At 41.8% G+C, this 288,358-nt stretch overlaps 5 protein-coding genes across 7 annotated transcripts in view; 3 read left to right on the top strand and 2 right to left on the bottom strand.

Annotated features, from left to right (window-relative positions):
* The window catches only part of LMO2 (LIM domain only 2), a 7,318-nt gene extending 6,847 nt beyond the window's left edge, over window positions 1–471 (bottom strand). The window contains exons 1-2 of the mRNA XM_068399631.1: window positions 292–471; window positions 3–180 (exon numbers count right to left, since the gene is read on the bottom strand). Coding sequence (XP_068255732.1) covers window positions 3–180; window positions 292–298 — 185 coding nt within the window. The 5' untranslated portion in view covers window positions 299–471. The remainder of the gene's footprint in view (window positions 1–2; window positions 181–291) is intronic.
* Window positions 472–42,600: 42,129 nt separating this feature from the next.
* On the top strand, window positions 42,601–75,599 carry CAPRIN1 (cell cycle associated protein 1). 3 transcript variants are annotated; one of them, XM_068398090.1, is made up of 19 exons: window positions 42,602–42,744; window positions 43,058–43,248; window positions 52,332–52,394; window positions 54,238–54,324; window positions 56,726–56,964; window positions 57,081–57,163; window positions 59,127–59,264; window positions 60,492–60,544; window positions 60,631–60,717; window positions 65,599–65,754; window positions 66,615–66,723; window positions 67,182–67,243; window positions 68,417–68,527; window positions 69,075–69,224; window positions 69,384–69,534; window positions 70,332–70,526; window positions 71,734–71,834; window positions 72,743–72,806; window positions 74,343–75,599. In XM_068398090.1, exons 2-19 carry the CDS (start codon window positions 43,060–43,062, stop codon window positions 74,405–74,407), a joined length of 2,103 nt encoding a protein of 700 aa, XP_068254191.1. In that variant the 5' UTR covers window positions 42,602–42,744; window positions 43,058–43,059; the 3' UTR covers window positions 74,408–75,599. The 3 variants fall into 3 exon arrangements, with proteins under 3 accessions (XP_068254192.1, XP_068254191.1, XP_068254193.1); XM_068398091.1 differs by lacking the exon at window positions 60,631–60,717 and having other exon boundaries at window positions 42,601–42,744; XM_068398092.1 differs by lacking the exon at window positions 68,417–68,527.
* A 6,167-nt stretch (window positions 75,600–81,766) lies between these two features.
* Window positions 81,767–105,337, top strand: NAT10 (N-acetyltransferase 10). Its single transcript, XM_068398415.1, has 28 exons — window positions 81,767–81,964; window positions 83,202–83,293; window positions 83,954–84,125; window positions 84,433–84,555; window positions 85,026–85,087; window positions 85,938–86,052; window positions 87,410–87,517; window positions 88,398–88,531; window positions 88,912–89,005; window positions 89,381–89,479; window positions 90,040–90,176; window positions 90,694–90,818; window positions 91,121–91,271; window positions 91,744–91,840; window positions 92,454–92,570; window positions 93,526–93,627; window positions 93,735–93,809; window positions 94,423–94,539; window positions 94,720–94,853; window positions 96,858–96,906; window positions 97,543–97,636; window positions 97,730–97,840; window positions 98,907–99,079; window positions 99,606–99,725; window positions 100,735–100,833; window positions 101,242–101,315; window positions 103,851–103,934; window positions 104,880–105,337. Exons 1-28 carry the CDS (start codon window positions 81,857–81,859, stop codon window positions 104,971–104,973), a joined length of 3,060 nt encoding a protein of 1,019 aa, XP_068254516.1. The 5' UTR covers window positions 81,767–81,856; the 3' UTR covers window positions 104,974–105,337.
* An 8,332-nt stretch (window positions 105,338–113,669) lies between these two features.
* Window positions 113,670–246,073, bottom strand: ABTB2 (ankyrin repeat and BTB domain containing 2). The gene is made up of 17 exons (XM_068398242.1): window positions 245,209–246,073; window positions 162,971–163,117; window positions 159,833–160,043; window positions 137,630–137,782; window positions 130,854–131,019; window positions 127,918–128,007; window positions 127,349–127,450; window positions 124,981–125,077; window positions 123,289–123,424; window positions 121,499–121,725; window positions 120,513–120,691; window positions 119,588–119,693; window positions 119,378–119,480; window positions 118,626–118,716; window positions 116,312–116,380; window positions 115,356–115,469; window positions 113,670–113,962 (listed from the first exon to the last, which is right to left on the bottom strand). Exons 1-17 carry the CDS (start codon window positions 246,071–246,073, stop codon window positions 113,765–113,767), a joined length of 3,054 nt encoding a protein of 1,017 aa, XP_068254343.1. The 3' UTR covers window positions 113,670–113,764.
* Window positions 246,074–265,925: 19,852 nt separating this feature from the next.
* CAT (catalase) lies at window positions 265,926–287,920 on the top strand. Its single transcript, XM_068398909.1, has 13 exons — window positions 265,926–266,184; window positions 271,271–271,442; window positions 272,363–272,473; window positions 273,915–274,045; window positions 274,969–275,073; window positions 276,106–276,231; window positions 277,592–277,783; window positions 278,720–278,872; window positions 280,040–280,178; window positions 282,660–282,790; window positions 283,422–283,529; window positions 285,248–285,334; window positions 285,785–287,920. Exons 1-13 carry the CDS (start codon window positions 266,119–266,121, stop codon window positions 285,848–285,850), a joined length of 1,587 nt encoding a protein of 528 aa, XP_068255010.1. The 5' UTR covers window positions 265,926–266,118; the 3' UTR covers window positions 285,851–287,920.
* Window positions 287,921–288,358: the final 438 nt, after the last annotated feature.

Genomic DNA, 288,358 nt, shown 5'->3' with positions numbered 1-288,358 from the left:
ACTCGGAAGGATCGAGGCTTTTCCTCTCGATGGCCGATGACATTGGCAGGGCTTGCTCCTTTGTAGCGTGCCTGTGGTGGGATCTGCCCCCGCTGCCCCCGCAGAGGCTGTCTGCTCTCGAAGCCTTCTCACCAGCTGAGTTCCCCCTCCGCCCCCCAATGACATTCACAGGATTTCCTCCTGCAACACCAAAGAGAGAGAGAGAGAGAAAGAAATATGGGCTGGGGCTGCCGCTGCCGCCGCCGCCGCTCCGCCGGGCCCCGGCCGCGCACGCAGCCCCGCGGCTCTGACCTCCCATCCCCGCCGCGCTCCTCCCGCGGGGCAGCGCCCGCGGCGGCGGCGCCTCGGCTGCCACCGCTGCCTCAACCCGGAGCTCCCGGGGCTCCGCTCACGCTGGGTGCCCGGGCAGCTCCGAACATGCTCCGGAGCCGGGTGGATGTGCTGCGAAAGGGGAGAGCAGCAGCGTTATTATTACGATTCCTCCGTGGCTCAGCCCCGGGTCTCTGGTTTCATTTCCTTTTTCCTGATCACGATTCAAATACAATAGAAGGAAATCACACTTAAAGAGACAGCTGCCCATTTCTTAACTGGACTCCTGGGGATTTAGCAATACAAACAGCAGCATCACGACTCGGTGGGTTTCTTAAAGAGGCAGAGCTGGGGCTCCCCAGAGCCAGGGCTGGGAGCTGACGTTGCATTTTCACATTACAAGGGCGTTTAATAACACTTTCCGGGTGGACACGGGGTGCTCAGGTAGGTAGGCAACCTGAAAATGATCCCAAGGGCTGGAAAAAAATAAGTGCCTGGTTCCGTATTACTGGCTGCTTCTCAGCTCCGCACAGGACCAAAGCGACAGTCGCCGTCTCTCTTGTCTCCCTCTCCTTCTCTCACATATATACACACACACCCACACGCACACATATTTTTGTACGGTACTTTGAGATCCACAGGTAAAGGACCTAAGTATTATTTTTCTACCTAGGATTCAAATCGGTCAACTAAATTGTGTCTCACATAGATCCCCTAGTGAACATTTACCGGTGTCGGCTTCTAGACATCCCCTAGTCCTTGGCAAGCGATATAACAAATTTATATCTTGACACCGTTTGATGTTAATGAGCTATAAAAGCTCGAGAGTACGAAGTATCGATCTGTAATTAATCACAGAGAAGCCAAAGATGGGAAAGTCTTGCCTGAAGATCTCTATTTCCCCTCCCACCCTTCCTCCTCTCCAGCAGCGCAGCACATCCCGGAAAGGACTGATTTACAGTGCCAGAGCGAAAACTATTACAGCAATTCGAGCATTTCCCAGTCTCTGTGGCATTACATACTGGCTGTTGCTGGAGGCAGAGTCCTGAATGAGATGAACTGCTTGCTCTGTTAATTCCTTTAAAAACAGTGAGAAAATGCCTATAATAAAGCCCTAGTGAATAGGAGCAGAAATACTTCACTTCTATATTAATTCCCAGAAATGTATTTGATGTCTATTTTTATGACCACAGTCTAATTTTTTGCAGCTTTTTGGCAGCTAGGGATATAATATCTGCAATACATTAATGAGCCTGATTCAAAGATTAGTAATGTCAGCAGAAGGACTGTTATTCATTTCAAGGGGCTTTGAACCAAGCTCTTGCAATACTTTAGAGCCATCACTGGTCATTAGAACACATCTTATTCTTTAAAATCATTATCTCCGATGTATTTTAAGCTATTACAGCATGACAGTCACTGCTGTTAAAGGAAAAGGCTCTTTTGTTAAGTTTTGCAGACAGGGCTGAATTATATGATGACTATTTCATTTGTTATTTATTTACACTGTGATCAGAAAAGCAAAATGTAAATCTTTCTGGAAGACTGAATAATTAAATAATTAGATAATATTGTAAGAACCACCCACCCACCCCACAAAAAAATCTGCTAGGAACTTCATTATGTTGGCTTAAAAAATCAAAAATTAAATTTAAAAGGTGGATCAAAAACATGCATAAGGACTTCCAACATGTTAAAAGACATTTCTATGAGCTTGGTTTCTCCTGGCTCTGTGTCTCAAGGTTTAATAAACTCTGAGTCAAAATTGCCCTGATGATTGGGGTATTCGTATTCTGAATAGCTCCTGATGGCATAATGTGAACACTTCCATAATGCCAGGTAAATTTTCTGGTTTCAGATGACACAGTTGTGCACACACTACAGACATACTGGCATGCTGCCTCCCTTCTATTTAATTTTCCAAAATTCACAGGAAATTAATATCTTCAAGACCTCTGTCCCTTTGTCTATCTAAAAGACATCAGCTGGTTCAAAAGTTTTGTTGAGGGACAAAAACGTCTCCATTGGCACATAAGGAATTACGTAATTCCTTTAAAAAACAATGTAAAAATGAGGATTTACAATACACAGTGTCCAGGGATTATTGGAAAACAGAGTTTTTAAGCTTTTGCAACCCCTATATTCCCTGCTTTGGTCGGGCTACCTCAGGTCTAGTAGATAACCTCCCTGAAGCCAATGAGATATTTCTCATATTCATAGTTGAACACATGCATTGCTGGACAGACCAAGAACACTCTCTGCTTTGCAAGATCAATCCCTTAACCTGCAGAAAGCTTTTCTGCATAGTAACAGTGAAACAGAGTGCAGTAAAGAAGCTGAAGAGGACAATTTGTTTGTGTTTTATTGTCATCCTTTTCAGTCAGATCCAGAATGAACTTTCCTAGAAAAAGGCAGAAGTTTAAGCACAGCACTTGTGATAGCGCTGGGATCGCTCCATGGTCCTGCAGACACCATCTGCCTCCTCGTCTAAAAACAATTGTAATCAAAACTACAAGGTTATTTCTTGTTTAATGGGACAGTGCTCGAACTCGATCTGCCTAGACAAAGAATAATCAGAAAATGCGGCGTGAGGATTAAAGCTGTCAGGGTACCTTGAACAAACCACACAGCAAAGGCACAAGGCAACACCATGCACCAGGCTGGGTTTCAAACTAAATCAAAACACGGCTTTGCAGGCGCTAGCGTGGCAGAAGACGAACAGAAGCTGCCAAGAAGCAGTGTCCTGGCCTGAGGGGTGTCTGCCAGACTGCTGGGGGGTGTTTTGCCCCAGTGGCATTTCTGGAAGCACCTTTTCTTCACATTTCTGTGCTGGCATTTAGTGGCAGTTCCCACTGGATTCACAGCGAAAAGCCCAGCAAGAAGGTCCTCAGCAAGCTAACCAAGAGCTGCATCTTCTAATACCTTTGAGGATCAAAGACATAAACTCTTTTGGAACAATTCAATTTTCATTTATTGGGTTTACATATAATAAACTCTTGCTCTGAACAGTGAAATTTGACATTTCCAGCTGAGGACTCTTGTGTCCCACCAGAAGAGATGACCAGTAATCAAGAGCGATTTCTTTTTTTCACCTTGACCGAGTCCCTTAATACCTTTTTGCCTCAATTTTCCCATCTGCAAATGTTTACTTCCCTCAGCAGAATTGGCTGTTGATTTACTTTTGCCTCCCACTGAATAACGTTCCCAGAGACAAAGCGTTATTCAGCGCTAGAATTGGTGGTGCCGACATTTCCTGCGCGGGGACAAAAAGACTAGCACTATTTTTAGCGAGAGCTTTTCTTTCCATTGTCCCTTTCTCTGTGAAGCTGTATTTTCCAGTGCTTTTCAGTGCAGCTTTTTTTTTGTGTGTTCATTGATTGAAAATCCGGAGGGACGAGTTTTGGTTTCAATTAACTTTTATTAATATAGATCACGCTATAGACTATTTCTTGGAGCATGGCTGAGATCAAACCCGCTGTTAGTAACTGCATTTAACAGTCAGTGCTTGGAATAACGGGCCAGGAATAAGTTGGCTGGACTTTTCTATATATTCCTCAATGAGAACATTTGATGTAAAACTGCATCATTTCTATGAGTGGTGTCATGTAAAGAAATAGCTCAATGTGCCTGTTTCCAAAGAAACAACCTCTCTTGCACTCAGTATTTTCAGCTCCTTCAAGGCCACAGGACCATCATCATCACCACTCAGTCTCAGGTTGCTCCTACCTTTATTTCTTTAGTATATCCTCGCTGTATTCCCCCTAGAGCTTATGGATACTATTGAACAATTTCAGGTCACCCTTATTTAGAGAAATCTGTGTTCAGTAAGATTAACTTTGCTGCCCTTAATAGCCAGTAATGCTGGTTGCCTAAAATGCAGTTTGTGAAGATTGAACTCTCTGCATAGATACAAGAATTAAATCTCAGTGACAGTGGCCTAGATTTTCTGTTAACACTTTCTGTGGGATAGAAAAGTCAAGACTGTGACTAAAGGTGAATGATTATCATGAAAAGTGGCAAAGAGGAATAAGGATTTCTCTAATTTGGGCTATGTTCTGCCACTGACCCATCATTTGGTGTTAGAATAATCACTGCTCCACTCCATTCCTCAGTTCACCTGTTTGCAAAATGGAAGAATCCTCCTCCTTCCCACTGTGCTTTGACATGCCAGACCTTCTGATGATGCTCTGAAGAAGTGGAAAGTTTGGGTCAGTTTGGGTTTTTTGAACAGAGCTTTGACACTGCAGAATGAGTTGGGACCTTGGTCTGTGTTAAAGAACACAAAATACTTGAGGAGGACTATAAATCACCATGGAAATTTCCTTTTTAGCCAGTAATTTCTGTTCTGGTCTGTGTGGTCTCCACAAATGCTGTTTTGGTTTTGTTTTTTTTCATATCGAAGCCTCTGCATCATTCTCCTAGCTAGCATATATTCTAACCTCCCTGAGGCCAGAAGTGGTGATAGCAAGGACAAGGAGTTTTCCTTGAGTGATGACCACATGCACTAACTTTTATGTACTTTGGAGGCTTTTGGTAAAGTGCGATTCAGAGGACTTAAAGACTCCTGACCAAGGAGGCACTTCTCTTTTTGGGGGTTAACCTTTCCTTTGAACTGGAAGAAAACAAACCAGAACAATAAAAACCACACTGAGGGTGAGGTTTGCCCTGGGACTGTGAGGTCCAGACAGGAGATAAGAAGCCTGGTGTATAAAGAAGTTTGAGCAGTTACAAAGTTTTGGGTTGGTTTGCCTTATTTTCTTCAACAAGCAACAAAGATGAAAAAAAAACCCAACCCAACTCTATGCTTATAGCTGAGAGAAACCTTCGCCTGCAGGTCACACCACAGACGATAAGTAAGTTACAGGCAGTCAGATGAAGGGCTGTTTCTCTGCAAACATGTGAAAGGTTCCCCCTCCCCATTTCCTCTCTCTTCTTTTATTGATTTCTCTTGCTCCCACCAAGCCCTTGCTCCCTTGCACACAAGCCAGCTCCGATTACCCTGTCGTGGTTTTCATAAGGCTACTGCTCTACAGCACAGTCCTTCCCAGTTGTTTCCCCTTGTTCCTCGGTAAATACTCTCTGCTGTGCTCAGGCATGGGAATCACCCCAGTGAGGCACTGCGGATAGTTTTTAGTTTGGTATTAAATATCTCACCCCAACCCAGACGCGTCAGAGGAGAGACACATAGGAACCTAAATGGGCTTTGAGTCGGACCCGCAAATACTTTTAGTTTAGAAAATAACCAACGACTGGGAAAGCAATTCCCTCAGGGGAGATTTCAGAGGGAGGCACAGACCAACCAGAAACCGTAGCTCAGGCTCCCCTGTTTATACACACACACACATAAGTGTAGATATATATTTATATGTTTATGTATTTATATATAATACACATTTGTATGTGTATGTCTGTGTAATGTGTATATAATTATACATTTGTGTATGTGTGCATGTATCTGTAAACACACAGAGACACACACAGACTTGGTAAGTCATGGAGTTTCGTGTTTTGCTGCTCTCCAAGCTGTTTCCCAAACAAAAGTAGCTTTTCAAGATCACCACCAGCTCTAGCCAACACACAGTTTCATGTTATCCTCTCAGAGAGTCACCAGGTGGATGGAGTAACCTTGGCACCCGCTGGCAATACACCAGAAAGCCTATCATCATCATTCCAGGAATACATCACTCCTCTTATTCCCCTGCGTAATGTTATTTCTGCTTTTAATTCCTTCTGGGGCTTTAGCATGCGATAAAGCAATCTTCTCGAATTAAATGTAACAGGAGGTAGTTCTAATAACGAGGAAGTCTGGCGTCACCTAGTTCACATTGACCGTCCTGGTGCCACCAAGGAGGCAAAGTGGTCTAACAGGCAGCAGACAGAAGAGAGGGGAGATGATTTTTGCTTCCTGCTCTGCCACCGCATAGAGAACACACTTGGGCAAGACTTTGTGCCTCAGTTTCTCTTTTCCTGGCCACGTCCTCCTTTTCCAGCTTCTGAACTTCAGCCAGGCACATTGCCACCTTTGTCTGGCATTGCTAGATGTACCGTTGACTGACCATGGAAACAGTGAGACCTCCCGCTGTCCCATCCCAGTGCACAGGCACACTCCCAAAAATACACAGCCTGGGGACTTCATGGGCAAGTACCATGGACCTTTGGAAAAAAACAGCCAGAAGAAAAACAAACAGCTCAATTCAGTGTTGTTGCACCAGCTCAAATAAAAACTGCAGCATAGAGGAGACACGTTCACCACTTCATTTCAGAAGCTGGAGCTCAGCTTCAAACCTCATCACTCACCTTCCCATGTTCCCTATAGAAATTCATCTAACGTGCTTCATACTGCGAGTCTGTCCAAGCTTCAGCCACAGACCGGCGTGCTGGACCACTTCGTATTCACTCAATCCCCTACTTCACTGGCCCACCTTCAGCAGATCTTCTAATGCTCCACAGAAACTTCCTCACTGGGGAATGTCTGATGCATCCTTTGAATTGTTGGTTTTTTTCTACATAACAAGGCTCTGTTGCAGGCACACCAGCCACCCAATTATTAACCTTGACCTTGGGAAAAAAAAAGAAGCAGAGTGCATTTAATAACAACCCCAGTGAGCTGAGGTGGCTTTACAATTACGTTGCATAATGTAGTCATGAGAAGAGAGTTACCAGGGAGATAACTGTAGACATCAGCCTTAATTCTGTCTGGAAAATAATTGGAGCGATCTCCCTTTGCGGCTGGGGCAGAGGAGAAAATGGGATGGGTAAATTTCCAGTTGCCACAGATGTTAGTGAAACATGCTGCACTCCACCACTGACCACATTATCATCTGCCTCTAAATGCCATGGGTATGAGTTGTCTGGCTTCCTCTCCACGCACACAAGTCTGCGGGTAAGCACCATTTACATGAGAAAACAGCGCTGGTTGCACCACAACTGGTGTCTTTCCACGCTGTTACTACATCTCCTCTTCACAGTGGCCCTATCAAACTCTTGTATTTGTTGGAGTATTCGTCAACCCTGACACATTTTTTACATATTTAGCCTTTACAGCCCTTTCTGACCTTGTCCACGAGGGTTGAAATTATTCTGGTGCAATCCTTCTGCCTTCCCTGGGTTGCAGGGTGTGACCCATGGGGGGAATCTGCTGCTGGCAGCTGCCCGTTGTCCTGCCTCCTTGCTCTCTGCACCGGCGACGGCTCTGAAGCCCCTGGCTCATCTCCAGAGCCCCTCTGCAGCTATTAGCAGAGCCACCTCCTTGCTCTGGCAGGACGTGGAGAACTCGTGTGCATGGCAGAGGAGGAGAGCTGGGATGCCAAGAGGCTTGCTGGCAGAGTGGTCCATCCTTTCCCACCCCATCTGCTCACCACCATCCGTTGCTGATTTTTGCTTCTCTGCTGTTACCGACGGAAGCTCTGTGTGGACCTGGTGCCACTGGATGCACGGACAGGGCTGCTCTCAGTTTGGGAAGATGCCCAGAAGAAAAACAGACATTTTGCTCTGGAGTGCACCCTTCCCTGGCGCTCTCCTTTCTAGTTTCTTAGCCCCTTTTGGGATCTTTAGATGCTGATGTCACCTACTCAAATTATCACCACGAAGCTGTGGCTTCTCTTCCTGGTCAGCAGGAACAACAGCAAAGCCTGACAAAGGCCTGGTGTGCTCGCCTGCACTGTCTGCTCCAGCCAGAGACTCCACCTGAGGCCAGGTGCCTCTCTCACCCTGTCTGCGCTACAGTTGTCTCTCCAGATATTTTAGGCAGACAGTTCTTCAGCCTTTATTTATATCTAGAGCAGGCATTTAATTCCACAACCACAAGGGCTGAGCATTTCCAGATTAAACTGTGGTTTCAGTTCCTCATTGACTCAGTTCCAGAGTTAACTAAGCATAGTGACACGCAGGTGCAGCAACTAAGTGCACATCACATACATATCATCTGGCCTTGACCGACTCGGTCACTCCGATGACTTCCATCAAGGTATCAAGGTGGAATTATTCAGCATCTCCTGTTAATATTTAAGTGAAAGCAGTGTTAGAAAGTTGTCTGTTTTCTGGTGTGAAGTTTCTGGCAGCTCTGCTGCTGCTTCCTAGTGTCTTTGGAGAAGTAGGGGCTGACACAGGAGGTCCTGGTGGATCTAGGTAGCTGGATCCCAGCAGTGCAGCAGGTAGCACTGGGAGTGCTGGTGGTTGTGTGGCACGGAGCGAGGGAACTGGAGGGCCATTGGACAAACCCGTGGTGGGCATACACTTTCCAATACTTGCAGCTCTTGCGTCTCCCATCTGCTAGGCAATTTGTGAGCTCGAGTCCCACTGCCAGGACACAGAGACCTCTCTTTGGCAGAGCAGCCAGGCCACCCGCTTCTGATTTTTTCTGGTTCCAGTCAAACCAAATCTTCTCTGCCGTAGCTTTCCACCAGCTACGGGTAACCTCAGCATCATCGACCTCTACTGGCTGTGAAAGCCAAGCCCTGCTAGGCTCGGACAGCGTCCAGCACTGCAGTACCACTCTCCTCTCCCTCTCTGTTCCTCAGCAGAGCTCTCTTGGTGTCGAGCCACACTTGTTGGCACAGACACCTCCTTTAGAGCTGCTTTCTACTCCCCAATTAGAGGCTGTCAGCGACAAGGCCGTCACTCCTCCTGCAGCTTCTGACAAGCCTGGACACCGCTGGACTGCTGCAGAAGATGAAAGGAGCCCTGTCTTTGCATCGCCCAGCGGCTGTGTGCTAGCCAGAAACTCATTCCCCTTCCCAAAGAATGTGGATGTGGAACAACTAATAGGCTCTGTAAGCCTCTCTTCATTCCTTATTAAAAGGAGCACACTCATTAAAGAACAGAGCTAACACACATTTCTCCCTCGTTTCCCCTTTCACCAAGCCTCAACAGAGTTGCAGTTCCTGAGAATTAGAGACTTCAGGGGGTGGAGGTGCTTTCTAGTAGTTAGGACAGGGCTGAGCATCAGGAATCCTAGATGCTTGTTAAGGATTCATTTAGAAGCGATGGTGGTTGTGTTTGTTCTCCAGAGATTGCTTTTCGCACCGCACATCCTCTGAAGCTGAGGAAAGGATGGGTGTGCGATGTTTTACCTCTAGAGCACTGGCTCGGATCTGCTCTAGGCTGGTAGCAACAGGACCTCATTGTGCTCTGAAGGCTCTTTGGCAGCCGGTGTGAAATGAGTTGAATGACAATCCCATACATTAACTTTACCACCAAGCATAAAGATTACTGGGTAGTACAAAAGAAATGTTGCTTTAATCTCCTGCAGCAGTACAGAGGTGCTGGGATTTGTCGGGTGCTGGCAGAAGGAGTGATGGTCTGGGGGTTGGGACAAGATCTCAACAGCATCCCAGGGTGCATCTGAGACTGCACTTGGCCCGTTATCTTCCAAATCCTGTCTGCATTGCATGGTAAACCTGGCTGATGGAATAGGTAGAGCTGAAACCCAACTAAAATAATTGATTGCCTATAAATTCCATCTAACTCCCCAAGAAGTGGAGCAAGCATCTACGGACTTCTTAAAGCTTGTAAATTCACTTAGCATCAGACAAAGTGTACCTGCTTCCACTGGTGTAAATCTGGAGTAATGCCACTGAAGTACAGGAAATGTAAGGTCAGTGGAGTTGACTGCCATTAAACTAGAATCATTGAGAATAATTTTTTAGCTATAAAGAATGACAGATAAATGTCCTTTGAATTCCTGACCCCACTATGAAAATGAAATACAAGATGTGGAAACTCTTTGAAACTGATAGAAATGTCTCCAGCTTAGATCTCTCTCCGTTAATCAAAACAAGGCACTGTAATCAGCTCCGATTCTAGGTCTATCTGTAAGGAACAACGTGAGCTTAGAAAATTAAATCATTTAACACATTATTTCCTTCCTCATTTCGGCGCCGATTGAGCTTATTGCACAATTTCTCCCCCCAACACCCCGCAGCTGGGTTATTCCGCAGCCTGTGAGGGCCGCGGGGGCTGTTGCAGGGCAGGAAGGTCCCCAGCGTTCCTGTTTCTTGGAGGCTTTGGGATATTCCCCTTTAGAATCAGAGATTCCTTCCCTGCCTTCCCAATGTCTGATGTCTGATTTCCTCTTTCCTTTACTACCTGCTGAGGAGGAAACTTGGGACGGACTTAAATGGGGAATATTCGCCTGCACTATTATACCACACCAGCAAAAATACAGATTTTGTAGCCATGGCTTAATCCTTAAGCATCTTCTGGAGGAGTTTCTTCCAGCCTTACTCGGGTGAAACACGCTCTGTTGGCAGAAATGCAATTTTGCTAGGGTGGATTATTCTGAGCTAGGAGCTTTTGCCAACGCTCCTGTGGTGATCAGGCATCATTTCTCCCTCCACCCCTGCCTGAGCCAGCCAAGGTTTGTAATGTAGGCTGTAATTGATAAACCTTATTTTATAGATTTAGTGTTTTTTTAGATTTTAGATTTATTTTATAGATTTACAGTTTCAATCGAGGAAGATTTTTATGAATAGCAATTGCTCGGGGAATATTCTAAAATATTTTGGTTCTTTTACGCAACAGGAAATATAATAATTACACAGCAGTGGCCTGGGCAGAGGAAAAATATCTCCAAGGTGGGATAACTCCCATAATAGTTCAATGACAGCTATGAACAATATGTTAGTTTGCAGGATCAGCATAATTTTCTGTATTTTCCTCCCACCACCCTGTGGGTGTTGTAGAATTAACGGCCACTTCAGTCATTATTTAGCCATGGCAAAGACGTTATTTTAATTTGGAAGGTGGGATTGGCTTTGCTTTCTTAGGAGAGTGTCCACCCAGATCCCACAGGTACATTCTGCACTGTGGCTTTTCTGTGACTTGTTTGAAGGTTTTATCAGACTTTGCCCACTAATTGATTTTTTTTCCTATTCCCTTCAGCCCTCTTTCTAACTCTTGTGTTTTTGAGAATTCACTGAAACACTGAGCATGAATTTGGCCAGACAAAAATTGCTCTTCTCAGGAAAAGCTGGGCGGTTGGACTTGATGATCTTAAAGATCTTTTCCAACCTCAATGATTCTATGATTCTAAAAGAACCCACTGTAGTTTTCTAATTATTTCTATTATTTCAAAGAGGTTTCCTGTTAACTACGCCCACAGGAAATAAATGCAAATCTGTTACGCATCGGTTTCTTAACTAAAGTACTTTGCATTCCACGGCTAATAATAAGTGATGATTTTTAATTGACAACTGACTTCCTCCCCGGTGTCGTTTAGGGAAAGTGTCAAGGAGAAAACTGTCAGGGAGAGAAATAAGAATAAAAAATGGCAGCTGGCCTGGCTGGGCTTCCTGCGAAGGCTGCCGCCGCACAGATGGCTTCCTGCGATAGCCCTGCCCGGGCACCACAGCGCGCTGGGGACCGGCTCATATATATCAGCAGTGAAGGTTTGATGGCTGTAAAACATCTGTGGGCTTCGGCTGCGGTTGGGTCATTCAGGCTTCTTGGACCTGTATCAGAGAATGGATGGAATATTTGCCCGCGTGTTTCTCTGATTTCTCGCGGCAAAGAAGGGTTGATGGTTTAAACCTCGCAGTTTTCTGTATTTATACAGAATCACAGAATCAACCAGGTTGGAAGAGACCTCAGGGATCATCGAGTCCAACCATTGCCCTGACACCACCCTGTCAACTAGATCATGGCACTAAGTGCCACGTACAGGACGGATACAAAGCAGTAAACTGAGGTGGGGAGCAACTGAGTACTTTGTTCCAGGGACCATATGAGCAGAGGTGGGCAATGAACTATGCGACTTAGTATGATGTGGTAGCCAATAGCTTACATCTCTTAGTAGTGTCCTCCTGCCTCTGAGGTAAGTAATAAATCCTCTTCATCCACATTGTACAACCCCAGCCCTACTGCAACGCTTCTGCTACGGCTTAGAGAGAAATCCTGGTTTAGAAAGACTTCCCAAACTATCCTGCCAGTGGTCCACTGCTGAACAGCTCTGCACGATTCAGTTCTTCTATGTGAAGACTGATCTCACCGTTTCTGAGTCTAAAGTGAGTTTAATTGTGCTCTCAGTTACACCTTTGGTAACTCATACATAGAATTTATCCTGATATTCCTTCTGCAAGTGAGTATGTTTCATTAATGTTAGGACAAGTGTGGTCTTGTGCAATGAAAATATTTGAAAGTTTGAAAATTAGTCTTAAGATCATGAAATCAAGTTAGATTTTCATGGGGGAAAAAAGCTCCAGTCCCGTTGGGTACAGCTCCAGCGAGGTACATCTCGTTCTTCATGAAAGCCTGGGTTTTCTTCCTTCCAAAGCTTTTATTTTGCTTTGAGTTTGAATGATTGCATGATTGATTGACAGACAGATAGACAGACACGCAGCCAGAGGGATGCTATTAGGGACAACCTCTTCCGAGTCGCCTTGACCGACATTTGCCTGCCTTAGAGATGAGATGGGTCACATCTAACCCAAATTACCAAAAACTTGGGGGAGCACGAATTTCTGGCAGAAATCACTCAGCTTGTATGCACACATTTATAATAAATCTTAACACTCTCTTTTTCACCTCCTTTCTCTGAAATTTTCGTTTTTTACCAAGCTGTCCATTTTCCTTTAATTACACACCAAAACCCACTGCCTTCAATATCCACGCTGGACTCTTTTATCACCATTATATTTATTGCTAACTCACCCATGGAACCTATTCAGCATATAACCCTCTTTTTTTTTTTTCCTTTTTGACCACAATCCATTTCCCCTGTGTGCCTGTGTTTCTCTCGCTCCCTGTGTCTCACCCCATCCCATTAGCTCTCTGTGCTGAATAGCCTGTTCCAGGACATCAAACTTTAATTTAAACAGAAGATGATCAATAAGCTTAGCAAATTGCCTATGGCAACATCAGCAGTTTGAATCAAAGGGTTTTATAGGTAATTTAAAGGGCATCCTCATTCACCCCCTCAATGTGGTATATACCTATTGCTTGCTTTGCCAATTACAGCTTAGTTGGCTGAACAAGAGGAATAAGAGCTTTTTCTCCACACACGAGCTGGGAAATGGTACACAGCATCTCTTCCAGGTGGTTTTGAGAGCGTGTTTTGAAACCACAAAAGGCAGGGCATCTCAGGGGGCAAAAAAAATCTGACTCACAAGACTTGTTAAAAAAAACCCACGTCAGAGCTTAGAATCAATAGCAGCACTAAAGAAAGAGAGATGTAAAGGGAAAATACATGCACTCCTCAGTCCAACCCTGGTCTGCTGGTGCTGCGGCTTGGGACCACCATATTTTCATGTTAGGGAGGAGAGACTATTTTAATCTGTTTCTAGAATCTCACCAGTTTGATTTGCAGACATCCTAGGCACATCCACAGTGTGTACGTCAGAGAGTTTACATAAGAAAAAACCTACACCTGTAACCACAGTTTTGAAGAGGCTTTGTTTTACCAAGTTCCATGTCCACTGACCTGGATGATGATAATTGAAAGCTGCAAATACATTTATATTGAACTTTTCTGGAGGACACAAAGAGCTGGTCTGAATACACTTGTGAGGAAAATGAACCAGGGATTTGGACTGATGGCTCAATAAAGCCAACGGCTGCCCAACACATGGGTGATGGTTCCCACCTCCCCTCCATCTTTTATCTTCTGTACCAGCAGCAGGTGAATATTGAACACCGACCGTGTTGACTTGAGCTACCAACTACCTTTGCTGGAAGAAGAAACCTGTTACTGCGTATGGGAGAGAGGAAAAGAAATGCCATGAAAATGGGCGTCAGGGAGTGATGCTGGAGGTGGCTGCCAGCCAGCCCGTAGGAGAAAGCCAAAACCTCTTGAGAAAGTCTTTTTCAGGATTCATGAAATCTTGTGTTACATCGGGGGGGTTCTTGGGGCAGGGGGTAGCAGCGGCAAACGTCTCTGGCCCGTGTTTCAGACTCAAACATTGTGCCCTGTTATTTAGGAGCACAGGGGGGCTGATAAGACCCTTGTGAAAGGAGATGTATGGTTCTAAAGGCATTTAGCTCCTAGCTGGCTCTAGGTCGGAAATTACACAATGGATGTTGAAATGTTGGCTTGTTGAAAAGTTGTCATTCGAGTAATGGATGCTTTATTTCCTGTTTTTGCTGAAAGCTAAAGCGAAACATAACTAGCAAGCGAGAAAGCAACCTTGGCAGCCAAACAAAGAAAGCACATTTTGGGTGCCTGGGCCAATTAAAATTGTTTATGTAGCCCACGAACAATATTTTTCTCCAAACCATTATAAGTGAGAGAATTCATCATAACACAGCCAGGCTTGCTGCTCGCAGACCTGATCCTGTGCTGTGCTCTGTGCCCTCAGCTCCCAGGGATGAACTGAGGGCACGCTGCAACCTCCAAGATGCTTGTAGGGACAAAAGAGAAAAGGCTTGTGACTGGAAGGGGGAGGCTCAACTCCCATTTCTTTTGGTTCTGAGTTCACAGAATCACAGAATGTTAGGGATTGGAAGGGACCTCGAAAGATCATCTAGTCCAATCCCCCGATTGGATCCCATCTAGATCCTGAGCATATGAGAACTTTAATTTGCCTTCACGATTGAAATGTATATTCATTTTAGATTACAAATCTCTCTTTTTTCAGCCTGTCTTACATTGCAGAAGCTGAGATCCTCTCCTTTCTATGCTGTAAACTCACAGGTTAAGAAACCCGTGCTGCCTTCCTTGCAATACTTGAATCCATGCCCTGTTTGATTCTCACATGGATGCTCAGAGATTGAATTTCTGATGACGTAAGGTCTGGCTTTTTTTCTTGCTATATGAGAAAATAATCCTTTCAGAGAAATCTATAGGTGGACAAGTATTACTGCTATTTAGGATGATACCCATCTTCTCCTCTCATAACAAATTGTGCTTTCCATTTGTCTCTGAATTCTCAGCTTTTATTCCTGGATGTGTAGCCATTCAATGTGCAATATTTTAATGTATTTTTATGAATTGGCCTGTTTTAATGTTTTGCTTGTTTCTGAAGTAACGTTAAACCTGGTTGTGGAAATGATCACCACCCTTTGGTAAAAGTTACACATGTCCTGAGATAAACAAAAATGAATGAATCGATACAGAGGAGAAAGACTTTTTCTACCACGTAGCCCATCGCCAAGCAATAAACATTAAGTGCATACACACGCAAAATGAACCCTGTCTGTGTCTAGACTTGCCCAAAGTTGTATTTTTCTGTCAATGTGTTTTGCTCGCTGCCTATTTCTGGCCGTGCTCACTGTGTGCGTGTGTTTATGTTATCGAGCACAGCTTGTTTTGTTTCGAGACTTTCAGAAAGAAAAATGAATTGGGTGTGACTTGTCCTGGGAATGTTCTCAAAACAAAGCGTTGGGTGGGTGTTCAGTCTGTTTTGACTTGCCCTTGGTACAGAGTCTAGAGCACAACCGGGGCGAGTGGACTCAGGGATCGTAGCTGCTGGAAGCAGAAATCCTGGCCTCAGGCTCCAATCTCCACTGAACTGAAGTGCTAAAAAGGCACATTTTTACTTACAGTGCTAGCGAAATACTGGAAGAAGCTTGTGCAGGAGAAGTTCTTGCACTTAAATACAGGTCTTGACATTTATTTAGCACTAGCAGCTTACGTATTAGTACTCATAGATGAGTGATCATACACTGGTTTGAGTTGGAAGGGACCTTTAGAGGTCATCTAGTCCAACCCCCCTGCAATGAGCAGGGACAACTTCAACTGGATCAGGTTGCTCAGAGCCCCGTCCAACCTGACCTTGAATGTTTCCAGGGATGGGACATCTACCACCTCTCTGGGCAACTTGTGCCAGTGTTTCACCACCCTCACCATAAAAAATATATAAATACACAAACCTGGGTGAGGGGAGGAATTAACCACAGTCTTCCAGGATGGGCCAGTGTGAGGACTGAATGGCCAGAAAGAATAAAGGAAAGGTCATCATGGTGGAGGTAACTGTAGAGGACAACAGGCACAAATGGAGCTGTGGTGATACTTTTGTAGATACACCAGTACAGGACGATGAGGGTGAAATAGGCATTGCTGGCAGTCATATGGTGACAGAAATACTTGCCAAAGTGTGTGATGTGTTGGGACAATCACCAAGATGCCCTAGGAGAATGTGGAGCTTAATGTCATTGCCATAACTCGCCTGTGGCTCATATGGTTGTTACGATCTCTGCTGCCGGGTGAGGGTCTCAGCTCAGCCTGTGCTGAGAACTCCTCTTCACACTTCAGTCATCTGAGGGGACCAGGCATCTCCTGGAATAACCAGACCTGAAGTGCTGGCTGGCAGAAGCAGTGTCATGGCCTACGCTTAACCTGGTGTGAATCTGCTTCCCAAAGAAGGCTCCTTGGCGTGGTCCTCCAGTTCTCTTACTTCACCCAGAAACCTGTTCCTAGATCCTGAAAATAATATGTTTTTACTTTGTTGCTGCTCTGCATAGGAAAAAAAAGCAACATAAAGTATTAACACTTCTATTAGCCACAGCCTTACATACCAAGAAAGGTTTTGATCTGGACAATAAGCAGTATTATTTAGTAACCAGAGTGATGAGTATAAAATCAGTAATGAAACATGATGTGCATGTTCTTACCTGATCAAACAAGATATTTTTTCTATGAAATATATTAGCCCTGAGTGCCTCTAGCAGTTTTCTTGGATAAATGTATCTCACTGAAATAGTCTCTGATGGGGTAGAGAAAGGAGCAGCCTGGTAAGACCATGACAGCCTACAAACCACTTTGAATGGAACAATTGCTTGTCTAAAAGCTAACGATTTGGTCAAATCATTGCTATTGTGAGGTTGTGGGGTTTGTATTGCTGTCATTGTGGCATTTATACACTGAGAAATTCAGATAGTTTATCAGCATCCATTAAGGAATGGAAGGAAATTAGGACAAAAGCCTGTTGTTTATTCAAGGTTGTGTTTTATTTATCCCCTGGCTTTTAAAAGCCTCTTGTTTTATGTGCCTTCTGGGCACACAGGTTTCAATTTAAAAACATTACCACTAAAACAAACAACCAAACTGATGAAAGTCATCTCAGGGAGAGCAACTGAGATGTAAAAGCAACTCGGTACTCGTGATACCCCTTGATGTAAGAGCCTTCCGCTGAGGTTTGAAGGACAATGACCCCTAGATCAGACCAAATGGGGAAATCGTGACTCCCTGGCAAAGAGGATGTTCTTCCTTTGGCTCTTCAGACTTTATATCGGTGAACTCTTCGCAGTCTAGGCTCCTGGGATGGAGGTTAAGAGGCTGTGTGGGGGATGCAGGACTGGGGGATGCGATCACATCCCTTTTCATACCGCCACCATGCCAGTATGGGGCTTAATTAAGCCATGAGCTCTTCCATGTATAATAGGTGGAAAAAAACAGACAGGAAAAGTAGAGATAGAAGGGCAAATATTTCTATTTCTGTGGACAGATGATAAGCATAAAACGTTGCGAGCTTTCTCCCTGACGCTATCTGATTTTCCAGCCTCTTCTCTGACAGCTCAAGGTTCACATATTTTCCTTTTTGTTACCCATAGTTAAACTCACTGAACAGCAAAATATTGGAACATTCCAGAATGGTCCCTTGACCGAATTTTTTGTTTTCTGTTTTATTACTTCCGTTTCTGATCCATCAGGGATTGTCAGAAGGTCTATGCTGAGGATAGACTCGGTTGAGTAGAAATAGCTGTTACAATTCTCCTCTAGGAGACTCTCCTGCATTTGTTTTCACAAATTTCACAAATTTCACAGCTTCTCCTTCACCACCACCCCATGTCCCCAGACCCACCTGACCAGGGGGGAACCTAGAAGTCCTCACCTGTGTTCCAGCAAGATGGGAAACCCTCTCTGACCTGCCTTCCCTTGACCCCATCCTATGCTCCCTCGCCATCTCTCCAGAACCAACTGGTGTCTGGGGACCAGCTGACCTGTGAAGGACAGCAGCAGAGTCCTGCATGCAGTGCTCAGAATTTGGGGACTCCTGTGAGCAGCATTTTGCAGGTCCAAGAGGCTCAAGCAGTATTCCAGTCCTGGGAACCTACCCTAGCAGGACAACAAACAATTTGAAGCTTGTGAATCACTCACTGATGCTAATCATGGTAGAGAAAAGTTGTAAAAGCATCTAAGAATCTCTTCTTTGGAACTCTTGAATGTCACTTTCAGCAGATGTTGACATCCTTGGTGAGTTTGAAGTTGTTACCTGCTGTCTGTTTTCAGACATTGCATTTGCGTTGCATTTTGTTGCGGTGGGTTCTCTTCATTGCTTTGTCTACTTCAACTAAAATCCTGACTTTTTCTCACACAACTGGCCCTGAGGATTGACTTTCTTTTATCCTTCTGTAAAAATCTATCTTTTCCACACTGTTGTGAGGTTGAGGCTTTGGCGTGGTGTTTGGATGGATGGATGCGTAGGTCCTGGTCAATCTAACAGTCAAATGATATTGATGTACCTCAGGATGGAGAGTAGACGAAATTAAGCTATCTCACCGCTTGGACAGTGTTAAGAGGCCATTATGTCAACTAGTTTTATGAGAGAAGCAACTTTCCACCCACCACTGCTCCTGTGCTGCACTCACACACGTTGCGGCATACCCATCTCTTACAAAGAGCTTCCAAGGGAGGTAACCTGAAAGGCAATAAAGCGTAGGAGCTGTGTCACCCAAGGATCTTCATCATCTTGCTATGCTAGGGCAGTTCTTCCCCTTGACTAACGTTGCCTGATGAGGGTGGCTTTCCCAGTGCAAACTGGTGGAGCATTCCAGGAAGAGGTGGCACCGGTTTGCAAAATAACCCTTTGGGTGAAGGACCTTGCTCTGTGTTTTTGCACATGCCAAGGTTTTTTATGTTCTGTTGAGGAAATACAGCAATGTTTGGAGAAGCCAAGCTGGGAGGTAAAGAGGAACCAGGGCTCTTTTAAAATACTTTGGCCACAAACAAAAGTCCTAAAATGCTTTTTTTCTGCTCTCTGTCCCCTTGGCACGGAGGGACCAGCAGCCAATTGCATTATAGCGCTGCTGATTACTTATGATTCCCTTCCTGTGAGGACAGGCCCTGATGTGTTGTTTTTTGATAACGCTGGCTCCTTTAGAGCAATAATGCTGGTACAGTTTCCTGCCTAATCGGAGAGCAATTACTGTACCTCAAAAGGGAAAACATTGAGAAGAACCCAGTTTTAGCTCAGAAGTGATAACAGGAACATTTTCTTGCTAAGCCATGGTTAGACTTGAGCTCATTCAAGCATCTCCCATGGCAACACGTGACAAAAATCAAAGAGAGAGGAGAGGCTGAGGGTTGTTCTTATCTACCATGTTCCTATATGATCAGGATCCTCTGCTGCTTGCATGGTTTGGGAGCTGGGATTTCGGTGGTGCCCATCAGTTGTAAGGGAACATGGAATCTTTTCCCTCTCGGTCCCTAATCTGAATTTGCTGTAGTTTAGGAGTGAACAGCATTTGCTATTACTGATTTCTGATCTGTGTTAACTGAGCTAGTGGCCTTGGCCAGCTCTTCACTGCTGGCAGGTGACCACGTCCAGAAGCAGACGGCTGTACTTCAGTGGTTTGCAGAGGTGTTGATAACTTTGCTTAGCTGGTAAACCCATCGCTATTTCCAAATGATTTTGCTAAACCTGTATGGGAATAAAAATCAAAGCTTCAAGGGTTGAAAGGTTATTCCAGCAGAGTGGTGCACCCAAAGACAGTATTAACCTGTACTTTTGGAAGGGGACTGGCAAACAGAATATCTGGGGAAAAAAATAGTCTCTGCTTGGACTTCGGGCACATTTCTGGTGATTCAGTGCTTTCTTCAGAACTCAGGCACTCAGGCATTTCCACCTAAGCCTGAGGCGTGTGCTTTTGACCTCCTCGCTGGAGAAACTCTCTGGCTACAAAGGGTGCGTGTCTGTGGTGAGAGAAGCAGTATCTCACTGAAGTCGAGCAGGGAAAGGAAATGAGTCAGTCATCAAAAGGCCCTCCTTCCTCAGGGAACTGTCCTTAATCAGTATTATCCCGTTACAATAATACTATTTCAGAAGGACTGCGGAGCAGAGCACGGCGTAGCCATGTAAACTGCTTCCTGTATTTGCCAAACAAAACAGCATTCAGCAATTAATAGAATTCAGCTATTAGCCCCGCTATGATAAAACAACAAACGTGGCTGTTCATCCTGCAGCCCGTCTTGGTGCAATCCTTCTCCCAGGAAGGATCCTTTTCTTTTGGATCTGTGTTACCTGCTGCTCCAGGAGAGAACAAACAAGAATAAACAGGATTGCTTGCATTTTGCTTGGCTTCAAGTGTCATAGCTATGAAAATTGTCCTCATTACCCTTGCAAGAGCTATTGCAAAGCTTCCTCCTGGGATACTCTGATTAGTCACTGCTTTAGTATTAAGCTGGGACACTTTGTGTTGCTTGCCAGGGATCCTGTACAGTCTCTACCTTTTGGTGCTCGATAATAAGCAGCTCCAGAAGTTGGCAGTGGAAGCTACGGAATAAAGCGGTGGGTCCTTCAGAGCTCGGGGACCAGGAGTATTGCAGAGACTCAGCTCGCCGTAATTAACTCTGATTAGACACAGCCACAGATGGGCAGCACCTCAGCAACAAATGGACCATTTGTTTTCCTTTGAGTTGATAGGAGAGAAGCTCGTAACGTGACAAGAAAATACCACTCGGAACTTCTCCTCTCACTATTTCCCTTTCAGCGCTGTCCATCACTCGTCTCTATGGCTGAGCACGGAGGGGCTGCAGGTTGACTTTCCTGTGTGTCGGGCAGTAAAATCCTACCAGGAATGAAAAGGAAATATCTGTCGCTGCGATCAAGACTCTTCTGCTGCATTTGTAACTGTAGCAGCATCTCAGGTCTGATGTAGGAACCAAGGCTCCACGGCAGCGCTATGGCTTAACCATACAGTGAGCAGATGGACTCTGATTTGGAAAGCTTTTCTAACAGCATCAGAAAGGATTCAACAGGTGAATACAGAAAACAAGGCTGGGTAAATGCTAAATAATAATAGTGGAGACGTAGAGCAGAGTAACAAGTGTATGAAACACATACTGGACAAAAAGCATTCTTGCATAAGTTAATTTTGATTTGGAAATTTTCAAATATGCAAAGGAATCTCAAATGACATGAACAACCTACCTAGTGAAACTTGAAAGCTGCTTTTTTTCTTTGCAGATGACAAAAAAAAAAATTGAATATTTGTAAAAAAAAAAAATCATTCAGGATGCCCAGTTACCCAGGATGACTTCACCAGTGTGGGTTTTACTCCTGAGAATAAATGAGCTGATAACCAGACTTAGGATGGGCATTTCAATGCGCTTGGTAAACATTTGCTTTGAAGCCTTTCTGTGCAGGCTGCGTAGGCTTACAGAAGACTGACTGCCAGGACAGAGCTTTGACTGGAGGGTTTCAGAACAAAAACACAGAGCCAGCCTTTGGGTTTGGGTTTGGTTCTAGTGTTTTTTTTTGCCAAACATAGGAATTAGATGTTGCAAATGCACGAGGATTAGAATAGGAATAGAACAGAGGAAGAGAACACGGGTCTTTCCTTTTCTGGGAAATACGGGCTACAGAGTTTAGCTTCTGCCTCAGCTGGTTCTGGTTACTGCCTCGATGGGAATGATAAAAATGCAAAATCAGTGCAGTGGATCATCTCATCGCAAGAGATGAAACTAATGGCCTAAATTTACGGCTGGTGTAATTTCACTGAAGTCAGTAGATTTACACTGCAGAGTCTAACCATATGTTTGGGCTTTTTTATACACAATAAAGTTGAAGGATGTTGATGATACTGTGACAGCTGTGATGTCTTGTTTCAACTCCAAAATGCCTCCAAACTTTCCACTGTATAATAATCCAGAGGGGATAAATGTGGTAATAGTGAAGTTGCATATTTGATGCTCAAGTCTGTATATTGGATTTGCAAGAATAGCATCACGGAATTTGTCAAAAAATACTTTCCTTTAAGTACTCTGTATACAAGTACAACGTGAGCTGAGCAAAAAAAAACCCCATGTCTGAATTCAAACTGCAAAGTTGAAAAAGAGAGAATGGTGGTACCAATGTAACCTGTGTGAGACACGGCTAATAACAAGAAGCAACAAAAATACATCATTTTCTTAGTACACTGACTGCCAGCAAGGGTACAGAGCTCCTGCTGACCTACCATGCTTTAACTGAACTTCTAGGCATAACTTGACAAAAGTAGAGGTTAAAATTCTTTTCTGCCTCGGATAAGGTCTTATCTTTACATGCTTGGGAAAACAACAATGGATTTTTTGGGGGCATTTGGGACTCTGTTCAAACACCACTGAAATCAAAGGGTTCTTTCCACTGGCTTTGGATTAGAAAATAAACTGATGGAGTGAGGAAGGATCGACTTTGAAGGACTCAGGAGATGTTAATTCAGCTCTTGGCTGTGCCAGAGGTTCCCAGGGTGATGTTGGGAACCTCATCTGCCTCTGGAAGTTTTCCATTTGCGTAGTCAAATGACACTGCTTCCTTTCCACCACCTTTTGCCTGGCTTGTCCTTGGAAACTATTTGTGTAGGATCCATCTCAGACTCGTGATTGTACAGCATCTGTCACACTGGGATCCCAGCTGAGGTAAAATCATAAAGAAGGACACTGGAGTGAATGGAATCAGTGATTTGGTGGGAAGAATGTTAATTAGGAAATATTATTTTAAAAATGAGCAGTTCAACTAGCAAAACATTAGAATATTTTGTACTGCACTAGCACTCTTCATTTTAAATCCTCGAGTCAGACTGGTCTCACTTTCTATGCTGGAGTTAAAAAACAAGAGACATATCGACAAGAAAATATCTTCAATGACTTCTTAACATTTCACCAAGTTAGAAATGCCCACTAGAGGGTTAGCAACTGTGAACTTTTGGCTTAGTTCTTCTCACACAAATACTTTTTAATAATTCTTTATAAACAATTATCCATGTCTTATGTTACAGTCTTGGAGGTGAAGAAGGCAGTTGAGATTTCATATTTTGGTGTGAACCTGAAATATGCAGTGCATCTTTCAGTTTCTGAAGATGCAAGACTAGATTCTTCTCCTGAATCCACTGCTATAAATATGAATGGCACTTCTAAAACTAAAAAAGGTTATGGCTGCAACCCAAAGGAAAAACAGGGTCAAGGTTTAGTCAGAGAGAAAATTCCTTATATACTCAATGAAACAACAAAAAACCAAGAGCATCAAGAACAACAGCAGAGCTTTCCAGAATTTATTTTGGTATTTATGCAAAATTGTGTAACCAAACACCACAGAAAATCCTAGATATGTTGCATTCTTTGACCACACTCCAATCATGTAGCTGAAAGCCATTCCAAAAAGTAGGTACACCTGCAATCATAAATCCATGTCAGCTCTCCCTGGCCTGGATTGTAGCCAGCATCTCTTGGAACTAGCTCAGGCTTTTGGGAAGGTGAAAGGGGGGCTGATTTGCAGCCTAACTAGACTCAGATACCCCACATACTGTCCCTGTCTCAAAGGTAAAGCTCCACTGAGCTACTTCATACCAGCACTGGAGTGGTGGTAACCAGCACAAGACCACGCCACACAACAACCCCTCCAGGTTTAGAATAAGAAGGCAGCAGGTTGTGAATTCTCCTTTCCACTGAGGTATCCCAAGGATGACTGTTGGTCACCCCCCTCCATTCTCTACATTTGATAGGAACAAGCTCACTCTCCATCTTGTCGGTAGCATTATATTTGGCACCTCCAGGGCTTGGTTCAATAGCAGGATCCAGAAAGGCTTCCCATTTGCTACTGCCACCACATATTATCCAAAGAATCAAACCCCTTAACCTCCTTCAAACAGCTTTCTGTGAGATTAGTCACTAATTAACAACAGCAGTACCAGCAAGCCTGGGAGCTTCTTTCTAACAAGGAGGCACATTTTAAATGAACAGTGACATTTTTGGGGAGCTCTTTGAAGAGATTCTCCTTCTTCATTAGAATATCAGAAATAACATTTTTATTCCTGTGTGTCTCACCATTCCCCTCTAGTTTCACCAGCCTAATTGGGATAGGAGCTCTTTTTCCCTTCTAAATTTGCTAGCTATGCATCCCGTAGATACATTGTCACTCATAATAAATCAGGAGCAATAAGAATCCAAATGTGCTTAAGGCCTATAATCACCCAAGGCAGATTTGCAAATGAAATCTTTGTTTATTATGGCAACTGATCAGGAAAATCTTTTTTCAATATAATAACGTTAACTCAGACAGAGTAGAGGCACAAGAAATCAAAATCTTTGGCAATATAAAGGGGAAAAAAAAAAAGTTGGCATGCTTGGATAAAAGGTACAAGCCCAGGTGGGTAACTATTGCACCTAACATGATACAAAGCCCATCTTTCCTGGGATTAAAATGATGTTTGGCAAGATAGCAAGAGAGTAAAAAGCTAACATTCTTCTAGCTTTAATGGCAAAGAATACAAAAGGGTCAGATCCATCATGCCTTTGATAAACCAAGTCCATAGAGACTTCTCTGGACACAACCAGATCTATCAAAAGAGGAGGAAAACACAGTTAGCAGCCAGTAGTAACAGATTGTTGTCAGGTTCCCCAAAATTGCTTTGAAAATATATTTTCTTCAATGCTAGACTTGTCCCTGGCTATTAAACATCTGCTCAATTGTAGAAATAGTTGAAAGATTACTCAGTGGTAAAACTCAAAATAAAATAAAAAGTTTTCTAGTGCAGGCAAATGTGTATACACATGTAGAAAAATAGATCCCCTTCTGATGGTCGTATAAGACAGCAGCAAAGACACTCAGGTGAAATTTGTCTACGCTTAAGTTACGCAGCCAATGTTAATTTAGGAAAGCTCCCTTTGAGACTATGATAATGTCTGTTCTAAGAAAAAGGGGTAGATTTCTCTACCTGAGGAAACATTCATGTCAGCTGGACCACGTTTCAACTCCTCCCTTGTTCCCTGAGTTTCTTGATGTATCATCACAGCAGTCTGTAGAGGCTTCAGCTCTCAGGTGTACGCTATAAAAAAAGGTCGCTGGCCTAAAACATCTGCAGGTGAGAGCCCAGTCCTACAAAGATTCTCATAATGTGCAAATATTCTGGCAGAACTCAACAGGGCTGCTCAAAATCTCTTGGTTAATTATGTGCCTAAGAAAAAAAAATGCTGTGGGAAGAGAAGTGGCTTATAATGATGTTCTGGATTAGAACAGAGGAACCAAGAGCCACGTCGCTGGGAATATGGGATGTACCTGCCTGCCCATATACCATCCAAAGTGGCTCCTCTCAAAGGCTGGGGGTACCTGTGAGGGTGAGCTCCCAGAAGACAGTTGGTTGTTGTTCACACCAGATCCTAGCTGTGGGGAGCTGAGAAGAAATCAGCCCTTAGTACGGTATTCCCCTGAGGTCCTTCCTTAGAGCGTATAAGCTTTTGAAGAGGGATGGTGGGAGGATTAAAAGATATTTCTGGCACATCCCTGCCTGATGAAGGAAACTGCTAGAAGGCAACCTGGTCTCCTGAAAACATAGTGACAGCAATCACTAGAAATACACAATACTTCTGGCCCAAACCTACCATCCTTTCCCGAAATTCTACACACATAGGGCTGTAGGTCTGAGCTTCCCAAATACGCTGCAAAATTGTCCCCTGAGTGGACACCCCGTGCGTTGCTGAAGAGCAGCTGAAGGAGCTGATTAAGTTGCTTAACAACAGAGCTGGAAACACAAGGTATAAACCCAGCCAGTGAAGCTCAGGCAGATGTTGCCGAGCGCTTTCTCTGCAGCGTAATGATAATGAGGAGACAGCTATCCCTCCTCCCATATGTCCTGGCATCTCAAAAAGAGCCAGCGAAGACGGAGGAAAGGGAAAGGCTGTGTGGTCAGCGGGCGGGGTGAGACCACCACCTCTCACGCATCCTTATCAGCCTCCACAGAGATGCAAACACTCCTTTCACAAGGGTGTGTAAAGTAGTCTTCAGAGCGATAGCAACGGAACCAACTGAGAAATGGCCTGTAAAAAGAATTAAAAACAAAAACGTAGAGTTTTTTTTTTCTTCTGTTTTTACTCTTCTCTTTTTACTCTAAACCCATCCTGAACGCAGCCCATGGCCCTGCATAATGAAACATCCACATTAAGCAAGTCACCTCTGAGGGTCCCTTTCTCATCTTTTTGGGACAGGACGCCCCTGTACACCCTTCCGTCAAATGTCACAGTATGTGTCACATATGTATTTCACATTGACAGCAAAAAAGGGAAGTGTACAAAAGGTACTAAGCTCTGAGAAGCCCAAATACTTGCTCTGCAAGTTGCTGACTGTCTTCACCTCTGCTGCAGCAGGAGCTGCATCACTGAAGGCACACATGGATATAATAAATTTGGGGTTCACAGAAGGGAAAGGGTTCTTGGAGCTCTGAAAGTGAAAATATTATGTGCAGGGGAAGAGAAGGAAAGAGAGGAGGGGAAAATAAAAATGAAAGGAGGTGAAGGGAGCTAGTAGGGAATAGAGAGGAAAGTTAAGGAATGAGATGCTATATATATGATTAAGGTCAAAAATGTAGCTGGAGCACAATGAAAAGAAACCACGTGGTTTGCTGTCACAGGAGCAATTGAGTGCATCTGTTTTTATAATCAACCATGTTTATAGGAACACTATACAGAAGGACTTTAAAACTCAAATCATAAATAGTTAGTGCCAATTTTTTTTTTGCCCATAACAGAGATATGAATAATAATGAACAATAGGAGAAGTCACAGTAAAGTCAAAGTCACGGTCCAGTCAGCCCTCTCCGTAGTACAAAAGTAAGGAGACATTTCATGACAATGAAAGAAAATACATTTTTTTAATGGCCAAAGATTTTATTTTTTACCCAAGGAACAGTTAATCTATGTAACGTGTTGTCATGATGTTTAAAACCTGGTATATACAAAGATTTCAGGCTGGAACTGACAATACTTGTACAAATAATGAATGTATTCCCATATACACCAGGAAAAAAAAAAATCCGATTTTTTTTAACTGTTTGACTACTAACAGACCCTGAAGGGAAAGTGTCTTGGTGGTGGGATTTTTCATTCCATTGTTGCCCCCTAAATGGTTGTTGCCCCTAAATGGTTAGGTACTCTTTCCACCCACTGTCATTATTGATGGATTTCAGGGAATGGGGCCATGGGGATGAAATCACAGAATCACAGAATCAGTCAGGTTGGAAGAGACCTCTGGGATCATCGAGTCCAACCATTGCCCTGACACCACCATGTCAACTAGACCACGTCACTAAGTGCCATGTCCAGGCTTTTCTTAAACACCTCCAGAGATGGTGACTCCACCACCTCCCTGGGCAGCCCCTTCCAATGGCTAATGACCCTTGCTGAGAAGAAATGCTTCCTAATGTCCAACCTGACCCTCCCCTGGCCAAGCTTGAGGCTGTGTCCTCTTGTCCTATCGCTGGTTGCCTGGAAGAAGAGGCCAACTCCCACTCCGCTACAACCTCCTTTCAGGTAGTTGTAGACTGAGATAAGGTCACCTCTGAGCCTCCTCTTCTCCAGGCTAAACAACCCCAGCTCCCTCAGCCATTCCTCGTAGGTCTGAAAGGCTGGCATGGTATGATCCTTCCATTTAAAAAAGAAGTGACTGTAATAGACATCACTTCAAGAACGGAGCCATACTTTCTTGTACAGTGGTCTCATTGTACCTCATGCGTTAATGGCAATGTCTTTGTTACGGTGAGTTGGTAGAAATCAGTTGTAAAGCATGAAGGATCAAACACAGCATTGGCATGGTGGACGTCTTCCTATATATGAATGATTTAATGACACATTGCAAGAACAGACTTGTTAACTTCTAAGGCAGTGCTGAATCAGTATTTAGCCAGGATCATAAGAACAACCAGAGCAGTGAACCAGTTAAAAACGAGAAAGGTTGCGGAGCACGTACAAAAATACAGTTGTGGGAGTGAGGGAGACTACCAGGTGACTAGCTGAAGGCAATAGTGGTCCCAATCCTGGCAAAAGGAGATCCTGCTGATCAAAATAATTATGGAGGTGGAAGCTTATTGTCAGTATGGAGAAAACTTCTGATGAAAGTAACAGTCAACAGATCAAAGCTGGTTTTAGAGGGAGTAGTGAGAGCAAAACAGTGTGGATTCAGATCAGGATGAAGTTGCATTAATCAGATATGCAGATTTTTACAGTTGATGGGAAAAAAAAGGAAGAATGGGGTTTAAAAGTGCTTGTTATTTTCCTTGATGTTATGAAGGCATTTTATTTGGAAGGAGCCATTACAGAACGCAGCAAAAACGATACAACATTCAGATAAGCGCATGGGTAGTATCAACGCTGGGAACTCCAGCAGTGCTATAGGAATTGGCAGAAAATTAAGCAACTGGTTCAAACCAAGTCTGGTATGAAACAAAGGGCTATGAATTCACCAGCGCTTTCATCATGTACTTCAAATGGACATTAGGATGGTAAATGGGTTGAAGCATGTGACAGCGGAAGATCTAAATTTCACATTATGCAAATGACATTGCATAATTGTCAGATAAATGAGGTAAAGTTGATTCTCTTTGCTAGTTGATGAAATTGCTGCAGTCTTCTTGGGTTTTCAAATCTATCGATAAGAGAAAGTGTTTCTGTCTTAGAAAGAATAGGAATTTTTAATATATGCTGGGGAGTTTAATTGGTGCTAAGGAAAAGGAGGAAAAAGTAAAAAGATGTGCTTAGGCAAAAGCTGAAAACATGGAAGTATGTAAGTACTGGAAGGGAGCATGAACAGTCTATGGGCCACCAGTGGCTGCATTAAATAAGAGAGATCTGACCACTGCTGATGTAGGAGTTTCTCCAAAGGCAACGGGCATTACACAACGGAAGAATGACAGAGAAATTAGGAGCAGGCAAGGATGCCAAGTCAAGGTTTGGGACTGGCTACAGTGCAAAAACATGACGATGAGGAGGCATCCTGGAGAAAGGACTCGGATGAGAGAACACCAAAGACATTCACACACGCACACAGCTAAGGGCTAAACTGATCCTCAGCCCCATGGCCAGACCTTTCTGATGGGAATGGGACTGAAACGGCTTTGACAAAGGCATAAGCTCTAGACAAGGGTGTTATATGACTCCTGAGTCTGCAAAAAAAATGAGCCAGGAAAGAAGACATATTAAAGTCTCTGCCTTGGCCAAATTCCAACTCAATTAATTACAATCTGCCTTTTAAAATTCCCCCTGAAGTTTCAGCTAGATAATATATTCTTCCGTGTGCGTCCTGTGAGGCTGAGAAGTGTCGCAGCCCACTGCTGAGCTACCGTTTGCAGATAGCATGGTTGCTGTGTGCAATACTTATGTTAGGTCAAGTTTGGGAAGGCCTTGGGACCCTTGAAAATGAGAAGTGCTTGGTAGAACGAAGATGATGAAACCATAGAAAAACAGCGGCAGTCACTTTGCTATAAATCTTCCTGAGGTGCAATTTTTCAGCAAATGTGCTCATAAAACCTCACTTCTGCCTTCTAGTGGATACAAGATAGGAGAGCATTGCAGCAGAAAAAGAAGAGAGAACTACTGAAAGGAAAATTAGCTTTGGATTCCTCAATGTCATTATTAACAAGCCTTGAAGATCAGACGCAAGCGAAAATCTTGTCATTTTCACTCGTAACAATGACTGTTGCATTCACTTCTCACCCTGACTTCCATTGATTGTAATGGTACAAAGCCCAACTCCGCTGTTTTAGTATGAACCCAACCCTACATAGAAGGCCAAGGATACAAAAATGTTCAATCCTGGGCTGATTTTGATTGTAACAGGTCCTGCTGCATCCACTTCTGTTTATACTGCAAATAACTCTGCCACTAATATGGAGGACAGAAAAAAACCCCTTTTCCTGCCAGAAGACCTTGTAAGAAGGTGGTTTTCAAACTAGCAGAGGCAGCAGTGCATAAGGAAATGCAGATTGCCACACAATTTTTCTTTATATAAGTAATCGTTGCTCAGTTTGGTTTCCAAATGAGCTCAGTATCTCCAACTAACACTGATGTTTTAGAAATCTGAAAATTAGGCTAATGATATATTAGCCTCAAAATCAATGAGTGCAAATGTAAAGACTTGATGTAAGCTTAAGGAACGGATCCTCAAATCTATACATTTCTGTACACTAGAAAATAAAAATTAACCCATTGGTTCCTGGAGGAGCGACGCAAGGGGAAAGCTAGCTAAGACTTGCTGGAATTACTTTCAAACAGAAGGCTTTTGTTATTTTTTTCTGATACACATATATATTTTTTCATGTAGGAGAATAAAAAACTCAATGGAACCACTTGTCCAATTAGATCTTTCTTCTGTTTCTGGGAAGGAAGAACCCCTGGCAACCATACAGGCTAGGACCAACTGGCTGGGGAGCAGCTCTGCTGAAAAGGACCTGAGTCACTTGGTGAACAACAAGCTGGACATGGGTTTACAGTGTTCCTGGCAGCAAAGAAGACCAACAACATCCTGAGGTCTATGAATAGGAACACAGGCTGGCCAAGAGGTTGTGCAGTGTCCAACCTTGGAGGTTTGGGAGACAGGACTAGAGACCTCCTGAGGTCCCTTCCAACCTGAACTATTCTGTCATTCTCTGATTTCAGATTTCCCTGAGCATAAAAACTATCCATAGTCACAGGGGTTTGAGACGTCCTGTTAGAACAAAGACATTTCTGATCCTTACTTATCAACTCCAAAGGCCTCATGAGGAAAACCATCTTTTTTGCAGTTAATGAAAGTTTTGACATTACTTCAAACAGTGCCAAAGTTTTGCCTTTAGGCTCAAATCTTTGCTCTGCCACTTCGGCTTGTCTTTCAGGGGCTGTGGTGGAACCCAGCCTTGGCTTGGGGTCAGGCATTGCAGGTCTGTGTCCAAGCCTCACCTCTTATCACATCTTAAGTCCATAAAACCTGCAGCACCAGGTGAAGGTTAACAATCTCCTGCCTTCTTCCTTTCTGCGATAAATCACTTACAAATCTTTCTAGCGGACTGTAAAAACTGAAAGAGGTCAAGTACATAACAAGTATTTGAAAAGGGCAGGACCTTAGAAAGAGAGTCTGCAGCAATGGTTATGGAGCACAGATTTGGTGTGAAATTGTGAAATACCTGGGTGCAGTAAGAAATGGGGCAGCAGAGCTGTTTTCCAAGACATCCCCTTCCCTCTCTCCTCTCATAGCTTTCCCTTTTTCCACAAGGAAACCACTTGCTCCAGAATTGGCTTCCCCCCACACACAAAGACAAAGGGCAGGCTGAAAACTTCTGCTGAACTCCGGTAATTATCTAGAAGTGAAGTGAGGAACGTGGATCATTTCAAAGATGAGGTAGGTGGAGTTTCATGGAGTTTGTTTATAGAAATTTGGCTTCTGACTCTGACTTTCACATGAAGAAAGCACGTTTGGGAGATCCCTAAGGCTTCCCATGAGACTTACATCCAGCCAGCATGATGAGGAATGCCAGGATGCTGGTCTTTAGCCCTGGTGCGCCATTGCTGCAGAGCAAGGCGTCAAGTGCTTGAGTCAAATTTCAAGTGAGAATCACCGAGGCCTCCTCCACCCACTCCCACTTGCAAAGAAGAAAAAATAAGACCAGTCCCTCTGGCCACCTCCACTCTTACCATCTGAAACTCATTATTAAAGCTGAGTTTATTGTTTGTACGGCTTCCCATTACATCAGGTAAGGCGGTGCCCTCACCTCTGTCCTGACTTGGAAACTCTCCCTTCTCCAGTTAAAGCTGGGGGTTCAGGTGTAATGAGTACCGTTGTGAACCTAACAGAAATTTGTTTTCATCTAATGCTTACGCTACCATTTCAGATTATTTGTCATTGCTTAGGATTAAATATTGGCATGCAATGCCAAATGCTAACACATATTTGTGTTCCCATATATTTGCTGGTCTGAGTGGGCAGTGAGGACCGGAGAAATTTGGAAACTGATGTTTGGTGTCATGAAAGGTGAGGGGAAGAAGAGTGTTTTTCTAACAGACAGCTTAAACCACCTGGAGACTGCTCAGTACGTTCATACAGGGAGGAAGAGACTGCACTTTAAGGAGGAAGGACAATGTGCCGCACCTGGCAGCAGTCAGGCCACTGAAGGGCTTCATTGGGTTTTTATTTTTTATTTTTTTTATTTTAATCTTCAGTCACTTCCAGCCAAAACTCTAATATGATGACAAATTTTTACACACGATGAAAAAGTTTTAAGTTGTCAGGACTGCATTAATAAAACGGCATTGCTCACTCATCCTCAGAATATGCAATCCCTATCATTCCTTAATAAAACTAAAACAAAAAATACACCTTTCAGGACAAACTATTCCAAGATTATTTTTCCCTAACGATCGCCTCCGATGTGCTGTTTGCCAGTAGGGATGTGTACGCTCGATGGTATGTCACCTGCTGATGAGAATGGTGACAGAACGTCAAAAAGTCAAGGACCACCTCCATTCCTTCATCATCCTCTTCTTCACTGGCGTGTGTAGGCCAGCAGAATTCATAACTGAGCCCCTTTCTGAAATGTCTCCCTATTCCTCCTTCAAACTGCACTGACCATCCCACGCATCTCAGAGCAACCCTGCTTTGGAGTTCAAGGGATGAATTAAAAATGGATTTTTAATGCAGCTCTTGAACGCTCTCTAGTGGTTAAAATACCAAATACTTGTCACCTATCACCTTTTCAACCCAATTTTAATTATTAAATCACTCACAATGACTCATGTATCTCCAAGTTAAGAAGATTTTTTTAAATTATAGTTATAATTATTGTTATAATTATTATAATACTTTATTATAATTTATCGTTGGACACTAGAGTAGCAGGAGGGGGTGTTGCGCTCTATGTCAATGATCAGTTTGAGTGCATCGAGCTCTGTCTGGGGATGGAGGAGGAGCTGATGGAAAGCTTATGGATCAGGATTAAAGGGCGGGCAGGGACAGGAGACATTATAGTGGGCATCTGCTACAGGCCACCTGACCAGGATGGCCAAGCGGATGAGGCCCTCCACAGACAGATAGATGTAGCCTCACATTGGGGCTCTTCAGCCTGGAGAAGAGGCGGCTCCGGGGAGACCTCATAGCAGCCTTCCAGTACCTGAAGGGGGCCTACAGGAAAGCAGAAGAGGGGCTTTTTACAAGGACAAGTAGTGACAGGACAAGGGGGAATGGTTTTAAACTAAAAGAGAGGAGATTTAGATGAGATATTAGGAAGAAATTCTTTCCTGTGAGGGTGGTGAGACCCTGGCCCAGGTTGCCCAGAGAAGCTGTGGCTGCCCCCTCCCTGACAGTGTTCAAGGCCAGGCTGGATGGGGCTTGGAGCAACCTGGTCTAGAGGAAAGGTGTCCCTGCCTGTGGCAGGGGGGTTGGAACTAGATGATCTTTAAGGTCCCTTCCAACCCAAACCATTCTATGATTTCTATGATTTTTCACTACACGAAGTACAAAGAGTGAATCTAATAATATCATTCCTGTGCATCAAGTCACATTTGTCTTTTTCTTTGGCCAACTAACAATTTTCATCCTAGACTGTGCTTGCAAAGATCAGTGGTCACTGAAAATTCATGTTCTCCCCAAATATGAATTCATTCCTTCCTGCATATTTTCCCACATATTTCAGGATTCCTTACTTTTTAGAGCAGCCATTCAAGCTCTTCATAGAAGCCCTGAATGTATGTCACAGAAAATGCTAATTTTTTATTTCACAGCAGAAAGCAAAGTTGAGAAAGAACTGGGTGACCCAGTTATGGAAATCTGGCAGCTCTAAGACCAAAGGACAGATTAAAGCAAAGAACATGCCACAGACAGTAATGACAAAATGCTTGCATTGGTTTTGAATAATTAATAGATTGCAAGCCTGTGTCCAAGGGAATAGTTGCATGAAACATTATTTACATACTTTTTCAAATGTTAATTGCAACCTGTCTTGCAAAAACAAACACACTGGTTCAGACACACGTTATTTGAATGTTCTATCTTTTTTTTGTCTACTCTCTGTTTATTTAAAGACTGTATCTTCTTGTTTGTCTGCCTTTGTCATCACAGTTACTACCTTCATCATCATCATCAATGTAAACATCAGACTGCTTTCCAAGCAGGCTGAAGCAACTTGGAAAGTTGCTCCAGTAACAGCCCTACACAAAAATCCTGGGTCATATAAGGTCCTTTGGAAGTATTGGATCCCCAATACTTATTCCAAACCACACATTTGGCAGATTTAGATTTTGATGCAGTATTCCTTCGTTGCAACCAATGCTACACATCTCTTACAGCATGAGCCATAATCTGCCAAATAATGGCACTTCTGCAGGCTCTTGAGTTCTGGACCAAACTGACTCCTGCCACAGCACCAAGCACGCCCGGAATTGCTCTAAATTACATCATCAGCCTTTGCTGACTTTCTGGAAGCAATTCGAAGACCCAAAATAGCTGGAATTCGGTGCTCCTCTTTCTCCAATCTCATCTTCCACTTCCAGCTTCCTCCAGCTCGCTGTTGGACCAGGGCTTTCTCCCTCTCTAGCACCCGTCCTACTTACTGCTGCCAACCGCAGGTCTCGGCTCTTGCCTTCAGCTCTTCAGCTGAAGCCTTCAGCTCTTCAGGTCCACCAAGGCCTCCCCAAGTGGAGTCTGTTACAGATGTGGTGACGCAAAATGAAACTCAGTGGTGGGCCTGTGAGGAGCTGATCTAAGCCTGCTTCCAAACTTCATATTTGCAAGGAAAACTTTCTGTTAACCAGCAAATTGCACTCCCTGATTATTTTTCATGACATTTCCCAGCCTTCATCCTGATGACAATTTCTCGGTTATTAAGTAATTAAAACATGATGTAATTAATTTTACTTTCTAATTAGATAATTGTTCTGTCATTGCAATTCTCAGAGTGTAATGTTATTATTGCAATATGTTAGTTACTAATGTCAGTGAATCAAAAATATTTTTTTCAAAACCTTAAATCTTGTGTTGCTCCTCAGATAAACTAGGCGTGCTACGGCCTCCTTAGGGAAAGCTGTTCCCAAATTTATTATTTCCTCAGCTGCAGTAGGGTTTTACCCTGTGTGCCTTGCCCAGCATAGCTGCCTGATGAATAGCTCTATTGCTCTTCAAAGACATTTATAACCCATTCGTCGCTCAGTTGCTGGGGAATAGAATTGCCCAGTGAACTTGAAGAGTTTGGACTTGACGAGTCCTTGAACTTGATTTCATGACTGCAAAAGACATCATGCCAAAAGTGACTGGCTATAGTCATGTAAAGGCCATCAGGGACTGCTCCACAAAGGAAGGAGAGCCAGGAGCCAAGTGCAAGGACAGCAATAGGAGCAGTGACCCCACTGACCAGAGCGCAATCCCAAAGTACTCCTGTGGGGCCGGGTTGGTGACAGTGACGGCTTCCATTGAGAGGCCATCAGACAAGGTGAGGGGACAAGTCAGGGTCTGGCCAGGAGGTTCAGCCATGATCAGCCAGGGACAGGGCTGAGCAAGGGCCTTCTGCAACATAGGTGGGGCGCAGTGGCTTGGAAAAAACCCTACTGAAGCACAGGCAAAAATTAGGAATAAATCTGAATTTATGTAGGTGATCTCTTTACCTGTTTTTAGACAATTTTTAAGGCTTGGGGTTTTTTTGTTATGTTTGGGGTTTTTTTTGTTTGTTTTGGGCTTTTTTGAGCAGAAGCATTTGCAACTCTTTAGTGGAGGAATTGTTCAGCTTCCCTGGGATGTATACGGCTCTGAGGAACATGAACATATTCATACATGCCTCCTAGAGTGTTGAGCAGTCAGGAAGAAAAGGGGCTGCAGTGCCAGTGGGCACTCCTAAAGACAGCATGCCTTTGAATGGTAGGTGTAACAGGATGAGAAGTAGCAGCATCAACACCGGAGTAACAGAGATTCAGATTACATCCAAAGACAATATTCTATCAGTAAGAATCACAAAGCATTAAAATAACCTGCCTGGGCGGCTGACGTTAGCAATCCATGCTGGGACTAAACTGCGTCCTGAGTCCAGCCTGTCCTGTATCAGCATTATGGATTCCTTAAAATAACCAGTCATCCTTCACCTTCAAGTTACTTTCAGATTTACTTCTCCTTTACCTTTCTGAGTATGTGATATGCAGGAAGATCCTGATATGCCAGTTGGAATGCATGAGGCTTGATCAGCAATCTTCAGGTTCACTGGGAAACTGTGTGTCGTGACCATGAATAAATTATGAATATCATTAGAAAAGAACATTGTTTTTCTAATGACTATGCATGACGAAATCAGCTGAAGAGATGAAGAGCTTAGGCACAAATTTACTGGTGGCTAAGTGGGCAGGCAGTAACTGGACTGTATTGAGTATCCTTTCAGTAAGTGCCATTTTATCTCCACAGCTATACAGAATAGCTTTTTGAAACAAAAAGGAATTTTTTTTTGAGGTGATTACAAGTTTTGGATGACAACCACTCTAGATCTTCTCCAGAAGTAGAGGTCTGAGATACTGAGACTGCCTAAGTTTGACTTACAGCCTTGTGACACTCTCATTTAAACTGGTGTGATACAGTAAAGTGGCTGACAGTGTAAAAAAAAAAAAAACAAACAAAAAATGAATAGAAGATTGCTGTTCAGGAAGATAGTTTGGTTGGAGCTGCAGCATTTGTCATACACTACCCAGTATTTTCCTTAACAGTAAGGAAATAAATGCATAATTACTTGATATAATTTACAAATACAAAAAGATGACTGAAAAAGTAAATTAGAGGGAGGACAGATGTAGAACAGTCTGGACAGTGTGGTAAGCTGGGCCCATTCAAATTAGCTAATTCAGGCAAATACAAAGCCTAAGCGGTTTTGAGCTGCTGTTTCAGTGTTGAGACTTCTTCTTTGGTGTGTCCCTATGCCAGGACCTTGTACATTAAAATGAACACTTGATCTACTTTGCATATAGTTTATGTAGCAAAGTAGTGTCCCAGCCTGGTTATTTAATTCTGCAAGCTGAAGACTTTTGTAAACAATTGCTTCATGCAAGGGCCACTGTGTGACATCAGTAGAAACAGAATCACATTTTATAATGATTTCCCATCAATTGCTATATAGGGAAATCTGACTTCCAGTGGCATTTAATCAATTTTTGCTGTATTGGATTGGAATTATGCTAGTTTTGACTAAACATGCCATTAGACATCATTTAATCTCCTCTGAACACAAATATCTTTTGAATTTTTTATTGATCTTGCTGCTAACACATCAATATTTAACATTTGTGATAAAAAACTTGTAATTTAATTTTGTTCAGACAAAAACATATACCGAGCTTTCTACCCATATTCAAAGGGAGGTTTATGTTGTCTGGGTTTTATTTTATTATGAAAGTCAGCCAGCCTGTGGGTTTAGATAGAATGGGAATATCTCTCCTCTGAGCTAAATTCCTTTGGGAAAAGGAAACTTACAGAAAAACAAAGCGATAACTTTCTGAAGTTGCCTGATAAGCAGGAGGAACCCCAGCTTTTGAAATGTGCAGAGTGGGCCCCTCTTAAGACAGTAAAACCGAGTAAAGGTTCAGATTCTCCCAGGCTCCCATACGCAAACAGGACTCCTGCTCTGGGTTGGTATTGCTGTAGATACAGTTCTCTCCAAAGCAAGTTTGTAACTTCAAAGGCAAATGAAGATATTGTTGACTTCTGTTCATTACTCTAGTCTAAATGTTGCTATTTTATAAGCTAAAGTATTTTGGTTTGTTTCTTTTTCTAACCGTAATCCCTGTGTAGTAAATCTGGGAACTGGAAATAGAGGTTGGTACTTCTTATCTTCTGTGCACCACCAGCAGAAAAAGGATTTGCTGTTCAAATTAAGCTGTGGTTACCTCCATCCCTGTTCTTACTGTCATGTTCTCAGTGGCATTTGAAGTCTCATAACATTCAATGAGATCAGTCAGGGACCTGATTGATTGATGAATAGATCTGTGATAATGTGCAAGAAGGGAAATTTCATTATACCCTTATGGATCCTACTGAAAAAAAACCACCAACCAACCAATACACAATAAATAGAAGTTATTCATTATATTATTTCATTACATTACTCAGAATAATTCTGAGTATGAACAGGGAGCAGATGTGGCAATTAAGGAGAGAACACTACGCACTGTGGGTCAGAGATCCTGGTTTGGGGAAGCAGAGAACGTATCAACAGGGTGGGAAAGCTGGTGAGATGTAGGACTGGTGGCTGTTTTGGAGAAGTGGGTAACAAGAAGATGGAAGGACACAGGGCCGGGGTACCAGGTTTGGGGAGACAGGAGCACGTCTCCATTTGTCTGCTTTGATTGCCTGTATAGGAATGGTCTGAACAAGGGAGAGTTGCAGGGAGACACAGCTCATCCTTGGAGCTCACAAGGAACTAATGTGAGACCTCACTCTTGTCTGGAAGTAGCTCTTGGGACACTGGGAAAAAGCAATCTTTTTTCTTTCTTTCCTTTTTACCTGGAGAAAGAACAACAGGGCAGGGGACTGGTAGTACTTCCCTGTAGGATTCTCCCCAGAGCGAGCTGCAAGGCTTATCTTGGTCAAAAGTCCCTGAGTAAATGGGCAAAGGGAGGAAATCTGAAACGGGAAGGGCTGGGAAGGTGTGTCAGGGGTAACAAAAGTGATATAAAGGAGGATCAGAAAAACCCTGTCTGAGACAGTACTTCAGGGAGGAGGCTCTATGTCCCCACAGAATATTAATACAACAGTTGAGCCCTGATTACACCAATAAGCTTAAGACTTTCTTCCCCTCCATCTTCTTTTTCATGTAATTGGCAAGTTATGTGTTTCAAATACATATATCTCTGGGTTTGCCCCTCGGAGGGCTGAAACTGAGAAACAAACAGAAAAGGTGTATTCAGACATTCCAATTACAGCTGATGTAAAATAATGTTGAATGAAAACCCAGAGAGATCTAGCACGGGAGATGTTTCCCCAGAACACGAACAGCAAAGCTAAGTGTCTCCTAAATCTGGATCCCCACGCTGCCTGCAGGGAGGTGGAGGCCTCCCTCATCTTGAGCAATTTTGTGGTCTACAGGTTCATGTTTGTGGAAGTGCTACGTAAGCTTTTGCTGGGGGGACTTTCTCTCCTCTCTTGCTTTTCTATAGTGACTAAACAAATATGACTCCATAATCAGCAACTCCAGAGCCGACCTTCATTTACACAGCTCATAAGCATGAAATACAAAGCCAGCTCCCTACAAGTAAAAAGATTTGATCTGCACCATAATTATGCAGAAGTGATTTCAATCAGCTAGCTAACATCAAAGAAGTCAGAGGCCAGGAGACTTGAATCCAGATTTACAGGGAGATCATACCACACGTAGTAAGTAAGGGGGTACTTATCTCTAACAAATGTAAAGGTTGAGACCCACATGCTAATTACAAGTTTGTCATGCTAGAATTTGCCAGAATAAAGCTTACTCACATATCAGAAGCAGTTCAACACTTCCTTGAAGAGGATGAGGTCTCAACTCTTCTTTGACCGTGGGGAATTCGTACGTAGGGTTTTCTCTGTCAGGCGCTGATGATCAATATTGTTGGCACAGATACGACGAATTTGTGGCCACTGTTTTTTGAGGAATGGTATGAAAGATGATGACTATGCAGTACAGTTTGTGTGAAAGTTATTTTCAAGTGAATTTTGGAAGGATGGAAGCTTTACTTCTAAAGTTGACACGGACTAGGGAACCACGTGTACTTCATCTGTTCCCAGGCTGCTCCCAGAGACCGCTGAAGGGTCTGGAGATCCGGTATGGAGCTCATGCAGAGCGGCTGCCGCGTGGTACTGACAGTGAACTATGCTGTAACACAACAGTGACAGCTATTGTTGGTACAAAGTTGCCGTGTTGTAGGAAGAATCTGCTAAATGGATTTACTAAGGCTTACGCCATGCTACATTAACAAGTCTATTTTTTTAAGTATAATATGAAAGTTCTCCTTTTGCAGTCCATGTGTGAGATAAGAAGTTAATGCTTTGCTTATAGTTACTTATGCTTTAGCATGTAAACTTAGCAGTAGTCTCAACTGCATCTTTGGCTAACCAAAAAGGCACCCAGTGTAATTATGAAGAGCTTTGATGCAGTAATTCCCATGTAATTGTTGCTCATGCAATCTCATGTAATAACTGCTCTCAGGAACAGTATTTTTAACTTTTTTTTTTTGAGACCATGAACATTTGCTATTTTGCATTATGCTTTCCCATGAAGAATAACAATCTTATGTTGGTAGACAAGATCCAGGCTTTATTCTGGTCCAACATGGATTCTTAATTTATTGTCACCAATTCTCCCATCAGCTCTGATTTTTCTTTTATTGCAGATTTTTTTTAGCTGTTCCACAATACATGATTTGAGTACGAGCTACATTAGGATCCTATAACTTCACTGAAAAACTTGCCTAAGCTGTTGAGTGACCAGAGCTTATGCAGAATTGCAATGGCAACATAAGAAAAAGGAGAAATTAATTGGAATGGATGAAACAATTTCATATTATTTTAAAGCATTCTATTTTGTGGTCAAAAAGCCTCAGTGTGCGTCACACATTCATGAAGAAACTGCATTTGACTTGGGAAAAAGGTGACTTCAAAGGTGACTGTGTAAGGGGCTTGGAGAAGTAACTGCATAAAAATTATATACTGTAAACATAACTTTAAAATATTTCCTGGTGAATAGTGAAAAGAAACAGACTTTCAATATTTGAAGAGATTTCTTTTCTGCTTCATCTATTCAACTGAAATAATTGGGTTGGGTGATTTATTACACTTGTCGTGTAACTTGTTATGCAAAAAGAGGTGATTTGGAAAGCAAATAATCTAATATAAGATGACAATGCATTGAGCTGCCATGAAAAATGCAGGCATACATGAAAAGTAGAAGCATAAGAAGCAATATTTACTGATAGAATGAAGAAAAACATCTGACCATTCAAAATTAACTACTACAGCATGAGGACAAAGCAAGCAGTTTCTTGCTGGATTATCAACTTGAATTAATTTTTGGGAAGCAAGAATCAGAATGGAAACAAGGGCGAGGGCTGCACGATTGTGTGCAGGGATTTGGCAAGGAAGGGTAACGAGACATCTCTCTCTTGGTGCTGGAGAACCATTACGTTGGCCCAGTTGTTCAAGAAACAGTGCTTTTTCTTGTGTCAGTGTAATGGATTGTGTGGATCCGCGATTAAACAGATCAAAGGACAATTCAGCTTTAAAAAACAATGGTAAAAATATAATCTTAAACTGGTATTACAACTAGAAATTCCATGTCAAATTGGCAGTTACTGGGAATTACATTTTCACAGCCTTAAATCGCCGAAGTCTTCCATCCATTAATTCCAGAAAGATACATGAATAAATACTAAAACCTTTCCAATGTTATTTAGCTCCCCAGCCCGCTGAAGGGCAGGGGCATTTCATTTTCAAGCTGTACCTCTCTAAGAAAGCATAGTATTCATTTAGAAATTCCCTTTACTTCACAGAAAACCTGATGCTATGCCAGTACGATGTCTTTAAATTAATATTGAAGTACTTTTTTGTTGTCAGGATAGAAGCGAAGGTTCAGCAAGTGTGAGCTAGACATGTTGCAGCTTTGGGTCACAGAAATGTGTGAAACTAAAACCAAATATGTGGTATTCAGGGATTGTACTTGGAGAGATGCAGGTACCTCGAACACAAACCCCAATATGAAAGACAAACGAGGCAACTGCTTCCAGTGACTGAAACACAGTTATTAAGGCCCAATTACACTTGTGGCATGCCACTCTCGGGAACCCTCCCAGAGTTTCAGGGACGTGCCTCAAAGGCACGAATAGGCAAAAAACATGTTTTGGAGTCATGCTTATGCGGGGAACGGCCTCGCTGCCGGGAAGGCGGGAGCGGTGCGACGGGCTCCCCTCAGGGGAGATCCCCCCGCCGCCACCTCAGACCCATCCCCTCAGCGAGGCAGGCCCCGGCAGCGCCACGTTCCTCAAGGGCGGCCACAACCAGCCCAAGGCCGCCGGTTGTTTCACGGGCGGCACAGCCCAGTGCCGCCCGGGGGGGGGGGGTGGGGAGGGCCGGCCCCACACTCCCCACGGTGGGTCCCGGCTCGGTGCGGAGTTGCGGGCCCGGGGGAACGCGTCGCCGGCGGCAGGCGGGGACCTGGGGCGGGCTGCCCCGCCTGGCTATTGTGTCTGCCGCTTAGCCGCCCGCCGCGCGCCTGAAAGACCCGCCGGAGCCGAGCCGAAAGACGGCGCCGCTGCTGGGAAGCGCCTCCTCCGCCTGAGCGGGTGGAGTCAGGCGTTCTCCGCGGGCACTCGCAAGCGGCGAGGACCCCGCGCCGCTCGCTCCCGGGCAGCCTCGCCTTACGCGCTGGCGTGCGCGCCCCCGCTCTCTCCCCTAGTCGCGCGGTGCGGAGGTAGCAGGAGCAGCGCGGGCGGCGGGGCCGGAGTCGGCTGAGGCGGCCATTCCTTGAGCGAGAGCGTAGCGCACTGAGTCCCCCCCCTCCCGCGGGCCACTCACGCAGACGGTGAGGAGGGTGCCGAGGCCCTCCGGACACCGGCGGGGCGGGGAAAGGGTCGCGCTCGGGGAATGACCGTTGGCTGGGCGAGCGCCGCTGGCGGCGCGAGGCTGCCGGGTCACGTGAGCGCCCCGCGCGCGCCCGAGGGAGGCGGGAGGGAGGGTGTGAGCGCGCGCCGGCAGGTGCGGGGGGCGCGCGCGCTCCCTGGGCGTGGGGGAGCGGCCGTGTGCGCGCGCGCCCGCCCTCCCGCGTGTCCCCTCCGGCGGCCCGTTTCCCCGTAACGCGCCCTCGCGCTCTCCCTCTCTCTCTCTCTCTCCCCCAGAGATGCCCTCGGCTACCAACAGCACTATGGCGAGCAGCAGCGGGAAGGCGGGCCCGGGCGGTGAGGCTGCCCCGGCAGCGGCGGCCGCCCCGCAGGCATCGGGCGGCAGCATCACCTCGGTGCAAACCGAGGCCATGAAGCAGATCCTGGGAGTGATCGACAAAAAACTGCGCAACCTGGAGAAGAAAAAGGTGCTCTCCTGTCCCCCTCGGATGGCGGCCGCGGGGTGACTGCCCCCCCCCTCCTCTGCCCCGAGGGTGGGCCCCGGGCCCCTCGGTCGCCCACCCTCCTCACCCCCTACCCTCACCCCAGGGGACCCCCGCGTTCTGGCGAGCCTTGCCCCTGGCGTCGGGCCGTCTGCAGGGACTGCAACTGTCCCATCCTGTTTCCCTTCCTCTTGTGCCGGCGACCGGTCCCCTCGGCCGTGTCCTCCTGCTCCCGGGGCGAGGGAGCCTGCGGCCTGCGCGGGTTGTTCCCGGTGTCGCCCCCAGGGGCCGCCCGCTGGAAGGTTCCAGAAGGGCGAGCGCCTCTCTGCCGGCCTTTCCCCTTCCCCTTTTGGGGGTCCCCGGCCCATCCGCTCGGCCGCCCTCTCTCGCGGCCCTAGGAGCCAGCCGGGCGCGGCCCCCCCCCCATGCGGCAGCGGCGGGGGCAGAGGCCGGAGGGGTCGTGGCTGCTGCCCCCCTTCCAGCCCCGCGGGCCGCGGCCCCGTCCTCGCTCCCGGCGAGACCCCCTCGGCGGCGCGGCTCTCCTCCCCCTCCCTTCCGCCTTTTGTTTCCCTCGGCGGGGCCTTGCCCAGCCCCGCTCTCGGCTGCCCGCAGGGAACGGTCCCCGATTTCCCTGCTTGCCCCCTTCACCCCATCGCGGGAGCTCTCCCCCGCCCCGGAGAGGCGAGCTTAGGGGAGAGGCTGCGGCGGGCCGGGCTCCCCTCCGAGCCGTGCACATGGAAGCAGGAGCTAACATGGCGGCGGCAGCCGCTGCCTCCCCGACGGAACTGCATTGTGCGAGCAGCCTGCACAAAGCCGGGGGCCGCGGCCACCCCACCCAGGGATCTTCATCTCTCGTTTTTCATCGCCTTAAGCTCACCCCTTTGGGAGTCTTAGGTCAGCTGGAAGCGGCCTTTAAAGAACTATTTTTAGAAGTAGCAGCTACTAAATCCGTGGTCCTTGGACGGCTCGAGTTGTGACAGAAGAGAAAAAAGGGTGTCGTGGTTACTCTACCGTTTATGTGGCACCCACTCAGTGCCCGGTGTTGCTAGATTAAATGAGCCTCGGAGGGCTTTCCAACCGACAGAGCATGAGGTGTCCGTCAGAAAAACACTAACACACATGTAGCCTAAAGATGTGCTTCAAAACACTGTTACTTAGCTAAAATTAGAGAATACTAAAAAATAATCTGTGTTGAAGCCCTAAATCTGTTTTTGCTCTTAGAAGTAAATAGGCACAATTACTCTTACATTTTTTTTAATCAGCACTTTAGATCATAGTAGTCTAGACTAGTATTCTGTATTTGTAGAAGGTGGAAATATTAGCAGTAAATTAGTCTGTACAGATGAGCTGCAAATGAAACAAGCCGTGCTTTACCTGTAAATATGCGCGCAGTGTAGTTTCACACTGAAAAAACGGGGGGTTGGATTTTCGTGGTTTTTAAAAACAAAACAAAAACGAGCAAGACAGGAGCTTTTAGATAAGTTTTAGAGTCAGAGGATCTTTTCTTGATCCTTGTCTGAATACTGTTGTGTATAGATAGGACAAGATGTCTGTCTTAAACTTGTCATTAATACATATGAATGTGCACACACACAAGAGCACTGGTCCTCAAATTGAGAAAGAATGCGGATCTTTGTCTCTAGTTGTTTCAATAAAATGGCTTGAAATGATTGTTGTATCTAACATATCAAAAAATATTTTAAAAATATTTTTCTATGATCAAAATGTATATTTTGAAAGCTAAAATTAGCAGGTGAACATTCTTCTGATCTATTCTGTACTTTGAAGTAATAAAGAGGGGAAGCATACTCTTACCGGTGTGCAGGTTAGCTTTCCTTTCTAGGAGCGTTTTTATTTATTTTTTTTAAGTAAATAATTTACACCTAATTTACCCTTGGCTTAGCAATTCCATTCTATTCGAGTGGACTTTGTCGGCTTTCATAGTATCTTAAGTTAGAAGGATGTGTGGGAGGCTATTATTTTGTCAGAAGAGAGTGAAAATTGGTGATGCTGATCTCATGAAGGCCCTAGTTTGGGGATTTTTTTGTGTATCTGCTCTCACAGCTTTTTATAACTATGGTGTCATAACAAGTGAATACAGGGGATGAAGAGCCTTTTGTCTGGAAATGACTTACGTTGAAAAATCTTCCATTAAAATTGCTCAGAGTGTCTCTTTTTGGGGTAGTTCGTGCTAGGCAGTGTGGCCTTAAAGAAGAGGCAAAGGCTAGGTCTTGAAAAAGAAAAGTTCGATGTGCTCTCACACCAATGAATTAAAATTCAATGATTTATGGAAGTCTTAATGGGCTGAACAAGTTCTGAATCTTACTGAAGTATTACAGAATTAGTAATTTGTGGGCTTGAGCCTCTCCCTTGGTGGGGGAATCAACCATTCTTTAGTTAATCAACATTCTTTAATAAAGAGAACATTGTGTGCTTAGGGTCCTGAAAACAAAGCCTATTGTACACATGGGCATCAGTATTTCTATTACTTGATAAATTTGCTTAAGTACACAAATTCATTTATTTTCCTTTATTTTTAATCTTTTGATGAGAAAATATATATATATTTTTTAACCATCCAGAAATTAAAATCGTACCAGATACTGCACAGACAGGAGTGGGTGAAAAGTCCAGTAAATCTCACTGAAAACTTATGCGTAGTTGAGCATTTAATCCTTTCTTTGTCAGCAGCTGATAAGGAAGGCCAGTAGAGATGATTTTGAGCGCTTTGTATTTGAGAACAAATACAAAAATATTCTTGACTTAGACACATACTTTTGAAGGATGAAAAATAATTGCTCTCCAAGACGTACCATCTTAGGTTCTAAATGGTATGTGCAGCTATTTGTTGAGAAGTCACTCTTGATGAAGAAATCAGGAATTTTAAAGTAAATGATTTAGAGTCATGTTTCCTTCTAGACTCTGAGGATAAAATGATGTGACCATCAAAATACAGTAGACAACTTCAAATCATAATATTTATGACTTAGCTCTATACTATTTTGAGTGTTTCTGTATCAACTAGAAATACTAGCTTATTGGTTATGCTTTCATTTTCTCTTCCTAAAAGTGACCTCATTATTTGAAAGAACTAGCATTGCTTGTGTTAAAAGGGACTAGGATAAATTAAACTGCTGTTCATAAATGGATGTGAAAACATGACTTGAAAATGTTTGTGTTCTCTTCACCTCTTCATATCTGGAAATGATAGGAATGCTATCCTGTTTTCTTCCTCTGTTCTTAGATGACTAGATATTTGTGTGTGCATGGGAGGGCGTAATTGGAGGGGAGTTTTCTCTGCAAGACCTTCAGACACGCAACTTGAGTATATGTTGACAAGCTTAGTTAATTTAAAGGTTGCATGAACTGCTCAAGGTTTTCTTTAAGGTGTCTGAGGTTAGAATCCTACTAGCAATCTGGGTTCCCTGGGAGAAAATACTACAGTAAAACCTGTATTTTCTTCTCCCTGCCCCTTCTGCTTTTTGTTTTGGAAAGGAAAACCTTTCCAAGTTAAGCCGATTGAATGTAGATCAAACTCGTGTCTTGATACAATGATGAGTGAAAAAAACAGTTATTTTTGGTTTAAACTTGTGTTATATAGCCTGGGCTATGTAAAAACAGTTTTTAAAACCACATGTTCTGTCAGAGGGACAAAATCTCTCAGTTGCAAACACATGGTTTAAGGTATGGGTGGGTGATCACAAAGATTATTCTTGGGCAGCTGTAAATATGAAGTAAGCATGTTAGCTTGAACTATTTGGCATGACTTGAGCTTGTTGTATACAGTTAAAAAGATGGCACATTTTAGCTGTAGCTGGTAACTTAAGATGCTGTTGCTTTATCAGCCTGTCTCTGAGTTTCTGAACAAGTGTAATCCTGACTGGGCTGAAAAATTAATACTTAAAAATGCTTCTGTCATTATTACACAAGAATTTTCACTGGAACAGTAGATGGATATTTCAAGTGAATCTGACTTGGTTGAATAAAATGTTGGATTTCTCGTAGGAAACAGTTACGAACCTATAGTAAAAGCTGAGATCAGTTTTCTATTCTTGTAGGTGCAGCTAGTGATAGCAGGGAAGCGCCACGCTTCAAGTTGCCTGTCAGCAGCAGCACTCTCAAGTGCTTTTGCACCATTATTCGGGCCTCTTGGATGTTCCAAGGCTTGTGAGCGTATCTCCAGAAGCTCTCCTTGTGAAGCTTGGTTTCAGATTTATCTGTGGAGATTGAAAGTGATTTTGAAACCAAGAAATTGTAAAATTGGTTTGAAACTGTGTATGAAAGCCCAAATCTTTTTTTTGAAACCTCTTGATAGCAGTTTTGGATAACCAAGCTTTGTCTCTTAAAAAACAAGCAGGTTTGTCTGTGAAATTGTGTGGTGTTCGGTACTTTCTGGTTTCTGCTTGCTCTGTTTTGTTTTTAACTGTTTTATGTAGCATAGGGATTATTTCTCATAGCAAGTTCTGTTAACTAGATACATGATGACTCCTACAAGCTGCGAAAGATCTAGTTATTTAAGTTATTCAGATGCTGCTTTGATGTTTTGTTGATGCTTTTCCTTTTCTTTCAGAAGAAAACCATACACAGAATGTGTTGGGAGAACCCAGTTTGTTCTAGAATTTACTTGCTGGTGTAAAAGTAACTCATTTTGAACGTAAATGATGTGTAGAACAACAATCTAGGTCTCTTTCAGTCTAGTCAGCTTGCCTGTAGATTCATAGTGGTTCTATAGGAAATACTATATGGTGATTTGGAAAGAGGACATATATATGCAGCCACCAAAACCTTTAGGGAGTTTCACTCATCTGTGGCTTAAATTAGTTCAGGTTACTGAAGAAGCAATTTTTTTCTCTGTAGTCAACTTCCTTGAGTTTAAAAGGTTTGCGTTTCGAAGATTGCCCATACCCAATCAGTTCTGTGTTCCTTTGGGAAGGAGTGGGCCCTGCTCCCAGCCATTCTTGTACCTCTATATGTGTTTGGTTGGATCAGGCTCCTGACCCAGCTGTCAGTCTGGCCATCATATGTCTGCCCTCGTTGGTGTGTGGGAAGGGTCAAGAATGTGTGGTGAGCAGGAGAATACTCCTTTTGCAGGTGATGAGACTGCAGTCTTAGAATTGGTATGTCTTTGTCACTCACTTAAAAGCTAATACAGCGTGGAGATATTTTTTTCTAAACTGTCAAACTTACCAGACTTTTTGTGGAAAAAACCCCACAATATTTAGAACTGCTATTTCAAAAATAAATTTGGTTTAAACAGAAGACCTCTAAGTTTTGTGTTCTGGAGTATTGATGTTAATGCTTCATTACATCTTGGTTGTAACTCAGGACTGAAACAGCTTCTTGGGACTTCATTAGGTGTGTCTATATGATAGGAATTGCACCCAGACTGTGAGTGTGAGAACTGTGGCGTTTTTTGAGAGGTTTTGAACTTCCATGTTTTGTTAAACTGATACAGTTAAAGTGTTTTACCTTTTTTGTTTTTTTTTTTTTTTTCTGCCTATTCTGATTTCTTTTAGTCATTTCTGGTCAGTCTTTGCTGAGAAGTTAAACTGATGAAAGGGTGTGGAGATGATGGTGGAGGGCAAATAAATTACAATGCACAAATGTAAAACAGGTTAATAAACTTCTGTTGCATAGCTTGACTTTTCTTTTGCTTCAGTGGGAAATGTATAAGGCAGCTATTTTAAATTTTAGATTGTCTTAATTGCTTAATGCTGTTAAAAATACATGCAGTTTTTGAGGTATCTCGGAAAACAAACTTGTAATAGTCCCCTCCATCTTTTCTTTGCTTGTAGTGGAGCGTGCATTACAAAATGTTTATGTCAGCTGGCTGAGGAGGTTACCTTCTCCTCTTCCACCTTGCAGCTTGTCATATACATTTGTGCAGCTGTAATTGGTATAAACCATACCATGAAATTATTTGGTTAAATATAGTGCCTCCCTTCTGCTCCTGGCCCCCTTTTTTAAGGGTTATTTTTAATCAGATCATTCCAGTGATCCAGTTTATAGCATAGCACTGTAAATGACTGTAACAGCACAGCTGAGTGGTCAGGCGTTTTTAAAACCACTATTGTTTTTGAAGCTAATGTCGTGTAACTGCATTTTTTTTCACTTTGGGATGACATTTTTGAGGCAATTCAGAGAAGGTAATGAGAATTTGTGTGTGAGAGGTACGTATCTGTTACCATAATAAACTACTCAATTTTGGATTCCTATTAAAATAAAGTCTAGGGCATACTTAAGCAATGAACACCACCACCTACTCCCTGTGCCCCCCTGGTAGCCTATATGTAGTGCTTTTCTCCTAGGGAACTCCAAAATACTTCAGGTATCTCCGTGGAAAAAGGGCTGGAGCTCAGTGGTTTGCTGTCTGCAGGACTGGGGGCTGCTGACTCATGAGCTGTTTTACAGACAATTTGTGTGCTCACTTTGCCACTTGAATTTTTTTTTTTTTCTGCTGGTTTAGCTTTTATGCTCCAAGATGTATATCCATGGTGAGGGAAGATGGAGTTGTCTAAGGGGAGGTAAAATTAAGAAAATCTTTACTTCTTGCGGACACTGCAGTAGGTTGCTAAGCAGGAATTTTACTGCAGTTATTTTACAGCCCTAATGCTGCTCTTAGATTGCTGTTAGTTGACAGTACAGATAAAAAAGAAAGCATTTTGCTTCCTTAATACTTTTGTGTAATGCATTTGGTTCTTCAGTGTCTTTGGGATGATAGAAAAATGCTTACTTGGCATTTGAAATCTTTGTGATAACATGTAACTAAATACACATTTGCTTGTCCTCTGCATTGCAGCTGAAAGGGCTTTCCTTCTTTTGCTCTTACCTTTCTGATACAGATGTTTTTAAAGAAGAAAAAATAACAAGAAGTAACTTTTCTTCTATTCCTAACAGTTAGAAATAGACTTTGGTTTTTAGTTGATAAATTGCTGAATAAAAATGAACAAAGTATTTGCATTAGACCTAGGAATATTTGACCATTTAAGAAAAAATTATGCACTGTTTGAATATGTTATTGCAATATGCTTAATCTGAAGATACCAACCATGCTGAAGTAAGGCTGCATACAGAAACAATTCTAGTTTTTTAGGGTATTTTTGTCTCTTCCCTCCCTTATGCCCCTAGCCACCAAAATGGATTCTGTGAGTGTTTTGCAGCATAATTTTGCAATATATGTTTTCTTAAACAAAGTTGATCTAAGTAGTCTTCTCCTAGAATTTGATGTTCTGTCCTGTTTGTTTTACTGTTGTTATTTTATGGGTTTGTGTTGGAAACTGCATCACAGAAATTATTGGGGGTTTTTAATGCATTTTTGTAGGCACTGTTTAAACTGGCTCATATTAGCAGCCTATTTACTGTGCAGCCTCACAAACAATTGCATCAGTGTGACCAAGGGAATTGTGATGTGCAGCATGGGAGTAAGTGGCTTGAGCAAGCAGGAACTTTTTAAAATTTCTTTGCAAAGCCAGTTCGTTGTAGGATTTAAGCTACCTTCGGCAGCAGAAGTGTCTGTTAACCTGGCCAGCTTTGCACTGGGGCATTGCGATGTTTGAGCTCTGTACCCTCCCTTCTTGACTTCACAGCTCAGTTACCGTCTCTTAAATCATGAAAACTACTTTTGTGATTATCCAACCACGTCATCATCTATTGTAAAATTAGTATGTAGAAGAGTAAAATGAGCTTATATCCTGTTGTGGTACATTTCCAATATGCCAGATGCTCTTTAGTGGTATTTTTTGATACGTCACCAACAGTGGCTGCTGCATTTGACAACTATTACTCTGCTAGTATCTGTCCCCAGCATGAAATTCCCAGTAATATATTTTTGGAGCTGAGGAGGTTCTCCTTTGACTTTGCCTAGGCCGTTACTGTCTCTGATATACTGAAAGATGAAGTAGGTAAGGGTTAAATGTAACCTTAGGATTTCCAAAGAAATAAACTGTTGGTGCTAGGTGACATCAAAAGGACCAAGTGGTTATGTGTTTCAGTAAGTGATGTTGGGCATCAAATACTTTGTGAGAGGAGCTTTCTTGTTAAACTGTTTCACAGACTTTCCAAAAAGTCTGAGATTGAGCATAGAAGTTGAATTAGCTAGAAAAATAACAGTAAAATAGTTAAACTGAAATGTCCTGAAACAAAAATGGTAAAAAAACAGACCAACAACAACAAAAAACCTGTCACTCTGTGGCATGTATAAACTCTGAAACAGTGGTTGCATCAGGGTTTTAATTGTTAAGACCAAGGCAAATTCATAAAAAAAAAAATACAAGCATATGTGATAATACAGAAATGGTGAAAACTTAGAGCTTAATAGTTGTTATTCTTCCAGACTTTGTTTCCTTTCTAAGAACCTTTCTACTTAACCTGTAGGTTCTTTGTCACTTTGGGCATGCTAAGTTTTACCTGCTTTTGGCTAATGGCAGTGTTTTGCATGGTTTTGTTTGAGCAGATTAGAGAACTGATCCTGCTGATAATTAACCTAGTGATTCCTTTTTCAGTTTCTCCCCATGAAAAAGAAATCTTAATACTCTTGAACAAAAATATTTCAGAGCTATTAATATGAATTGTGTTGGTGGGCATTCTTGCACAAAGGATTAGAAACTGTTTTAAATTCTTTAAAACTATCTTAACTGATGCAAGTACAAAGAATTACAGTTTTGAATCTTATTAGCGTTGACAGTGGTTTTTTGCAGTCATGTTTTTGGTATTGTAGTGATACAGTGGTAATAAGCTCTGACTCAACTGTGTTGAGCTCTGTTGTTTGGACTGAAGGAAAAGTGCATTGAGAGTGCTCTCCCCATTAGCAGCAATGTGTATTTCCTCAGGAATTAAGATCAATCATGAAGATGTATGGTGCTAGCCAAACAGCATTAAAATGTTTCTTCTTTTTAACCCAGAAGACAATTTTTCTCGGCTACTATTTCTACATAACAGTGTATGCTTGTGTAATGTGTTATACACTAGGTTTACTGTAATATTACACTGTATAATTTTGTTAGCACGAGTATAAAAAAAGCAGTAACCTGATTTTGGCTCCTCATAATAGCATTTTTCTTTCTTTTCAGAGCAAACTTGATGATTACCAGGAACGAATGAACAAGGGAGAACGTCTGAATCAAGATCAACTGGTAAAAAGAAAAAAAAAATACTAACCAGATCTCTGTTAAATTGTTTAATGATGCTGGGGAAGGAAGGGGTGAACCTTCCCTTTCCCCTTGTTAAAAGCTAGATTTTTCTGAGCTCTGACTTGGCCTCAGTTTTTTATTGCCTAGAACACCTCAATTTTTCTGTTAATCAGAAACGGAAAGAATAGGTAGAGGAATGGGTTTTAATGCTTTATGATTGTTGAGGTTAGGTTGTAAATAAGCTGTGGTGAAAATTGGCATATATTATAAGCTGGACTGTTGAAAGAGCTAAATGATACCTTTGAGGTTCTCTGGACATCGTCCTTTTCTTTGCAGAAAATGTGTCCAGGGAGAACTTCAGGAGCTTAGTCACTTGGTGGTGGCTTGTAAATATTGTGCAGTCTAGTTAGAGACCAGTGCAGCAGATGTGACGCTTTAGATAAGCTGGACTTACTGAATGTGTGCTGCTTCTCCCCTTGTTGAGGCTGTTTCTTAAAGTAGGTTATTGTAGAGCTTCACTCAACAGCAGTTTTCAAGTTGTAATAAATATAAAGCAAGTATCAAATTAAATTCAGTTGTATGATGCAAACATCCATATTGATACTTAAAGAGATTACCAGATGCTCAGTAATCAACAATATTTTGTTGGTGACATTTAACGTTGAAAAAGGAAAAAAATGTACCCTGCAACTATTGCAGCTGTTCACAATTAAAAGAATTAGCTGCTTCCCTTGGTGCATGGGATCTTTTCATCTGTCTAGGCTTTGCTTTGATTATTCTGTTCCAACTGAAAACTGAAATATCACTCATCTGTATATTTTTATTTTTTAATGACATATTGTGAAAATAAACCATGAGAAGTTTTCTGCTTGATGAGCAGGGAAGGTAACTGAAATTTCATATTGAAGAAGGGAGCTCATGAATTTAAGTTTTATGAAGACCACAGCCTGACTACCACACTTCATAAAGATAAAATCTTTTTTGGTTTGAGAAATACTGAAAGTATTTGTTATTTTCACTTATGTATTCTGCTTCTACAAATCAGCTAAGAATGATGGATTTTGTAAATCACCTAAAGTATATGTGAAATATGCGTAAGTTTCTTAGTTAGCTGTATTACAAATGGAAATCCTTAAGAAAAAAAAAGTAAATACAGTTCATGTTCCTTGCTTTTCAAAGAAAGTAGGACCTTACCTTTGCTTTGGCTCACTTGTTCTTACCAAGAACATACATAGCCATTATTGGCTTTGTCACAGCAGGAGTGTAAATGTCTCAGCTGGTTTTTTTTTTCCCTGAGTTGACTCTCTAATTTCTCAGTACTGCAAAGTGGGTAAGAGTTTGGATTGCTTTGGTGCAAATCAGAATATTAGATTTAGGAAAATAGCAACTAATACAGATTTCTGCAAGAGGGAGCATTATGCTGTGTATAGTGTTTTGATTTTGGCTCTGACTCGAGATGACAGTGCATTAATCTCAAACCTTTATCTCTTGAGCAGTTTTCAGTTGCTACATTACTCATCTCCCCCATTCCCCCAGCCTGCCAGTTTGTTTTTGTCAGAAACTGGCTAAAGCCAATCATTAACTAGTATGTCATGCGTGTGAGCGTTATAGGTGCATATGCTTTAGCATATTTATCTAAGAAACTAGAGGCCCTAAAGACATACACAAGTCTCTTCAATATTTTGGCCAGTGAAAATCAAAATTTGACTTAACATTGTTGCAGGCAGTCCCATTCAGGGATGTTGTGTCTCACTTAGGAACTAAAAATGTGCAATTTTTTTTTGTTAGAACTATGTATTTTGTTCTATTTGTGATGGTTTACTTGTGTTTTCTTTTTTTTTTTTAGGATGCGGTGTCAAAATACCAGGAAGTGACAAATAATCTGGAATTTGCTAAAGAACTGCAGAGGAGTTTTATGGCTCTGAGCCAAGACGTAAGTAAAGAGCAAGCAGTGCAGTGTGGGCTATCAGCTACAAAACCAGTTAGGCCTTAAACTCGATCTTTTACTAGTAGTCGCCTCTATTTACGGAGGTGAAATGCACATGATTTCTTGTATGGTTGCCTGTTTTCTTTTGCTCCGTGTGCTAGTTTGTGTCAGGTTTTCTGAAGACGATTCCTAAAAGATTTTTCTGATGGACTACATAAATGTATGGGAACAAAAATAATGTAATTTGCTGACAAAATATAACTGTTGAAAACAGTATGATTGCAAAAGAGGCCTGTCCTGCAACATTATAGGCAGCTGCTTACTGCCAATAATAACTGTTTCTTGAAAATAAAACAGATTTCACAGGCCTGCTTCTCTCTTTGGCAAGTGGCTGAGGGTTTTAATTTCTTTATATTACCATAGTATATGAAGGCTCAGCAACTGAAAGCATTGCAGTTCCTTTTTCAAGATTCTTGCTGTCTTGTTAATTGCAAATACAGTCTGAAACTACAGTATGGGACAAAATTAATATTATTTTCATAAAGGATAAGTTAACTGAATACTAGTAAAACAGGTAATCTTTTGGGTTGGTGTTTTATCAAGGTTGTAAAATAAGTGTAATGAGGAATAAGTTCTGAAACTGTAATAGACAATTCCAGTTATGTGAACAGCTTTACTTCATTTCTTGTGCCAAGAGCTGCAAACAAGAAGATGCACTTTAGACCTCTGCAGTATCATTGCAAGGAAGAATTAATTCTGGGGCAAGCTGAAAGCATAACCCATTCTGCAGGACTGGAAGATTCTAAATGCAGTAACAGAGTTAATGAGTTACAGAAAGAGCAGCAACAATGGTAGAATTCATTGTGTAGTCGATGTTAGTGCAGCAGACTGGTCTAACAAGTGTATTTAGTTTGTGAACAGACTATGTGATAATTTGGAGGGCATCAGCATCCTCACATTATAAGCTGCGTTCTACATTTGATGTGGTTGTAAATTTATAGGCCTCTAAGCCAAGCCGTTTCTTTGCTTTTCTTGCATCAGAGTTCCATGTATGTTTATGGAGTGTTAGTAATGAAGAACTTTCTTCTTCTGACAAGTTTGTCCTGAAATACTTTCCTGGTCAATTGACTGCTAAAAGAAGCGAGTGAATCCAGGAGAAATAAATTGGTGCTCTGCTTTCAAACTTGGCTGCATTGTTTCCTGATGGGAGTTAGTTCTCATACAGTTAATCGTAAGAAAAGTGTTTGATGCTTCAGAGGGAGAAAGTTACGGTCAGGGGTTACGTTTTTTTGTAAAAGAAGGTTAAGGCTTTGTATAGTTACAAAGTGAGCAAGCTGAAATTTGGATGCTAGGTGGTTGGATTAGGAACAAGAATGAAAGAAATGTCCTGTAGGTTCAGACTAGTGATGCATTTAGACCACTATTATGACAGCAGTTGTAGAAGGTACTGTGTAGAGTACAAGGCTGACGATGATCCGTCATCCATTCCCTTCCAGCATCTGTGATCCTCAAACTGAGAATGTTAGTTCCCTTTAGTGTCTGTGGGCCTCATGTCCAAGAATTTGTTTGAATCCTTTTTGAACTTGCAAATACTGTCTGTCTCCCCAGCCTTTCATGGCTAAACATTCCATGAGTTCCCTCCCATGGTGTGTAAGAAACGAGTACTTCTGTTTATCTGTTTTAAGCTAATCTCCTAGTAGTTTCAATGAATGCCTCCTACCATCATGGGATGTGGTGAATAACTATCTTTTCATGTTATCTGCTGGCCTTCGTGGCCTTTATGAAAAATCTGGATCACCCTTACTCCTCCAAATTGAAGAACCCAAGACTTAGGCTCTGCTCATAAATTGCTCTGTCTCCTTAATCAGTTGAGTTACCCTTCTCTGTACCTGTTATAATTACTGTAAGTCCTTCTTGAGTTACAGAAGCCAGAAATTCTAAATAGCCACTTAATTTTGTACATTGTTGCCACCTTCATCTAGATCAAAATCGCTTTATGTTTACAGAAGAATTCATAAAGGAAGCAGATAATAGCAAGCTTGGGCTTATTTGAAATGAACACATTTGTGTCTGAAGCTTTGGACGTGGTAACTGCAGTTACTTGATAGAACTACTTGTAAGTCATGCAGAGAAATACAGACTTCAGTTAAAACTGTTATCAAGATCCAATATGATCCAAAGTTTGTGGCATTGATTTTAAAGTTTGTCTTAATTTGTCTTTTGACTGCTTGAAAGATATTCTTCATGTTTCATGGGTTATTCTGCTGTAATATTAGATTAATAAGTGGCAGTTCAACACCAACATCCATCTCCACTTATCAGTAAGACATTTCAAATTATTTTTTCCCCCGAGTTCATTACAGAATCCAAGTTTAAGCAATTTAATATTTCTTTTCATTTTAAACAGATCCAGAAAACAATAAAAAAGACAGCTCGCAGAGAGCAACTGATGCGAGAAGAAGCTGAGCAGAAGCGTTTAAAGACTGTACTAGAGCTACAGTTTATTTTGGACAAGTTGGATGATGATGAAGTGCGCAATGACTTGAAACAGGGATCAAATGGAGTGCCAGTACTGACAGAGGAGGAACTGACAATGCTGGATGAGTTTTACAAGCTAGTTTACCCTGAACGAGACATGAACTTGAGGTAGGCTTACAGTAAAGTACTTTTATTTATAATTGTCAGTCAGTTAACGATGTGTTTGTACTGTGGTGATTTAAAGACTTGGTAAGAAGTGAACTCTTCTTAATTATTTTTTTAAGATTGAATGAGCAGTATGAGCAAGCATCTGTTCACCTGTGGGACTTACTGGAAGGGAAAGAAAAACCAGTTTGTGGAACAACCTGTAAGTATAGTTTCTGTATTAAGAGATAGTGCACTGAATTTATGCTTGAACTAAAATACAGTGTCTGATATAAGAGAATTTTGGCAGTTAATTACCTTTCCGAGTTTATTTAGAGTAGGTACTTTTTTTTCAGACCTTAGCTGGACTGTAACAGAATAACTTACTGTGTGGTGTATTTTTTTTTTAACTGATGCAGCATTACTCGGTATTTAAGCTTAGTCCCTTCCTGCTATTTCAGCAGTATTCTGCTGCTGGTAGTGCTTAGTAGCAGTTCTTTGTTTTCTGGAAACGTGTGTGTGAACAAGGAGCTTTGTCAATAATACAACCTAACAGATAAAGTGGTGTGGCCTTATTTAGTGTAATGTTCCGCTCCCCCTTGTTTCCTGCAAAAAGCATTCTGGTTTTGCCCTGTTCTGATTGATGAACTCTGCAAATCAGGGTGTGATCCTTAGGACGGACTGCTTTCTTGCAGAAATGTAAATTTTCACAAATACGTAGCTTCTAACATTAGACCTTAAGAAAATCGCTCTGTTAGGCAGTTGTCTGTTTCTTGTGTCATGGGGTATTTTTGAAGTCTCTTAATTGGAAATTAATAGGAAAGTTTTAGGGAAGAGTATCCTTTTTTGTGGGTAAAATGGCTAACAGCTTTCCCACTTTTTAAAAAAATTTCAATTATCCTTATTATATTAGAGTAATATTGAGCTATGGAAAGAGTTTTTTGTGTTCTATTCATAGAAGGTGGAATGATAGTATTGCAATTGTTATCTAGGCTGCTTTATTGAGGAATGATACACAGGAAATTGTAAGATATTGTGACCTTAATGGGAAAAAGATTTTCCTTGTTTGTGGCAGAATAGGAAACTTCACGTTGTTTCTATTGTTGAAATGGAATTTTGTGAGGAGGTACCCAGTTAGTATTTTTTTAATTAATATTTGTTCTGCAAGAACTCAAGTCTGAAATTGTTGTGAAGTTAGATCCTTGTGAGAGTCCAAAGATATGTACCACATATTTTTTTTGAAGAGGTGGAGGAAGGAGAAGGTATGGGGGTAGTTTTCAGGAGAGAGCTGATGTACACTCAGCTAAGTAGTCATTCTCTTACCGGATGAAGTCAGGCTGGATATTGCATCTGGATCTCAGGATGAGCTTTTAGTGATGTCATTGGCAGCCATTGCTGCTTTGCTTTGTCTTATAATAGGGATGAATGCTAATGTATTTCTGGGCTCTTCTCTGTGTATGTATTGATTCATACAGTGATCATCACTTGCCAGACGTGCACTGCAAATCTTCCATTTTGAGTTTGTTTTGTTTTTTGTTGGCCCAGACAGTCAGTAATGCTGCCTTGCCAGTGTGGCTGATTTGTTTTGCATTGAGATGCCACAGCATTCATCTGAGACACTTGAGTGCAAGCCGGTGCTTGTTTCGCTTACAAAGGCTGTTCTGAGCCACTTCACCTCAGGGGAAGAACCTTCATGAAGGTGGTACCTGTGGAAATTTGTACTGACAGTTGTTTTGTAAGAAATTGACTTACAGTAAGGTTTTTTAATTAGGAAATTACAAATAAAATCAGTGACAGTTGAAACTTCAGTGAGTTCCTGAAGCCTTCCAGATGGAAAACTAAGCAACCAGAGATTTTTGAAATAGCAGGAATAAAAGTATGGTAATGAAATTCATAAGCTTTACCTCACTTTTGAAATGTTTCACAAATCTTCTGAAGAGTATTATATACTTTTAGGATTCTCCTTGCTCCTCACATTTTTCTGAGCAGATGTTGATTTTTTATTGATTTATTTAATATGACCTAGTAAGACAGAAGTAATTCTGTAACAGTAGTGTCTGTGGACTAGCTTGGGGCAGCAACATCTTCCCAACAAAAGGGTAATAAAATTTATGTGGGGTCTTTGAGAAGGAAGATATTATTAGGATTGAGTTACTGTTAACCTTTAACTTCTTCCATTTTCCCAGATAAAGCACTAAAGGAGATTGTTGAACGTATTCTTCAGACTAGTTACTTCGATAGCACCCATAACCATCAGAACGGATTATGTGAGGAAGAAGAGGCAGCACCCGCTCCTGCAGTAGAAGACACTGCAGCAGAAGCTGGTAAGAATATGAAGATCCCTTGTGACTAGCATATTTCTGTTGTACTGTCTCATCTCTTCGGATTCATCAGAATTACTAAATTGCAAATGCAATTTCAAGTGCAATAAGCACCTGTTTCTGAAGTCTTCAGGTGTACTAGTGTTTTGAATAGAAATGCCATTTCTTGATAATCAGGTATATATCTAGCCAGGCAACGTATATAGGTGCAGTCAACTATTCATTCAGCCCTGCTCTGACCCATGGGGAAAGAAAAGCAGAGCTGTGTTCCACAAGAGTTCTGTAAGGCTGACTCTTGCCAGCTACTTCTTTGGAGGGACCGTAATCCTTTGTAACCACATTGTAAATGTCTTGTGTCATGTGCAAGGAAAGGCTTACTTTTCTAACTGTGGAGTGTCAGCTGAACGAAGGAACAAAGTCACTTAGTAGTGCTTGGTTTTGAACACATCTTTCAGCATTTGTCCAATATGTCACTTGCTGAAATAAGAACCCAAGCTAACAAAGAAATTACTTGCAGGTTTATGCAAATGAAAATTATTGCCAAACATCTCTTTACTTTTTTGTTTTCCTGTAGAACTTCTCATTATGATTTATAAACAAAATTTTGTTTGTAGTATTAAAATGATAAAATATTAAAGTTCTGGTTGCCTGAGGCTTTTCCATTTTTCAGTGGTTCCACCAGTTTAGTCCTTTGTTATAAGGGAAGAGTTTTTGAAGCAAAGATTATGCTTACATACTTAAGAAACTTGAGAACATGGTACCAAACTTGAACAAAAGATTCATGACCATTTTTCCCTTTTGAATACGTTGTGGAGAAAATTGAAATTTGGGGTAACTAAACATAACCCTTCATAGCAAGAATTTAATGTGATTTATTAAAATTATATTTCAAAACACTGAAAATCCTTATTGCTTAATTCTCTGTTGTTTTTATTGTCTTCATTCTGAGGCACAAGCTGCTTCTTTATCTACCTTGTAATATTAGGTTTGTTTCTGAACCCAGCAAAAACTGTACAAGTCAGAAATATTGAGGCTCTAATTTCTGATCTAATCAAAATACCACCCCCTTGATGCCTGAGAAGGCAACTCCTTCCTTAATGTATAGCAAGCTTCTAAGATTTTATTGCGGGAGATTTTTTCATCTAACTTTGTATCTTCTAGGTCTGTAACATGGTTTTTGGTTTGTTTGTTTGTTTGTTTTTTCACATAAATGGTTGATTTTTCTTACAGAACCTGATCCAGCGGAAGAATTTACTGAACCAACTGAAGTTGAATCAACTGAGGTATTATTCACTGGAAAGATTGTCATTTTGTATAGCTTTAATGCCACTTACTTTTACTTTCATACCCTTTCTTATTTTTATTTTAGTATGTAAACAGACAATTCATGGCAGAGACTCAGTTCAGCAGTAGTGAGAAGGAACAGGTAGATGAGTGGACAGTTGAAACGGTTGAGGTAAGATCTTGTGTACTGCAGGTAAAATTGCAATCCCTGTTTCTGCTGACTCAGAATTCATGATAGGTTTTAGTATTGCACCCCTTCTCCCCCAATATATGTAAAAATACATATATTTAAGTAGGTTTGGACTTACTGCTCATTCTTCAATTACGTATTTAGCTCAGAAGTATCTAAAATAAAAACTACGCAGTCTGGCTAAGTTTGCAGAGGAGTTGCTTTTGCTCAATAGTGGCTTGCTTGGGAAAACAGTACTTAAAAAGTATTAGACTTAAAAAGACTTCAAAGATTGTTGAAGATTTTTTTTTTTTTTTGTTAGGAGTACTTTGCTGCAAATGTAGAACTTAAGTTTATCTACACAGCTGCTGACAGCATGGCTTAGTTGTGTGTTTCATTGAGCAGTTCCATGGAGAGGGAACGGAAAATTAGTGTCTCGGCTAATATCTACTGCAGATTGCATAAGCACATAATTTGATGTTAAAATATGCCTGCCTGTACGTCTCTGCTTTCGGGAGCTGTAGTTCTCCAAGTGTGTAACTTGTTACTGCTTTGCAGATGAGTGATTGTTCACTTGTGATGTTTGTGGTACGTTGCTGTTGGGATCTATTCCCACTTTAGTAATTTAGACTCCAGACTTAAACTACATGTACAAATCCGTCATTTTATTATGGTCAGTTTTTTAGATTCTCTTCCTTGGTGTCTTCAGGCTCTTTAAAGTGTAGGAATGGAGTAAGTGTTCATTGTTCAGGTGGTGAAAAAGAGAGGAGCCATTTTGGTCTGATTATCTAATCTGCCCAATTTTACATTCAGTCTGGCTGAAATTCATATGTTATGCTGCAGAAGGCCACAAAGAGATTTAATAATACTTAGGATGGGTGTGAGGCACCTATAACTAACTAGGCAACTTTGCCATGTGTCCGAATGCTTAAATCACATTTAATAGCAATGATATTTTAGGGTTAAGTAAGGGAATGGAATACTATGACAAGATACTACCAAAATCAGTCTCTTAAAAAAACAAAGCCCTCCAAAACCACACATTAAAGTCATGCTTGATGGGATATTCTTACAAGACACAGTATTTTAAAGTTAATGCTCGATTGTCTTCAGTGTGCCTTGAAATATACCTGAATTACATCTGTGTTCATAGCAAGTGTCCAGAGTAGCTTAGAAGTTCAATTCTCTGTAGTTCTTAATATAAGCAGTATGGATGAAGACATGAGAGTATAGGAAATGTCCTTATGATTGCAGCCTGTTGTGCTTCCCTCTGCTCTAAACTGTAAGGCTGTGTGTTGCACAGTTGAAAACTCAGATGCTTCCTCATGGGAATAATAATAATACGCAGTAATTGTACTAGTGTGGTAAAATAATTCAGGTTGTAATTTTGTATCAGAATGATTTCAGAAACTCCTAATTTTCCACGTCTTTACAAGTCAGCTAAATCTGGATTGTATCAGCTTGGTTTTCGTAGAACAATACAAAGAATATATACTTCAGTTCTCCTTTCTGTCCCAGTTTCTTGGACTACGTACATATGAGCAATTTAGAAAAAAATTTAGAGTTGAAGACGGCTTCTTCATAATTAAGAACCTTCTTTTCTCAGATTTAACACGAAAAGGGGAAATTGAGAGTATCTGTCTTTGAAATGGCTCTTGCTGGCACCAGAATCCCATTCCTTACGGGAACGCAACTGAATTGTTCTTAGGGAAGATGATGATACACGTTGTATAGAGCCTTTGTGCTCTTCAGCTCAAGGCAGCTGTGGCGTTAGTATAGTAGAGCTATAGTGAATAATAGCTGCTAATTTTGGAAGCTGATAGTATTCTGAAAGAGAACATATGTGCAGAAGATTTCTGTTATTGTTTATGAAGAGGAAGGCTGTCACAAACTCAGCTCTTTTTCAGTAACCCTCAAGTAGGTGTGATACACTGAAGATTTCTGTGCTATGGTATCTTTATAGTTTGAGAAGTGACAGTGTCTCACAGTGACATTTCTGTATGGGCCTTCCCTAAGTCTTAAACTAAAGAATTTGGTTGTGAATTCTCCAAGTGTGTTTGCATTTGGATTATATGATGTTTTAATTTTGGTGAAGATGTCCTTTGCTGGTAATAGTGGGGGATTTGTTTGGGGTTTTTTTTTTTGTTGTTGTTTTGGGGGGTTGTTGTAGTTCTTGTGCGTTTTTTGTTTTGTTAGTTTGATTTTATTTTTTTAACTGCTTCCTTTGTAATAAGTACCTGAATCTGAATCTGCTTGTATACAGAGTTCTCTGTGTGTTAGATTATGGAACTTTGGTTAGATTATGGAACTTTGGTTGGATGGGTATGTGCGTATTTTTTGTAGAACTGGAAACTGTTCTGTGACTGCCAGAATACAAGTTCATTCTCATTGGTTTGTGGCCTCATTAAACATCTGTTCTTACCTCTCCTCCTTTCCTCCTCCTTTGCCCCCTCACCTTCTATACCACCCTGTCATTCTCCTCTGATTGTGTCTGGGCAGCAGCTCTGCCTACTGAGAAGGTCAAGGGGCAGGGTGTCAGAAGGTGAGTGTGCAATTTGATGAGTCAAATATTCTGCAGAGAGGTTCAGCTATCCTAAAAGAAAAGTTTCACCATGCTGCTGTGCCCTCAAGATGAGTGGAGGTGTATGGTGGGGTAATAATTTGCTTCTTGAATAATTATCCTTGTATTTGAGTAGTCTCTGTACCATTTTCATGCAGCAGACTGTTAGCTGTTAACTTTAAAACTACAGCCTGTCCACTGGCAACTTAATATGCAAAACTTGAATTTTTTTTTTTTTTTTTAGTAGTTTTCATCCTACTATATTTATAATAGGTCAAAGTACCTGGTAGTGATAATAAGGCTAAAGGAATAGGCCATAAACAGTTCCTTTTGACATTAAAAAAAGAGGTTCGAAAAAGACAACGTAAAATACTAAGCACCATCTGAAGCTAGTACTGTATTATTTGTGAAAAAGGAAAACATTTATTAAAACTTTGTCCCTGTTCTGTGTTCTTGATTATTCCACCAGCTTGGTTTTTTTCTTGAAGATACTGAATTGTTATGAATGACTTGGACTTCATAAGTTGAGCGACAGTACTCAAATAATTGAGAGCATTTTTGATAATAATTATGGAGATGAGTAGCTGCTGGTTTTACCTCTCAAGTTTCACCTAGTCATCTGTCTTGCTTTTTTTCTTTTCTTTCATTTTAAAACTGTAATGTGCAAGAAGTCTATATATAACATTTTCAAAAAAATTTTTTTCCACTCACAGGGCTTAATTCTTAATCTGGAAACAGTCCATAATTTGGAGTTTGGGGACTGTGTAATAGAGCAGAGCAGTTGTGCTTGTTTTCTGGTGTGGACAGCCTTAGGGTATACTTCCATGGGAATTGTCAAATTGCTTCTCTTTGGATGGCTAATAGTGGCAGTTTGGATCTGAAGGGAATCTTGAAGAGGAATTTAGGTTGTGGTGGTTGTTTTGTTTAGAGATTTTTGTCTATTTTCTGTTACAGATGGCTAGGGATTTGGTCAAGGAAAGAGTCATTGGAGTTTGTAAGGCAATTGCGTGTGCAGAATGTCACGTACAAACAATATTTGTGTGTCTGAGCCAAGGAGCAGGCATACTGGAAGACGCTGTAGGTTTATTTGAGAAGTTTAAAAAAAATTTACAGGCTTTGAGGGTAGATAGAGAGAGTCAAGTTTAAAGTTCAGACCTGTGGTTATAGAATTTGTCTAAAATAGGGCTATTTTTGTCACTTGTGATGACTGCTGTACAAAAATCTGTCTTCCACAGTTCTAATAAGAAACCAGATATTTTACATTAATATTTTGAACTTTCAGGTGCATGTTGCTAATTTATATCCAACCATAAGTTTGTTCACCTGGAAGATTATTAATAATTAAAAGCTCATGGGAATAGAGAAGCGATAGAAAAGTTATTGACAATGATCTCTTTTTAAAGGACAGTTGTTGACATAAATGCAAATTGAAAATGACACTTCTGTATTATGGGAGTTGCCTAAAGAGCAAAACTGGTTGGGAATGTGAAAGTGCTGCTTTGTGCAGCTCAACTGTCCTTGTAACTATCTTTTTTCAAGCTGTTTGATGATGAAAGCTCTTGGATGCTCATGTTCAGCCTTCCTGGTTGCTCTGCTGTCTTTGATAAGGTGGTATTTGAAAGCATGTTGCTCTTAGCTGTACCTTTGTTTACTTGCACCATATAGGAATATGTCTAGTAAATCTGAGCTTCCGTGCCCACTCTTGAGTTGTGCTTCTGCTTCTGGGCTTCTGGTGTACCCCCATGGTGCTGTCTTGCAATCTTTCTGTCACGCAGTGCTGCCTGCTGTTCTCAGAGACCATAAATCAGCTAGCTAGGATAACACTTGAGAACTTGGGTCTAGACGTGCCTATGAAAGTTTAAAATTTTGAAGTCTTAAGAAAGACCAAAAAATTCTGACTCCATTTACATCTATCAAAAAACCAGGAGAATTGTTCTCCATGTGTGCATATTTCTGAAACTTACTCTTCCCTGACTTCCTTTAAATTTCCAAACATTGGTAAATTGCTGTCTCAAATCCTGCTCTAAGAAAATCCCCATAACATTGAACAAATTTTTTGTTAGCGCTGTTCTTAATGAGGAATAGAGCAGATGGAAAGCAAATAGAGCTCAGTCTCTTGCTTATCCTGTGAAATGCTCAGATCAGTAGCTGGCCACCAGTATTGGCATGACTGTAGGAGGATGTAGTATTTTTCTTCAAGAACACTATAGTAATTATGTCCATAATGAATTAGGCAATAGCCATAAATTTCAAGAACTACTGAATCACTTCTGTGCAGTGCTGTCTTAAGCTGAAATTTCAGTCAGTTGCTTGTTTCTTGTTAGGTTGTAAATTCACTGCAGCAACAGACACAAGCTACATCTCCTCCAGTTCCTGAACCTCACACGCTCACTACCGTGGCCCAAGCAGATCCTCTTGTTAGAAGACAGCGAGTACAGGACCTTATGGCGCAGATGCAGGGCCCATATAACTTCATGCAGGTATGATGAACCCACTGTGGTACTGTGAAGCTAGAACCAAAGAAATAAAACAGCACTTTTTGGCTGCTAGTCATGATTTAAAGAGTCTGCTGTAGTTTATTTGAAATATACAATGGTCTTGCAAACTGTATAGTGCTGTATGGCAGAATCTCATCCAAAGCCCACAAACCCATATTGCTGTCAAAGTACAATTAGAATGTTGTTTAGCTTTTCAGTCCTTGTTTGTATTAAATCTACAGAGAAGGCAGAACATTGTGCATTACTGGGTGCCATAGTGTATTCTGCCTGAGACCAGCTGTAAAATATCCCTTCTATAAGCTAGTTCTAAATTTTGTGTTATGAAAAACCTCTACAACACATGAAGAGAATACTTCTTGGGTTGCTTCGTGAAGGTTGTCTTTTAACCTCTAGAGTTATAACAACTAGAAATGTGTTGGGAGATAACAGAATACACCAGAAAAAGCCTCTGCTTGCCCTCCACAAAGAAAAAGTAGACAGTAACAAATGAAGCATGCACTTCATATGTTCATTTTTTTTTGTTTCTTCCTACAAAGTGCTTATTTAGGATAAATAATAAAGAAGAGTTTGCTGCCTATTCTGTCTGGCTATTAAAATCTCCCTCCAGTTATCTTTTTGTCAGATAAGCTGTAATATGTATACATGGACTAAATTTTTATTGTGATAAATACATTTTAGAATTTTTATGTCTTAATTGATGTAAAATGTGTGGTAAAACCAGCAATTGTGTAACTGTGGACTAAGCTTCCTTTATTGTAACATGGTCACTTCTGAACGTTAATATTTTTAAAATACAGTAAATTTGATTTTATTTTACTATTATTATTTTTATTTTTTTCCAGGACTCTATGCTGGAGTTTGAGAACCAAACACTTGATCCTGCCATTGTATCTGCACAGCCCATGAATCCAGCACAGAATTTGGACATGCCACAAATGGTTTGCCCTCCAGGTTTGTAATGGTAAATCCTAAACGTAAATATCGGGGAAGTCTGCAATTTGTCTACTTTGAAATGCTTCAGTTACTGCTACGTAGGAAAGGGGTCACTACATCACTGTTAAAGTGTGTTTTCCTCAGAAGTGATTGTGCTTTTGAAGCATACTATTTGTAGACTTCCGATCCTCACTTGATTCTAGGTTTTCCCTTGGAAGTGTGGAACATTTTAAACTTTGTTAAATGGGCAAAAGATAGTTTTGCTTAGCCTGTTGGAAATTGCTGGATTATTTTGGACAACTGGAAAAAATGTACTTTGCATGGAAATGGTAATTGGTATTTTGAGTGTAGCTTTGCCATGCTAAAGGCATAATCATGTTTTAATGATGAACTCTCAAATAACTTAATTAGATGGTAGTGCTATTCTGTGAAAGGTTTGATTGGACTATGTAATAAGTGAAATTATTTTACTTCAGTTCATGCTGAGTCAAGACTTGCCCAGCCTAATCAAGTTCCTGTGCAACCAGAAGCTACGCAGGTAAAATGTTTAGTAAACTGTATTTTGGATTTTAAATTGATTTTAGTCTTGATTTATGTTATAATAGGATTTAATTCCTAACTATATGAGAAACTCAAAGAAAAAAGCTGAAGTTCTGATTTTGGGAAATTAGCTACCTCCTTTATCTCTTCAGCATTGTTGCTTATGAGCATTACGATACACAGTTTTTATGCTGTGAACACATTGCCTATTTTCTGTGATGGAGCCTTATCAGGCATTATCCTGTTCAGAAAACTATCAGGTTCAAGGTTGAAGTACGCGTTTATTGAGGAAACTGCATTTAGAATTAGAGGTGTCTTAGACTGAAGGGCACAAGCACAGAAGCAGTTGCAGTTTGCAGTGCTCGTTCTAATGGTCCAGTGCAGACTTCTCAGCAGTTACCCGTTCTTTCAATCTGTGGAGATCACCTCAGTCTTCAAATTCCATGTGTGGATGTGATTTTCATTTCACAAATTGAGTTCTATGTGCCTATGTGTTAGGTTGCCATCACTTAAAATCTGTATCCCATGTGACAGTGGTGAATTTTAAGTCTTCCAAGCAGTAGCTAAACTTGCTTCTTTCCTTTTGGATGTTCAACAAGGTGATGTGAACACACCCATCAGTCATTCTCAGTTGCCTCTTAAAGTCCCAAATAGCCTTTAAATGCAAAGTCCTCTGCTTTGTTGACTAGAGTTTTCACTGGACTCTGTGTAGGGAGGGGAGCAGAGGCTGTAAAACGAGCAAATGCAGTCCATTGGAAATCAGCACTTCCCTATTTCTGTATGAGCTTGGATTTCTCTCATTTAAACTGCTGTATATTTCTATCTCTCTCTCTTTTCCCCCAGCTTTATTGTAATAGTAGTTGGGGTTGCATAAGGAAATGAGAGGAATGTTCTTCAGTAAAAGCAAATACATATCCAGCTGATTCAGAAATACCCACAGAATAAAATCTGTCAGGGGGTGGGTGATGTGGCATCTTAGAAAATATATCAAGATGAGGTGGTTAAACCTCTACTTGTTAAAAAGTACTTAATTTGTAATGGTTGTAAAGATTTGCTGGCATACATACTTCTGCTGGAGGGTACTACTCATTCCAGAGATCTCTGATACATTTTATAAAACTGTGTGTGAGCATCAGCTGACTTTTGGGGGCTTCGGGGTTTATTTTGTCAGGTTCCTTTGGTTTCTTCTACAAGTGAGGGTTATACAGCCTCCCAACCCATGTATCAGCCTTCTCACACAACAGAGCAACGGCCACAGAAAGAATCAATTGACCAGATTCAGGCAAGTCAGATTTCACAGGGGTGGGAAGAACTATGCTTGCAGGTGCGATCAAATGTTGGTCTATGTTTCTTTGTAAGTGAAGTTTTCTAATTTTTAGTTACCTATAGATATGGCCGCTTCAGTTGTGTTTAATTTCAAAATTTTGAGCCTGTCTGTGACCAGTAAGTCCTTCATAGTAAGACTTTTAATTTATTAGATTGTCTGTTCAGTTATTAGTAACATGCCAACATCAGCATATGAGCATCAGTGTTGTTGGCTTAGGAGATGTGATTTATTTTTTTACATTGGCTAGAAGGTAGCCCAGAAACTTGTTCATTTCCCCTTGTAGTTTTTTCTAGTTGTATTTCAAGTTAATGAGGGAGAAGACTGGTAGGTTTTTCCTCTCCCATTAGCTGTCGTGAATGAGGCTGTTGAGCTGAAGTAGAAAATACTCATTTGTTAAGGTGAACCTGAGGCATTGTCACTTTTTTTTTTTAAGTGAAGTTTTCAAGTTAGATTTTTTGTATTATTCAAAAGCTGCTAAAATGTTACTTGTTTTAATTATTAGGCTTCAATGTCACTGAATGCAGACCAGACCCCGTCATCATCATCACTTCCCACTGCATCCCAGCCGCAAGTGTTCCAGGCTGGATCTAGCAAACCTTTGCATAGCAGCGGAATCAACGTTAATGCAGCTCCATTCCAATCCATGCAAACAGTAAGTAGGAAATTAATATTGAATCCCTTTATTTTGGTAGTCATTCCTTTTGTTGTTAGACAAACACTGGAATCAATCATGTAATTACATAAAATAGTCTTTGGTTATTCACATTTAAAAAAAAGAATTGGACCAGAGAGCTATTTTCTAACATTGTAGGTATTCAACATGAATGCACCTGTTCCTCCTGTTAATGAGCCAGAAACCCTTAAGCAGCAAAATCAGTACCAGGCCAGTTACAACCAGAGTTTCTCCAGTCAGCCTCACCAAGTAGAGCAATCAGATCTTCAGCAAGAGCAACTCCAGACAGGTAAACTTATTTTAGTAAAAACTAAAATGGCAATAGCTTCAGTAGAGCAGAGGAGCAGGCTGTGAAGTCCTAGATAAGCTAGCAAAGCACATCACACATTCCTAAATGTTCCTAGTCTTGCAAAGCTTTCCCCTGAACAATGCCAGGTTTTGTTATTCTGTTTCAGTTTGAATATCCAACAGGGGGTGAAATTGAGTATGTGTATATCCAACTGTTAAAAGAATTTTGCCACTTGATTCAGTTTTATATGGGTTTAAAAAAAGCATGAACAGGATTAAGGATTATTCTAAAGATGAAAGCAGTGTAGTGGAGTACTTGCTCTGCTGATGTTAAGGTTGGATGATCCTTAAATTTGCTTAAAAAAGGTTGTACTATTTGAGATGACATTTTCAAAAGGAAACAGCTAGAACTGAGAGCAAATATGGGCTGCTTCTCACAGATGTGTAAGGTTCATAAAGAACCTTTTGCTAAAATCAGTTAGACATGGTTTGAATGCAGCAAGCAAAATGCTTTTGAAGTTAGCAACTTCAAAAACCAAACAAATGGTAAAATAAAGTCTATATACAAAGCTGTTCTCCTCCCAGCCCTCACCTCGCTTTGTGGTTTTAATGTTGTGGGATATCTGACTAGTAAACTTGATACTTAATTCTGCAGATTAATTGTCTTTGAATGGGTGGGCATTTATGGATGTGTTCAGTGGTATTTCAAAGCTTCAAATGTTGAGTTTGAAGTGAGGATGTGTGGGAACATAAATGCAGACTTTTATACTTCATTTTTTCTCCCCACTTTCAATATAGTGGTTGGTACTTACCATGGTTCCCCGGACCAGACTCATCAAGTGGCAGGTAACCACCAGCAACCTCCCCAACAGAATACTGGATTTCCACGTAACAGTCAGCCTTACTATAACAGTCGAGGAGTGTCTCGTGGTGGATCACGTGGGGCCCGTGGCTTAATGAACGGTTACAGGGGACCGGCAAATGGATTTAGAGGTAAACAGCTTTATTAAACTCTTTCATTTGACTTACTTCTTTCTGGAAACACCGTGTCAAGGTACCAAGTGTTAAGCTGACCTACTGTTGTTTTTATATTGTAGTAACATCTCTGTGAGGTACTTAAACTTGTAGTAAAAATTCCGTTTGCTTTAGCTAGCTTAAGCAACTTATATTTTAGGTGTTTGGTGGATGTAAATAAGCATTTTTTTCTGTTCTGTGCTGAAGGCTTAGTGTTAGTTCAGTTAGGCGTCTACTGCAAGTAGAAGCAAACATGGAAATAATCCAGCAGAATTTCACAGCCATCAAGTGAGGAATTCAGATGCCAATTGGTATTTCAAAAATGTTTTTTATTTCCAGTTATGGTAGAAGCAGTATATTTTAGAGTTCAATGTTCCATCATATTAGAATAGGCTGGATGATGCGGAAATCCAAGAACAAAAAAGTCCACAAGTCATTACTCTGAGAGAATTAACAGGAGTGGAGGAATGACACTGTAGTTCTAGATAAATAAGAGAACTTTCATGATTCCTGGAGATTATTATATGTGTCTGTCAAAGTTACGAAGGTGTGGATGTTAGAATGGGGGAGAGAGATGGTTTCCTTGTCAAGTGTTCTGGGATTAGACTAATGGATACAGTACTGTGTGCTCTTGCCATGGTCTCTTCCTCTCATGTGGTTGGAGAGTAAAGGAGAAACCTGTTAATAAAAATACAGCTGATTCTAGTAGGGAATGCAGTGGTCACTTTGTGTCTGCTTAAAATTGATCTGATTCCAAGTGTTAGATCCTTGGGACTGGAGCCATCCTTGAACATTGTCCACAGGACTCAGGAGAGTCTTGTCTCGGGAGCTGCTTTTTGCTTGAGTTGGCTGTTGTGGCCTTGCAGGTCACAGCTGTTACATTTAGATCCTGGTATTAAGTTTAGCTCTGGACTGAATGTTATGTAAATCAAGCTTCAAATAACTGGAGAATGCATTGTGAATTGTTGTCTCCTCCCAGTTCTTGCTAGGTCTTCATTCTTGTTTCTTGTAATAGTATTAGCACTGGTGTTACAAACATTTCGTTGACTTGCAGGTAAACAGTACTTACCTAAAGGGTGTTTTTTCCTCAGGTTTAGGTAAAATGCTGTTACTGCTTTTCTTTGTATGGTAGCATAAAGTAATAGGCTATCGTTTCCGAGTGAAAGACTTGTACCCTGTTCCTTAGGAGGATATGATGGCTACCGTCCTTCCTTTTCCAACACTCCAAACAGTGGTTACACGCAGCCCCAGTTTAATGCTCCTCGGGATTATTCAAACTACCAGCGGGTAAGCTACCATTATATTGTACAGTCTAGATGCAGAAGAAGAGAGTACCTGTCAATGAAAGCACTCAAACAAATCTATTAGTGAAGGCTTTTCTGAGGACTTTTTTTGTTGCTAATGAAGACAAAAGTTTCAGGTACTAAACAGATATTTAGAAATAGCAGAATATTAAATGACTGGTTATAATTGGGAGACATGTTCTGTTTGGCTGATTTGATATCTAAAGGAATTAATAACTAGAGCAAGGTTGAGTGAATTATAAAGAACTCTTTCTTTAAATACAATTATTTTCACAGCTTTGTCAGAAAGAAACTTAAAGAAGAACTTAAATCCATTGAAATTAACTTTTCAAACTTGTTTGAGATTGCCTGTCATCTTCAATGTTGATGTGTTACTCTCAAATATGAGTAGAAATTCGTTGTTCTGAAGGAATTATGCTCAGTTTGGTCAAAGCTGAGAGTGACTGGAAAATGTCTTAATGCTGCATATCCCCAAACAAGTATTTATAAGCAAATGAGATGACAGGTTTTGATCCTGCAGTAAGAATGTTGCTTCATTTGCTGACGGGTCCTTCAGCAAATTCATCTCTTTGACCTCTCTGTAGTTTGAAAAATTGGAACACTGAATACATCTATTTACATTTCTTACTTATACTGAGCAACATGTCCTGTAACTAGAGAGAGAATTTGTCATTGTATGTTTTCCTGTACCTGTTAGGTACTGGTAGGAGTAAGAAGTCATTTTTCTAAGATTATTTTAAACTGATAAAATGCTGTACGTTGAAGTCATAGGTGTTTTGTCAGTGCATATTGTATTAAAAGCTCCTTATTTTATTGGCCATTAATAGCTTCCTGGAACATAACAAAATGCCCAGGTTTTATGTCGTAACTTTTTTCCTTTCTTTGCTTCAGGATGGGTATCAACAGAATTTCAAACGTGGCTCTGGACAAAGTGGACCTCGGGGAGCTCCTAGAGGTAATTCCTGAGTAGTGAATAATTGATTTGGGCTGAATGGAAGTTTTTGGTCCAACTTCTGGAGTTTTGGATTTACAAAGCAACCTCACTCCTTATTCAGCAGGTCACAATTGAAGAATAAGCTTACTTTCCTCTGACCTCAGAGCTGACCCTGCTTTTGAACAGGGATTGGACTTGGAGGACCTCTTGAGGTCCCTGCTGACTTGAATTATACTGTGATCCTTTGAACTTGTGGTGGAAGTTTAGTTGGCCATTGAATGAGGAATTCTTTGAAAAGAAGTTAAAACAACAATTGCTTTTGACACTTTAAATGTAGCAGAACTATATAGTTGCCTTTCATTAATGAAAGCCTTAGGAAAGTGATTTTTTTTTTGGTGAGGTTTATCATGACTTAAGATCTGCTTGCTAGGTGCATTAATAGTTTGCACATAAGACTTATTTATAAAGCAGACATTGGGCTTGAGCTGTCAGCCTTCAAAATTGTATGATACCCTGTTGCACTAAAAGATATCCTACTGCATCTGTTGTGGAGGTCTCTCTTGATCTAAGGATACAAAGTTACCTCCATGCTCATCTGTTCCTTGATCCTATAGAATTGTTGCTTTTAGCTTATTGAGGTTTGTTGTCCTATAGCTTTGTAAGAGTGTTTGCCATGTGTTCATCTGAGAAAACAAAACAAAAAACCCCACATACATAATTAGGCTGTAGTTGAACTTCTAAATTTTATTTTCAACACTATTTCCACAGTTCTTTTTTTCGGTACACTTTTGGTGATGAGACTGTCTTCTGTCTCGATAACAGACATTTCCACGAGAAGCTTTAGTTATCACCAGAGCGCTTTGGCAGTGAGGACAGCTCGAGGCAGTGCAACCTACAGTCTGTGAAACCACAGCTCCGTGTGGTAGCACAGTTTTGAAGAGTTCTGTCCTTGACTGTCTTGGTACTGAAAGCCCTAGAGTGTGAACTGTGGCCTGAAGCTCAATGTAGTTGTAGGCTGTGATGAAACTGGGAGCGTATTTTAGGAAGCACAACTATAATGAAGGAAAGGCTTGAGGTTCGTGGTCAGGGATATGCAGGCAGACATGAGAGGGATTCCCCAAATGACCTACAATTCGCATGTACTGAGAATGTGAGCTACAGGCAGTCTCTTTGTTAATGAAGGAGGAAAAGAATGGACGTTAAAACTTGATTAGTTAGCTCACAGTACTTATATTTAAAATACAGTAAACCACTTATTCCTTACATTACTGCAAAACTTTTAATTTTAGTCTTATGTTCATATCTTCATGACTTGATTTTTTTTCATTTTTACTTGATTACAACTTTGTAGTTCTGGGAAAAAAGTATTGGGATAAAGCTGAAAACTGTGAAGACGGGTTACATGCTGTTGATTTTTGATTTGAAGAAGCTTTTAGAACCATATATAGTCTAGATACACACCTGGGAATTCTCACCCAATTTAGACCAGAGCTGCTAGGAATTCTTAAAAACAACATGACTTCATGCATAATTCAAGTGCCTTTTTATGTTTTCTAGGTCGTGGAGGGCCCCCAAGACCAAACAGAGGGATGCCTCAAATGAATGCTCAGCAAGTGAATTAAACAAATTCACAGGATTTTGTTAAACGCCAAAAACACACTGGCCAGTGTACTATACATGTTACCAGAAGAGTTATTATCTATTTGTTCTCCCTTACAGGAAGTTTGTTGTAAAGGGACTATTTTCATTACCCATAATGACAGGACTACAGTTACCAGCTTTGTATTACCTGGATATGGAAAGGAACGAAAAAACGTTTACTCTGCATGTTCTGTCCTAAGCATCATCTTGAGCCTTGCACATGAGATTCAGATTCCTCACCCTTGCTAAGAGTAAAGCAAAAAAGGCAATTTTCAGGGTGATCCAATCTCCATGGTTAGCTGAAGTGGCAGGAAAAGCAAAGACTCACTTCTGACATTTAAAAGTGATGTAACAAATTTGGATAAAACCTGCAAATTTATAAAGATTTACTGTGGTGGCAGTTGACAAAACTTAATGTTCCCATGAAAGGATGGAAAAGGTGAAGTGTGGCTTGGTAGAGCAACTGCATTTCAGCTTTTTCTTATTAAATTGAAGCACTGAACAGTTAAAAGATGCGTAGTGGTGCCCGTTTCCCTAAATAGACAAAGGCTTATAGCCAGTTTTTGACAAAGAAGCAGCACCCTTAGCTACAGCACTCCTCATCACCAGGGCCCTGTTTACTGTGGCTAAGGATTTAAGATTGCTTGCATAACTGCTAATGTAATTGTGTATTTTTTTTTTTTTAAAAAAAGTAAAAAGTTTTAATTTGGCACTTCAACAAAACTTTGCAACAAATGTGAGATATAATCTGGATGGCCACTGTATATTTGATGTGAAGTATTTAGGTATCTCTTTGAAACACTTTTAAGTTTCTTTGATAGCAATGACTTTTGTAAGGATTGGTATTCTCTATCATTCCTTATGACTTGCACATTGTCTGTCACTAATACTTGACCTTGCTGTATTATCACCTAAATAACTGATGCCGGTACTGTTGGAAATCTCTAATGGATAATCATAACACTTTTGGTCACATGTCCTTTTGTCTTTCCTGCAGCCTTGAAGGTTTTAAGAAATCTCAAATGCCCGCTGCTGCTGCCCTTTTAATTGCTATCTTTTGAAAAGCACCAGTATGTGTTTGATTTGATTTCCCCTTTTAAGGGAAATGACAGCCAGCAGTTACAGTTCTAATGGTATAAGCCAGACAAATAAAACATCTTTATAAAAATTGTATCCTGGAACACTGGTTTTCAACGACTGAAAAGAATTTGATGTAATGGGGTGACATTTCATAAGGTTGGTTGGTTTTGGTTTTTTTTTTCCCCCCTGATTTTTTTTTTTTCCTGAATAGATGTAAATCCTCCTCCTCCTGTTTTCCTGATTTTATTCTAATAGCTGTGACTTTTGGGAAACTGTTCTTTTTGTGGACTTTCCTTTTCATCAAGGCAGCAATGTATAAAAGAAATGGCATAAGACTAGGAGCTGGAAAATACCAAGTCTTATTCAAGTTTTACTGCATACTTGTGGTATAATTTTTGGAAAATCACTTGTGCCTACCTTGTGCGCACATGCACTCTCTCTGCAGTGGGGAGAATATATTGATAGCTGCCTCCATAGAGGCGTTGGTAGTTCTGTTGCATTCTGTAGCACGTGCAAGAAGAAAAGTGCTATATATGCTAAGTATTGCTCATCAAATAATTCCTACCTGTGGAAAGGTGACATTAAGGAACAGCTCCATGTTGTTTAACTGTTATATACAAAACTGAAGGTTGTTTTCACTCAGAGGGTCATTTCTACTTTGTATCACAACTGGACTTTCAGAACTTGTAGTCAGATATTTTGTCTTCATTGTGAAATAATCTGAAACTCTATACAAATTAGGTGGTAATATCACTTTTCCATGTTCTGCGTGAAGAGCACAAAAGAGAAATGTTTTTCCTGAGAGAAGTGATAAGCTTGTGAAGACATTATTACACACCAGACATCTTGAAACGATGCTGATGGCTAGAAGCAGCAGTTTTAGTCAAGGCCTAGAAACATTCCATACCAGTATAACAATATAAACTGCAGTCCAGTGAGAAGTTGCTGTTCTGTGTCTTTTTTAGGAAGCTATTACTGAAATAATAGTCCCAACTGTTTTTTAACTGGAAAAAATAAAAACACAACCCTTTTAATGTTGAACTGATGTAGGAAAACAGTGAATTCTTTTTATTTTATTATATTTTTTGTGCATCGGCTTACTTTTTAAATGGTTGGTAGAACACAAGCTATTCAGCTTTTTCCATTGCACACCAAATGCTTCTTCAATAGCTCATTGTAATTTGACAGTAACCTTGCAGCATACTGAATTAAAGACCGCTGAATGGATCAGAACATTCCACTTAAGGTCTTGGGTTTGGTTTGGTGTTTTTTTAACTTAAATTTATTAATAAAGCATTGGGTAGTTGAGAGGCCTCTTAATTGAGATAAAACTTTGTAAGCCTTTTCATGTATGAAAATGATCTTTAGAGTAGCTGATCTACTGTACGCTGATAGAGGGAGATGTCTTATAATAACAACCGTCAAACAAGTACGTAAGATGTGTTTAACCTGGGAATTTGCACTGACTCTAATCTCAATACCTGCATCTAATAAACAGTATACTGAAAAATTGGCTTGAGTCCCAGTATGGCACATAGATCCACTAACTGGTTTTTCTGGCCTGTTCAGGGGAGCTTTTAAGCATCTTCATTCTGTAACTTAGCTGTAGATCTGAGTTAGATCCAGATCACAAGCACTCCTAGACAGTCTTTTGAAGAAGATGAACTTTTGAGCAAAAAACATTATAAGTCATCATATTGAGGGGGAAATGGTGGCAGTTCTGGACTGGTTCTCTTGCAGAGCCCTTCCTGGATGCCAGGGGTGAGCTGCGTTTGTTATAGTTTGGTGCTGCTTTAGGGTAAGTTGGGCCTGATGCCTGTGGTTGGAAAGTGTGAGTGAGCATGAAGAAGTGCTACTTCTGAGCCTGTATGTAGACCCATCAGTGGCACTGGTGGTTTTACTTGATTCTTCTGTGAATTGGTCTTTCTCGGAGCATAACAGACTAGTTACGACTGTCTTGCGTATACAGCTACTATGAGGAGATACAGGTTTTTATTTTGGCAGGGGCTTCATTGTCTAATATTGCTAGGCTGTGATAACATACAGTGGTATGTGTTTGAGAACAAACTAGCTTCAGCGTCTTCCTCTTGGCTGTAATACAAGGATTCTTGAGTAAATAATTTATATATAAATCACTCGAGTTTCCAGGTGTTTCTACCTAGTGTTACTGTGTCTGGGAAACTTGGATCCTTCCTAGACATCCTACAACTTAAATATTTAAGTCAAAAATCAGGAGCTATTGTCTCATACCTAAGGTCAGCGTTGTCCTACATTTTACTTGTATGTTTCCACTGTATACAGGCTGTCTTTTTAAGAACAGTTCACCAATACGACTTTTGGGTTTTGCTATGGAGGGAGTTCTAGGCTTCACTTAACTACTGTTTTCTTTCCAAGGTGCTGTCTTTTGTGTAAAGCAATCTCTAAAGCATAACATCATCCAGAGTAGTTAGAAGAGTAATGTTGACTTCTTGTTAGTAGCCAGTTAATGTATTCTGCTGGGATTTTATAACTCAGAGAACTTCATGACCTTAAAAATGTGTCTTCTCAAAATGTCCTGCAGACCTTATTTGTTAGGCAGATTCTTTGATTGGGTTACAGGTTACCTTGGTATGTGTCTTTGGAGAACGGCTCTAGCTTCCTTCCCCCAGATGGCATGAGAGTAACTACTCTGGAGAGAGAAAAGTTACTGAGAAGGCTTTAACTCTAGGCAAATATTGAAAACATGATACATGCTATTGAAAAAGTGGTTAAACTTTGTATGATTAAAAGCAAATAGGGCAAAACCTTTGTGATCCAGCAGAGTAAGATACAAAACCAATTGGTCAGACAAACCTTGATCTTCCTGTTCTTTTTTTTTGAAGTTCTGGCATTGCATAAGCTCAGTAGTTGACTTCTCTTGCCTCTTCTTTGCAAGAACCATTCATTATAAATGCACATCTGAGATAGAAGTGTTTGGGCTCAGTGGACAAAATTGTGCTCTATTCTTCAGTTTTCTCCCATTCCAGGTCTCCTGTGGATACAAAGGGACACGAGAATACTGCTCATTAACCAGCCTCATTAATGAGGCTGCCAGTCACATCTTGAAAAATAAAGATCATCCCTCTTGCTTGTGCAAAGCTGTTCTCGATTGAAGTGTATGCAAAGTATCGAAACAAGTACTTCAAGATTCAAATTTATAGCTGGAGATGAGGTTTGTGACCATATGAAGTAGACTGTCTTTCAAATCTCTGCACCTGTTTTTACAGTATTCCAGCTGCGTTGAACGTGGATGGGACTAGAAGGGTTTTTAAATGCTTGAGCTGGCACCAACTAAGTTCTACAGATGGGGTGGGTAGGCGTTCTTCATCACTGATGGACTGAAAAATCAGTGCCTCATCTGAAGAGCAAGCAGGAAATGATCCCGAACAATGAAACCTGCCTTTTGAACTTAGGTGATTGTTTCCTTATTTAAATCTAGGCTTAAATATAGTTATGACTATATTCTGGAACTTTACTGGAAACTCAAACATTGCAAAATTGTGTAGTTCTGGTTTTCTATAAATGACAAAATTTGTTAAAATTTCTTTGGCTGTTCCATCACAACATCAGCATTTGCGCGTTTGGTCTCATACTCAGCTGTCTTCTGGTCAGTGGGAGAACTTAAAAGAAGGAACTTTGACGTGAACTTTGGGAAAATTCCCTTATTTAACATCAGATTAGCATACCTGATAGTCATGAAGAAGGCCAATTGCTTAAACTATAACGTATTTCTCTTTGGCCAATTTGTTTTCCCAGAGGGAGGGAGATTGGGAAGGTCCTTCAGAGTTCCCAGTTTGCAAGTACTGCTTGGTTTTACGTTCAAATGTTTTTCATCCCGGTCAGTACCAAGGGCTCCATCCTTTTGAGACCACTGCACCTGGCTGCTTAGGATTTGAGGGTGCATTCAAATCATCTAACATTAAAAGGAAAAAAGACATCTACACTGTGGTAGACTGTTACAGAAACGTAAATGTCTCTTCCTCTATGTGAAAGCGAACCCTTGCCCCTCATACATCTGTACAAAAACGTGAAAGCAGCATCTGCCTCTTCCCACAGGGTTTCAGAAATGGGGTGTTGCGGAGTTTTTGGTGTGGTATGGCAGAGTCGCTGATGAGAAACTCATTTTCTAAATAGTTTATCTAAGGGAAGAGGGGCTACACTATTATCTTTCTTGGGTTTTTTGAATATAATGCAGTTAAAATTACTTGTGGCTGTGTACGTCTATCCTTAATGGAAGGAAATCTACTTTCCAAAATCCACATCCTAAAGCCAGTTTGAGGAGTGCTTAAGAGAACCATATTAGGAAATCTTCAGCCAAACTTGACATTTTGTTCTGAATTAAATTTATCTGTATTAGCTCTTGCTGCAGTTACTAACCCGTTCATTTTAAAAGCTAGGTTCTGTTTCCCCCCCATACTTTTTAGTGTTCATTAAATAATCAGATGGGTGTAACTAGCTCAGTTCCAACTATGGTGGCCAATTTCTCCTTTCTATAAAATGTGCTCAAATACCCAATAGTGGCTCAAGAGTACACCTGAAATTTTCATATCAAGATAAATTTTAGTAATTATCCATTAGACTTTTATGAAATGAAAATGTATTTCCTTTTTTGAAGCTATTCAATTTTAGAGTAAATTTTAGTAATGCATCTACCATATAAAATAAGTCTTCAGAATGTCATTTTAGTTAATTGTCAGATTTAAATTTTCTGATGGCCTTAAACATACCTGTATATATGTCTGCAGTTCTTTAACTCGACGTTAAAAACAAATTGGTCCATGGCTTATGTAAACACTTGAAAAATAAATCTATTTAAATGTTTTAAGTCCTTCCCTTTTAAGCAAATATTTCATATCTATACCTTAAGGAATTGTCTTACTACACTTCTGTTACACTGGTGGTTTTGTCTCACAAACTGGGTTTACCTGGGTTCACCTCCTCAAAAAATACTGTTCTACAGCCTTTATGATTATTAATTCAATAGTTTTATCATATTTTTGCTATATTTTAAAACTTAAAATATTTTATCCCAAAATACATCCAGTGGTATTAAACACATATTTCCTACGATGTTACCTGGTTTTAAATACTTCAATGTTCAAATGTTTAAGTTCAAAAGTTTTTGGGGGGGCAGTATTAAAAGCTAAGAATAAATATATCTATGCAAATAGCTTGGCTCAACTTTGGTATTGAAAGGTTAATGTTACAGATTTTAGGTTGTTAGGAATAGTTTTGCTGTCAGTTTGAGAATAAATTCAGTGTTTCTGAAAACTCTTACTAGTATTTAAACCAAGTCAGATTGATAAATTGTTTTTCTGTTGTGGCTCCACAGTTGTGCAACTTGGGATTTTGTATAGAAGACTTTCAAGCAGCTGTGGTTTTATTAAACAGCGGAGTTCAAATGTTACAAGCTACCTAGTTTTATTGAGAAGCAATGTTCCTAACATTCCTTGGGTTTCATCATTTAGTACCAGATAATTATGCTAAATTTAGTTATTTTTCTGTATGTGTGCTCAGTTTGCTTTCTGCAGTCTTGTTTCCATGGGAAATGCACACTTTTCCCCCTCTCAACAGTACCAAAGGACACCCAGTGACGCTGCATATCGCTAGTGTCGAACCAAATGGAATATCTTTATAAAATCATTAGAGGTGCGGTGTTTACTCCAGCAGGGCTGGGTTTTGCAAGCAAGGTTTATTTAGAATAGAGGATTTTAAAAAATCAGTGTGGCCGTTGCGATTGAACTTTGGTTTGTCCCCTTTTTACAGTCGGTTATACAAAAGTCACTGAACTAAACAAGGGGAAGTTCCTGGCCTCGTCTGTGTCTCTGGGGTTTTGGGAGGCAGCTGGTCACAGGAGCCTGGGTTATTTCCAGGTGCCAACTTCTTTTGGTGTGTGGGGTGAGGAACTGAGCCCTTTGGTGCTGCTTTAGCTCAGTTTTAGCCCAGCCAGGCCTACAGCGTGGCTCCTCTCCACCGCGGCCATCGCGGCACCGGCAAGGGTTTAACACAGCTAAAGCTGCATTAATAAATGCATCTGGTCAGTGTGTGTTTCCTCAACTCCATCGCAACATTCCCATGTGGAAAACTAGCTTAAATTCTGCTTGAAAAATAATAATAAAAAAAAATGTATAGGTCTCTGTGGCGCAGGCGAACGGCGGGGGCAGCCCCGGGGTCCTGCCGCGGTGCGCGGCGCGCGCGCCCAGGGCCGCGCCGCTCTCACGTGCTGTGCCGCGCGCCGGCGGGCCGCTTGCTGCCGCCTGAGGGGACGCGGTGAGGGCGGGAGCGCGGGAGCGGGGACGCGGCCTGGGGCCAGGCCCGAGCGCCCCGCAGCCATGCAGCGCCGCAAAGTGGATAACCGCATTCGGGTGCTGATCGAGAACGGGGTGGCGGAGCGGCAGCGGGCCCTCTTCGTGGTGGTGGGCGACCGCGGCAAGGACCAGGTAACGCCGTCCCGGCGGGCAGAGGGGCTCGCCCTGTCTGTGGGCCCGGGGGATGGATGCTGGTATTGAACCGGGCCTTTGAAGAACGGTTCGTCTGTAATCCCCCGGTACCGGCCTTTTCCTCTATGAAGCAAGTGTTAACAAGCGCTCAGAATAAGGCAGAGCGATGGTGTGGCTCGGCGTGTGTGAGGTAACTCAGCGCCGTGCAGGGTGTTAGAAATGGTTTGGGACACTGTCCTTAAACACCTGCTGTTGGAGAAGGTCGTGAACATAAAATAAAAGCGAGTACAGGCAAATCGGATTTTTTTTTTTTTTAACTGGGGCAAAAGATATTTAATTTTCTGGCCAGCAGGAGCTTTTTTCCCATCTCAGTCGTGTTTTAAGATGTTAGGGTATTGCACTTGAGCCATGTTTTACGTACTGAGTCATCTTGCAGATGTCTGCACCAGAAGTTGGACTGGACCTACGTGGTAACGTACAGAAGAGATTAACCACTAAACTCGTTTCTCTTCAGAGACCCTAGACTTGTGTTTTTCAAGTGGGAAAAGGAAGAACAGCATGGCAAAACCATAACGTTTTAGGATAAATCGATTCAGTTAGCTCCAGTTCCTAGGGAAAGTCAAACAAACTAGTTAGAAAAAAACTTGGAAAATAATGAGTTGATCAGGTGGCAGTAGAAAAAAGTTGTCATTAATTTACTGCTAAAGTAGATGGTTGAGTTCTGGTGGGGGCATATCCCGAGTCTGGTTGTGTTCAGTATTTTCACTGATGAGTTGGATTCCAAAGCAGCAAGTGTGCTTATTGAATGTGCAGGCTACATAGCAGTGAGGTGGGTTACCAAACCCGCTAGAGGATTAAAATTCAAAATGAAATCTTGTTAAATTGTAGAACAAGTCTGAAATACGTTGTGCCAAATTTATGCTGAGACAAATACCAGGATCTGTATTTAGCCTGGAATAATCGCCTTGAGTTTGTGCAGTTCTTAGCAGTTCTGCCAAAGAAGAGTGCAGAGGAAACGATAGGTATAATTAGGTGTTTTCAGTGTCATGCAGCCCTGGAGAAGGCACAGACACACGCATACGTGTAAAAAGGAATGTAACCTTCACAACAGGTCAAGGGATCCTTCTGTTTTGTGTAGGGTTGCTCAGTAGAAAACATAGCTGCAAGTGCAGAAAAATATTTTGCTCTTCGATATTAGCTTGTAAGGTCGTTCACAAACGTTTCTGTGTTTTGACAGGTGGTTATACTTCATCACATGTTGTCTAAAGCAACAGTAAAGGCCAGACCCTCCGTCCTATGGTGTTACAAAAAGGAGCTGGGCTTTAGCAGGTAAATACCTCTTGTGTCTCATGCTGCAGTCGCTGCTCTGCGTGAAGCAAAAGCTCTGTGACTGTTCTGCTGAGCGTGGGCTGTGTGATTTGGTTGTAAGGAGAAACAAGATTAGTTCTTGGAGGAGCTACGGGCAGTTTGGTCTTCCAGAACTAAAATTTGGCTTCTATAGTACAGTTGATATCAGCACTAGGTACTTCTGGTTTCTTTCTATACCTCTAATGCCAACTCTTGTCCTGGACCAATCTCTCCCTCACCTTTTTAACCTCAAAAGGCCAAAACTTTTTAATTCCTCAGCTTTTTAGCCTCGGTAATATTTAGGACTGAGTGCAGATTAAGCATTAGAATTCCTTCATTTTGAAAAAGTGTTTAAAATTTTCATTCTTAGATTTGTGTGCATACTTACAGTCTGCACACAAAGTCAGGAAGGAAGTGTTACCTGAAACTGCTTATTCTGTGCAAAACCAGCTGGTTCTGTGTGATATCCACCACTTTGAGCTGAAGGCACAGGGGAACATATCATGGAAGCAGCAATTATGATCCAAGATTTTTTTTCCATGGAGGCTGAGCTCTGACTTCTAATTAGACTTGAACATAGGCCTGCATGCACTTTTCTCAAACCTTTTTCCAAGAAAGCTTCTGTATAATTTTGTTCTCCAGCCACCGGAAGAAAAGGATGAGACAACTACAGAAGAAGATTAAAAGTGGAACTTTAAACATAAAGGATGATGATCCTTTTGAGTTATTCATTGCAGCCACAAACATTCGCTACTGCTATTACAATGAAACTCATAAGATTCTTGGTAACACTTTTGGCATGTGTGTACTTCAGGTAAGGAGTTAAACTTTTGACTTAAAAAGGACATTTCACTAGTAGCGATTGCTTCCAGTTTAAATGCTGCAGGAATAGTATTTGATGCTTCTGTTATTTCAATTACAACGGCCTTATGTAACTTTTACAAGTTTTGTGAGGATGAGATAGCTTTGCTGGTAGAATTTTAATGGGATGTTGGTTAATGCAAATGTTAAGTGTGAATTAAACTTGGAGAAAGAATGTTTTTAGGTTTTCTGTTCCTTTTAGTAGGTGCTAGTTGCACTGATGAACTCTAGACCACTTTGAAGTTTTATTTATTCCCTAGGATTTTGAAGCCTTGACTCCAAACCTGCTGGCTAGAACTGTTGAAACAGTAGAGGGGGGTGGAATTGTCGTGATTCTCCTGAGAACTATGAACTCTCTGAAGCAGCTCTATACGATGACCATGGTATGTTCAACGTAATGTGTCTGTTTTATATAAGCAGGTACATCATGGTGATGCTAAGTTTTGCTTTTGTTACGGGCTATGGTCTTCCTTCCATCATCTTTCCTGCTCCTTCATTCATCTATGATTGAATGTGTCCTATGCTTAGGCAGTTCTGCCAACCTCTGTGTCTTGAAATGCTGCTGAGGTGTTTGAAATGTTCTGTACTTATCAGAATTGACCGTTAAGTCAGGCAAGAATAAGTGAGACCATTGTGAAAAGTATCGATGGGAAAAGTACATTTTTAACAAGTATTTGGAAAATGTGGATGTTTCACTACAAACAGAAAAGAAGAATCCTGTCTGGGATGTGGTGTTGATGGAAAGGGAGACTAATCCACAAGAGTGGAAAAGAAGTTGGATTGTTCCATGAGTAACTATCTTGTAAACGAACTGCTGTTCCTTCTCCAGATTGACTTTTTCTTTTTGTTTCAGGATGTACACTCTCGATACAGAACAGAGGCACACCAGGACGTGGTAGGACGGTTTAATGAGAGGTAAGTTATTAAGAGTGTAAAGGATCTAGGCTTTATGCCCAAGAAAAGCACCTGGAACAATGTCATGTATTCATATTAGGAAAGTATCCTGTAGGTTTGCATTGGAACAGGGCTTCTTGGCTGCTTCAGTGAAGTTCTCCTGTACTATTTTGGAAATGAATACAGTTTGTTGTTGGAGGAATTGTATATAAAATTTTGGCACACATTACAAGTGATACATGCAAATAGGCCCAAATTTGTAAACTGGTCTGAGTCCCTTTCTTGAAACATGCTGTAGAAACATATGCTTCAGATGTACTGAAGTTCAGATACTTATTGTACTACTGTAAAACATAGAACTGCTTGATATGGAGTATTCTCTGTGGTTTTAGAAGTGTCTTGTAAAGGTGTTTTCTCTGCTTTTGTTGTAGAATAAGCAGCTCTTAGTGAGTGAGTGAGTGAGCCCTAGCTCTAGCTGTAGGAAAGTTGCAGAAACGGCATGCGGGTGATTATGTGATGTCAGAAATTAGAAGGATGAATAAGCCAGCACTGACTGCAGTCTTTGAGGGTCAGCACTTGTCACAGTTGCTGTAGATTCACATCTTACACTTTTATGCAGCTCCACCTAAATGCTCTCTTGGTAGATCGTCTTTAGTTAGTGTCCTTTGGAGACATCCTGGTAAGTGGATACCTGTTTTTTGTAGATGATCCTGATTTTATGGTGAGGCATACTGCCAGTTGTGTGAACTTGTCATAGCTCAGCTGTAGTTGTAAATACCGTATCTGGGTTTGGAAAAGAGTTTAAATTAACTACCAAAAAGCAATTGTGTTGCTAGTGTTTTTACTGAGTTGCCTTTGCTTGACTGCTCAGGTTCATTCTGTCTCTGGCCTCATGCAAGAATTGCATCGTGATTGATGATCAGCTGAATATCTTGCCCATCTCCAGCCACGTTGCGAACATCACGCCTGTTCCGCCACAGTCGCAGGTCAGTAAGCAATGTCAGCCATTTTTCCTTGCAAGAAATTCATCTGAGTTGACCACAGTGTGTGGAAGATTTTAAGAAGAGGAAGCTTTCCTTTCTCCCTGATTTATATCAAATAATTATCTTGCAGACAGGAAGTAGAATGTTCTGCAAAAATTATATCTGCTATGGGTGAAGCATGGGAAGCTGTCTTTTCTTTCCTTCCTGTTTTTTTTTCTGTCACAGCTTTTCTTCTTTTGTGCTTGCCTGTATTTTTTGATTTTGCTGTATTGCTGTTTAGCCTAGTGAGGTGGAGCTTAATTGCTGTGGTTGCTGTTTCAGAAGTGCGTAGAGAGATTTCAAGCTGATGGACAGTTGGGATGAGGCAAATAAAAAGACCTTTCGAGGGTTGGAGGGTGGGAAAACGCTTTGGAAATAAGCATATTATAAGCTCAGGAGACACCTGATACCTAGAAGCTGTGGTAGTTGTTTCAGTCTTGAGTTACACGTGCCACATCTCAGGAAACATTCACTGAATATAAGTCAGACATATAGCTTGTGCTGTTAGAAGTGTACCCTTTTATCACTTTCAGTTGTAGACTAAAGTAAAATGGAACCAGTTTTAAATAGAAATCTTTAAGCTTTTGAAGTGTTTTGTATGACCTAAGAAATACCAACATAGGTTCTGTCAGAGATGGTAAAAACATTTTAACAGAGCTCTGATTTTAAAAAACAAAATCACACAACCCCCCCTTAGCATTATAGCAATATTGACAAGCAGCACAAATGCTTATCTGTTGGATGGATATACTGATGCCTTTGGAATTTTAAGTGACAATTAAGAAAATCAGAATTCATTCCTATTTAAAATTGATTGCTCTTGTGTCCAAGTTTATTGCAAAATTGTGATACTGGTTTGAAAACTGATCTGTTGCTGCTGAAGTAGTTTTTTCCCCTACATAACAATATGTACACCTCGTATGACAGGCATAACAAAGATCATAAAATTTTGGAGTAGCTTGAAGACTGAAAAATGAATTTAATTCTTCAGAAAATTTGTCCATGGTCTCTTCTTCCTAGCAGTGCCATTCTTCAGTTACTATATACTGAAAAATACTTTTCCTGTTTTTCTCCAAGCTTGGGGAAGCCAGGATACCCACCCCTTGTGTAACCATTCTCCTGAAGGTGCATTAAAATTGAAGTGTTAAATATCTGTCCGTCCATTAAAATTTTTCTGTTTCTAAGGAGTATATTCAACTTGTAACATTTCCTTTCAGGTATCTTTCTCTGTCTGATAAAAGATATCAGAAGACATCACCAAGGTATAACTGTGCCAAAATGTCCTTTACTAATCCTGTTATGGTCAATCCTGTCCTTATAGGAAGACAGCCTCCGACCACAGGACTTGGAGCTGAAGGAACTGAAGGAGAGCTTGCAGGATACACAGCCCGTAGGAGTTTTGGTGGATGGCTGTAAAACTCTGGATCAGGTTGGTGTGGTGGTTAAATTTGAGATACTCTGTGCTCGACAGGTCACCGTAGGTACTGATGTTTGTGTCTCATCTTGCACATAATCAAATCTGAGTGTGAACATTGGTGGGTGTGGTCTTAGAGAATGTCCCTGAAAAATTGATGGGACAGGGTAGCTGAATGACAGTATCGGTGCTTTTCTTCATGAAGTTGAGAATAAGTGGAAGGACTAGAATGGAGACAGGAAGCTGGAGAAGTCCCCATTTAAAAAGATAACAAACTCTAAGGGTTTGAAATAAGCAGGAAGCTTAACCTGAAGTTTCTGTTCAGCTTAGTTTTGAATAGAAGTTGAAAATCTGTTGTCATGTTTTAATATGCCCCTGTGCCTGCCTCCCTTACACTTTTATTTACTCCAATATGAGAATCACTGACTAGTGCAAATGAAGGCCCTATTGCAATTGTCTTTTCTGTTTTGGAGTATCCACTGAGAAGCTGCAGTTCAGCGTGGTGGCCCCCAGAGCTGTGCACTGCTTGAGCCCTTTTGCAGCAGGCCTTCTCACTGCCCAGTATGTTTGTCTTCCTCCTCTGAGAACAGTGTTCCTCTTCCCATCTTGCTGAATATAGTCTGTGGTCAGTGGCGTGGAGGTAGTAATTGAGAATTGCTGTACTGATTGTTGATCTGTGTTTCAACCTGAATAATGTTAAGAGCTCAGTGGGTCAAGGTTACCACTTCTTGCACTTTATTTGTCTGGGTTTTAACGTTCAGCTTTCCCACCTTGTCTTTTTCTTCCTTCTTCCTGTTCTAGGAAAGAAGATGTGTAGTAGTGGTTAAGTCTAAGTAATGCTGAAAGCAATTTAAACACAGCTGATTTTTGTTTTCTATTTTTTTCTGATCATCAGGCAAAAGCAGTTCTGAAATTTATTGAAGCCATTTCTGAGAAGACCCTACGGAGCACTGTGGCATTAACAGCAGCCAGAGGACGTGGTAAATCTGCTGCTTTGGGACTGGCTATTGCTGGAGCAGTAGCTTTTGGGTGAGTTATCACCCACCTCCCCCCACTCTCACAGGTTTTATTTGCATCTGTGAGTTTAAAAAAAAACCAAAAAGATGACAGGGATCTGAATATATTTATAATTTCCAGTCCTGCATCCTTCCTTTTTATTCTTATTCTATCTTTTGATTGCTACATACACTGATATTCAAGTTTTTCTATTTTATAATAATAAGAAACCTCAGTCTTTAAAAATCAAAATAATCATGCATAAAAAAGTGAGATAAGTGTCTAACAGAATCTGCTGTTTTTTCGTTATTAGGTAAAATCAACCCCTCATATAAAGAAAACATTCTTCTTAGTATGTATATCTAAAATTTGTTAGAAAAAGAGTTAAACTCTTGTTTTATTGTTCTTTGCAGTTACTCCAATATCTTTGTCACATCTCCAAGCCCTGATAACCTTCACACTCTCTTTGAGTTCATATTTAAAGGCTTTGATGCACTGCAGTATCAGGTAAGGACAGCAGACTATCTTACAAGAGTTTCACAGCGTTCCTGTTTAGGAGGGGGTTTGCATCTCATCTGTGATTTTTGTTTACTTATATTAGCTACCAGCCTTTTTAGTAGTGTTCTGCAAAAATGGATCACAGTACAGTTATGTTTCCTTCTCTGTTTTTAAGTTGGGTAAATCCGTTTCTTTGTGAAATAGTTTTTAACATAAGTAAATAATTTCTCAGTTCTCAGGGCTCTGAAGCTTTTGTTATAAGAGTTTTTAACTAGAATCTGAAATAACAGTGTACTCTTAATGAGCTTATTTTCATGATAATGGTAAACAGTATTTTTCTTAGATCTTGGCTTGTTCATACTTTTTAACAGTGTTTTCTTTCAGGAACATCTGGACTATGAGATTGTTCAGTCTTTAAATCCAGAGTTTAACAAGGCTGTTGTCAGAGTGAATGTGTTCAAGGAGCACAGACAGACCATTCAGGTAACTGGCCTCTTTTGCACTATTGCCTTTCTACTTTTTGTTCCTAACCGTTGGCTTTACCGATGCTGTGGTGGTTTTCATTTTAGGCATGTTCATTTTATGTGATGTGTAACTGTCCCGATTGATTTTGCTTTAAGGCAAACCTTTTTTTCTGGTGAGTGACTTTCACAAAAAATCTTATTTCTTTTTGTGAATAACTTGTAGATTACAAAGCTCCTTTGGTAATTGCTCGTAGGTTTCTTCTTGAAACAAAAGCAAAGGAAGGTGAAAGAAAGAGTGAAGGAAGAGCATATGTTTCTAGTGATTAATTTCCTTTATTTTCATGATCTATGCAGGTGAATTTGTGTGGAAATGTGCAAAACAAGATGTGTGACCCAGTCCTTGTTAGGGTAACATGAACCCTCTCCCAACTGGTTGTTTTCGTGTCTCAGTCGCTGGCGGTCATGGAGAACAGGGACAACCAACAGCTTTTCAGGGCTTCAGCTTTGTCAACTCTGACGTTTCCCTAGTTCCCAGACGAGCTGTTGTTGACAATGACGGTGTCCTTTCATTCCTTGCAGTACATACACCCTGCTGATTCTGTGAAACTGGGGCAAGCTGAACTTGTTGTGATTGATGAAGCTGCTGCCATTCCTCTACCCCTGGTGAAAAACCTGCTAGGTCCTTATCTTGTTTTCATGGCTTCTACAATCAATGGGTAAGGCTTGAGCAGCAACTGGCTACCTGGGAAAGCAGTTGTGCAAGTGGTCTATTTCTTATCTAGAGTACTTTTTTTTATTACACACTATTACATCAGGTCATGCTAATTTGTGATCTATCATGAAACTGCTCCTTGAAATAAGCAAGAGTCAGTACTTGAACTTGCTGCTTTTCTTTGGTTCCACTGTGGATTCATTAAGTATTTGGCTTGCACCTCATCTGTTCTGCTACATGGAGTAAATATATAAACAGGATTCTGCAGCCTGTTAGGAGAGAGGGAAGGATGACATCTTCCTTCCAATATGGTGAGACGTAAGAAAGTACAGGGTAGGCTGCCCTGTCCTACGTGCGCCAGAACACCAAAAGGCAGCGATTCTCACAGATAGTTGGAGCTCTCCCAGGGCTGAGAGCAGCACATAGCTCTGGATGGCAGCCTAGTTCTGTGCTGGAGCTTCCCCATGGCTCGGGATTGCGCTTTGATTATTTGCTTCAGACTTTTGTTTTCTGCTTTTCAGGTACGAGGGTACTGGTCGATCACTATCTCTGAAGCTCATTCAGCAGCTCCGTCAACAGAGTGCACAAACCCAAGTCACCATGACAGCAGAGAACAAGTCTACAGCTACAGCCAGACTCACCTCAGGTACTCCAGTGTATCTTGGACTGTGGTGTATGACTGTGATCTCCCGTACTGCTGACTGGCAAGCCCTGTGGGTATCCCATGTGTCTATGTACTTTGCAGCTGTAGGAAGGTGGTGGTATGGGAGAATGAAGGAACTCTCCTTCCTCATGATTTTCTGGTGTAAAGGCTTTTAAGGGGTGAAAGCTATGCAAGTAATGATTTTCTAATCTCTTGGGAGCCCTTCAAAGGACACTAATCCTGTTGGATTCTTTGCCAGCTGCAATTTCCAACAGTAGCTGGTCTTCTCTGAAATCTGTTTGCAGCTCGTACATTGCATGAAGTCTCCCTCCACGAGTCAATCAGATATGCCCCTGGTGACCCCGTTGAAAAGTGGCTAAATGATCTGCTGTGTTTGGACTGTCTCAGCATCACCAGAATTATCTCCGGGTGCCCGCTGCCTGAGACTTGTGACCTGTATCCTTACTCCAATGTTGTGCTCTGATCAAAATATATTGCTTTCAGGTGAAGGAGGCTTTTTGAAGCTGATTAATAGTGGGTTCTCCAGCTAACGTGATAACCTCAGCACATGATCTTTTGGCAAAAGTCTATTAAGACCACACTTCTGGAGTTGAGCTCTTACCACTGCCTTACAAGACTGGTGGTGTGTGTTACCAGCACATTACCAAACCACACTTTTAATGCAGAAACAATCCTGAGGAAGTGTTGAATGAAGGAAAGTCCTTGGAGTTATAAAAGGTTTAGCTTTACAGATGAAGGGTGTGAAAGCTACAAGCATTGCACAAAGTCGTCATTCTTGTAGACAGAGCTTAGAGTCTTAAGACCACAAGCCAGCATGTAGCCCAAGGCTGTATTGAAAATATTGCTTCTAAACCAGGAGCTTTTTCCCTGTTTCCAAGGAGATTGTTTCCTTAACCCCTGTGTTTAGATACTACGTAAATAGAGACACGCTTTTTTGTTACCACAGAGCATCAGAAGTTTTTCTGCAGAGACTGATGGCCCTCTATGTGGCTTCACACTACAAGGTAAAGCTTGTGCTACTGCTGTCAAAATTTCAGGTAGGAATTTTGTGGAGGGAGCAGTGCTTGTTCTGGCAGTCTAGTTGAATTGGCCTAATTGACGTTTCTGAACAGCTTCAGTTGCTTCTTGTTGTATATGGATCTGTATTCCCCTTTCTCTGAGAAGATCTCTGCCTTGGTCTTGGCTGAATACACTGGATTTACAGATATCTGTAACGTTTGTCTCTTGAGAAGTTCTGGAGACTAAATTCTAGATGAGCCTACAAGCTTGTCAGAATAGTATGAATGATGAACCTCCTTTGCAGTTCTCTTTACTGTATTCTAATAGCCTCAAATTAACCAAAAGAGTAGTACTATTGTACAACTGAAAAGAGTAATAATTCATCTCAAGGTCTCAAGACCATGAGTGATGAGTAAATGTGTAAGTACTGAAGTACTGAGTACTAAAATCTGATACTTAAAAAAAAATTATTTAGGGTTTGGTAGATTAAGAGATAAGTAGCTATATAAAAATAGAAAGTTCAGTTCCATACATATTAGAGCAAGAGGTTTCATTTGGACTCTGAAGCTCTTCTCGTGGAATAATTCTTCAACTTTCTGATATGTCTTTACCCTCCAGAACTCACCCAATGACCTCCAGATGCTATCTGATGCACCTGCCCATCATCTTTTCTGCCTTTTGCCACCTGTTCCACCTACTCAGAATTCCTTACCAGAAGTACTTGCTGTTGTTCAGGTGAGAGAGCAGCATGTATCTATGAAGTGAACTGTTCAATAATGAAGCAGTACACTGCTGTCAGACAGTACTATTAGTGTACTATGACAGCAGTGTACTCTCTAGGAGTAGGTGGTAGCTTAGGGCTCTATTTTTGTGTGTGTTACAACAATGTATTAAGGCCATTTTTTTCCACCCACTTTCTTTCGTTAACACTAATTGCTGTGTAAGTACATTTTGATCGTTTCACATAGACCTTCCAGTCTCCCACAATGTGTTTGTGCTGAGGAGCCTTCTGAGGACCTCAACTGCTGCTTCAGGAGATGACTTTGTCTTCCCATTTCAACTTTCTGCAAGGAGAGTTGGTTCACTGGCTCACTCTGCTTATCCCATGTTTGTAGCATTGCTTTTATTTGCAGTAGAACTTCAAAAATACAGATTCCTCAGATATACATGCTTAGAGATGTAGAAATATTTCAGCCATTTACTGTTGGGTATCTGACTAGATGCTTCCTTCCTTTGTTGAGAACACAGGTTTTTAATTGTCTGTGTTCCATGCAGCTAGTTAAATCTGTTTCTTAAAATAAAAAGCCCCATTTACATGAAAAATATTATGATGTTTACAGAGAAATATTGGTGGGACAAGCTTTTATGTTTTCTGTTAATGGACTACAGAAAATGCAAAATCAAGAACACTTCCTATGCTTGAATCTCTTCAGGCTTCTGGGGCACCATAGTGTAACGCCTACTGCGTCCGACGTACCTGACTGGCCCGCTGGTGGGCTTTTTGAGACAGGGCTTCTAGGGGCAAGAGCCTGTTTGTTGGCACATGCATGTTTGCTCATTGTGTTGCAGAGCAGAGATCACATGAAATGTCAATACTGCATAATGGACTCAATAACTGAGTATAAATTTTGATTCTGCCTCTAAGGAGTAAAACAGTTCTCCATTAATGGTCTTTTACCTTTTCTGGCAGGTGTGCATGGAGGGAGAGATCTCTCGCCAGTCTATCATGAACAGCCTTTCTAGGGGAAAGAAAGCTTCTGGTGATCTTATTCCCTGGACCATTTCAGAGCAGGTGAATGTTTTGGCTGTGTACTCACACCCAAGATATATATCAGCACTATTTCTCATTTCCAGAGTACCCATCTGTGTTCTGTAAATTGACTTTTGTCTCTTATGCAGTTCCAAGATCCAGACTTTGGGGGCCTCTCTGGTGGGCGTGTTGTTCGTATTGCAGTTCATCCGGATTATCAGGGGGTAAAGTATTTTTGGAACCCAGTTATGGTGAATAGCCAGCAGTGGTACCATGAGAATGGCTGTACAGGCAGAACTCAAGAACAGGGCAAACATTTCAATTGCTCCAGTTTTCAGTATTTTAAGCTTGAGGAGTGAGCCAGCAGTAATAAAAGTGAAGTCAGACGCAGAGAAATGCTCAGATGCCACAGCAGGCTGGGGGGCTTTGTTTTCCTCTGGATGGGTAGCAGACCAGTGCTCCTGCCATTACTAGGCAGCATTGTAGCATGCCAGCATCCCAAGCAGCAGTATACAATCAGGATCCAGTGATCTTTATTGTGAGATTACCAAATGTTCACGCTGGTGTTTGGCATTTTCTGAGTGCCAGAATTAAGCACCAAGAATTATTGTACAGTCCTGAACTACCAACTGGGCTCTCATGGTGATTTTGGACATCCAGGTTCTGTAGGATCCTTCTCCATGGAGCTGCTGTGTAGCAAAGAAAATGCATTTTTGCAGTGACTGAGTGATCTCTGCACTGTCGATTGTTAATGGGTTTGTAAGGGGAGAATGTTGTTGCCCTGTCTTAAAACTAGATACATCTGTTTGCTTATAGTGTATCGTTCCTACTTCACAGATGGGCTATGGCAGCAGAGCTCTGACTTTACTGCAGATGTACTATGAAGGCCAGTTCCCATGTTTGGAAGAAGAAACAATTCAAAAGCCAAAAGAAATTGCAACTGTAAGCAGGGAGGTATGGAGCTCAGTACACTTTTTGTATTTTCTGTTGTGCGAAGCCGTTTTTCACTGTAAGTCTGAATGATTTCTCTCTGTGAGGAGGAAATACTCATATTTATTTTTTATACAGAAAAAGAGAATTGATTTGCAGATTTCTGTGAGGATTGCTACTAACCCATTTCCACTTTCTTTTTAGGCTGTTGGTTTATTAGAAGAGGTTGTGACACCTCGGAAAGACTTGCCTCCTTTACTTCTCAAACTGAGCGAGAGACAAGCTGAAAACCTGGACTATCTAGGGGTATCTTATGGCCTAACACCAAGATTACTCAAGTAAGACATTCTGTTTGCTAGTTGCATCCAGTGCAAAAATATAACTATATAAATTATATCTGTTATAGTAATTATATAATACATAAATAATATCATGTATAGGTATAGATGCAGATGTTTTAGCCCTTGGATATTCTCTTTATCTCTGCATGTTTCACTTGGTTTCTAAAACTGGGACAGCTCCAAGCCCACTTCTCCTGTAAGACCTTTTCTTGAAGTACAGTAGGGCTGATCCTAAGAGCATCCTTCAGTGTAGTTTTTCCTCAAACTCTTTCTGAGGGCAAACCCATTCCCTTCTTGGTTATCTCTGTGACCCTTCTAAAGAGTTAACTAGCTTTAATTGCTCAGTTGTTCCAGGGTAAAGAAGTAAGAACAGCTTGTAATAAGTAGGAAGAAGTTAAATACTACTTCCTGTGACCTGTAGAAGCTTGAGCTGCTGCTGACTTCAAAGCTAGTTGTTAGTTTCCTGACTAATGTAAATGCTTTTCACCAGCAACTGCAGCTGCTTCTTGCTTTTCTTACCACAGAGGAACTGAGTTACTGCAGCTATAAATCATTTATTAATTTTTCTTATGTTTTACCTCCACTTTACAACATAGTTTTATATAAAAGCATATGATTTTATAATAAATGCTAACTTTTCTAGTATTATCAAATTCTATAGAATATCTAAGTTTCTGAGACTTTCTTAGCCATAGTTTGGGAAATGGTGAATCCCATAGTTTGGGAGACAGTTTCAAAATAATGCAGAATTCTTCCTGTTGCTAGCCTAAAAGCAAAGGAGACATTTATCACCTAAAACCTTGGTTCCCTGCTGGCCTGTCCCCACTTACAGAGGACCTAGGGTACAAGCACATGAGATGAGACTGAGTTCAAGAGAAGTGAGAGCGGTGGTGGCCAATTTGTGACTGACCCAGTCAGAACAACGTTAGACAGCTGTGTGCAGTTTGGTGTTTCAGATACAGAGACTGTAGCCTGTTTAGTTCCATGGCAAGCATGCTGCAAAGTTCATGCCAAAATGTGATGGTGAATTGTTTAGCTGTGCAGGAGAGCATCAGAACTGAGTGGTTATTGTGAAATAGTCTTAATCTTTGCAAATTATAGAGCAAATGGTTCAGATGTCTTTATTCGAATGATCTCTCTTGGGGCAAAGGGGGAGAATAAAGTGTTTCACTACTTCTTTGTTAATTATTTGACTGTTAGCTGTGGTGGGATAGATAAAAGGATGAATAGTGGGATAGGGAGAGGCTGGGGAGCACATGTAGGGCTTCCTGCTGAAATTTGCAACATCCTCTGCAACTGATGAGTAGTCAGCCCATGGCCTGTGGAGACAGGTTGCCAGTGACAGTTGCTCTGGGGCCTGGCTTTCTTTTGTCTGGGATGCCATATGTTTGGTCTCAGGAGGTCTTTTGATACTAGTCCTCCTTTTACTGGGCAAAATGAGTTGTAGGATCAGTTCACAACTAAGATGCAAGAAGAAACAGGAGGATGGAAAGAGATGTCAGCAGGATTTTGCTGATCAGTCTCAGATTCTTTCTGGTCCACAAGTGACTATTTGAAACCTGGAAGTTGCCAGGGAAAATCATCATTGAAGAAGAGCAGAGTCTCTGAAGTCAGCTGTAAATCCTCAGCCCCTCCCCAGGGTATCCCCTAAGAGTCTGTGATGTTATTGGTCAAAACCTGTCTGCCTGTTTTTAAAGGAGGCCCTCGAAGCATGTCAAATACAATAACTCTTGTATCATATCTCTCAGTCTTTGAAAGCTTGTTAATTTTTTGATACCACAATCATCATTTTTCACTCCTCTGAGTTAGAACATCCATCAGTTTGATTTCTGTTACTACTTTCTGTCAGTGTTCATTAGTTGGTGGGGTGTCTTACAAACTTTTGCTTACTTTTCAACAGCTGTTCCTGTACAGGAGACAGATTGCATTTAACCACAAGTAGTATTGTAGAATCAACAGCTCCATAATTCTCAGTGCATTTTCTCTTTTCCCTTTCCCCAGGTTTTGGAAACGTGCTGGATTTGTGCCAGTTTATCTAAGGCAGACACCAGTGAGTAGCAAACTGTTTCGGAATGAAATCCAGCCCTATTGAAATCGCTGGCCTTCGTTCCATTAGCTTCTGTGAGATGTGATTTGGGCAGGAAAGTTTTCTGAGGCTACATTTGGGATTTGGTTTATGTTCGTTTTTATTCTTTGGGCCTATAGTTAGCTAAAGGAGTAAAGTTTTAGGGTTGTGAATGTGATCTTCTAAGTAGTTTGCACTTAAAAATTAGAGCAAAGGTGCAGCTGTTGAGGGTTATTAATGTGGTCATTGGTAAAATATGCAAGTGGCCCTTGAACTGCCTGCTCTCATTGTTCAAGGTATTTACAAAAAATAGCACTAGCACTTGCAGTACTTTTGGAGAGAATAATTTGTTTGTCCCGTGTCACTGCATTTTTCTTTTGTTTTTCTGGCTTTTGAGCTGTACCTGGAATTTGCAATACTGGTGACTACTGGTTACCTCAAGATCCCTCAGCACTGGGATTTACCAAGTTCTAGAAGTTCATAGGGTCTACCTTAGGTAGTGGTGATCAGTAACGGTTGATACGTGAGTTGTTGTTGATTTAAAAGATCTTTGCCGCCTTTAGTTGAGCATAGAGTGCAAAAGGTTCATGCAGATGATGGGAAATATGTCTTATTTATTAGAACGACCTGACTGGTGAGCATTCGTGTATCATGCTGAAGATGCTGAATGAAGAGGACACTGAACAGGAGCCTTGGCTTACCGCCTTCTGGAAAGGTAACTTTGATTTTGCCAACATTAGAAGATTCTTCTGGGGTATTTATTCTAGAAGTCCACAGAAGGTGTTTATTTTATCATCTTGTCCTATAGATTTTAGGAGGCGGTTCCTTTCTCTGCTTTCCTACCAGTTCAGCACGTTCTCTCCCTCGTTGGCCTTGAATATTCTGCAGAATAAAAATATCAAACAGCAGCCACAACCACGTGAGTACCCTGGCTCACAATGTTCAGTTAGATTGCAGTTTAAAGTCTATGTGTGTTCTCAAGTACATGCATTATATGATGTCTCTTGTGAAGTGCCATGAATTGCTCTTGGTCAGTTACTGTGTTTTGTTCCTGTTACCTAGAAAAATGCTTGTATTTCTAAGTAAAAGCTAAGAGGACATTTTCTGCCCCTGAAAACGGGTAGTGGTGTTTTTTTGGGGTGGTTTTGTTTTCCTGCTTTTTTGATAGAAGATTTAAGTAACCCAGAATTAGAGAGCTCTTGTCTGTAACAGCTAAATGCATGACAAAACATGGATGGATACTGACACCTGCCAAATCCAGTACGGAATTAAAAGGGAAACCTTGAATAGCAAAGGTCAGTAGGCAGAGCAGCTTGCTTAGGATCTTAGGAAGAATGTTGTCATCAGAAATTTGGAAATTGGAACATGATGTCTTTCTAAGAGAGAGGCTTTAGTTCGACTGCATGTTATTGGGCTCAGTCCAGCACTTGCTGGGGGAAACACACAGGCAGCAGAAAAAAAGGGGCCAGACAAGACAGTTCTAACAGTCACTTCTGGCTTAAAAGCAGATTGCTGTTTTCTCAGTATGCCTGACAGAGGGGAATCCTCTGGAGAGAACTTGGTAATCTGTGTCTTGTGGGTTTTTAGTATCTGTCTTGGTGAAAGAGTTTTGGTTACTGCTAGAAGGGAAAAAAGCTCTTTAACAGCAAAACCAATGTAAGATAGTTAAAGACTGGGCTGTTTCTCAGCCCTCACTGTTTTCAGTCTCTTAGGCTTCTTTGAGTTGGTATGCTGGTCTGTTTTGACAGTTGCAGTGTTTTTCATGTGAACGTATGTCTGTCTGAAAAGACTTTGAATAACCAAGCCAGTCTGAATAGCAGTGTTGTACCTAGTGTGTTGAGTTCTGAGGTGTGCTGGGAAGTGAAGCTGTGGGGTAGCAGTTGGCCTTTACTCACTGATATGAAAAGGAATGTGTCAAATTCTGAGATCCTGGATAGCTATGAAGAACAGTCTTGACGTTGTTGTGTTTTTATCCTACCTGTCAGCCATCAGCCGTGCTGAATTAGAATCAGTTTTCATCCCATATGACCTGAAGAGATTAGAGATGTACTCTCGCAACATGGTGGACTATCATCTCATCATGGATATGGTACCTACCATTGCCAGGATGTTTTTTCTCAACCAGATGGGGGATATCTCTCTCTCTGCTGCACAGTCGGTATGCATCACTGTGAGAACAAGTCGTGCTTCACCTCTCTTTGTGTATATATTTGGAAGAGTTTCCTGTTTCATGTCATCTTTAAAAAAAGACTTTGCTTCAGTTAATTGCTTCTTTTGTACTCCTCTTCATGATTTCTCCTGCTTGTGGTGTTCGTCCACCTTTAGCATTTGCTCTGAATAAAATTTGTAGGGATCATATTCTCTTGTGTGTTCAGTGAAGCACTCCATGCATTTATAATATAGTGTGAACTGTGGCTTAAAAACCCCACAAAATCTTCTGGCTCTTGCACTGTACTTCAGGAGAAAGGTATTCATCTGTACTACGTATGGAATGGCACCTGCCATCTACAGAACAATTTAGGGGTGTTCCAGTGTATCTGAGCAGAGCTTCAGCTTGTACCAGAGAAGCTGTGTACTACTTGAGTAGAGCAAGGACTTGGTAAAATGTAGGGAGTGTAGAGGGTGTTATATATTTGTATTTGCTCTAAAAGCCTCTGTAACTCAAATACATGTCATTTCCTCAGGCCCTTTTTCTAGGGATTGGCCTACAGCATAAATCTCTGGACCAACTGGAGAAGGAGGTAGAACTGCCCAGCAGTCAGTTGATGGGCCTCTTCAACAGAATCATCCGCAAAGTAGTGCAGGTAATAGCATCACGAGCAGCTTTCTCTTGGTTGTATTGGACCAAAGTGTAATTCCAGTACTGAGCCTGGCACTAAGAGAAAGCTGAATCAGAACTGTGTATCTTTACCATGTCCCCAATAATTGACTGTAAATTTCTTTGTAAGATAGGAAAATGCCAGTGGAAAAAGCAGGTATTTATGGCATTGATTTATATAGTGTTTTCCCAAATAATAGTGCTTGTGGTATGTTTTTAAATGTTTAAATGTCCTGACCAAAATGCTGAGCATACAACCCATGTTGCCAGCTGAGCCTGAGCCATTTGTTTATGATTGTTCACTGCATTGGTGGCATCTCAGCATTTCTTGGAAAAAAAAACTTTTCCAATGTCATTTAGAGTTGAGATGTGAAGTCCATTGAAATAATTGGAAAGTTTGGGATCTGGTTTTCTTTCTCTCTGATATCTGTGATAAAGTGAGTAACGTGATGAGTTATCAAATGTGAGATGGACAGAATACTTGCCAACTGCTTGCAATTGGTTGCTGAGCCAGGGGCTTGTAGTTCTCAAGGTTTGGGATATGGTAGCAAAGCTTCTGCAGTCTGGCATAGGTTGTTCATTGGAGAGGTGATTTGCTCAGCATAACACCCTTAAAATTATCTTGGAAGAAAATAACATACAAAAAAATAAATATGCAGCTTTTAGCTGCAAATGTTCATCAAATGATGCTATGTTAATAAAGTATGTTGTAACCTACGAGTTCTCTACATTTATGCGAGTGACATTGAGTGCTGACTGATTTTAGTTTTATACTTTTTATAAAAGCTGTATCTAATTCTGCCTTCAGGAAGCAGCCTTGAGCTTTGTGTTTCAGTATGATGGAATGCATGCATCAGAATTAAACAACCGCCTGATAATATCTGCAAGGTTAGAAGAGTTTCATGGGGACAGACAGCATTTCTTATTTGTTTTAAAGCAATAACTCAGAAGAAACGTCAGCAAGTCTTACATGTGTTGGCTTACTTCATTTTCAGTTGTTCAACACAGTCCAGGAAAAAGCTGTGGAGGAGCAGATGGTGGCAACAAAGGATGTTGTAATGGAGCCAACACTGAAATCTTTAAATGATGATTTGGTAATTATGAGCTTTCTTCTTGATACATATGTGAACACTTCATGGAGTTCCCTTGGGTGTAGAAGCCTTGTAATCTAAATTTTCTGGGATGGAAAGAATTCCCCATCAGGTCTGTCGATTTATGGTAGTTAAAACCCGGCAGCTTTGTGTTACATGCTTGTAGTCACGCTTTGTTAATCGGCAATATAGATTTTTTGCAGAACCTACTAAGATGTTCTTGGAGTTACATATTACATGTATACAAATAACATAAAAATGCAATTATAGAAAAGAGAGAAGTTTTCAGGATCATCTGGTATCTGGTTTAGGGGATGTACTTCTCTTTCAGTGGGAAAGACATTTTCCTTGCATTACGTGGTCACTGTTGCACTTAGAACTTAATGCATCTGTTGTGCTGTCCTCTTGCAGGAAGAAGCTGCAAAGGAATTCCAGGAAAAACACAAGCAAGAAGTGGGGAAGCTGAAGGAAATGGACCTTACACAGTAAGAATTTGTCTGTATGAGTCTTAAATCCAGTTTTCCCTTGATACCTGTTTGAATGCCGGGTCACTTGTGCATGTTGCTGAGACTTGTGCACAAGGCTGCTGTGGCAGTATCACACTCAAACCATCAGTAAATGAGAAATAGCAGTGGGTATTTCCAACGGTGGCCAGGTAAGATGAGCATATGCTGCTGTGCTAATGGAAACTGGGTGTTGTGTGTTGACAGGCAATAACTTAGTCTTTGTCAGCTCTGTTAATAGCTGCTTTGTTTCACACTCAAGACATTCTTTCCAGTATGAATTAAATTCAGTAACAACTTCTTTTCAAGGCCACTCACCTGTTTACCTCAGTACATTAATTCATTGCCTGAGAAGTGTGTCATACTCCGAAGTCTGAACTTACTGACCTCCCTTTTTCTGCTGGTATTTTGAACAGAAGGGAAAAGGTTGCGAGTTAGCAGATCACACCTGATCAGCAGTGAGAAGTGGAAGTGTAGAACTGGATTGTTAGTGTTGGGGCTGGCTCGTCATTACAGTGCTGCAAACAGAAGGTGTGCTGCAAACAGGAATGCTGGATCAGTTCTCAGCTCTGTCCTAGAGCCTTTGGCATGAGCTTGAGCTCGTTCTTCTTTTACCTCTGTTCTCTTTTGTCACTTAAATGGTAAATTATTCATGGCAGTAGCTCTTACTATGTATCTGTGTCAGTCTTGATCCTGGCTGTGTACAGTATGTATATTATACATATATAAGTTATATAGTTCTGTAATATGGAGTAATAAAGCAAGCTGCCTGGCTGTGGACTGTTTCTAATTTTAGTTTCCCGTGCTTCTAGAAATAGTAATTAGTTTCCTCAAACCAGGATACCCAGGTCCTGTTGTTTGCTGTCCAGCTTAGCTGTGTGTGCAACTCAAGTGAAAATAGTACCTGGCTCATTTTAATATTCTCTTCTTTAACAAAAAACCCCATCAAAAACCCAAAGCAACAGAAAAAGGACAACTAACCAGAGCTTCTTTTGCTAACTACAGTGTGCCTTTTAACTGCTGTAGAGCTGGACAATTTGTAGGATACTGAGTTGCTGAACCAGCAACTTACTTGACAGGTCAGCAGGTGTCTCTTTTTCTGGACCAACAGGAGTTACACATGCCACTGATTCTCTCCCTTCTCTCTCTCTCCTCCTCCCACTTTTTGTCTTATAAATCCAGTTTACTATACTGACATCCCAGAAAAGGTGTCTGGTTTGGCTCTAGATTAATCTCTGTTAAATCTGAGAAAAGGAATAAAAGCTTCTTTGAATCTTGGGTTGTCTTGTTTGAAGGAAAGACAGAAAGGAACACGCTTTGAAGTGACTTGCAAGTCAGTCACATTAGGAAAACCGTATAACCAGAATTTTTTAAAAGTTTTAATTCCATTTTTGAGCATTGATAGTGTTACATACCTGTTTGTCATTTTGGACCACGTTCCCTTTTTTCCCACCCAGAAATAGGTTTCTATTCTCCTCCATGAGGAGAGAGAGACAAAAATCTATTTTGAATGCTTTTCAATACAGGTTATAGAAAACTAATAGAAGAGACAGAGCTGTTTGGTTTGAAGAGGCTTTGTCCAGTATTGTTCAGCCTTGTATGAACAAAGGCTGGTCTATTATAAATCTCTGAGAACTTGAGGTGGAGAGCAACCACTCAGTTTTGCTACATGACTGCTTTGAATAGTTAAATTTGTATGTGATCTCCAGGGTAGTTGAACATCCAGACAAAGGGCACAGAACATGAGCTTATTTGAATAGCAATTGTCTTCTTCATTTCTCTTTTGAAAAGAAAGCTGCAGGTCTTCAGTTTTTCCTGGATTGATGCAGAAAAACCGTACCATTCACACTTACTGCTGATCTAAGAGCAGCTGTTAATTTAGCTGGCTTTCCATTATACGCCATTGCTTTTGGCATCCTCTTCCTTTACCACCACAACCATCCTCCTCCTCTTTTTTTGCAGGGAGGGAAAGAAAAAAAGCCCTCAAGCTTTTATAAAGAAATCTATACAGTGAATATAGACCTGATTGTGGTTGCCAGGCTTAAAGCTGTAGTGGTTGAAGGTCTATCTTTTAAGAAATCTAGTGGGTAGAGCAGAAGTATACACCACTGCTATGGAAAGTATAACCTTTGTGGCCTTATTTTTTGCTTTCATAATGGATGTACTCTACTCAGCACTCTGCTTTTCTGCTGAGAGGCTTTCACAGAACAGTTCTGTGATGTTTACAATAGAGGCTCCTGAGAGAACTTCATTCGACACTGACTAGCTTTGGATGGGGACAGTTGTTGGTTGCTATTGACCTAGTTTGGGGACGAGTCTGCTGACAGAGTCGTGACAAGCTATTGTATCCCTTTGCCAGTCTAGCTTAGTGTGTTATTTCCAAATACTGATTTGGTTGGGTGCTGACGCAGTGGCTTTGTTTGTAGAGGAGTGTGTGCCTGACAATATAATCAGCTTATGTTTTTTCACTTTGTGCTAGCAATTTTACTTGGATTTTCCTTTACCTTTTTCACTTAGATACATTATCCGGGGTGATGATGAAGAATGGAATGAGGTGCTGAGCAAAGCAGGACAGAACACTTCCGTCGTCAGCTTGAAAAGGTTAAGGAAGTTGAAATACTCCACAGAAACGTCTCTGGTCTTTCTTTCTGGCTTTATTATAACGTTTTTCAAAAGAGTGAAGCTGAAGAGTTAAATTCAGATAAAATGAACTTGGCATCCTTTATAGATTCTCAGTTTTCCTGGAGAAATGAGGGCGTGAGCACCTGAGAGCTCTCCTGGGTACTCAGTTGTTCCTCTAATGGCAAGGCTGCTGCTGGGAATTCTGTGTTGCTCTCCAGAATAGTCCTGCTTCATGTAACGTAGTCGCTTCTTGTAACTTTTTTTCTGTTGACCTGGTTAAGTCTTGATCCTGATCACGCACAGAAGCTGGTACTATTTCTCCCTTGCGTCACTTTTAAAGAAAGAACTCATTCCACGTCACTGTCCCGTTTGCTTTGGGAGCTAACACTGGGTGGGAGCCTGTGATAGTCCCGCTGGAGAAAATGCAGACTCAGAGGAGAAGAATTCTTTCAAATCTGAGCTTAAGCCTGCAAAATATTGAGTCTGTGTTTCTGCAATTCCTTCCTTTTCATCCGTCTTCTTTCCTTTATCTTGCCCAGCATGGAGTCTTTCCTCATCTTTTCCTTGGAGATTTATAGTTAAGACTTGACCGCTTGCTTATTTCCCCTTCCTGGGGTGCCTGACAGCTGAAGTCATTACGTGATCTCTATTCCACCCTTTGTATATGAATGCTGGAAGCTCTGAGTTTCCAGAAGCCTTGCAGGAATGAGTGAGTCTTGTCAATGCTTTATAAAAAGCTTGGAGCTCTGTTATGTTTGCTCTAGTCAGAATCTAGTCCAGGAACAAAATGAGCCAAGAAATTGGAAGTTATTTTCTCCCAACCACATTTCTATATAGACCCTCACCCCCCTTTTACAACAAAAATTTCCCAGCTGGATGGGAATCTAGTGTATTTTTAACAGATATTTTGTTCCTGTTTCCCAGTGAGAAGAAGAGAAAATTAGAAACAGCAAGAGGACCCAAGCAACGGAAGAAATTTAAGACGACTAAAGATATAAAGCAGAAGTGGAAGAAATGACTTTAAGGCTGATCAGTGAACTTGAATTAACAAGTGGTGGGTCTGTACTTAAGAAGTACTATTCTCCTTTAAATCAAAAGACTCTTTTGGGGGTGAGAGCTGGAGGGAAGGAAAAGCCTTAGAGGCATTTTTAAAGTGTTTGTATTATGGTAAGTACAGTGACACTGCCAGGAGACAGTCTGAAGATTTTTTATGAAGTGTGACTGCAGAGCTTGTGCACTGTGCAGCACACTGGGATATTATGAGGGTGCTTCAGCAGCTACAGAGTTTCCTTTCAAAGAGGGCAGATAATTCTGTAAACTGTCCCGCATCTTAATGGTTGGTGTCTTTATTAAAAAAGAGTTTGGACAACAAAGGATAGAAATGTGTTAGGCTTTGGTCTGTAACTCTACACTTCAGCATTGCAGCACATCTTGATACGTGCAGCTACTGGTTCGGTAGCATTGCCACTCCTTTGTAGCTTGAGGGAGTTTTTGGTGTGAACGACAACTGACTTTCTGTTTGAGGCTGGCTATTCAACACGCACTACCCGTGTTGGCCCTTCAGACCCCCGGTGTGGCCCTTGCTCGCAGGAGTTAAGGGTACACAAAGAACACTTCCATTTTGGAAGGCAGTCTGTAGTCCTGCTTCCTGTGCTCCTCAAGCAGCTGTAATAAAGGCTGCTCCTTTGCATTCACACTTGCTTACAAGGTCTCAGCATTCCCATAGCTCACTGATTTACATTTCCTAGTTCTCAAGCAGGGTAGCAGGATTAAAGAAGCTGCTTTGGCCATTCTGTCTCCCTGCTGGCTGCTGATCTAGAGCTGCTGCTTGGCTTTGGTGGAAAGTTTTGTGTTAAGGTCACCAGAAAATCAGCACTATCCCACTGACACCTGGTCTTTGTGATCTTCTCTTTGAGCTCGGGGGCCAGTTGAGCATGCAAGCCACTGAACTCCCCAGCTCTGCTGCTGGCAATAAGTATATACCAGTCTGGAGCTGGGACTCCCTGTGACTGCAGTACTCTGGGTCTGTTGCCTGTTAGAGGCTTCAAAACCAGAGCAAACCTTTGACACAGATTGTCCCTGTCCCAAACCTGAGTGCCCTGGAGCATTGTCTTGATGTTCCAGCTTCACACCCTAGAGGTTTGGAACAGAGACACTTACCTACAGCTGAAACACAGCTGCATTGTGTTTCCTTGTAGATCTCACAGCTCCTTTTTCCAGCAAATCCTTGAAGAAACAGTTTCTTCCTAGGTAAAGACAGTAATTTTTCTCCAGGAGAGTGTTTTATGAAGCATCTATATTAAGTAGGGGCCTTGCACAGCACAGCCTGTTGTACACCTTTGGTTAGCAGGCCACTGTGCAAGAGCTGGTGGCAAAGGCACATCCCCCACGTTGCGGGGGGCAGCTGAGGCCTGAGAAGGGAGATCTGCAGCTGCAGCCCTTAAAGGCTTGATGAGGGGCCGTTATCACCCAGCTGGGTGGAAGAGCAGCACTGGCAGCCTGGAGGGAAGAGGTGGTGGCTGGCTGGCTGCCCTGAACCAGTTCTAAAGAAGTTGTAAAAGGGGCAGACATGGAAGGCAAGAAGCGTGAGGCTCTTCACCACTGCCCGGGAAGTCTTCAGAAGGAAAGGTGAGCGTGAATTCTCTCTGGTTTTGCTGTTGTTACTGTTAAAAATAAGAGTAAGTGGTGGCCCTGCCGGGAGAGGTGTGAAGAGCTCCAATCATCTGCTTTGGGGGACGGGGTCTGCTGGACATGCTGCTGTCTGGATGCTGTCTGTGCCTGGCTTGGTCCTGAGAGACAAAGAACCAAGTTGTACTGCAGGGGATGTTGCAGCAGGCTGGGGCAGGAGGGGCTGCAGTGAGTGCTGGAGCCCTTTGAGAAACAGGAGTAGCGTGGCTGGACGGCTGGGCCTGGAGGCTGTTCTCTAGCCCAGGGGCTCTGCAGCATCAAAAACATAGTTCCTGTGGGTACCTGTAGGACTGCAGTTTTTCAGTGTCTTGCTTAGCTCAATGCAGAAACCTCTGGAGTTGGTCACATTTGTCTGAGGGGTGGTTAGTGAGTAAAAGGTGGTTTTCTTGCTTGTCCCAAGCTGGTCGTGTTCTTAGCCACTTGAGGAAGGGACGACAAAGATGTGCTTGAAGTGGTGGTCAGGTAAGGAACTGGTATCAAATGGTTACTGACTGTGCCCACTTCGTATGCTCTGCTTGCAAGATTCAGCTGTGGTTTAACAGGCTGCAAGTCAAAGCTTTAAACCCTTTTAGAGTCCTTTTAAAGCGTGTTGAAACTTGGCACTGAGAAAGCAGCAGTCATTATTTCAGATTCTCTGACCTATGTAGATTGCTGGATTTGTTCACCCAGGTGGTAGCGTTGTACTTGCTCTGGGTCTTACTGTCTAATAGGTGACAGTATCAGAAGGCTTTTTTTTTTTTTATTGCACGTTACTTGTGCTGATGAAAGGCTGATTGAACTTCCTTAAAATGTAGAAGTGGTGCAGATTGCATGTCTCAGGAGGGCTGTTAAACTTGAGTTCTACTAACGGGCTCAAAACTAAGGTTTAAGAGAAGTTTTATTATAGAACACCCATGTGCTGTTAGGGCTCAAAAATTGATTTGTGTTTTTGAAGGGCTAAGCTGAGGCTCAGATGGCCAAGAAGTTCAAAAAAAGTTCATATTTATATGAAAAATATGTCAAAGTTTCTGTTTATTTATAAGGCCGTGCTAAATAGCTATGAAACAGTGTATGAATGTGACTGTCCTCTGCTTCTGCTGGGACTGTGCCAACGCTGTGACCTGCCCATGGAGTCGGCCTCTTCTCCCAGGCAACCAGCACTAGGACAAGAGGACACAGCCTCAAGCTTGGCCAGGGGAGGGTCAGGTTGGACATTAGGAAGCATTTCTTCTCAGCAAGGGTCATTAGCCATTGGAAGGGGCTGCCCAGGGAGGTGGTGGAGTCACCATCTCTGGAGGGGTTTAGGAAAAGCCTGGACATGGTACTTAATGCCATGGTCTAGTTGCCATGGTGGTGTCAGGGCAACGGTTGGACTCGATGAGCCCAGAGGGCTCTTCCAACCTGATTGATTCTGTGATTCTGTGTTGCTGTGTAAGCCTTAACTTAGACTGAGACTTCTTGGGGAAAGTACGCTGGAAGCATTCATGATGACAGGCCAGGTGGGAGCTGATCTCTGAAAATATAAGAAGTCTTGGCTGTAAATCAAGGTGGAAGACAGTAGGCAAAATTAAACTGGATTCTTCAAGCAAACTAGGATTTTACTCTTTAGCTGAGATCTTTCTAGAGCTGCCCCTGCTGCTTTCTGTAGGCTGTAGTAATTCTTGCTCTGCGGTTTGTGAATTAGGTGTACCAATGTGTAGTGTAGTTGCTGTAAAAGACCTGAGCTGCGTTTGTACCCCTCTATTTCTGAGTGGGAGTTGTATTTGAGGAGAATTTTGCTATTTCTACAGAAAATGTGTGTATTCCATTGAACCGTTCTTTTTCAGGTTTTTCCGTGCACATTTTATAATTCCTGGCACCTTTTTGGATTCCTCTGCCTGTCTATTGCTCTTTGAACAGCAAAGTGGAAAAAAGCCCTCAGATACTAAAGTGAGAGATGTGGATTTTTATTTTTACTTTTTTAACAAGTCTAGTCAAACCACATTTTCCTCTCTCTGTGCTTTCCATCAGTCCAGCTGGGTTAAAATTCTAGCTAGAGTAAGGGCTAGTTGAATGCAATCCAACCACAAAGCAAGAACGCGCGTCTTTCTGTAGCCAGAAGCGCACTAAAAATGCCACGCACCGTAGGAGCTGAGAAGAGAGTGAGTTCTGTATCTTTGAATTTCGGGATTGGGTTGGTTTTGTCGGGTTTGAGCCCATTTCCCTCTGACTAGAGCAGGTTTCTGGTCTTTCTGTACGCAGCTCCCCGGAGATGGGGCTGTGAATGCCTGGAGGAGCCTGGTGTACTGCTAATTGCACCGCGGGCAAAGCCCGCTGAGCTGTGCGGGCCCCCTCCTTGCCGAGTCTTTGCACAACCCAGTAACCACATGCAGTAGTGTCTCAGGCCCTGTTTTAAACCTACAAGGTCAGTTTATGGCCTTTTTTCCACGTTCCCTGGCTCGCTGATCTGTCACATTGCTGCAGGTTCACTCTCTCCTCTTCTCCTGTGCCCAAGTGAGCTTGTTTGCCTGCAGTGATGGAGAACTGCGGCTAACTGGAGGCACAGGGGAGAGCCACGTACAGCTGAGCAGCTCTGCAGGTGGTGGGTAGATGTGACCTACTTGTCAGTGGAATCATCCCGCTTGCTTGGAGACCCGTGAGCTATTTTGACAGCTGGAGTGAGCTGACCTCTGCAAGGTACCTGGGAGGAAGTCAAAGCAGTGAAGCTGAGGATCTTCCCCGCTGCCGGGAGCTGGCTGTACTTTCACGAGGGGTCTCGCCTCCCACAGCTGTGTGAGGGAGAAGTGAGCTGTCTGGAAAGCCAAGGCTGGTGGACTGGATAAGGGCAAGGCGCAGAAGGGGCAGGAGGAAGTTATGTCTTTTCCATTTGGCCATTGTGATATTGCCTTGGGAATTTTTTTTGCTTCCACAGCTGGATTTTTGTTTGACTATGTCACTGCTCCTTCCCTGGGTAGTCTCTGAATCACGCGCCTGTCTCTTGGTAAGGGCCCAAAACTCTGTGCACCTCGTGGCATGTGTCTTGTAACGACTGCTTTGTGCTAGCGGGCGAAGGCTGAGGATGGAGGGAGGTGGTGAGGGATGCAGGTAGCCTTCTCCTGCCCGAGCTGAACGTGGAGACAGGAGCGTTGGGTGAAATCCTGTGCTCGGGCTAGCGAGCTGCCCATCCAGTGAGTGTGTGTGTGGAGCAATGAGCTGTGAGTGCCCTGTGCATGAGGGCAGGACTCCAGCCGAGCCGTTGTGAACTGGCCTGCTCGTGTTCTGGCTACTACCAGGAGGAAGATGGACAGCACTGAAATGACTCCAGCCCTGGGGCTGGGTGTTGCTGCTAGCGAGGCCTTTTTTCCTGCTGTGCTGTGATTTCTTTCATCATAGAACACAAACCTTTTTTCCTGCCCTTCTTTTGCTTGAGTTAATAGCGCTGAGTGCAGTATTGTATTTTCTTTGCTGTGGATTAATGGATCCCTTCTACTAAAACCCTGTCCTTTGGGGGGGCAAATCTAGCTCTGAGTCCTCTTCCCTGCCCCAGGCAGTGGTGACAGCCACTTGCTGCCCCTGGTCCTCAGGGGAGTCACCGCTCTCTTGGTCCCTCTCGTGTCTCCTTGGCCGTCTCCGTTATGGCAGGTGCAGGAGGCGACGTCTGGTTCCTTGGGCAGCAGTTGGTGAGGGCAAAGGGCCAGGCAGTAGCAGTGCTACATTAGCCAGCGCTTGCCTGCTGTGCAAAGGCTTATTGTAAAGCAAAACCATGTTTTATTTTAGGCTGAAAGTCATTGAGTATGTTCAGGCAGATGTGTGAGCTCTATTTTTTTCTCCCTGAAATGATATCATTGCAGGCCAGCAAAGTTTTGTGCTTCCCCAAAGCTGGGCAAACTCTTCCCACAGTACTTTCTAGGACTCAAAGGGCAGCACTGTATAAAATGGAGGTGGTATGCAAGTAGTTTCATAAGAAATTGCTATTTAATCTACTTGTTAGAATAAAAAGTGCTCGAAAGGGCATCTTAGGTGTTTGTATGCTGTGATTCTTGAGAACAAGTCAGTGTTTGTATTGGTGGGTTTCCAAATGTGCTGGTGTAATGGCATAACACAAGTGAAAGCACCCCTCACATATCGGTCCCAGCAGACTTCTCTCAGATGATGTAAATCAAATGCTAAGAAATGTTTGTGACAGTGACTTAGGGTAGAACTGGCCTTCGAGTCTCGCCACGCCAGAGGTTCCCTTTGTCTACATGTGTGGGGGCAAATTCAAGGGAAGAAACAATTGGGAAGAGATTCTCCACAGCCAGGTCCGGGTTCTGGCTGTGTTAATGGGTTCCTCTGAAATACGCTTTGTGTCCTGAGAGGTTTTGGGTCCTGTAGAGGCAGCACCAAATCCAGAGTTACAGCTCAGCCGTTATCCCCAAACTCCGTAGGGGTCTGCAAGATTTATGGGGTAAACTTGGGGGGGGAGAAAGATACTTCTGGGTCAAACTCTTGTTCTGACAGCAGAATTAAACCTCTCTACTTCTTACCTCATAGATAAATAAATGTCCCGGCTTCCTCTGCTGCTGCACCCCTGACTTTGTGGCTGTCAGTGGTCTCAAGTGCTCTGACATGGATCCTGCTACAGCCACAGCAGGATCAGCCAGAGCCATCAGAGCCCTCAGGGCTCCGAGGTGACTCAGGAGCTTACCTGCTCTGTCCCATTGTCTGTGTTAGATTTGGGAGTGACTCAGATGTTGAATACCTCCAGGTTAATAGTTGCTTTAACCCTCACTGTCTCTTCTGCTGCAGAGAAGAATCCTAGAGTTAGGATTTTTCTTAGGCATCTGCTGCTTTTCGATGGAAAGCAGGTAAATGTCCTTCTGCTAGAGAAAATGCCAGTTAAACTTCAAAAAAATGTTTGAGCCTGGGAAGGGGAAATGAATGCCTCTTCATCCTTTTTTTTAGCACAAAATTTAGCTTTAAAATATGTTTTAAAGCATAAAATTAGGTCTATATACCAAAATAAATTTACGATGCTAAAACTGACACGGCCTTTTCCACAGAAGTGTCTTTAAATATGGTTTTTCTCGCTGTTAGAAGAGCAGAATAAATAACAGCAGCTGTGTATTTTAAAATTACGTTGTTAATAAAATCCCAGTACATTTACATAAATGACAACATTAATGTACAATTAACAAAGCATTGTAATATTACAGCAACAAAAGAGGACCTACATATTTGTACAGATAGCTGGAGCAGCTACTTGAAAATACTTTCCAAGCTGAAGCCTTTTGTGGTATTTTCCAGGCAGACCAGTGCTAATTTTGAAACACCTGTATGGCTTCCTGATAATAAATAGGGTTATTGAAGCTGGTGATCTTCAAAAGTGGAGGTGTACCTAAAGCACAAGCTGGAGCGTGCCCTGACCAGCTTGTCTGTCAGCTTACTGAGCCCAGACTAATTGTTCTTACCCCTGCATGCAATGTGCTCCTCGTGTAAATCCTTTAGGAACGAGGTGGTCAGATTTTTGATGGATTTGGTGGGAGATGCTGTAGTTCGTTCTCCTTCCCTTCAGCCACCTAAACCATGTCTGTGTTGTGCTTTGGGCCCAGCTGAGTCTCCTTCCAGTGTGTTTTGTTACAATATTGTTGAAGTTCTAAGCAGCAGTAGTTCTCCACTGAAAACTTGCCTTCCTTTTCTCCTTCACCCACCTATAACGAATGAAAGCGTCTTGGCAAATGCTTTTGGTGGGTGCTAACAAAGATTGGGGGAATATCTGAAGGTCTTTCTTTAAAGCTATAGGTAAGAGCAAGGTCTGTGTTTTAACACAACTAACTGCCTTCCTACAGTCAGGATTATTTAGAATAAAAACACACACAAACATTGCTTCAGACTCAGAACTGTAGATTGAACTGTCTCCTTTTAGTTCTCCTACGTCAGCTAGAAGGTGGCCTGGAATGGTCCAGGTGGCCTGGAATGAGCCCATGTGGACCAGAAACATCTGCCTGCTGCGACCAAAGGCAAAATGTGAGTCTTGGGCGTTGGAGTTGAGGCACCTTGTTGAGTGCAGCCCACCTCCAGGCACTGTGCCTGCTCCCTGCTGAGGTAGCGTAGCTGTGGAAACACCGTCATTTCACAGATGAGGCCGTGGAAACGGAGACCAGAGGTCAGAGCTTCTAATCCCAGCTAGCTCCAGAGAGAACAAACCATCAAGCTGTACGTTCCTCAGGGTCTTAGGGGGGCTTTTATTGCTATTTATGCTATTGGACAGGTTTTCAGCATAGTGCTAGCTGCTGCTACACCTGAGTCTTTTAGAAAGCGTCTTTTATGGTGTCAGGTCTCACAGATAATGGTCAGAAACAGGTTTTTAAAGTGAAAGTGATTGGGACTATCAAACCTGGATAGTGAAAGGGAAGGCAGGTTTTCTTTTCCCTCCTCAAAATGGATCCAGATTAACAACTAGCACAGTGAAACCGTATTAAAAAATACAAAAAAACCAATTCTTCCCTCCCTGCCCCAGCTCAGTTCTTCATATTAGCTTTGAAGAGTAATTTGAGAGTTAGTATTAGTTTCTACTCAGCTTTGAACATCTACAAAATCTCTCTCTCTCAAGGTGCAAACAGTTTGGGGGGAAATTTATGTCAGAATCTCTTGCCATGTACAGACACTGGTGTTTATTCCTACAGTGAAGCAGTTTGTGTGCACCAGCCTTTGTGTTCAGACAGACGACTCGTTGACTGGGCAGTTGTCCATAGGATTGGAAAACTCCTCCTGTGCAGCCTTTTTACAAGGAAAACATCTATGCCTATGAACTAGGTGGCCAGTATGGTGTGTAGACGGACACTTAGGACTACATACTAGGTGTTGGGGCTAGGTAAATCGCCTCACTTCTCTACAGCCCTGCGTTGTGCTTGGTTAAATGGCAGCGTTGATCTTCGGGTCTTCACTTGCATCCTCAGGTCTTGTTTGCGCTGTGACAGTGTTTCTGTGACAGTAGTAGCACAGAGAAGCCAGCTCCCCTCCCTCAGTGGGCCGAGGCACAGCACCCTGGCCGGGGTGGGGGGTATCGGTTGTAGGGGACTTTCAGCAAGATCCAGAAGGCAAACAGGAAAGCCGCGGCTTTGCCCGATGACGTGTCCCCGTGCAGCTTGAACCAGCGCTCCTGCCACTGCCGTGTTCCTGCTTCACACCCTGGAGGTGACGTACACGGAGTGCAGGCGGCCGGCCAGGGCTGTCTGCAAGTCCTGCAGAGGGTCCAGGCCTTGCACTTTGCTGTTCCTGCCATAGATGAGCTGTTTGAACGAGTCCTGTTCTAGAAGAGAGCTCATGTGTTTGAGGAAGAAGCCTTCACAAAAAGAGGCGAGTTCAGGTGCGTTGTGAATCTGCAGAAGAGAGGAAGATCAGTCAATCAGCCTTTTCTGTATGTCACAGACCTAAAGGACATCCCTGAGCTGCTTCTCATTTCTAAAGCTCTTCCCTTTAATGTTTTCTAAGACAGAAAATAATATAACAGTGGAAATTACTGAAGGTAGGACCAGTGCTGGCTGATAATGGCTGTTGGTGCTTTTTGCAGGCACAGGTGTGAGCAGGGAGGCAGTGAAGCTTTGGGTAATGCCTTGCCCTCAGGGCCTGCTGTTGGCAGAGCCACTGGCCTGCACTCCAGCCCCTTCCTCTTCAAGGAGCGGAGCAGCTGGCTGATGAAGTGGCCAAGATACCCGTTTAGCTGCGCAGGCGGGGAGTTCGTGTGCTGCAACATGAAACGCTGCGCTGCCAGATGGTGCGCGCGGCTCCTGGCAGTGAGAGCGTGGGTCAGAGGATGGGAGCCTAACGCCTGGATGTAGGAAAATAGGGATGTTACACTGCTAAAACACGTTAGGTGGATTTGGGGCTGGGATCTGGTGCTGTTTGCTTCAGAACCAGTGGGGAAAGCTCAGTACTAGAACAACAATGAAACTCGAGTTCTGTATTAAGAAGCACTGGGCACACCCCCCCCACCCCCCCCATTTCTGGGAACTTTGTGCAAATAGTAATTAATTTAAGGACAAGTACTGAAGGCCAGTAGGGAATGCTCCCTTCCCCCTCTCTCCCACTGTATACTGTGAAATTTTAGGTCCTGAAAGAAACCAGCCTGAGTTCCATGGAAAAAAAAAATGGCCCAGTGTGACAGTCAGGAAAAGGATCAGTGTGACACTACACACAAAGTAAACATGCACATCGTTATCAGCCTTTTACGTGTCTTTCTGCTTGTCTTTAAGGGATCTGACCCCGCAAACTTCCAGGAATGGCAAAGTATTTCTCTGATTTGATTGATAATGTGGGCTATTTGCTATAGAGGTGAACATCTGTGTCACACAACAGATTTATGCTAGTTCTGGAGCTGTTAAGAATATATATTAGCAGAAGGAGTGCTAGGAAGCGGTTTACTACTCAGTTGCTGTCCTATGATCAATTGCCCCTGCTGCTCTGAGGATCTGAATCTCTGAGGCTTTGCTGACGTTGCTGTATCAGCCTGCTAAGACCCCTCTCCCCTGCTCTGCAGGGATCTCGCATCAATTTCATACATGATTGCTTTAGACGAGAAAACATACTAGGACTGTGTAGGACTTTACAGCCTGGAACTTGAGTCCAACACCTCACTCGTGGTTGCGGTTGGGGTAAGTTACCAGCCTAGCAGGTGCCCACTCTGTGCCTGTTGTGTTTAGTTACCCACACGAGACTGCAGGAAGCACTGTGCTGTTTCATGGGGATCCTTAAAGGTGGCAGTTTGGCACGTACCTTTGCATATTTATAGATGTTAACAGAGTTCTCCATGCTGATCGTCTGGGCACAGAGGATTTCACAGTGTCTCTGGAGGCCATCCAGTTGAAACAGGCTGGCAGCCGACAACAGCTATGAGGAGAAGAGAGAAGCTATTTGAGATCATGAGCCCTGAAAGGCTTTTAGGGAAGGCAAACAGAACGGATGATTTCCTCTCTGAACACTCTCTGACCCCCTCTTTTAATGGCCGAGTCCTCATGAAAGAGCAGAAAGGCCACTTGATGCCTAGCTAAAGCGACAGAGAGATTCCCCCTCTTAGCAAAGTCTTGCTCCTCCTGCAGAAAGCGCATTTGTGCTGCCTTCTGGCACCATGATGTATGAGCTCTAGACTCCTCAGAGGCCCCTTTCCTCTCTTCAGAAAAAAAATAGTTGTGTGTAGTCGTTAGCTTCAAGCTTTAGTGTCACCAGACTACTTGTGACTGAGCAGCACCATTGTAAAAGGGCCTGTTAGTACTGGGGAAGCGCTCTCAGCCCAGTCTTTGCGGTGCCGTAGGCTGCTCTGCACAAGTTCAGCTTGAAATCGGTCATTTCTCTACCGACTCCAGCCCCTTGGGGGTGGTTGGCCTGCTGCAGGCACCAGAGCTGCTCCATCAGCTCACCTTGTCTGCTTGCTTCTCCCGAGGCAGAGAGGACATGGTGCAAAGGAGGCTTCCACCCAGCGCTGCCTACCAAGAGCACTGCGGTGATTTCCCTCCCTCCTGCTGCCCACCACCCCGCCTTGTATCTCATGGACATAATAAAACATAATTGGTAGTTTTTATTTCCAAACAAGAGTGTTTTGAAACGTTAAGCTCATTTTGAAGTGTTCAGTATAGTCCTGGACTGGAAGCTTGCTGTTAGCTCCTGGATTTTGCCTTTCAAGCCCTGTTTATGCCCCAGTGCACTTGGCAAGACTTAAAAGAAAACATTCTCACCTCTAAGATGTCAGTGGTGGGAATTTCCATAGATTCTGTTCCTCCATAGTATAAATACTGCATCAGCATCTGAAACGGGAAGAAGGCCAGGCATGAAGCTGTCACCACTGAGGTCACAAGAGGCTGTGAATGGCCGAGCTCCCCTTCCTGAGCAGCACGGGGTTTGCCGGCTCTCGCCTCCGTTTTTTTCTAGTGTTGCAAATCTGCTGCTTTCTAATACTCTTTTCTTCCCCGGGCTCTGAAAAGAGCCTTGTTGAGGATTTTAGGCTGAGGGTGACTGTGTCTCTAAGCAACACGGATGTCCTTGTAAAACGGTTCCTTGGATCCGGTTCTGTAAAGCCTTTCAGGCCGGTCACACGCAGAGCCGCCAGTGAGCTGGAGCTGCCACGCCAGGAGCATGTGTGTCTCGGGGACCTCCCAGCCACTTGCCTCCCCCGCTGTGCTTCTAATCAGCTTCCAGCCCCCCATCAGGGCCGGAGGAAAAGGCCTAATTGTTTGCAGGGAGAGCAAGAGGCAGCTTCTGCTCTTTGATCTGCATGTGCACACCCCCAGCCAACCCGCTGCTGTCTTATCTAGGGAACGACTAGAGTTGGTGGTGGAAAGAGAAGTCGTTCTGGTGTCCTGGGTGCTGTGGAAGGAGGGGTGGGGACTGCAGGCTGGGCTTACCTTTTCTAACTGCAGTGGTAACAAAACTAAGCTTCTACTTTTAAAATCGCCTTATTTGTGTAATGGAATTACAGGGGAGCAAAGCTGCTTTCCAGCAGAGCCCTGAGCAGAACATGGATCTCTGGTGGCTCCGCGTTCTCCAGGCACCATATCTGAGATTGCTGTAGAACGCCGTCATCTCCTTAACCCGTCTGATTTTATTTACCATCAAATTGTTTAATTCTGTGAAGTATTTCACTGCTTTAATTCTTTTTTGATTTGTTGCTCTCTCCAGTGAAGCAAAAGTTTATCTTTAGAAACCTTTAGATGTAAAAATGTTGCTAAGGAGGTTTGTTTCAATACACTCGGTTACATTTCCTTTCTTCTGTCACGGCCTGAGCTGCAAAATTTGATGTCATCCAACACAACACTTGTATGGCCCCTTTCAAGTAGAACAAAGATGTTCTTATGGTCAGCTTTGTTCCCTCTACATGAGGTGACAGCACTGCTGACCAACAGCTTTGTTGTTTGCTTATAGGAAAAGCCTCAACCCTGTCGTGAAACAGTTGTACAACCTGTTGTGCCCTTCGGATTGCCCTGTCCTGTACCACACTTCCAAATTTGAAATGCAGATCTAGAAACCTGGAATAACTGTCACATTTCACTGACTTCTTTTTTCCCTTGTGTGTGTAAGTAACCTACTTTCTCTCCACCATGAATGAACTTCCCTGAGGTCCATTAAATACAGAAATGTCATAAAAGCAAAGCGCAGTTCTCAATCCGGAGCCTTTCTTGAAAGGGACACCAAAGATAAGGAATTACTGGAGAGAGTCCAGCGAAGGGCTACAAAGATGATGAGAGGACTGGAGCATCTCTCTTATGAGGAGAGGCTGAGAGAGCTGGGTCTGTTCAGCCTGGAGAAGACTGAGAGGGGATCTGATCAACACTTACAAATACCTTAGGGGTGGGTGTCAAGAGGAGGGAGTCAGACTCTTCTCAGTGGTGCCCAGTGACAGGACAAGGGGCAACGGGCACAAGCTGAAACATGGGAAGTTCCATCTGAATATGAGGAGGAACTTCTTGACTTTGAGGGTGCCAGAGCCCTGACACAGGCTGCCCAGGGAGGGTGGGGAGTCTCCTTCTCTGGAGATATTCAAAACCCGCCTGGATGCGACCCTGTGCAACATGCTCTGGGTGAACCTGCTTTGGCAGGGGGTTGGACTAGATGATCTCCAGAGGTCCCTTCCAACCCTTAACCATTCTGTGATTTCTGATCATCTGATTTGAATTAATACAAAGCCTGGCAGTCCACCTGCTGTAAATAAGTTTACTTTTTGCTTAGCGCAGCATGAACATGGTGCCTTTAGAAGTATGAAATTGATGTCTTAAAAGTATAAAACTACTTTCAGTAGAAGACTGGTTTATCCTGCTTTATGGAGGAGTCAGCTCCCTAGTAGGAAAATAAGAATATAGGCTGGAGGTTTCTGTGTTAAGGTTCATCCTACATGAAAAGTTTGACACAGATCAGAATACTCCTAAAATACAGGTGTGTCCAAGTGAACTCCATCTCTACTTGTAAATTACCTGTGATATTAAGCCTTGGCCCTCTCAGCTTCTATGTATGTGAGAAGATGAAAGCTATAAAGAAGAGGTAGAGTAAGCTACATACCTTGAAAATATTGTATTTCATGTCACTGATTTCAACCATCTTGCTGCCATGGCTGTCGTGTTCTGTTTTATTGGTCATTAGCGTCTTAAACCTGAGAAAGGTTTTAAGAGGTTTTCTGTGTTAGTGCTTCACACCCTCATTACCTATTGACAAACAGCCTAAGCAAGGGGAGAATAAAGATCCTTCTTGTTTGCAAGTTGAAAATTGAAACATTTCTTTCCATTTATTGCAATTAGTTTAGAACTTCAGGGACAACTTAACCTGTGAATTGCTTGGGTCTGATCCAATCCCACCCTATAAGAGTTGCAAAACCCTGTTACCATGCCAGTAACAGAGAAAGAAACGAGTAACTGCCCAGAGTACCAGGTCAGGGGTGAAACTTCCAGGAAATCTGGAGCCTGTGTAGCTCTAGCTAGCAAACTAGAGGGGAAATGGCTGGAGATGTACACTCCAACTACTGCACGGGGTTTTAGGGTTAATTACTAGTTAGTTTATGTCAATATAGCTCTGGGAATCTCTAACACATACCAGGAGCAGCTAGAAAAACTCATCTTTACTCTCCTACTATTCTTAACATTAGCAAGAAAGATGTGGCTTGGAGCTGCACACCTGAATTATGGTCTGTGTCTGTATCCTTCCTTAGCAGCTGCCTTAGTGCAGTGGGTGACTGAGAGCTGGTCACACACAAAGGAGAGGCTAAAGGGCCAAACCCTCCTTTACCAATCTGTACTTAGCTGTGGAAAGCGACTCACCTGTTAGATGCAGTAACCAGCAGGACTTTGTGTGCATAAAATAGCTTTCCTTCTACTAAAAAAGTTACATCAGACATTTCTTTATTGTTTAGAAAGTGTGGATCTGTTAGGGTAAAGAAAAAAAAAGAGGGTGAATATTTTTTGAAACTCTGGATGCTTTAAAAAGAAAAAAAAATCACAAGAACTTCACTGTTCAGGTGAACATCTTACCTAGGCGAGCTGGCAGGGTCTTGCGGATTTCAGGAATGCTGGGTATGGGGCTGCTGCCGTAGCAGTGGGTGAAGATGGATGCAAGCTGCTGATTGATTGAATCATTCTGTAAGGAGGATGGGACAGGTATCATCCACCGGCACTTTGTATTGAGCAGGTTTCAAACGTGCTGTAACAGTTCACTTGAGGCTTATAGCAACTGTACTTTACAAGAATAACCTCCAAACAGAGGGACAAGAGCATGATCTGAACAAGTATGCCCTGACAGAATGCACTCAGCAACGGTCTATGGGCCAGCCTCTGTCAAGGAAAAGAGAGTCCATCAGCAAAAGCTCATCCTTCCACTTCCCTGGAAGAGGGAAGCCCACAAGCGCGTTCTCAGCAAGATTTGATTCACGGTATCAGCTCACTGTCAACACCAAGTGCTGGTGCCTAGTTTGCAGTTGGTTTTAGTTAGCCAGTTCTAATGGGAAGTGCAACAGCCTCTTGGAAGAGAATGTGGTAGAGACTGGGTGAACTTAGCTGCAAAAGGGGACAGCTAAACTATAGACCATGGATCAAATTCGTTCTAGACGTGCCTTGAAAAGTAAGGAAAGAGCAGTCACACGCACCCTTTAAATAAAACAATAAAATAGGAAAGTGTTGCTGAACAAAAGCATTGTTACATTCACATGGTTTCAAAAGCCAGTTGCTGAACAGGACTTTAACAGAATTCATTTCACTTCTGTTGACATTAATGCCTTTACTGTGAGGGCTGCTTTTGTGGGCTGTGCATGAATTCAGAGAAATGCTGTCAGAGCCCTTTTCATCCCATAATTCAGGAGGGGCTTGGCATAGGCATTCACTTGTTCTTGGTGTGCACCACCTTGTACAAGAGCAAAACCCAAACACTTGATTTTGATACTGTTACAAAACTAATCATTACTTTGCTGGTTTTGAGGATATCAAACATGAGCTGCAACCCTTCATTAACCAGTTCTTCATTATAGTCCTCTTCCTTAATGGTGACAAATTCCCGTAAGAGGGTCTGTACGACTGAGTAACGAGACTGGTAGAAGGTTGTCCGTAGTGACTCGATCCACACGTGGAGCTTCCAGGGGACTCCTGTAGCCACAGCAAAAAGGACAGTGAAAGATGATGAGTTGCTGAAGTACCTGGGAGTAGGTTGTCCTGCTGCTATCACTCACACTTAGCAGTGCTGAAGTAGATCTTCACATACATCCTAACAGCAGATACATTTTTGTCTTGATACTAAAGATGACTGAACTGGGTCACTGACAGATTAAGTGACTAAGTTACAACAGCAGAGGATTTGTACCAGAAGAACTTCTTCCAGGACCAGAAGCTGGAACTTTCAGCTGATTGTTAAGGCCCAGAGACTCCCCACTGTGTATTTAACTTCATGATTAGCCAGAACTTCAAAATAAATTTGAACTGAACTTGTAAGAATACCTAACCCTACACAGCCATGGTGGGAGGTCTTTTCTGCTGGTTACCTGTAACAGTCTTAGACACACAAGCTTCAAAGCTTCTCTTTCCTACCTTTACATCAAATATGTTCTTTTACCTTAAACCATTTAATCTCTGATTGTTATCTTTGGTTTTGAGACCAGCCTCTTTAACACTGAATTTTAGGTGTCAAGAGTATCTGATGAAAAGACATGCCCCTTGCTTCTGATACTTGGGAACAGAGGATCCAGCCAAAACTGAGGGACATCCCCGATCAGTGGGAATTTGAAAAACTTGAGAGGAGCCTTAAACACTGTTTTATTTAAATTAGACAGCCGGTTCCCATAAGCTTGGGATAGCTTTGCAGTTGGGGTTACAGATTCTTCTCCAAGTGAAAGGGCCAGAGGAAAAAGCTTTTCACGCCTTAAATGTGCACAATGCTTAAAACAGAAAACACCTTACCCAGGGCCCTGAGCTCCATGGTGATGTCCACGTAGCCGTGCTCAGCACTGTAATACATGGCCTCCTGCAGAGCCTTCATTCTGGTTTTACAGAGCCTGACTTGCCCCTCGCTGGAGCTGCCCTGGCTGGAGGTGTCACTCTCCACTCCCTCAGCTAAAATCTCCTCCAGCGAGAGGACATCTCCCTTCAGTTGCTGGGGCTGGGTCAGGAGCTTGCGCAGAACGTTCCTGCAGAGGAAGAAGAGATAGCGCTTATTAATAAATGAAATATCAACAATTCAGACAGGACTATGGTGATTTGGGTTTAGGGAGCTGGCTTCATGCTAGAAATCGATGTCCCAGGAGCAAGGGCAAAAGAACGGAATATGCTTCTATACCTTAGTGGTACCACTAAGGGTTAGGGCAAACTGGTTTTTATTGCAGTCTATACTTTGGCATAGAAGCACGCTTCCTTCTGCCAGCCCTGAGTGTGGTAACAGCTTAAGCTCTGAAGTAAGATTTACCAGAGAGTGTCTGTTAGAACCCTCGCTGTTTTACCCAGTGACCATCTTCAAGCACTGTTACGTGTTTTAGCCGGACTCGCTTCCTCTATCAGTAAACAGAAACCATAAAAAATGATAGTTCTGCATCGCTAAATCCAGGGAATTTCTTTGGTTTGGCATTTCACACAGCAGTTGCAAGAAAGAGGCTTTCTTGTTTGTGTCCAGCCGCTTCTGCAAGCTTGCATCATTGGTGTCCCTCCAGACAGCTGGAGCCATCTGCAGCAGCCAGGCCCTGTCCCAGCAAGTTCACCCGAGTCCTGGGCTGTGGCGCTGAATTGCCACTAGCTGGTGCTCTCTTTGCACCCACACTACTCAGGAGGACTGAAAAAATTCTTAATTTTGTGCTTCAGGATCACCCTGCCCTATGTGACCGGAGAAAAAGCCTTAAATCTCACAGTTTGCACGGTTAGATGGTGCAGAAGATTGTGGGAGGGGAACAGAACTGGGAACAGAGCAGTGTTTGTGGCGTTTTACACCGTAAATAACTGCATTAGGCTGTTCCATAGATGGGCCTCATTTGAGCTTGGGATCTTTTCCCTGGTGTATCCAGATGTGTGATGTACCTGGAGGTGCAGTTCTGGCACCACTGCAAAGCACAGCTGTGTTCAAGCAAGGTGGCTGCTCCTTAAGGTGCTGCTGGGAGGGCCAGCTGCAGTGCTGTAAGACCCTGTGGATGTGGCTCAGCCCATCTACATGGGCGCCTTTAGGGCTGTTTTAATTGGCTTGTTACGCTAACATTTTTTCTGGGAACAGAAGGATTTCTGGATGAGTTTGTAATTAATGTCTTATTTCTAAAGAACTAGCCTGAAAACGGGGTTGAAAAGCCCAGGCTGGCTTTTCAGCATTTTAATGACCGATCTCTTGGTCAGCCGTCCACAAACCAGCAATGCAGTCAACCAAATTCTGCCACAGATCATTTTTGCCACCTTAAGGTGAATAGATTCTGTCTCAGAACATGAACCATAACCTCATAACCTACCCATAGGTGGAACATAGTCTACTCACGTATGGCCTAGAACCAGCTCCCACTCACTCTTAGCGCTGCAGAGCTAGACCAGCAAGGGAGAGAATAAGTAAAAAAGCAAAGATCTTTCTGTTGTGTTTTGTGCTTTTGATTAAAATATAATCCCTTTCTTTTATCACCCAGGGATTTGGGTGTAAGCCATGTAATATAAAGTCACGAGGAACACTACAGTGGTAGCCTTAGGCAAAAAAAAAAACCCTGTTCTGAACACGAACGGAGCTTTACCTGTGCCCGTGTGCAGCTGAGTGACTGAAGCAATTCATATCTTCGTGAAGTGATGAAGACATACCATTGACTTCCAGCATACTCAGGAGCGGATCAGCACCCCTGCTTAGCAGTAAGCTCACCAACTCGTAGTTCCCTAGGAAAAAATGATAGAAACTTAACGATGATTCCACATCTAGTACCTCTTTGAAAGCATCTAACATAGGATTGGTAACAGACACTGCACCAGCAACTGGAGAAGAGGAGGCTCAGAGGTGACCTTAGTGCAGTCTACAACTACCTGAAGGGAGGTTGTAGCGGAGTGGGAGTCGGTCTCTTCTCCCAGACAACTAGTGATAGGACAAGAGGACACAGCCTCAAGCTTGGCCAGGGGAGGTTCAGGTTGGACATTAGGAAGCATTTCTTCTCAGCAAGGGTCATTAGCCATTGGAAGGGGCTGCCCAGGGAGGTGGTGGAGTCCCCATCTCTGGAGGGGTTTAAGAAAAGCCTGGACATGGCACTCAGTGCCATGGTCTAGTTGCCATGGTGGTGTCAGGGCAATGGTTGGACTCGATGATCCCAGAGGGCTCTTCCAACCTGATTGATTCTGTGATTCTATGAATTCTACGAACTCTGATGCTACCAACTATGGCTTTCAGAGCATCCTGCAAGCATGCATTAGGCTTCGTAACATCTCAGAGCGAGAAACTGAGTCACACAGCACTTAAATTACCTAATAGTGCACAACTAGCTAGAGGCAGAATGAAAAGAAAACTAAACTGGTCTGGCACTCAGTGCACACCAGCAGAGATGTGTGCAACCAGTTTAACTAGGCTCAGCCTTGGCTGTTCAGCTGTGGTTAACAGAGGCGGCCAGACGGGAGCTGCTCTGTGCTGCGCTTAGTAGTTAGTAGTAGTGAGCAGTGGCAAGAGACCCAGCACAACGAGTATCTGTCATGGGGAGGAGGCCTTTTCTTAATCCCTTCAAATAAAGCCTGGTGCAGAGCAAGCCAGAGACTCTTCTTCATAAACGCACAAAAATGAAGCAGAAAGATATGAAGGAAAAATAAAAACAGTTAGAGGTGAGAAGTGTTGAAAAACTACAGGTACTTCTAGGCTAGCCCAGACTTGTTCACAGAATGCCAAGCTCTTCTCGTGACAGTTAGGTAGAAGAAATGCAGAATTTTACTTGTATTTAATAAATTAATAAAACAAATTTCTTTATATAGCAGTTATTTTTCCCCAGGCTGAATTTAAACTTGTTAATTTTTGCATCTGGAAGTTATTCAGGTCCAAGACATGCCTAGACTAGACAGTAGCTGGTTTATGTTTCTTGACAGTGCCCTGTGCAAAGGAGCTGTTTCAGTCAGCTTTACTCTGGAGGCCGCTGGCAGGAGGTAAGTGTTGGGACTAGTTGCAAAAGCAGACACTCATTTAGTGCCCATCAAGCTCTTGCCACATGACGACAGCCGTTAGTCGCTGCCAACCCTGACACGGTCCTACTGGTGTTTTAGAAACGAAGAAAATGCTTGACATTTTCATAGCCAGCTCCCTGTGCTGCTCCTTTGATGTCGTTACTGTACCCACGGTACCTCAGTGATGCAGCACAAAGTGACTCCTGACGTGTTTTACAGACCCCAGACCCACGTGTGAATTGGCTGTGGGTATTCGGTGGTGGCAAGAGCGGAGCGTGCTGAGGCCGCAGCGAGCTTACCTGCTGCTGAAGCCAGCTGCAGCGGAGTCTCAGCGTAGTTGTCTTCTCCACTGTTAACGGCAGAGCCCTCAACGTGGGCACCAGCATCCAAGAGCAGCTGCAACAGACACATGAAAGACAAGGAGTTGAGAAAAGAGCAATTCAGACAAAACAAGAGGCTGTGTGCTAGAAAGGGAAACCCGGGGATTCTTAGTGAAGTGTGTGTGCACACAAAGGGACCAGCTCAAAGGCTGAAGCAAAATCACAGAATCACAGTATCAGCCAGGTTGGAAGAGCCCTCTGGGATCATCGAGTCCAACCACTGCCCTGACACCACCATGGCAACTAGACCAGGGCACTAAGTGCCATGGCCAGGCTTTTCTTAAACCCCTCCAGAGATGGTGACTTCACCACCTCCCTGGGCAGCCCCTTCCAATGGCTAATGACCCTTGCTGAGAAGAAATGCTTCCTAATGTCCAACCTGACCCTCCCCTGGCCAAGCTTGAGGCTGTGTCCTCTTGTCCTATCGCTGGTTGCCCGGGAGAAGAGGCTGACTCCCACTGCACTACAACCTCCCTTCAGGTAGTTATATATAAATAGATATATAAAAATATCTATTACAAGGCAAATTTCTCTTGTGTTTCTTCACTCAGCCTAGGGCTAAAGTCACCACATGAATGTCAGTTTAGAGTTTTCTTATTTTCCTTTGCTTTACTGTGCTTTCAATAGCAAGTTTATGCTGGAAAGGTGCTCAGCCGACAGCTCACAGAACACCACCTACTTGCCTTTTTTTTTTTTAAATCATCTCCTTTATGAGCATGGCTTTGCAATTGTAATTCCCCAGCTCCAAAGAGCTCTGCCATCAGAGCTTCTCTGCAGCACACGAAGTCCATCTCTCTTAGTTTCATGCTGTGCTCAGGAAGCAGAGTTCCTCCAGGGAATTAGCCCCGGGGCCAAACATCCCTCTTGGTCTCTCACACCCCTCTGCAGCTGCATGAGTTGCCACACACAGAACCTGCTTTCATTGAACTCACCAAGCTGCTCCCAAGGGAAACTACCCCCCTCCCAGATGAAGGGGAGAAGGTTACAAGATGATGGGGACTTTTTATGGCCAGGTAGGGCTGGCAGACAGCATCGGGGCACCCAGAGCACTGCTTGCAGCTGCAGAGCCTGGGTGCTCCCCCGTGGGAGGAGAAGCTCTGCCTGTGTGTGCATCACCAGTCACAGGCACATTTTTATTATAAAATTTGTTGCAGAGCACGACTGCTGGTTTCTCTCGAGATGCTGGCTATTCCATGCAAGTATGGCATGGGAGACCTTAACTGGGGGGCAATTTTATACACCCATTTCAGCAAAAGCTGACATCTGCTTTTTTAGTAATAGTTGCCAAAATAAAACACAAAATAAGTGATCTTTAGAAGTTTTATCCAAAATAAAAGAAACAAACATCGTGGGCAATGCAGTCCGATGGGAGCTTTGATACACTTGGCTACATCTCCTGGGAGAACCATGCTCTTATCTCCCGTGTAAATTAAGGCTGTCCAACCTTTCTAACCCCCAAGGCTGCCCTGGCAATTTCCCAGGTGGAATCTAATCTTTGTAATTATTTACAAATGTACACAAATAAAAAATGAGTGTGTGCAGCCTCCATTTGCTTACATCTTTTTTTATTTTTATTTTTTTTTCCCTTTGAGCCAAAGGTAAATTAAATTCACCAGCAATTGACTATCTGCTGTGATCAGTTTTGAATTCCTCTTGAAGTTCAGGTGGGATTTCCAGGACTCCATCCCACTCCGCTGCCCCCTGCGTTAATTCCCCAGAAAAGGGAGTGGGGAGGATGCGAGAGGCTCAACTCCCACCACAGCTTAAATCTTATTCAGGCAATTCTGAAGGATTACAAAGGAAGTTACAAATGATTTGCTGCCATTAGAGCAGAAATCAGCATACACTTGATTTTTGTACATGTACATGTATAAACCAATTAACATCTAATGTCAGAAAGTATCCTGATCAAGTAGTCTACCTGTAACCACTCCACGTGAAGCACTCATTTATCTAATACCAAAGAAATGACTGTGCAGCGTGGTTCTGGAAGGGGTAAGCCTTGGACCAATACTGAAACCAAAGAAAAATAAGGAAACATGCTGTGTTTTGTCATCAAGGCCTTGCTAGGAATTATGTCATCAATTCACAGCTCCCCAGGAAAAGCCCTGTTTGCATTCTCCTCATTTTCAAAACATGCAATTTTTCACTGGTTTTTAGAAGGCTTCCACCAACCTGCACACGGAGCCCGTGACGGACCCGTGCTCAGGACGCCTGACAGCGAGGGTGCTTCAGTCCCCCCGTGTCTCCCGTAAAGATTCCTGAGCGGGGGATTTCCTCTGCTTACCTGAACCACCGAGATGTGCCCATGTAACACAGCAAAGGTGAGAGCAGTCCAGTGCCGGCTGTCGGGATGGACTGAAGGGTATCGTGGCGAGGTGCTGGGAACCTGGGAGAAAGGAACCAGGCAGTTACAAACCGTTGCACTCTGTCTGCCACGATCTTTAGACTTGTCATAACTGGCTTTTTCCTTTGAAAGCGACAGCCCCGGGGAATGGGAACTTACGCCATGTAGAGAACACTGCCAGCACTGCTCACTCTGCCCAGTCCCCTGGGCCCTCTTAATGGGCTCACTGGTTTCTCCTAGTGGCAGCTCTTTCAGGGGGGAAGGCCCCTTTACCCCCGCCGTGCCTATTAGACTTGCCAATGCCAATCATAATTGGAGCCACTGAGTGCTCCAAGAGGTTTGGAAAGTTTTCTTCCCCCTCCCAAATCCCTGAAGCAGTGATTTCTGAAAGAAGTGGCATGTTCAGAAGCTTCCAGAAATGAAGCCTTCAGTTGCTGGGAGAGATTTCATAACTGGTCTTGTTAGTTTACAGATGAATAACTATGGGGAGAGGGTCCTCTGTTACTCACTGGTATATCTAAATTTGCTCCAGCATCTATAAGCATTTGGACCATGGCTTCATCTCCAGCAGCACAGGCGTACATTAATGGGGTCATACCCTTCAGGAAGAAGAAAAAAAATGGTTATTTTTCTATATCTATCAACAGTGAAACTGTCACAGACACAGTGAGTTTGAATCTTAACGTACAGAAGAGCGTGTGTGTAGGGACAGCGTACATTTATGTTCAAACCACTTTGGTTTCTCTGCAGAGTGGGCACAAAGCACCAGTATTGGAAAGTGGTGTGGACAAAACAGGGGCCAAGACTGCAAGAATACAAAAGGGAACACTGAAAACCCCAGCCCTGTATTGTCCACAATTCTCGAGCTTTCTCAAGGCTGCCAAAAAAGAAATACATTTCTTGGATCATTTGTAGCCAGATGAACCGAAAGCAGAAAACAACACAAAAATACACAAGATTAATTTATTTGGCAACTTATCCCCATTGCTAAAATCCTATTTGCCACAATATTTCAGCATTTCAATCCCACAAATCTCTCTCTCTCTACTTAACCAGCAAACCATGACAGCCCAGCGATGAATTATGAGAGAATGAGCCTTACTTACGGAGTTCATTCCAGAAGTAGCCAAGGACAGAAAGGAAATGGCCTAGTAAAATCCCTTCCTGCTCATATCCTACAGCTTTCCCCCCTCCTTAATTACTGTGAGCGTTTGAATTTTCCACAGGCAGCATCTCGGCTGCTCGTTGTGTAGTAACACAGCTTCATCTTGAGATATCATAAAACAGAATTACATCTCACACAGAAGTCCTGATCTTGTATCTGCAAAGGCATCTTCTCAAAACAGCCACAGTTCTGAGCTGCCTGCACTGGAGGCAGCTACACACATTTGCAAAGACATTTCAGGGGCAGGGGAGGATGGGTGGGTCTGCAGACACAAGCCCATAATTACTGCTCCAGTCAGGGTTCTGAAACTACAGGTTTGTACAGAGTTACCTTACCTTTCCTTTGTCTTTTTTTTTAATTTTTAATATTAGTTTTGCATTCCCTGCTTGTTCCTCAGTACGCATCGGGACAAAGAGATTGTTTTCCTAAACACCTCACCTCCTGTGAAACCAGAGTGCTGCTTGGTCTCTGCTAGAAGTGAAGACAGGGTCCTGCTCCAAACTCAAGCTTCCTAATATCTGTTCTGAGTTCTCTCCCTGTCTCTCTAGAAATATCCCCATACACGTACATATGGAAGTGACTCTGAACACACTCCTCAACATTGGGCACGCTCAGGTTCTAGGAGTGGTCAAAATCTGAACCTGGATCTAAAGCCTGTATGTTAAATTAGTCCAAGAGTTCTGTGTATTGTAGGATTCGCAACAAAACTTTTGCTGTGCGTGCCAGGTGAGAGATGGTCACAGAATCAATGAGGTTGGAAGAGCCCTCTGGGCTCATCGAGTCCAACCATTGCCCTGACACCACCATGGCAACTAGACCAGGGCACTAAGTGCCATGTCCAGGCTTTTCTTAAACCCCTCCAGAGATGGTGACTCCACCACCTCCCTGGGCAGCCCCTTCCAATGGCTAATGACCCTTGCTGAGAAGAAATGCTTCCTGATGTCCAACCTGAACCTCCCCTCGCCAAGCTTGAGGCTGTGTCCTCTTGTCCTATCGCTGGTTGCCTGGGAGAAGAGGCCGACTCCCACTTCACTACAACCTCCCTTCAGGTAGTTGTAGACTGCACTAAGGTCACCTCTGAGCCTCCTCTTCTCCAGGCTAAACACTCCCAGCTCCCTCAGCCATTCCTCATAGGTCAGACCCTCCAGACCCTTCACCAGCTTGGTCGCCCTCCTCTGCATTCGCTCCAACACCTCAACATCTTTCTTGAAGTGCAGGGCCCAGAACTGGACACAGGATTCAAGGTGCGGCCTCATCAGTGCCGATACAGAGGTCACACCTGTTTGCGATGCCTCGGAGGTGCCTGCTACTGTGCAGTGTGTTAAGACTCATCATGACCAAAAGAAATTTGACCAAGCTCCTTGTACTGGCTATATAAATAAGGCAACTACATACCTAGATGTAAGCTTGTGCAGGAGTAGTTTCTGCTCATATTTGTGTACAAATTTACACTTCCTTTAAAATTGCAGGATGGTGGAAAGTACCATGGAAGATGTGCCAGTGTCAGACAGCTCGTTCTCATTGCTGTGACAGCTATTATGAGTGTTTATTTGGGAGAGGTGTTTTTATTTTCTTTAATAAAAAGCTAACTCAGTGCATTGAATGATGCCCCAGAGAACAGACTGCTGTTACTTGATGGGACTGACAGCACAAGCAGAAGCAGCTAAAGACTCCCCAGACTTTGAAATCCCTATGGCTCAATGTAGCTGAGCAGGGAACAGGTAAAAATGGAAAAATAGATACATCAGCATGATGGACTTTCAAACAAATACCGACTGAGAGCGACGCCACTGGGGTTCCCAGCGCTGCTTCTGATATGCCAGACTGTTCTGAGAACATATAACTCGCTTCACGCCTGAAAGCCATCAGACAGTAACACCTCTTGGTCACTCATCACTGACCCAGATTGCATTCGGGCTGTTGAACCAGAAGAGAGTGTCACTGGCAAAACCCACTCTGTTTTGACATTGTTGTAGCAGTAAGACAACACCAGACTTTCCATTTGCAGCCAGCACATTAACCTGTCTTCTGTCAGTGTCATCCAAGGACCAGCCCTACATTCCAGCTGATAAAGAAACAATTCACTCCAGGCTTTGACTGGCTTTTTGGGGGGATTATTTTTTTGGTTTTTTTTAAGGGATACATTTTCAGACCAAAACACAAGCTAGAATTAGAAAAGCCTTGGAGAGGCAACTAACACAACCTTGTGTATTGATTTCCCACATGGAAAGGAGCACACGATTTGTTCATACATGGATTTGTGTGTGTGTGGTTGCATACCTGATCATCCATGGTGTTAACCCCGTCAGGTCCCAGTGCGTCGATTGCTTGGTTGATCAGATCTGTCCTTCCACAGTTTAGCATTCGGAAACCCAGATCCTGCTGAAATTTTTCAGTAGCAGCCTTAGCATCCAGTCTCCGGAAGGAACTAAAGCAGCATTCAGGTCTGTGAAGAATAAAATAAATGCTGAGGTTTTCTTTTTTTTTTTTAGCCCTGTCTCCTAAGAAATCAGGCTCATGAATTTTCATTCTTTTACCTATCATATACCTTCCCCACTGCATAATCATTTCTGAAAAATCTTGCTAACCTCACTCATACTGGACATAGAAGTTCTAGTTCTTACAGCAAAGGCAGTAAGTTCACGTCAACACTGCAAAAAAAAAATTAAAAAGGTGTCTAAGTAGAGAAACCTTGTCGGTGCCTTCGAGGGAAAGGCAGGAAGAAATCCTTATTCCTTGCCAGGAGCGATAGTTTCCAGCCAGCCCCTCACTACAAGGGTAGCTCTGGACCAGGCACCACTTCTGCTGCGTCTTACCCAGCAAAACGGGAAGAGGTGCCAGAATATGCCTGTAACGGGCACCGAGCTCTGGGGCTCCTGCAGCAGCGAGGTTATTGTGGTGGGACCAGTGCCACAGGCTGCAAACCTGCAGCAACCCGGTTTCGTTAGTTCTGCTTCACAGAATCACAGAATCAACCAGGTTGGAAGAGCCCTCTGGGATCATCGAGTCCAACCATTGCCCTGACACCACCATGGCAACTAGACCAGGGCACTAAGTGCCATGTCCAGTCTTTTGTTAAACCCCTCCAGAGATGGTGACTCCACCACCTCCCTGAGCAGCCCATTCCAATGTCTAATAACCCTTGCTGAAAAGAAATTCTTCCTAATGTCCAACCTGAACCTTCTCACAAAAAAAACCCCACCAAAACCCAGGTGCCTTTAAATAATTAGCTGTATATATTTTGGATATCGTATTTGTATTTTCCTGCTTGTTATAGGATAGGCCATCAAACATCTACAAAAACATACTGCAAGGAGAAAGAGGTGGAGAAAAAGTGTATATAATAAAATACCAGTGTAGTTATAGGATGAAACAATTACGCTGTCTGTCTACCAGACTAGCTATTATTTTGAAATAAAAGGCAGTTCTGAAAGAAGATAATGATCCTTATACTTTCTGGGAGGGAAAAAAAAAAACAACAAACAAAAAAACCCCCAAAACAAACCCAAAACATTTTACAAAATATATGAAATCAAAATCAAATTTAGGTAGTGGAACATTCTATTTTCCAACACCTCAATAAAAGGAATGCGTTAACATTTCTATGAGGCTCTACAAAATCCTTATCTTTAGATGACTATCAAATGACCTTTATCTCATTTGGAAGGAGCCCAGGGATTACTGGAAATCCTCTGGTTATCTGCTGAGACACTTCTGAATTCCAAACCTGGAAGTGCACCTCCTTCACTGCAAAAACATGGCCAAAGTGGAGGTGTTCCCTGTCTCAGCTGGGCACTGATATGGTCAGACCTTTCATGTTATTTCAGGGCCTTCTCTACTAGTTGCCTGGTTTTCAACACAGGCTCTTGTGAAACTCTTAGTGAGATATTAGCCTGCCAAGTTCCTTTGAAAAATGAGATCCTTTCAACAAGGCTAACCTCTTCTGGAAACTCTGTATGGCCTGCTAGATAAGGAGAACACTCATCACTTCATGGAGAGGATTCAAGATGAATCTTATTCACGTTTTAATTCAGCTGGTCATTTTTTAATGCTTCTGAACTTGCGTTGATGGTGGATGACAAACGGTGAGCAGATGCTCTGAGCGATATGCTGAGTTAGCAAAGCTCCCTCCGCAGCCTGGTGACCGGTCACATTGTACAGGGGAAACCAGCATCTCACCGCAGCTGCTTTCAGAAAGGAACTACATCAGGGTACAATGTGGGGAACAGTCAGCAGAGAAGCAGAGTGACAGCCTTAGAGATACATCTGCAAATAAAATGTGTCTCCGAGGCAGCTGAGTACAAATATTTGATCAGAAGACAAGATCTCTGAAGCACCCAGATACTAGATTGGGACACACATGGTACAGAGCACAAGCGAACAGTGAGGTTTAATGCTAGACATCCATACATCCTAGAGCTAGGCTAGCAAATTAATAATCTTGTTACAGAATCACAGAATCAACCAGGTTGGAAAAGACCTCTGGGATCATCGAGTCCAACCATTGCCCTGACACCACCATGGCAACTAGACCAGGGCACTAAGTGCCATGTCCAGGCTTTTCTTAAACCCCTCCAGAGATGGTGACTCCACCACCTCCCTGGGCAGCCCCTTCCAATGGCTAAAAACCCTTTCTGAAAAGAAATTCTTCCTAATGTCCAACCTGAACCTCCCCTGGCCAAGCTTGAGGCTGTGTCCTCTTGTCCTATCACTAGTTGTCTGGGAGAAGAGGCCGACTCCCACTCTGCTACAACCTCCCTTCAGGTAGTTGTAGACTGCAATAAGGTCACCTCTGAGCCTCCTCTTCTCTTGTTCTACTAAGGGAATTGGTACAGTGTCTTGATGCTACAATATTATGTAGAATATGATGCAATGACTGTATATTATAAGAAGAAGGAGAAGAAGAAGAATCCTATGCCAAAAAAAGTAGTGAAATAAAATGCCATCACTTGAAATCCAGTGAACCTCAGACAATAAAAGTTTTTGAAGGGATGGTACCTGTCTTTGCACACTGTTTCTATTTTGCTAACATGCATGATTCCACCCAGTGCTATTTCCAGCCACTGCTGGAGCAAGGGTGGCAGGGGGACAATTCACCGACGAGCCCTGCAGAGCGAAGAGCAGAACAGAACAGTTGCACGGAGCTGTCAGAGAGACCCAGCACAAAGGTGGGCTGCGGTTCGTGGGGCAGAGCTGCCAGGAGGCCAGTTCAGGCGCAAGAATTTGGAGTTATAATTTGTGAGTTTGACTCGTGGGGCACCTGCAGGCTCAGCCCACGCAGAAGTTCCTGCACGCTCGCTGTTCTGGAGTGGTGGTTTGGCAGCATGCTCTTCTGTGATAGACACGGAGTAGCTTTTTCTTTTGGAGCGTGACAATAGTTAGAGCATCCTCCCAGAGCTGGGGGAAAGGGCTCACATGTGCACAACTGCTGTGCAGCAGCTGTAACCACAGCGGGTTTTCCATGTGTGAGTCGTTACCCTGCAGAGAAGAGAAGCAAACTCTTGCACGCTTCCTAGGGTAAAGCCTGAGCTCCTGCAGTCGCCCAGACAGCAGCTCCCACGTACGCCCAGCTGTGCCCAGGGGATACGCTGAAGAACTGAAGGTGGACCAAGAGACAACATCAGGACAGAGGCCAGAGAACAGGGAAAGGGGTAGGGCTGAGGTCCTAGTCTGGGGAAGGATAGCTTGAAGAGGGATCCAGAGCCTGGTGTGCTCTTTGGGTTTCATAAGCAGTAACTACTACCATAACTACTGGCAGCGAGTGATTTAAATTTGGCCTGAAGTGAGGAAAAAAAATAATAATTTAAAAACCAGTATGTGATAATAATACTAAAATCCCAACATTTCTATTTAAGTAGGTGGAAAAGAAACAGTTCTCTGCAATCTAGCATTCCCCCACTTGTGTTATCATTGCACCAGTAACAGGTGAGTACTGAAGTTGTTTATAAATTGTCTGGCAAACATAAACTGAGAGCATCGTACGAGAAGGCTTCATCCACTAAGAGACAAACAGTTGTTGTGGAAGACTACTGCTCAAGCAGTCTGTGTCAGAGAACACATATTAGAGGTCTGAATTTCAGGTTATACTAATTATACTTTGTTCTTCTGCACAACTTCTCTTTCAGGGATTTCAACATACTCCACCTGCTGCATCACCGCTGCAAGGAGCTATCATTAGATGACTTTTAGCCTGTGCATCATGAGGAAAAGCGAGTTGCAATTTGCCTATAGTCACACAGCAAGCCAGGGATAAATTTGGCTTCAGTTCCAAGATTTCCTTTCCCCCTAAATGTGCTGTAATGGCCAAATACAAGTGACTGCTTTAAAGGATCATATAATGGGCACTGGAAACAAGGCACTGCTCTCTCCTTGTGTTTTTTTCTGTTAGTTTAAATCTTTCATGCAGCTCTTTCTCTCATACCACACATCACAGAACCTCTACTAATAAAACTCAGGCAGGAGAGTTCAGAACAAAGACCTGATCAAGCTTAACTTTGATTTCTGTCCTCTACTACCAAGATGACATGTGCTACCTCAAAGCAGAGGTTGATTCACCCGCAGCGAATTCACACTGCGTACGTCCCTGTGGAGGAACAGTTCGGGGAGTTAAGAGGTGTGAAAGGATCTTAGTTTTCTTCCAGAATTGTCATTCTTTCTGTGGTAACAACAAACTGGATAGAAACCTCTAACATACTCCTCCTCCGGGCCAGTACTGCTAACCCTTAACAACCCAGCAAGTGAATTACCTTATGCCGGAATATCCCACGTGGTGTGGCTGAAGCCACTTCTCACTTTTATTTATTGCCTACATTGTTTTGGACTTCTGGGTTTCTATTGAGACTTTCATTTCGTAGCTGTATCATTATGGCTTCAGCTGAAAGTTACTGAACTGAACCATTTTCACAAAGTTCTGTCTCTAAGTGTTTCCCTTTAGCTCACATCAGCAGCAAAATTAAACACCCAAATCCCTGCCTTCTTTTTTTTCTTTTTTTTTTTTTAGGCATACAATAACAGAATCACAGAATTAATCAGGTTGGAAAAGACCTCTGGGATCATCGAGTCCAACCATTGCCCTGACACCACCATGGCAACTAGACCATGGCACTAAGTGCCATGTCCAGGCTTTTCTTAAACACATCCAGAGATGGTGACTCCACCACCTCCCTGGGCAGCCCCTTCCAATGGCTAATGACCCTTGCTGAGAAGAAATGCTTCCTAATGTCCAACCTGACCCTCCCCTGGCCAAGCTTGAGGCTGTGTCCTCTTGTCCTATCACTAGTTGCCTGGGAGAAGAGGCCGACTCCCACCCCGCTACAACCTCCCTTCAGGTAGTTGTAGACTGCACTAAGGTCACCTCTGAGCCTCCTCTTCTCCAGGCTAAACAACCCCAGCTCCCTCAGCCGTTCCTCATAGGTCAGACCCTCCAGACCCTTCACCAGCTTGGTCGCCCTCCTCTGGACTCGCTCCAACACCTCAACATCTTTCTTGAAGTGCGGGGCCCAGAACTGGACACAGGATTCAAGGTGCGGCCTCACCAGTGCCGAGTATATAATCTATATATAAGGTATATACATATAAAGTCTAAATATATATCTAAAGTCTAAATATATATCTAAAGTCTAAATATATATCTAAAGTCTATATATAAATCTATAAAGTAAGGGACTACCTGTGCTTTGTATGTTAATCTGCACAAAAAAACAGTGCAGAGAGAGAATGAGATGCCTTTGAAGTGGAAGGTTTGGATTCAGTTTTGAAATCAAAAGTCTTTCTAACGGAGAGACTGAAAGAAAAACCATGAAAGCGACTGGAAGGGCTTGTGATTAGTTTAGTCTTCGGCGGTGCCGTTCATCAAAGAATGTCAAAGGTTTTGGCAAACATTAGGCACATATGTAAAATTAGTTTAGCCTGTATTAAGTTGCCTACACTAGCACCTACCATCCACACGTGAGCCAGAGCAGCGTGCGCTTTAACTGACCGAGCACACGTACGTTGGCAGAGAAAGGGGAGAAGAGAAGTGTTCCAGGACTAAGTGTACAACTCCTGCTTTGTGGACGCCAAGTCCAAATTCAGCTGCTCCCTCCTGAAGCCAAGGAGTGTAAATAACTGCTGAGGATCACCTGTTTAGCTTGATTTTTAAGACGACTGGCAGCACTCTCAGTCAGGTACCACGTCTCAGGAGAAAGGCAGGAATTGAGAGCTGAGAATAAGACTAGGAGCCAGCTGCAGCCAACAAAACATTCAGCCATCTAATTGCACCAGGAAACTCACCAACTCATTTAGCTTCACATTAGGTTTTGTGGCTAATAAGTACTACCCTTCAATTCACAAATGGGGAGACAGAGACATAGCAAAAAGCAAGAGCCTTTTTGGCTGCCAGAAGGAAAAGGTAAAAAGCAACAAAACCAGATCCTGGACTCCCAATCAAAAGCCTCTTGTTGCTTTTATTGTTCATGAAAAATAATTCTAAGAGTAAGGGTATATTTTTACTTTTTCAGGTGATTATTTTATCACTTAAGAGCATGATAAAAGTATTATTTATTGTTATTAATGTGTCCTGCCCACTCATTTAACCCAAAGGTATACGGGGGACAAAATTCACTTCAGGAAACAAGAATTTACCTTGTACTAAGGTTCAAACCAGTGCTAATGACAGCAACTTAAAGGGCTACAAACCTGAATAAAATACCTATGAAGTGCTCGAGCTAATTATAAATCCCTGTTCAATATATATGTGAGGCGAGGCTTTTAAAAGGTATGATACTTTTCATCAAGGTAGCTCAAAAAGCAAAGTATGATCTTGTAATTTAAGGCTAAGGCATAAAAAACCAAATACTTGTATTTCAATCCTTCTCTGTCTCATTCTTCCTACATAACTTCTGGCAAGACAAAATCTTTCTACCCCAGCTGCAGTGTTTGGCCAAAGTTTCTTTATCTCTTGGAGTACTAAAAGGTTAAACGTCTATCGCCTGTAGAGTATTTTGAGATCTGGCTCCTGTCAAATATTATAAGAAGTTACAATTACTTTAGCTGTTTATAAAGCTTAGTGCACATACTTCAGCTGCCGGGGCTCGCAGTCCAGTCCAGGTAAGAGCAGTCTGGCTGTCTGCCTGATATCATCACTGTCCACAGTTAAACTGCGCCGGTGCTCAGCGTAGGTGATAGCCACTCTCATCCACTCCATCAGCGGCGGCAGAAGCATGAAGGGTCTGTGCAAACAAGGAAGAAACATCCATCAGAGTTAACATTGATCTGCTATCGTGTTCTGCAATGCAAAAGCACACTTAATCGCTGCCTGGGCACGCTTGTGGGAGGCTGGCACAGATAAAACCCACCTGGAGAGGCAAACCCTGTCCCTGTGCTCAGCAAGGTCACAGCAGGTGGAAGGACCTGGAAGTGGTCAGCCTGGGTTATCTGAACTGCTTCTTACCCAAACGGGGTCCTGCCAGGACATGCAATACTTTACCCCGTGAGAAATAGGGCTAGGCTGAATATAAGGGACCTGCTTCTCCTATTAGCTATAGGTCAGGCCCTATATGTACAGGCTGCTCCACCGCACGCTTAGTAACACTGAAAATGTTCTTGATTGTTTGAAACTTCAGTTAAACCAGGCTAATTCAATACTACCTCCAATTGATCTTTATGTTACATTATCACTATCCGATGGCTCTTCACATCCTACATTTCTTACATGCCAAGCTCAGGCCTCCATTTTTGCACAACTGACCCAAGAATATATGGGTACCATAATACTCTCATACACAACATGTCTCTTCCATTCATCCTCTCAGACTGATCTATCATTTGCTTGATTTTTCCCCAAGGATACCTGCCACCCTGGTGGAAGGCTGAGAAGTGCCAGCTGTAATTGAAAACACCTTTCCCATTTCCAGTAACCAATTTATTAACGCTGGAAAAAAAAAAAGCCCTTTTCATTTAAGCATTCAAAAGAAAATAACTGAGGGGAGTAGGTACCAATTCAATCCTAGATTGCCAATGCAAGGGTGTTTTTAACAGGACATCTACTTACTGCTTTTACCAGTTTACTTCTGTGTCAAACCATCAAACTATCAGGGCTGCTACATTCACCACTTTGAAAACCACCCAGTAGCTCACCAGTCGAAAGACTTTCTTGAAGGCCAGCTTGAATCCCCCAACCCGTTTAGGCTTTCTAACTTGTCCCACACACATGAGATGGGATGAAGCCCTCCAGCACAGCCAATTCACAGTTGACCGACTTCCCTAAGGGAAGGGCAGCAATCTGCAACGGGCATTTGGGAGATGCCTTTCAGCAGTCTGAACTTCAACCCTTTTCTGGCCTACAAAAGAGACATTTACACCTTTTAAATTCAGGTACTTAAGGGAGGAACCTAAATTAACTATCTAGGCTTTCTATGTACTCAGCAGAGCCTCTAGGATAGGATTCAAAGCTCCTGAGATGTGGTGAGGACAGTGAGGTAGGCTAGGTGGGCTGAAAGCACCAGAATTAAATACTCAGATGGGTGAACAACTCAGGAGGAATGGAAAACCCCATCTTACAAGTGATTGTATCTACCAGGTTTGTGGTAGATAAGCTCTTTAGGCCACATCACAGCTTCCCTGACACTTTCATGGTGGGAAGACTGCTGGACAGAGAACCACGTGGATCCAGCACAGTCCTGATCATCTTTATCAGGTAACGAGCCAAACCTTGGTAACTGTTACACACTGCACTGGGCAGCACCAGACTGCGGTCAGCCAACAGAAAATACCATCGAGTCTGCACCAGAAATAAAACGGATCATGAAGAAATTTCCATTCTGTAAAAAATCCACATGTGCCAGGGCTATAAATGGCTTGCATGCACAAGTAGACCTTGAATGTGGAAAACCTGATTTGGGAGGAATGGGAAGGAGAAAGATTTTTGTGTTGTTTATTTTTTTAATCTCAACCGATTTTTCCAAAGGCTTTAAAACTCACCGCTGAACAGGCTGCCTGGTTACCCTGTGCCTGAAGGCGAGCAGACTTTGGATTGCAAAAAGAAATGTCAGGAAGGATGTTTTCCTCATACTGCACTCTTCTTTTATCCAGCTATTTCTTCACACTGTGGGCATGCTGTGGGAACAGCTCTATCTTACTTTGCTCACTGACTCTACCTCAGATAAGCAGCATTATCTCATGATCTGAGCGGAGAGAGACACAGTTCAACTGAATAAAATGCCAACACTGGGTTGCATTGCACTAAAAATAAATGCAATTACTCTTTTTTTCTAGAAAATAGATGCAATTATCATCCCTATGGCCCTCTATCTGCCTCCAGGGAAACATTTCACAGTCTGAAAAACACTGGAGGAGGTGAAGGGGAGAAACCTTCATGGAAAATTAACCAGGAGATGCTGCAAGCTAAAGAATTAATTTCTGTCTATGCATTTCTGTCTGTGCCATGTTCTGTACCGTGCACTTTCCTCTGGCCTTCCTGACATTAGAAGCATTTGGCAGCTCATTAAATTCTGCACATGAAGCGATCCAGCGCTGGGAAACTGGCATACTCGCAGCAGTACTTCACTAGGGACACATGCTGTCTGATTGCTGTGAAGAAGAATGCCACTGTTGCCTTGTTCAGCTTCTTGCCATGAAGTTGTCTTTGAGTGATGCCACATGGAAACTGGGAAAGTGCACTCTTCTGAGGATTTTTAACAGCCCTGGGGCCAGGACATTTTTGGCAGAGGGAACTTAATTGTCTGCAAAAGAGGAAAGACCTCCACAGGAGTTAGAAAATTCTGTCATCCTTCCTCTGCACTGAATGCTTGGACAACGCTCTTGGAGCTTGACTTTCAGAGGTGAGCAACACTTGCTACCTCAGGTGAAAACGGTAGGTCTTGCCAAAAGAAAGAGCCATGCTATCAAATCCCTCCCTCTGCCTGGGTCCCCAGGAGGGTCCACTGAGAAGATTGATGAAGAAAGGAGGAGGCAAGGCAGGGAGGAGACATTTTCCCTGCAGCCACCTCTCTTCTCCTCCTGTGCTTTTTTTTGCTACAGCAAAACAAAGAGGGAGCCAACAGTGACAGCAATGTCAAGAAAGAAAAACCTTGTTCTTCTAAACAAGAACCTCCTTCTTCTAAAGCAGGAAGGAAAATACTGTCCTAGTGGAAGCAGGTGAGAATGGCAAAATTTGTCTCTCTTGGCAGGCTGAGCTGGTCCCGAGACACACATTCAACAGAGAGTCTTCCATCCAGCCTGTCCCATACTCTTCTAAATGGTTGACTGAGCAGCTTTCTCTTCCCTTCCCCTGTAACAACTGCTTTACAAGCCTCTGCTAACATTTTAAACACATGCAAGCTTTAGCATCGCAAACCACTTGTAAATATCAGAATACTTATGGTCAGAATAGGGTAGGCCATGATAACTCCCCCGTATTTGATTTACTTAACGTATACAGAGGCTATATGTGCAGAGAAGAATCCCAAATTTTAGAGATCATTGTTTTTTTTGCAAGGGATTGAAAAAAGAAGAAGGGCTTTCAGTGCAGTGCAGTGAGCTAATGTTTGGGTTTAATGCTGGAACCAAACTCTATGGGAGACTCACGTGCAAGGAGCAGAACTATGTAGAAGGAAAAAAGGCAGGAATAAGACTAACCTGCACCAAAATGGTGAATCATGTAGGAGGAGATGCATTGTTTGAACTTTACACCAAGACAGAAAAACCCCAAGGATGGCAACAGAACCAAAAAGAAAACAGAATGAAGTCTCATTAATTGGAGAAGGGAAAAGACTCTGAGGCAAGACAGAGTATCCAAAACTTAAACCATGTCATACTGATGTGGAAAACAGTGGCATATTTACAGTTTGGATTCTCAAACACTAAACCCCTCTTCAAGCTGCAGGAAAAAAAATATCCCTGAGTATGTAATTATATGTGAATAAAATAACAACAGAAATGATGATTTCGAAAAAACACAAAATCTTTGCTCCAAAACACAACCAGCTTAAGTCAGATTTCAAAATAGTTCACTGAATTTGCAAAATCTTCCCACTTCTACAGAGAAAAGATAGGAATCACCATGCTGGGTCTGATTCAGGGATCATCTCAACAAATGCCATCTTTCAAAGCAGACAGTCCCAGATCTTCACAGAAAAAGGAAGAAATTTAATCACAACCAACTGGCCCCCAAAAGAGTGTTTTTCTGAGTTCCCTTGAAACAATAACTGGCTCCCATCGTGGAAGGTAAGAGTTCTCAAATTGTAGTGCATCATTATCAAGTTACTAAGGTCTTGGCATGGATATGCCATGACACTGACTTCCACAGTTTAGCAAGTTACCCTTCAGCCAGACACTAACGGAATGAAAACCATCTGGATAATATTGTATCTATTGGGATCCTTTCTCCACTGAATCTGCCTTCACAGTTTCCTCTGCTTATAGAATATAAAATGGTCCAAAAATAGTTTAAATCTAGAACTGGCAGCTCTGATCTTTCTTAGCAATCCTAGTAACCACAGACAGAAATACCACCTTTTCCACCCTCATCTGCAAACACTTAGAAATAAGGTGCAGCATCAGGCAGGTTTTACTCCACATTAAGTGTAAATGGAAGTAAAAACTAAACTCAAGCTCACGAAAAAAACCATGAAGTAATCATTAGGAACTCGCTATGAATCTTAAAAAAGACCCTCGAGTCTGTAGTTTGTTTATTATAATCACATTTTGCAAACTTTGTTTTAACAACAGGGAAAAGATCCCATTTTCAGGCGGAAAACAAGTACTCGTGCTGCTCTGGAATGTGCCATGTGTAATTAGAAAAACACATTTGCAACATCTGTATGCTGTGGCAGAAGGAACTCTTGGTTTCTACACAGATAGAAAATAATTAAAACCAACTTAAATTGTATATAATTGATTATAAGAGTCAGATAGATATACACGATAGTTTTATGTGCAACAATATGGTCATAGTTATGGGGTCAAGGATGTGACTGACTTCCATCTGCCTCCCCCAGACACACTCAGAGCTGTTTGATCCCTGACAGGCACTGCAAGTACCCACCTCAACAGAGGAAACGTGGAGGAAGGGAAACCACCAGTCGTGCTCCTCTTGCTCCTCCCAACTCCTTGACATCCTAAAATTCTCCATAAACTGAAAACTACTGCAAACAATCTGGGAGATGAACTATTCTCGCATGACTGTGGACCTAACTGCAGCCTTGACCTCAATGAATACACAGCTGTATGTTGAAATCACTTGCAAGAAGATCAGATGCAACTGTAAGGTCTGACTGGCTGAATCTCAGGTACAGAAAACAGAACCACAGAATCACAGAATCAGTGAGGTTGGAAGAGACCTCAGGGATCATCGAGTCCAACCGTTGCCCTGACACCACCCTGTCAACTAGACCATGGCACAAGTGCCATGTCCAGTCTTTTCTTAAACCCATCCAGAGATGGTGACTCCACCACCTCCCTGGGCAGCCCCTTCCAATGCCTAATGACCCTTTCTGAAAAGAAATTCTTCCTAATGTCCAACCTGAACCTCCCCTGGTGAAGCTTGAGGCTGTGTCCTCTTGTCCTATCGCTAGCTGCCCGGGAGAAGAGGCCAACTCCCACTTCACTACAACCTCCCTTCAGGTAGTTGTAGACTGCACTAAGGTCACCTCTGAGCCTCCTCTTCTCCAGGCTAAACACCCCCAGCTCCCTCAGCCGTTCCTCGGAGGTCAGACCCTCCAGACCCTTCACCAGCTTGGTCGCCCTCCTCTGGACTCGCTCCAACACCTCAACATCTTTCTTGAAGTGCGGGGCCCAGAACTGGACACAGTACTCAAGATGTGGCCTCACCAGTGCCGAGTAGAGAGGGACGATCACTTCCCCAGACCGGCTGGCTACACTATTCCTAATAGAGGCCAGGATGCCATTGGCCTTCTTGGCCACCTGGGCACACTGCTGAGTGTGACTTGCCAGTGACCTGTGCGTGGCAGCTTGTACCACCAGACCTGCAGAGATCAATTCTACACATCTCTGAAGGACCTGGGTCTCAAATACCATCTCTGACCAGCCTCGAGCATCCTCACATGGTCACTGAGACACAGGCTCTTCCCACCACAGAACAGTGGCTCTGGCCAGGTCATTTGCATAGATCTGTTAAGCCTTTCCCCACTCCTATAAAAAGGTGACTGCCCTGGTTTGTAAGCCCAAAATGCTTCCCAGACAAGCCCTAGCTGTGGTCCAGCCCCTCCAGTTGCTCTGGAGAAAGCAGCGATTGCGTCTGCTGGGCACGTGTGGTAGGAATACACCTCCCTGCTGCCCCTCAGACCTGCCCAGACCTGCACAAAGGATGCTTCGCAGCTGCGTGCCCCTCAGAAATTGCTGTCTGGAATTTTTGCTTTTACAATTTAAGTTTCTGAAAGCCAAAATTGTCTTGTGCTGAGTTACATGGCAGGTCACAAACTGCCTCAAACTTTCAGCTGTCCTTCAAAATCGACTCACATGGAAAATCTTAGAAAGTCCCTTTGTGTCCTTGTTTTAAATACTACTACTTTTTTTTTTTTTTTTTAATTAGCATCATTGGCTAAGAGAAAATAAATGGCTGGCACGTCTTGTTCCCCCCCTGAACCAGTCTGACATGTGGCAGCTCAGTACCCACAACCCACCCCAAGGCGACCCACCGAGGAAACCTTGCTGTGTGCTACAAATTTGTGCAAATGATTGCAAAATGTACCCGTTTGCCTTTGCAGTGGGACACAAACACAAACTACACGCATTAAAGAAATGAGCCTGTACCAACATGCTATGTGATAGGCAGAGATAAACACGGGCACAGAGCCAGAACGGGTTGTCTGCTATTCTTGGATTAGCCTTGATCCTGTGGGCAGAAAAACCAAGAGATAACTCCTACGGTTCATCCCAGCAGCTACGCTGGCAAACTAAAAAAAGCCATTGTTATCTGCAAGCTGATTTATCTGGGGTCAGTGTGATTCTTCCCTATCCAGTGCTGAGACTCCTCCTTCATAATTATTTTTTGCCCATTATACTTAATTCCCAAAAGCACTAGGCAGGATTGAGATAACAAGCCTCTTAGTTACGACTTCAATCTGATTTGCCAACATGCATATGTTAAAAACATATGCTGGTTCTCAAGCCAAAACCAATCTGCCAGATTCAATCACACAACTAATTTTCAGGGCCCAGTTGTAAAATCCTGAAGGCAGAGCATTGCCATGCTTGTGAAAATTGCCTGAAGCTCCCAAGTTACAACTGTGTGAACAAAGAGCCAGAAAGATAAATATTTTTGTGCAGTTCTGGAATGCTGAAAACTGTTTAATTAATTATAACTGCAAAAGTTTGTTCAGCTAAACAAAGACAATCCTCACCAAGGCAAAGGGAAATAGGGAAATGTTTCCCATTTACCTCACAGCACAAGCCAAAACCTAATTAATATTTCAAAAGAGAAATTTTCAAACACAAAATAATGGTATCTAGAGGCTAAATATTTCCAAGGTTAAAAGATGATTCTTTCATTTTCAGGGCTAAGAAAAAGTTGATGAAACTTCTATTCTTCTAATTGCTTGACTGATGCTACACTTCTGTGCCACGTCACCCTCCTGTGAGCACGGCCTTCTTGAAACGTCAAGCTCACCTGATGTTTACGTCAGTGTTTTCTTAATGGAAATCTAAGTAATCTTTTGGCTTTTCACATTTCTGCAGTCTGAGAAGTTCCAGAAACTAATTTCGAATGAAGGCATGAAGAACACACCAATACTGTGGATGAAAAGAACTGATTTTTGAGCTCTCTTAGGTACAATGATGTAATGCGTGAACTGAAATCAGGTACCCACTCCATCCAATAGTGTAATTACACAACCCAGGTTCTGGCTGCTGTATTACAATCACAGAAAGTCTCACAAAACAGCCAAAATTTCAGAGTCTGTTTTCTTCAATAAAAGGCAATCAAGCCCACAGGGTGTAGCATTTGTGAATGAATAGGCAGTAGTCTTCTAAGTCAGTGCCAGGTAAAATACATAAGCTCTGACATTAATGAAAGATGAGAAGGAGGAGTAACGTCACTGCTGGATGAAATAGATACCAGTGGGGCATTTTTTAAATTATTATTTTGCAAGAGAACATCACTGTTGTAATGGCAAGCTGCTCAATGAACATATTTCACCTATATCTTCAAGAAGCTTCTGTTTTGTTCCTCAGTTCTTGTCTTAAAATATTGCAGAGGTGCTGTGTGAAATCCCCTCACTCTTCCATTTTGAGTTTAATTCTGTGAAATCTCCCAATTTCGAACTCTTTTTATGTTTCTATCACTGTGATTTTTATGGTCATATCAATGGATATCAATGAACCTAAGCAGCACTACAAATGGCAGACATAACTGCTTGACTCTGGGATTCTCATAGGTGGACTTAATTGGTACAGCTCAAATTCTTTCAGTTTCCAAATATCCTAAATTTAGAGTACATGTGCATTACATTTCACCCTTCGGAGCTGTAGTGCTTCTCAGCAGATGCCACAAATTCCAGCTATTAAGTCTGCTTTCAGCACAGTTACTTACAGATCTGCTAGCACTGCTGCTGAACAGTCTCTTGCTTTGGCTGTTACACTGTATGAACCTTCAGTGAATTTCAAATAATATTATGTTTCAATACCTCAATATATACCTGCAGGAGATTTTTCAGTAGACAACAGTTTGGTCTAACCAAGAACAACGCAGACAGGACGTGTAAAATTAAGCTAAGAAGATTTTGCCGCCTTGGGTTATTAGTAGCCTCCTGACATCTCTACTGAACTGTGAAAACCACGTTGCTTTCTCTCAGAAAAAGGTCTACAGATCTAAGGCCAGAGTTGTAGGCCTCAGATCTAGGCCTAGGTCTACAGATCTAAGGCCAGAGTTGTAGGCCTTAGATCTAGGCCTAGGTCTACAGATCTAAGGCCAGTTCCTATTATAATGAATTTATGTGCTGCAGACAACAGCCATAGTTGACAAAATATCATGAACTTTGGTATGTCTGGTCTCAAGTCTTTCAAGCACTGTCAGCTCATAAAGCTAACTCACTTAACTGCTCTCCCAGTTTCTTCAGGACAGTGTTATCCACCGATGCATTGCAGAATCTAGCAGGTAACTTCAACAATTCCTCAAAACACATATATTTCGACACCAGAAGCAGGGGGAATCTTCACAAATGACAATCTTGCAAACGAGAGGTGGAAAGGCGCTTACCTTCACATCTTGACACAATCATGCACGCAGTTGCCAAGACTACTAGCACAAATAGGAGGCCAGCAGCATAAGCAGTACTTCCCTACAAAGCACCTTACCCTACTACCAGAGTTTTGTATCTCGTGTACTCTGAACTACAGAGTTGCACATTTTATGCTGAGTTTGCAAATGACTGAATAAGACACTAGCAATGTTTGTTTACACCCATGACATCTACAGTGCAGGCTAGGAGTACATTAAAACACATCTGTCATACGACTCGCCATATCAAGGTTATCTGTTACCCCATCTCTCTCTCTAAAAAGGCACACTTAAATAAGAGATTAGATAAACATTCTAATGGGGAGCAAGAGAATGGAGTTTCCTTATATGCAGCTAAAACCTGTTCTCCCAACAGGTCCAACCTGCTTCGCTTTGACCATCGCTGAGGGTGCAGCACTGTGGTTACTACAGGAACACGGAGGAATTTCAAGCTCCAGCTACCCACTCAGCTAATGACTAGCATGACAACACGATAACTTTTGTTTCTAACACCAAATTACAAGGATATTTTTTCTTTTCAGCCCTGTTAAAATTCTGCTGCCAGAAAGCAGATCTAAAATCATGGAAGCATCGATGAATGGTATGTTAAAAATGACCAAGTAAAACACGCATCACTTCTAACACCACGTGCAATGTGCACAATTATTCTTTTTCAGCTTGTTGAGAAAAACGTTATCATTCAAAATCTTCATCTGCTCTACACTTCATCAGCTGCTGCTTGAATAAACCTTTCTACCTATACCCATGGGAAATGGATATCTTTCTTCCCAGAGTTTTTATCTCAAAGAAAACTGGAGAAACAAAATTATTTGAGAAATAAACTAATTTTTATTTGCCTTTCTTCACATCAGGTACCTCTGAGCCCTGACTGTGTGAATAAAGCTATACACATTGCCAAACCTGTAACACATCACTATCCTGGGGCAAATGCCCTTTCTACATGTACAGTCAGATTAACTTAGTTTGGCCACTTACCCTTACGCATATTGAGTGTCTCAACACATAGACTTCAGCAGACTAAAAGAGGTTCCAAAGTGAGTTAATTAAACGATTGTAACTTCTTATATGAGGAAGAATGGGATGGAAAGTCATTTAAGGAACATGTTTCTGTGACGTTCTAATGCATTGACTCTTCAGAGAGAACCTTCCTGAAGGATCTGGCAGCCCCAACAGGGAACTGAGCACTGACTACCTGGCACGGTGCAGTGCTGCACAGAGGTAACTCTTAATTACACAGTCTGAATGCTGGAAGCAATATCATTACAACAGGATACATTCTGAGTAGGTTATATTAGTCCTGTTATAATTTCATGCTAATGTGCTTATATTCCTCTCAACTAGCTTAACTATCTTCTCCTAGTACTGCATCACGGACAACTCATCCTTAACTGCTGAAAAAGCCCACCCATTCTGTCTCAGAAGGACCCCATGTTTCTCTGGAAGGATCTTTTGCATTTCTGAAGGAAGCCGAAGAGGTGAGGAATGGCTAAGTGAATTCCTCAGAGTAGCAGAGAGTTTTCCAGCACACCTCAGAATAAAAACTTACAGCTTCTATCTCCCCACTCTGTTCTCTAGCCATGATGATATACTTTCTAATCCCTAGAAGAAAGAGCTTTAGGCACAAACTCTTCAGTGGAACTGGAGTTCCCAGTAGTTTGACTCCAGACTGAAACTACCCCTTTCAGCAGCATCACTCCAGATTTACACTGATAAGCAGTAAGAGCAAAACACAGCTCCGGCTCTTTCCTCTCTAAGCAAACACATTAGACCAGCATGCATTGTATCAACACAAGGTTGTTCAGCTCCAGAAGAATCCACGAAGCTGAATCAGCTCAGACACGTAACTCATTTGAATAGGATTTGTCTTGCAGAGCAGACGTGCTTTTTGAAACAGTCAGTTCAGCATTTACTGTAAAAACATGTGATGAAAACAGTACAGTTTGGCTTCGTAAGTGACCACCAGGTCATGGCAGTACCTGCACTCGTAGGTACGGGACGAGGAAGTGACAGGGTCTCCTTTAAAAAGGAAACAAAGCAGAGACATACCAATCTAGGATTACCCCTGGGAAAGCTTAGTTTCTAATCTCCACAAGGTCAAAGAGAAACAATGATTGTTGCTATTATCATAAATTATACCCAGAAACTTTTACTCTTCTGAAAAATATAGCTCTTAGCTCTCTGTTACAAAGATGTCAGGAACAATAGGAGTGAAAACCCCAACAACCTGCCAGCCCTGGCTGCTGCACTGCAAAAGCTCAGAATTGCATTTTTTTTTAGTGTGGCCTTTGTTAAAGCACCAGCTAACTCCTTCCTCAGGAAACAGGCAAGTTCTGCAAGAGAAGGTCTGTAATTTAGTCCAATAGGAAATAATATCAACTTCAATTGGAAACAGCAATTACTGAAAAAGAAGAAACTTGTTGGCTTGTTACCATCATCGTTCTTTGCAATACGTTCAGAACCTTTCATCCACAGAGGTGCTGCTTTTTACTTACATTAGTTACAAGAGCACTACGCTGGCATCACGATACTGCCTTTAAGGATCTATGCCCAGGAAAAATGGAGACAGGCTGATATTAAACGACAGCAAACCAGCCAGAGTCAAGTAGAGAAATTTAGACTCTGAGTCCTCTACTATTCAATGGGCAGTCACTGTCCGAAAGGTGGAAAAAGCAGCCTTGTTCCTTTCTGTGCTTCTGTAATGCCTTTTTAGTAACACACGCTGTAACAGTTTTGCTTTAAGGTTCCCTGGATTATTTTTCCTTCATTCCTGCTTAGTCTTCTCATCATAAACCAGCAAACAATAAACAATACACAGCGTGCCCACAGGCACTGAAGGTTTCTGTTTGTACCAGCCCTGCGAACCCAGCTAAGCAGCCAGGCTCTCATTTTCGTGCACCTTCTTTTTTATCTGAACAGATGGAAACGTAAGAGCAGAAGCCAAGAACTTGGACATCTTTACAGTAGTTACAGTAATTACTGTAGCTGTAGTTACAGTAATTGCAGGGTGGTAGCACACACACACACATGCACAATGGCTGTCATCTCTTCATTGCAGAACAAGACAGCCCAAGATCATCTATCTATTTTTCAAACATTTTTACAAATAGGGGACAGTTGCCAGAAATTGCCTTAAGTCAAAGACAGTCTTTCTGGGGATTTCCAGCAAGCATTGAGGTCTACTGTAAAATGCCTAGGAAAGCAGAAAACAATGTTTTTCAAATGAATGTTTTGTAACTGACAGGACAAAAACTGTCAAAAGCCTTATGACTTCTCTAGGGAGATGGTAAGGATCAAGTGCTGTCTACCTGAATAGTCAGTTCTGGGAAACGACGTATTGATACGTACCGATGACTGGGAGGTTACCAGGCTGACACATGTAAAACAACTCTAAGGGACAAATACTGTAATTAGAACCACGGAAGCACAGAACAGCTGAGGTTGGAAGGCACCCCTGGAGACCGTTTAGTCCAAACCCCCTTGCTCACAACCAGGGTCAGCTAGAGCAGGTTGCCCAGGACCACGTGAAATTGGTGATCTTTACGGTGACCTGTCCCCCTGCATGCTTGTATTGGTGACACTTGAGGCGTCTCTGACCATCCTCAACTCTTGTCCATGGGAACCAGTGCATAAGCAGCAGCAAGGTTTCAAGAATCATAGACTCATAGAATCACAGAATGGTTTGGGTTGGAAGGGACCTTAAAGATCATCTAGTTCCAACCCCACTGCCACAGGCAGGGACACCTTCCACCAGACCAGGTTGCTCCAAGCCCCATCCAACCTGGCCTTGAACACTGCCAGCGAGGGGGCAGCCACAGCTTCTCTGGGCAACCTGGGCCAGTGTCTCACCGCCTCCACAGGAAAGAATTTCTTCCTAATATCTAATCTCAATCTCCCCTCTTTCAGTTTAAAACCATTCCCCCTCGTCCTGTCACTACTTGCCCTTGTAAAAAGCCCCTCTCCCGCTTTCCTGTAGCCCCTTCAGGTACTGGAAGGCTGCTATGAGGTCTCCCTGGAGCCTTCTCTCTCTTCTCAGCCTAAGAGCCTGACTTTTTAGCACACGGCTTCACATACAGCCATTAGCATCAAATTTTTGTTTCAGTGTGTGTGCTCTTTTTTACCTGTAATTCCTTCCCTGTGTGCCAAGGCCAGCATAAGACGGCAGCCTCTTTACTCTCCATGAAGTCTGCTCTGTGGTGCTGTTCAATTTCGTATACAGTGAGATTCTCCGCCTTGTAATCTTGCAGAGAATTTAAATAACCTATGTTTGTACCACACCTCTGCTCCAATACAGAGAGATCAGAAGATACAGGCTACTTTGGAAACACTCCAAGAACACTACAAATTGCTTACAGCCAGTACTATGGGAGAAAGGCCAGTCTGTCCCAGGTGTGAGATAGATGGAGTTAAAAAAACCTGAGTAGTGTTTGTTTATACTAACAACATAAAAGGGGAATCTAATTCAGAGTAGACTGCATTGCCAGTTTCAGCAGTTACACTTGGGTGAATTCGATCCTCAGGGTTTGCAATTAGTTCCCCCCACTACTGCCAAGGTCACATCTCGCATTCCAATTTTGCAATCTTTGAACAATAAAGAAATGAACAATTAAAAAAGTTACGAGACTTACAAATACCTCAATAGATGATGCCAGGCAAAGGTAGGAATATTACCAGGAGCCCAAACATAACTACTGTCTGTCGTCTATTGAATTTAATGTGATTTGATTTTAATTCACTTCCCATAGCCAATGCTCTGGTGCTCAGACCACGCACGGACACACACACAGAGCAATAAACAAACAAACATTTCATGGTGGATCTCTCTTCAGTCTCTCAGTTAGGATAGCAGGAGCACATATGTAGAAGGAGTCCCACCAGCACGGGATCTGACTCTGTTAAACTAGTTTCTAAGTGTTTCTGGTTCTTTCTGTCTGGATGTTACTGCTGTAATATGTGTTGGGAGGTCACCATAAAGAGCAGGAAGGTGAAAGTTGCTCATCGCAAGCGTGATAAAGCTACCGACTCCTCCTGTTAAATATGTTCTCAATTCTCAAAACAGTGGAAGATATTCAATATATTGTAACTATTTAGTATGGGCTCAACAAATACATAATTCTGCCTAAGGTCAGGACTAGCACTGCCAATGAACAGCTTATTTTAGTCAATAGATACATGTTGATTGTAGCTTATTGGCCTCTGAAATAGGGCCATTCACTCCATCTTCCTTGTGAACGAGTATCTCAAAATCCCAATTAAGTCTGACAGTAACTGGTCAAAGTCTGAAACGGGCAAAAATACATGGTAACAGCTTCTCCCCTTAGTGTTGGTGGAAGAAGATGATCTTATCTGTTTATAGCGTTTTTATTCTTCTAATAGATCTACCAAACTAATCTTTCATTAATAGCAAATAGTTTTTTTTTTTGCTTTAAAACAAAGAGGGGCACATTTTTATGTCCACTCTGAACAAGTAATGCCATAATGGCACAGTTCAATGTAAGGCTTCCTTCTGTTTCCCTATATTTAATCGGTATATTTATATCAAAATAGCTCTGGGGGAAAAAAATCAATGGGACTGTTGCATGGGGGTGGAATTTGCTCACTGACACGTCTGTCTGTAATCATCCTTTGACTTCAGGGATACTCTGAGTGGATTTAAGTACTGTTAAATACGAATGTATGATTACAGCATTATTCTCTCTCAAGGCAAATAATTGAATCAGGGTCTACTTTTATTATTCCTATATACCTATTCTTGACTGGTGAGGCAGCTGTAGACAGAAGAGAAAGACACTAAGATCTCTCAGACAAGAGATCCCCAAACTTATTTTATTGCAGACCCTTTCAAAGACACAGCTCATTGAACTAAGTGTATCAAGTTCTGTTCCGATGTGGCACGGTAACAATGGGATATGGCTGTAAAATAAAAGAATTCAGACATAAAGACATTAAATTTGGATTAGGAAAGGCTAGGCCACAGATAAATGTAAAAGACAGACAATGATGTAGCTATTGCACTTAATAAAATTCCATAAACTTGCAGTTAAAAAGAGTAGAGGGGAAAAACGCCTCATGACAGATCAGTGAGAGTCTGGAAACATCCATCTGGAGAAAAGATTTGTCCTGAAAAGCCTCAAGCCAGCTCTGAAAGCAGTGGTACTTCTCAGTGATGGTGAGGATGCAGCTCAAGCAAACACAAGTCTCTGCAGCAGGCTCTGCAGGTTGTTCCTGGTTTTCCTTCCTTTTCTGCCCGTTGGATGCCCATGCAACACAGAGCAAGGCTTTCTGGAGCCAATTCACATTAATAACTGGGATGTTAGTATTCTCTTTAATATGAAGTGATATGTTGTATACATTTGATCCACGTGACCAAATCACTCCTGTCTCAAGCAATTTCAGAATGAACATTTAGTTGTGCCAGGCATTTTCTGAACACTGGATAACAAGGGAGCTAACCATCAGGGGAAAAGCTGAAGGCTCTAATTATTTCTAATGATGCTCCTAGAGATCATCAAGTAAAAAGGTATTAAGTAAGATCAAAGTAATGCTTTTTCAAAGCATGAAATTTAGACAATGTGAGGAGAAGGCCATCTTCATCAGATGGTCACTGGGGATTTAGAAATAGCCATAGCACAGGGGCTCTCATCAACCACCGCAAGACTCTTGACAGGGAAACTATGCCAGAAGGCTCTGGAAAGTAGCACTGAAGGAAAGCAGATGCACAGACTACTTGGAGATTATTCTTCTCTCAGCAGAAGTCAATGGCATGTCTCTGATGTATCTGAGGACAGACTGAATTTCACAAAGTATGAAAGATAAAATAAGGTCATAAAGCCACTGCTCTACTCAGTCTGGTCTGAGCATGGGTATTTGAATCTAGGAGCATAATAGGCCGAGATGCAAACTTGATCACCATTGAATCCAGGGATGCTTGGACAGGATTTTGACACTGTATCAGGAACTATTAATGTAGACCCATCTCTGGTTTCCATGCTAGCCAGAGTAAATTCGGATTATATGCCACAAGACAAAAAAATACCAAGTGTTCTAGCTAATGACAATTTAAATTAATAGCTCAAATATTGGAAGAATATAGTATTTGAGGAAATAGCACTCAAAAATAGCATGAAAGGGCTACAATCTTTTCTTCTGGCAGCATCAGATGCATTTTTCATCCTTTCACAATAAATAATATTTCAGAGCCAGCACTGCTGCAAACACTCCACAGAGAGAAAACCCAAGTAGATAGCTCAGCTCCTTCCTCCTCCCCAGCTAAGGTGGCACAGGAGAGCAGGCACTAGTCCATTTCTCCTGCTTGACCCTATTGAAAAACATGGTTTGCATGCTTATCCATGGGCCCTGGATCACGTGAGGCAACAGATGCCATGGGAGGGCTCCTGTTTAGAAGCAGAAAAAATGTTAGGTCCCTCCTGAACCCTGTAGGTAGAAGCAGCCACCCAGCTGAAAGCAGAACAAGCAGCAGAAGGATTTCATGCGACAAGGGAGCAACTGGGTGACCCCAGGTTTGTTTACAATCATATCACAAGACAGACTCCTCTAGAGAAGGAGCAAATCTGAGGCAAGTCTTCTAGACGCCTGTGCAGGGAAAACAGAATGAAGCTTTCTCTTTCCGTATGAGGTGGCCCCCTGTGTGACTGCAGTTGGCTTCTTGCAGTGTCCACAGCTTTTCCAGCTGAAGAGCTGTGAATTTCCATCAAATTGGCAAGCCCCACATTTTACTGTTGGCAGCTGACAAATCCTACATCAGCTCTGGAATTGCACTAGCGTTTTACTGGATTTTCACTGACAGAGTCAGATGGGTACAGTCTGTGTGCTTCTGCTGATGTAAATTGTTTTATACTCGTTGACATTTGGAATAAAATAATGCACCAGCAAATTCAGACAATGTGTAAAACTTGGCATGTCTGCAACATGGATAGCTCAGAAAGGTCTGACATGGCTGGATCCATGGGCACTGATGGACAAGGCCAGAACTACTTTTGGAACATTCTACAGACCAACAAGATCAACAACAGGCAAACACAATTTATAGTTTTAAATAGGGCAGCTGGAAGAGGAGGAGGCTCAGCCTACCAAAGACACACAGATAATCAGCTACACAAGGAAGCAGGATCCAACTTTTTGGCCTATTTTTAGGTATTAGATCATGCTAACTTTCTTACAATAAATGCTGTACACATGTGATAACCAAAAAGAGATGGGACGAGGGCAGTCAGTGGTGTCTATTCCTAGCTTTAAGGCTGGACCACTATTGGCTGTCATCTAACCTAGGGTAGACTAGTCCACCCAGCTGTAAAATGAGTCTATAATATTGACCTCAATTTGTGCTTTGTGGGGAGCAGACAAATACTCCCTAAGACAAGTATCACTGAGAGAGCATTCTTGCCTTGACACACCATTAAAAAGACAACAAAATCTTTATATTCCACTTGGGAAAAAGTGAAGAAGGGAGAAAGAAACTTCGTTTACCTTTGGATGGCCCTTCTCAGGTCACAGTATCCCAAACAACCCCAGCAAACATGCTCTGCTGCACTGGGACATGATCTCAAACTGCTCCCAAGCTCAGCCAGCCTGACATAAGCAATGGGAAAAAACCCAGAGCAGGAACAGAGCAGAGAGAGGACGAGTGCCACGTATCTGCTCACTCTTCACGGTCCAAAAACGCATTGTCTGACCTCTGACACAATACAGACTATGACCTCTGAGAAACTCGGCCCAGCAGAGATGCTTTTTTGCAGCAAGACAGACAGATGTGCTCTCTGATGACACAGATAAGCTCTTAGCCTTCAGGCAGTCAGGTGTATTGTGACTGAGTAAAGCAGCTTGTTCTCACCTCACGGTCTAATCCGTTTGCCAAAGTATTGCACAAGTGGCACTCCGTATTTGCAAAACACTCCCTCAGGTGGCCTATTTGACACCAAACAGCAGACAGTTTACTGTCCACGCAGCAAACACGGTCATTTTGGGGTTCCAAGTGGGTCATGGCTTGATCATACAGCAAGCATTTGCATTCATTGTGTAAATGTTTCAAATGTTTTGCTTATGATACCTGGGTGCTCTCTCTCTAATTCTGCCTCCTCTCCTCCTTCTGCTACAATGCTTTTACCTGGAGGTAAGTATCAGAACCAGATACAACCAACCCACAAACTTCCCAGAGTTTCAATCTAGTGGCATCCCAAATCATTCACACGCTGGAGGCCAAAAGAGAAAGCTCCTCTATCTGCCAAGCTCTAGAGAGATGACTACATCCCCCCCATTCCAGCAGAACTCTATAGTTTACCCACCTCAGTTCTTTAGTTGCCAAGGTGTTTTAGCATGGATAAGTCACACAGCTGATGAGTTTAAACTGGTTCTGTTCATTGGGGTGCCTGAATACCTAAGTGCAAGTGTGTATGCTTTCCTACCTTGTACAGTTTGCTGCAGGATCTGTTCAGAAGCTCGGCTAGGTTTTTTGAAGCCCTTTATAGCATATGCCACCCTCCATTAGGCATGGTTTCAGAACTTGAATTCTATGTTTGCCTTCACGTTGAAGTGCAGTACAGTAAAGACCTTCCAGACCCTACAGTGTTATGATTTTCATAGCACTCTGCATTGCAGTGTGACACACACAAAGCTCACAGACAACAGAAAGCTAAGCAGGATGGATAGTAGGTTGTCAGGTCTCTAGACGTACTGAGCAACTGCAGTTCCTTTCATTGAATCAACGTGGCTCACAGATCTTCCCAAGATCAGGTTTTACCAAGTCTGAAGCTCTAACAGTCTCTCTCTGCTAAATTTCAGGTTGGTGTTCAATACTGATAGACTAATACAGCAGCCTAGAAACTGAAGCACAAGCAAACGCAGAACAGGTCAGCGTTATTGTCCTTGTTTGTTACTGAGAGGGTTTTTTCAGTAGAAAACCAACTGGGATTGCAATTTACATAACAAGTATATTCCACAGAGAGAGCAAAAATGCACAAAAGAGCAATGCAGAGTTTGCAGCTGATTTAGCACAGCTCAGGAAAGAATAAAAAAACGGGGCTGTGCAGCTTTGCCAAGTCACATTAGGTGAATCAGTGCCCTCATCTATCATACCATGAGGCCGGCATCTCACATGCAGCCTCAACCATCTCTCCTCTTAAGCTAGGAAAGAGTAAACTGTCTCCTGGATAAAGCACTGCTAGCAATATTTTCCCCCTGGCTACGCAAAATAATGTGGGCAGAGGTCAATACAGTAAGACACGTACAAATGCATCTTGGAACAAACGAAAGGTAGGACTGGATGTTCATTTCTGCTATACCGAGCAGGACTAATTTTATTTCCAGGCTTCATAAACTTTTCAAAGCCAATTGTTTAAACTGATAGTCCTCAGGTTCTGTTTTTTTCCCCCTAATGTCAGGTTTTGCTCCATTTTAATATATCCTTTTTAATTTCCTTTACAGCTAAGTACTGGTCAGAAAAAAATGGCAGAAATTTCCCTTACACCAGCTGTTATAGGATCTAGCGAGGATTTTAAAACAGAATAGAGTTGCAGCCTACATTCCAAACAAACTCCAGTGAACCATGTGAAGAGCATTGTTTGGGAGCAATTGGAGAGATAACTGCACTCCTGATTTAACTCATTTATTATCCTCAGTGTACAAAACAAGTAGCTGCAGTAACATCATTATCCTGAGAGCACTGAAAAGAACACAACACAAAATAGAAAGCTTAATCTACATTTCTGATACAAGCTGTTTAGCAGCTTCAGCTGTACAACTGTGGGAACCAGTGGTACAACTTTACAGAATCTGGCCCCCATGAAAACTCGTTTTTTGCACAGCGTGAAAACATGAAATCACAGAATCACAGAATCAACCAGGTTGGAAGAGACCTCTGGGATCATCAAGTCCAACCATTGCCCTGACACCACCATGGCAACTAGACCAGGGCACTAAGTGCCATGTCCAGGCTTTTTTTAAACACATCCAGAGATGGTGACTCTACCACCTCCCTGGGCAGCCCCTTCCAATGTCTAATAACCCTTTCTGAGAAGAAATTCTTCCTAATGTCCAAAAAAAATAAATCACCTTGCACGAGGCAGGGCATTTGATTAAGAACAGTGAGCCCAAAAAACAGAGTTACCAATGGGCTCGGAGTTGTGCAGCCATGCCTCTTCCTAATCCTATTTTATTTTACTTCACTTAAATTCCTCTTGGTTCTTTACATGTGTACGTTGGTTCTCTCTGATGCTACAGTTCTACTCACACATTGCTCTTTTTGAAAGGATTTTGGAGACAAACAGAAAGACAAGCTTTTTTGCTTTGTAAAATAGTTGAGGTCCCGCCAGACTGAGACCTCAAAGAAGTCGGTCCAGTACAAACTACACTAAAGTACAGAAAGATGGTTCAGCAACCAAGAGAAAATGAAAACAAGTGGCCAGTGGAGGTAGCTACACAGCCCAGCCACATGCAAAATATTATGGCAGAAGAGTGACAACTTTATATTTTTCTCCTTATTTGAAGTTTCCCTGAACCTAAAGTAACTCACCAAGACTGAAATTACAGAGGCTGCCTTCTGTCCGGTATGTTTTTCTGCACCCTGGCCTGAAAATTCAGAGCCTGCAAAGGAGACAGTTCAATCTACTATTATTCTCAAGAAATCTTCTCACGCCTGACTACCCAACCCATCAACCATCACCACAGCTCCAATGGTGGCGAATGCAGCTACAAGAAGCCTTCAGGGCTGCTGAAATCAGCCGGCAGGCTTGGTGCAGGCCAACGTAGAACTGCAGGAGACAGGGTTGACTTGCAGCATCAGAAATACCTGGACTGAAGACAGTGCAGTCTGAGAGCAATTAGGAAGTGTCTCAATAAAAAAAAAAATTGTTTCATACAAACTTTAGAAGCTGAGGCTCAGTACAGCAAAGCCCAAGGTGGGAAGAAGAAACCACATGAATTACAAAGAGCAGAGATGTTCTCCTTTCCCTTCTCACCTGTCCAACAAGCACTTCGCTTTTTTGTTTTGTGACTGTGGCCTCACAACACCTCACTACACTATGAAACTTCCCAGCCACAGGCTGCTTTTGGGAAGGGCCAGGACAGAGCCATCAGCCTGATGTCCAGTAGGCTAAAATAAATCTAGCATAAATACTGAACAGAGTTAATCAGAAACCAGAATTTCCCATTTAGGTAAGATTTCCAAAATAAAAACAAAACTGGATATGTGTTTCAAACTGGGGAAACCTAACGAGTCCGGAGAGGCCTGGGTCTCCCTGCCAGGAGCCAGCTATCAGTCTGCCTTTGAGCTGAGGAGCAGGAGCTGCCTGATCTGTCACGGAACTCAACTTGTGGCCAGGGCTCTGCGGGCTCCTCACCTCTCCACTGCCACCAGCCTGTCAGGCAGACTGCCAAGGAGCTGGGCAGGAAGGAAACCAGGGAGGTTTCTAACAGAAAAAACATCCCCCTGGAAAATTTCTGACCCACTCTAATAATGGGCCTACTTTCAGAGTCAGTTATGATGCTGGCAGAAGGCAGGGAGACCCACTGCATTTTCTGTTTAGTTATTGGCTTCCTATATAAATTTCTTTCTATAGCAGACACGCAGCATCAACTAAAGTAATCCTTAAGGATGTTCATAAATCCCTTCAAACCTCTCCACAGCAAACGACGTTGCTTTTCCCAAGCATGATGACAATTGTTAATTGGTGCTATTCAGAAGGTAACATTTTCTTTGGTAAGGTCTTTACTGCTTTAGGCAACCACATGTACTTTTGGCAGCGTCTCTAGACAAGCCTTGTTGGCAGCACACACTATATGCCTCGCTCGGAAAGACTGCATGAAAAAACAGCTCACTTTCCAGTTCCAATTCCAAGGCTTCGTAAACTTGGCAAGGTTGACAACATAATCTGGCCTGACTGCAGGAACAATTGATGCCTGATAGGTAGCATCCCACAAAGCGGCCTGAGCTGCCCATGCACACACTCACTCTACAAAAGGAGACCTTCTTAGCCTAACTCCCAGACTCCTAACAGTTGAACAACCTACATACCGTTCGTTGTTCAGGGTCATTCTTGGAGGGTCAAGGTTGGGGTTCTCCATGGACTCCATTTGAGGACAGCGTAGGAAGTAGTAGAGGGTGTGGAGGGCATCAGGGGACCAGGAGATGGGTTGCTGCTGCCGGGTTTGCCGAATGGGGCTCATTCCTGGGCGGATGGTGTTCAAGCACTGCATGTGGTGCATCGCTCGCGATACCAAATCACCTGCACAAAGACAAAGAACGCAAAAGCGTCTCTTTACTCTTCATCCACAGTCCTCTTAAGTACACTTTTTCAACTAAATAAAATCTCTCACAGCTAAGAGAAATGTTGTGTGTGCACATATTCTTTTTCTTTAAGCTGCCACTCTGCAGGGTGTTGCAGGGGAAATCTAACTTTCTTTCAAATGACAAGTTATTAGTTAGAAAATCTAGAATGAAACTTCTCTTGGTCACCATACATTCAGAACAACAGCTTTACAGTGATTTTTCCATCCTGTTTTATTGCTGTTTTTTTCCTCTTTCCAACCACGTACACCAGTTTCTTACCTGCCTACAAAAACTACTGATACCTTTGTAAAACGTCCGCTGCCCAACCTGGGAGCATAGCTTTCACAAGGCAAAGCCAGTAACACCAGTACAAATACTTTACTCTCATCGCCAGCATCACCATTTTATGTTATGAGATTGTTCCCATTTCTTTCAGCTGGGTTATGACGTTCTACCCTCCCAGCCAGGCACTTGTGATGAATTAATAATGTTATGTTCAATATAGAAATCCCTCCTTTTAGGGGTCTGCTGCTCTCATTCCCACTCCAGATTTCTCCAGAATAACAAGGTCTGACTCTCTCATTAAAAAGCCAATCTTTATCATACTGACTGTCATAAGCTTGCCAGAAATTTGCCCCTGAGCCTTGTAAGCAGCTCAATCCAGGAGCTTTCTGGGCTGCTCAATCCTCTTGGTCTTTGAACTCGAGCCAAACCTGCTTCTATGTCAAGTACTGGTGGACTTGAGGAGGCCTGGAAGAAGGCAACCTGTATTACACAGTTTCTACTCAGAAAGGATTTTAAGACTGCAAATTTTTAAAAAGTTCACAGAGCAATGACCCCAAGACAGCAGCTATGCACTCACATAAAGCTGGTCTTTGGGTAATAAGCTTGCTTTGGGCACACCCTGTTTACTCTCCTTTTATTGTGGTGCATTACAAACTCTCAAGAGCTTTTCAATAAAGGCTTCAGACACGACATCTTTGAGTAGTGTGACTACCATACCGGTGAGCTGAATGATTACTATAGATGACTATACATAGCTAGGATCTATTTTTTCCTTGGGAGAATCCTCTGTTGCTTTATGTTTTATGGTCCCCTAAAACTCCCACAGGAAACGTTCCTCTATTGTGTCCTCCAGTTACAATACTGGGAAAGGATGGAACTGAAATAGTCGCCCCATCACAAAGCCAGTTCGTGAGAAAGCGCCCTGAACTTTGCCATGCAATATATGAATTAGTCACACCTCCCTCTGAAATTCTTCGGAAGTTATTATTTATTCATTTATACCTAACAGCAATATACTGAATTTGCCAAACAACCTCCGGCTGAACCCATGGGGTTCTAGTATTACAGAAGCCAGAGAGAAACCCCCGCAAAGCTCCTGTGTGTCTAAACACGACAACATTATTAGTGGTTCAGATCGATGGAGTATTAAAAAAATCTCAGTTTGCAACACAAAGCTGTGCCACTCGTTTGTTACGTTAGCGAATTCAGTTGAAGGACCCACTTCAGAACAGAAAAACCTTCTAACATCTCTGCCTTTCCACTTAAGTAGCTCCCGACTCTCCAGGATCTAAACGTTTTACGAGAATATCATGAATCCTCCAGCGTTGGTACTAACACAGAAGTCACAGAATCACAGAATCACAGATCAACCAGGTTGGAAGAGCCCTCTGGGATCATCGAGTCCAACCATTGCCCTGACACCACCATGGCAACTAGACCATGGCACTAAGTGCCATGTCCAGGCTTTTCTTAAACCCCTCCAGAGATGGTGACTCCACCACCTCCCTGGGCAGCCCCTTCCAATGTCTAATAACCCTTTCTGAAAAGAAATTCTTCCTAATGTCTTCCTAATTCTTCCTAAGTCTGCACAGTTATAGCAGAAATGCATCTGGAATTCAAATTTTCAGCTCAGAATAACGTTCCTTCTCCTTTGCACACTCCCTCTCTTTATTTTTCTGGCAACGTGCAGCAACATTTTTTTAAAAAAAAAAGGCAGGCAACTTTATCAGGAGATCTATTCACTAGATGTAATGACCAAGTTGGCCAAAGCAGGGACGGGGGAAGAGAGAGAGGAAGCTGTATTCAACCTTAGGCCCATGCTACAAATGTTCGCTTGTGTTCCAGGATAAATAGAGGTGTGTTGAAGGAATTTGAAAACCTCAAATTAAGGCAGGTTGCAAAATAAATGGTGAAACCCACAAACTCCTTGCCGGCCCTGACATTCATTAGCATTCAGATGGTAGAGACTAAGAAAGTGATGCCAGCAGAAATGTTGCAAGGGAGAAGTAGACTGGGAAAACATAAATCATTTTTGTTTACTTTAAAGGAGCTTTGTGAGTAGTCTAGGAATGGAACATTTCATTTGGGTAGCATTAAAAAATGAGGTTTTGAACAAGTTTTTGTTACCAAAGTGCTCTCAGATTTTTTTTCCCTCCACTTTTTGTTTTTTAAGTAACCAAAAAGCTTTTCCTTTAATATCCTGCACCCTTGACATTTCCACTGCACAAGCACTAACAAAGAGAACCCTCTTTGCTGTCCGAGGGAGGTGCCACTGCTGTGTTCCACAAACGTACAAGAAAGCCTCCAGAGGCATCTAGGCAAAAGCATCCATCTGTTGGCACTAGCCCCACTACCTACCAAAAGGCTAGAAAAGCCACAACTTATACATCTCCAAGGTGAATTAAATATAAAGTAGTCTAATGAAACAACCTGATTTTCATAAACAGCACCACGAGACAATTAAATCTTACATAATGTTAGCCAAATACTGCTCAAGCTGTCAACAACGGCAACACTCCCCCTGGCCTCAATAGCGGAGGGGCTGGCTCTCCTACTTCACTAGAAAGAAACCCACGTTCAATTACATCCGAAACTTACTCAGTTCAGAGATGCTTCCAACGCAAGTTGCCAACAGAGACTGCTCTAGAGTTCGGAGTTCCAGCTGGGCGTAAGCATCAGCCCGTCCATCGCTGCACACAGAGCCGTCGTTGTACGGGCTGAAGTAGGCAGGCAGAGAGAGCACACCTGGGGAGGAGAGCAGAGAACAGGCCTGTCACAAGGGAAGTCACAGGAGTGGAAAAGCAAATCTCTCTACTAACAGGAGCGATAGGGAACTTGAACATGTTTGCACCTTTCTTGGGGCACTTGAGGTCTTCTGAACAGTTCAAATAAAATCAAACAGTGCTGTAAATACCATTGGAACGGCTGAAACAGTGAAACTAGGCTCTAGGGAGTAAGGTTGGATGTTTCTACAGCCTTTAAAAGCTAGCAACAAATTGCAGTTGAGATAAAGCTACATGAAAAGCGTTAGTGAAGTCTCTAATATTGTTTATACAACAACTCGGCTGCGCACACAACAGCTTGGGTTTGAACAGCTGTATGCAGATCGCTAGATGTAAGGGCCTGATTTTGAGAGGTGTGGAAGATAACCTCGAGTCCATCTTAGGTAAATGGTAGCTGCAATCTCTGCAACTCTGAAAACAAAAACCACGGGCTATGCCAGTCCTTTGAACCTGCGTGTAGCTTCAGATGCGCAGACTGTGGTTTCTACATGTGTGAACCTTTGGATATGCCAAACACCACCCACAAGTTTTGAGGTTGACTATAATTCCATCTCTATAAATGACCCCTCTGCGATAGAGAGAGATTAGAAAGATAATTACATTGCACACACGCATTCACCACACACACACTCCTTCCATTTTATCTTCTTGCATATATGAGCATTAATGCACAGTAATTGAATAGAATGATGGATTTTGTCTAGTTGTTACTGGGACCCCGTCCTACTTTGCACATATCCCTACAACTCATTTGCATTGTTGGCAAATTAGAGACCATTTGAGATAATTGGTTGGAAATGGTAGCGAAGACCGGGGATGCTACAAAAAAACCTGCCATACAGTTTCACGTAGGCCCAAATTTTCAGTGGTTTCAGACGAGGACGCTTACAGCCACGGCTGCCTGTGCTCTTACCCTGCTGCATCCTGTAGTTTTGATTTTTCCACTTTGATCCATGCACAGCCATACCAGTGTATTTCAGCTTAGACCCACGTTTCCTTTCCAGCCTCACCTTCTGACCTCGGTTCAGTCTTAGATGTGGAGATACTTCAGCCCTATTGCAGTGACCTCCTGTCACGTAGGTGCTGTGTATTCTTGTCAAACAAACCCCTGCCAGCTGAACAGCAGCGCATTGTGCAACTCCTTTGTTTCTTTGTTTTGATGTTTGCTTTTGAAATTTTATGCTGAATGGATCTCTCCTACCCTTTTCACATCCTCTTTGCATCCTGCTTGGTGGCAAAGCCAAGGGCTGCATCAAAAACTTCCTGGATATTTTGAGGATAAGGGAATGATTTATCCTGTTGTGCTTCTTCACTGTACATCACTGTTAGTTACTGGAGAAAACTCTGCCAATGCCCTCTGTAACCTGAATAATTAGGAAGTCGAGGCTTTAAGAGCTAACAGAAGCGATGCATGCAAACTAGAAAAGCTTGGTTTAAATACAGTGAAGCCTCCTATACAGAGCCTAAGCCACTTCCTTTTCCATGTTAAAGCTATGAAAGAATGTTTTAAGACATATGGATTGAATTTATGGCAGAGGGAGAATGAAAAGAGACTGATGTGTCAAAAGTTTCAAATAGAGGCATATAACTCTACAGAGAAACTGGCAGTTACATTACTAAGCCAGACAGAGGGAAAAAAAATAGGCACTTTTCCTCTGCCAGCCAGTTTCAGTTGGTTCTGTTTTCTAACAAGGAATTAAAAATAAAGATTTGTAGAATGATTTAAGTTGGCACACAAATGAAACAACATTTTCTCAGTTTTTCAGTTAACAGTTTGCCAGGTGCTGTGGGTAAGAGGAAACACAGATGATTTATTTACTTTTGGAAAAATTACTCGCAAAAGATAGTTGCAGGCAAGATTTATGTTGTCATCTGCCTTGGTACAGCTGAGGAATATCCCCTATGAACGAGAGAGAAATAAGGAAGTTACCGAGACTCTGGCCATGTGCCAGAGCCCGATGATGCCACTGGGGATTTTCCCAATGGGGTATGAATCAGGCCCTCATTACATCAGATTTCACATCCCCACATCTGGCAGGTCTCGATAGGTACGAGCAGGCCTGGGAAGGAGAAAACACACCTCTTGACACTGCTTCGGAGAGCAGCGACCGAATGGGCAGCAAAGTGGAAGTGTGCCCCACACTTATTACGTCTTCCATCACGCTAATCCTGATTTCCTCTTCGATATATCTCCAGTAACTGTGCGGAGTTGGAAAAGCATCATCTTTGCTCTTCAGATCAGAAATTCAGGCACAAGGACATCTGCAGTCAAGCTTGGCCCACTGGTATTATAATTAGGAACAGGATTTAATCTTTAATATCCATTAAAAACACATTATTTGATAACAGAGACAACTGCATTGTGATGACTACTTCTACCCCAAATGGTGGTACCTGCTCTTCTCTCACACAAATCAAGGAGTCTGCAGTCAAAAGGTGTTATGCTGGTATAAACTGGAGGGACAATTTCTATCTGGCATTCACATTTCTGTATTTTTATATTTGTGGCAACACTGGTTTTAATCATGGCTAGCTAAACAAGCAAAACTGTAACTGAAATAAATCAACTCATGTCAAAACACACTCTCTGTTTGAAATCACGTTAAAACTGGATTTATTTCCTGACGTTCAAGAACGTGTTTTCCCCACAAAACAACGAGAAACGGCACGTAATTACCGTGCAGGAACGAACCATTCAGGCATGCACACCACTGCTCTTACAATATTTTCTCTGATGTGGCCTACATTGTGTTTCCTACACATCCTTGGCTGTATCCTGGCATTCCGGTCACAATTTTTTTGTTAATTAACCAAGATTTTAAGTATGGGATCCAAGCCCAGGTGAAGTTAGTGAGAGCCTAATAATTTGAGCGTGGCTTAGATCAAACCTCAAGAGCACAAGGAGGTAAGAAGTCACCTCTCTAGGATGGCACGAGGCAACACCCTGTAGCAGCCCAGTTGAAAGCACGTTTGTAGCGCTGCGATTAAGGCATGGCTGGCTACCAATTTGTTTCTGGTATTTCCATAGCCTTTGAAATAGCAGCTGGAAATAAAGGCATATTTATTCTACCTCAGTTAATATATGAAACCTGTTCATGGGCACTTGCTGCCAAGGAACTTAAAAAGGGCAGTCACGACTGGGTGAAACTCCACTTAAGCAGTTCCTTAAACTCAAATTATTCTGCTTGCCTAAAGATTTTGAAATTGTTGTCTGTAATTTAATGCTTTTTAGCAACTCAAAATGTTTCCACAGTCTGAGCTAGGTCCAGGGAAAAGTCTGTTCACACTCTTGGACATCTTTCTGCTTTAAGAGGTGCAGCAGTTCTGCTGAGAGCTTTGGCTATAACATCATTGCTCCCGTGAGTGGGGCTGTGCAAAACTCTGCGCTGTTTTCCCCGAGCTGGGCAATCCATCCTGCCCTCAAGCAAGGCGACTTCTGTAAGGAACTCTGGGTCCATCTCTGAATATCCTGGGATAATTCAGAGACTGGCATCAACTTCTGTTCTTTTGATATCAAGATACATGCAAATGCAGACTTTTACCTGAATTTTATTTTAAGATTTGAATGTTTAAAAACCTTATTTCAAATAATTTTTTAAAGTCTTCATGTTATCTTCACACTTCGTGCTGTTTGCACGTGACATTCGTGAAAAAGGACTACCCATCATTTTTACCTTGCTGTAATGATTCTCTCTGTGCCTTCTCTAATCTAAATCCTTCACGTTGGGAGACAACTTCCCAGTGATCAACTCTTCAGCCGTTTGATGACTTTCAAACACTTCAATGGTGTCTGGAGGTTAAGACGGGGCCACTCACAAGTGGCAAAGGGCCAAGGAGACTTGTCTGGAAAGCACTGGAATTCTGCTGTCTGGGATTCCTCACGGAGATTGCCCAGGGTACTAACTCCCTTATTTCAGAAATGCACTGCCTGTATTCAGGACAGGTTAGGCAAAGAACCAGGAATATAATTAGGACACGGCCATATACTGACACAGAAAAGAATGCCTCTTTTCTTTTTTTAAATAAACCTAGTAAAGTCTATGAGACAATACAATGTACATTGATTTCTCCCTTTGGCCAGAAAAAAAACAGGTTCTCTGGGCAAGGATTCTCTCTATCGTGTTTGCATTGCACATAAAACAGTGGCAATCGTTACTGATCGCTACCGTAACAGAATTAGCACAACAGAAGACAAGTATCTATTTGGCAAAACCAACCAGAAATGAAAGCCCTCAGAAAATTCAATATTGTCTTTATACGTTGGAAATTGTTTCTAAAAGCCCCTAATACCGCAAAAAGCCACATATGTGAAATCAGAACTGCTGTGAATATGCTACAAAAATGTGTTAGGAAACCAAATAAGAAAAAACAGTCTTGGTCTCCAGCATCAGGGTGCTTTTGCAATGTGGAAGGCCAAAATTTTGAAGGCAGACAGTGAAGATGCTGATGTGAACAGCCAAATCCCACTGATTTCAATGGACCCAGTAAAAACCTCACCCAATTGCAGCTGCAGTTCCCACATTGGAATTTGGCCGTGACACCGGGATAGCTGTCACCTTGCACAAAGTCCTGTAATTCTTCATGGTAAGGAGCGTTCAAGGCTCTCCTTGTTTTTTGGTTCCCATTCTACCAAGCAACACAATGCCAAGCAGTTCCCCCTTGCCAATCAATTCAGAGTATGGGGCACCAACTAGAATTAATGCCAATTCCTGGAGCTCTGTTTTCTTCTTGCTGACCTACCACTGCTAGGAAAGCTCAGCCCTCCTTTATTTTATGAAATGAGACAGGATCATTCTGACAGAATATACACAAACTCTCCCCACTCCCTCAAAAAACAGGCAAAGTGTTCCTGATAGAACTCACTCAAACCTAAACACATCAGGCTCTATAATCAACTACAGTCACGGTATAGATTGTGAGAAAGACTTGTGATCAGGAAACAATGCATATAATTGCTAACATATAGGAAAATATTGTGGCTTCTGCTATAAAGCAGGCAGGCATCTCTTTCAGTTTGTCTCTGTCAGCAGTAAGAAAAATCAAACACAGTTGCTTGTATCTGCATCCACATTAAACAGTGATTCTGAAATTGAAAACAGGAGGAAAAGCAGAAGATGGAAGAACTTCAAGAAGAGAGAGATCTTTAAATGTTCTGCAAGTGCTCAACTGAATCTCTCCATCAAAGAGCTGCTGACCTAATCGGACACTTCTGGACAGACCTGTCTGCTTCACACAGCCCTCACATGGGCTCCTCGGTCTTTGTCTAACTGCTCGTGAAGACAATGTCCCCTTCCAATTAACAAATAACGTTCCTGAAGTCCAGGCAAACTGTATCACAGAATCACACAGAACCAACCAGGTTGGAAGAGTCCTCTGGGATCGAGTCCAACCATTGCCCTGACACCACCATGCCAACTAGACCAGGGCACTAAGTGCCATGTCCAGGCTTTTCTTAAACCCCTCCAGAGATGGTGACTCCACCACCTCCCTGGGCAGCCCCTTCCAATGGCTAATGACCTTTTCTGAGAAGAAATTCTTCCTAATGTCCAACCTGAACCTCCCTTGGTGAGATGTGTTGTCTTAAAGCATGAAGTCCGGTCCTTCATGTAGCTCTGTGTCAACAGGCATTGCTTGGCTGAAGTATCAAAACACCCCAAAACAGAGTTTTAAAGCACTCTTAAAATCCACTACCCCTTTTCTGGGGCCCAGGGCACTGCAGCACCTCCTGTTCCAAAAGCAGGTGAAAGCAGCAGAGCACCCAGCTTCTGCAGTGCAATGCGAACTGTAACACTGCCCAGAGAAAGAGCAGCAGCCTACTGATAGTCACCACAAATACTTAAATGTCTCCTTACTCCTAGGTAACTAACCGTGCCCCGTCTTCATCCCACACTTGCAAACGTTCAACATGCTTTGCCTCACTTTTGCTATGAAAATGGTGGAACTGGGCTGGAAGTTGGAGGGGAGAAGGTAAGAAGTATCTGTAGGAACTATTATATTTTAATCCAGCTGTGATATACAGGATTGCAAATGACTATAAATGTAGGAGAAAGGTCTTGGTTTTGTACCGAGCCAGTATTCACTGAGTCATAATCCCACTTCCATATCCCTGTGGTCTTCTGGACAACCACTAATCTGGCCTGGCCCCATGTGCTTAATTGAACATAAGCTCAAGGGAACACATCCTTGGCTTACATTTTATGGGCTGCCAAAAAACACAGCAAATTTTACCTTTAGCAGCAGCAGCATACTTTGTAAGATAAAAGGTATCAGTGCTTTTATGAGACGGTGATGGACCTTATTTCCAGTTCCTAGCCTGATCCATTACAATTTTGCACACGTGGCTTTCCAGGCACTGGATCTTCTACACAGGGTCTGAGGACAGGGCGAAGGTCCACACTAGACTATAATGTTACATGGACAGATAAATCCACCTACGTTTCTAGGACTCCTATTTTCAGGATCCAGTAAGGCACATTAAAGAGAAAACCCCATACTGGGCTATAAATATCAATAAAAAAAACAAGAGAGAAAGTTTTATGAGGCATGGTATAAATAGATTATGAACACTGTGAAAGAAATACAAAACCAAAATTCTTGTGCCAAAAATTGACTGTGGTCCAACAAGCAGAAGACTTAGCATTAACTAGTTGTGTAAACCCTGAGCAATTTACTCAATCTCAGTGTCCCAGTTCACTTAGCTGGAAAACAGAAATATTGCTTCATTCCTGTTAAGGATAGTCTGACAGAAGCAGCATTCTTGCTTCATTTCTCATTCTCATCTTACTCCTTCATGCTACTCAACATCTCAGCAGCGTCCCCATAGTTCCTGTATGTGTCAATAGTACATTTTTTGTCCCTTAGCAACAGTCCATCTTTCATTTACGTAACCCTTTTACCTTCAACAATCCCAAAACTCTCTGAGACACTTCTGAAATGAAAGGACACAATATTGTGACAATGTATAATTCCACCTCAATGGAGCTTATGATACAAGAAGAGAAGCTTTACCCAACTGAGAGGGTTAAGAAAGGCAAAATGGATTTAAGCCTAATAAAGATTTTGATGTGGATACAATATTGGGACAGTTATTCTGAGAAACATAGCAAAAATATCACAAGAAATTATAAAGAAGAAATAATATATATACACACAAGAAAAAAATATATGAAAGCTAAAAAAACAAACCTTAAGAGATATGACAGTTAACAATGGCAACTCCAGAAACACCAAGTCATTTAGTAGCATTACTGTGGGATTAGAAAGCTCAGGGAGAGGAGGTTGATATCACTTTCTCCATTCCCTTGGGATTCTTTACAAGTCTCCAATTTAGGTGCTTTATAGTAAAAACAGCTTCATTGGGAGTAACCAGTGGGACTGCAGCAACTGCAGGCACCAGCTAGAGCCCTCGTACTCTCTACAATACTCTCTTCTAATCCATTCCTTATTGTTCACTGTCCTTCCTGAAATATGGTCTTTGAATCGTGCCCAGTTCTCCAGATGTGGTCTGACTAAGCTCTTTGTACATGCCATAATGACCTCTCTTTACTTGCGTTCAATTCTTCTATTTATACATCCCATGATCTGTATGCTTGCCAAACACAAAGAGCATAGTAAATTTATATCCTCTGTCACTCCCAGTTCCTTTTCTTAGGGAACGTCTAGATGGAGGATCTGACCAGGGCACTACTCCAGAATAATCCCATGCAATCGCTTCTCAGCTATTCCAGAACAATCTTTTGAAAGAGCTTGCTCTACATGACCCCTGCCCATCACCTTCTTTATATAGGTGAGCCCTTGGTCGGATAAAATCTACCCTGGTTACACTCTCCTGGCTGTAGTAAACATGCCATTAAAATAAAATTTTAAAAACTGCAGCCAGTTAATAACCACCATCAAGACTGCAATTACATCAGTTAATGACTTAAAATACCAGAGCATCGTAAGAGTTGTTTATTCTGCACTTACTTTAAAAAAGCCATGAGGAAATAGGAACTCAACAGTAACCGAACTGCTGCTCCTAAAGGACTGGTCTTTTCTACACGACTCAAGGATTGTCTCCATTAGCTGTCAGCAACCCCAGCCCTCTGATGCATAGCTGCTCAGTTTTGATTTTGTCAGGGTGAAATACTCTTCAGTCACTCAATATAAGATTGAAATTTTATCTAAGTGAAACATAGCACAGTTCTAGGACCATAAAGCCTGACCTCAAGAGGGCAAGGTCTGGAGTCTCACTAGGATGATCACATGCATACCATGCCTGCAGACAAAAATGATTCAGGTTTTGAGTCATTGGCCAGACAATACAAAACTTTGGGTGGGTGTATCCTTGGTAGTTCACGAGAAAAAAAGACTATATTGTAGGTTTGATACCTAGAGTTTAATCTCCAATATTGCTGTCAGCGTAGCTACAGCAAATTGCTCACACCAGCACTTACGTGCATGAGTAGTTCATGAATCACAAGCTTCATAATTTTTACCCCAAAACTGCCTGGAGCCCAATATTAGCTTTAGTGAGCACAAGTTTTTGGCACAAGTATAAACACAAACCTCCACCATACAGATAACAATGTGTGTGTTTGATACGTGCCATGAGACAGGGTTTACTGTCTAGGAGTATTTTGGTAGTGCTAAAGACCAGCAACAATTCTATCTCTGAACAGAGAATACTTCGCTTTTAATTTTTATTTCCTCAAACACCCACTTGGAAGTATTTGGCAATTTTTTTTCTCCACAATACAGCAAATCAGTCTCTTACTAATGATAGTATTTTGCAACTTTCTGCTTCCTCACATCAAAGCATCCTGGAGATCTTGTCAACAATGACCAATTGTTTGGAGACTCAGAAGTGGAGTTGAGGAATTCCACTTATTCACCAGCTGCTGAATATTGCCCTCTATCTTTGCAACACCTTAGGCTACTTCTCACATCATATGCAGTACTAAAGGACCATCTCATACCATCTACATTCCTACTTGGCTTTCTTCCATGATGCATGCCACTTGCTCTGGCTTCTAGCACCTATTTTACTCTCTACTTCGGCATCTGCGTTCTTCTTCTTGTCCCCCTCTCACCTACTCATCATCATCATGCTTGTACTCTTTCCAGGATTCAGCCTTTCAAGGGTCAACGCCAGTTACAAACAAGAGTAGCTACAATATCTGGTTTTGAATGTACCCTTCAGGGGTAGCAACACTACAAGAATTTGGCAATATTTGTAAAGCTAGCAGAAAAAAAATCCCCCAACAACTCCACTACAAGGCTCTGGCCTGTCTTCCACATTGCATAAGTGCCAAACACATTTCAAAGTTTAAGTCTCTTGGTTGTAGCCATTTATAGTTTGGATAAAAAGCATAACTTGTACACTTCCATTAGAGCCCTAAATATAACTGCCCTAAGCAAGCATCCACTTCTCAAACAGCACCTCTTTGAATTTTGTCCTCAAAAGAATGCTGCTGCCACTGTATTATTTATAGACATTTACATTAAGATCTAAATACTTGGTCAGGAAACCACCCAGATTAATGGAGCCCCAGCATTGTTTTATAACTAAATAGCTCAGAAGAAAAACAGGTTGCCTATATTTTTATTCTAGAACAGCATCTTTTTTTGCATAAGCATAAAAAGCAGCAAATTTTACAGTGTTCAGACTGGATGGGCACGGTTCTTTGAAGAATTTGGCAACACTACCACATGTCATGGTTTTTTAACATGGCATCTGTGTAGAGGATGAAAATTAGAAGCTCAATCTTGTATTTTATTTGTTGTTAAACAGAGAAAATAGATGTTGATATCTTTATTACACCAGTGCACCATACCTGTAATGGATTCGACCATTCAACCAAATTGATTTTGTCGGTGTGTTGTCTTCTTAAAGCTTTCTTGCACCAGTTTCCAATTACACCATTTCATAGCACACAATTATTTTCTTGACACTTGGACCATAATTATTTGTAGAGGTGACCTTCAGGTGAGATGATGAAAAAACAGGAAAAATTGCCTTATGGCAGAAGTAAAAAGGAAAGTATTTTGTAGAGCAAGACAGGTTCTCGTTGCTTTACAATAGTGTGTAAACACAGGGACACTGACAGCATCCCCAGGAGGAATAATCCTACGTAGCTCAGAGAGCGAGCACACAGCTAACAGACCAGCTTTTTTATGTTGTTGGTTCACTGCTGACCCCAGACTACGTTGCTCTACATCACGATTTTCTCTCTGGTGGCAACGTGCAGCATCTTTAATTCTGTGTAGCAGAGATGCACAGTATGGAAGTACTTGAAAAGCAAAGGTTCCTACCACATAAATAATCCCATACCACATAAGTAATCACTTTTTGGATCCAGCTGTTTCTATGCAACCACTATATCCTAGTAACATTAATAGCTTTGACTATTGCCACGAAAAAAAGGTCTTAGAAGGCTTTTTAAATTTGTCACAGAGGAAAAAAAAGCTAGAATCATGGCAGATGCAGATTTGGGGAGGCTCAACTATTTAAGAATACTTTTTTCCTCAAATGGCACCTTTCACCAAATTATTGAAGCAGCAGTTCAAGTAAAAGACTGTTAAAACAGGACAAGCTGATACAGGCTAAAACTAGACTGCACTGCAGTTCCATTTAGGGAATTTCAACATGCAGACAGGTGTAAAGATTGGAACAGGAGATAGGACACATCACTCAGATCTGAAACCCAGGTGCTTCACAATGTAGACTTATTTGGAGTTGAAATTTTACCTCAGACCCATCTTTTTCCCCTAAAGAAATACAACAGTAACAGGGAAGGGAAAGGAGCACACAGGAGACTCAGAGAGGCTGGAAATAGAGACATGGAAGAAGGATGGTGGGAAAGGAACAGGAAAAAAAAAAACCCAAACATTCCCTGATGAACTAATTAGTGAAAGAATGGGAAAGCACTGGAAAAGAGTCCAATAAGCAAGAGCCACCTCTGCTTTCTAATCTTGGAAATATTTTATTTTTCCTAAACCTTTTCAGGGTCTTGAGGAACTTATAACGCTCTATATCCTTTAAGCCTCGATATAATTTGCCTCCCTTCCCCTCACCTCGTTCCCTGAAGAGTGGCACAATCACCAACGGGTGATCCAGCAGAGCTGGACATGCCTCTCCTTAACGCTGATGGAATTTGATATCCACTGTAGCTATCTGGGCACAGCCATTCATTTTCCATGTGTACCTTTGCCAGCTAATTTCAAGATCACCATAATAAGATACAAAGAGAAATGAATCAGGTTTTTAATACCGTGCTTTCAAACCTGAAGACACTTGGTTTTGTTTTGGTTTTGCTGTTTTGCAGTTCTTCAGGGCAGAATAATCAGACAAACATGAACAGAAAAATGCTACAGTCTCCTAACTACCTATTTTCTTCAAGATCCTCGTCACCTTCCTGCCCTGTTCTTACTAATAAATCACCGATTTACTGTTACAGCCCTGCAGGCCTGACCACTGCTTCTTCATCTCAGCAGGAGCCAAATGATGATTGAGATGCCAATATATTAGGCTGGCCTGATTCAAAGAAGGATAAGGAACAAAGCATATGTGCAGAGCAAAGATAAATGAATGTAAGTCAAGTGCTGAGCCATTTTCTGTGATGGATTAGCACCTTTCTTTGACCTAATAATGTCAAGGGGTCTCCATGCTGACAGCAACTAATGTGGAAATCTCTGCGCTGTGTAAAGCCAGCAGGAATCCTGATCTCCATCTGCACTATTACTCTATTTGTATTTTGCTGGGTGTCTCACTCAGGTGTAAGCAATTCATCTCACCTTGAGGAATGTCACTACAGCATCCACCAAACTATCTTTTGTACAGGAGAGAGATTTCTTCCATTCCTCCTTCCAGTTTCTCCCTATAATCCCATTTTTACCAGTAAACCACCAGGTCATAGATAGCAGGTCATTACCTAGCCAAGGACCGGACGGACAAGCTTTCTCAGTACCTGGTGATGTTGCTGGAGTACAAAACTATACAAAGCCAGCAGCAAAAAGCAGATGTTCGGATCAAACCTGACAACTGCAGTTTTACCACAAACAGAAGACGGCAAAAACAATTTGTATGCGCAGTGAAAACTTCAGTGGGAGTCAAGCCCACACCTCTCTGTTTTGGCCACGTGCAGTAGCTAGAGCTATATTATATAGTTTTTTAAAATCCATTGTGGCAAAAGCTGCAGCTTTTGAGAGCAGGAAATGCATCAAAGTCCTGCGGCTACTGTAGCCACTACTATTCTCATTGCCCAGATGCAAGAGAGTTGTCTATTACTTGTCCAAAACTGATGAAAAAAGAAAAGATAAATGCTTCTCTTGTGTTTGTGTTTGCAACATGACCCCTGGATGATGTCTTAGATGAAGTGCCTGGACACTTGAGTCAGTAAAACCAAGCTTTTCCTCCCTCAGATGTTCTCACCACTAGCTCTGGATCTGCAGCACAAACAGCATGGGATACTCAGATCACAGCTCTCCACTCAACCTACCCCACAGGTGACTGGCACTTGGCTAAGCTGTTATCTTTGTCTGGAGACTGAATCACCTCTCACCCTCTCTAAAGAGCTGACCTGATGAAAGATCATCGTTTTAACATGCTTCAGGCCAGATGCACCCATATGTCTCCACGTTACCTGTTCCATGCAGGCTGACACAGATAAGAGGGAGTATCTCAAGACGACCTAGGGCATTAAAAATTAGGCAAAGGCCTAGTACTCTCATCACCACCTACATTGTTTTAAACTTCCCTTGAACTATCTCCAATGTTAGAGCAGCCATGCTCCTGCCTCTCTACTTTGACCCCGAGCTTTGTGTTCCTGGCCTCTGCTTTTGTCAGAATTGGAATTTGTGCAGTTGTATCATAAGATGCTTCAGGAAACAGAGGGACGTCTCTCTCTTTTCTGTTATCCCCTCTCTCTCAGTAGGCTTAGCTTTGGTCACAGCAATTCCTTGCCTCAGCATAAGCACTGTATAAACACATAAATGCAAGTGCAGGCGTAAAAGGGGCAGTGGGAACAGGTTTGGGGGCAAAAAGGGATGGGTGAGACTGCAGCAATCCCAATTTAGTTTGGCTTAAGCTGCCACAAAATCACACCCTTACATTGCCATGTAGAAATAATAGAAACTACTTAAGTACTGAAAATCATAAATTAAGTAGGATCCCTTAAATTTACCTCTTCTGCTTTTAGAGAAAATAGTAAAAGACTTACTTTTACTTTTAGAAATTAGTAGAAAACTTATCTGCAGTTTGGCATTCTGAGACAAATAGAATTTGCCAAGTGCAAGAACTTGTTTATAAGAAAAGAAACAGAGAACTGGCAATAGTTCCAGAAAATTTATTATGATCCACCTGATTGCAGCCAAAATATTACATCAGTCTAGATAGCCTGAGAACTAGAACAATATTACTCTCAAATTCGCAAGTTGCTTGGTACAACAGGCAGGGAGAAATGGTTTTGCAGGAGGTCTGGGTTCTCTCCCTAGCTCTGCTAGGGACCATGGGCAAGTTTGCTTCTCTGCCTCTAAACTTACTACCTGTAACCAGAAATAAGGACATTTCTTCTCTTTACTCCTCAGGTTGGTTTTTTGGATGGATGGTTGGTTTTTTGGTTGGTTGGTTTTGTTGGGGGTGGGGGGAAGAAGTGGTGTTTGTTTTTGAAACATCTTAAGATTCTTAGGACAGTGAGCATCTCTTACTACCACTTCCAGAATTTGCCATTCTCAGACATGAGCTTGAAGATGGATGAATGCACGGTAGCTCCATTCCAAAAGCCATTGATGCTGATGACGAGTTAGACTTAAGTATAGTGCCAGCGTGCCAAGGAATTCTCTGTGTGGTGCTGTGTTTAAAAAAGCAAAACACAACACATGCAAAAAGGTCAGCTGATGCTTCAGTATTTTTGAAGATCATAATTAGAGAACACTTTTTCAATATTTAGACAATTTCACTCCAGCACTGATCTAGCTGCAATACGACAGCCCGTCTAATAACCTTCTCTTCCCTTACCAGTGCAATCAAAGCATGCATGTTCCTGACTTCAGCTGGAGGGTGATTTCTCTCATTTAGCACAGCTGATAAATTACCTATTTTATGAGAGTCTAAGCAGCCAAGACTCATAAACTCTCTGATGGAGCTGGCATGACATCATTAATTCTGAAGCAGTGTTACAGATGCCTTTTATCTTGAAGTATCTAAAAGAACTTTCTTAGACATTAAAGAAGACAGTGCTTCCTGGAAAGAGGAAATACAGCCAGTGCTGAGGTGAAAGGAAAACAAAAACCAGCAGCTGCCCACACCCAGCAATGCTGTCCTACCAATTACGAAAGAAAAACCTGCTATCGTGCAGACACATAAAATGTTCAACTGTTCTTATGAACCAGTCTGGGGTATGCTGAGAAGTCAGGGCTGGTCTAGTGCACTTGGCAGGTCCAAAGCACTTCCCAGTGCCACAGCTCATTGAAGCCCTGGCCTGCTTGGGATTCCTCCTCTCTCCTTCCCCACAAAAATGGTCCCAGAGAGGTGGGAAGCACGGAAGAGTCTATGCTCATTGCCACAGTAGTGCTGGGCCAGCCAGCGCACCTACGGACAAGACAGAAGGCTCGGCTGCCATGTGTCACCATCATCTGTCACCATCACCACCATCAAAGTGTGTTGGCGATGCTCTGAGGGCCTTAACGTTGGCCTAAAAAGCTTAGGAAAGAGCAACCATCAGACTCTATTCTAGGCAGATGTTCCCATAGTGTTCCAGTCACTGAGGACACAATCTGAAGCTTATTCTTGTACCATCATTTTCAAATGAAAGTCAAAATTTTCATGTAATTGTGCAGACATGGGATTCACAAGCGAGTTTTCACGCTTGTGACTCAGTCTGGCCATGCCTGCTGAGGAGACAAATGCCGCAGAACCGGGGACATAACCCACAGGCTGCTTTTTCCCAGCTTTGAACGAATAATTTATTTACTAATGTGGTGACTTTGCATACCACATTCTCAGAGGTGCAACTGTTCAAGCTCACGTCACTTGTTTTCTGAAAGCTGAAATTTTAATGAAACATCCTGCTACAGTTTAACGTGAGCAATATCTTGCCAACTGCTTTAACTCACTTGTGACGTGTAATTTAAAATTTTCTTCATTTTCTGGCCTAAACTGTTGTGTAAAGTCACTGCTGTGTGCTTTTCACCAGCTGCCATATTCAGCCCTGAAGGCTACTGTTACAGGGCAGTTAGGGAAAATGTGATCTCTGAGTATCCTGGACATTACTCACAGAGATGCATTGACTAATCGGTCATCTTAAAATATGTTGCAATTCTGAGTAAATGCTGCGGAAGTACAAACATTCCTGTCACATTACAGAAAAAGAAAACAAACTTCTGCAATTGAGGAAAAGAAGGTAGAAAATTCTCTGCTCACACACATGCAGCTTTTGCTCCCCAGTACAGTGCAAACATCAGGACATGGGAACACAGGTTTCCGTGGAACTTGTTGACACCATCTGTGTGAAATTTTTTTCTTTAAGATTTCTTTCTGTCTATACATAAATTCTATTTGGTAATATGTTACGTCTTCATAAAGAAGATCTTTAGGCAAATGTAAAAGGGATTTTTTTGAAAGACTTTTCTACCTTCTCCATCTCTCCCCACCCCATAAACAATGGATTCTGATGAAGGAAAACCTGAAAAGAAGTTCAGCTTCTGAATATTCAGTTCTTCCAATGGTGAATCCTCTTAAACAGCTCCAGTAACCTCGCACTAATCTCCCACCAGAGCTAACTCTGGGAAAAAAACATAATAATCTCTTAATCCTTTTGGGCTGAGGGAAGTTCCAGGATACAACACTGAACCAAAAGCATTTAGTATCTGAGCTAAAGTTTTCATTAAATAATCAAATATCTCCACAGGATTAAGAGGCTCCCTCCAAATTATCAGCAAGTTTCCTCCCTGTCATACCTTCATGAATACCAAGGGCATCCCCAGATGGAAAAATACAACTCCTAAGGATGTGTGACAGAGTATTTCAGCCATAATTACAGAAGCTGCTGTTCCTCCAACTGATTGCAGTTAAGTGACCTCATGCATTGACTTGAGTAAGAACTGTGTTGCATCAAACCACAAAGAATCCAGCTCTTAGAAGCTTGATCACAATCATCCCTAAGGTCCGTGTTAGGTCTAAATCGTACCCTAGTTCATATTTTATATTTTTTTTTTTATATATACAGTATATAAATCTCATAAGCAAATAGCTAATGAAAAGCAGAACGCAGGAAATTTTCCAGGGCAAACAGAGGTCATCTATCACAAAGAGGCTGTGTTATCTTTTTGATTTCTGCTGCCACATGTCTTCTCCAACAAATAAAAGTACATTTGTTGCATCAGGTTTTATTCCTAATTTTGGTTTTTTTTGTATTTTATAATGAAAGGAAATGCACTTTAGATATATTAGCATTTCTCTTCTCCCCACCAAGCACTGAGAAAGAAAATGGGTTTTTACCTACATCTGCACACTGAGGACTGGATTTCAAACCACCATGAAAGGCTGTGACAGAGCACGTGGGCCCACTATACAGAGTATATTTGTCAAAATTTGGTTCAGAATTAGGCTTCATCGAAGACATCATTGGCAATTCCTTTTTCAAACATGGTTAAAGTTCTGAAGTTCAGGGACCTTTAGGTAGGAGGGAAGAGGTCTCTCTGAATCTCTTCTCATCTAATAGACTGAAAATAAACAAACCAAGAATTCCTCCTACCCTTTCTTCTGGGATGTAACGAATAGACCTAAATCTCTCTTTGCAGGAACACTGATTTATGTATTTGAATCGACTTAGCCCTTCCTCCTTTCAAAGCAGTTTTATGTTTTAAACAATACCTACACAGCCCCTCTCTTCAGCTACCCCAGCTCCTGTACAAAGGAAAGATCAATATCACTATCTTTGTTTTTCAGCTGGAGAAAGAGAGGCACGGGCATCAAAGCCCTTGCCCAGCATCGTTCCCCAGGAAACCCAGTGCTCTGGAAGTCAGACATGCTCCAGGGAAAAGGGTGGAAGAAGTGGCTATTGATAATTCTTCTCCTGTTTGCGTAGTTACTGGTGAACACGGGCACCTGCACGGTCTCCAGGTGAAATACATCTCCAGCAAGCAGTTTTATGCAACATACTACCTGGTACCTGGTTGACAGCCTAAAAGCTCGAGGCATTTCCACGTGGATATAGTTTATTCAGTGTCTTCAGCTGGGAGATACAGCAGAAAAATAAATCATGTCAAAGCTAGGGTCTACTTTAGTATTGTTTTGGTTACCCTCTGGCTTACTTTATGTTCACTTTCTCCTAAGGGATAGTGCCAACAAGACCTGCACCACCACAAAAAAAGAAGGACAAAGAGTCTAGAAGGAACAGATGCATTAAGTCTGCCACCTCTCCCATTCCCTCCCTTCGTCAAACGAGCATCACTGTTTTGCTTCATTGCTTCTGTGCACCAGACTAACGGCTTCCAAGATTTTTCCACAACAACATCCAAACCCCTGCTCCAGCACAGTATTCTGGATGATTTTTCCAGTGCACACATATTCCCCCAGCTGACTTCTTTCATTTCCAAGTTATTGTACCATTAGAATGACACCATCAGATTTATTACATTGTGGATGTATCTTAAATAACCCAGAGAGGCGCTGACATTCCCTGCTCTGGATGGGGCTTATGCAAACCCCTCTCTCCTGCTGGAAGGACAAGCTGAGATCAGATTGATGTGGAGTATTTCAGCAGGGGATGATTAAAAATAAAAATCTGGGGGAGGGTAGGTATTTGAAGAAAAACTTCTCTATTCTCAGAAGAGAAGAGAAACTATGTTGAGGCAGCATTACAAACCATAAGACTGTGCTGAAGCAGGTTATAGTGGGAAAAGACTTAGTAGGCTGTAAAGGCAACAGTAGGTTTAGTACACAGCTCATGGGACTCAGCAGCAGAAGTATTGAATTTATTCCAGTCTGCCACTAAATCATGTGACTGAGGCATTTCCCTCAGTTTTCTCATCTGTTAAACAGTTAACAGGACTGCTTCCCACTTGTGATGCCTCAGAGATGCTTGGAAAACACTCCGAGATGCAGAGGAAGGAAGCGGTCCGGCAGACAAAAGCGTCAGTCTTCACAGGGCCAAGATCCTATCGTTGTGAACATTAAATTCATGATCCACTGAGATGAAAGACCAAGCATTAGTTTGCTGCTTTATATAAAACATAATGCTCTATATAAAACATAATACTATATTCCAGCCTCCAGGCAAGGCTACTTCATAATTCTGTTTTTCCTCCAAAGTACCAAAAACCAAACCCAAACAGCCAGACAGCCCTCAACAGATACAGTCGTGACAAAGTTAGCAGCCTTTTCAATACCAGTATTTACCAGTATTATTGTCCATGGCAAGGTAGGTGTTGCTGCAATTACAGATTTCTGGCATTCACAATTAAAAACTTCATTCTCAACCTACACAGACCGCAAGGGAACAGCCCAGAAGTGTCCTGTCCAGATCCACCACGTGGGCTGAGCGCTGCCTCTACATTTGTGGCAACATCTGTGTCCTGATGAAACGCAATCTTTTTATATTGATAGAAAAACATTTTCAAAACCAATTATTCAGCAAAGCAGCTGATCTACAACACATTATGAGATAAGGCTAAAATCTGTCTGCGCTCTGCTGGGCCCTTAAAAGACTGGATGGAGATGAAAGGCAAGCCCAAGCATGCCAGTGGGAGCAGGCAAATGACTTATAAGATCACCAGTTACACACGTAGGAAATTCTCTTTATTGCCAGTGTCTGACTAGAGAGAAAAAAAAAGTAATAAAAAAATAAATCAATCTGTTGTGGTTAGGCTAAAAGGCACACAGCTTCACCAGCCATCTTCACTTTGTGCTTTATACAAAGCTTCACTTTGTTTGAAACTTCGAGTCTTGCAGCAAGAGACGAGCGCAAGGCTTGGGCTGTCACAAGGTAGACAGAAGGGGAGCGTTACAGACGCAGAAACAGGGCAGGACACTGCTCGGATTATATCCCCAGTCAGGTCTTTTGTTCAGGGTCTTTGGGACATTTTACTCTGTGCCTCCTTCTCCATACCTAGGAACTGGGGAATAACACGGATGTTTTTATGGAAGAATATATTCTTTACGTGTAAGGCTCATCTCTGCAGCACAGCTTCTCTCCAAGCGAAGACTTTCTCTCTTTCAGATTTATACTGGTTTCAAGCACCGGCTGAACCAGACAAAACAGGGAGAGGGAAATAAGCACCCTGGAAGAAGGGCCACAGGTGGATGAAGCAGGAGTCAGAGTGTTTCCCACAGAACAGGTTCCTGCGGGCGCACGGAGAGCAGAGGCTCCCGAGCGGACAGTTTACCGTAATTCTGCCATGAGTAATGAATTCACATGGCTTCCAGCTGGAGCATGTGATCCATTTAACTTCTTAGCGGAGGAAAAGGCCTTTCCCCACCACCGCCTGACTGGACTCTATCAACAGCTATTCAGACAACCAAGCTGCACTCACGTGCTCCACCACCACCTCTCCCATGGACCCAGTCCCTACCCAAATTGCACTTACCATCCTCTGCATTACTTTGTTCGTGACTTCAGCTGTCATCTTTAAATGGAAGTTATTTATTTCCTTGCAGCTTTCCACATTCCCTGCCTGGTTCTGAGCAACTTCATCTGATGTTAATGACATCAACCCTGTTGGGACCTGCCGCTCCATCCCCTTGGGGGGCTCTGGCACAGCAAGCCTGAACCGCATCCAAGCCTGTGACAGGCAGAGCCGTCCTTTCTCAAACACTAGCCAAAGAAAAATGGCTTATTTTGTCATGCAAAAGACACTGATTTTTATTTTTTTTTAATTCCAAGCCAACTCCTTCCAAAAATAAAAGGCCAGTAAATGGTCAGTTCAGCTCCTCTGCTCCGTTTCACAAGGCCATGACTAAGGGTTGGCAGGCTCACGGCCAGACTGTGAAATGGATGAATTTCCCCTCCCTGCTCTTTTAAAAAGCGTAACATCTTGGCTCACCCTAACGCCTCTTTAATCTCTTTTCAACATTCATACATTCTCCCGACCAACTAGAATGCAACTGGTGCTGCATAGTCTATTTTTTTTTTAAATAAACATTCCTTGTCCATTTTATTATTCAACATCATGTGTCTGACCCTGCACGATGGAAGCAGAGCGATTTTGGAACGCCCATAAATCACACCACATAAACTAGCCTGAAATAGCTTTTTTTTATTATTAATTTGTTTTACAGCCTATCATTGCAACCAGCTTATCCTGCCACGTATAAAGTCTGGATGGTTATCTGTTTAAAGATAAAAAAACCCAAACAACAGACCTACGGTACTAGCTATAGCTCATACCACTGGAAGCAAGGGCTGAGGGAGTGGCAAGGCAGCAGCCCTTGCTGTCATTTCTACATTTACAGCGCTCCAAAATAATATTTTAAAGATCATTTGCCATACTAGAGCAGAAAGGGATCAAGTCTGTGTGAAATTATGAAAAACCAGAGCTATTTACAAAACTGTAACAGCCTTCCTGCAGCTTCACACAATTACTGGTTTCTCTGTCATAGCAAACATGTAGAAGAGATGTCAAACTTGCTCTGTTTGGCCAGGGAATGCCAGTTTCTCTTTTTGGAGGCTTTGCTTTTAACCTGCCACTTTCCCACGATGTCACAGAACTATGTTTCACTTCATACAACTCTCAACTCAAAGCAATTTTACATCAGCTTCACTGGACTAATGTCTGCTTCGTACTGGCCAAGGAAATCCAAATCATGTTCTCATACAGTCTTTCACCAACTAAACCATACAGGTTTGCCCGGTTCAGAACTATTAAGCCAGAAACTAGAAGTGAGACAGTTTCTTGGTGATCTCTCTACATCTTCTGAAAGATGACAAGAAAGATGTTGAGGTGTTGGAGCGAGTCCAGAGGAGGGTGACCAAGCTGGTGAAGGGTCTGGAGGGTCTGACCTCCGAGGAACGGCTGAGGGAGCTGGGGGTGTTTAGCCTGGAGAAGAGGAGGCTCAGAGGTGACCTTAGTGCAGTCTACAACTACCTGAAGGGAGGTTGTAGTAAAGTGGGAGTCGGCCTCTTCTCCCAGGCAACTAGTGATAGGACAAGAGGACATAGCCTCAAGCTTGGCCAGGGGAGGGTCAGGTTGGACATTAGGAAGAATTTATTCTCAGAAAAGGTCATTAGCCATTGGAAGGGGCTGCCCAGGGAGGTGGTGGAGTCACCATCTCTGGAGGGGTTTAAGAAAAGCCTGGACATGGCACTTAGTGCCCTGGTCTAGTTGCCATGGTGGTGTCAGGGCAATGGTTGGACTCGATGATCCCTGAGGTCTCTTCCAACCTGATTGATTCTGTGATTCTGTGAAAAATGAACTCCAGGGTGAGAGTGGTTCCCTTCAAGTTTCCTAAGGCAACAAAAGCCTACCTGGGAGTCTGTTTGGTAATACCAAACTTGATGGCTAAAATAAAGTATTACAGCTACCAAAGAACTGTGAAAAAACCCTCCTACCAAAAAAGCGCTTGCTGTATTTTGCTCATTAGATTGCATCAAACTGAAGCCTCATGGAAAGGGGAGGGAAGGGGTTATTCACACTCTAAATTCTTTTACAGTTTTTGTGGTTTACCAGTCACATTTTTCTGCCTAACACTTGGCTTCTCTGTTCTTCTGCTTAGGGACAGAGCCTTGCAAACAATAAAATGGTTTAAATCATCACACAGAGTTTCATTTGAAATAATAAAACCATCAAATTTCAATGGGAATTCACATCAGGCCACCAGTATATCTGTACTTGAGCCCTATCCTGAAGTCTATAACCAGATGTCTAAATCTGGGTCTCCTTATGGGTGCCAGCTCTCTGGTTGATGAGGCAGACTATGGCCCATGCTGGGCACGCTGCTCTCGCCTGATGAGGCATCCTGCTCTTCACCAAGGGTTGGGTTTGGTTTCTTTACATTTGACACTCAGCTGAAAATCAGCAATCAGACACGAAGGCTGGTCTCCCCTTGGACCTTTGATGAGTGACACTGGCCATATCCAGAGCACCTGCAGTCACAGCCTCACAGTCCCTGGCCAGGTGACTTGTCCAGTTGCACCGATACCATCCCCAAGGCTACAGTTTCAGTTCAAAGTTGCCCTAAATGGCTGCCAGCTGGCTCACTGAAGATAAGGAGCAGGATCTTATCCGACAAGCAGGCAATACGCACAAGCTCAGGCCCCAAGATAAAAGGCCATGGCAGATAACCCTAATGTTTAATTCCGTGAGACACTACCCGTTCCCTGCTGCACAGGAATGACTGAGGAGAAAACTGTTAAGCTTGGATACAAGAGTAGCACGGGTTGTTTAAACGAGCAGTCAGACTAAGTCACTAACGAACCATCAGCCCTGCTCAGCACGGCAGCATCAGCCTGGTTGCTTTTGGGGCGCTGGCAGAAGGGACAGCATCTTTTGCAAAAGTTTTGCAGAGGAGACTGCAGGAAGGTACAGAAGACACGAGGCTTGTACTAATAACTGGGTTTGTGTTAGTAGCCGAGGAAGAGAGGGACCAGAGCAGGGATATAGTGTAATCAGATCCTGGCTTGGTGGTGGAGTCACCATCACTGGATGTGTTTAAGAAAAGACTGGACATGGCACTCAGTGCCATGGTCTAGTTGACATGGTGGTGTCAGGGCAATGGTTGGACTCGATGATCCCAGAGGTCTCTTCCAACCTGATTGATTCTGTGGCTTAGGAAGGAAAGACCAGGTTGTGCTCTGTATGTATACACACATGGAGGAAGAGAGGAAGGAAAGCCAGAAAACCTTCTCAGAGTTGACCACACTTGCTTGCCACAACTGAGGTTTCCAGCCACCCTTTTCACTACAAAAGAAACAAAATAAATATAAGCAAAGCAGAGGATTTATGAGAGCTCTGTGGGCGTGGGAGCAGGACACACATGACATAAGCTGGTATCACGGCAAGACTGTGAATCATATGGTAATTAAATGAGAAGTTCCTGCCCAAACAATACACACAGTGTTGGACTACAGGTCTTGTAGGCAACAGCGCTGAGCTCACAGGGTGAGAGCTAGGAAAAGGCCACAGTACTGACAAAATGGAAGCCCCTAACAGACACATTGAATGGCAAAAAATGAAAGACATCCTGGGCTCTGTAACAGTCACATTTTATCTGTCTTCAAGAACAGAACCACCTCAAATCTACAGACAAAACTATCTTTCACCAAACAAACAAAGTCCCTGGAGAAGACAGGACTGAGGATTTGTCTTAATATTTTCTGTGGAAAAGTCACCTTCAGAGTAGGACTTCCAGCTCCCTGGAAGAGGAGCAGTTTTTGTCAGCCCAACTGACTCAGCCCTTTGCTTTTCTTCGGAAGCTCGAGCTTTTTCCACCCTGCTCAGTGCAGGTCGTCCTTTAGCTGAAACCTGTAAAAGCCACACTCCTGCATGCAACCTGCAGAGTTTACAGATTCTGCTGTGGGCATTCACATAGAGCACCGATACATGAGAATTAAGACAGATACATCACTTGTGCCATTTGGCATTTACAGGGCAGCTTTAGCCCAAAGAATTTGTTGTTTTCAGCCTTTACCCTAGCTAATTCTTTCAGCAGCCTCAAAAAGTGTTCTCTCTCCCAATTTCTCTTTAGCTTTTAATCATGGCTAAAACCAGTGTCTGATCAGTCTACAAAACATTGGGCCAAAGCCAGAAGACCCTGGATTTTAGTGCTTTTTCAAGTTCAGAAAAGTAATGGTAACAGAAAAAGGCAGCAAAAACTCCGAGTCAAGCAGGAGATAACTTGGAATCCGGCTCTGGCCAAGATCTGGACAACCAGTGCCGTGCACTCAGGAGAAAGACAAAGGCCTGGAGGTCACCTAAAAATAATCCCCAACACAGAGAACAGAAAAGAAGTAACACTCAACAAAATGCAAGGAATATGCGAGCTTAAACAGTAAATGCCAGAGCAGAAGATTAAAATAAATCACAGCTGAAGCGAATCTAGTGAAAACCACAAGTGTAATAAAAAACAGACAGAAAAACACAACATAGCTGGGTCACTAGCTATGAATTTTCTCCGATAATGTTTCCAGTAAGTCCCAGAAAATAAATCTCATTGTGGAACCTATAAGAACAGCCCTTCTGAGTTACAGGAGTGTATCCAGGCACAGATGGCATGAGACTGAGAAGCGGCTTTTAGGACACAGTGTAGTCTACGATTTCTACAAACCAGTGTAGTTGCACAGTTTTCTCTGAAATAACATCTGTATGCACTGAGGGGAGGCAGAAAGGAAATATGCTCCTTAAAAACATGTTCCACTTCTTTTTACAAGCAAAACCACATACACACTCTACCACTGTTAGCCCCTACTATAAGGCTAGTGTGATCAGTAGCCCCCAGGGGCCTCAGGCTCTCTTATCTGAGCGTTCAAGAGTCATGGGAGACCTACAGGAAAGGCTATGTCCAGAAGCTACACAAGCAAACAAATCCCAATTGTTATGCTCTTTCCAGCAGTCCTACCTTTCCCTGTGAGAGGTTGTGGCACAAGTTGGAGTTGGATTCATGGTACCGACCACACTTCATCAGTACAAGCACTGGCAAGTCAAGGGATATACACCTGCCAGGGCCACGGTCAGGGAAAAGGCAGGACCAATTTCTACTGACAATAGTTAGCTGAGTTGTTCTGCCAAACTGAGCAGCCATAATTCCATTTCTCTGTACATGCAGCCCCTCTTCTCCTCTCCTCGGGCCATCTCCATCCACCTTTTTTACTTATTTCTTCTTCCCCGGTTGTCATAGCTGCTAGTCAGAGCCCATCTCAGACTGAAAGCTCTTTGAGACAGAAAACGCAGTGTCTTGTGCTGTGGGTCTTAATACATTGAAACAGTGCCCAGAGGTGAGCTTTGGATTCGGTAGAAAGCTTATGATGGGCTGGTCCTGCTTACAGTGCTTAATAGCTCACCTTTTAAACAGTTGCTGAACTACTGATGCTCCCTTCTCCGCTGAAACAACAGAGCACGCTGGACTATTAAACATTCCTCCTGAACTATCCCAAATGGAACCATGGACGTATCTCAGGAGCCCTATTAATTGCACTGAATCGTCACACTGAAGACAGCCCACTGCAACAACAGGACTGCCCAGGCAGCAGCGCCGAGAAGACTCTCATATATAACAAAGGACTGAAAGACCTGTTTCTCCTCTTGCGTACACCAGGATGCTGCGACGCCACTGACTTATGCAACGTACGTACCAACGTCAGTATGAGCAAAAAGAGACTGAGACTCAGACACTATTCCAGCAGATGAAAGGCTTTGCAAAAAAGCACAGGCAATAGTTGAGCTATGCAGGACGTGCCATTATCTGCAGACATGCTTATTAAAGCTTTAGCAGCCTCCAGATCTCTTACCTGGAAGAAACAACAGTAATAACGTGCAATGCAGTTTGGGAATTCTCACTGGCCAGACAAAATAAGGATAAGTTAAGCATCCACTTTTCTTTCCTTTCCAAACTGGAGGATCCCACTACCTCACTGTTAAGCAAGGAAACAAAGGTATATATACACATACCCATTGTTCATGCATTGGGCATTCAGCCAGTGCTACACTACTGTCAGGTTAACACCTCAGACTTGCTTTTGACGGCCTATATTCATTTCTGCCTTACTTATACATCACAACTTGGGAAAACCTTGGTGAAAGCAAACGAATTTCCTAGTAAACCATTTGTTCATCTTGAAGAGACTGAGAGTCTGGGTTGTATTCGTAGGAGGAAATGGTGAGAGGCTTGCAAAGCCAGCCTTGCATAACCCCACTGACATCAAAGGCTTGCCAGGGTTTTAAATCAGATCGCAATTTGACTATGCAGCATTTGCACTAGAAACAATCAAAACTCAGATATCCTTAGAAGCAATTTATGATTCATGCTCACATTTTCACCAAGAACATTTCTTCACAATTCCCGTGTCTTTATTTTTGATAAAGCAGAACAGTTTAAGAAAAGATTATTCCGATTTAGTAAATCAATTTATAGGTCTTCTAAAGCAACTGCTTAAAATGTCTGAGCCCATGCAGAGAACACCAGAATACCAAACATCTGACATGTTCAGTGAAGCATTTCTGTAGAGAATTAAGAAGAGATAAGAAGGGTATGAGGAAAGAGGATAAACTGTAATCAGCAGAGGGGGGAAAAACCCAACCTATTACTTGCTAAGTTTTTTGAGAGGCAAATAACTGACCTGAATGAACACACAAATACCTGCTTACTGCATTACATTTTGCATCATGAATAATACATACACCTCCCCTCCGTATTGAAAATAAAACCCTCACTTGAGCTTTCATGGTTACTTTGCAGCTGGAGAGTCAGGATTAAATGACATCCTTAGGTTACAACTGGAAAACATAAAGAGTTTTGTGGCTTGTAAGCGAAACAGTTGAGTATTTTAGCCGTTGTCCTGGCTGAAGAAAAGCATGGAGAGCATCTAAAAGATGTTCACGATATAGAAGACATTCACTATCTGCTGTCTTAGCAAAGAGAGGCCACGTTCTCAACGGCCAACCTAATCCAAACACCACGACAGCTCCCAGCCTCCAAATTCAGAGGCCCACAGTTCAGGAACAAAGCTCCCACATACAAGGGATGTCACTTGCTGCTCACGTGCAAGAATCACACCGTATCAGCAGACAGCATCTCCCCACATGCATGGGAATCTGGCACAAACTCCTAGCTGAGGAGAACATCCAGTGCCAGCAGGAATGAGAGTTTTGCATCCTGTTTTTTCCAGAGTCTATCCTGTGGAGGAACCTGCGGGAAGAACCCCTACCTCCCTGTTGTCACTCCAGCCAAAGGGCAGGTACATGCCAAATCCACAGCACCCACCCCTCGCTGACACTCAGAATACCCCAGCCAGGTTGTATAAGGCGTGCACTGAAAAGACATTTACAGCACGTGTGTAAAGGTAAAAACACACTATTGCAAAACAAAGGTATATGTACTTCAGAGTAGTGGAAGTGACCACTACACAGAGGATTAAAAGTAGAGTTTAGCTGGGGTCACTGTCTGCATAGACAGGAGTTCAACAATGCCTTTGTGCTTAGTCACCTAGGTAAGACAAATTTACTCAGATGGAACAGATATATGAATAGCAACAAGGATTAATTACCACATCATTAATTAATGGAAAAGTCTGGATGAAATGATAAACCAGTGAAAAGATTAAAAAAAAAAAATTGAACTGTGACATAGATCCTTAGTAAACAGATCCATTTATTACCATTAACACACACAGACAGCATTACTTTCTCTCTCTGCCATATAAAGTTGTAATTAATTATGCAGCACAGCCACTGACACCTGAGATCGATTCACTACCCACTATACTCTTACAAGGCCAGACTCTTTGAGCGGAGAGAACTTTGTAGATACCCGATAAGTCTCAGCATCTGTTACCTTGGCATAGTATCTGCTTAACACAGCAACCACCTCACGTGGCATGTCACAGATGCAGGAAAAGAAAAAGGGGGGGGGTATTTAATTTCAAAATATGCACTTCATACTTTATCACATCCATTTTATGGATAAATACAGTGAGGCATGAGGAGCTCACCAATGCGTGGCAAACCGTTTGACCATGCCCTACTTTTAACACAACCTTCCTTTCTGGACTGCAAAGTCCTGGAGTTTGTCAGACAAACACGAGTAGGTGATGCTGCACGTCCCTGACATGAGGCACTTTCTACAGCTGAAGATACAACAACTTTCACCTCAGCAGGTCCCAGAAAGGAATAACAGAAGGGCTGCGAGATTAAATCAGCCCCAATCGATAATGAACTCCAGGTTTGTTTTGAACTGAGCTCACTCTTAAATTGTGTCCCTCGCACTGACTCAGGGGATTGGTTTGGAATTAGGAATGTTTTGAATTGCTACATTCTGGATTTCATTATTCCCCTCCGGGCAAGTGGATGCATTTGAGAGCTTGGAACTTCATTTGTAGAAATCCTGCTATAGCTGGAAAAGCAGGAATCAAACAAACCAGGACAGAATGCGTGCTGATGCCTCTGAGTCAGCATTCAAATTCCTGTTCCACTTCAGCATTTACCAAGTCTGGAAGGGGTGAGGGGAAGGGGGGAAAAAAAAAGAAAGAAATGAGGCTTTCCTTACAGTACCAGCAGCACACAACCACGTGTGTGGTACGGGGAATAGTCTTGGTCTCTGCTCTTCAGAAACTTTTTTCTGCGTGAAGAAGCTCATTGTATAATACCTACGTCTCTATTCCTGTTCCTGGTTTACCCTGTTTCTCACCTTCCTACCAGCTGGTGGCTGGAACTGCTGATATCTCATCAGTCAGACAGAGGTTGGGATTTTTCCTTTTGACAGGAGACTTGTTGCTGCAAGTCTGCTACATTTAACATTCTTTCTGCCTGGTTCATTTACTAACACACAACAATTAGCTTCCAGAAACAATTGGCGTAGCTCAAAGGACTTGTTCACTGAGATTTGTAACCAAAGTTTTTAGTCTGAGCAAACACAAAGGGGGGAATAAAAAAGAAAGAAGACGGAGCATGTGTTCAAGATGAGACTTGAAGCAAAGCCTCAGCCCAGTACAGCTCCTGTGCAGCGCTGAAAGCCAGGTGATAACAACAAAGGAATGCACAGAAGCAGAAAGCTAAATTCAGAAGTAGACCTCAAACGTGAGTAAAATTATGTTGAAGATGTGCTGCTTCTCCTTGTAGCCATTGTTTGTCTTGGCTCACTCCCAGCAGTAGTCATAGAGGTTTTATGGACAACTCAAATATAAGATGAGACCAAAAATTAATGGAGATACTGACCGCACACATAACATACGTTAAAATACTTTGATTTAAAAGACAACTATTAGTGCTTTTATTTCTACAGCTACCTGCCTTCCCAAGAAATACTCAAGAGACAGCAATGAAATCACGACTTTATGCTCCTTAACAACTTAAAGTAAATAGATACATGTCTGTCATATTTAAAACAGAAAAAAAAAAAAAGTACTTATTTTGGGAGGGGTGGAGACAGAAAGACTATTCGCAAGTGCTCAAAGATAGAGGTGGGAAAATGAGGTGGTGAGATGGCCCCCAGGTCGATGTTTGTACAGTAAAAGACCAAAGCACTACAACAAAAACTGATAGCTGACTGGGATCACCATCAGGGCGGGTTCAATGGAGAGATTTCAAAAAGTTCAAGTGAGAACAGCCCCTGTCTGGTTAGAGCAGACAAGTGCAGACTGTGGGTAGAGGGGAGTTTGAAGACAAAAGTTAAGATGATGTTGGGGTTCAAAGAACAAATTAAGAAGCAAGAGATCTCGGTCTCCACCACCTCAGACACAGTTTCATCTCCCACTCCATCACTACTTGCTGAATTTTCAAAACTCCTTCCATAGAGCATCTCACACTGAAATCCGTAAGTGGCTGTTGTGAATCAAGAAATTCAAGATCTAGCTTTGTCTGGCTCTTCATGTTTTCATTTGTAAAGTAGAGGCAATAAACATCTCGCTACTTCAAAGCGCTAAAGTGCTTTGAGATCCTCATAATGCAAACACTAGGTGAACTCCAGTTGCGATCTGCTCTGGGATCAGTATACAAACAGCACAAACTCGCTCTCTCAGATTTACAGCTCCTTTACAGATCGTTCATTTCATTTTTTGTGTTACAACTGAAGGAGATGACGACTAACTTACTGAATGCAGAAATGCTACTGTACTCCTTGGAGTATTCCTTCCCGCATCTCTTTCCCCACCCCCAGACATATGTTAGTAGTTAGAAGCAGTTTGCTGAAGCTCAAAGTTTGATTGGGGGGGGGAATATTCAAGTTCAGACACAACGGAATACCTAGAGACCCCCCCCTTGTCTCTCTGCCTACATATACACACAGACTTGTTGCCTCTATATAAGGTTTTTAGTTAAGGGCAAGTAGCATCTGACCAACTGAAGCAGTAAATAATTGAAATGGCCCCTATTATATACACCTGTGTTTGAGTAAAAATAATGGTTAAATAATGAAAGGACTCAGATTTTGTTAATATACATACACTGTGCATTAGCACGGATCAGAAGGAGTTATCTCTTAGCTTTAACGATGACAGTATCAGCACAGTAACTATTGTAGTTTATCCTGCCTTTAATGACGTGGTGGGAGTCTCGTAGGAAGGCTGAGCCCTGGATCCAACACGGTAACAGAAGTCCTGAGGAGGAGCAGGGAACAACACAGGACTAGGAAAGGAGGAATGACAAACCTGCTGCTAGGAATCCCTGATAGACAACAAAAAAAAGTTTTCCTGCCTTCTGATTTCTCTTACACAGAATCACAGAATCAACCAGGTTGGAAGAGACCTCTGGGATCATCGAGTCCAGTCATTGCCCTGACACCACCATGTCAACTAGATCATGGCACTAAGTGCCATGTCCAGGCTTTTCTTAAACACCTCCAGAGATGGGGACTCCACCACCTCCCTGGGCAGCCCCTTCCAATGTCTAATGACCCTTGCTGAGAAGAAATGCTTCCTAATGTCCAACCTGAACCTCCCCTGGCCAAGCTTGAGGCTATGTCCTCTTGTCCTATCACTAGTTGCCCGGGAGAAGAGGCTGAGAGGGCTCATCAGAGACCTGAAGAGGGCAGAAGGTAAAGAAAGAGGTAGAGGAAAGAGCCGCTGACCTCTCTGGGCCCAGGCCAGGAACGTACAGTGATCAGGAGCCAAACGAGGAGAAAGAGTGTGGTTGGTGGTGATCATGCCACCAGGGCAGGGAATACCATCTGCAAAGTGCTAATTCAAAAAAAAAAAAAAAACCAAAGTGCTAATTAACAACAATTAGTGAGCATCAAACTACAGCCAGCCATATACTTTTACACATATCACTGCAGAGCCAGAAGATGATGGGAAGCACAGGAACAGACGCCAAATCAGTGCCTACTGTAGGACGGATTCACATCTCATTCACTTCCTCAGAAGTCTGTTACACAAACTCCCAGAAACGCTGGCACCCTGCCCAAAGAGCACTTATTCAGCCAATTCAATTAATGTTATCATTAAGTCACAATATAGCTAATGAATGGGACAGCCAAGTTACTACTTATTATCAGAGCATTTCTCTTTGGAACAGTGTTAGTGACGGGATGCAGAGAGCACATTCTGACGTACAGATGGCAGGGAGCAGATAAGCAAAGCTAAACCAGCCTGGACAAATCAGCTACTCTGCTCTGACTTCCAGAATTGGTCCTGGGAATACAACTGTCACCTTGGCTTTAATTTGCACTGGGCCTACACCAGACTTTCTCCTGGTAAGAAATGAGTTCGAAGTGAAGAGTTCAACAAAATCAAAAATATAGCTTTTCAAATTTTTAATCAGTTAATTAACCAGAATACCGACAACAGTATTCTGGAAGCTTTTATATGGCATGTATTTTTTTATTTTTATTTTGAAAGAGTAGAGCAAATGCACCCAACTCCAGATCACATCTTTTTTCACATGTAGTTGACTGCCTGGCAGCACACATCCTACTACAAGTGCTGCCTGTACATGTTCATGTATTGGAGTTACCCAGCACAGGAACAGCAGGGGATTCTTGGGAGTTTCAGCAACACTGACAATGTAATTCACAGAATCACAGAATCAACCAGGTTGGAAGAGACCTCTGGGATCATCGAGTCCAACCGTTGCCAATTGTTTTCATTCCACTGGGATTGCTTTCTAAAACCTAGTTATCTTGACGTTAATACCCCAAAACAGAAGCATCCTAAAAAAAAAAGATGACATGAAAAGGTAAAAATTCCATACCTGCATCTCTCTGGATTTTAGCTGCCTTTGCAGACCCTCCATCTGAGATGCCCTAAAGCTTCAGGCACTCTTGTAAATACAACGCGCTGCTAAACATAAATCATGGACCAAGATGTTAGGAGTTGATCTGCTATGGCTGAAGCTTGGTATGGCAGAAAGCTGTAGATAATGAAATGCTGTCAGGGGAAGGGAATGGAAAAGGACTTCGATTCTGGATTATCACTGTATTACAGGTCAGGAATAAAATCCTGCAGGGTTCATCAGCATAGGTAATGAAGCTTGGCAGAAGCATCATTTATAAGATCTCATGTATGCTTATAATCACAGATGTAAAAAGAATACAGTTCTAGCTTCAGACTTTCTTCAGAAATTTAAATGCTCCGAGCTAAACGAATAACTTAGGTATTTCCCATGCAACATGACTAAGGCTTCATAGCTATAATTTCTCACATGTGGTTTCAAATGTACTGTTTGTTTACAAAGGACATTTGATCCAGTTCTCTGATCAAACCCAGTGCCTGGCAAGTTAAAAGCCATGATCAAGGTTGACTTCTTCCTTAACTCTACAGACCAGAGCTCAGGATTTGCCTGATCTAAATAAACTGCACAAATCAGAGCGTTTTGATTTTAGGTCTCCACATCTCATGTAAATGGCAGAAATACTGATTATTGCTGTAATTTTTGCTGATGCTGTTTTCTGAGAAAAATGCTTAGCATTGTAGAGATGCTTGTGATAAGTCTAAATGAGTTAGCCTAATCACTGGAAGCACAGTAATTGCTATAGCACAGCACTAAACGTGGGTTAATATACCCTGCTAGGACTAAATTTGCCTGCCAGGGAACTCCAGGGCACCACAGCTATCCTCCCTCAACTATTCAGGGCTGCAGCATAGGAACACCTGGAATCTGAGAGAAACAAAAACATTTAAGAAAGGGAAAAGATGTTCATAATTAACTGGGAAGTTAAACTAATTTTCTCTGAGTCTTCCTACTTCAGTTTTCTCTATAGTTTCTGAACCTGCCAATAGTTGTTCTTACAATTACAGATCAGGAGGACCTTGGAAGCCTGGGACAGTATTTTTGTGTTTGTGAACCAAAAAGGTGCATGCTGCTGCAGTCTGCATGGAGGATGAGTCAGTGGGAGCTGTTTGCCACTGCCCTCTCGGGTACTCCGAGGGCAGCTCTGCTGTGCTGGGCATGTTGGTCCCCCCTCTGCTGGGACAGGAACAGAAAAGGGCAGAATATCCCTACCAGTGTTGGCTGAGGCCCTTCAATGCTAACTTCAGAGTCAGTCTAGATGCAGATTGCTCTACAGATTTCATAACAGATAGGGAGAGCTTCTCCGTGTGTTTCTACAGCGTGCGTCTCTGATTTGAGCTCCGGGGCATTACTGCAATATCAATAATGGTATCTGAGTCTCTTAAATTACAGTAATTGAAACAGACAAGACTCGCTGGGTTTCATCTTTATCTCAGTTCAGGACTTCTTCCTTGTCTAGGAGACTTTCATGTTCCAAACAGTGGGGCTTTCAGCACTTCCCTGCAAGTCTGCTTGACAGAGCAACAGATCCACTGTCAAGAAATCCTTCTCCCTTGGTATTCAACTTGAAGTTCCTTTTTGCTTCCTCTTTTCTCTGCCAATTACCTCTCTGGAGCACACTAAGCAAATCCTTCAACATTTACATCTTTAAAATAATATGGCATAATTAACTCCAGGGGAACAGCTTTCACCAAACTACATATATTTATCTCTTTTAATCTTGTGTTATTAATTTAACCCCTCTAGCCAGCCCCTGAGTTGTTTGGGTTGCTCTCGTCTGAGCTCATGCCAATTTGTTAGCTTTTTCCTGGCAACTCAAATGAATAAAGCTGAGAGCAATGTGGTAGGTGTGGTCTTTTCTGAGCCACAGAGAAAAATCTCTACGGTTAAAGTCCATTCTGAACCATAAAGAACGACAGCACATTAAAATACTAAAATACAGCACAATAAAGTGGACACTAATTCCCACACCAGCTCTCTGAGGAGGGGAAATAAGCATTTGACCTGTTCTACAGATTGGAAGCAAAACATTTTACCTGTGGCCATAAGGAGCGAGTCAAGTGAGAACAATGACTGAAATTCAGCATTTTCCCCCTTAGTCTTGAGTTTAGACCATTTCCATTGCTCTATAAAACAAACCCAAGGAGCTTCAGAGAGAAGATTTTCAGAAGAAGTGACTTAGTCCCAATTGTCCTGTAATTCTGCTTCTAGCACTCTGCTCTTATATTATCATATTGGCTCTGCTACCGAGTACCATTTTGGTTCCCAGGGTTCAGACACTTATGATACTTGACTTCCCTCCCTTATTCTCATCCATCTGAAATTGTAGTCTGACACTACAACCCTCTGGAGCCCAAACCACTTAAGCTTTGAAGCAACTGTCAAAATATAGTACATCAAAGCATAAGAGCGAGAACATGTAACATCTCTGAAAAGCCACAGTGCGAGAGAAATAATTTCTCAAAAACTAGAAGTCAGAGGTGTAGATTTGTAGAAAGACCTGAACAGAAAGCAGTTCAGTGCGGGATCCTTCTGTTTGGGTATAAACTCTGTAACATTATAAAGTGTTGGCACCATTCAATTCGTGCTTCATATGTTTCAGCAGCACTGTGTTGTTGTTGGTCCTGACAGCCTAAGCAATGCCAAGTCCTTAGGGAGTGCTGCCATGAAACTGCTGCAGGTCTGGCTGGAGAAGGAGCAGCTGTAGAGTGAGACCATATACTAAAGAGAACATGTTTCAGCTTGATTTTTATTTTTTTTAAAAGCCATTTCTACACCTTCTACACGTAGTTTGTTTCCTTTGCGCTCTCACTCACGCTCTGAGAACTGCTCTTTTTTGTGCCTATTTCCCCCCATTACTACTTTGTTAATTTGTCTTTTTCCAAAAAGTTCATCAAAACTTTCTAAAAACAAGTATCACAGTCCTTCTGTATCACTGTATGAGTGACAATTGCAGAATATTCTGGTTCAATACCTTTGATCTACTAAGCAGATGAGCACACCTACATGCTTGATAACTAAATAGGATTTGAGTAACCTGAAGCAGTCCATAAGGCATGAATGCGCTTCGTCTAGCACTTGCAGGAGTTTCTAGAAAGCTAACATGTATTTCTTTACCGCAAATATTGGTCGCACTCAGGAGGTGAAAAACAATGAAGGGGAAAAAAAAATCCTGGGATATTATTATAAGATTCAGAAAATTTCAGGTTTCTGCATTTTAGACTACACTTCATGGTTTTTAAAGCTTCTCACTATCACAGGAGCTAAAGCCAACTTCTTCTGTAGTGAAAACTGAAGTTGTCCTGTAACTTTCTAATTATAGCAGCAATCACTTAAACAAAGAAACCCCAAACACAACTGTCAAAGAAACAGAGCTTACCACTATGTCACCAGAACAACATCATGACATCAAACAGCTTTCTGGCCTTGAAGCAGGTTGCAAGAGGCGTCCCATCTGGTTTTTCCCTCCTCAGTCCCACGTACTCTTCACGACAGCCTTCTTAAGCATTTGTATATCCCCTGTCTGTACTAATTTGTGAGCTCACACAAGACAAACAACCCTAAGGCTTCCAAAGCCAGCACATCACCTTCCCAAAACAGCTTTTTCTTTCCACAGTGCTGTTGCCCAATTCTTCCAGTATCTCCCATGCGCCGACCTACAACCCAGCCGTACAGCGCAGGCATCCTTCAGTCTGTCTGCCCGTGGGAGGCCCCACTCCTCATTTTTCTGATGCTTAACACAGGGGACCCAAGAAAAAAAAGTGACAGACCTTTCAACCTCCTTTAGTTGTTACCTGGTACCCCCAGAACGTATAGAGATGCCAAGCTACGGAGACTTACACAGTGTTGACTCTGTTCTCTAGATAAGAGTTTTGCAGTGACTGTGGGAGAAGTCTATACCTTCCACCAACACTAAGTATAAAAAGCTGGAAGGAAAAAAAAAAATCAGAGGTGCTTGAGAGATCCTAGAAGAAAATATCTTCCAGAAAGGTAGGATCTGCTGATGACGCTGCCCTTCCAATCAAGGCAAAATAAGATATTTGTAAAATCGTATAAATTAGAACAGAAGCAAAAAATACTCTCAATTCTGTTTCTTAATAGGTGATCGTCATGCCTGTACCTGGACAGGGAAGAACGCCTTTGAGGGGAGATTTCATTTATCCTGGAACCTAACCTTTCCCTGGGGAACCTCTTTCACAAAGTTGAATACAATACCTCTATTCATTGACCGCTTTTTCCATTAGTTGCTTTGCTTTAGGGGGTCCACTCCCCGCTCAGCCCTTTCCTCCAGGTCCCCCTCCTCTTCCCTGTACTATCACAGGGTCATTTTGAGCCGTGTTACTTTCTGCCATTCTGTTATCCTTGCAATATATATTTGATGTGCTTGGCGTACAGAACTGATGTCTGTTTAGATTAAAACCATGTTGTAATTTGGAGGAAAAACATACAAAGCCGCGGCTGAGCATGACAGAAGAAAGCTATCCCCAGTTTTGGAAGCTGCAGTATGTCCCTACTGGGAATAGCCCAGTACCATGTTTATTACGTTAACCAGAAACAGGGGAAATGGCCGAGGTTTCACCGGTCTTTCTGCTCCACACTGTAGAGGCCAGTGCTCATTCCCCCCAGCTATGTAGGGCGAACATTTTACACATACTCTCATTTCTACTTAATGGTTCTTCCATCCTTTCAAATAACTCTCTCCACTCTGGCAAGCATGTGATTTATGGAACCACAGCAGAAATGAATGGATTACGCAGCTAATGAATGAATCAAACGAACCCAAGAGGCTGGATCATATGATCAGCTGAATGGGACTGAGTTTTATAAATGGCACTTCTGCTACTTCGGCCTTTGCACTTGGTTATACTAAGGCTTCAAAGAGTCACAATCCAGACAGATACTGCATTGTTTAAAAAAAATGTAATTTTTCAATGTGGATCTGCCTTCACTGACATCTTTCAGCAGTGTTGTCTCCATCTGAATTAGCTGCAATTGATGCAAAAACTTCCCTGTAAAGCATATAACAAAACTTTGGGCAGAACAACTCCAGGAGTATTCTCTCTCTCAAATATAGCTATGGCACCTTACATTTCTAACAGGGAAAATATCTCTTGGAAAATATCCAGGGCTATGAAATTTTACCTGCTCAAATTTTGCCCTTTTAGTAGTAATACCAGCCTGAACTTCTGAGCTGGCTGCATACAAAATGTACTCCAAGTGTGGCCTGGAAAGGGTGGAATACCTGGAGACTCCAGCAGAAACTGCAGACTTTGTCCCAAACTTGCATTCCAACAAGTGTCTTTGATAAAATCTTTGCCTTTATATCAGCCTGAAGAAGCTCTTTTGACGTCACAGCCTATTAGGCTCACGGACATAAAAAAATAATCTCCCTTGAGATGTAAGACACAGTAGTAGCCTTATATTACGATATAGAATAAGAGGTAATTCTGTGCTAAGACAATGCAGAAAGTCATGGAAAAACTGAGTAACTTCGCCAAGGTCTGCTGTGTCCTGCCTCTTAATTAACACACCAACATCACGTGACTCAGTTTACAACACAAGACTCCAACATGAGCAGTTAATTTTATTAATTGTGCTGATATTAGGGGAGATATCCTCTCGCTGTTCTAATTTGCTGTTTTAAGAGTAAGAAAAATTCTGACACAAGCATTTTCTCCTATTACTTTTTTCCAAGCAAACCTTTGAGTTTTTTTTCTACAGCTTTTGACTTAAGCAAATCCTCATTTACAGACACACAAACCCCGTGGTTGGGTTGGATTTGCAGAATCTTATCATACATGTTCTGATATTGTGTGATCAAAACCACACATGGTCTTGATTCAGGTCTAACTTTATTCAAATATGAAAGGTGTTTTTTCTGAGAGCAGACCTGAGGGTGGTGGTTTAAATACAGTTTAATTTCTAACCTATATCTGGACACCTAAGTCATATAGTGACAAACAGAAATAAGTCTAAGAACAGTCCAACTTTATTTTATCATACCACAACAATACGGTACAGACAAATCAACTTAGTGTTCTCAACACCAGCATTTACTAGTGCTATGCATACAACTTCAGGCTTACTATCAAATTATTTTAAAAACATGAAAAGTTATTTTGTTTTGATTAAAAGTTTCTCCAGCTTTTATATTAAATGGAGGCAAATTTAAAATGACAATTCATATCGACATTAAAATCTTTGCCTTTAAAATATAAAACGGAAATGTTTTCAACTTTTCAAATTTTAATCCCACTTATTAGGGCTGTGCTCTGAATTTGATGAATATCCAGTTTTAGCTGAAATTGAATTGCACTTTTGGGGAACGAACTATTTGATAAACATTGCTTAGTTACTCGGTATTTTTTCCCTTCTGCCAAAGAAAGGTCACTAGAGGGAATCAAGAGATTTAGCTGAAAATTAGTTATTATACATCTTTCAGGCTCTTCCTACCTACAGGAGAGCAAATATTGCAGAAACAGAAGTTGTTTTATGCACATAATTTGAGAATATATTTTGTAAAACAAGTGAAAGTCCCAAATAGGATGTTGGAGTTCACTTATTCAGCACACAAGCAGCTACAGCTTACAAGATTTCTTCCCCCCTCTCTTATGGGGTTCTTTGACTTATTCCAGCTGGATAACTCCTGCAGATCTAAAATCATTAAATTGATGGCTTTTTTGTTAGTACTACTAAGAGAGAGAAATGTTATATCTCTGAGTGATGCCTTGTGTTGATGGGGAGAGAGTGGTAATCTATTTCATCCATGATGCTACAGGATTTGCTTAATTAGACTCTACCATTCTGAGCTGAAGATCATCTCAGCAGCGTCGCCGTAAATACTTACCAAGACCGGCCTTTTCACTGCGTGAACACTAAATTGTTTTTATTTAACAGGTCTTGTGAGATTCAGTATTTTGATATCAATCATATTTACTATTAGCTACCAGCACTGAAATGACAAACCTGCTTCTATTCTTGGAGACTAATATAATTGATTGAACCCTGCTCTGTGCTATGTGGAAAAATAGGTGGCAAATAGTATTTCTCCCTTTCTCTCCCCACAAAGCCTGACATTTCATTTCATCTGAGCGTTTTATTGGTTCTCACATCTGGATTATATAAATTTAAAGCACAGTTTTCAAGAGCTGTGTTCCTTACGGTTACAGTATTTGACAAATCCTATTCGCCAGGCTGTCAAATTAAATTAACATGGGCAATGGAGGGGGAACAAAAGAATAAAGAGGCTGAGTTTTATTCCCCTGTGTTCAGAAAGTGAGAGAAAATTAACCCCTCTGAAGGGGAAGCACCACCCCCGACAGACAAGCCTGCTAGAAGGGTAAAAGGCAACGTGACATAAATTAACTGGCCTTTACCAGGCCATCAGGTTCCTATAAACAGAAGCCACACTTCAACTACTGAGACCTTCCCATCTGAGGCAGTTATACTTTTTGTTGTACCATCAACTAAAGTTTTAACCACAAATCAACAGCAAACACACCAGGTAGGATACATCTAACACTTCGTTCAAGGATTCTTACTTGTATTCAGTCAGAAACTTCTGAAAGACGCTGTGAACTCACCAGTGGGCCACAAAGATTAACTGGTCCTGTGTTTGTTTAGCTGATCAGGAGAGTTAGGTCTCAAGAGATGCTCTTCATATCACTCCTTTGAAGATTCTTCCTATGTAGTTGCCCACACAGAATCTTTTTTCTCTTATCCTCCAGGGTGGCTTTTGTGCTGACACCATGCTTCAGCAGCCATATGCTGGGGAGGGCACTTACCATCAACAAACAGAAATGCACACAAAGCCCAGAAAAATAACAACAGAAGTAAAAGTCAGGGGGCTTGTCTGCATGAACCAGCTTAATTCCTAACAGATGCTTGAACCCAGTGTAGTGCTGATTAGACTTATAGGTGAGACAAACTTATAACAGCAATCCTGCATGTGACCAGCACCTTATATCTGTTAAGAAAAAATATCAGATCATAGTGTTCATCAAGATGGCATTTGAAGGTCTCTGCAGGGGCCAAGAGAGAGGAGAACTCTTCCCTCAGAATTACATGGAAGCTCTGCAATCACTACTGCATTTCTGAGATGAACTTGGGAATTCATGCAAATCCAAAATCTTCAGTAGTGAGGTAGCCAGATCCCAGAGGTGAGACCAGGTGGTCTCATCTTCACTCCACTCTTCCTGCAATGGCATTTTTGCCTCCATTGGCTTCCTGCATCCCTCTCAGGTATGGATGGATGGACTCACAGAATCCCAGAATCAATGAGGTTTGAAGAGCCCTCTGGGATCATCGAGTCCAACCATTGCCCTGACACCACCATGGCAACTAGACCAGGGCACTAAGTGCCATGTCCAGTCTTTTCTTAAACACATCCAGAGATGGTGACTCCACCACCTCCCTGGGCAGCCCCTTCCAATGTCTAATGACCCCTTCTGAGAAGAAATGCTTCCTGATGTCCAACCTGAACCTCCCCATGTCCAACCTGAACCTTCCCATGTGAATGTATGGAATGACTTCATACATTCTCTCTTCCTGGGTGAAACTCTGCAACTCTTATTCAAAACAGAGACTACAATCCATGCACACTCCATAATGCTCACCTAAATAGAACAAAATGGGCTCAGCATCTGAGTCTGCAACCATCAGTGAGGAAAGCAACAAGGCAGCTCTCTAACATTACACTTTAGCAGTAAAGCATTTTAACAAAAAGGGCTGAAAACATACACCAAGAGTTTTGATTTCTTTCAGTAGTTCAGCGTAACAAGGCTGTCAGCCCAGCTGAGCTTTGGTGACTCTCTTATCATGAGACAGACACAGCTTTTAACTATTTACAGTGCATTTGACTGTAATTTGACTAGCTCCCAATATTAACTTCCACATTAACTTACTTAGAGGGCTTTAGAGAGAGCATGTTCACAGCTAAATAGGCTGCTGTCGTGATCCATACTACCACTGCAATGCTGAAGGGTCACGGTGGTTACTCCTTCCAGCTTACAATGTGGAACATGCTTTTGCTTATCTCAACAATCTGCTGACAGGAAACATGCATAAATGTGATCATCTGAACATAGACAGTGGCAGATTTTTTTAAAAACCGCCTCTTTATGTCAAAACTAAGGGACTGACAGGCAGTAAAAAGAGCAGAGCAAACATCCCAGCAGTGAACTGTTCCCCTGAGATACAGTAAAGACATATCTGTCATGAGATAAAGGATCACAAGAGAAGTTTAAAATCTTTTTTTGTATGTAGACATATACGTACATATATATTTGACACCATACTAACAGTCTTGTTAAGCATTTTATATACAGTCATCATGATGTCAAAATGGTACCAAGGCTCTCTAGAAGCCCAGAGAAGAACTGGCATGTCTCTCAAAGACCAAAACCAACTCTCAGCTGAGATCAGTTAATGCTACAGCCACTCCATAGGTAAGTTTCTAGGTTTATAATAGTGACATAAACTGAGAGATGAATCATGCTTTTTGTCCTCTCAACTCATCAAGTTTCTGCTTTTACAACTAATATACAGGTCTGGGGGGAGTGGGAATGTGATGTATCACAGAGTCATCTGAAACCTCCAACAAATACTTATTAAATCACTTTAGATACCTGTTTTCTCAATAAAAAGACAACAAGATTCAGACAGCACGCTACTGGGCGTACAGTTCAAAAGTGAGCAGTGCCAGCTATGGCTGAAATCACAGCAGCACATCATCACTGTCCTATGTCTCCCATCACCATCACCAATGCCTACAGGGACATGACAGCGACCAGAAGTTGTTTTGTAACAGGCATGTTTCACATAAACACTTACTCAGGGCTCTGTTGGTAAAAGGCCTTACTAGGGAAGAGACAACAAATAAAGCAGCAATAATCCAATACACGAGTATTTGCAAGTGTGTGGAAAGGAGCTATGAAAAGGTAGAAGTCAGTGAAGAAAGGGAGCCTAGAAGGAAGGAGAATGGCATCTGAGCAAGTCTGAAGAATGGAAGAGGGTTTAGGGAAGGTCACTGGGGTCGGCTCAGGTCAAAGGCACTCACTTTGCACAAATGAAATGGGTTTGGAACTGTGCTGAGAGGAAAGCCGCTGAAGACTCCCTACCTATGGAGAAGTGAGACTGAAAATGGAGGGGAAGAGGGGAGGAGGACAGCTATGTTTGGAGGAGGGGAACCTCAGAAACCCAACAAGCATGATGTAAAGGGTTAGTGGCTAGCTTCTGTGTCAAGGAGTGTCTTTTGGCCAGCTCAGCATCATTTGTGCTTCCTTAGCCTCCAAGCTAGAATTAGTGCAGGCAACATTTTGAGCCCAACATATCAGATCAGATTTTTCATTCCCAACGGGAATATAAAGTTAAAAACTGACTTCAAAAAGAGGCAAGATCCTGCTTATTTCCTTATCAGTAGTTTCTTATCATTGCAAGAGGGAGCAGCTCTCCACCCAGCGCTGCATTCTGAACTCAGCAGCTGGGAGCCCCTGCTCTCACAGACACTGCGCTCCCGATGCTACAGCTTCGGTTCCTGGCTGTCAAGAGCTTTGCTTTACGCATCGAAGACCTGCCTACACGCTCTCCTTTGCGCCTCTTCCAATCACTGCAAACCTTTTGTGTCCAGAAGCATTACTCCGAATCTTACGGAGTCTGAGAGACCTCGTTGACACAAGTAAGGATGCAACAAAGTAGTGGGTAAGTTGTTCAGCATTTACTTCTCTAAAGGATTGCTTCTATCCAAGAATCTGAACCAAGAACAGAAACACTTCAGTTAGGAGTAAAACAGATTGCCAAGCATCCACAGAAAACCAGCTGATCGAGTGGTATCCGAAATGGTTGAGGATGTAAAACTCCACAGTGACTGAGGCAGATCACTCAAGCCAGATACAATCAGAAGTTACTCCTACACTCTGGCATGATGGATAATGTTACACAAGGGTTCTTAGGAACATTCATAAAGCTCAACATAACGATCATTTATCTGTCCATATCAGGAAGTCTTTGAGGGCATTACATTCGCTTGGCAAAAGAGAATCTCCATTAGATCTAGAGAAATATAAAATAAGAAGAAAAACAACACATGGCAACACTCATACTTGTTTAGAAGGAAAGATTTAAAATGAGTTTGTTTAATGGACTATATCTTCTAGGGCAATTTATTTTTCCATTAAAATCAGTTTTATCATAGATCACTCAGGAAATCAGCCTTTCCCAGAGCAACTGGAAAGAGCAGAAGCATAGAGAGCATTATGATTATTCAACAAGGGACTAAATAACACAAGTACAGGATTATAAATTTTGGAACTTAGGACAACCACTGGTCCTAAAAACTATTAAATCTGAATTTGGAAAGTGAAGGAAGAACAAAAACCCACAACACCCAAACCCAAGAACGACCTGCACTCCTGCCCCTGAACCCTGACCAGCGATACAAAGCAGGGCCACACGTCATAGCAGCTACTCCTCCTGCATGTTCTCTTCCACGCTATTATCCATCCTGCTGTCATAGGATCATCAAAGGGAGAAGGCAAGATTCATTCTTGTGTCATTACCAATATCAAGTGCTGCATGTATGGCAAAGTATAGTAAATAAAAACTGATCCCATCGCCCTCACTTCAGAATCAACGTTTCTTTTTTTCCAAATCTGCTTTTTGTGGTTTTCTCCTGTCCTAAGGGAAAACCAGGAAAACACACATCCTGCAGAAAAAAAATTAAACTGTATTTGAGAGGGACTGAACCAGGAGAAGAAGGAAGGTCAAAAATGCAAAGAAACAATAGAAAATATTCCTGCTTTCAAAATGATCCGCATACCAGCTCTTTATACTACAATGCACAGATGTCACGAAAGCTAAGTGCAACACCGTTAGGCATTTCACATTTCTCCCAGACATTTATTATTTAGACATCATTTCTCTTTTATGGCTTCACTGGAAGGTCAAGACAAATTTTCTCCCATCACCTCCAAGGCCCAGGTTGGTAATGAAACACCTACCCAACAAAATAATTGCTGCATTATACGTTGCAATGCTCCATTTGAAAAGGGGAACATGAAATAGCTCTATCCTTCAGGGAGCAGGGCTTCCACTTAGAACACCAGGAGCTTTCACATTTCTCTCATTTTTTTTTTTCTTCCTGTTTTGCAATATCAGGTATTTCTGGCTAGAGGTTATACTGAAAGAAATCAAAACAACTTTTACACTTTCTATCCTTTCCATTGATCAGACCTGAAAACTGAAAATTAAGAGATCTAGTAATTGTAAGGAGAAAGGCTTATGAAACAGACATGCCAGGGAAAACCAGAGTTTTACACAATAGTTAATAAGATTTTCAGAATGTTACACTAAAATTCAGCACTGGTAAGCAACACTCCCACTCCTCTGGTGCGTACAAAGGACCAGAAAGAATCATCCACCTGAATTTCCTATTCTCTGCCAAGAGACAAAGCACAGACTCTGCTCTTGCTTACACTGTTGTGACTCCGATTTCTCTCCATTTACAATTTTCATAACAAAGCCTGGAGTTTGGCCTTCGTATTTGTATTTGTTCCTTGTTAATAATGAACTATACTAATATTAAAATGCAGCTTCAAAAAAAAACGGGCTTGTGCACATTAACAAAGCCATGAGAGGTGGTTTATTATCATTACCACCCGATCCTGTAACTGAACAAAAGCAAGCAGGTAAGCACAAGGATCTTCACCACAGCTGTAAAGTATTTTTGCAAAGATATGCTTTATGCACCAAGCTAGGATGTACATTCCTGTTTCCAATGGTCAGCTCGTATTTGATAGCACGATTTTGAGATTTTTTAACAATTTTTACCACCATGTATGCACTCAGGCCGGTTAAAATGGGTGCTCTGGCAATTCACAGCCTCATTTTAATAGCTGAGAGGCGAGAATTTACTGGCGAGCTCTCACTAGATTGTTCCAACGCAAACTGCTGCTGCGATACCTCTACGCTTGCGTTGCTGCCCAGCTGCCCTCGCAGCCACAGGACTGGATTGTCCCTGCAGTGAATGGGGAAATGCTTAACAGAGACAGATGTCAGAACCAGCCACAAAGCAAGGTAACCCGATAAAGCTCTTTTTTATTAGCTACAGTAATAAAGAACATTGATCTGTAGAGCGTCAGCTCTTGAATGCACAAAGCAGAGGGAATTTCTGCAACAGTCCTCCTAAAAACATACAAAGGTCTGTTAAGTGCTTTACTCCTCCCAGCGATAAGAATTTCTCTGGGGAGCCGCACCAGACTGGCTCTGCTCACAGGTCCGTGATAGACCTAGTAGGCTATTGCTCTCCTGAATGTGGAAAATTAATTTCTTTATTCTACTTTCCACTGCCAAAGGGGAGGAGAGTGATACAGAGAGTATTTATGACAGTCCCCAATTTTAAGTATTATAACATGTTTGTTAGTACATACTATTTTTGCAGTATCTGTTCCCACCATAAAAACAAATTGCTCCAACAAACCACAACTTTCACTGACTGAAGTGTTGGTTTTGCCGTGCATATCCCATCAGGTTACCTGTAGGGACTACTGCCATGAATAATGTTAAAGGATAATATTATGCTCTATAAATGCTTTGACTTCAATGGAGTTACTCCTAATCTATATCAAAGTGAATGGAAACAAAGTGGATCAAAATAAGACGAGATTTTGCATAAAGCTTCTAGAAAAAAAAAAAAAGTGTGTCCATCCACTACTTCGTTTTCAATTCATTTTCACTCTGGAAATTGTAGTTTCCTGCTGGTTACGTCAGTCACCAACTTGAAAAGAGAAGCATTCACCAAGAACACTAACCTGGGCTGTGGCAGGCTTCTTCCTGCTTGTCCGAACCAAATAAAGGTGTTTAAAGACTTGTTCCACACCCTCTGATAAGAGGTTACCCTGCAGGGAAGTCTCATGTTTATCTCCTTTTTCTCTAGGAAATACCCATGATGTAACAGATGCTCAGCACTGCAGGTAATGCATTGGCAAGGAGTGAGTCAGTGAGACCAAGGATGTTATATTTGCCTATTCAAATTCCACCCATTTCAGTGTTTCGACATGCTATAACCATACAGGGTAGTTCACATCCAACAGCAGAGAATCAGGATCTCACCCTGTAGATGCCAACTGATGTTTTAAAAAGATCCCAACTATTCTGTATATTTAAACTAGATGGAATCAGTGTTTATAACCTAAGGTCACAGTTTTACACTATGCTGGCTGCTGTTGAAAGGTGAAGTCCTATTTTTTTTTTCCCTAAACTACATATTCTCACCCTCAATCTTGCACAGGATTATGCAGTTTTCTGTCTCAGGTCCATCCAATCCAATGGAAAACTTGATTTTATTTTTGAAAGCAAGTTTTCCATTAAGTCAGCAAACTGATCCAACTTGCCCACAGTCACTGAGTTGCCAGAGCAAACACAAACAGTGGAAGCACATGGCTGGCCCAGGGAGAACAGGATCTCATTTCACTGGCAGCCTAAACTTAGACTGAACTCAGTGTAACATAAAACTGCACCCTGAATTTTCTACGATGCTGTTTCCTAGCTGTGTTCTGTGACTGACAGAATGCTGAATGATCCCTTCAGACATCTACGAAGAAGTAGCTGTTCACATGTGGCTGATTCCTCTTCCTCCCATTTGAGAAAACTAAATATATGTTAAGTATTTTGCTAGAATGGTTTTCATATGTAAGCGGTCACAGAGGCTGGCACAAAGCTCACAGTGGAGAAACAGAGGAACAATCTACCCACAGAGCGATCACGAGACGATCTTGATGAAAACTGGTCCCCATACTGCAAAAATAGTGTCTTACCTTCTCATATAAACTAAAACTCAGTAAAAGCAAGATCTACCCATATTATTATTATTAGGGCTGTGGAAGCTCTTAACAGCCTTCATTGTGAAGTCAAGACTCCAGTCCAGTAGTTTTGTCAACACTTGCCATTCTATTGCAAACTGGGGAGTTTCTGTGATTCTCAAGCACATCTCCCAGAGTCTCAATATTAAATGAGCAGAACGTTCCTTAAAACAAAAAATGACAAACAAAACATCCTTCCTTCCATTCTTTACAGATGAGAAGAACAACTTAAACACTGCAGGCTAAAAATACCAGAAAACAAACCTAACCAAAACTGGAGTGGTTTTTTTTTGTTTGGTTTGTTTTGTTCTAAAAAACAGGCTCTTAACTTTGGGTAGCCAGGTTAGGGTTTTGAAAGATTGAAAGTGCTAGAAAAGAAGAGTCCTTGCTCCTGCAAATTAGAACTCTCTAGTATTCCAGTACCACCTTCAATATCTAAACAGTATATAATCTATTTTCTGCTACAAGGGCCCTGCATTTGAAAGGCTTCAGTAATTTATATTAAGTTCCTTATATTAGTGCTTCTTCCTTCTGTGGTTAATAACTTGAATATTTGGAAGATCCCAATTACAAACATTAAAACTATTTTATACTATCATCTATTCATTTCTTATTTTTATTTTTTATTTTGGCATCTGCATCTTATGCCAGTTTTGAGGAGAAAATTTGGAATTTAAGAATTCACTTTATAGTTCTCTTCTTTCTGCCAGGCAGATCTTCACTTAATTTCCAGGAAACCAACCTGGCTTCTGGTCAAACAAAACCTGTCTAGCTTGAGTTAAGTTAGACTTTAAACTTGGGTTGGCCTCTTCAAAAGTGAGCAAAAGGTAAATTGGTGAAGATTGTAGTTTTGTGCAGTTTTTGAAAGCTGGGCTAGAAATTCGGTAGGGATGCTGCAGCACGCGTTACAAGGCCCTATCTGCTAGTCTGATGGCTCCAGCCTAACCCACATTTTGTCAAGCACACCAACCTCAGCACATTCTGAACTGGAGCAGTCTTACAAGTGAAGAAGGAATCTCAAACTGCAGCACACAATACTGTGTCCAGTTCTGGGCCCTGCACTTCAAGAAAGATGTTGAGGTGTTGGAGTGAGTCCAGAGGAGGGCGACCAAGCTGGTGAAGGGTCTGGAGGGTCTGACCTACGAGGAACGGCCGAGGGAGCTGGGGGTGTTTAGCCTGGAGAAGAGGAGGCTCAGAGGTGACCTTAGTGCAGTCTACAACTACCTGAAGGGAGGTTGTAGTGAAGTGGGAGCCGGCCTCTTCTCCCAGGCAACTAGCAATAGGACAAGAGGACACAGCCTCAAGCTTGGCCAGGGGAGGTTCAGGTTGGACATTAGGAAGCATTTCTTCTCAGCAAGGGTCATTAGACACTGGAATGGGCTGCCCAGGGAGGTGGTGGAGTCACCATCTCTGGAGGGGTTTGAGAAAAGCCTGGACATGGCACTTAGTGCCATGGTCTAGTTGCCATGGTGGTGTCAGGGCAACGGTTGGACTCGATGAGCCCAGAGGGCTCTTCCAACCTGGTTGATTCTGTGATCATTGTTCAGATGTGTAACTCTGCTGCAGAATATTAAAGCTCTTCTTTAAACTCAGTTTCTAAAGATTAAAAGAACTTTTAAGATTAGAAACAAACCAGTCAATCTGACACGGCAGTCTGATTTGGGGTCTAGTTCTAAAGGACAACATTCTTTAGCACACACGCAAGTTTTACACAAGCTTTTTAAATGGCTTTCACATTTATCTTTCCTCTACATCACTGGCAATACAATACAAAACTGTCTGATTTTAAAATATGCATTTAATTTCCACTACAATGGATTTATCTTTCTAGCAGCTGTAGTTTGGAATATCTAGTGACTAAAACATATTGATCTAAAATGAAGACTAAACGTGTACCAATATCCTTTTTTCCTCCTTTCTCCAGCGAGATTGGTTTTTTGCAAATCTAGTTCCCATCATTGTGTGCATCAAATGCCTGAAGCCACTTGTGGGACAGCCTTAAAGCTCAAACACCAGGCACCAAGAGGAAGTGTCAGCATCACTGCATATTCTACAGCAATACTCATCAGTGATCGGTGCTTCTGATCTCCAGGCCAAGATCTCTCAGCATATCAGGTTTCTTTATTTGGAGGAATGGCTTATTTAGAAAACTGTAGCAATATTCCTCCTGGAAAACAATGCAGGCAGTTGTTTGAAAAGCAGAAGCTGACCTGGATTATTTGAGTGTCAGGGCAAAAACTTCAGCTGCTTGATGTAATATTTAGTAAGCAGTCCAGGAAAAATGCAGAGCATCTGTGATAATAATTGCACAAACACTCTACTGAGCTGTTGTCTGCTTGGCCTTTGAAAACTTCTAGCTCAAACTAGAATGTTTTGAAGCCTAATGTAGGTATAAGTGTAGTATATCCCATATTAATATGATGTCTTACTTGTACTGACTATTCTAACAGATAACAGATCCTGTATTCACTGTAGCGACAGAAAACCTAGAGACTGAATATGTTACAATCAAGCTTTCAAAGATTTCACCTCTAAGCAGCTGCCTGCACACAAACCCCCAGCCTTGTTCACAGACTGACTTCGCTTTTGTTATTTCACTCTCAATAATTTTTCTTCCAAACTCTCCCAGTGATTTTCTTACACAATAAATGGTTATTTCACTTCTCACGTGCACATACCTGTAACTCTTATTCTGGTCTCAACCATTACATACCGTCCAAAAAATGTGGTATCTGTTCTTCATACAAATATATAGAAATTAGAAACAGCTTAAAGATTTAAGAAAAGTAGTTTGCCTTTTCTTGATAATTTTGAGTTTTTCTGAGGGGTTTAATTGCTTTTGCTAGTAGCTATTTGATGCTCTTATAACAATTTATCTTTGTTCAATATTAGTTTAACAAGCCCTCTTCAACAGAATGCAAATGCTAAAAAAAAAAAAAATTGTGAAACGAATCACAGTCTGGCTTTACAAGTTCAAAGCTACTTTAAAAAAAAAAAAATCAGAGTGAAATCAGCTATAGCCATGATCAGAACTAAATTAACTTCCATCAAGAATTTAACATCTGGATTTCAATTAAGCTTAGAGTTAATTGTTAACTGTCTTAACTCATAACCCATCAAGGAGTTAAAAAGAAAAAAAAAAGGGAGAGATCAGCCTTTGATGCCGGTTTGAAAGTTACTGAGCTATTAATCAGTATTATCAGTTTGCCTTAGATGACTAAAACTCATTAATATAAACGAGAAGCCTGAAAGGATCACATTAGTGTGTTATCAGTCTCATAATTTACAACACTGAAATAGCTGAAATAGTTAAGCTATCACACACTGCATAGAAGGATAATTTGGCATCATTAATTTTATTCTGCCATTTGCCAAATGTAATTGGGAACGATGGGGGCTTGTAGAGCTGAGTTCCAGTAGCTTTTGCCCACATCCCATTTTATTTCCCCCCCGCAGAGTCCTGGCATTTAATGAATGAAATAGCACCAGAAGCATCCAAATGTTTTAATAACTTGGATTTTGGCTATCTACCAGTGCCACCCATCTCTGTTCCCCTTCTGCTCATCTCCAGAAGCCGCATTATTCTGTGTTTACTGGCCAAATTGTTCATTCTTAAAGGGATTTTTGCACTTTTGCAAACAAGGAATATTATGAAATGGAAACAGTTTCTCCCTTGATAGTTAAAAAAAAAAATTCTACTCTTTACTTCTGAGTTTCTCAATTCAAAAAGTAATACCCCAGAATTAATCCTGGGAAAAAGAGAAAACAACATGTGTACCTAGTCATCAAATGGTTAATGCACTAGATCTCAAAAGCAGTAAAATAATTTCTCTTTTCTGGTTAGATACACTCTCAGTTTGTGTATATGGCTGATAGGGAGCAAACCAGCACACCTTCCTCTGCCTGACTACCACTGGATCTCTGCCTTTGAGTAAGAGCTTACTATTTAACTAGCTCATGAATAAAAAAAGGAATAAAAAGTAATCCATAAACATTAAATATGACTATGATTAATTTAAATATTTGAATCCAACCCACTGCTGATTTCAGGACTGCAAATATTTAGTTAGTTCAGGAAGAGCAATTCGTAAGTAAATTCATGTGTGGATATGCCTGTTCTAGTTAATCTTTGTTCCTGGTCACTTTAATTCACCTAAAAGTATAAGCAAAGGTAAAAGAAAGGTGTTCCAATTCCAGAGGCAGATAACCATACCGTGGATCAGGATTATGATTACTTACTTACACTTGAGATCTACATTCAACCTAAAACTGAATGAGCCTTCAACTGTAGACAGATCCCTTGGATCCAAAAGGCTCCACTAATTTCAGGAATTGTTCCCACTTTGAACTGCTGCTGGTGAAGAACAATTTATACCTGTGCTTTCTAAAGAGATGACATTCACTACATAGAAGGAAAGCATTCATCTTGCACGTTTTGTTACTTCACAGATAATCCCTTTAGCCTTTGGGTTGACACACTTTATAGAAATTCAAAATAACCATCCACTATTTCATACTGTAGTCTTTTATGAAGCTCTTCAAAGAGCATTCTTATTCCAAAGAGATAAGAGAGTTCTTTTGTCACGTTGACATATAGAGTTTATTATCCTTTAATGGAAACTTCATCATCTGTGGCAGTTTTGAACTCAAGGAGGTTGTGCTATCAGACACAACAGACATGCTACTTTTAACTGTAAAAAGTTACAATTTAAACAGTTGTTTCCACTGTTCTTGATATACTGTGATGTTAAACAAAACATTTGCTCTTTTCTTGTGTGCAACTTTCATCACAGGAACAATCAAATTAGAGTCCTCATTCAAAAACTTTTTAGTGAAAAAAAATATTGGTTTTAAAGACAAAGGCAAACCAAAGGCTTTTCAGCTACGGGTCCTGAAACTGAGAAATAATGATCTGCACGCCAACAAAGAACTAAGTCTAAAATGGAAGCTACTCTAGGGGATGGTTCAAACCATAGTGCTGATGGAAAAATACCTCTCCAAGTTAAAATTAACCTTTGTGAATATTACTTTTAAGCCCCAGGTCAACATTGTCTATCCATTAAGAAATGTTGCTTAATTAAAAAAAATTACTTTTCACTTTGAATCAGCTTCTGAACCGTGCCTTACTTCCTACCCCGCTGTGGTTAACTAGGAGAGTCTCGCTGCATTCAGTGCTCAGGAGCCTTTGGAAAGCAGACACTGGTTTGTCAACTCAAAGTCAGTGCAACAGGGTCTTGGGCAGCTAACGACACAGAACAGCTTAGTGATTCTTTCCTGCATGTGCGTTCAAAACTTTTAAGGGATGGTGCATTTTCCTTTCTTTAAAAATATACACTCAACAGCAATATAAATTTTACTCTAATTTATTTTCAGTCCATCAGGTGACAACTCTATCCTTCAAGTGGAAGGATCAATCATTAAATTTCTCCTTGTGATGCGAGGAATCAGACTGTCCTGATTCGCCTGAGGGCGACCAAGCTGGTGAAGGGTCTGGAGGGTCTGACCTACGAGGAACGGCTGAGGGAGCTGGGGGTGTTTAGCCTGGAGAAGAGGAGGCTCAGAGGTGACCTTAGTGCAGTCTACAACTACCTGAAGGGAGGTTGTAGCGGAGTGGGAGTCGGCCTCTTCTCCCAGGCAACCAGCGATAGGACAAGAGGGCACAGCCTCAAGCTTGGCCAGGGAAGGGTCAGGTTGGACATTAGGAAGAGTTTCTTTTCAGAAAGGGTTATTAGACATTGGAAGGGGCTGCCCAGGGAGGTGGTGGAGTCCCCATCTCTGGAGGGGTTTAAGAAAAGCCTGGCCATGGCACTTAGTGCCGTGGTCTAGTTGCCATGGTGGTGTCAGGGCAACGGTTGGACTCGATGAGCCCAGAGGGCTCTTCCAACCTGGATGATTCTGTGTGATTCTGTCCTGTGAAGCCTCTGCAGGCAGTTGTGGCCAGCCTCCTGGACATCAAGGTACTGCTTTGCCAGCCAACATTGCCATGCTGCCTACGGCTTGTTAGCCTACGGGTTAAAGGGACTCTGCCACTGGAAGGTTTCTGTCCTCAGAACAGTACTTCTACAGCTGTAAAGCTCATCACTTAGGAGACCCCAACAGACACACCTTAATGACAGCAAAAGGTTCTCAAATGAATCTGCTAACCCAAGTGTTGATCATCTGTGATCACCGAAGATGAGCAGCATTACTGCAAGGTGATATTTTGCGCTGGCCTCTGTGGTACACATCTGTGCAGTTAACATTTGTACGTGCTGCAAAGCCATCTACAAGGATAGATTTGTTAATATTCTCATTTACACTGGAGATCACCATCCTGGAAACGAAGGTGTATTCATGAAGCTCATGTTACCATGTACAGTAACAGATTTGCCGGACTGTTTACGACTCCTTTTACATTGGCAAGGATTATGCATCAGGTGAAAAAAGTTATCATTTGCTCACACAACCCATCCACAATTTACATTAAAATGTGAGATGTTTAAGGAGGGACAAATTCTTTCCCAGGAATCACCAACACTGAAGCTTTGCTAACCACAACTCCTTGGATTTACATAATCCCAGAGTTTAAAAATGTGAAAAAGCATCCAGTACCAGGGTGACGTTTGTGAAAGTATCTCAAAGGAATCATTTTGTGACCTGCTGACACTGTGTAAACACACCAGTCTCAGGGGGCTTTTTCAAAAACTTTTGGTGCATTTTCACTCTGGCCAAGTAATATAGCACACCCCAAAACATTCTGGGGGGTTAACAGAAACACCCCTTATTGCTCTATTTTATATAAAAACATGTCCAGTTAACAGTAGGAACAGAATGTTCCTTCTAGCAATAGGAACGACACTAGTAGGAAAATAAAACTAGTAATACTCCCACAGTAGTAGTAACTTAGTTTTGCTTGTTGTTTTATGAAGCAAGGATCAATCTGACAAAGATTCTGGAAGACCTACAAAGTATTTTATTTTCATTAATATCATTGGCTGAAGGAAGACACTGTGAGGTGGATTGTTCTGAGAGCTTCACAGTGCTTGCTGTTGGACCAAGGAAGAATTCAACTTCATCTCCCATCGATATGCCGGAGTTCCTGGGACTGCTACCCAAAGCCTGCATCTTTTCCATGCAGCAGATAGCAGGGCTGGACTTCCAAAAATAAAAGCAAACCTCACCAAACCTGTTTCCAACCCGATCACGCTTTGCAACCGCACGTGCACTTCAAGCCACAGTGCTATCAAGATGAAGTGTTAGTAGCAGAACTGTCAGGAGTTAATGAAGAGGCTGAGACATAAGTGCTAATTAGTATGGTCAGAATGGTATCCACACCCATTATTATTTTATACAGCATTGGCAATTCCTTATTACTATCACTTCTAACACTAGATACTATTTTTTTCAAGAAACATGAAGTTTCTTGATGCTTCTTTAAAAATCACCTTTTTTTCCTGCACTTGCACAGTAGGTTAAACAGAATCTAGACTCCTTGGCCCACACAGCCACACTTCCCATCACTTGAGAGGGTCAGAGTCCTGTAGCGTGAAAAGTAGGATTAAGGCTTGGCCATGCCATATAAGTAAGAAGGTTTTGACATACAGGGGGGCAAGTAGGGAGCATGTAAACAGAAAAAATTACAAAATGTAAGTCTGGAAAGCAAGAGTTTCCAAAAGCAGCAGTCTCTGTTCCCAACACAGCCATGAAAGCAAGCGGGGTCGATGCACACAGCTTAGTAGTTTAGTACAGGCATAGTCATTTAGGTTTCAGCTAAAACTCAAATTAGATCCAGAGGCAAGTTTACTACTTGGACATACAACTAAAATCTTTGTCAGAAGATGAAATAAAGTTCAGGATGTGTGACATACTGGAGTAAGGAATACAACGGACAGAAGCGGTAAGTACTTTCTTGCAGAGGGAGAAAATAAAGGTACAAATATCAGTCATTAAAAGTGTCCCAGTTTTAAAAAGTGCAAGATTCACAACCACAATTGCACTACTGCCTTCCCCTGTGGTGTCAGAGAACGCAATGCCTCCCACAGCTACGCTGGGTCTGCCAAGCACATCAACTCAGCACACGTTCGAGTAAAGAGATGACATTTAGAAATTGCTCCCATGATATGCCTCAAATTCTTATAATCTGGTATGTCAATATAAGTCTGTTTGGAGTATAAATCCATTTTGGAAACATACCTGATGATAAAAGATGACAGCATCTATTTTAAATGCAATTATTATTTGAAAGGTGCTCATTATTGCTAAATGATTCCTCTTTGATAGAACAAGTACCTGCAACACACACTGGTATTCAACCCTTCCAGTAGTGAACAGTTCTCTAAACTGCCAATTAATGTGATAACACAACTGCTCTGCTCAGATACACTGTAATTAAATTTAGGGTCTATAAAGAATAAGCTCTACCATCTGTACCTGTGAGAGGGAAGCGCTTTATTTGGACAGTGATGGGGATTTTTTTTCTCTTTAGCCAAAGGGGGAACCCCGTAACAGGGGATTGCTTTCCGAGAACTTGAACCCAACGTGCTCATGCTGATGGTGTTATTCCCTGTCATGCTTAATGGGAAGTCTGGCAAGCTTTGTTTGCAATAGTTTGCAAATTTTCTATTTTTTTTAAAAGCATTTGTGCCACTGTTCCCCCAGCAGTTCTGAATAACTGATGCATTTTTACAAACTTTGTAATTAAAAGACCTACTGGAGTTACTATAGTAACAGGGGCCTTTAGAAATCAATAGAATAAGACAAAAAATGGGGTTGATTGGTTGGCTTTGATCTTTTCTCTTTGTTCAGTGGTATTAAGAATATTCTGAAAGATAATATTTTTTCTCTCAACTGCAGAGTTCAGCTATATTTCAGGGCTTACACTGTGTAGGCATTAGTACTCATCAGCAAATGATGGCATAAATGCAGATAACTGTCTGTATGCTATTTTGTGTCTGGGGACAGCCCTAAAAACGCAGAGCAGCTCCACTCATACAGTTTTAAGACAGTCTGACTGAATTTTTACCACTGCTTACCCAGCATTGAAATCCTCACATGGAAAAACTCTCAGCAACGATGCACTTTTTAGTAAATATTCCTCCAAAAATAAATCCCAGTGCAAGTTACAAGAACAAAACTCAGTGCTCATTAAACTCAAAGCAAGCTTCAGCTGGATGGTGCAGTTAGCTCGTTTTATTGCAAGTGTTCTATTCGGTTTTGGTTCCACTAGCACCTGACTCCTCAAGTTTCAGTTTCAAGAGTGTTTCCACTTTGAGAAATTACTACGAAGCAATGATAACCTCTTACTCAACAGCTCTGTTCCTTCTCATGCTGTGTACAGAGCCAGATCATCAGTTCTTAGGGCACAGATCAAGCCTTTCTTGCTTTTCTGTTCTGTTAGCAGTTCAACAAGCAACACAAAGGAGAATGTGTTCATGCTAGTCATTAAAAAAAATAAAAAAATATATAAATATATATTAAAAAATACATTTAACTATGCTAGCAGACAATATAAGCCCTTGTATACTAACATCACAATATGTTACCTTGGAATAACTCCTCCAACACAGAAAAAGAATGGTAGTACCTGTGCAAGTCACTTTGTCTCATTACCTCACCTTGACCAGATTTTCTCAAGTCACTCAACTTACATCCAGTAAAAAAAAAAAAAAAAAAAAAAAAATTAAAAAAAAAATCACACCAGAAATTTTCACTAGGAAAACTAGTCCACCAGATATAGACTACAAGTCACAAAGAAAGAGACCACAACAGTCTGGATCACAGGCACATGAGAAGGATGAGATTGTATCTACCAGGTTCTATCCTATTGCACCACGACACAGGTGTTGCTTGCTTTGGGACACCAATCCCTCATCAACAGCACAAACACAACACGATGCAGTTGCCACCCATGTTGGAAGGGCATAATTTGCACTCCAGAACCTTTCTTGGGAAAACATGAAGCCAGCTCAGCTCTCAGAGCCAATCTACAGAGCCAAATTTGGCCACTGTTGCAAGCAGCCACCTACAACATGGTTTGCATTTGCTGTGATGAAAATGAAACTTTTTCCCCCATAAGAGCCAATTACCTTTCATTAAGCTCTTCATATTATTTATTGGCATCTGCTTGAAAAATACACCTCTTTTATGAACAATTGTCTCATTTCCTTGCAGAAGCAAGATGAAACTATGAATCTGAATGTCAAAATACCGTACCTGTCCAAAGATAGAGAAAGTTTTGTACATCTCTGGTGTAACCACTACCCTAAGGTAGCATGGCCCCGTTTGGTCCTCATCACCAATCACACCTACAAAACAGGACCACTCCAGGGACTCCCTGCAGTCTTATTTCCCCAACTACGCAGCCATAAGTCTACTGGAAACTCCTGTTTTCCTTAGAGGAACACTTAGGTGCCCAGGCAACCAGGCAGATCGGGGAGGAGGTGGAGAGGTGCACACTCAAGTCCTGTCCTGCCCTGTGGCAGGAACGTCAGGAAGGTGTTAGACCAGATCTGCAAGGCACACCGGAGAGTCAATCCACCCCACAGCTTACGCATAACCAGCAAGACCAACAATTTAAAACGACAGGGAATCATTCTTCTCCAGAGGAAGAGAGATCTTAGAACAAATTTAGCAACAAGGAAATTCAGCCACTCGTAAGTCAATAACATTTCCAGAGGTTTAGCACATCTCATGTAAAATCTGTTCTTTAAAATGTCTAATTAAAGACTGTTGTAACAAGTTTGCTAAACCAGGTAAATTTATGGTCACACACATCTACAGAATGACACCAATTTCCAGGTAGAACTTGATTTTTACCTTAAATAACCAAGTTTACTAAGCGACCAATTTTTATTGGTCTGAAGGGCCGTTGCTTAAAACGGATTTTATTCCAGATAAGAGATATGAGTCCAGATGCTCATTTCAGATACACCGCTGTAACTAAGATGAACACCAGACCCATTTTATGAAGTCAGAGCCTGATTTGAAAGTAATAAATCACAACTTTTTGTTTTACATTTAACTTATGCTAATAAACTTCTTCAGGCCTTTGGATTTTTATATTTGTAATTAAAAAAAAGAAATCTGATTCACAACTGATTAATGACAAAATCTGTCCTTAACCAAGCTAAAATGGTTCTTATTTAATGTAACACTAAGTTGTGTTCCAGTCCTAAAAGAAGCCGTGGACACAACAAAGGATTAGTTTCATGCATTGCTTTTTTTTTTTTGTAAAGTTTTTATAAAATAGACAGTAATGAGCTCTTTATGCAGCCCCACACATGCAGTAGGCCTAAAAAAGAGAAAAATGTAACAGCAGATGGATCCCCTTTCATCTTCAGCATCTACCACAGGACAGTAAAACATGAAAATTCTCTTCTTCTGGGAAGAACCAAATGGAAACAGACCGAAATTTCACGTTCAACATGACAAGGAGTTTTGTAACCAATTCATGTATGATGAACTGAGAGTTTGCTCAGTCTCAGAAGGCAGCCCCCACTCTCGACTCAGCTGCAGGAGCACGTCTCTCCAGCAAAACTCACTGCAGGACCTGTAATCATAATAATTTCTTAAAATAAATGTTTAACACCCGATGGCCTAAGCAGAGGACAATCTTTTGTCCATAAGTCTCAAGCAGACCGCCCTCTAATAACTGCTCAATATCAGAAGGAATTTCAGGAAGACAGCATCCCATTTCTTGTTTGGAGATGTACTGAAATGCTGAAGATGCTTTGCTGTGCCGTGTCTGGGCTGTAAATTCATGCAGTCCTGGGCTTGCTCTAAAAACACCTCCATTTTGCCCCAACCTCACACCGTCTGCTGTGCTGGCCAGAGAGCGCAGATACAGCACATTCAGGTCACATATCTTTCAACTCTTGATGAGTTCCTGGGGAAGCCTGGCAGAAGGCCCAAACTAACACTATGCCTGTCCATTAGGTAGCACCACAATATCAACTGAGACACATTTCAGGATTTTCTTTCCAGTATTGCCACTTTGTTTTTTGTGTGACTTTAAATAAATCACTTCTGCATATGTTTCAAATCTTCCTTTTTTATTTTAAATCTGCAATATTTTTCTGCCTTAATAAGATGCTACACGGCTTATTTAGTATTTGTAAAATAGTAACAAAAGGTACTTTATAAAAATCACAAATTAGTTATTTGTATATATTATCATAACAATAAGCTTTAGAGCTCCTGGCCTGAGCCCTTGCAATATTTTGTAAGCAGGGTGTGAAGTAGAAGCAGCACACCGAAACTCTTGTGTGTCATCTTCACAAGAGCTTCTCCACCTCTTATTACTCTGCCTACAGTGCTTAGTGATCTGTACAAACACAGAGCGAACGAATAGAGCTTTTCAGTACAGCTGAAAGGGAACAGAGAGAGGATTTCTTCATGTGTATGGTATGCCCTAATTCTACTCAGCTATATAATGTTTTAAAAAGGAATTATGACAAGCTTTCTGACGTACCTGGCAAGAGTCATCACAAATGTGATACAAACCGAATCCAAAAATAGATGGCTACATGATTCAGAAAGAAAGAGAAAGAGACCTTCCCATAATTTGCAATAAGGAAACCACCTTAGCTTATCATAAAACAGAAGTCAGATCGCTGCTGGGCTGAGCAATCCTTTGTCACCAGACGGGTCTGTGTAGGTGGTTGCTGGATGTGATCTGTGACGAGCTGCACAAACATGTTCTGTAGTGGTTTGCTTTTCTACAACATGGAAATGTTACTCAAGTGTGGGTGACTGCGCAGTGAGAAGTATTCCTTAAAATATTTTATCACGATACACTAAATTTCCTTCTGACAAAACGGCACAGCTGAGCAGAATGTAAATCTTTCGAGTTAACTGGCTACTTATATTTTCACTGCTCTCTGTGATGACTGTCCCAACTTACAAGGCTAGAGAGAAAACATCAGACAAGCAAGCTGCTAAAAGATGTTGGGGAAAGTATTCCAAACACAAGTGATTTTTACTGCAGTCAGGTCTTGCAGTTTTTATTCTTTTCATTGAAGGCTTGATGCTCGTGGTATAAAATCACCATTGAAGAATCTTATCATCAACTGGCACCGTGCTGAGTGCAATGTGCCCTCCGTAATCACAAGCTCTAAAATTACAGCCGGACAGTGGAGGATGCAGGAGGAGCACAAAAGCTCAAAACTTAAACCAGCCAGAATATCTAGAATTCAATCCCAGCTTGTAACACTGACTTGAAAGGTGGCCTTGGACAGTTAAATTGAATTTTCTGTGCCACATCAATACAATGGGCATGGTGCTGTACTATTAGCAGCAATATTCAAATTACATTAATTCAAGCCTCGCTAGAAAAAAAATGGTGACTCCAATACAAGCAAAGCTCTCCCCTAACATATTTTTATTGCATCCAATGATTAAGTATTACCAACTGGCCATTCAGACAACATAAGAGCAGGAATAATATCTGATCCTTCATCTGGAAAGCAGGAGACACCCCTAGTCCTCTCTCTCAGTTCTGGGCTCTTCATAGGATGCTAGTACAGAACTCACTACAGGGAGTACAGTATACTACTGGTACAGGGCTACACTGGAACTGCAAATCCTTTCAGTGCTGGGTTTCCTACTGTTTGCTCATAATAATTCTCATTCTCAGTCATCCTTCCCTTTTTTTGGGTGAGAAAAATGAAGGAGGAGAAGAAGTTTGTGCAATTTTTTTGCAATCTCTACCTCCTTATGGGTTTCCACACTGCAGTCTGTATTCACACACCAGCTCTTCCACAACACGTAAGAGCAAACCTTATTTTTAAAAGAACTAATGTATCCATATTTTATTCACAAAAGAAAATTAAATTTGTTATAAGCATATGGGGTTTTTGTGTTTAGGAAGCACGGGTTTAAAGTTAAGCTGCTGTTAGCAGACTGTTACTGGTACCAGTTAAACAGGTTTCTCACAATGCATTGTAATATGCTTTCCTATTGAAACTGTTTAAAGCACGTTTTATTACCAATTTCTTAATTTTGTTATTTATGATAAAACTGTAAAGATGAAACCCCTCAAAGTCAGACCTAAAGTACGTACCTAAATTCTTAAGCTGTTATGATTAAGAACAGCTGAGCTGCAAAGAAAAAATTACAAGAGAATGAAAGAGAAAAGTGCCAAAACAGATCAAAGAAGTGAGTGAACAAGCCTGGAAAGACTTATTTAGCTAGGAACCTAAACAGCTTCTCATACAAATCATAACAGATCCCACTGCAATCAGAACGCAACATACCTTCATCCTAACACTGCATTTCTACAATGAGAGCATTTCCACCACTACCAGTATTCCTAAAGAATGGGGGAGATGATGCCAGCCCCAGTAACGCTCTCGGAACCTTTAAAACCAGTTGGGTGTATACCCACGTTCAGGAAGCAATGCTCATACGCCAGTTGTCCAAGCTAGCCACCTCCTGTCCTGACCCCAAATCACTCCAGCTACTGACTTATATTTGCAACCAAAATGTTATCATCTCTCAGATTAATTTATTCCAAGATGTGCACAGTGCACAATAAAAGAGAACTTTTTTTCCTTCGCAATTCAAACTCCAGCCCCACTGTCTCAGCTTCGTGGCTTCAATGGTCATGTTTTGGGGAAGGCTTTTGATTTTTCAGCTCACAGAAAAGAGGCACCAGATACCCACAATGAGACATGTTTCTGATTCTACAGTAGTTTAAGTACACAGTGTGCTGGATAAAATCTGCCGAGTTCCCTCTTAATCCTAATGCTTGAGAAGGGAAAGGAATTAGCAGCAAGACTCAGTTCTGCCATGAGAAAGGTTTAATTAGGTTTCAGCGTAATGCAGAGGTGGTTTCTCTGTAATCCCTTTGCTGAAGTCTGGGACCAAGAGAGACTGGGAGAAGTTCACTCTTTCTGCCTGGCTTTACAAGCAGAATACCTGTACAAACCAGCAACTGAGACTCTCACATCACAAACATCGCACTAGCTAAATCCCAGGACACAGATGACGAGTCACACAGGGAGTTGGCATGAGGTTGCATTGCTTTATAAAAGGGTTTTACTAGCACACATTTCAGACGACTTGAAAACTTAGTAGTGGCTTCCTGAATAACGTGGCTGGCCCAAACTCATACCAATAAAACTTTTATATCAGACCAAACTGCCACCTAGTATTTTAACATCACATATTATGCAGGGAAGCTGTTTTAGAGAGCTTTAAGTGCTATCCATTTGTTCTACTTCCCCACGTCTCCAGTGATTCCGTAACTGCCAGGAGAAAATGGTACCCAGCTGTACAGTTAGAGACACAAATAGGAACATTTCTCAGGTCACTTTTAGGGAGCTAGCCAGTAAGCCCAAAGACGAGAGTCTCCTGTAACCTCTTTTCCACTGAGGTGCTGTCTAGCTAGAGAAAGCAGTGGCGCATTTCTTGACCTGTATTGCATATAGGGCTTCTGTGTGGCAAATTCACAGCCTGAACCTGATTTCAGGTATGGACTTTTAAATGAGCGGAGCTGTATCCAAGCAGGCAATCCTGGCTCTCAGCCCTCTTCAGCTTCTGAATCCTTGTGTGAAAGAAATGAAAGAGTTGGTCACATACACAGAGTGGAATGAATTAGTTACTTACAAAAGATAACATTTTACTCAAGAACACTGCTCCCTGAATAAGAAAGTGCTGAAAACGTCTGCATTTCTGTAACGTGAGTGCGTGTTTAAGAGTCCCCTCTGGATAATCTGCATGTAAATGAGGCAACATTAGTTGCAAGTATCTCTGGAAACTTAAACTGGCTACACATACTGAAAGTTAAGTGAAAACAGAACCATGGGAGAGAACCCCTAATTACCACATAGCGAGGGTACTGATTAAAACCATCAGGGCAGGGATCCTGTGTTTCATTAAATAAATACACCAAGTTCAGCTTTATTGTTATTTTAGCTGATGAAGGAAAAATAAAGTCTACCTCCGCATGCATGAAATTACCTAAATTCAAAGACCCACTGGCAACAGGCTTCGAATAGTGCAGGATTTTTTCCTAATGTTTGTATTTAAGTAGCTCACTACAGTTACTTGGATTAACATGAAATACTGAAGCACAGTTAATCTCTGGCATTTTAGCATTCCATATAGAGCCATTTCTTTGGATTTCACAAGGCAGGGTGTAACTAATAAATGCAACATTAGAATACTATTTTAACCATTTTTTGAACTAAAAGCAGAGAACTAGAGAGCATTTTGGTGTAATAGACAACACCACCTCATTTATTCTCTAGCTTGTAGGGGTTTTTGCTCCTTTCTGGCTACTGCATTGAGTATTCAAACCTGATTGCCAAGAGCTTGAGCAAACATCCTTAGTGAGGTCATTTCTGGGTAGCAATTTCACAGAAGGTTTACTTCAATTAGAGAAAGACAGACATGAATTTGTATGTAGGGAGCAAGTTTCCTCTTGCTACTAGCACACTCAGTTTAGTTACACTACGCAAGCCAGGAGAACATCATTTTCTGGGGTATACCAATATTTGCAGCCTATACTTCATTGGTAAATAAAATGTACTAGTCAGGATTCTCTCTGCTGACATTTCCAGAGTTTGTAAGTACGTCAAAAAGATGTGTCTCTACTCTTTTTCCATCAGTACTGCCAGCCTCGGAGGGGATCCCACATCCACAACTGATACCGCTGGCTAATGAGATCCAGCCTCTTTGAGGAACATTTCAGCATAATCTCAAATTTTCACAGAAGTGACAAGTCTGATCAGTTATTTTTACTAATTACTTTAAGAGCTCAAGTTTTGTTAAGAGCTTTGTTCAAGAGCTTTGAACAAAGTTAATACAGAGTAACTTTCAGTGTCCTGGTCTCTACCTCACTCTCTTCAAAAGTTCATAACCTAGAAGTAAAATAAATGAAAGATGGAAGAAAAAGGAAGAAAAGTATTGTGGGTACACTGAAACTTGCACAGTCACCAGCATTGTTATTTTAATTGGTATAAAATTATCTTCAACTGCTTACCCATATATTATCAGTCCGTTAATTTTTGTAGGTGACATTCTGTTTGCAAGGGTTATGTAAGGCTAAGACATAATCCAGTACCTGTTTTCCTGGGCAGCTGGTGTAAGGAAGAATGGGCAGCTAGTGTTTAGAGCCACATTTTCCAAAGAAATATTGAATGAGTCTTTGGTTCATGAATGTTCCACATCATAATGCAGCAGGGTAGAGACACTAAAATATTTGCTTCTCAGTTCTCCACTTGCACAGAGCAGAGTGCCTCAATTTTCCAAGTACATATAGGCAGCATTAATGTGACTGAAACTTTAAAAAGAGCAGCCAGTGACAAAGAATGACAACAAATCTAAGTCTGCTATAACCAACAGATCACACTTTCCCCATCTCCTACATTTAAAATGATCAGGCAGGTTGTGCCTTTAGCACTGGGGCGAGGGGGGGGAGCAGGAAAAGGGTGGGCAAGAAAGAAAAAACAACACTGAAACCTGAGCCTAGATCTCAGGCAGAAGGAGGCCTCACAGCCAGACTTCAAACTCTTGACTTTGAAGAGGTGTCTGGACAGCGAAAATACTGATGGTCTCATGCACTGCAATAATATTGACATCATCGCTCTATCTCAGCTGAGATTGCTAAAGGAGTTTGCGAGAAGTGTGTAATAATTTTCGCCTGCCACACAAAAGACTTAAGGGATTTTTTTGTTGGTGGTTTTTGTTTGGGGTTTTCTTGGTTTTGTTTGGGTTTTTTGGTGGGTTTTTTTGTTTTTTTTTTTTTAATTTTAAAACATCAGAAATAGTTTTGACTTTACAAATGGCTACAAGGGAACTCAAGAATCACTGCTTGTAGCAGCAAGAAGTTCACTCTCTAATGATGATGTATTTTCGCTTTGGAAACTCCCTACAGCAAGTGATGTCTCAGGTTTGTGCTCTGGCAGAAGGAAAATTCTGCATTTGAAACCTCTCTTTTGCCATACTTCTTCACTGCGCATAAAGCCACATCTGGCCCACTGCAGTGTGTCAAGTTCAGGACTTCAGCAACACCAGGACATGTCCCTCTCCAGCAGAGAGTCCAACAGTGGTTGCACGTGGTAAGCCTGGACCAAATCAGCCTGGGCTCACTCTTGCTTTTGCCACAGGGCTGTCATATAACACTTCATCCTCCCATGTTTGTTTCTGTCTGACTGCACGGCAAGTTCTCTGGCCCAAAGATGATGCCTAATAAAGTGTTGGCATCCAAGCCAGGGCAAGCGTGCTCCCAAGACAGGGTTTCTGGGTGTTTCTCTAGCACAAACAGCAGTATGTCAAATCATCAAAGATCAGGTGACACTAACATACAATGTGAAGCATTCTGTAAGTGACAGGGGACATGACGGCCACTGACAGCTAAGTATGAACTCATGGTCACAAGGCTTTGTAGCACACTTTGTGAAGTTCTTTCATTCACTGAACTTCAGGTACTCTACAAAAGGTTAAAGGCATCATTAGCTTCATTTAATACATTAATTAAAAACAGAGACAGACAGAAAAAAATCACAGGGCCAAACAGTTATACAACAGCTCCGTATCACAGAGAAGCCAAGTCTTCAGAAACCAGACTGGAGTCAGAAGCCCTGGGATTGCCAACCACTTTGGAGTAAGCCTCCTCATTGGTGCCTCTTCCTTGCCACACTTCTGCCTCTTCATCTCTGGAGCTCCGCCCCTGCTTCCCCGCACTCCGCCTGGGCAGAATTCAACAGCAGTTTCTAACCAGAAAGGTCTTTCCACACTCAAGGTGAGGCAGAGATGACAGTAGACCGCATAATATACAGTACTGTAATTATGTATACAGTATTCATTTGGCAGAATGATAACAAGCAGAGAACACAGGACCTGATACTGGGGTCCATGTTCTTTAATATCTTCATAATCAGCCTCAGCAAGTTTGTGGGTAACACAGTTTTAAGCTCCCCTCTTAAAGAGGGATGGGGATAAACTGCAGAGAGACCAATAGAGAGTCTCTGTAGGTCCTGACCGTTTTCAGGCAGACTACAAGGAGAGGGTGGGGGAGCTGGGCTTGTATAGACTGGCTATGAGGACACTTGAGGCCAATTTAAAAGAAGCCTACAACTATTTGAAGGGTAGCTACAAAAATGACGGAGTCAAATTCTTCTCAGGAGTGCCAGATGGTGCACCAAGGGCACTGGCCACAAACTGTGGCTTGGGAGTCTCAGGCTGGACATTAAGAGAAACTTCTTCACTAAAAAGTGAGCAGGTTGCTCAGAGAGGCTGTGGCATCTACCACATGGATGTTTTCAAGATTTAGAGAGGCAAAGCCATCTCTTACCTCATCTAATTCTGCCAGGTTTCCAACTAGGGGTGGGAGATTGGACTAGATGACCTCCAGGAGCTCTTCCTAATGAGCATTTCAGTCATTCTAATGCGACCAAGTGGTTATGCAGACAAGACTTCCAGCTCCCAAAGTATTCATTTATATTCCTCCTCCCACCCTTTCTTGGGTCCAATTTGTAAGCTCACACTGCTTTCACAATGAATGAATCAAAGATACTTTAAAAATAACCACCAACAAACCAAAACACTAAGCTGAGAACTGCTAGCCCACACAACTTCCCTGATGTCAGTGGGGATGCTGAATGGAACAGAACATGTATCCATGAGATTAAAGAAAAAAGCTTACAAGATATATCTATATAAAACCTTCCATTCCTTTCCCAAGTGCTGCTTTTGTCTTAGCTTGTCATAAGCTGAGGAAAAGATAGGGGCAAAGGGAGGGAGGAAGCACATAATTCACTGCCCATAAAAATAAACCTAATATTCATTAAAGGCCTGAACATTTCGAGCAGAACGAAATACTTAAGCAATGCTTAATGCCTTCAACACCACTGCCTGCTCTGTCTGAATGTTGTTACCAAAGAGTGGCTGATTACTTGCTCTAGGAAGTTGAAGCCAGAGAATAATGTCTCCCAAAGCCGCCAATTGGAAGGAAATCCGAACAGCTGTGTGATTGCTGCACAACAGTTGTGGGAAAGCAGGACAATCAGGTCAGATTCTGATCCGTTACATCACCGTGCACTGAGACAAGCTCTACTGCAGACAGAAGCCGTTATACATGTAAAATAAGCTCAGAGTCCAGTCCACAATCTGTAGGATAGACAGCAGAATACAGCTCATTAGCCATTATTCAAACAGAATTATTACTACGTTTTGCTTGACCTCAGCTACTCACTGCAACACGCCATACGTATTTTAAGAGAAGCGGCAATTCGGACCCCAAGAGATCTCACTCTGGTTCACCTCATATGCTTCTACTAGCTGTTACATCCAATTAAGGCTGCCAGTTTTATGAACTACTATGTATTAAAGAACACCACAAACCTGCTGTACCCTCCCAATAAAATGAAAATGCTGTTTGAGTACCTTCCTTAAAAGCTGAATGAAAGCTTGATCCTGTGGTTATGATTACATTTTAGTTTGCAGGAACAGCCAATCGTATTATCCTCCCATGCAACCATAGAGCAGGTTTCTGACCAAATCATTCAATATTTTTGAAAAGTCATCTACTGATTCCTTCCTCCATGTCAAAATGAATCCAGGTTTTAATGGTTGATCCGTTTACTCCCAGTACTCAAAAACCTCTGCAACAAGTTAACGTGATTATAACACAGTAAGCTCTTCTGATACCATTAGGACTACACAGGGGATAGATAAGACAGACACAGCACCACGGAACTTAACCTAAATACAGAATGGGTTCTCTTGTAAAATGACAGTTGGGATTTTTGAGGGGAGGAGAGATGGAGAAGTTGGTTTATTTCTCTTTTTTCCCTTCTGAAAGACTTGCAGGGAAGGGAAGGCTTTTGTGTTGGCAAGGATTGAAGAAAGAGAAGAAGCCACTATCCCAGGACAATAATTCACACATGATAACTATGGACTAAGATGAGAGTTCACAGCAGTTCTTTATTTGTGCAGGTATTTATACAGCCGCCTTCTACTCCTAAAAATAAGTAAAAGGAATTTTTCAGCAAGGAACCCATTTTGGTTTTGCTCCCTATTAAAACTTAATTTTAACCTGTAGATCTGAATACACAGCATATTTCTTAGCTTCCCTGGCATTCTAAAGTGGACAATAGATGCAAGAAGCTTTTTTAAATAATAAAGGTCAACCTAAGTGATTAATGGGTTCTTTAATGTGTTATGCTGATTTTGTTCCAGAACAAGCAGCTGCTTTATATAAACTGCTTCATTTCTCTTCAACAGCAAATAAGAAAAAGTAGAAGAAATCGCTCCCACACGAGCCTTTTAAAGCTCATGCTGTTCATCACTTAACAAGCACAGAAAGTAACCTGTTGTCCCTGAACACCACAAAAGTGTCCTCAGATGAACCAGTCCTATACAATAAATACTATCCATTTTTACAGATACTCACGGAGCAAACTCCTTAGTAACAGCTAAGAAAACAGCAAGGTTAGGAGAGGAACTGATTCTTAATTCATATCCATATTCAGACCCAAAAGTCAAATTAGAATTTGTCTAGCAATCCCTAATTAAGACAAATCAAATACAACTTTTCTGTCATCTTCTAGAAATCGCTACGTGTGACAAAGTCAGATGAAGCTAGCCCGTGCAAGCTTCATGAATATTTTTAAGCAAGAAATATTGTATGTCCCCTCACAACTGGCTCAAGGGACTTGACAACAAAAGATCTTGTACCTCTAAGCAAACCACAGATTGAAAATACAAGTGACAGTAGCTTCTCACAATTGTGGAATATCCGAAGGAGCTCTAATCCACAACAGATTGTTCAAATCAGCCTTACTCAATCACTTGAGCACTTCTTTGTTATGGACTCTCACCAGAGAAATACTTGGCAGTGTTCACATGTAAATCAGCAGCAGCTTTTTGGATCATCTCTTTTAACACAGAATCAGCTCAAAGTTTCAGAATTATGACGTTTCGCTAGAACGCTTTTCAGAAATACAATGCTCTGCTGAAGACTCGGGCAGATGGCTTGGCTGAGACAGTTCACAATTTGAAAACTCTCTCGAGTCAGATTTTATTTGAAATAAAAAATAAGAATCAGCAAGTCTTTTCGAGTTTATATTAAACATAAAATAGCAGCAGTTACTGGAAGATAGAGGGTCATGAAACAGACTGTATCATTCACTGATCCCAGCCCCAGGGTTAAATGCTACCTAAGTTATTTGATTTCTAAATGGGATTAATTGGTAGCTTCAGTCTCATTCTTGGCAGATACATCACCATTGCATCCAGCAATATCTGGCAGTGTAACACGCAGACCTCACCTTACGCCTGTTCACAGTTCCACTCTTCCATGCAGCTGAAAAGGGACTAATACACAACTAAGGCAAGCAGGAAGCAATTCTTGCGGCCAAATAAAAGCTATGGTTGGAAAATGCCTGGAGAACAAACCAGCCTCTTGTATGGTTCCCTTCAGTCAGAATTAAAAACCACAGACTGGCCTGTGAGGAAAAGTTTTAGTTCATGTTTTTGCCACAAGAACTTTGCTGAGCTCCCGTTCTCTCAGTCGAGAACGTGTCAGTAGCATGACACGGTGTTGTTTTGTTGTTAATTTTAGTTAAGAAGCATCTTCTATACAAAGATTAAATTAGAAACTGAGGGAGAAATTATTCCCTCCCATCATCTGTTAAAGGAGCCTCAGTTGAGCAGTTGCACACCGCTCTGTAGACACTCTGGAAGCTTCACAAACAGTGCAATTCATTACCTGGAGATTATTATGCTTACTTTCTCATTGACAGATAAGAAAACTGTTTGCTCTCCAAGGTAAGTCACCCCAGTACTCCCCGTTTCAACCTACGGTTCAAAGAAAATACATTGATAACTCTGACCCTACGACCCCCCCAGTGCTAGAAAGCGATCCAGCTCCGCTAGCCGAACACCTCCTGCGCCCCCGTCTCTTGACAGACGTTACCCGGAGCCTCCTACGGCTACACTCTGAACAAAACCAAATCCCAAAGCAGTGGTGAGTCTGGGGGAAGAAGTGGAGTCAGGGGGCTGCTCTTTGTTTGACATGCCAAGACAAAACTCTATGTGGTTACTTCATGTGTGTCAGGGGCCCGATTCTCCACTGCTTTACTCTGCTTTCAGAGCAGCGTGGCCAATTAAGCGAGGGTTGGATCAGACCCCTCGTATATAAATGGATCATTTGAAGTTATACACGTTACTTTACATGGAAAAAATTCAAGCTTTTAAAAAATGAGCATATAAAATATAAAAAGACATTTAAAGCGCGCGCATGCACACACAGGGCAGTTTTACTTTGCAGTGCCTGTTCAGTAGAACAGATAGCCTGTTCTCTGACTCTCTTTTAACTGCAAACCTTATACTAGCTGTGTATATTTTGGACCCTTTCCCATCCTACCATGATTTCCTGTCTGAGTCTGCAGCCCGTGGCAACAGCAGAAAATTGGAGTGCAGGCTTTGCAGATGGTGGTAGGTCAGATGCCCTGTGCCAATTTAGTATCTTCTTCCACAACATATGTATTATCTAAGTCTGGGCTATATGGCAAGAGTTACCTTCATGCTAATAAATTACATTCATTTTAATTTATAAATTGTGCTTGCCTTAGGGAAGCTCTGGCCTTTTGCAGTGAACATAAAAAACCACAGTCACACAGCCTTACATACACATCATCATACTATAAAAGGAAAATGATATTCTGAACTGCTGTCAAGGTAGAAGAAAATTCACACAGTTTTATCACTCAATTCCAGCAGGTCACAGGTCACTGCAACTGTTTAAAATCAAAGCAAAATAGTGCCCTCCCCAAATTTATTGATGTGCAGCACATACATCACCCCACAAAATAACCTATGACAAAAGCTGCAATTCCACATGTTTGCAACAAAAATAATGAGACACAAGATTATATACACAGGGAAAAGGTGCCAGAAACAATTCCAGGGTTGCTTTCCGTTTGAAAATGTAGTGTTAAATATGAATCTTCCTTGAGTGGCTTTAATAACATACTCTGCATCTGGCATTGCCCTGAGAAAATGGGGACAGGGGGGATGGACACATATTTTTCAAGGAATAATATTAACAAGAAGACAGCAGTCACCCACATTGCACTCACCGGTGTGGCTACAAAACAACCGCAGCGTACAGATGCTTTAAATCCACCCTGCCCCCAGCACACACAACAGGACGTCCAGGTTTTCCACGGAATAAATGGTCACCATCAAAGCTTCTCCCACTTCAAGGTGTAAAGCCCTGAAGTTTATTACAAAGTATTAAAACAAAACATGTGGCCTCAATCCAAGGGATTTCAGCAGAAGAGCCCGGGCAACTGCTTCAGAAAGAATCCAGTCCTTTCTGACAAGAAAAATCGCTCCTTTGCTATTGTAAGGAATCACAGACTAAAATCCATAAACCACTGCTTTATTTCATAATGAAACTCTCTGGTCTCTCAGCACTGGTAAACAAACACACTGTATTTTTTCCCCCCCTCGAGCCTAGTTCACAAATCTGATCCATTTTCTTGACTTTCTGCCTCTACCTACACCACACCAGGGAGAAGCATTATTCAGAACTAAGAGATTCACAAACCTATTTAGATACCGACCAAAACCCCATTAAAGCTAATGGAAATTACTCCTTTGGCTCCAGCAAGGTTAAACTTTAAGGTAAGCAGCACTTCTCGCATGGATTCTGAGCTTGCTTTCAGTAGCAGTTCATTGACAACAATTCTGACAAATTTCCTACTTGATGATCTCACTGTCATCACCCTCAAGTACCTTGTAAGTTCAAACAAAACCGATACTCACTCAAGCCAAAATTTCCACATATACTGCCAAAGCATGAGAAGTTTTCATAATACTACTTAGAAAAAAAAATACAGGAGCCCATAGAAAATCTTTAGAAGTCTATAAATATTGACAATATAATTAAATGGTTTATTAAAAACCACTAATAAAAGATATTATGTCTTGGTTGCCTACTATTATAGTTTTCCATCTTCTCCCCCCCACTCTAAGTTAAGCTATCACTTCAGTGAAAATATCCAAAGACACCTTATAAATTTGATATAATAACTTAAAAGTACTAGAAACCATACTAAGACCATAATAAAACTGTATCAGTTGAAGTCTGGAGCAATTTTTATGATCTCTAGACTAAACAAAACTGCCAGTGCAAGCTGAGCACAAAATAGGGTGGAGGGAAGATAACATTCAAACCAAAGAGCAGAAATTCAGGGTGCAATTAACCAGAAATTATATCAGCCCCTTGAGGAAATACATTTCATTACATATTATCTCTTATATGATTACAACATATATACAGCCCTAATGTTTCAGTTAGACCTGTGGTATTATCTCAGGAAATAGCACAAAAGCTGAAAAAAAAGAAAAAGGAAACCTCTCATCCATTTGTGATGCAGAAACAGATGAGCACTTCTGAGGACAAACTTCAACGTGCACCAGTCCATTAATGTTTCTCATGGCTCGCGTTACCAGTTCTTCCCAAACTCAGCACACAGAATCACAGAATGGTTAAGGGTTGGAAGGGACCTCTGGAGATCATCTAGTCCAACCCCCCGCCAAAGCAGGGTCACCCAGAGCATGTTGCACAGGGTTGCGTCCAGGCGGGTTTTGAATATCTCCAGAGAAGGAGACTCCCCACCCTCCCTGGGCAGCCTGTGCCAGTGCTCTGGCATCCTCAAAGTAAAGAAGTTCCTCCTCATAATCAGATGGAACTTCCCATGTTTCAGCTTGTGCCCATTGCCCCTTGTCCTGTCACTGGGCACCACTGAGAAGAGTCTGGCCCCCTCCTCTTGACACCCACCCCTAAGGTATTTGTAAGTGTTGATCAGATCCCCTCTCAGTCTGCTCTTCTCCAGCACACAATAAACTGCTCCAAAAAGACACCTTGGAAGTCAACACTCCAGCATAACTACAGCGAGGGGTGCTCTCTGCCCACCTGCATTCATACCTACCACAAAGCACCACACCTGCTCATGCCCCTGTTCCTCACAAGCCCCAGCAGCATCCTGACACCGCTTCTTCATCCACCAGGGAAGGCTGAGACACTATTTCAGGTGAAAAGAAGCTGCAGGATCATCAGTGGATCATCCGAGTGGAATCAAAGTTAAAGATGAGCGAACTGGCTAAAAGCAACTAGAAAACTGGGGTTTTGCTTTAATCTACTAGCTGTGACATCAGTCTGTGCTGCATGGAGTATTGGGTAGTCATTTAGATAAAACAGGCAAACAAGAAATTGACTCCTACTAAATTCTGTTAAAACAACAAATATCCAAAACAGTTTGAAGAAAGAACATGAGGCAAAACTGGCCTAACTCCCTACTTTAGCTGGTTACCAATATTCAACTCTTGCCCTTCAGCTGAAAGAGTAGCGTGTTTTATTCACGAGCAATAAAATATGAATATTGGAAGAAAAGCTATTCACTGTCATCTTGGAATTAATCAAGAAAAAACACAGAGCTATATAGGATCAAGAAAATAATAGATAATTATGCCTCTGCATGTTTATCTCTTTAATGTCTAAGTCCCAGCATAAACACGCAGTCATATTTTCTTCTTTATTCTCCAGGTCCCAGGCAACAGACTGCAGACTGGGCTAGAAATGAAAGTAACACAAGTATCCAACATGGACTGTAATGTTATAAACACTAAAGAATGGGACAAGCAGATTATGTCTGCTGTAGTGTTCCTTTCCTCTCATCCCTGAAGTATCATAAACAACATTTTACTTTGATCTTGCATAGCCCCATAGCAAATTTATCAGTTGTTATAAATCTACATGCACGAACTGAAAAGCTGGTCTGGAATGTTTATTTGGCTTTAGTTCTTAGTCTCTAGCCCATGATTATACCACAAATACCCTTAATCATCTCAAGCATTTTCGTGTCGCTACACAAAAACTACAGCAATTACTTAAGCACATTTTCCACAGTTTTCTTCTTTTTTGCTTATGGCAAGACTTTTTCATTGTTTTGGACAGGGAGAGCCAAATACAGTCTCCTGAGACTGCTGTGGCACTGTAACACTACAAGAAAAGACGTCACTTTGGTCACTTGGAAACTTCTCTAGCTTCCTTCTAAATTTTTTTTTAAAATAAAATGATAATAATAAAAAAAATCACAGCTTAGACTTCAATTTCACTGTCACAAACATAGCAGCCTGTCAAAGAGCTGACTTGCTACATGTGTATACCAGAGAAGCACACGAATGGAGATGCATATTCTCAGTGTAAGACAGCATAGTTAGAGGGAAATCCTCACATGAAATACATGAACAGCGTACACTGACCCAAGGTGACAAAGCACATGCCTTGCCTTCTACTGTCCCTGTCCCTCCACAGCCTGAAAGCACTTGACACAGATGACCGAATGAAACCTTGCAGCATCCTCCAGAAACTGGTATTTTGCTCAGTTCAGATGTGAAGCAGGTTAAGTAGCCTGGTGAACATCAAACAAGTTTTAAGAAAGAAACGGTCCAGGTATAATAATTAAACAACCAGAACAAGACGGACAAGTGCTCAGGCTTACAACTAATCTAGGAGGTGGCTGGGTCAAATCCATACTAAGAACACCAGACGGTTTTTGCTTGGTCAACAGGAAGAAGGCAAAGTATTCACAGCAATCCCTGTGACCTGATTTAATGATTCTCACAGGTTACAGTCCACAAGCTCAGCTTTGTTGAACATCTCTTTCAAATAAATGTTTCTTGTTAAGATCATACTAAAAACTAATCCAAACAACTGCCTCTGAGACGACCACCACAAAAGATATCAGCTAGACGATAGTTAACGAAATCACATCATTAAGTAACAGGTTTTGAGCAGATGAGGAGGAAGTTTACAATTCTAAGGGACTTTCATCTGCAAGTAACATATAAGCAAGTAGGTTTTAATAGACAAGAATTTTAGAGCTCAGAATTCCATTTAACTTGAATTTAAAAGGACTGATCCTTAGTTTCCACTCCTGAAGACGGCAGCAGTTGCAGCATACCCTTCCCTCAGAAGTTACTCTCACACTATTAAGTCTATCCCACATATTCCATGCTCACAAAAGCTGCAACCACCACCCTAGCAGGCTGCAAGCAGACACTTTAATTACAGGGTGACAAACAACCCTCAGCCGTGCCCTGCCCACAGCTGGCCTGTCCCAGCACTGGTCTCTCCTTGCTCCAGTTGCCAAGCATACCAAGTCACACCCGCTGTAGCCAAACGTTTCCTAAGGACCAGGATGAGCTCACAGTCCCAGCTTGGTTTGTGACCTAAGCCAGAAGGCAAGTCTGGATGCGTCTGGGCGAAGGAACAAACCTTTCAGCATTTGTGCATCCTTTCCTCTTTCTGTTATTGCTTTCTTTTGATAAGGCCTGCACTGCCAACAAGATCACTCCATTTAAAAGGCTCTCCTCACTCATAAATGCACAACCTGGAATCCTGACGTTTACTTAGATGCTCTGAACAAGGTCCAGCAGTCTTGTTTCTTTTTTATTAAAATGTAGCTCTTATTCTGTTAGGGAAAGAAGCAGAGTTCTGTTGAAATATTTTTGTCCCAATTTGTAAGTGGAGAAAGCATGAAGCCACCATTGTACTGGCTTTACCATTGCCTCAGGCTTGCTTAGAATTAACCAAATGTCATGTTCAGCACTTATGTTCAAAATAGAACATGTAAATGAATCCTATTAAAACAAGAAGAGCATCAGAAATGATTGTTTTTATTCTTTTGTCCATCAGCCCTAATTCTTATAATTCAATGTGAGCAAATGGACATTTTCTGACCTACGAGGAACGGCTGAGGGAGCTGGGGTTGTTTAGCCTGGAGAAGAGGAGGCTCAGAGGTGACCTTATTGCAGTCTACAACTACCTGAAGGGAGGTTGTAGTGGGGTGGGAGTCGGCCTCTTCTCCCAGGCAACTAGAGATAGGACAAGAGGACACAGCCTCAAGCTTGGCCAGGGGAGGGTCAGGTTGCACATTAGGAAGCATTTCTTCTCAGCAAGGGTCATTAGCCATTGGAAGGGGCTGCCCAGGGAGGTGGGGGAGTCACCATCTCTGGAGGGGTTTAAGAAAAGACTGGCCATGGCACTTAGTGCCCTGGTCTAGTTGCCATGGTGGTGTCAGGGCAATGGTTGGACTCGATGATCCCAGAGGGCTCTTCAGACCTCATTGATTCTGGGATTCTTATGTTGAGTACGGGTGGAACAGAACTTAGTCAATGAGAGAAGTTTTTCTTAATGTCCAGAGTGTAAAACTGCAAAGCAGGACTTCTGAGCCTGTAACGATGTGAAAACATTTATAAATACAGACCACATATACTGACTTGAAAAGCTTAGCACTGACTAAATGCAAAATGAGAGCTAAAAATGTAAACGAGTAATTATTTTGATCTTGTTTCCAAACATTCAGAAGAATAAAGATTGCTGAGGGATTTGCTGGGCACTTCTGAGTATCTAGTGGGTTTATTGTGTATAGAAGGCTCTGTTTCTCTTTTTTTTGAATTCTGCTGGCATAATGGAGAAATTGTTCAAGATAAGCACCTGTTCATTTGCATTTCACTTTAAGAAAGGACAACATATCAACTTAGTGAAGATCACAGGATTAATATTACCTTTGGCCTTATTTTGCTGTTTTCCTGCACTGCTGTAAGAGGAGTTCTTTTTAAAAATGAACTTACTTCTAGTTCAACATTAAGATCTTGTGTTTAAGCTTCCAAGTGCAAACCGGCTCTTTTGAGGTTCAGTTCTTTCTGAAGTTATTTAAGTGCTTGAGTCCTAAGCCCATGCCCCTCTGCAACTTGCCACTTGTGTAATAAGTGACTTAGAGTCTATTGTAAATAAGCATCTCCAAGATCTTCAAACTGGAAATGAGGCAATTTAATTTCAATTATTCCAGTATCAGAAGTCATGTACGTCAACCATATCATATTTTATTATTAAGAAAATGAACACACAAAGCTCTTTCCTCATTTTCTGCAGGCACAAACAAAAAATGCAAGAGCAGCTCAAATATCCAAACATTGCACAGGTGTTCACTGCTAAACTTTGAGCTAAAGCAGCTTGATTTTCCACCTGAAAAACAGATTTTAAAAAAACAAAACAAAACAAAACCCTATTATAACTTAGAGTTTTACATACCAAGGATAAAACTCTGTCCTGGCCTCAACAGTATTTGCTCAGTTCAAACCCCTGGCTTTAGCAGTACCAACATACTTCAACCTTGACACTACAGGTCACAGACTTTTTTCTCCAAGAGGTTCCTTCTTCACAGGCCCAGCTCCTCAGTTTCACAGGGATAAGCTGTCACCGACACCAATTCCACTTGAAATCCAAATATCAGTATTTGCTGCTAGTAGTTATACACTGGGGGAGTTTCAGCACTTGCTCTTTAACCAACCGAATTGAAAGGACACAAATTTTATTGCCATGGTGTAATATCAGCAATTTGAAGGATTAATTTATGACAGCATTATTACTTCATTAATGAAGTTTTCCTTTAGTATCACTAAATGAAATATATATACACACACAAAAAAAACACTATAAGGAAAAAAAAATAGGCATTTTAGCTTTACTTGATCTACCCTTTAACAAAAACAAAACTCATATCTGCAGATGTTTGTATTTTTAATTGTGCATCTAGTGGCTTGTGTCTGTAGGAGAGGTGAGCATGTATATACAAGCACTAACATTTAGGCTTAAAGAATTTGTCCCTGTGGGTTTGTGGATATAAATCCAAGTTGTTGAATGTGTAGGAGTAGAAGCACACAAGGTGTGCTGGGGGTACGTTTGTACAGAGGTGAAGGAAGCCGTAGTTGGAATAGGATCAGAGCTACAACCATCTCATCTAACATGGAAAGGCGCACGTAGGTCTATCACAGTCCTGCTCAGAAATCCCCAGTGAGCAACGCTGCTTCAAACTCCTGCTTCAGATATGATGACACAGAAAACAGAGGTGTTTGTCTGATTTTTTTTTTAAATGATTTGCAAACTACCTACGGTACCGCTGTACTAGCCTTGTACTTCTACTCAGCTTAGCTTATTGATTGCATTTGCAGCCCTCTTCCCCAAAACGCACCCCTTCCAACATGCAGTTTTTTCCTGAATAGCTGTGAAGCTGATAGCTTATTAAAACTGATGAAGCTCTTTGGGAGCACACCGGTTTGTTCAGTTCAGATCACAAAAGGACTATTTACTGAAATGTCATAATTTTTTTCCATGCTGGATTTCAGTGGAGTACCATGACTACACTGAAATTAAAAAAACAAGTTATTTCAGACCATTTTGATAACTATAAAAAGGAATTACTAAAATTGCATAGCTCTAAAAAATCCTCAATGTTAAATCAGCTATAATTTTTAACCTCTATTAGTGCAGTGAGAAATGTAAAAGTAAACAGCATTAGTGATACTAAATCTGAAGTCCATGCTTGATGCTTGGTAGGTCGTGCCACAGTGTTTAGTATCAGAGGGAAGAAAATTCATCCCTGGCCTAATTTTATCGAGTCCAAATCATTCCCTCCCACCATGAGGAAAGGTTACACATTTTCCCCTCAACCCCTTTCTAAGAAAAATGTCTCAAGACACAAGCAGAGCTTATTTCAGGCTCTGTTTCTACTATTCATCAGCTGAGAAAATCAACAGGCTTTTGGGGATTACTTTGTCCACAGGGAACTTGGAGTGTTTCAGCTAAGAGGGATGTGAAGAAACAGTGTTACCAAGCAAAATTCTCCCTCTTTCTTTTTTTTTGCAACAGCATCTGTCAACACTTAGATGTACAGAACATCAGGATGTGCTGATGCATTAAATAGCACAGCAGGTGTATTGGCTGTCGCAGGAGTGCTTGGCAATAACCAGACAGTTAAGTGCAACGTAAGTGCTGTAGTTAACAGGGCAATAATACCAAAATGTATTTGCAGTGCTGACAGTTCACATTCTAATGAACCAGGCACCTGTCAAACACAGAAACATCAAGTAAAAGAATCATATTTCCAAGGTAAATTCATATTTCTCCTCATCTCCCAACAAACATTTTGAATGAAGACTCTAATATTCCAAATTAGCATGTCTCAAAACCCCTGTGAAACTACCAGATACATTCTCTACTTTAGCTGTATCAAACCTGATGCACATAATCTATCTCCATCTAATTACAAATAGAAAATAAAACATGTATTCCAATTTACATGACTTTTTTTTTCACCTTCCATTTGCTATGTTGTTCAGTAGCTGCTTATCAGTCTTGCTGCTTTTAAAGATGTTTCATTTTCTTTCCAGCTTGGATTGCATTATTTTTGCAACATCCCACCTGAAAAGACTTTGCCCTTGGAGGCATTAACACACTCAGAGCTTTACAGAACTCCGTATGGCCGCAAGCTCAGATGATGTTCCTCCTTCTAAGGCAGAGAGACTGAGTCCCAAGCATGAAGTCAGAACTCACACTAACAGCAGAAAATGTCTCACAGAAGCAGCAAATAGTTGATTAAAGAACAACCTTACAGAAAGGCTGAATAAATAAATAAGCCACAGATTATTATTTATTTAAAAACAGTATTAACAAGATTAAAATTCCCCTTAAGCATTTACAGAGTTCTAAACTTTACCCTTCACATACCAGGTGTTGATTAAAACACATTGGTTACAATACAGAATATTAAACTTTCAGCCTCTAAAGCCTTACGAACAGTGACTGGACGACTGTCTTTGAAGGGAGATTAGTCACTGAAGAAATACAGGTCTAAACCTCAGTCTCTTGAGAATTTACAAAGATTTATGTATTTACTTACTGGTTTTTAGACTCCAAAGCAGCACACTATGCTGATCTAATAATGAAAATTGTATTCAATAGATCATAATGCCAGAAAGGTCCATTATGATAATCCAGTGCAATCTTCTGCATAGTACGCTGCCACGGATTTCATCCAGAGATTGCAATGCTTGACTGGAGTTAGAACTTAACCACTGAGTGCTTTTTATCTCCAGCATCAAACACAGTGCTATAAAACAAAACCCAACAACCATACGCCAAGTTCTCAATTTACAAGTACTCCATTAAAATGTTCTTACTATAAAAGAAACAAAAATGTCAGTAAAGCAAGTTTTCCTGTGCCTCACACTGGAATAAATCCAGTTATTTTACCGCTAGCTCTACCTCAGATTTAAATTAATGTAAAAGACAAATCATTTGAAAGCACTGTGGAGAATGATGTGAATACTACTAATTTACAATTCCTACAGGCAGAAAGAATAAAGAAGTTAGTTGAAGCTTTTTGCATCCATATAAAACCATTTGTGGTCTTACAACTGAAAAAAAAAAGCCATTTGGAAGATTCACTGACTTGTGTCAGGCAACGTGCTAGTGAGAGACTGTCACAGGAAATCACAGGATACCTTCCTGGGTGGTTTTATTCAATTTTCAGACTTAAAAAATGCATTAAATTATTGACGGAATTGATCTGAAAGACAAGAACAACAAAAGAGGCAACAGAAGCCAATCCTTCTGAGGCCAGGGACTGTTTGGTATTACACTACACAAGCGTTATCATAACTGACCATTTGGTGGTTTGAATATTTATAAGCATTTCCCTGCACAGTTACTCATGTTTCCATTCATCACCAGCTTCCATTCATTCATTGCAATTTTTCCAAGGAGGAGATTTCTCTTCAAGAAAAAAAAAAAAAAACCTCCATGAGGGACTGACTCTTCCTCTCCATTTTACACACAGAACCTGTGCAACAGAAGCTCTGAGCAGAGAGCAGCTGAAGTGCGTGTTTTATTTTACAGAACTACAACATTTTACTCCAGTTTCCCTGAAAAGGAATAAGATAAGGAACCGAACCCTCTCTTTGGAGCTGGTGACAAATACCCCCATGGTACACAAAGAATGAAGACAAGTGCTTTGGCAGAGGACAAGACCTCCCCATACCTCTATCCTCTTCCATCAAAGAGCTTGTAGTTAAAAAAGTAGATGTCAGTGTTTGAGTTTTAAAGTCACAGTTATGTCTCGTGGCAGTGGCAAGAGCACATCCCAAAGGGCGCCTCACATGTATTTCACATACATTTAGTAACATTGTCAGTGGACAGAGGGAAGATAGAGTGCACAAGAGAGGTTTTGTGAGCACCATAACAGCAGCCATCCTCTTACATTGTCATTTGAACCAGGCTGACCCAACACGGGCAGTCACTGCACGTATCTACTAGGGACCCAAATCACAGCATTATTGTTTTGCTATAGGATAGCTACAGGAAATCAATGCACCCGAGGAGCAGAAGCTGAGTCAGCCCTTCTCTGACAAAGTGTTTCATTGCCAACACTCACCTAAGGTATATTTTTTACACAACGAAAATCCACTCCTTTACTTGTCTCTCGTTATGACATTACCTTTTGCAGAGGACCAAGACACTTGGTTTTATAAAGAGTTAAATCAGAAAAGGATTATGCATGGAATATCTGACCGTAACGCCGAGGCCAGCAGAAGTCACGGAACTGTGTGTGGTACACAGAAGTCTTTTAAATTCAATGTTTCTCCAAGTTTTCCATGGAAAAATATGGTACTCCTCAGTGTGACAATGCAAAATAAACAGTGCAGCTTCTTAACACAACTGTCATGACTTAAGCCTTTCAAATTGCTCCTCAGTCTCATAGGAAGACGCCAACATTCCTCTATCTGCTTATTTGCTTAACTGTTCAAAAAGTCTGCTTTCTAACCAAATTACAGAGGTAAGTACCTTAATGCTATGTTATTCTCATTACTGAGGCACCATCCTACATATTCACTTTGGCAAGCCAAGCACAAGCTCTTCTTTATTGCACAAGTGTAATTACAACACAGGTTTCTGCTAAACTAGAAGGAAGTAACATGTAGTTATAAGTTTTTGCTCAGAAACTGAATTTTACTACCGCAAAGAAAAAAAAAATAATGTTGTTTTCCCTCTCCAGGCTGTATATGGGAATAGCATCTATAAGGTGAAACTGCAAGATACTCACTGTAATGTAAGTTTTGTTTAAAAACAATAGTGGTATTTTCTGAAGAGTAGTTTCTAAAGCACATTTTGTCTTATGGTTACAGAGAAGCATGTTTACACGCCAGTTACAGTAAAAATGCTCAAAACAGCAGCTGGTAGAAAGTCAGAAGACATTTGTTAAGACAACAGGGCTTGGTTTCCCACAGCCTCCGCACCTTTTAGAAACTGGTTCATCTTAAGAATAAAGCAGGATCTTTCTTGCCTGGTAAAACAATTGCGTCTGCTTTACGCACACACAAACCACGACCAAGATGCAATTCAGATGAAAAGCAAAACAAAAAAAAAAACCCCTCAAGTCCATAGAAATGAACGATTTGACTATTAAGCTTGCTGCTATGAAGATTATAAATCGTAAAAGCTGGATCTTACCATTAGCATTTTTCCCACAGATGAGATGCTCATAAGGCTGCAACACTCCCCAAAGTTCAGCATCGTTATTGATAACAATCTCCAGGATTTCAGCCGAGATCTCCCCTCCTCCACCATCCGGGCTCTGACTTGCCAAAACCCTAGCCTTAATCTCTTCTACAAGGTTTTCCATGCAAGCGGTTAAAGAGATTGCTGCATATTCATGGATCCTAACCGAGATCCTAGTGTCCACCATCCACCTGAAAAACCTCCCCACTGAAAAGGTGAGGCCGCATCTAGCCGATTTACCCTTCCTCAGTCCGTCTCCAGCGCTCATGCTGTACAGAGAGAGAGCCTTGACAGTCGCCAAGACACAACTTTCTGACAACGACCAGCTCTGGATGAGCTTGATAGCGCTCTGCACCTCAAACCTGGTGCATTTGGAGTGCATCACGCTGAGCCGCTGAGCTTCCCTGGAGACCCTGATCAAGGCGCGCCTCAGTAACTGCGAGAGCCGCCTGACAGCTTCCTGAGAAAAGGTTCTGGTATTGCCATCTCCCTTCCCTTTTCTGAGTATTTTTCCAATGTCTTCATCAGTCCAAGGGTATTCCTCTAGATCCGGCAGCTTAGGACACTTGGAAAAGATATCTGCAACCTCGGGGTCTTCCGGCAGAACAGTGTTCACGGTATCCCAGCTGTTATTCCTACTGTTCATGGAGCCCGAATAGTACCACCAGTTGCCTCTGTGCTGAGAAGAGGTGAAGGCTTGGGAGTTGGACTTGGAAGAAGAGAGACTAAGGGACCTGCAGGAATCCCCTGCCCCATAACCAGAGTCCAGAGTTAAATCCTCCAGGGTCTTCAGAGTAGAGCTGTATATCCCAGCCATAGGAAAGCCGGGTTAAGCCAACCGCAAAGAGCACGAAAGGTGAGGCTGGGCCAGGTCCCTCCTGCGCCTACGGAGCCCGAGCCGCCTGCCCCGCCAGCGGCGCGGGAGGGTTTGCAGCACAGCGGGAAGGAGCCCTCCCCGCACGCCGGCTGCGCCGAGGGCCAGCTACCTCCATCCCGCAGGGAGGCTGCGCTCAGCCATCTTCTGCCTCGGGAGGGCCGGCTGGCGGCAGCGAGCCCCGGCGCGCCGGGCCCGGGCGGGGCGCGGGGCCCGCGGAGGGCGCGGGGCGGCGGCGCGGGGCGGGGCGGGCTCCGCGGGAGCCGCTCCGCGGGACACTCGGCGGCGGCTCCGACTCAACTTCGCCGCCGCGGGTCCGCCGGGCGCCCCGCACCGCCGCATGCAAATGGCCTGTGGGGAGAAGCACCAATCAGCGGCGCCGACGGAGACAGTCTCCGCCAGTGAAATCCGAGCTGGGCGGTCAGTATGCAAATAGCGCCCGGCGGGGCGGGGCGGCGAGGGGAGGCGGGGAGCGCCGGCCCCGCGGAGCTCCCCCCGGCTTGCGGGACCGGGGGTTCGCTGCCGGCGGCCCCGCTTACCCGGGGTGGCTGCCCGCCCTGCCCAGCTCCCGGGAGCGGCGCACGCCCGGGCCGAGCGGTGGAGCGGCTCCCCGGGGCGAGGGTCGCGCACGCCCGGCCCCGCGGGAGTCACCGCCTGAATGGAGGATTGTGCGGGCGGGCGGGCGCGAAGCCGCCGTGCCGGCTCCTGAAAGGGGCCATTGTGCGGCGGTTTACACAGCGCTGACCTTGAACCGGGAGCTGGGTACGGAGCGGAGGTGCCCGGTTTGTTTCTCCCCTCGCTCCGCCCAAGCCGTGCTCCTGCCCGGGGCGGCGTGCGCGGGCCGAGGGCGCCCCCCTCCGGCTGCACGGTGGTAGCCGGCATCCCCCAGGGCGGGGGCAGGCAGTAGCAACCCGGCTCCCCCCCCTCAGGCTCTCAACTTCTTGTAATTTAACTTTTAAATGCAGTTTTCACATCTTTGCACAAGAAGTAAAGCCCCCTCAAAGGTCACAAGTCCGCTACTATTCACAGCCACGCGACCATCACAGCACGCAGGCAGACACGGTGTCTGTTCGCAGGCCCTGGAGCCCTAAATTACATCAGCTGCAGGTGACAGGGATCCAACAGGGAGAGCAAAGGTAGCCAAGAGTCCGTTTTGTTAATGCTCAGCCTCAGTTGACCCCACCTGGAATACTGTGTTCAGCTCTGGGGCCACCAACATTAGAAGGACACGGAGCTGTTGGAGCGAGTCCCGAGGAGGCCACGAAGATGCTCAGAGGGCTGGAGCACCTCTGCTGTGGAGACAGGCTGAGAGAGTTGGGGCTGTTCAGCCTGGAGAAGGCTCCGGGGAGACCTTGTAGCACCTTCCAGTACCTGAAGGGGTTACAGGAAAGAGGGAGGGGGGCTTTTTACAAGGACAAGTAGTGACAGGACACGGGGGAATGGTTTTAAACTGAAAGAAGGTAGATTTAGATCAGATATTAGGAAGAAATTCTTTCCTGTGAGGGCAGTGAAACACTGGAACAGGTTGCCCAGAGAAGCTGTGGCTGCCCCCTCCCTGGCAGTGTTCAAGGCCAGGCTGGACAGGGCTTGGAGCACCCTGGTCTAGTGGAAGGTGTCCCTGCCTGTGGCAGGGGGTTGGAACTAGATGACCTTTAAGATCCCTTCCAACCCAAACCATTCTATGATTCTATTTTACTCCTCCATACAGGAAACTGCAGTGACTGCAAAGATCTGTCATTTAACCTATCTCAAGCATTGATTTTTCAACAGCTTTCTTAAAAACACAGCATTTTACTTCTGCTCTGTAAGCTATATAGAAGCTCTGTGCTCCTTTGCTCTCTAAAATTACGTTCGATATTTAAAACCTGTGGAAGCAAACTTCAGATAGGAATTTCTAAACCTAAACCACTACTGCAATGAGGCGATGAAGCAGTGGCTCTCTCCACCTTCCGTGGATGGCATCCATCGCTTAGGACAGCGCGGTCAGTATTTCTCATGCTTTTGCAGAGTATATGTCTGTCTTAATTCTTCAAACTAAATAGATTCCAATCAAAAATACCAAGTGGCATGTCCTGTTTTCTTTTGGTTGGATGAGGCCAAAAGATTTCACTTGAAGTCATCTAAATTTGTAACAGTGGGCTGACTGCAGACACCCACTTCACAAGGCAACAACGAACACACCAAACACTGACTTTTTTTTTTGTTGTTATTAAAAAAGTGCCTAGAAAGGTGCATTTAAAACTCTAAAGGTAGATATTTTACAGTCACACTCCTGGAGCAATCCATTCTCAGTGTGCAATACTTCCCCTTAATGACTACTTGCAATAGAGGAAGCAGAAGGGTTGTGTTTGCACACAATCTGACCTAGAGCGCAGTGCTTTCCTACAAAGGCTGTAGCTAACAAATACTTGGAGCAGACTTGCTGTTGACCACCTCTTTGCATGGCTGGCAATTCACTGTCCCACAGACTTTTCTCTTATCCAGGTTAAAAGAGATTTCCACCTTTAAAAGCATAATGCCTCACGGGATCTTATTTTGTATTTATGTTTATCAGAAACAGGTATTTTTACTGCACGATCCTAATAACCTCATTCAGTTGTTATTTTACAGATCAAAGCTAACTCCTCTATTCTGCCATATTTTTCAGGCTTGAGCACTATTTTTCAGAGTTTGAAGCCCAGCAAAGACAACACGGCCGATAGTGCACGTGGTAAATAGATACCTGAATGTAAGACAAGGCATTACAAATTCAAATTACACAGTTTTAAGTCTCGTGCATTCAGTCAATACACTTCCTTTTAAAATATGATCTTTCCACTCTTACATCTGTATTTAATCCTATGTATTAGGTACCATGGACTACTGTAGACTTCTTAACCATGACTTTTGGTAGGTTACCATGTGGTGTCTGTCCTTCATGTCCCTATATTGCTCCACTGCATCCTCAAAATGAGGGTACTGCGTGTTAGTTCCTTGTCCATATCTCTAAGATCATACAAAGAAATATAATTTCTTTTTTCCCCCACTCATGTCTTCACACTGAACTCTACATGAACGGGAAGGAGGCAGTAAGACCAATCTCTACCACCTCTTTCTCACTAAAAAGCCTTTGTGCTTTGTTTTGTGATACCTCTTTGTAAAAGCTCTTTCTGAAATTCATCCTGTTCTGTCTACCTCTTAGGATTAATTTCAATCATAAAAGCAAGCAGAAATTGCCACTGAGAATCGCTCTGCAGTTGGCCAATGTGAACTTGGTATTATTTGGGAAAAATGCAGCTGTGCAAGTACTGTATTTCTACAAATAATTTCTATTCTTTTTCCATTATCACACTTCTCCAATACTCCCGCACAGTTTGTTATTCCTACTATTCCAAGTAATTTAACAATACAAAAATCATCTGGCTTAACAGCAACGTCTGCTTTCTTCCTTCCCTCATGCACTGTTTTCTCATTGTTAGGAATTACACTGCTTTCCATTTTTAGAATTTCACATGTAGTATTTCCTTATACAATAACACTCCACCTGATAAATCCTTCTCTCCCTCCACTGCAAAGGTATCACCAGCCGTTCCCAAATGCAAACAAACCACAGAACAGAAGCCCCCAAGCATGGAAAGGATATTCCTTACTTAAGATTTAAACTTCCAGCTCCAAGATACCCAACACAAAACCAAAGAGGACCAGACAAATAAGGGTGCCCTAGTAGCACTTCTCAATTTCACGTGCACTATTTATCCATGGAAGTAGTTCATCATGTGTGCTGTACTCTTCAAAGCTAATTCACTGTCTGTATCAGACAACTAGAAATAGCCAAATTTGTAACACACTTCCAAGAACAGCTAAAAGCAACATGAAGAGTGGAAGGAAATAATAAAATATTTTTCTTGCTTTGAAAATGAAGAAAATAGTTCACTTTCAGAGCAGACACGTACATTTGTAACAAAACCATAGACTATGTCATGAAAACTAAGGTCTATTTCCAGAAAGCAATTACTGTGCTGGGCTAACACAAAATTGCCAACCTAAACAATCAAGATTACAAGTCATACATCAAAACGCTGATAAGAACAACTTAACATCCCTTGATTTATAAGGCACGATAAGCATTGGGCTCTTTTTGCATACATTTCAACTGGAGATCCCATTAGGGATCACAAATTATTTTCATACAATCAAAGTCAACTTTCTATGGACATATTTTCTCATAGTCATTTCTCTCTAAAATTAAAATGTTAAGAAAGTTGAAGGTATCAGAAGACTTAAAGGAACACAGGCAAAACAGATAAAGGAAGTCCCATAATAAAAATCATGGCACCCTAGAAACCCCATCTTCCTTCACATAAGGAGCTCAGATGCAAGTGTTATTCTAGCTCTGATGCACTACAGACTTTGACAGCTTTAAAACTCTAATTTTAAAGTACATCCAGAATTAATTAGAATTAAAAAGCATCAGCATTCTGATACACAAATAGCAACTAAATAAACAGCAAACCCATTTAAAAATAAACAATCACTTGTTTTATTTTTTTAAGGAAACATAACAGACAAAGCAAATATAAAAGCTCCCATAAACTGAATCTGTACCCAAGACTCCAAATCAAAACTTTTTAAAGTAATCAATAGCTGGATTAATCAGTTACTTGTTCAGACCACAAAGCTCTATTCCTAGAAAATAACATTCACATATATGCTATTGAGCAGTATAAACATCCCCCACTGTTAGGTCCCATATAAGCTTATTTTACTCACTTGAAGTAAAGAAGACTCAAGCTTTTCCACCAGGAAAAAAGAAGAAAAAATGAAAAAAAAAATAAAATAACACAACTATCGTCAGCAGAGCACTCCAAAGAGTTATTTGAATGGTAAAACTAAAACCCTGAAGTAGTACCTACAGAGCACCTGGCAGAGGAGCCATTTTCAAGCCTTATTTACTGCAGCTGTGCATGGGAGTGTTAATGAGCCCAAAGGCTCAACAGCTAGCCAGGCTTCTCCAGAGCACATGAACTGCTTCAATGCTTATTGCTAGAAATTTCCTTCTCAAGCTGCTGTCTCTATTTTGAGCAAGTGCTAATTCTGTTTGCCCACTGTAAAAAGATGGCACTTTCCTTATACAGCTACTTAATTTAATTGCATTTTATCTGCAACATTCAGAACTGTAGCTCTGTTAACAGTTGCTGCCCAACACCTGAAAATCAGTCTGAGCCCACACACCAGAAGGTGTGGGGGGAAAGCAGACATGAAGCATGACTAGAGCAGGTGAATCCCATATCAGGTCTCAATCAAATGCAAAAAAAAAAAATGTTTACTGCAGTTAAGAGAATACATTTTGCATATTTTCAAAGCAACACCGATGAAGAGGTAACGTACATCTGGTGTGTTTTCACAGTACAGCAAAACCCCCACCCAGCAAAGGCCCTCGATTTATTGTCTACCTGGAGCTGAGGGTTCAGTTCAGCAAGTTACCAAATACTCACTGCTGACCTCACCAAGTAATAATGGAGGTACCAGCTGTATCTTCCCAGCTGAAGAGAGACTTTTTCCCCAGTACATAACAAGTCAGCTGCTTCTCCTGTTCATTTTGTGCAGAATGACCTTTCAAAGGTTACAACACTTACATTTCAGAATGTGTTAATTGGTAATTCATAGGTAAATTTACTTGATAGCACTGATTAAAATTTCAAAAGAGAACACAGAATCTCATGAATGTAGAATTTCAGGCCGAGCCTTTGTTCTTCAAAATCCTCAGAAATAATATTATCCCTTGTGTAAACTTTTCAGGTAGTTAGAACTCACTGAAACCTCCTACAGAGAGTACACTGAAGAAATCCTCAGGGTTCTTGGTAATAAATAGTGGTCTTACTTTCTCCCTGTATTGCTTTTATCTTTGATTTAGCATAGACTAAAACTATGTTTTGCTATTAACAATTCCACAAAAATGCTCCTGCCTAACAAATCCTGCCTACTTTTTTCTACTGTGCCAGTTAGTCTAATAAGTGACATTACCCATCCTTACAGAACTTGCCTCACTGATACCCTTAGACTGTCAATTAAAACAGGATTTCTATTTAAAAAAGATCACTCTTCATTTTTTTTCAGTAAGGTAAGTTTGCTTAGCATAGGAAATCAGCACAGATTAGCTTTACTATTATTTGTAATGATAGATAAGATACTACTCAAAATTATTCCTGAGGAGAAATAAGGAGTTATGTCTATTATGACTAGTAGTGACTGTTAAGGAAGACCATTTAAAAAACTTTAATTGGTGAAGATTTTATAGAACAGCCTGCTGCTGACACACATTTTCAGATACGAAAAGCATAAGAAACATTGAGGATCCATTAAAAAAATATCCTTTCTACCTTCAAAAGCTGCCTTTTGTAGCAGATATAATTAGAGAGATAAGGAACTTGGAGTGAAATCTCTGTGCACATGCACATCAGATTCCTGAGATGAACAAAAAAGTGGTTTTCTGCAGCTGCTGTATAGACAGCTTAATTGGCCAGCTTTGGTTGTCCTGTGCTCCTCCAGAAGTCATTCAAAGCAACTAGCTACAAACTGGTCAGCCTCACCTTTATCCTTAGGAAGGGGATGGAACAAATAATCCTGGAAACCATTTGCAAACACATTAAGGACAAAAAGATGATTTAAAGAATCATACCAGTGATTACCAGTGTAAAATAACTCTTTGGAGGCACTTGCAGTAATCTCAGTTATCTGGTCCTTGGGTCACACATCACATTTTCACTACTATATCACAGATGTGTGGAAACCTGCTACAGTCCCATGTGCCAGAGTACTCACATATTTGGATGAACTTCATGTCAAAATGACACTTAATACTATAACCACTCAGTGGCTGTAACATTAGCCTGTGTCATGAGGCACTTGATAGAGCAAATGACATGTACAGATTGCAACGGATGTGTGTCATGCTCCCTGGCGCGTGTGTACTGAAATAATGTTCATGTCCTCAACCCTCTCTTATTAGCCAGTAATACAGTATTGACAAGAACATTATCAGGAGTCAAAACTATGATCACAGAGTCAATGCAAAGAATAGCCATACAGACATTTATAGTTAAATATTGTATTTTTCATAATCCTTAACAGTCAGGAAACTGTCAGGAAACCAGATAAAGTTATTATCCTCTAACACTGCTATAAAGTGGATGCCCCAGAGTGTCTCAGTCCACGCTGAAAATAGTGTTTGTATACAATGGCAAACAATGCTCAAAAGAATTAAAGACGAATGATAGAGGAAACGCAAGGGCAAAACCCCAAAGTCTTAAAAATGTCTTCTACCTTGTCTGGAATCATTCAGAACCTTAGGACAACAGCTGCAGTGTTTATTGTGGTACTGACATACACCAGATTAGCAACAGCTTCCTAGCTGCCGCAGGATCTCATTCCACACGGTTCTTACCAGCCCTCACAACGGCTACTACTGCATCACAGTCTATACAGGCTGTGCGCACAAATTATGCTTCCCTCTGGTTGTGCTTAGTCAGAGCTTTGTCTTCCCAAGGAACACCAAACTTCGTAGGATCAGGCAGCTTTGCTGTATCACGGTAACCCACTGACTCCCTCTTGAGGCTGGCTGTATGGAAATAACTGCAACAACACTGTACTTAAACTGCTCCAGGCTGTCTATCAAATGTGTAGTAATTCAATTCACTGCAAAATGAAGAATGCTCAGGGGAAAGATGAACACCAGCTTTTCTACTGCTGTGTACACAACTGCTGTTTGACACACCTCGTGTAATGGGGGTGCACGTAAACACTGAGGAGGCACTGCGCATGTGGCACAGTTTCAAACAGGTCACGTCCTACAATATGGCACTATCACCCCAAGGTATCTTGCCTCACAGGGTGATCAACAAGGGTGCAACACCTTCCATACATAACTGCTTAGAATAGTTGCAGGATTACCCAGCATAACATCTGAACTGCTTGGGAGTGAAGCCAATGACTTTCTAATCATAAAACTAGAAAGAGAGATCTGCTTTATTTCCTTATTCCTAGCATAAAGCTCTGGAAGAGGGAGCATCCCTTTCTGTTCACAATATATTGTCAAGACAGCCACAGCATAGTGCACTGTTGCAGACACCTGCTTCACAAACACAAAACCTGCAATTTTGCATGAGAAAAGGAGGAGGTTTACACTTACTCATTTGTAGATCATGTTCCCAGAGCAGCACCTGATGAGGTAGCTCAATATGACAAGGTGTCATGCCTACCAACCTAGGCATCTCTCTGTGCAGTAACATGTTCCTGAGCAAGAAAATGCAACTGCAAGAAAAAAGAAGAAAAAGCAAGTGAGGCAGGGACGGGAAAACGGGGTGAGGATAAGGAGAATCAAGCTGAAGCATGTTCTGAGAAGTGCAATGTGGTAATGGAACTTTGCTGCTGTATTTTTCTAACCTGTCCTCAGGGAGGAGTGAACCAAAAACTTTGTGACTCTTCAGGTGCCTCACTGTGAATCGGAATATGCCTTTGAGATGATTAGCAGTGTACACTCCTGTCTGCTGTGGAGCTGGTACACACGACGCCATCTGCTCTCAATGAACTGTTTCTACCACAGTGTCCTACCAGGCCTCCTCTGCTCACTGTTGGCTAACTTCTTGGGTGTGCAGCTACCTTGGATGCCCAGTGTAAAAGGAGTAAACTAGCATCCCTTATGCTGTGTGAACACATCTGTCACCATGTACGCAGTATTCCAGTCAGAAACAGAAATCCGAGGCTGAAGGTTAGTGAGAGAAGGCATGCTTGTGTTAAGTTCTCCTGGTTCTGTCCGTGTTTTGAGACTGCCTACACCAAAAGGGCAGTAGTGCCTGCCCTTACACTGTATACTCTGTAATGCCTGGAGTATTCTCCCTCCCGTCCTTGCTTGGGTGCCACGTGTGGCCTAGGGTAACACGCCCATGGGAAGATGTCTGCTGCAATTGGGAACCTCAGAAAGGAGCTGGGTAGGAAACGCACATGAAAGCATCAATAGGAAAAGAGAGGAGGTGTGATGACTATCACTTCACCAAGATGATGTCACATAATTTGTATAAAATGCATTCCAGCATGTTGTTGATGATGTTTCCGTGGGAAGTATGGGTGGAATGGGGTTTATACCCAGGGAGCAGTACTTTTTCTGATCTGTGCAGAAAAGATTTCAAGGAGGCACATACACGCATGGGAATGTATGGGTACTGGTCAGAGCCATTTCTTGCCAGGAGACACATGCATCCTACTGCGTTTAATGCAGTCACATGCTCATCTTCACATATATTCTGCTTTAATTTTCTGAAATTTAAAATGGCCCTGATCACCACTATTGACAGAGTTCGGGAGGATCAAGCTGCCCTAAGACCTGCTAACAGTGTGTTAGGCTGATGGTGCTGGAAGTGACACCTCCAGTCTAGGCCATCTCCAGATGCGACAGCGGTATGCCCAGGTTTTCTCATGAACCCAGGCCAAAATGCTATAAACCCTCGATGTTTTTGTGTTCAGGCTTATCGGGTTGTTTTTCAGGTTATGCTGAGCAGTGACAAGGCTGCTTGGCAACCCTCCAGAAAGCCACGCTGCTTAGGCTAGGTGTGGTATACTCCAGCATGGAATAAGGCAGGGTATGAAGCATACAAGAGTATGATGCCTTCTAGGATGGCACTGGAGGACAGTCAGGCAGAGGTAGGCAGTCTTTGTGCACTGCCCTCCACAGTCTTTATGATTTTCTTTTAACTGTTGATTTTTCTGATAAACTAAAGAGATTTTAGCCATTTCCAGTATACTAGAAAACCTTGCCTACCTGCACATAAACCTCGAATAGAATCTTATAAATTTTTCAGTTTGACGTATACTTCGTATTGTTTAAATATCTCAGAGACAGTATCATATAATGCTAATTTAGTAAATAAAGGAATGATTGCCCAAAATTATGCTGAAATATTAATAAAATTATATCTAAAACTTATAAGGCATATGTGAAAAGTGCTATAACTCACCTAGCATGACCATTAATATTGGCATTTTTATGAAAAACAAAACAAAGCAAAGCTTTGTAACACTAGTAGGTCACTGAAACATGGAAGTTTGAGATAGAAGTAAAATCTTTGTTTCTCTCAAAGATTCTGTAGCAGCCTCAAAAAAATCCTTTTTACTCTACATAACATCATAACAGCACCGTAACTAGTGTTCTAGTATTCATCAACAAATTACACTACCCATATTAAAAACTTTAAGAAACCTTCTTCAATGAGAAGATTCAGTCTCAGTATGTTGGAGCAGGAATTTGTAGTTTGACACATTGCCCAAGGGAGTGTATTAATTAATGAAAACTTTCTGAGTTTATATGACAGTGAAAAAGTACTTTACATAATGCACTATTCATACTTTTTCAGTATGCTTGTTCCTAGTTTTTATGTGAATGAGCAATATTTTACCGTCTCACTGCTCCTGTGAAGATGCTGCACGTGTATATGATCACATTTTTGCTACAGCAGAAGAGCACACATGCTTCCAACTCAAAAATTAAAATCATATGAAAAACAGTAGGGAAACAATCACATAATAAGGTTCCAAAACTCACTGTCACTTCAGTACATGCACATGTAGCTGAATTGTTAATTAGCACTATTGGCTGAAGAACAAACTAGTCAATGCATAGTCTTAATTAACATAACACTGTCCACCTCCTTCCTAATTCCATTTATGACACAGGGTTGCTTGTTACCATATATCCCAGGCATATTTCTCCAACACGGAAGCCACTGACACAGGCCAATTTGTTATTGCCACTCAGGACAAAACACATGCTGTAAGCAATGGGTAGATAATTACCAACTCCCTTTTTTTCCACCTACGTCATTGGGAAGGCGTACTTGTAACACAACATCTGTAATGGAAGTATCACAGTCCTATATCATGTTCTATGCATAGCACATCTCAATAACTGGTCCTGAGAAAAATGTAAGAATAGTCTGGGTGATTCAGTAAAAGAGGAGCCGGTGCTAGGATTATGAAGTATGGGATCCATCAGTGCTCAATAAAATGATGAATCAGAGACATATCAGAGGTTGACAAAAGAATTAAATTCAATGAAGAATGGTGGGTGGATGTCATGGGATAAATTATCAGAACTGGATCACAACAAAAAGCTCCTCATTCAAATGCATTAAAATACAGGGGGAGTAGTACTCTTTCTTGTAGTTGTAAAAATTTATCAAACATTTTTAGACTAGAAGTATTGAAAAAAAGGCAGTATATTCAGTGAAAAATATGTATTCCTCTTAAAATTGTTTAGAAGCCCACATTATGGATGAAAACCAAACTGTGCTGTTCAAACACAGAACAAACACTACTCTTAACCCAACAAAAATAGGAAATGCCCATAAACGAAGCTGGATAGGAATGCTGATAGATCACTCTAGATCTATTTAGAAGGTTTTAGCGTGTTTATAAGTTGGATGGTTTGTAAGTTATGATATGTATTTGATTTTTATCCCTACATTTTAAGTTTCTTGGCAATGTAAATGGCTTGTAAACCTCTTGTAAATATCTTGTAAATGGCCAGTCAGGGTGCAGGGGACAATTAGTAGCTAGAAAGAAACACATCAATATAATTAACCTGATGACTTAATGTCAACCTCCAGAAAAAAAGAACAACAAACTAATAATTTGTTACAGTTTCCAGATAAGTGGCCCCACTTCTTGGTTGTCATGAAACAGCCAAGTGCCCTGCTGATGTGTCAAAATAACTATTATTTCTTCTAGCAACTTTTATAAAGCAGGTGCACATTTTAAAAACATAGCTCTCCATACCTGTAAAAAGCAGAGAATTTTTAGGATGTCTAAAACTGATCCCAATGTCTAACTAACTGCTGTAAAGACTACTGTAGTTATGGAATTCTCTTGCTTTTTTTAGTATATTAGATGCTTCCATAATTTCCACTGACCTATTTGAGGCAATGAATTTTCTATGAACAGAAAACCTTAGAAAATTGAGGTCAAATGTACAGAAGAGAACTGTGGCTTTAAGAATAGCCATACCTAAACATACAGAAAAAATTCTGCTCTGTTTATTTTCCACACATCTACCTGTGGTCAAAACAGTCAAGGGCTTGTCCCAGGCCTTTTATTCTACTTCAGCAGAAATCTGAAGTAACCCTGGCAATTGTGTAAGTCTTAAACAAAATAAGGGCCATCTTTGCAACCTATAATGATATATAACTAGTCAGTATGAAAAACTGCTTTTATCAGAACGACTGGAACAACAACTCAAATGCTGCCATTACACAAGACAGATGGGGCAAAGGGCATCAGCAAGCTGCTGGCCATATGGCAGGCACTGTGGTGAACCAATTATTCCAGGCTAAAAGAGCTATTTTATATTTATCTAATATGCTACTAGGAGTGCTGTATTTCACTCTGACTGCGCCCCTTGCTTCTCTGAATCTCGTAAGACCCCGGAATTTTTTGTAGTCTTTCTTATTGTCAGAATTAAGACATGTAAGCAGATGGTATACAGACTTTTTGCTAGTATTCCATCCTTAGATGCCTCCTATTATGATGTAAAATACACCGAGAATGACAGCTACTTAGAGTGAAAAAAAGGCTAAATATTCACACCAAAATAAAAACAGATTTTCAAAGGTACTGAGAACCTACCACTCCTGTCAATTCAAACAATACTAATTAGTGTGCTAGTACCATAAGATTAATTATTCCATTGGTTCTATTTGTGACCATCTCAAGGGACAAACCTCAAGTCTTACATCTATTGCTGTTATTCCTCTTAAACAGGGCAACTAAAGAGACAGCCACAATTATTCTTCTATAATAAAGCAGATCTTTAAAACTGCATTTATTTCACAATTCATTGAAATTATCTTAAAAAATCTGAGTTGTGTTCAGCATCTATTAGTCAGCTCGTTTAAAGACAACGAAAATGAATCAGTGATGAGCTAGCTTCCATTAAATATTTTAAAGTGTATTTGTATTTTCAGGACAAAAAAAGTGAAGGAGAAAACATATTAAAATACATGTGGTTTATAAACATGTTAAACTTCGAAAATATTATTATCTTAATGGGATCCTGGCAGGCAATCTGCACTGGGAATCACCTCCAGGTGATTCCATGGGAAACTGACCCATCAAGTCAGCACACTAGATTATTATACATGTAAAATGCTTACTGATACTCTAGCATACAGATATCACAGGTACCTATTACGATTGTCACATGCATTGTAATAGTCTTTGATGTGTCTCTGCTTGCAGAGCGTCACATCTTTCACAACTTAAATAGAAAAAGATCAATCTGACCTTTCTTCAGATACCTAAACATCACTTGGATGCCTAACTTAAATCCCTCAGGTTTAACAGTTTTGACTTAGTAACTACATCATGTAATTTCTAGCTACTTGCCTCTTGGATTCAAAGATAGTGACATTTTCTGTTTTCATACCTTACAAATGCAACATACCTTCGCCTTTGTCCTTCCTTGTTTTTCAGCGTCCACATTTGCCGTGGTTACAGCAAATCCATCTTGTTTGTTGCCATTCTACTGGCTTGCTTGTTTTTTTCCCCCATAAGCTTCCTATGTTCACATTATTGTCTCTTCCAGTCATAATCGTGATACTATATTCATCAGAAAATTCAGACATCACCACTGTAAAGAACAATGTGTGATCAGATGACAAATTTTAACACTGTTTTAGTACCAAGACTAACTGCAAGTTGAGGTATGAACCACACCTAAATTCGTCATTACTGGGGTTATTCACCTCACAACCTAAATGTCAGCCATGCACTCAAAATGCCACTCATTATGGTTTTTCTTTCAAAATGGAATGCCCAGATGATAAAGCAGTACTAATATTAATATTGTTAGGCACATAAGCAATCTCTTTTGTTCAATTCACATTCTGTAGACCTCTAACAAAGCATATATCAGGTACACTTCTCACTTGCAGCATGGAGTTCTATGTTTTAACCTGAAATATAACACTGATATTTTTCAGCACAGCATCAAACTATTCTTTCTTCTGCTTACAGATCATAGAACATATATAATGGGCAATTCAGTTCATACATCCAAGTAGCAGCTTCAGTTTAGTTCATTTTATTGGCATATTAATGAATTGTATGAATAATCTCTGTGTATCAGTCTAGAGCCGTACTGATGCATTTAGCTACAGACATATATCCAACATTTTCAGAAGCACGTCCCTAATTTTTACTGGCAATGAAATAACAGCCTGATTTTCCAGTCCTGCTGGGCAGCCAAGATTTCTAATTGCCTTTAAGTTTCTGAAAATTCCATTGGTTTGAAAAACCAGTTCATTTAGGATTCTCTTCTTTCCACAGAATTAGAACACATAAAATGATATTTATGTATCAAGGTATCTCTTGGATCAAGCATCTATATTTATACATGCAAACATCCAGCAAGCCAATTAAGCACTTGACTAATTTAAAACACATGTGACTAAGTCATACTGGATGGTTGACCCATTTAAAAGCTTAAGAGCTTCTGATTATAACAACAGAAAAAAATATTGCTGTGTCTAGCTTTAAATCTTTTCTTATGCAGAATGAAGCATTAATGGGCAAAATCATGTTTCAAAATAGAGGCTTTATTAAGTGCTGTTAGGTAAATGCTTCAGACAATGCTGCTAATAATACAGAGAACAAATGCAGGAAAACATTCATAAGTTTACTTATTGGTGCTCTAACTTGAAAGAAAAACAAATAAAAGCAAATGCATTAACAAAATTGTATTTATATGATGTGAACTAATTTTAATAATGTAGTTTCTAGGAATAAAAATACAAAACTGAGCTATCCAGAATGCTAAACACATATTTGAATACCTTACCACCTGAAAAGTGCTGCATTTCTCACTCTTCTATTGTTGTTTTTTCAGTTATCTCAGAAGTAGATCACAGCTGTCCTTCCAGCACTAAATATGAAACACTGCTTCTTCTTGATCATGATGATCAGGAGTACTGTTTATGAAAATTAATAAATTATTGCAAAACATGAATATAGATGAATGGAATTCTCTTTTTGGTAGAAATACTGCAAAATTTTACTCTAGGATTGGTGCATCCATTGACATTTACTAAACACATAGACTATTAAAGTTTGTGGACATGTCTATTCCTGAATCACTGAAGTCTTTTATCATCTATGGAGAATGAAAGCAGCAGAGGAAAATAAAAACATGTAGTTTGAAACATATAAGCTATTATCCTAAACCACTTTTTCTCTAAAATTTCTGGTTTAAATTAAGACCTTGCCCTAATAAGTACAGCAAAGGATGGCAGAAAATTTCAAGCACAAAAAAGAGGTTTCCTATCAGCCTTTTCCTGATTTTCTTCTACGTGTGTGTTCTTAGATGTCTGTGTTTTCTCTCTGCTATGCATCTCAGTATCTCACTCCATTAACTGACAGCCCAATGTATGTGCTATTTCCCATAAAAGCCAGCTTTTACTTCCTGCCTCATTACCTTTTCCAGTAGAATTGTTCCCTCAATCATCCCTTGAAGTTCACCTCTTCTAAAGATGACGTATTTCACAGTGTTTTCAGTGTTTTCCATTTGATCTGACAATACAAAATTAAAAAGACTACATATAACACAAGTTCCTGAATGATAAACTTATTATCATGATAGCTTAACTAGTAAAATGTTTTCAGACATAACTTACAGAGTATATACAGAGCTCTCCAGTTTATTATTACTTATCTCATATTCCATCTCTTTTTCTCACGAGACACTATGTCTAACATCATAGCACCTGTCACCCAGATGTTGTCTGGCCTTTAATAGCATGGACTTAATGTCTGTCTAATTGCAAGTTTGACATATAAAATTGTTTTGGGTGTGTATTGCTACTTTGGAATCAAGACAGATAATATGTTCCATCTCCTGTATTACAATGGACAAGAATCTGTTGTTTCTATTAATATTTCTGTGTTTTTCTAGCAACAGTTTTCTTCTGACTGTACTTGCCATACCTACCCATCAGTCCTCTGTCATGTAAGTGAATAGTTAAGTAGTAGTATATGTTCCTCTTTCACCTCTTTTTCTGTGCCCTGATGCTTACATCAGACATGACAGCAAAAGGATCGGTGGAAAAGTCATTTGTAGATGTTCCTGAGGTACTGTAAATATCCCAAAGTTGGATATTTATAACAGGGACAATTATTATTTCAAGTCTCGAGAATAGTTTAATTATATTACTTCATAGCTGAAGTACATGCAGTAGATGAATTTGTTTCATGACTGAAAACAGTCAGTAATATCAATTATATTTTTATTATGTGAGCCTAAAATAGAGTCTTTATTTTTTTCTTTCTGACCTTATTCCTTGTGCCACAGGTAGAAAATGTATCCAAGCCTCATCTCTAGATACATAGTTTGGATACTCTGGAAGATACAAGTTTGAACATCTTTAGTAGAAGGGGAAAAAATTAAGTCTCCCAATCCTGTGACAAGTGTAATCAGTTTAATTAGAAATGAGCACTCTCTGTCTTGTGTTTCTCTTTTCTGATCTTTTAGATTAAAATCATTTAGATGCTTTGGCTATGTAGTAGTGGTACTCTGAGTATACCTACTCAACAAATGTTATAGAGAACATGGGAATATTTATCAATCTGATTAATCATAAGCAGGAGGTAGGTACCAAGTCAGTCAGCCGAGATGGCTGATATATGTAGCATGAAAGCTTTAGGTGCTCAAGTAACTTAATTAGCAAAGCAACAGACACTATTGACCTTCTGCTCGACTAATTCTAGATCATTCCCTTGGGTGTAAATGACTGAACTAGGTGTAAACTTTATACACAGCAAGATTGTGTGTGCGTGTGTGTGAAACTGACCTTGTAGTTTGTGCTTAAACTCACTTTAAATACAGAAAACAAAATACACATTCTAAATATTATGACTTTTAATCTCTCAAACTCTTAATTAAGGTTGAAGTGTGGTTTGTATTATGCCTCAGAAAGACACACAGCAACATAGAACCAGTCTCCCCAGGTAAAGAAAGATGATTAATTTGGAATTGTTTGAAGTTTATTTAATGCATATATAACAGGAGGCTTATACAGGCAAATAAGATGCCGCAGGAATCAAATATCAAAATAGAAGCGGGGGAAAATGGAAATAAATAAAGACACCCACAGCAAGGTACCTGTGGAATTTAAACCAGTATTCACTGCTTCACTGAAAAGACAGATCAAGGCAAGATGAGAGAAAAATTTTGTATGTGTTTCACACTTACCTTAGCTTTTTATATGACCTTTCTTATCAAATGCAGTTGCTACAATGCAAGCAGTAAAGCTAAAGTGCAAACATTTTTGAAAATACATGCCAATACCTGCTCTCTCTTGGAACTTTTTTGCGTGTTTTCTTAGCCAATATTTACTCTCCTCTTGTTTTTTTAGGCACACATACACGTGTGTATATACACATACATCTTTTCCTCTACCATTACAGTTTTAATAAGGGTTTATGGGAAATGAAAGAGAAGCAGTTTTTGCAAGTTACTCTTACTTTGAAACAGATTTGTGACAAGCAAGTTTCTCTACACACATTTGTTGACAGAAAGTGTTAAACTTTAAAGGAAAAGCAAACAATAACTCTTCATGAAAATGCCCACACAACCCTCATTTTGCTGGTTAAGCAAACTGAAATATCAATTACTTGATTTAAAAAATGTGTGTATGCACCCGTAATATTAAGTCTATAGGACTTGTCAATCAGTCTTTTCTTATGAAAAGACCATTTTGTTATAGAACAGTCATCTTAAAACATAAAAGCTGTATGGAAGAACACCACAGAAGCCTGAATGAGTATCTGAAAAGATCATTAAATGTTCTCAGAAATGGCTGATGGTGAGGCCTACAAACAGTTTGCAGAATGGGAGCTGGCATCTTGAAAACAAAGTTCTCTGTGGGTTAAGACCTTGTTGTGAAGCTTGGATACTTTTTTCTCTGGCTGATACTATAGAGGGTTTCTTGCTCTGTACAAAGATTGCTTAGATCTTTGTGGATTTACTCCTGTTTAGTTTTACCAAGGATGATCTGAGTGCAGTGGAAGTCTGGTACATGGAAGTGATCAGTGGTTGCACAGAAGATGCAGTAGTGGGTGTAGTCTGATGATGTATATCTAGTATAAAAAAAATAGGAACATAGGTGATTAATCTTTCTTGCTCATCTTTATGATGTTGGTTATCATGTTGAGAAAGAAAAGATTATGAAACCTGGAGACATGAAAGAAATGTCCCAAATAAGGCTGAAGCAGAAAAAAGGGAGTTTGCTGTTCTCACCACTGAGGAAAAGGAGTACCATTAGTGATATTCCCTGTGTAGTGCAGACCTGAATTTAGGAGTTTTAGCCCTCTAATATATAATAACACATACAAGATAAAGCAACCATCTGATTGAAATAATGAGCTAGATTATTCTTTGTATCTGTTAAGTGAAAAAAATGTAGCCATAATCTTGCAAATAAGTATTTTTTCCCTGTTTCATTTCTTTCTGACAGGCTATGGGTAAACAGAGCTGCTCTGCTTCACTGTTGTAATATGTATTCTGTAAAGAACCATACTGGGATTCTTATCAAGAATGACGGCGAGGAGAAACCCAACCACCACCCACACAAAACTTGCTGACTCAGTTGCTTTTATGAACCACTGCTCCTGCAACCACATTTGGGTAATTTCTGTTTGTTTAGACAGGTCTCCTGTCTGCTATGATTACCCGCAATCATTATCATTAGGGAAGAGCTAATAAGGGGAAAGGTATATATATTTTAGTTTTCTAGCATGTATGGGTAGTCTTATCTACCTGTTTGGGCTCGGGAACCCCATACAGAAGTATGCGCCATGAAGTCCAAGTCCGCAGAGTTAAGTGGTAGATAGAGATCTTCATCCATCCTTCAAGCACCCAATGTCACACAACCTAATAGTTTAAGATAGATTATTCATGTTGCTGAAAGGTTTTGCCTCAAAAATAGGAAAAACAGCTGCCTGTTAACCACTTTTATCACAAATAGTACATCCCTCAGACACAAAGCCAGGAGACCTCCCCCAGTGTGATGAATGTTACGATACTGTAGCGCAGAAAACAGCACACAAAGTGCTTTAAAGGAGCACAACTACAGCTGCCTAACGGGAGAACTGTATTTACCTCATTATTTATAAGTATAACCCAGGGAGTTTTCTTATTTAATCAGAAGTGTGTTTTTTTAAGGTTACAAATTCAGGCCTCCAAAGAAATACTGTTTACAATTGGGCAGATATGAATTATGACCAATGTTAACGTGTACGTGCCTCATTTGAGGTACAGATACAAGAATGAACATTTAACTATGCACCTGGTCACTTTGATTTTTGCAATTTAAGACATTTTTTTCCCGCTGAAACAACCCCTGCCTCTGAAACTCCCCAAGTAATTGCAGTTTTCACAGTGCCCTCATCCTGTAATTTCCTACGCCACCGAGTAACTTCTCCTCAGTCAGCAGCTTTAGAAAATTCCGACATCTCAAAACTGCAAACACACACCAAAAATTAAGTTACTTACGCACATCTACATAGCTAATTACACACACAAACTCGAGTAACGAGGGAACGCTGCAACCCCGCACTGGCCTGTCGCCGGCCCCCTCAGGCTGAGGCGGCGGGAACACCCCCCTCACAGCGCCTGATTGACGCTCCTCTCACCCACTCACAGCTCGCGCTGCCCGCTGGGCGCGCGGCTATTGGCCGAGGAGGTAGCGGGGGGCGGGCGCAGCGCTGGGGTACAAGCCCTGGGTGCAGTAGCTCCCGCTACCTGCGGGTGCTGCAGGGCGCGGTGCAGCGGCGGTTCCCCGCGGGGTGCCCTCTTCGGCGCTGCCTCCTCGCTGGTAGCGAGCACAGCTCCGCCGCTGCCGCCCCCGCCCCGCGCTTGCTTCCCTCCGTAGCCGCCCTTCCTGCTCTCGGGGGTCGCTTGAGCTTGCAAAATGGCTGACGGCCGGGACGACGCCTCGGACCAGCTGAAGCAGTGGCAGAGCCAGCGGGGCTCGCAGGTACCCGCCAGGGCTGCCCGGGGTGGGCGTTGCGCTCCCCCGGGCGCACGGCGAGGCCTGAGGGACTGCGCCCCTCGGCACCCCGCTCGGCCCCGCTCGCTGGGCGGTAACGGTCTGGCCCGCTGTGAGGGGGACAGCGGAGGGGCGATGGACCCGCGGGCGGGGTTGGCCCCATTGCAGGGACCGAGGGGCGGGGGTGAGCGCCGGTGCTGGAGGGCGCAGAGCCCAGGGGGTTCCTCCAGCGTGGCGCCTGACCTGAGGGAAACCAGCTCGGGGGGAGCAGAGCGGGGGGGGCCGCGGCGCTCGGGTCATCCCTCGGCCCGTAACGGGGAGCGGTCGGCTTGGTGCCGTGCCCGGGAAAAGCGAAGGGGCTGGCGGCTGCCAGCTGGCCGGGCGCGACAAGGGCGGTCAGCGCTGCTGGCACGGCTGCTCGGCAGCCCTGCCCTGGCCGCAGCCTCTGCTTTCTGCGCCCAAGCCCGCAGGTCCTGGGGCAGAGGTGTTGTTTTTTTCGTCTGAAATCAGATATTCACCTTTTCAATTCTGTTATCACGTTGATAGAACGCAGTGAAAATGTAACTAGGGAGTAGTGTAAAAGATAAGGTACACTCAGCAGCATATGGAGACTTGTTTACCAGGTTGAAGTGGATTGGGGCAAGTGGCAGGCTGAAATCTAAGAACATGTGATCAACAGCATGGCACTCAGTCTTCTGAAGATGTAGAATATACCCCAAAATAGTTGGGTAAATGTGTAAATGCTGCAAGAGTTAATGTCCCTTCTTCTTCCTGAAATCACTGTGACAGTTTCTACTATGTATTTTCTGTCAGAAATGTGTGTTTGGCATTAAATACTGTTTCAGCTGGTTATACTAAGCAGCAGTCTCACAAGACACAAGTGGATGTGTCAGTTCACACTCTTTGTAGTTGTTAAGACATCTTGATTTTATTTTTTTCCTCTCGGTTCTAAAAGGTACTGGATGAAAACTGCTTTCCAGTGATGAATTGTGACTTTATCGTATTCTAGCATGTTTCATGTTTTTGTACCATGTGTAATAACTTTCATATGGATGTTGGCTTTTCTGTAATAAAGCAGTGTTTGAATACAGGCCAAGGTTAATTTGAAGATTGGGAGGCAACCCAAAGTCTGTGTTGCATAAGGAGTCATGAGACCTTAAGATAGAAAGTAGGGAGGACTTATTAGAATTTTAAAGTGACTTTTTATAAGCTGCAAAGTATCAGTAATGCCCGGAAGTATGTACTTTGATGTATGGTGTTTACAACAGCTGTGACTAAAATTCTCCTGGCTCTGTTTCCCTTCTTTCTATCATGGCAGGTTAGTGTTGTAATGAAATACACATGCAGATTCGACAGTTCTTATCTTTTAAGCTTTCGAGTGTATGCACCTCCCAACCATATGAAAATATAGACATTAAACAAACTCAAGTCCAAAAGTGGTAGGAGAATTCTTCTTAAAACTACTGTATTTTTTGGTCTTCACACTGATGGAACTTGTTTTGTGCACCCTGCATAACATTACCCTGAAACAAGTGACTATATCCTACCATTTAAAAAAAAAAAGTTTGTACTTAGTTTTTTTCTAAGAAAGTTGGAAAAACTTACTTTTTCTAACTTAGAAAAACCCTTTCAGAAAGTCTGCCTACACAAATGAGACTGTACAGCCACAAAGCTGTTAAATTTTTTGATAGGTTTAGCTTCAAAAAGTTGTGGTTTTAGCTACTACTTTTAGTAGTCTTAAATGTTAGTGTTATAGAAGTGGTTTTCAGACAAAAGTATAGCCTGTTGGTTTGAGAAGGGTTGTAGTACCTCTACAAACCTTTGTTCTTTGTCGCGTGCAGTTTACAAAGGTTTTTTCCACCCTTGAGGTGATCACACAGAAGGTATTATAAAGGCATAGGTGAATCAAAAGGACTCAAAAAGTCTCCTTAAGACTAAGATTTCACTTTTTTTTCCTTCTGTTTTTTACCAAGCTCTTGCAAGGACTTTGTAGAGGAGAAGGTCAGAGGTGTAGGCATATGCATTACAGTCCTACCATTGCATGGTTAAACCTACTGGGCTTCTCACAATTTGTGAAGAACTCTGGGATAAACAGGGCTCTAATTGAACGGAACTTTTGTGTTTCTCAATGAACTGAGCGAAACTTGGTTGCTGCTTCAAGATGAGAGAAGTATTAGTGACATCAAAAAGTTGCTGTATGGGCTGGAGGGGTCTTAAGAGCTATGTCTCATGTTAAGAGTTACCAGAATCCAGTCCCCAAGTTTGCTTTTCTTAGAATTACAGGAGTCAGAACTCATAAATGGTGCTGAAGCTGTACACAGGATTTTTGTGTAGCGGTGTCACAGGCTGCCTTAGTGTGGGGATGAAGTGGAAGTCTCCGTGTACGTAGAATGCATGCGAAGGATGGAAATGTGTGTAATGAATGATGACACAAGAAGGCTGGAGAGAGAAGTGCAGAAGCTTAGGAGGCTGTTGGTAGGATCTGTTCTTTTTCATCACGTTACGGGGAGCTTGTCTGTCTTAAGAGAGTACGACAGTGTCATCAAAACAAAAAAATCAATGAATTTATGATTAGGAAAACTAATACATTGGGTTTTATCTGTGAGAAACTTGAAACTTTTAATCAGCGAAACTAATGAAGATAAAAATACTGGCAGTGCTGGAAGCTGGATTAAAAAAAATAAAGTAGTTCTCCCTAAGCAAACTCTGAAAAAAATTTTGTGACTGAAGAGTTCAATTACAAATGTGATGTGGGAGCATTTTATATTCTCATCACCTGCAGACTGTACCATGTTCTAAGAAAGGGATCTTCAAAGCAGAGGCTTAGAATGGGTTTCAAAATGGGTAGCGTGTAGCTTCCATCCCTCAGTACAGAAAATATGTCAGGATGGTGAGCTAATATAATTGCATTAATTAGTGAACAAAATATAAGGTAGGAAGAATGTGATATGTAAGCAGTGGAAAGAATACTGAGAACAGTTCATACTCTTGCATATTTCCCTTGACAAACTATAGATAATGTTTTGATTTAAGCAGGTGTTCCTTTGACTTAAAATACTATAAATAAAGCTGAAGTGGTAACTTTCCTGTACATCATGTTCCTGTTTGTAACTGGATATATATTGTCTTTTTAAAATGTTTGTACAAATGTCAGTGTAGGTTAGGATTTCAGGCATCCTAAATTGAATTTATGCTTATAACTTTATGCTAATGAAGTGGTGAATGAAGAATAAAGAACCTAGGTGTTTTGGGAAATTGAGCCAGCTAGAGGAGTGTGTGTTGCATATTAGTAAGAACACATTGGAAATGCAGTTATCCTGTCAAATGTCTTTTATGTGGTTATTCATGTACCTGAGTCAAACAAAGGTGTATAGAACTTTCCCTGTATACTCTGCCTCACCCAGAACTCCGGGTGTAGATGTGAATAATTTTTCTTTCCCCTGCCTTTGTGGGTTGCCTCTTAGGGAAAAAAAACAAACCTGGAGACTAGTCCAGTTCAGCATATTCTTCCATGAAATACAGATGGGAATTTTGTCTGTTTACAGTAATTAAAATGCCTAAAGCAGAACTTAGATTGTCAGTATAAAAATTGGAACCCCATAAAGGTGCTGATGTGATAGTGAATGCTGCCTCATCAAGAGTTTTGACTTGATGCCTCATCAACCTTTTCCTTCTCTTCACCATCCCTTTTCATTTATAGAACTTTAGAAGAAGGAGAACTAGTCGGGAGGGGATGAGTGAATTTATTCGGGTGCATTTCCCATGGTTCAGGTGCGTGGATGCTACAGGCAGAAGAGGGTAAGATGGTATTGATAGAGAGCCTGTACAGATGTCCATCAGCTTAGTGCAACATGTACCTGGGGGTTTAGCATTAACTGGTCATCATCTGACTCGGATATTTGAGCTCACCCTGTTGCAAACTTTTTTCTTTTGTTTTTCCTTTTTTTTCCCTTTGTACTAACTTCTGTTCTGTTCTTCTAAGTCCTTTACAAGCATCCCCCTGGCTCCTAACAGGTAATAAATGTACTTCAGGAAAAACTGAAACCTGCGACCATTGGGTCTCTGGAGCTGATGTCCCTTTCTTGCTATGTTTTCTACAGTACCCAGTAAAGTAGGACTGTTGCCTTAGGGGAGCATACGACCCTATATGGGATGCAGACAAAGTCTTTTCTATGGCGATTTTTTTAAGAAAGTGGGAGTACAGTCAATTATAGTGCTACAGAGTTCCATCAGCTTTCTTGAAGTTGTCTTGGAGTGGCTGGTTTTTTTCAGGTACACAGGGTCACACCAACTGTGTAAGATGCTGCAGCTCTAAGCAGCCTCCAAGAATGGTTGACTTAAACTTGGTATGGAGGGGAAAAGGATGAGTATGGGCTGTCTTGGGCAATTTCTTTAAAGACAATAATGATGCTAGAAAAAAAAAAATGTTCTGGTTTGCTGTCCTTTTGATAGGACATTTATTGACAGTAGGGCTGCTTAGGGCTTTTGTTAATCTTAGGTCTTCCATGGTTCAAGAGTCTAGAATGATAATTCCTCAGGTGCTCTTGCTTATGTTATTTTCCATAGCTCTTCCAGACCAGTGGTAATCCTGGGTACCCCCTTTTAGTCTTTACGCTGTGTGACTATGGCTCTTTCCTTATGCCTTCATCCCTGACCTGACATTACCTTCTCTTCCTCTCCTTTCTCCCTTATTACTTTGCAGTAGCTGCTCCTTTTCTAGCTCGCTTTCTTCCCATCCTCTCCTGTTGAGGTGGGGGACAAATTGAACCTTAACTTGATTTTTCTTGAAGAAGATATAAAGTCTTAACAAGTTATATTTCTGAACCATGGAAGACTTTCTTGGGTTATACATGACTTGAACACCCCTTCTTAAATAGCCCCAAACATAGTAGTGTGAGGATGTAGTTAGACATCTATATTTTCTGTAACCAGTTCCAGAATCTTATGTAATTTTGCTATATACTTGTTAAGTCCCGTGACACGTAATGGTTGAACAGGCATGCGTATTGTGTGGCTTAAATATAGAGGGTGTTTAATTTCTGGTGATGTGACACTGCCTGTCTCTCGCTTTCAGAAACCAGATGTCTTGACCACCGGTGCTGGAAACCCAGTAGATGATAAGCTTAATATTCTGACGGTAGGGCCACGTGGACCTCTTCTTGTTCAAGATGTCTTTTTCACTGATGAGATGGCTCATTTTGACAGAGAGAGGATTCCTGAAAGAGTTGTGCATGCAAAAGGAGCAGGTATGTTTAAAAACACATGCTTTTGCTGTGTGGAGAACTAGCCTTTAAAAAGCTTTTGAGTTTACATGTAGATTGTGACAGATAAATTGCATCATATTATCTATAATTTAGTATTATAGGTTATAATATATAGTTATAGCCCTTAGATTTTTAATGTATTTGCTGTAATCTCTGCTTCCTCTATCTGTTCCCTCTGTATTACCCTGTTCCTATGGAAGAGAACACTTACCCATCTCTGTTTTAATGTCTGCTTGTATTTTATTTGATAGATTCTTGTCTTTGTCATCCAGTGTATCTGTCTGCCAAAGAAAGATGATGGTCTAATATTTAAATTAAAAATAAGAAAAACCCAGCTCATTTTAAAATTTGTTATTGATCTTTGTAGGGTAGAACTGGCAGCTCTGATTTTTATTACATATTGCCCTAGAAAAAGAAAATATGGCACTGAATTTTATTATAATGTGAATGTACATGAGGAAAAATGTCTCTGTGGGGGTGGGAAGAACTTTTTTGCTTCATCCAGCTTAAAGGTGGACCAAAAATTCTGCAACACATAGTAGGATTTAAGAAATACTTGTCTTGCTCTGAGATAAATATGCAAATCTTGGCAGAAGAGCATCCAAAAAGCTACTGTTATTTTGTGCAGTAGAAATGAGGTCTGTATTGCTGCTGGAAGCTGTTAACAGTCAGTTCAGGAGGGGAGAGTGAGCACCATGCAAATAGTAGTTTGTGTTAAGTAAATTTCATTTTGTGGATATTGAGTGTTTTAGTGCATAGATATGAACTCTGTTTAAACTGGTGTATTTCCATGTTTCCTTTTGACTTAAAGTTATATGTTGGACCATAATGGAATAATAGATAAGCTGTGAGTGGAAGGCAGGTATCTAGATGTGAGATTTTGAAATTACTTTTTTTTTCAGGAGCCTTTGGCTATTTTGAAGTCACTCATGATATTACTGACTATTGTAAGGCAAAAGTGTTTGAACACGTTGGCAAAAGAACTCCGATTGCTATACGTTTCTCCACTGTTGGTAAGGCTCTAAAGTTAGTGTGTATCATCTTACCTGTGTACCATTGTTACACCAATAGCAATGTGTGCATTGTGGAGCACTTAATGTACTTAAGGTAGTTTGAAATGCTTTCTGCCAACCAGTTCCTCTTCTGTGAATTTCATTTGAATTGTAAGACCTTAAGCAGCTTCTGCATCTTTCTGCTAGAGCTCTCTGTAGACACTTTTTCCTCTGGAATGTGAGAGAAAGGATAGTCTGAGCTATTTTTTTTCCTGACAGAAAGCTTGCTTTGTTTGTGGATGGATGGTAATCAACACTTGCATGCTGCAATTTAACACTTGAAAGTTAAATACCTACAATCTCTTATGCTGTAAGAGTGTTTTGGGGATGAATGCTGTAAAGTAAGTACGAGGCAAAGAAGAATAAACAGTCTTCCATAAATAAACTCTTATTTCTTGAAGAGCTGAATGCACAAACTAGCAAACTCTTAAATGATATTCGTTAAAACATGCATTATGATCAATGTCTTGTCTGATAGAAAAATGATCTTTGAAAATTTATGCGTTACTACTTTAATCAGTATTGAAATACTGATGAGGATTCAGTCCTGGAAGTAGTATGGGAGAGAAAGTAGTCCAACAAGGCTCAGGGAGCTGCTGATTTTGGCTTACTGGCTTTTCCCTGTCATCAAAAATTAAGGAGTCATGGAAATCTTCTATGAGGGAAAGACGTGCAGCTAAGTTTGATGTGTGGACTGCGTGCTGAAGTGGGTTGTTGCATCGCTGCCTTGCCTTTCCCTGCTCTGTTTGAACATGTTTCTTCCTAGCTGTTCTGTAGCACACAATTTTTTTAATGAGAGAATGAGCGTCCTTGTTATTTCATCATGATGTTTAGTGTTAGCTGTTCCTGAATACTTCTGGAACACTTTTGCTCAGGTATTGTGGTAGGCACTTTTGCTCTGGTGTAAAGTTACACATTGAAAGGACCATTTTGGATAAAGCAGGAGGGGAATTAAGAGGGTTGCAAGTCTTCTGTAATAAGTTCCCTTTTTGTTAGCACGCTATTTAGATTGCCACCTTCCAAATGAGAGCTTTCACACTGGCATTTGGTGCACAGAAACTAATGTCTTTTTAGCCAATTCAGCCTTATAAGCTGATGTTGTCTCTTTGAGTGATAATGCAAATTCCACTCTAAATTGGTTCAAGTGGATATACTTGGTTTTTCTTTCTTTTAACTGTGGCCCGAATGCTGGGGTGTGTGTCTGTTCACACTTTGGAAACTTCCAGCACCTGAAGTATTGTTGAAAATATGCCAAAAATTCCTTGGTATAGAAAAGACTTAAAATAATCAACCCCATCCTTTTAGGATTTTATGGCATATTCTCAAGTTCTTTTTTTTTATGCTTAAAATTTGTATGCATTTCCTGTCATAACACTTCTGCGTGTTCATGTGTTTCTTCAAGCTGGAGAATCTGGGTCAGCTGATACAGTTCGTGACCCTCGAGGCTTTGCAATGAAATTCTATACAGAAGAGGGTAACTGGGATCTTGTGGGAAATAATACTCCCATCTTCTTTATTCGGGATGCAATGTTGGTGAGTAAGCACAAACGATGAGGGTGCTTTGTGAAAGAGTCCAAAAGTTCGTTCACATCTTCTTGCTTCACTGAGAAGCAAAAGCTGCTGTTTTGACACACTTAAACTTTGTTGTTTGTTAGATGGTATGAGCATTTTTGACTTGAAAAGGTGTTATTTAAAAAAAAGAATTTTAAGAACTAATGCTTAATTACTTATGTGGTTTCATAGCACAAATAGCACACACATTTAGTTGTGTTTGCTAGTGCATACACCACAGCAGAATGGCCAGCAAGTAAGTACAGTATCATGTTTTCAACTTCAGATATGGTAGTTTCACTGGTGTTCAAATTAGCTGTTTTACTCTGTAGTCAGTTTTCTCATTCTGAGGCTATCTGTGGGGAGAAGACTTCGCTTTAAAAGCTTCTTGCAAAATCTTTTTATTAAATCTGTTTTTTTATTTTTGGTCTTTTAGTGTAAGTTTAACAGCACTTTGTAAGTAGAGGGGCTTTCCTTCAGTGGAGGAGTTCTGCACAGATATTTTATAATATCTCTGTATTAATTTACGAGTCAGATATTCAGTAAAGTTCAGATACACAAATTTGAAAAGATTTACCTTTCGCTTTGGTCACAAAATGAAAGCATTCTTTAGCTTTCAACAGCCTATTTATCCTAATTGTACATGTTTCACTTTACCCTAATTTTACTGGTCTGTGAGTGAATTTGGTTTCAGGAGGGGTATGACAATAGAAGATTTCTTCAGTGATCTTACAACTTTGTCTCATCTTTCAGTGTGCTGTTCCTTTCACAGTTAAGTGTATTGAAAAACTGTTTGTCTTGTTTTGTACCAGGAGTTGCTTAGTATACCCCATATCATTTGGAGGTATTACAGAACTTTTTTCTTTTTCCCTACTTCCTCCCTTCTCTACTTCTGGACAAATTAGTTTCCATCCTTCATCCATAGCCAAAAGAGAAACCCTCAGACTCATTTGAGGGATCCAGACATGATGTGGGACTTCTGGAGTCTTCGCCCTGAGTCTTTGCATCAAGTAAGGCTCTCCTTTGACTTTATTTTAAATGATTAAGAATTTCATGTCATGACAGCCTGTGTTTTTAACTAACTTTTCCATGTTTTATCTAGAAGTCTACATAATCTTCTAGGAACAGTAAAGGTGAAAGGCCTACAATAACTTTTAAGGCTATTAGTACGTGTATCTAGCCTTTTTTCTTTTAATGACTCCCTGAAATGGGTGGGATTCTTCTGTTTTCATAATCATATTTTGTATAGGGATGAAGGGGAAGTTGCTAAGTTTTCTAACACTAAAGCAGTGGAGACACAAACTATTAATGTTAGAGAACAGTAAAGTACTGGGAAAGTAATGCTATCGCATATAAGTTTATTTAAAGCTGTATATTGTGTAGCACATTAGATCAACTCCAAAAATGACTAGAATTCACAGTGCGTTCTAATTATTCTGAAATGTATTTATATCTAAGAATGTTATGCAAAAAAAGCTAATATAAAATGAAAAATGGAGTTGTATTTTTTTAAAGAAAATGGTTTTGTACAGAAGCCTTCCAGTAATTACTAATTGGAAAAAGTACCACAAGCATTGTTTGTGATCATAAACTTAAAGAAAAGCAGCATTTTCAATATGTTTGCATGATGGTGTGTTTACTGCTTGAAAACTTTGAAGTTGTTAAGGGCTTCTGTTTTCAGATATTGTCTTTAACATGGAAAAAAATCTTATTTATATTTGTAACTTAAATTATCCATGCTTAGCTGCTCTGTGCTTACAGGGGAAATCATAACATTATTAGTAGGTTAGTGTCTTGTACTTCACCGAATATTTCACGTGGGCGTAAAACTTGATGTAGGTTTAATTCACAGTTGTTCTTTGTGCAAAAACAAAGCAGTCTTATTTCATTAACACTCTTAAACTAGAAATTCCTCAAGGCATTCATAACGTTAAGATAGCTTCCAGTGACGCAGATTAATGCAATAAACGAACTTTGTCTCAAATGGTGGCTTTATCCTTGATCTGGTGAGTCCATTAATATTGTTTGATCCTTCTCTTTAGGTGTCTTTCTTGTTCAGTGATCGTGGCATTCCTGATGGTTATCGCCATATGAATGGATATGGATCACATACTTTTAAACTGGTTAATGCTAGTGGAAGAGCAGTTTATTGCAAATTCCATGCGAAGGTATCTTTTTTTTCCCCAGTTATCTATTGGAAGTATAAATCATATTGGATAAAAACAGTTTAAATAGATTGTCTAAAAATGTTCTGTGACTTTTCAAGTTTAATTTAGAAAAGGCATGTTAGTGCATAGACTCAATCAAAAAGGTGTGTGGGGTTTTTTATATCAGTTCCATGCCTTTAACAAATATGACAGGCATCATTGTTCTTGCTATGACACAGTAGGTATTTACTAGACTATAAAGAACTCTTCTTTGGGGAACTGTTTCTTGTTATTGGAGAACTCCATCTACTTGTGTGGTGAGCTCTGAGCATCTAGCTCAGCTTATTGCATTTCAGCCTCATGCCACTAGGGGTTTGGGTGTGAAGCTGTGCAAGAACTTCCTATCAGACTCCCTTGCTGTAATTCACTGCAGATGCAAGAATCCTCTAGCCCTTTGGAAATGTGTTTTATTCAGTGTGTGACATGTTCCTGTTTCATGTGCATGGCAACACAGTAGTTCAAATTCAACAGGTGCTTCTTCAGGTAAAAGTTCTCTCAGTCTGGATCTGGCTTTTTTTCCCCTTTATCTTCTGCATATGAGCTGTATTGATCTAGTATTTTGAAGATGGCCTCAACTGTATACTAAAATGTAAAAACTCTGTTTCCAAGAGCTCTGCAACTGAAGCTCACAGAACTTCCACGCTTTTGTGAGAAAGTCGGTAGCGTATCTTGCTTGAAAACAACTTCCCTTCAAGGTTTTAAAGGCCATGCATCTTCTTACCACTTTAGACTTTAGTGGAGGCTGGACTCATAAATTTGAAGCAAGACTTCAGAAATTGTTACGTTGAACTAAGAGGGATTGTATAGCAGCTTTTAGCCTTCAAGTTGTCAAAAGCTTATTAAAGTAAGATTTTTAGTTAGTGCTAAAGATATCACAGAAATAGGGGTGAGGGGTGGGAAATTGAGATTCATGTAGAATCCAGAACTTTCAGCCTGGAGGACTGCAACAATTTTATGACTTGATGTTGGCATATGATCTGTATGAAAAGGTGGGATGATGGGACAGTAAAGGAGCACTCCGTCCTGTAAGGGGAGAGGGGAAACCTCTTTACTTGATGTACTGCAGGTATCATACCTTCAAGACTGATGTCTTGCATTCTGGCATAGCCTTACATATTTATTTCACTTCTGTCAGAGAACTGATTTTCATCTGGAAGGCAGCTGTTGAATGTACTATTATTCTGAACTCAAGTTACTGGAGATTGGAACATGGACAATTGCAGTCTTGGATTATAAGTCTTGCTAAAGCACATTCTTAGTAATGATTTCTGTAATACTTTCTGCATGTTGTAACTGATGCTACTGCTTTTATTGCTTTTAGACTGACCAGGGCATCAAAAATCTTCCTGTTGAAGAAGCAGGAAGACTGGCTTCTACTGATCCTGATTATGGAATACGTGATCTTTACAATGCCATTGCCAAGGGCGACTATCCATCGTGGTCTTTCTACATTCAAGTTATGACGTTTGAAGAAGCAGAGAAGTTTCCATTTAATCCTTTTGATTTAACGAAGGTATCTCCGATACTGTTGTGAATGTTCAATTTCAGCTAGTTTAGGAAAGGTCATGAGATCAAAATGTAGCAAATGCCAGAACTGAGCTTATCTATAAAAAAAGTGTAATAGTTTCCATGGAGTAGCACTATTTTCTTACAGTCCCTGTCGATAAACTTAGTCAGTCCTTTTCATTCTTCCCTTCTATGTTTAAAGTGTACTTTTTACTGTATGGTCATGATGAGTCAGAAATTCTGGAGATGAAATGATATTGATGTTATATCTGATGTTACTCTTCATCAGTGAAATACAGATAGGGCTTGATTCCAGGCCTGTATATCACAACTGCACTGCGTTTCCGAAGCGTGATCTCAGATCATAGTCACACCCTGAGCTCACTAGTTTTAAGTGATGTTGATAATGTAGCTTCTGATTGTTGATCTGATTTTGTCAGACTTCCAATTGCTGTTCAAAGGAACAGCTTGTGGAAAGATACTGATGTAAACTTGTAATACTTTTTTTTGTCCTCCAATATTGCTCTCCTAAAATGGCTAAAGACTTTTGGACTTGGAAGTAAAGGCTAAGATGACAAAGAAAAAGCTAGTTAAGCTGATTGCATTTTGAAGTAGCTGAAAACAATCATGCTACCAGTTCCACCTACGATATTGCATTCCTAGGCAGTTTTTCAGGTGCCTGTGGGCATTTCATTTACGTAGTCAAGCGCTGAGATTATGCAGGGGTGATGAAGTAAGTTGCATTAGTACTCTGTATTCATTGCAAAAGACTTCATAAAATAAGACGTTTCTCGAAACGTTTATTAGTGGAAAAATAAATTTCTTCAGTAATGTATTTTTCTCAATCAAGACTTAAATCAGGCAAATGCTGCCTAGTAATTATTTAAGCTGCATAATACTATAATAGTGTTGATTTTAATGTATGTGTGCTATGTCTTAACAGATTTGGCCGCATGGTGACTACCCTCTCATCCCTGTGGGAAAGCTTGTCTTGAACAGGAATCCTGTCAATTACTTTGCAGAAGTAGAGCAGATGGCGTATGATCCTAGCAACATGCCGCCTGGCATTGAACCTAGCCCTGATAAAATGCTGCAGGTAAACTACAATGCACATAAGATTTTACCTGAAGAGCATTACGTTTGCTTTGCTGTTTCTGAAAGCATCCTTATCCCTGTTTGTGTAGCAGAAGGAAACCTGACAGGTGGAAAGCAACTGATTATTTTTTTTTTTTGGTGGTGGTTTTTTAATGGTCACTATGTGATGTGCTCATCCAAAATTTAAATATCAAGAGAATGGGAAAGAACTAAAGAAATAGAAAATCCAGAATTTAGAGGGCATCTGCAACAACTATCAAAGTTAATGGGGAAATCTGTCAGTCTGGCAACAAGTATGGAATAAAACCATAGCTGCAATACATATTTATTTATGTGTTTGCAGTATATCTTAGAATTGTAAACTCTTATGAGGGTGAGAGGTGGACTTCACAGGCTCTAAAATGCAGATATAACTAATCCCTGATACAAACCACAAGACTATTCTTCAGAAGTAGTATCAGATTTCTTACAGGTCAAAATATCTGGTAAGACTGGCTGCAGTAGACTATACTGTCTGCAGAGTCATGGATGTTTGCATGTTATGCTTTCTCAGATTAAAACTAGATTGTTGTTTCAAATGATATCCATGGAAACAAGAAGATATTTTGACAGTTTTAACTGGATAAACTCTTGAACTATCATGCAGTTCTTTTGTTTTGCCTTTCTTTGCTCCCCCAAACTGCATGGTCGGAATCAGTCTGTCTTCTTGGCATCCAGGTGTCACTAGAGCTGCATCAGACACAGTTCAGTAAATAAATAAGGGACTACCATGTTTCAGATGTAATCAGTTTGTAAATTGAAGGTTGAAAATAAGTAGGAGAATATTATATTATTCCTTAGTAACATTCAGCACTGTTATAGTCACTTTTATCTCTACATGTGTAACTCTTTTCCTGCTTCAGAATAGGTTTAGCATTCTGAAATTGGTAGGAAATACCCAAGTTGCATAAATGAAACTTAACCTGCCATTCTTCACTGGTATTCCAGCAAAGTTAGTTTGTGGCTGAGTGTCACCTTGGACATAATTTGAAGTACGTCAGGAATACACATGCAAAGGAAAGAGTCCTCTCACTTTTACTATTTAATGTATAGTGCTTTGAATTGGCATATACCACTTAAGTGATCTCTTTTGGCAAGTGGTAGTTAATGTTTGTGATAAATGTTTTAGGGTCGTCTTTTTTCGTATCCTGACACTCACAGACACCGTCTGGGAGCTAACTACCTACAAATTCCTGTGAACTGCCCCTTCAGAACTCGTGTGGCCAATTACCAGAGGGATGGACCAATGTGTGTTTCTGACAACCAAGGTAGTAATGAAAATGTCTTTAAATTTAATGATACTTATGCATGTAGTGCAGAATTCTTTTCTGTTCACAGGGGATTTAAGATACTTGCTAAACAGTTGGGTTTTGGATATTACTAACTTATACTGTAAGAAACGGTATTTTTTCTCCTCAACTATGCAGTATCTCTTGTGACTTTTTTCCCCCAACTCGAACATAGCTGTGTAACTTCCTGAGCTTTAGACTTCCCAGTCTGTCTGTTTTTTTCCTTTTGTGTGAAAACTGTTCTTTACCTCTCATAATCTTTGTCAACCTTTCCATATACCACTAGGTCCTTTTAGAGATTAGTTGGCCTCGCCTGCAGTTGTTACTGATCCACCATATGCTCTTTTCTGTAGAGTGCCCTAAATTTGTCCATGTGCCCTTCCTAATACTCTTTAACTCAGTGCTCACCAGCAATCAGAAGGTAATTTACTTCAGACTGTCCAAATGAATTCAAAATCTGTTTTGTGGTAGGTAATGACATATCTTAGAACCCATGATTGTGCATGTATAAAGTTGCATGCATTTCTGTTTCCCATGTGAATTACATGGCAAGTAAAATTATTTTCAGCAAAGCAATTTTCATCCACTGTTTTGGTATCAGGAGATTGTGTCAGTATAAATAGCTAGGTTTGATTTTGCCTAAATTAAAGTTTGCAGAGGCTAAGCTGTCAATTCATTATTTGCTCCCTTTTTGAGTAACTGAGTATGTTGAATAGTGCTAGTCCTCACACAGATCCTTGAGGAGGACCTACCTGATTAATTCTTACTACAAAAAGTGGACCTTTATTCCTGTTTCTTTTGTTCTTGATATGATGCTAATTGACAAGATACTGACTTTTATCCTGTTATCTCCTGTTTGAGGGATCTTGTTGAAAGCATTGTTAAATCTGAGTATGTTGTATTGCTTTCATCACTTTTATTTGTTTATCCACTTTATGACTCTTGTCAGTCTTGTACAAGTATTGAGAATCAAAACTTTGCTGTAAAACAGAAGCTTGCTTGTGAAGATTACACAATGTGTTATCTACATCTTAAAAAAGACTTTAAAAGAAGCATATGAGTGTTCCTTATACAACTTCAGCCTTGTTTAAAATAGTTGATAGTCTCTTAACTGAGTGTTTTTCAGTTCTATGTATGTAACTTCCACTTGCTACAAATAGAGACTCATTTTTAATTTTGTAAACAGTGGCTGGGGTAAAAAAGGGGGTTTCTTGGCTCCTGAAAAGTAGAATGTTTGTCATCTTTACATACTTGTTTAGGATGGGTGTATATCTCTTCTATTAATCCAGGAAAGGAGACTTTGTTTGGATGTTTGGACAGGGGGTGGGGGGTTTGTTTAAAAGTGTAAAAACCAAGGGAAGCTTAAGATGTGTTTGAAAACTTATAAAGCAGCCTTTGAGAGAAAAGGGGGTTTGCAGGAGAACACCCCCAGTCAAATGAATTCAGTAATGTCCCTAGTTTATATTCGTTTAAAGACTTCTAGAAACATGCTTGTTAAAGGGGACTTAATTGAAAAAGTTCTAAAATACTAATTATTTAAAATGAAATACGTCAGAGAAATGGTTTCACAGAAGTTAATTACTACGTCTTTGTTTCTACTTCTGGGCAAAAATCTATTCTAAAAATAATAGAGATGGCCTAAATGTCTTTGAGAAACCTCTATTGGCATTTTTTAAATTTAAAGACTGACTTCCATAAACTCAGTCCACTTTGTAAAACTTCTTTGCTTTCTGATTTCCAAGAGATTGCGAAAGGCAAGAGTGTAAGTGCCAAGAGCAGAGCTTTAGCTTTGCCTCTATTCAGCAGGTTGTGTTCTGTCAGCATTTGCCCCATAGTGACTGTTTCACACCAGAGAGTAAACAAGGATGTACTTAAGCTATGCCTCGTGCCAAAAACATTGCCTTCCTCTGGGCTATGTATTCTAATACTTGCTGAGGGAGGAAAGGGAAGTATTTGTAAAAGGAGAACTTGAAAACAGCTGCTTCTGTCCAAGAACAGATAAGTTTATTTTTACGCAGTTCTGTAAGTTCATTGTGTTTTAAAATAAACCCTCTACATAGTTAAGATTAGTAGTACTTCAAATATGTAGATGAAAGTGTATCTTTTTGCTGTCTTGGACTAAAACTTTGACATCAATGACTTCGTCTACTCAAATTGTCTGAGCAGTGTTGTTGTGAGAGTGGCCAGCCCTTCTTATTTCTGAAACAAATCAATTTTTCCCCCCCCCAAAAAGCTATTGAAATTCTGTTTATAAGAAGTGCTTTTAAGTCCTGGCTTGAAGACACGGCTCCTGGTGTTCAGCTGTATGTTGACAGAAAAATACTGACAACTGTTTTTAATAAAGTGAATCATCATTATGTAATTGATTTAGGTTCTTCTAGGCAAAGAACACTTTGCCTTCTGAGAGAGCTGGCATCTGATTGTTTTGTTTTTTTTGGGGATGATGTTGTTTGTCTTCAGGTGGTGCCCCAAACTATTATCCAAATAGTTTTACTGGTCCAGAAGATCAGCCCATGGTAAAGGCGAGCCGCATGTATGTTTCAGGAGATGTGCAGCGCTTCAATAGTGCAAATGAAGATAATGTGACTCAGGTATGATATATGAAAAGGCTTTATATTGCTTGTTACATAAGATGAGTTTATAGGATAAGTCTAGAGAATATTAATAACGATCATTCAAACTTGTCTCCTCTCTGAAATGTCTGGACTAACCTGAAGTTCAGCTCTCGTGAGAGCTTGGAAGATCTCCGTACAGCTTAATTTCATGCATAAGTGGATTTTTGCTGACGGGACAGTCAGTGAATTCTCACAGACCTTTGCCATCCATATTCTGAGCACAGATAGCTAGAGGTTGTGACTTTGTCTTCTTGTGATTAGTGCCTGCAGATAAGCAAACATTACATGCATGTAATGCCATGATCATCAGTTCCTGAATTGGACCCCAACAGCAATATTTGTTTTCATGAACTCAATAAGCAACAGTTATTTCAAGCTGGATGTAGAAAGAGTTTTTAGCAGGTTTGCCAAAAAAAAACCACCACAAATTGGTTGCCTTTTGAGTTTAAGTATTTTGAGTATTTTAAGTGTTGCTTGACTCGTAAGTGAAAGCTATTATTTTTCAGTAATAATGAATCCTAAAAGTCCAGTAACTAGTATTGGCTGCTACAAGTAGAATGACTTGCTTTGGGGAATTTCAAAGTAAAAATTTGTTTCTAATCATAAGGTGCGAGAATTCTATACCAAAGTGCTGAAGGAGGATGAACGCCAAAGGCTGTGTAAAAATATCGCTGATCATCTTAAAGATGCGCAACTCTTCATTCAGAAGAGAGCTGTAAGTGCCCTATTTCATTTTTAGCCTTTGTTCTTTATTCCAGGTTTTCTTGCAGTCTAGTAACTCTGTCAAAATGACAATGTGCTTATGAAAGAAAGATCAGAAATTCTTCTATGAGAAGGCAACTTCTAGGTTTTTTTATGTAGGAATTGTCAATACTTTTTATGTAGGAATTTGGACTCTTCGATGGGTTAAAAACTGGCTGGATGGCCAAGCCCAGAGAGTGGTGGTGAATGGGGCAAAGTCCAACTGGCGGCCGGTCACTAGCGGTGTTCCCCAGAGCTCAGTTCTGGGGCCGGTGCTGTTCAATATCTTTATAGATGATCTAGACGTAGGGTTTGAGTGCACCCTCAGCAAATTTGCAGATGACACCAAGCTGGGTGGGAGTGGCGATCTGCTGGAGGGTAGGAAGGGTCTGCAGAGGGATCTAGACATGTTGGATAGATGGACCGAGACCAACGGCGTGAGGTTCAACAAGAACAAGTGCCGGGTCTTACACTTGGGCCACAACAACCCCGTGCAGCGCTACAGGCTGGGGGAAGAGTGGTTAGAAAGCGGCCCGGCGGAAAGAGAGCTGGGGGTGCTGATTGACAGCCGGCTAAACATGAGCCAGCAGTGTGCCCAGGTGGCCAAGAAGGCCAATGGCATCCTGGCCTCTATTAGGAATAGTGTAGCCAGCCGGTCTAGGGAAGTGATCGTCCCTCTGTACTCGGCACTGGTGAGGCCCCACCTTGAATCCTGTGTCCAGTTCTGGGCCTCGCACTTCAAGAGAGATGTTGAGGTGTTGGAGCGAGTGCAGAGGAGGGCGACCAAGCTGGGGAAGGGTCTGGAGGGTCTGACCTACGAGGAACGGCTGAGGGAGCTGGGGGTGTTTAGCGTGGAGAAGAGGAGGCTCAGAGGTGACCTTAGTGCAGTCTACAGCTACCTGAAGGAGGTTGTAGTGAAGTGGGAGCCAGCCTCTTCTCCCAGGCAACTAGCAATAGGACAAGAGGACACAGCCTTAAGCTTGGCCAGGGGAGGTTCAGGTTGGACATTAGGAAGCATTTCTTCTCAGCAAGGGTCATTAGCCATTGGAAGGGGCTGCCCAGGGAGGTGGTGGAGTCACCATCTCTGGATGTGTTTAAGAAAAGACTAGACATGGCACTTGGTGCCATGGTCTAGTTGCCATGGTGGTGTCAGGGCAATGGTTGGACTCGATGATCCCTGAGGTCTCTTCCAACCTGGTTGATTCTGTGATTCTGTGAATACAGAACACTTAAATATGTGTGTATTTACATAATATAGCATAAATAATGTATAACATGTTAAAGTAACTTTTCCCCAATGGGAAGAATGGGATTGATGTTGAACATCAAGGATGTCTTTGTGTTTAACTTGGTGTTTCAAAAATCGGGTGACTGCCAGTGTAACGTTTTACTCTAAATAAGGAGAAGGCAGTGAGGATCAGGGAGGGATTAGATCTATATCCTTTCCAGTGGAACTTTTGCTTAAATCAGGAAAGAGCTCTATGTGAGATAATAGAAATAGTGTTTGAAGATGTTCATAGCTCCTTTCTGGCTGGTCAGAATTAAACTTTTAGAGAAGAGTTTTCATCCTCCTTTTCTTCCTTATGATATGTACTGCTTGTAGACCACAGAGCAGAAAATGTGTTAAAAGAATACATTTGAAGTGGAGGAAAAAAATTCTTGTTGCCTTTTCTGTTCTGTCTTCCTGTTTAGGTGAAAAACTTCACTGATGTTCACCCTGACTATGGTGCCCGTGTTCAGGCTTTGCTGGACAAATACAATGCTGACAGTGGAAAAAATGTATGTTAATGACTTCTGTAGTTGAACTTTGGCTGTGAATTATCTTAGCTGCTTTTGTAAATCCAACAAAGTGAGAAATTGCTCTTGATTCCCATTTGGTTTAAATGGCAGAAGTCAGTGCATGTAGAATTACAAAATGAGGAAACATCACTCTAATTACATTTAATTAAATGTTGATTAACCAATGAGGTACAATTACTTTGTTTCAGCTGAGTTTCTGTAAGGCTTCTGGAAGATAACTGTGCACGATATGCAATGTGTTCAGGTTGATTCTTCAGACCAAATGATAACCTGCTTTTCGTAGTGGTTGTGAAATATTTCCACAAGCCTTTCCTGAGCTCAGTGCTTGCTACATAGATTTGCTTCAAGTACTTGTTTTTTTTTTCCTGAAGTTCCACTAACTACTTTTAATGGAACTTGCTCTGAATATTTCTTTTGTATTATTTTTAGGATGTAATTAGGACATATACACAGTCCACATCTCATGTGTCTGCCAAAGAAAGATGCAACTTGTAAAGCGAGCTGCAGGGATTTACTCTGAATTTTCCGTCCTTACAACTGCAGGAACAACCTGTTGAAGATGTTAATGAATGTAGCCGACTTCCGCACAAATACAGAAGTGTTTTACAGGCTTGATTTATTAAGCTTTCAAGTGCCTGTATCTGTATTGAAAACCAGGTAACACAAAGCTAACAATCCTAGTGCCTTTCAACACTAGTGCTTTACTGCTTGTTAACAACATATGGTGTTTTTAAGGAAAGCCATGATTAAAAATTGTCTTCATTTCTAGAAGCAAATATAAGTTCAATCAAAATACTGTTTAATTTTTTTATTGTAAAACTTTCCTGGCTAAATCACACAATAGAACTTTTATAATGATAATGTGATTATCCTTATGGATAAACTTGTTCATGTTAAAATTGACATTGCTCAATATTTCTAGTAAAATAGTTATCTGTAGATATTTGTAGACACTTCCTTTCAATTTCATTTTTGGCCTTCCAGAAGTAAAATGATATGCAGTAGTTAGAGTAAAATGTTGGTTATGTCTCGTTCCTTATGATCAAGATGAAGCTAACTAGAAAGTTTAATCTGAATGTGTGTAAATTTTATTCCCATTATATATTTTAAGATAACCTTTGCTTACTAATGCTAGGCTGGGATATAACTGACCTAAGGGACATAGGAAAGGATATTTTTTTATTACATACACTTTACAACTAAATTAATTACATCTTGCAGTTCTTTGGCAGGGGGAAATTGTTCTATCCTGATTTTAGGCATGTTGCAATATTGCCTACTATTTGCAATTTAGTTAATCAGTGCAAAAGATTTTGGAACCCTTTGGATTGAAAAGTGTTCCCTATTATTTCTTAGATCCAAAGGAGTTTCTTTAGCTTAGTAATATTTTTGCATCTTCAGTCTTGGAGTATAATCTTTAATCAGGTCTTATTAATTGGCACAAAATGAGAGTGTTTATATTTGAGAACTTAGAGCAATAGTTAAATGATAATTATGGAATTCTGGACACTACCTTGGTTGAATCTGAGTAGTGGTCACCTAAGAAAGCACGTTGTCAGCATCTGAGTGCTTTACTATACAAGCATACAACAAACCCAAGGCTTAAACTACTGTTTTATAAGGGCCAAAATACCACCTAGTATTTTTTTCTTAGGTAATTATTGGGAAAGTGTTACCCAGTCATGGGGTAATTAGTGTCCAAGCTGACTGTTGGAGTTTTGAATAAAAAAATCTATTATACCTGTTGCACATTGAAGTTAGTCCTAATAGACCAGAATTGTTTCAGAAGTGTGCTCAGTAGGATCAGGTGATTCACCATGCATCTAAAGTCCTGGCAAGTTATAAGTACTCTGCCTGTTACTTCTTCCTCTTCCCTTGCCAAAGAGAAAGATCAGTGTATGTGTGTAATTAGTCCAGATCCTAGTTGCACAGCATTACCCCTCATTTGAAATACCTGCTCTCCTTGTTTGCCTGCTGATACTGCCTCCTTAGCATTTGGATTGGAAACAGCATGAATGATGATACAAAGGATTTCAGAGCCCAGCTACTAGCTCTTAACTCAAGCGAATGTTATACAAATTTCAAATCAGAGCAGTTTTTTTTTTTCAATATTTGGTGCATTTGTGGGTCTGTGCTTGAATTGTATTTGGAATTGGGAGTACTTCCTGAGCTGGCATTTAAGTGTGAATTGGCATTTCCAAGAAGTGATGGCAGATAGATAAAAAAGAGTAGATACTAAGTGCTGTTCCATTAAATTGTAGTAAGCTACTTCTACAACTCATTTATCTACTAACCTATTGTGAAAAATTAGCAGTGATATAGGTGCAGTAAAACAATAGGAATGGAAGCCTACTCTGGTTTGGGATTCAGTTGGATTTTTACCTGATCAGGCAGGTGGGAGCTGGAAGAGCTACATGAATGGATAGGAATATTTCTTGCTGGAACATAGAATCCTAATGAGTTTTGAAAAAGAATAAGCAAGGCTTAATGTTTAATTTTGGTTGTCTGCTAAATGAATTATATTGTCTTCCTCTTCTATTCCTGAAATAAAACTGAATTTCAAAATCTCTTGGCAACATGTTGTCTGTTTTCTGTGCGAATATTTTCAAATAATTCCATTTTAGTCTAGGAAGTTCATACCTTCATCTGTTTTTGGGAGATTGTGCAGAAGTGGTTGAAGTTCTGGGTAATCGGTATCTATTTCAGAACTTAGTTATTTGGCCTGGGCAGGTCCTGACTGCCAACAAAAGCCTTGGACTGAAGGCTGATGCTTGGAATTCATGTGTAGGGGCCAAGCACTAAATTCTGCTCTGCTCTGATATGTGAAATTACTTGTTAGGGACCTTCTCTTTAATTTCCTAAGCCTTCAGAAAAGGGAATGCTGCTCACATCTGTGGTACAGCAGTGCCTATGATTGTCCCATTCCTTTGGTGCACACAAAGTTGCTGTCCTGCTTTAATGTGGGTTTTGTTGATGATGACTTACTTAAGCCTCTATTTGCTG

This window comes from Nyctibius grandis, chromosome 4, assembly GCF_013368605.1.
Source record: "Nyctibius grandis isolate bNycGra1 chromosome 4, bNycGra1.pri, whole genome shotgun sequence".
Taxonomy (NCBI): domain Eukaryota; kingdom Metazoa; phylum Chordata; class Aves; order Nyctibiiformes; family Nyctibiidae; genus Nyctibius; species Nyctibius grandis.
Note: the sequence above shows the minus strand (reverse complement) of the source record. Positions and strands in the feature narration are given on the sequence as shown.

Coding starts and splice junctions, on each gene's coding strand:
- CAPRIN1 (XM_068398090.1), top strand. CDS start 43,060: ATGCCCTCGGCTACCAACAGCACTATGGCGAGCAGCAGCGGGAAGGCG. Junction 60,718..65,598: donor GGACAGTTGAAACGGTTGAG/GTAAGATCTTGT, acceptor GTTTCTTGTTAG/GTTGTAAATTCACTGCAGCA. Junction 66,724..67,181: donor ACAAATGGTTTGCCCTCCAG/GTTTGTAATGGT, acceptor ATTTTACTTCAG/TTCATGCTGAGTCAAGACTT.
- NAT10 (XM_068398415.1), top strand. CDS start 81,857: ATGCAGCGCCGCAAAGTGGATAACCGCATTCGGGTGCTGATCGAGAAC. Junction 90,177..90,693: donor ATGGCTTCTACAATCAATGG/GTAAGGCTTGAG, acceptor TCTGCTTTTCAG/GTACGAGGGTACTGGTCGAT. Junction 96,907..97,542: donor TTTATCTAAGGCAGACACCA/GTGAGTAGCAAA, acceptor CTTATTTATTAG/AACGACCTGACTGGTGAGCA.
- ABTB2 (XM_068398242.1), bottom strand. CDS start 246,073: ATGGCTGGGATATACAGCTCTACTCTGAAGACCCTGGAGGATTTAACT. Junction 119,481..119,587: donor GACCCTGCCAGCTCGCCTAG/GTAAGATGTTCA, acceptor TTACCCTAACAG/ATCCACACTTTCTAAACAAT. Junction 118,717..119,377: donor CTGGTTACTGCATCTAACAG/GTGAGTCGCTTT, acceptor AACCTTTCTCAG/GTTTAAGACGCTAATGACCA.
- CAT (XM_068398909.1), top strand. CDS start 266,119: ATGGCTGACGGCCGGGACGACGCCTCGGACCAGCTGAAGCAGTGGCAG. Junction 271,443..272,362: donor TGTGCATGCAAAAGGAGCAG/GTATGTTTAAAA, acceptor TTTTTTTTTCAG/GAGCCTTTGGCTATTTTGAA. Junction 278,873..280,039: donor GCCCTGATAAAATGCTGCAG/GTAAACTACAAT, acceptor TAAATGTTTTAG/GGTCGTCTTTTTTCGTATCC.